Source organism: Ammospiza nelsoni, chromosome 4 (genome assembly GCF_027579445.1).
Source record: "Ammospiza nelsoni isolate bAmmNel1 chromosome 4, bAmmNel1.pri, whole genome shotgun sequence".
In the NCBI taxonomy this organism is placed as follows: Eukaryota; Metazoa; Chordata; class Aves; order Passeriformes; family Passerellidae; genus Ammospiza; species Ammospiza nelsoni.
The window spans coordinates 5,357,745-5,611,769 of record NC_080636.1 but is presented as its reverse complement, the minus strand read 5'-3'; the positions used below and the strand labels follow the sequence as shown (position 1 = coordinate 5,611,769).

At 46.5% G+C, this 254,025-nt stretch overlaps 2 protein-coding genes across 4 annotated transcripts; both read left to right on the top strand.

Annotated features, from left to right (window-relative positions):
* Positions 1 to 132,768: 132,768 nt before the first annotated feature.
* Positions 132,769 to 230,962, top strand: SLC4A11 (solute carrier family 4 member 11). Of its 3 annotated transcripts, none has more exons than XM_059470677.1 (21): positions 132,769 to 132,935; positions 150,527 to 150,577; positions 161,647 to 161,790; positions 171,263 to 171,309; positions 176,860 to 177,091; positions 177,696 to 177,758; positions 178,303 to 178,384; positions 187,904 to 188,027; positions 191,286 to 191,492; positions 196,533 to 196,617; positions 203,671 to 203,796; positions 204,543 to 204,656; positions 206,038 to 206,170; positions 206,465 to 206,538; positions 211,120 to 211,348; positions 212,546 to 212,652; positions 213,745 to 213,913; positions 216,876 to 217,049; positions 221,475 to 221,670; positions 223,763 to 223,932; positions 227,437 to 230,962. In XM_059470677.1, the coding sequence occupies exons 1-21, from the start codon at positions 132,884 to 132,886 to the stop codon at positions 227,498 to 227,500; spliced, it is 2,643 nt and encodes an 880-aa protein (XP_059326660.1). In that variant the 5' UTR covers positions 132,769 to 132,883; the 3' UTR covers positions 227,501 to 230,962. The 3 variants fall into 3 exon arrangements, with proteins under 3 accessions (XP_059326660.1, XP_059326658.1, XP_059326659.1); XM_059470675.1 differs by lacking the exon at positions 132,769 to 132,935 and adding an exon at positions 137,522 to 137,747; XM_059470676.1 differs by lacking the exons at positions 132,769 to 132,935; positions 177,696 to 177,758 and adding an exon at positions 137,522 to 137,747.
* A 13,259-nt stretch (positions 230,963 to 244,221) lies between these two features.
* On the top strand, positions 244,222 to 253,351 carry LOC132072531 (5-hydroxytryptamine receptor 7-like). The gene is made up of 2 exons (XM_059470917.1): positions 244,222 to 244,733; positions 251,692 to 253,351. The coding sequence occupies exons 1-2, from the start codon at positions 244,222 to 244,224 to the stop codon at positions 252,461 to 252,463; spliced, it is 1,284 nt and encodes a 427-aa protein (XP_059326900.1). The 3' UTR covers positions 252,464 to 253,351.
* Positions 253,352 to 254,025: the final 674 nt, after the last annotated feature.

Here is a 254,025-nt window from a genome sequence, read left to right as displayed (position 1 = left end):
TCTGTCTCTGTTTTACATCACTTTTGCATTTTGGGGGGAGGTTTTGTGCTCGATTTGGTTTTTATGGACACTTTATGTAAATCCAGCCTGCTTTGCATATTCCAGGTGTGCCCATCAAGCAGCAGCTTCTGGGGCACGGATTCTGGATTGGAATCCAGGAGTTTTCCTTTGCTGTGCAGCTGGGTTTGGAAAGAGCTCCCAGCTGTAAATCAGGAATTTGGGTGGCAGCAGGACCAGGGCACTGTGCTGGCACTGCTGGGGCACCTCCAGTGCTGGGGTGGTTTTGGGGGCTGGGGAAGGGTCTGGAACTCCAGGAGGGGATGAGGGAGCTGGGAAGGGGGATCAGGGGGGACCTTGTGGCTCTGCACAGCTCCTGCCAGGAGGGGACAGCCGGGGGAACAGGGACAGGAGGAGAGGGAACGGCCTCAGGCTGGGCCAGGGGAGGGTTAGACTGGATATTTGGGAAAATTTCTCCATGGGAAGGGTTATTGCTCATTCCTCAGAAGCTCTCCAAGGTTACCAAGTCCAATCATTCCCCCAGCACTGCCAGGGCCACCACTGACCCGTGTCCCCAAGTGCCACATCCACAGAACTTTTAAATCGCTCCAGGAATGGGGATTCCACCACTGCCAAGGCTGGACACCCTTTCCATGAAAAAAATGGGAAGTTAAAAATGCTTTCAGAGGCTTTAAGTGATGGAGAACTATGTGAGTTTCATTTCCTAACAGAGATGAAGTAGATTTTCCTGAGCACACCCCAAATCAGGGTTTTTAGTCCTGTTTCTTGCTTTTCATGATCTCACTTTGGTCAGTCTGGTTGTATCTGGAGAGGTTTCCAGCTCAACTTGGCTTTTCATGAGCTCCTCTTCCTTCCATGTGAACTCATCTGGAATTTCTTTGCCTACGTGTCCACCAACAAATGGTGCCTCTTTAGCTTCATAAATTACCAGCCTAATTAAAGGAGTGAATTCCCAACAGGAATTGCGTGGAAATAGGAGCACTTGTTAATTGAATAGCCCTGGGTTAGGCTCCCATTGTACACGTCCCACAAGGTGCTTGTGTGATCCCTCCTATTGAATTGGCTTAAAATAAACCTTCAGGGCAGTTTGATGTCTTGGTAGGAAAGAAAACACCCAACAGGCAAGGCCTGGAGGATTTCAATAGCTTGACTGCTCCAGGACAGACAGAAAAACAACAAAAAAGAAAAGTATGGAAATTAAAATGTGGGTGACCCATTCATGGCTAGGAATTCAGCAGGCACACAATGCATTGTATAGATCGCTGCAAAACCTCTCCACGCAAGTGAAACAGGAAATTTCTAATGGTTCCAATTGAGCCCTCGCTCAACCCCACCAAAAATCTTCCATTTTTCTGTGTTATCAAAGTTAGTTCAATATTTGCTTTATATACATCCTGTTCCGGACTTTGATTCCTCTATACAGCACCTTCCTGCCTTCTAATATCTGATTTATTGCTGAGCCCTTGTTCTTCCAAAGGTTTGGCTTGGCCTGCTTTAACTCTTTATCTTGTCAGCCTGGGCCACAGCCTTTCCTTGGGCCTCTCCTTGCTTTGGGAAGCTCTGGAGAAAGGATAAAAGAGGAGATGGAAAAGAAGGAGAGGCTACAGGGGCTGTTGGGAAAAGTCACAGGATTTTTGGGCAGAAATCTGGGATATGCAAGGTGCTTGAGTGCATCAAACCAGAAGTTGAGACCTTAAAGATCATCCAGTTCCTGGGCCATCATCCCAGATGGATCCAACACCTTCCATCATCCCAGATGGATCCAACCTGGCCTTGGGCACTGCCAGGGATCCAGGGGCAGCCACAGCTGCTCTGGGCACCCTGTGCCAGGGCTCACCACCCTCACAAGGAAGGATTCCTTCCCAATAGCCCGTCCATCCCTGCCCTCTGGCAGTGGGAGCCATTCCCTGTGTCCTGTCCCTCCATCCCTTGTCCCCAGTCCCTCTCCAGCTCTCCTGGAGCCCTTTCAGGCACTAGAAGGTGTTTGAAGGTGTCCCCAGACCCCTTTAGGCACTGAAACGTGTTTCAAGCTGTCCCCAGACCCTTTAGGCCCTGGAAAGTCTGTGAAGGTGTCCCCAGATCAACCCTTTAGACCCTGAAAGGTGTTTGAAGGTGTCCCCAGATCCTTCTCCAGGCACTGAAAGTTGTTTGAAGGTATCCCCACACCCTGGAAGGTGTTTGAAGGTGTCCCTATACCCCTTTAGGCCCTGGGAGGTGTTTGAAGGTGTCCCCAGACTCTTTAGGCCATGGAAGGTGTTTGAAGGTGTCCCCAGACCCTTCTCCAGGACCTGGATCCTTCCCACCCTCTCCCAGCTGTGGTGCGGGGTTGGGATCCCTGCCCTCCCTGTGCTCTGGGGTTTTTGCCCATCCCAGGGAAATGAGGAGGGAGTTCTCTGCCCCAGGTCAGTGTGGATGTCACCAGCCCCCAGGGAAGGTTCCAGAGGCAGGCTGGATGCTGAAGACTCCTGAAGATGTGTTTCCTGTGCAACAATAGGGAATTCTGTTCCATTTCTTTGTGGAACCTCTTAAGGTAAGAGCTGAAGTTCCTCCTGTCCCAGCAGACACATCCAGCTGGCACAAAGGAGACACAAGGACAGAATTGCAAATTGTGGTGGCGGCTCCTAAAAATGCCTTGAGCTGTCAGAGCTGACCTGCCCATTCACTGTGCTCCATCCTGGATGGACCATGGGATTATAGGACACAGGGAATGGTTCCCACTGCCGGAGGGCAGGGATGGATGGGAGATTGGGAAGGAATTGTTCCCTCTGAGGGTGCCCAGAGAAGCTGTGGCTGCCTCTGGATCCCTGGCAGTGCCCAAGGCCAGGCTGGACAGAGCTTGGAGGAACCTGGCCTAGTGGAAGGTGTCCCTGCCATGGCAGGGGGTGGAATGAGACAAATTTTCATGTCCCTTCCAACCCAACCTATTCCATGATTCTCTGCATTCCCTGCAACTTTCTTTCTTCTGAAGATGGAGTAAAACCTCTCCTTGAATTCTGCAATTTTCCCCTAAAATCTAAAAGGCCCTGCTGTCCCCTGCCCTATCCCTGGCAGTGGGATGTGGTTATGACAGAGCAGGGCTGCTGAGAGATTTCTCAAAGGCAAGGCTTGGAGTGTGCTGCAGATTAAAATTGCTGCTGCAAAGCCAATGGAACACAAATGTTTTGGGCTTGGCTGGCTTTGGGAAGGGTGTCCCTTCCTCTGGCCGCTGTTTGTTTGCTTAGGTGAGGTGGGTGCAAGTTCTAACAATAAACTTTCCTGGGAACACCGTGGGAGAGGCCAGGGAAAAAGGAGAAACCAGGAGCAGGCGTGGGATGGGATCCTGGGGGGGGATGTTGGAGGATGGAGTGGGCACAGAAAGGGTTGGGATGGGCTCCTTGCTGTGTTTGCCTCATCCTCCTCACAGGCTGAGAGAATAATCCCTTTGGGCCTTGTGTCCTTTCAGCCCCTCCTGCCAAGGTAAATCATTAAAGGGGTTAAATCAGTGTGGGGTGAGAGAAGAAGGGAAAAACAAAACAACAAAACAAAACAACAAAAAAAGCATGGAAATTAAAATGTGGGTGACCCATTCATGGCTAGGAATTCAGCAATGCATTGTATAGATCACTGCAAAACCTCCCCACACGAGTGAAACAGGAAATTTCTGATGGTTCCAATGGAGCCCTCGCTCAACCAAAAATCACCAAAAATCTTCCATTTTTCTGTGTTATCGAAGTTAGTTCAGTATTTGCTTTATATACATCCTGTTCTGGACTTTGGTTCCTCTATACAGCACCTTTCTGCCTTCTATCCAGGGTGGCTATGGATGGCCTGGAAGTGTCCCAGGCCAGGTTGGACAGGGCTTGGAGCCACCTGGGACAGTGGGAGGTGTCCCTGCCCATGGCACTGGTGGAACTGGATGATCTTTAAGGTCCCTTCCCACCCAAACCATTCAATCATTGCAATTTACGGAAGGAAACTTGTAGTTTGAGCCTGGTTGAAACAGGGAGAGAAAAATCCCATGGCCAGGTCAGAGCAGGTGGCTCCAACCCTGTCAAACCTGGCCTTGGACACCTCCAGAGATGGAGGGGCAGCCACAGCTTCTCTGGGCCCCCTGTGCCAGGTTCTCACCACCTTTACAGCAAACGGTTTCTTCCTAGCACCACTTCTGGAATCCAGCCCCTCTACCTGGTGCTGAGAGACACAAGGAGGGACAGCTCAGCATCACCCAGGATCTCCTGGGACGGCTCAGCATCACCCAGGATCTCCTGGGACGGCTCAGCATCACCCAGGATCTCCTGGGACAGCTCAGCATCACTCAGGATCTCCTGGGACAGCTCAGCATCACCCAGGATCTCCTGGGACAGCTCAGCATCACTCAGGATCTCCTGGGACAGCTCAGCATCACCCAGGATCTCCTGGGACAGCTCAGCATCACCCAGGATCTCCTGGGACAGCTCAGCATCACTCAGGATCTCCTGGGACAGCTCAGCATCACCCAGGATCTCCTGGGACAGCTCAGCATCACCCAGGATCTCCTGGGACAGCTCAGAATCACCGAGGATCTCCTGGGACAGCTCAGCATCACCCAGGATCTCCTACACTCCATCCTGCACTCGCTGCCCCCTCTGGGATGCAGAAGTTCCTGGGAAGTTCCTGCTGCCTCTGGCTCCCAGACAGAGCTGAGCTCACCCATCTGCTCAGTCTTGGCAGCAGGGGAGGGGAGGAAAAACAATCCTTTTCAATCCAAGCCTGGTGTGTGCACAAAGAGCCCCGAGGATTCCTCTGGCACAGCCCCTGCAGGGGGAGGATGGCTGCTGGAGAGGGCCAGGGAGGAGTTTTCCCCCTGTCCTGGCTCAACCTTATGTTGGAAGTGAACATTTCTGACTGTCTGCAGCCAGCCTGCCGTGGTTGAGCGCCTCTTGCTCTCCATGGAGGTGTTCTCATGCCTTTTGTGCCTTTGGGAGTCCATCCAGCAATTCCAGCACAATTCCTGCACTGTTGCAGAGAGCCATGAGGACACTGCTTTGGGACTCATGGATTTCTCCCAGCAGGTTTCCCATTGCTGCCCAGGCCAGCAATCCACATTCCCACCCTACCAACAGGGCAGTGAGGAGCAAATCAACATTTTCTTTGTGACCTGGACATTGGAGAGGTTTTGTGATCATTTAAATCCCCATTTTTCTGCTCCAGGTGTGCAGTTGTCTGTGCAACCTCATCCAGACCTGTTTTCCTCCCTGTTCCCTCCCTGGTGTGGGCACAGAGTAGCTCTGGATGCCCCTGGATTCCTGAAAGTGCCCAAGGCCAGGCTGGACAGGGCTTGGAGCACCCTGGGATAATGGGAGGTGTCCCTGCCCATGGATGGGGTGGGATGAGATGATCCTTGAGGTCCCTCCCAGCCCAACCCATTCTGGAATTCTAAAGCAAAAGGTGAAAGATGCTTTTAGCTTTTCCTAAGGAAAACACATTGCTTAATCCTCAAGGCTGTCAGTCAGCCCTTGATGAGTTCACTGACACCTGCACAATATTAAAATTTAGGGAAAACCTGTCTCAACCAGGGCATCACACCAGATAAATTATTGTAACTTAATTGAATTGCCTTTTTTTCTCTCTATTTTTCCCCTTTCTTTTGTCTCTAAGTCAGAGGCTTTCAGTTATTTACGTATCATGTGAAGCCAGATTTCCTCTCATTTCCAGTGGAAGAAAAGGGAGCTGGTGAACCCTGTCCAGAAAGAAAAGCTGCTGGGCTTTGGGGGAAATGGTGGTTTCTGGTTCAAAGCCCAGCCCTGGTGCTGAGTTGTTTGTGTCTTTGCTTTTTGCTGCTGTATCACTCCTGGCTTGCATGGAGAGAACCCTCTGGATTCCTCCTTCCATGGAGTCTCATCCTTCTTTTCCTTGAAGGGGTCACTTGATTCACAGAGGGGCTTTTGAACTTTTCTGTTGTGTTAAAAATCCATTCTTGGCCTCAGTGCTGTTGTGGAGCTGCCTCTTGTAGAAAAAAAATGGGGGAAAAAAGCAAAACAATGGGAAAAAGATGCAGAGTGAATCCCCTCTCAGGCTTGGGAGGAAAAGCTCAGTTAAAAAAGGCTCTGAACACCAAAATCCTCCCACCTGCTCCTGCTTTTTAGTTGACCCTACAGATGATGTAAAGGAAGGGGACAGCCTTGATATAGCTGCTTAAATCCAGGTCAAAGTGCTTACAAACCCCAGTGAGAAGTTGCTGTGGAGCTGCAGACCCCTGCATGGAGCCCCTGCCCCAAATCAGCAGAGCAAGGAGCAGAAATTCCTCTGGTTTTCCTCCCAAGTGAAGATAAAAAGAGGGTAAGAGAAAGAAAACCCAGAGCAGAGCTGTTTCCCTGCTCCTGTGTTGCCTCTGCTGAGGGTTATTTTGGGATCTGAGCTGTGTTTTGTTCCCTTTTTGAGATACCTGAAATGTTCAGAATATCTCAAGGGAAGGCTTAGAGGAAAAAAAAAAAAAAAAGAATGGATTCAGCACTTTTCTAGTAAAGTTACTGAAGTAAAACCTGAATTTAAATCTTAATAACATGACCTGGAAACGGACCCTTAGCCTGGCTGTCCTGTCTTGTGATGCCACCTCGACCACAGACGACCAAGTTCTCCAAGGAAAGGAGAATTTCTGGAGACAAAAACCCCTAAAACAACTAAAAAAAGAAAAAAAAATTAAAATAATGCATTCTGTAGTGTTTCTAAAGCACATGTGAACAAAATTTTGGGTACAGCAGCTGGATCCTCTCTCAGCTCTTGGAAAGGGCAAACTGGACACATCTTTAGAGCCTGAGGCTAGAAAGTGTAAAATGAGGAATTTTGTTGATCACTGGTTTCCCTGTTGCTGCTTGACATCTGCAGCCTCTTCCTAGGAGGTTCAGGGATGCTGGATCCTCACCTGGCTCATTCCCAGGAACAGGAGTGCAACATCCTCTCCTCCAGCTGGATAATCAGGAATGCCACCAATCCATCACTCCATGTGAGGACTGAGTCAGTTCCCAGACATTCCCTGCAGCAGGAACTGCCCTGAGATAAATAAATAAATAACCCACATTAAATACTCAATATTTCCAGCAGGGCTGGATTGAGATACCCTTGGGGCTCTCTTGGGAACAACCTGCAGTCCAGCCCAGGAATTCTTGCTGGAATTAGAGAAGAACTTCTCCTTCAGGAGGCAGTAAGGAAAATGGAAAGGTAAATTTGGTGTGTGCCAGGGTGGGCATGCAGGATGCTGGAGGCTGGAAGGGTGAGGAGAGGTGAAGCTCTGGTGGTGGAGAGAATTTGGGGAGACCTGAAGGGGCTTACAGGAAGACTGGAGAGGGACTTTGGGCAAAGAATGGAATTACAGGACAATGGGGAATGGCCTTAAGCTGAGCAGGGTTAGGAGGGATTTTGGGAAGGAATTCTTGGCTATGAGGGTAGTGAGCCCTGGCAGAGAAGATGTGGCTGCCCCTGGATCCCTGGAAGTGTCCAAGGCCAGGTTGGTTTGGGCTTGGAGCAACCTGGGATGGTGGAAGGTGTCCCTGCCCATGGCAGGGGGTTGGAAGATGGTCTTTAAACCCTTTCCAATCCAACCAACCCAACCCAACCCATTCCATGGTTCTGTGATTTATTGGCTGCTCTCTTTGGGGTGTGGGATCTGCTTTCCCATGCTCAGAGTCTGGTACAGCAGAGCCCTGCTCCATTCCATCAGTGCACCACCAAAAAGAGGGAGGGGGAGTTTTGCTTTCTCTGGGAACAAACCTCACAGGAGCAGAGCCCCAGTAACCCTGGTGACCACATTTCATTTGTGCTGAGCAGAAAGACTGGGATGAGAAGTCCTTTCCTCATGGATGCGCTGAGCACTCCGTGTCCCCACAGAGGGGAAGCAGCACAGCAAGGAGGCAAGGAGGACTCTGGTGAGGCAACAAAAGTGTTGTCAGTGTGGTGTCACGGGGTTCTCGTCACTCCAGTGCTCCTGGCAAGCCCCTCCTGAGCAATTCCACTCTTTGACACAAGGAGAAGTTGTTCCTTCTGCCCTTTGTTCTTACGTCCCCCGTGGAGATTTGTTTTTGTAGCTCCTGGAGATGAAACAACCCCTGAGTGAAAATGCTAACGAGGTGTCCATGCTCAGATGGCTTTGTAAAAAGGGAGTTGTGCTTTAAATCCTTAATCATGCTGGATTTGGGAGGTATTTTTGCCCAGTCTTCAGCCTACCCAGGACAATACCTGGGTTCTGTTATAAAAACGCCCCTTTGTGGCTTTCCTTTGGCTCTGGAAGGTCTCTCCTGCCCCATGCAGAAATTCCTGCTCATAATTTCCTCCCTTTTCCTGCTGGAAGTGAGACTTCCACAGCCAGAGCTGTGACTTGTGCTGTTTCCTCCTTCTCCTCCTCAGGGAATTCCCAGACTCCTCTTTCCCTGTGCTCCCAATGTTGTGTCTCCAGTCTGGTGAGGAGGATGGCACCTCCAGATGTCTGTTTAATCTCCAGCCCCTCCTGTGCTCCAGGCCCTCTGGAGACACATCTCACAGCCAAGCTTTCTCTGAAAAAAATATTTTTAACCCTTCCTGCCTCCTACTCGTCTTCCCAAGCCAGATCCCCTGGGAACTCTCTGAACCAGATTGTTCTCACTTACACAGTCTCTGGTGGCTGCACAGAAGAGCTCAGCTCTGCTTTCAGAAATAAACTTCTTACACCTATTTTTCTTGTCTGTACCCAGTTTTTTCCCTTTACATTTTCACATGAAATCCCAGTTGTCAGGCCAACAAGGGGAAGTTTGAAGCCTATTTGAATTTTAACTTGAAGAGGAAGTTTTTTTTTTTTTTTTTTTTTTTTCTTCTTTCTGTATTTTGAAGTCCTTTGGGCAATGTTAGGCCTGTTTTTCCCAGCGCATTCTCTGACCTGATTGACCAAAGTTTTTGTGCTGTTCTCACACTAATTTTGGAACTTTTTTGATGACGTGCAGGCTTTTATTTAGTCTGGTATTTTAAAGCTGTGTGTCCTACCCCTGTGCAGATATTGCTGCTGCTGTATCCCACACTTGATGATTGGACTGGATGACCTTGGAGGTCTTTCCTTACCTTTAAGGATTCTGTGATTCCATCACCCCCAAGCTGTGGCAGCAGCACAGGGGAGTCTCTCATCCAAGATGGACCAAAGTGGGGTGAAACCTCCTTGTTTTGGGTTTGTGAGGCCAGGTGTTGCTAGCCAGGGGCTACAGGGCTGGCTTCTGGGAAGCTGCTGGAATAAATTAAATTAATTCCCCCAGCTGAGTCTGTTTCACCCATGGCAGTAACTGGTGAGTGATTCCTGCTCAGTTTTTGGCCATGCACAGCTCGGTGCCTGCCTGGAGGCCTCCTCCTGACTTTTTGAACCGAGTTTGCTCAGAACAAGGTGTGTTTTATAGCTGCAGGTATGTGCTGTAATCTCCTTCCCCCTGATTTAATCCTGCTGGGCAGAGAGGAGCAGAGATGTGTGGGTTTGTTCTCATTGTTGTTCCACCAGTGACGCTCAGCTCAGGGCTGTTATTTTTGGAGAGTTTGGTGCTCGTGTTTATTGCGGAGGCTCCTCGAGCTCTGGGGCTTTGAGGTGCATAAATCTAAATAAAAAAAAATAAGGATGACATTTTAAAATAGGTTGCACGCTCTCCCTGAGTGTGCAAAGAGGAAATATGAGTAGACTGACTTCAAATACTTCAAGTTAAAAAATCCCCAGTGGGAGTGTCATTAAAGTTCTCAGCACCTCCAGGTAATTATGTTCTGACATAAGTTGTTTGGACCACAATTCAAGGTAACTCTAATCTGGACCTCATTATGATGGATAAAGAGGAATTAATCACTGAGCTGGAAGCAGGATTGCTCCCTGGAGGCGTGTGGTCACGACCTGCCTGCTGAAATTTGGGCAAAGATGGGACAGTTGGAGCTAAAATCCTGTGTGGAAACACAGATACAGGGAGAGGCTCGGGAGGGTTGGGCAGCACAGCTGACAAAAGTTAATGGGAAAGGATTGGGAAGGAAAAGGACATGGAGAGGGAGATGGAAGTAGGAGCTGGGAGTCATGGAATTGGGTTGGAAGAGACCTCCAACACCACTCAGTGCCACCTCCTGCCATGGGCAGGGACACCTTCCACTGTCCCAGGGTGCTCCAAGCCCTGTCCAACCTGGCCTTGGGCACTTCAGGGATCCAGGGGCAGCCACAGCTGCTCTGGGCACCCTATGCCAGTTATTTTTCTTCTCCCAGACAAAATTCTTCCACAAAACCCAAGAGAAATTACAGTTTTTGGGAGCCTGCTGGGTCTGCAGGTACAATTTCCCTTCCAGAGCTGCCCCTGGATAATGAACAGCTATGAAATTCCCAGGAGCTCTGGAGGAGCAGCATTCCATTTCTCTTTCGAAAAGAAGCCTCATGCACAGGTACTCAGCTGATGGGGGGAGTTTGGAGGACAACAACCACTTCCAGCAGTTTTCCAGGCTCTGGAAGGGTTGGATTGTCTGCTCAGCCCCGTGGGGAGCAGAGGTTTTTTTGTCAAGGGTTACTCCCAGCCCGGGCACAGCTGCCCAGGGCAATGGTGGAGTCCCCATCCCTGGAGGGATTTAAAACCTTGTGGATGTGGCACTTGGGGACATGTCAGTGGTGGCCTTGTCAGTGCTGGGGGAATGGCTGAACTGGATGATCTGAGTGGAATAATGGAATAAAGGATTCTGTGAGTCTGATTCTGAAAGACACACACGGGGTCTGAAGTCCCACTGCGCTTCTCTTTCCCTTATCCCTCATTCTGATATGGAATATTGAGAACATGGCTGAGAAGAGAAAGATCTGGGGAATTTCTTAACTTCTCCAGCACCACGGGCACGAGTTCAGCTGATACTGACTGGTACAAGCTCTTCCCTGGGTGAAACTGGTCCTTGTACTTTGTTCTTCAGGGGAATCTTCCAACAGCCTGGAGTGACCCCAGCAGGTTCCATGTCCAATGTGGATCCTGGTATTTTACCTGTAATAATTATTTCCTGGCCCAGAAAAGGTTTAAACCTACCTGAGCTTTTCCTACAACTCAAATTTAAATTTCTAGATCTGAAGAAAGCAAACCCTGTCCCCCCACTATCTTTGGTGCAGCACCCAAAAATCAACCCAATGTTTTTTCCTTCATTGTTACAACCAGAATTTCCCTTTGAAGCATCAATCCAGGTCAGGTATGGAGCAATATTCCCTCGGTGCATCTTTTAACCCACCAAAGCAGGAACATGGGGTTGTCTTTCAGGAATCTGGGGGTTGTCAAGGTTTAAGGGCAGAGTTGCCTGTGCTTTCTGTCCAGTGATGAGATGTTTTGCTTCCTTGCCTGTTCCCTCTCTTTGTTTCAATCCTTTTTATATGAATCCTCAAGATTTACACACCATCCTTGATAACAAAGGTCTGGGAGATATTTTAAATATATAGATGATAAAATGCTGCATCTCTACTTTTTTCCCCCTTTCCTCTGCCCAAACAAGAAGGCTTTACTTGTTTTACTATATATTTACATTTAAAAACTCTTGCTGCCATCTGAAGCTGTTGGCTCCAGTTTGGGCTCTCTTGGCTGGTTTTTTAAAAATTTATTTATTAATTTTTTTGTTGTTGTTATCCTCTGGAGAGCAAGAAACCGCGCGGGTTTCCAAGTTCCTTGAATAAATGTCAAATAAAACATTCCAAACAATTATTCAAGCTGGTAATAAGCAGTGAGACATCCTTCCTGTAGAGAAGCTGAACAATGGTTTCCTCTGACAGAAGCACAACATTAGGAGCCTTCCATATGTTGGTTCTGATTTGAATGGCGGCAGCATCTCCGAGAGGGACCCGAGGCCCCAGTGAGTATCTGGAGATCCTGTGGGAAGAAAAGCTCTGTGGGTAACACCCTGACTGCCCCTGAAAAAATATTATCTGGGAGTTTTGTCCCTGTCTCCTCAACATCCTCCAGTTTTGAGAGTATTTATTTCCTTCCCTGGGATTTTCCATCACATCCAGACTTGTTCCTCAGGGAGGCAGGTGAGCCATGCCTCACCTCCAGCTCCAGGATGGCCTCCAGGGAGGAGCAGCACTGGCTCCCAGTTTGACCAGTTTGACCAGTTGGATGTGCGTCCCTGCAGCCCTGGTGAACACATCCCCTTCCCAGTTTTGCTCCAGCAACACCCCCTCTCCTCCGTGGGCTGTATTCCCTGGGGAGGGGATCCCACCTGGGATGGGAGAAGCAGCAGATAACAGTCTCACATCTCAACAAACTCGTTCTTTTCTTTCTAAAATTTTCCTTCTTTCTTATTTTCCTTCTAAATTCCTTATTTTCCTTCTCCTCCAGCTCCTTATTTTCCTTCTAAAAATTGGGCTTTTCACAATTTTTAGATGCCCAAATGTGGGACCACAATGCTCATCCTGGCTTTCCACCTCGGGTGGTGACCAGGATGGGCCTCTCCAGGTGAAGGTGACACTGGTGGTGTTGTCCTTGCTCAAGCTGGTGACCACATTGATGTTGGGGACATAATGTGGGAGGTGACAGTGGAGGCAGAGTGGCTGTGGATTTGTCCTTGCTCAAGCTGGTAGCCACCTTGACATTGGGGACACGTGGAAGGTGACAGTGGGGGCAGAGTGGCTGTGGTTGGCTCCTGGAGCTGATCCCACTCCTGCAGTCCAGGCTGAGCCCCCAAGGGAAGAGCCTGTTCTGGTTGATGGGTCCCAAACAAGGAGTGAGGAATTTGGCCACATTCCTGGTGTGGTGTCTCCTAAATCCTGCACAAACATGGACAGCTGGGAGTGACCTGGAGAGGCCAGAGCTCCTTGGGTAGTTCTTGCTCAGAGCAGCATCTCAATCTTTATTAACCAGCTCAGACATGGCCAGAAAAAGGTTGGGATGTCTGGAGAGTCAGGAGCAAAGTTCTCCTTTGGGCTGCTCTCCTTGACGCCAAAATCTCTCAAATTTCGGTGAAAACCCCAGAAATTAAAAGGGTTTTTGGGCAATTTTTCTGTCTTGTGTGGCCTCAGGCATTGGATCTGGTATAAGCACACCTAGCTGTTCTGGGAGTCAGTGAGGTCAAACAGGTCCTTGGTTGGGGGAGTCACCTCAATGGTCACTTGTTCTTGGACATCATCACCATCCCATGAACATCCTCTCCACTTGTGATGTCCTGGATTTTGGAGAGCTAGAGGTGAACCCTGTACCTTGCTAGTAGGAGATCCCAAATCACTGCCATGTTTTAGGAATTAGTTTAATTTTCCTGTTATTATCATTAATAGTGTTGTTAAAGTATTTTTTCTCTAAATTTTGGCCTCCCCAAATCACAGAACCCACAAACTTCTGGCTCAGGGTGTGTGTGCTGACCAGGGAGGAAGTCAGAGCAGGAGGTCCAAAGGAGAGGAGCTGGTGGTACAGCAATGCTGGGGCTCTTTCCCAAAGATTTTTGTTCCTTGGGTGGACATAACCAACCTCCTGCTCAGGATGGTCATGAGGAGCTCACTCTGCTCCTCCAGGCTTTAAAGCCCCCCTGGACCCACCTTCCCAGCAGAAACAAAGAACCTCTGGGGAGGTCACCATGGAAGGGAAGTGTTGTGGAGGCCTTGGTTTCACCCCAACCCTCTGTGTGCTGTGTCCTGCTCCTCACAAACCCACCCTGCAGTACAAGGGACCAGTTTTTGGTGCAGGGAGCCTTCTCAAGGGATTTCCCTCTGCTCCTGGGCAGAAGGGTTATCTGCCTGATTTTGCAACAGGGACAGAAAAAGGTTTCACAAGCCCTGAAGAGGTTGAGCACCTCACGAGCTCCTTATCCCACGGGAAGCCACAGGTGTGGGGCAGCCAGGCTAGAAAACCCTTGTTAAATGATATTTTTGACCTCTTTATTTCCAGGTATAGCCAAAACCATGGGGAACACAGGCCCAGAGAGCAAGGCTTGAAGTCCTTTTAGCTCTGGTACAGAGCTGAGCTGCGTGCCTCGACCCGGCGCCCTCGAGGCCGAGCAGATGAAGCCTGCCCTGCATTCCCCAGATTCCCCCAGTGCCCAGGGATGGATTGTCCCACATCCAGCGTGTGGCTGCTCTGCATCCTCCCATCCTCACCACGGATTTGCTGGATAGAGGGGAGGAGGGAGCCCCAGCCCAGTGGGAGCCCTCGGCCGGGCCCAGCACCCGCGCTCTGCACAATGTCCATTTGTTCTGGGTGCTAACACGAAATGACAAAAGACTCCAGATTCATGCTGAACAAAATTGTCCCCTTGTTAATTATTAGATTATGAAATGTGTTTCATAATGTAATGAATAATGGGGGGGGGGGGGGACGTTGGCTTATTTTAATTTCTTTTTTCCTGCGTGAATCTGGATTTTTTCATTGTTTGCCCCCAAGTTTTTGTTGGTAGGTTGAAACAGAGATGCGAAAAGAATGGGAAAGGCTGGGTTTTATTTGTGCCTTGCCTGTTAAAGCTGTGACTTGGCTCACACAGTAAGTGCAAACAATTCTCTCCTGGCAAGTGTTCAGTGGAGACATTACTGATGACAGACTTTATTAAGTGCAGGTTTGCTTGTTATTAAATTCGCTCTGTGCTTGTTTCCGAAGCCGCTGGCCCGGCCGGCTGCATCCCATTAGGATCTTTAGGAAGAAAGAAAGGAACAGAACATTGTCTGCAGCACAGCCAGCGATGAGGTGATAGGGAAGCCAGCACTGGGGAAGGAGACCCAAGGAGATAATTAATTGCTACGTTTTAAAACAAACATTTGTTTGGTTTATTGAGTTAATTCGAGCCATCCCTTGGAGATTCCTGGTTTCCAGGTGAAGCTGGGCATATGTTCCCATGTCAGCACGCTCAGGGCTGTGGGAGGTTAATGTATGTTGCATTAATTGTTTGGGGGGGAGAGAAAAACCACCATTAAAGCAGAGGCATGTTTTTAATTTCTCTAAGCCTTGTTTAAACTCTTCCCTTTTCCCATCCCAGCTATTGTATGGACAGCATGCCGTCAATGACAGCCTTTCTATACAAAATAAATATCTTATAAACTCTTAATCTCATGATTGAATGCCTGCATTGCTGCAGTTCCCAACCCTAATTGCCCAGGCCATGTTAAAAATGAAAAAGTTTGAGTGTCCAGCAGGTGGGTGCCAGGTATTTCCTGAAAATCAGGTCCCTTTTCAAGGTGTCCCAGCTCCAGGTCCCATCAGAGGGTGATTTGTGGGAGGAATCCTGGCTGACAGTTTGGAAGCACTCAAAGCAAATGGGAGCTGCTCAAATGTAATAGAGCAGGAATTGATCCACAGTAGTCAAAGAGGAAAAATCGGCTGATTTTACACTGAGGATCTCAAGAGTTTTAGACTGACATTTTTCAAGTGTACCCTGTGAGGTGATATCTTGCTCCTATCAGCCTAGATCAATATAACCATAATTTTGGATCAACAACTGGTTTGGTGAAGACATCTGGGGTGTTTTTTCCTCAGCCTGAGTTTTCAATTTGTTCTTTAAAGCACATTTCCACATTTCTGATGTGGGGTTTGGCGTAGACATCTGGGGTATTTTTTCTCAGTCTGAGTTTGCAATTTGTTATTTAAAGCACATTTCTGATATGGGTTTTGGAGTAGATATCTGGGGTTTTTTTTCTCAGTCTGAGTTTTCAATTTGTTCTTTAAAGCACATTTCTGGTATGGGGCTGGCTGTTGTAAAACAGCTCAGGTTAAGTCTAGGATTTATGGTTCTTTCCCTCCACAAGGTAAGAAATTCGCAAAGAAAAACAGAAAAAAAGTTGAATTTATCTTTTTTCCTGCTTCTGATGGAAGAATCTCCTTTCACCTCAATTTTGGGGCAAAAAAGGAAACTGTGCCTGCCACCCAGTGAGGGACAAGAACTCCTCCAGCCAAAGGGGTTCCAAGGAATGATGAGGTTGGGATGTGCCAGGCAGGTTTGCTCCCCTGGCATCTCTTGCAGCCAGCAAGGACCCAAAGCCTTCAGCTGCCTCTGGGCTCCATCTCTGTGTCCTCTGACTATCAAAATCCACGGGAGGGAGGGGACAGAATAACAAAATACTTCTCTTCCCTCATTCTTCCCTTCGGGCTTTTGAGGCACCACTAATGGCAGTGGGTGAGAGTCTGAGTTTTGCAATTTATCACTTTGGCACCCGAATGAAGGGACTGGCTGCAATCCTGATCCCCTCTTTTCCCTCTGAGGTCACAGACATTGTGTTGTTTGGGTTTTTTTTTTGCCTGGGATCCTCCCTGGAGACCTGGGCCTGGAAGGAGTTTCTCCAGGTCTCCTGCTTTTGCCACAGAGGTGACCTTGGGTGAGAGGTGAAATCCCTTCCCTGGGATGCTCTGACGTGGAGAAGCACCATGAGAACTTGACACAAAAGGCAGAACTGACTTCTCAACCATTCCAAATTTAATGTGATTTGCACAGGCCACTCTCTGCTCAAAAGCTCTGTCACAGCCCATCTTGGCATCCTGGAACTACTGGAGCAGTTTGATTTCTGGTTAAGTAATAACCTCCCTCAGTCAAAAGCTTTCCAGGGTGCTTTGTGTGCTGTCCATTTATTTTCTATAAGGCAGATGACTCCCCTCAACCTGAGATTGCTTTATCTCCCACTTTGCTCTCTCGCTGAAATAAATTGCAGGAAAAATCCATATACTCCTAGGAGAATCCAGGGGAGTGGATGTACAAAGGGTGCCTGGGGAAAATGAATATTGTGCTGATTCTATCTGAAAAATCATTACAAAGCTGCAGTCACAGAAAACCAGCTCCACCCCTCTCCTTTCATTTTAAAAAACTGGAGCAGGAATGTTTCAGGCCATGTTTTTATCTGGGAGTCTCCCTTCCCAGCTTGGGAGCACAATGAGGATTGTGTCCCAGGTATGTCGGAGCTATTTTGCTACTGTTGGTGAATTTAGATGGGAAAAGTCAGGCACAAAAGGGCTTAAGTGATTTGCTTCAATTAACTATAATTTATGAACCCAAATTCCCAGTTTACTAATCAGAGTATCACACAATGGCCCTGATTTCAGAAATTGCTTAAATATGTGCCTCTGCTCTGCTCGATGTTAAACATGTGCATAAAAATAGGCAGATGGGCCACTTTGGAAGGAGAAATGTTTTCCAAATGAGATTTTGTATCAGTCAGATTTAGCCCTTGTGTTTCATTTACCTGCTTTTGGAGAAAGGAGGCAGAGCTGACGTCTGAAGGGCTCTGATGTTTTAAAAACTCTCTGCACAAAGTTTTCTATGACATGAGGGGCTGGAGGAGCTGCCAGTGAAGGTTCACAGGGACAATGGTCTCAATGAAGTGCTCAGGGTCAGAAAGGGAGAAAATAATTCATCATTTCTGCAGGGTGAGAGGAGAAGAAACCTTGGAAGGAGCAGGAAAACCCTCAGCAGCCTAAGTGGTTCTGATGGGATGGATGGAAATGGAAGGGAGCTTCCTCCTCACCATCAGAGCTTCACCAGCTCCAGCAAAGGAGGACTGAGCTCACATTTGGCCTTTCATTGTCCCCTGCTCTTGTTTTTCTCTCTGTTTTCCTTATGGAGATCTGCAGTTCCCAGCTCTCTCCAGCAGCCTGTTGGGATGACCTGCAGAGGAGATAATTTTATGGAGTGATTCCCTTACCCATGCCTTTTATTGAGGACATATTCCAATATCCCATCTGATCCCAGTTTAAAGCTCTTCCAAGAATTTATGTGTGGTTTAATAATCAAAAGCCCTCTTGATTCCAATTTATGCCTGACTTTTCAAACCTTCTGGCTGTCCAGAACTCCCTGACAGGAGAGGGTTGGGCTCTGCTCCCATGGGACAGGGACAGGAGGAGAGGAAATGGCCTCAGGTTGTGCCAGGGAGGTTCAGGTTGGACATCAGGAAGAATTTCCTTATGGAAAGCATGGTCAGACATTGGCAGGGGCTGCCCAGGGAGGTTTGGAGCGTCCATCCCTGGAGGTGTCCAAGGAACATCTGGAGGTGGCACTGGGCTGGTGAAAAGGTGGGGATTGGTCACAGGTTGGATTTGGTGACCTTGGAGGCCTTCTCCAACCCCAGTGATTCTGGGATTCATCCTGTGCAGTCCTGTTGACCTGAATTTTGAGGACACTGTTGGATCCATGAAAAGCTGTTATCTCTGCCTCTTGCTCTAGGTGATGTTTCATTCTCCTTCTCTTTTCCCCATGCTCAGCTAAAAACAACCCACACTCACTGGTGTTTCAAACTGCTGTCAGCGAGATAATTACCTATTAGAAATTCCACAATTATTTAATTATGTATTATTACAGAGAGAGAAAAAAAATTAAAAACGCAATCCCATCATGCAGTTAATGGAAATTATTAAGTTCTACAAATAACTTCCATGAGAGTCATTATTTGCTGAACATGGGCTGAGGAATCCCAGGCAATTACATAGGGAGCCACATCAGAGCAGAGTTGCTGTGAAAATGAGGATTTGTCACTTTGTAAGTGACACTCACCACAGATTAAAAACAAGTTGCAGGGGGAAGGTCATCATCTGGAAGGTTCCTGCCCCAGGAATGTTCCCATGGAGATCATCCATGTTTCCATAAGTCTCCTCCATAGCTCATGATCAGAATAACTCCATGGATCTTCTGCAGAAGATCTTCAGAAACACCTTCCACTATCTCAGGTTGCTCCAAGCCCTGTCCAACCTGGCTTTGGACATTGCCAGGGATCCAGGGGCAGCCCCTCTAGGCACCCTGTGCCAGAGCCTCCTCACCCTCACAGGGAAGAATTTCATCCCAATATCTCACCCCAAACCTGCCCTGTGCCAGTTGAAATGATTCTGGTTGTGTGGCAGATGCCACACAGAATGTCAGATGTGTGTCCCCTCCTCAGACCTTCAAGGGCCTAGAGGAGAAAGTCCAAGGTGAGTTTTACCTACACATCTCCTGGCAAAAATGGGCACAACCACAGCACAGAGGTTTATAGGACATGTTGTGGTCTGTGAATCTTCTGAGAGAGAGAGAGAGACAAGGCTCTATCCACATCCTATTCTAGGAAAGGGAAAACACCACTCAATTTCAGGCCAACATAAAGCCTATTATTCCCCAAACGATCCCATTCCTTCTGCCCAGCCCTGTTTCTGTGCCTACCCACCCTGGAAGCCATGAGAGCTCTTTCATCCATCATAACTCAAGGAGCAAAGGGCTGCCAAGGCCCTGGGGCTGCTGAGCTGCCATGTGAACAAGCCCTGCCCCATTCAGGGGAGCACAGGACACTGGCATTGTCTGCCACACATGGATGTCATAGGGTGAAGGACACAAAGCTGGCATCGTGCTGCCATTCCCGTGTCCCCAAATGACTGCTGCCAGCCCTGCTGCATTCCCATTATCAGGGAACCCCCAGTGCATCAGGGGGGTTTTTCTGGGGTCTCTGGGGGTCTGGGCTCACCTGAGTGTGGAATTGTGGTGGTTCCATGGTGGGAATCAATCCCTGCTCCAGGCATTTTCCTGAATTTGAGAGGTAACATTTCAATTCACAACCGCAGCAGGAATACTGTAGGGTCTGTTCTGCTCTCTCTGTTTGGATTTGATCCTAAAAGTCTGTCCCAACCTTAACGATTCCATGCAGGACACAAAGAGCCTGAACCCAGGAGGTGGATTTATGATAAAAGGGACATTTCCTGCCTACAAAACCATGGACCACACTGCCCACAGCATCTCTTTCTGGGATTTGGGATCAGTGGGATGATGGTGGCCTGCATGGACAACCTGGAACACTCAGACTTCACCTGGAATGGGGAGGATGGGTGAGTCAAAGGGAACAGGGTGGGTGGGTGACTGTTCCATGTGCTGGATTTGCTGGAAAAACAATGCACACCACAAAACCCCCAAACTTGCACTTTTTTCCCCACACTTCAAATTTAAAATGCAAAAGTAAAATTTGGGGCAGAATGAGGTGCTTCCGCCACTTTTCTAGGCCTGGTTTTATAAAAGCTGAGGGCTGGTGTTGCAGGCTGGAGGAAATGAAAGTGGCATTTCCCATTCCTCTGCATCAGCTAGGATGGCCAGTGTCATTGTTCTGGTGCCCTCTCTGTCACTTCAACGTGTCTTCTGGCCCAGAATGTCTTGTCCTAGAGATGGATGTCTCCAGTGCAGCTTCTTTGCAACACTCAAACAGTGCCAAAAAGCTTCCAGCCCTTCCCCAGTTATCATCTCCCTGTGTTTATGCAGAAGAGAACCAGGCTGGTGGTTCAGTTGGTTTTATTTTTATTTTTTTTGAGGCTGTGAAACCCCACTCAAACCCATTCACCAAACTGAATGGAAAGGGATTTTTTTTTACCCTAACACTAAAATTTCACTTTTTAAATCCCCCACCTGACCCCAAAGAAAGCCTTCCTGCCCCTTCCTCCCATTCAAACATCCCCATTTCTGGGCTCTTCCCTCCTTTGTGATAGCACAAGCATTTTTAGCAGCAGCCCTTTCTTTCCCTGGGTTAAATTTAGTCCACCTCATTCCTCCAACGTCCTGCCTCTGCTATTTCATTCCTCAAAGACTTTCCTGTCTCAACCATCTGTAAGATAGTTTCACACAGATGGAAATTCCTTTCTTTTTAGCTTCTGGGGGATGTTGGTGTTGTAATGGCTAAAGATTTTCCTTGGGATGTGGGTTTTGAAAGGAATTAATGCAGCCAGGAGAGCACCTGTGTCTAAATGATGATGCTCCTGCTGCTCATCCACATTTCTGTCATGAGGCTCTTGTGGCACAACCTGCAGCTGTGAGGCAAACAAATAATAATAGTTACTCCCAAGGAAAAAAAACTATTACTCAGCCATCCAATATCTACCCCCTTGCCTGTCTGAACATCTCAAACTGATCCCAAGTCTGGACTATTCTTTGTTTCAGATGCTGGTGGTAAGGAGTAGGTTTGAGGTGAGAGCTGCAAAGTTCCCAAATAATCCCAGTCTCGATTATCATGGAATCATAGAAGGGTTTGAGTTGGAAGGGACCTGAAAGGTCATCCAGATCCACCTCCTTGCCATGGGCAGGGACATCTTCCACAATAAGTTGGACTTGGAAGATCCTGAAGAGATGGGGCAGAGCATTCTGTGCTGCAGTAGCTGCTGGTCCAGAGTTTGGAGTCGAAGGATGGAGCTGTTTCTTCCAAAATCACCCAGGAATGATCCTGCTGAGACCCTTCCCATGGCCAGGATGGATGGATGGCTGTAAGCAGTCTGGAAACTACTCCCAAATGGCCAAAAACCAGGTTCAGCTTTCACAGAATTCACAGGTTGTGTCACAGACATATTTTATGAAAAATCCTTTTGCTAAGACCTTTTTCTCCTGAGAAGCTGAGAGGCCTCGGGAACAAAATGTAAACAATGATTATCTGCTGCTGTGGGATGCAACAGGTGCATCTGTGATTGGTCTCATGTGGTTGTTTCTAATTAATGGCCAATCACAGTCCAGATTGGACTCTCTGGTCAGTCACAAGATTTTATTATCATTCCATTCCTTTTCCTTTTAAGCCTTCTAATGAAATCTTTTCTTCTATTCTTTTAGTATAGTTTTAATATATAATTTTCTTTTAATATAATATATATCATAAAATAATAAATCAGCCTTCTGAAACATGGAGTCAAGATTCTCATCTCTTCCCTTGTTGGGCTTGCATGCAAATTCCGCAAGGTTGGAAGAGACCTTCAAGATCATCAAGTCCAACCTAGCCCCAACACCTCAACTAAACCCTGGCACATCCAGGCTTTGTTAAACACACCCAGGGATGGTGACTCCACCACCTCCCCAGGAAGAACATTCCAGAACTTTATCACTCTTTCTGTAAAACACTTTTTCCTAAAATCCAACCTATATTTCCCTTGGTGGAACTTAAAACTGTGTCCTCTGGTTGTGTCAGTGCTGCTGGAGAATGAGACCAACCCCTTTTGCACCTGCACTGCCTGGGGCTCTCCCTCCATCACCCTGGGCTTGGTGGGGACAGGGGACAATCCTGTGCCCCACAGCACCAAATCAAGGATGCTGAGGTGCAATACCCCACTCGTGGGGTGGTCAGCAAACTCCTCCACTGCTGCTCTGGGCTCCAACAATTCCGAAGTGCACCAGGTTTTAGTGCGGCTGGAACTTTGAATAAACAGGGAAACAACTTGTTCCCACGACTCCCCACAGCCTTGCAGGTATTTTTGGTTGTTTATGACCCTCTTGTTCCTATCTTCCCAATCCCTCCTCCTCTCTCTTCTCTTTTTAATAGACTAGGTAGACTCTGAAATCCTCAAGCATCCTTCTTCCCCGAGGGATATTTGGCCTCGGGCGAGGTACAAATTACAGGTTTAACAGTAAGAGAGAGCACAATTAGCACTTGTGCCTCTCGGCTGTCGCTAATGAGCTGACACGGGAGCTGCAAAGTTCAGCACTCGCTGCTCGGGAGGTTGTGCTGACCCTGGGCAGAGATTACACGGACAATGCCTGGTTTAGGGAATGGGGAGGAATTACAGCATCCAGCTCCTTCCCTCCGGGCTTCCGAGCATTCAGAAAGCAGGAGAATCCTGTAAGGACAGAGAGTCTGAAAGGACACAGCCAATGCTTCCTCCTCGAGGAAAAACAGGGTTTGGGCTGCAAAAGAGGTGAAGGGCTTGTTGCTGGATCTGTGGGGTTTTTATGGAGGAAGGACACTGGAAAAACACAGCCTCGGGGTATCCTGTGCTCTGTGTCCCTTCCTTTCATCTCCTTCTTGCATCTTTTCTAGAAGGTTTTCCAGGATTCTTCCAGCCCCAGCAATCCTGTCTGGGACTCTGGAAAATTCCTGTGTATGATGAAACCAGCTGTCCATCTGAAATGGGGGGCTCATCCTGGAGCAAAGGGGGATCAGGGGGGACCTTGTGGCTCTGTACAGCTCCTGCCAGGAGGGGACAGCCGGGGAAACACCAGTTGGAGAGGAAAAAGGTGCTGCCATCAAGGCATCAACTCCCAGCAGCTGAGGTGTAGGATGAAAGGGTTGGAAAAAAGGCCTTCCTCAAAGTAAAAAAGGAGTATGATTATTTTTTATTTTTTTAGGAGATTTGGACAGAGCCTTGGTGGGGGATTCAGGGCATAGGACTGGCCCTGGGGTGGTGCTGGGGTGGTGAACATGGGTGGCAGAGGGACTGACCCCACTGAGGTTGGGGTTGGCTTTGCTGGGCCTGGCCTGGGGGATGAAAAGCTCCTTTAGAATCAAGGGGAAGGATGGGATGGTGCAAGAACCATGGGCCCTTCACAACAAGACATGGAAGGGCTGGAGAGCGTTCAGGGAAGGAAACAGAGCTGGGGAAGGGCCTGGAGCTCCAGGAGAGGCTGAGGGAGCTGGGAAGGGGCTCAGCCTGGAGCAAAGCAGGCTCAGGGGGGACCTTGTGGCTCTGCACAGCTCCTGCCAGGAGGGGACAGCCGAGGGAACAGGGACAGGAGGAGACGAACAGTCTCAAACTGGGCCAGGGGAGGTTTAGATTGGATATTTGGGAAAAATTCCTTAATGGAAAAGGTGGTCATGTGTTGGAGTCCCCATCCTTGGAAGGATTTAAAATCCATGTGGATGTGGCACTTGGGGACATGTCAGTGGTGGCCTTGGCAGTGCTGGGGGATTGGTTGATCTTTGGGGATGATCTTTGGGGATTTTTCCACCTTTAATGATTCAATGGCTGTATCTGCTGATGGCACCATCTCTGTTCCTGCTGAGTGACACCAGCATCTCCTTGCTGGCCCACGTGTAGGACAGGAGGTGTCTACATGGCTTAAAACCTTCCAGTCAGAGCAGAAATCCCTCCTGGTTTTCCTCTAGGAATTTTTAGTCTGTTTCTCTTCTTCCAAGCTGCCAAACCCTTCTTCATCATGGAGGGCAGGAGAGCAACTGCTGCCCAGGGAGGTTTGGAGTCCCCATCCCTGGAGGTGCCCAAGGAACACCTGGATGTGGCACTCAGTGCTCTGGGCAAGTGACAAGGTGGGCATTGGTCACAGGTTGGATTTGGTGACCTTGGAGGCCTTTTCCAACCTCAGGGATTCTGGGATTCTATGAAAATTTTTCCCTCAGGAGAAATCCCACCTCCCTTTCCCCTGTATATTTCTGTTTTGCTCTGATCCACTTCTGCCACTCAGGCAGAAAAACCTCAATCAGTTTTGGCATTATTTCTTCACCCTTGAAATGTGGGTGTGCTGGGTGAGAAGCTAGCAGGAGAAAACATGTGAAAAAGTGGAGGGGAAGGTTCAGTCCAGGATCAGTGAGGGGTTAAAGCTGTGGGTAGAGCCAGCCCTTGCACCTCCTCCACCTCTGCATGGCGCTCGCCAGTTTTATCTCGGTTTCACTTCTATTTGCTGTTGTTGTTTTTAATCATGAAATGACTATTTGTGCAATGCAAATAGCAGAGCCTGCTGTGAGCCACTTAGCAGAGCCCAGAAATGTCACTCTCCACATTCATCCAGCCTCTCCCATGCTGAGTTTTCAACAGCTGCGCTGGGGCGCCGGCCGCGCTCTTCCAGGAAAGCGCGATGTCACTCATCCCTCCCTGCACCACCCTCACTGTCCCCTCCCTGCTTGGGATCCAGGCTTCCACAGCCTTGGCCAGGAGGGAGAAGAGGTTGTGGCCACTCCAGGCTTGCCCAGTTTTTTTTTTTTTGTTATGATGCCTCAGGTTTTGGCTTTTATGTTTTTCAGATTCTGTGCTGCTTTAGGGTCGGGGCTTCATGAGGGGATGGTGAGCTCTGTGCACAGAGCAGGGAGACAAAACAATTCCTTCTTTAGTTGGGGACAAATGATCCAAATCTCAGGCCCAAGAGCAGAAACAACGTGGGCTGAAGAGAGAAAAACAAGAAGGATGGGACTACATGGGCTAAAGCTGGAATTGGACAATTAACTCCAATACGCAAATGGAGCAGAACTTATAAAAGCGTGAGACCCAATGACTGATCATCCATTTTTGGGACCATTTTGGTTCATCTTGGGTGCAGCCCTGGCTGGGCTCTTGTGCTGCCCAAGGTACATCCATTGAGGCCTCCTAATAAATCCCTGCTTTATTCTTTAACTCTGTCCAGTCTCTGTTCTAGGTCAGCCTTCACAAGGCATCAGTTATTAACACTCAAACATTCAAATGTTGAGAGGGTTCCAACAGCTCCAAAGGGTTAATCCACGCTGGATGCTCAGGTTCACTTCCTGACCAGTCAAAGGTTGGACTTGATGCTCTTGGAGGTCTTTTCCAAGCTCTGTGATTCCATGATTCTGCACCCAGCGGGTGCCCCAGTTGCAGGACATGCCCTGGATCCATCCTGAGTGCATGGGATGGTTTTCATTGCAGGACAAACACAAAGTGTTACTCTTTGAGGAATTTGGGGATTTCAAGCCCGATTTTTTTCACAGCTGTGCTTTATGAGCACAAGATTCTGTCCTGCCTTCCTTCATGGCATTTGAGATAAGTGGTTTGGGACCAGGGTGGAAGATGCCCCCACAGCACTTAGCCCATCTCAGAAATACTGGAAAACCTGTGTTCTCTCTGCTGACTGAAAATGTAAAAATCTTCACTTTTTACCTGGTTCTATTCTTTAATCTGAGCACTTTTCCTTGCGTTTGAACTAATATTTTCATTCAATTCCACATTGCTTCTGCATCTGTGGCTCCAAAAGGAATTTAGGCAAAAGCACCACTTTGATATCAGCCTAAAGACTTTCCCCTCATGCTTCACACACAGCCTCTGACTGAGAAATCCCTAAATCACTGCTTGCCAACAGTCAGAGCAGAGGATAACAGGGGACTGCTGCTTCCTTACTCTCCCCACAAATTTAATCTGTGGCTGCAGAGGACAGGTGCCACCCCTGGGACACTCGTGCTATCAGCAGGCTCTTGACTCACAATCCCAAACAGGCATTCCAGCCTGCTCAGAGCAGATAAATGCAATTTTAAAGCACCCTGGGCAGCATTCATTGTGGCAGCCCTGTGTGGTGGCAGTGTCAGTAGCACAGGAATTGCTTTGCCTTTTGTGGGCTGTAATGGCAGCAGCTCAGAGGTAAAATGGATCAAGTGGAAAACCTCCACAAGATGAGAGGAAGGGGACATCTGACATCCCTGCAGCATCCCTGCTGTGGCAGCCAGCATGGAAAAAGGTGGAGAGGGAAAGGGAAAAGGCTTGGGAAGGGCTGAGCTGGCAAAAAATCCTGTTGGGATGCAGAGGATTTGGGGCAAGGAAAGTGGAGGAGGTCAGGAGTTGTGATAGGAAGGAGATGAGATGATCTTTAAGGTCCCATCAAACACAAACCATGGTGGGTTGGTCTCTTTCTCCAGGCAGCACTGACACAACCAGAGCACACAGCCTCAAGCTGCACCAAGGGAAATCCAGGTTGGATATCAGGAAAAAGTTATTCACAGAAAGAGAGATAAAGTTGTGGAATTTTCTGCCTGGGGAGGTGTTGGAGTCCCCATCCCTGGGTGTGTTTAACAAAGCCTGGATGTGGCACTGGGTGCCAGGGTTTGGTTGAGGTGTTGGGGCTGGGTTGGACTGGATGATTCTGAAGGTCTCTTCCAACTTGGTCATTCTGGGAATTCTGTGATTCTGTGAATTCTGTGATTCTGAGAATTTGTGATTCTTTGCTTCTGTGAATTCTGTGATTCTATGGAATCTGTGGACTCTATGATTGACTCTGTGACTCTGTGATTCTGTGAATTCTGTGATTGTGTGATTCTGTGACTCTGTGAGTTCTGTGATTGTGTGATTATGTGATTCTGTGAATTCTGTGATTCTATGATTTTGTGGTTCTGGATTCTGTGATTATGTGGATTCTGTGATTGTGTGATTTCTGTGATTCTGTGAATTCTGTGATTCTGGGATAAAGAGAGCCCCAAAGCAGAGCCAGGCTGGGTCCCACTCCACACGGGGATGTGACATTTCTCCTGCTCTGGCACCGGGAATGAAGTGGATGGAGCCCAGGGAATAACTGCAGAGGGGTGACAAACACCTGGGAGATGATGCCCAGAGGGTCTGTGAGGTGGCAGGAGATCCTGGGGAGATCCAGAGTGGCAAAGCCAGGAAAGCCTTTGGAAAATGAGGATATTCCTCCTCACCCTGCTCCTGACACAGCCCTGGCTCCCTGGCTGGAGCAGAAGGCAGGAGACTCCTGCCAGCCCCTGTCCCCTTCACACAGGTGCCAAACCAAGCCTCTCTTCCTTTTTTTTGTGCCTTGCTTATGTCAGGAGGGCTGGAAATGCTGTAAAGCATGGAGGAATGTGCCAACAGAGCTGCTGCCAAGCAGCCCTGGCACTTCTGCTGGGCACGGGTTGTATTTGCAGGGGGTTTGGGGGCAGATAAGAGGTTTTCCCTTATCAGTGGCCAGGTTTTGGCAGGACAGCCTGGCTGGCTCATGTCCATGCCCCCTGCATGAGGAGGGCAGCTGCAGAAATACCCATACCAGTTTGGATATTTCTGCAGGGTTCCTCCTGCCTTGGTTTAATTTCTGAGCATCTTTCTCTGTGTTCTTACAGTGATTTGAGTTTCATCATCCTGGCTTTGCCCTGGTAGGGATCTGGGGAAAGCCATGAGCTGGTGTGATTGTCCTTTCTCCCTCTCATGAGAACTGCTTGGAAAGATCTGGATGTCTTGTGGGATGCCCATGGAGCAACTCATCACTGCAATCCCTGAATTTATTGCATCCCTGATTTTCCCACTCTTCTGCAAAATCCCCAGTGCCATCAGGCTGCACCTGCAGCATTACAAGGGAGACTTTTTTCTGGTTTTTGACATCTCAGGCTGCTTTGAAAGCCCTGTACTCTGGGAAGTTCCCACTGCTCATCAGGATTAAGGCCACAGTCTCACAGAGGTGACCAAAAATTTGCACCGTGGATGTTGGAATATTGTTCTTTATTATTATTCATGTTCCACTAAGTGGCATCATATCCCTTGTTTCTATTCCCTCTGTATCCAAATATTGAGAATTTTCTTCTTTCTATTCCCTCTGTATCCAAATATTGAGAATTTTCTTTATCAAGCAGACAGAAAATAATAAGGGAGGAAAAATCTTTGCCAACTGACGGGAAATGTGTTTTTTGAGGAATTTTTTCCCAGTTTCTGGCTGAAAAAAGGAGAAACAATTGCCTTGGAAAAAAAAAATAGAAATATTTAATTTAACCTCTCCTCCTGGCTTGCTCCCTTTGCCTGGGGTTTGTAATGCTCAGGCTCCTGATCCTTCATGTTCCCCCCAGTGCAGGGCTGGCTCTGTTCTGAGCCCAGCAGCCACCGTGCCATTTGTGTCCCTGCACTGAGACCTTTCTAATTTGCAGAAAATGTTTTCAAAATGAAATTTTCACAGCCAGTTTTGGAAGGGGGAGCCTTTGGGGAGAGGGAAGGAGATTCCAGAACTCCAAGATGTTTCCAGTGATGGGTCTGGTTTGAAATGAGCGACCCTGTGTTGGCCCCTGCCCAGTCCAGAGAGCCAAGGAAACACTGCAGAGGCTCTGACAGACATCATCCCCATGTGGGTCTGGAGCAAAGGAAGAGAGGAAAAGAAGAGAGGAAATACCTTCAAATGGCACCAGGGGAGGGTTAGGTTGGATGTTAGGAATAATTTCTTCATGGGAAGGGTTGTCCAGACCTGGCACAGCTGTCCAGGGCAGTGGTGGTGATGCCTTAAGGAGCTGGAACAGAGGCTGGAGGGAGTTAAGAGGAATAAAGTGGATATTTATTGATATTTATTTATTTATTTTGCTTCAAAGGCCACACCCTGGCAGTACCAGAGCCACAGTTGTGGCTCTGCCTGGATGGCTCCAAGATGGAAGCAAAAGAGGGCTTGGTCATGAGATCTCAAATAAAATGGACTTTTATAGGTTTTAGTCCATTTGCATGTAGGAGTTAACTGTCCAGTTAATACCTTCAAATTATGAAGTTTCATCCTCCTTGCTTGCCCACCCTCCTCTTCTCAATTTGTTTATTCTTTGGGCCTGAAGTTGGTCCTTGAGTCTCCAGCAGGAGCAGGATTGTTTTGTCTTCACCCCCCTGTGAAAAGATCCTAGTGACATTTAATCTAAAGCCAAAGCTGCACAACAAAACAGAACAGAAAAACTGAAACCCCAAGGTATCAGTGGAGTCCCCATCCCTGGAGGAGTTTAAAAGCCATGTGGATGTGACACTTGGGGATATGGGCCAGTGGTGGCCTTGGCAGTGCTGGGGGAATGGTTGAGATGGATGATTTTAGAGGGATTTTCCAGATGATTTTAGAGGGATTCTCACAACTCTGTGAGTCCATGATTTGGCTTGTCCATGCTCGTAATTTCTAAAAGAAATATATAGAGCCAATTGCAGTGTCTTATTCAGTATTATTACACACAACTATGAGAGCACAGCTAGAATTTCTAGGTGCTTAATCAGGTTTTTATTTTTAATAAGTAAAAGGAGTGATCATTTCTAGTGAGTATAAAGTTGTGAGAAACACTTGCATTGCAATGTAAGCTTCCACTATGCCTTTTCCATTACTGCCACCAGCACATCCAAGAAAACAACTTCATGTCACCTTTAAAGATCTCTGACTTATTGAAATCTCTATTGCAGGATACTAAGGCAGTGGTGGCTTCAGCAATGCTGGGGGAATGGTTGGATGATTTTAGAGAGGTTTTCCAGCTTAAACAACTCTGTGATTCCATGATTTGGCTTATCCATGATCGCCAAAGAACCAAGTGAGGATGAACTCTGATGGGTAAAAGAGATTTAGATTAGAAATTAGAAAGAAATTTCTCCCTGTGAGGGTGCTGAGCCCTGGCACGGGGTGCCCAGAGCAGCTGTGGCTGCCCCTGGATCCCTGGCAGTGCCTAAGGCCAGGTTGGATGGGGCTTGGAGCAACCTGGGACAGTGGAAGGTGTCCCTGCACACGGCACGGGCTGGAATGGGATGATCATTAAGGTTCCTTCCAACCCAAACCATTCCATGATTCCGTGGTGTTTGAAGGGCGAATTCAAGCTTTTGCAATAAAAATTGAAGGAAAATTGAAGGAAAGTTGAAGGAAAACCCCACACCAGACGGACCAAGGGCTTCACCAAAAAGCGATGAGCCAACACGGGCTGGGCAGCTCCACTGAGCACCCAGGAGAGGCAAAGGGGGTTTGCAGGAAAAGGTGAATTTTCAGAGGGTTTAAAGCAGAGGGAGAAAGTGCTGCTGTGGTTGTGTTTGGGGGCTTTCCTTAGGAAAGTGCTACAAAATTCCTTGCCTGGAGATCCAGCAGCTCGCAGGGGATGAAGCAGGAGCCTGGAGATGGAGGTGGGAGCTGAGGTGGGACAGGAGAGACACAGAGGCTTTAGAGAACAGAGACCAGACCCTTCTTCCCTCCTCTCACAGGGGGAATCAGTGCAGAGGGTCAGGACACACCAACCTTGACCTGAGCACTAAAAACTCCCTTGGAGAGAGGTTTTACAGGTGCAATGGAGGAAAATTTTCATCAGAGGAGCCTTGAAATTCCAGGGGCAAGGATGAAAGCTCCAAGGATGGGAGAAAACCTGCCCACCCCAGCTGAGGCTGCTGGATTTGGTCCTCTTTATCCTCCTTTATCCATAATTTCTCCCTTCATGTGGAGCTGTAGGTGGGTGTTTGAAGATCAGGCTGACATCAACAGAGCTGTGCTGAGCCCACCTTGGTTCCAGGACATGCAAAAAGATAAAAATGCCCTGTTGGGTTGGACATCCCCATCCCAGAGCCAGGGCTTTGCTCATCCTGCAGAGCAAGGAGGAATTTCAGGCAGAAAAACCCTGCAGAACTGTGAAAAACTTGAGATTCCACCAGCTGTGGGCTCCCAAACCAGGCTGTGGATTGTGGTCCTGCAGCTCCCATGTGCACAGTAATTTTAATTTAATATTTTCTTTTACTTTTACATCCTTCCAGACTCAGGGAATCTCTTGGCTTAAAAGCTTGGAGCTGTTTTTTGGTGTGTTTTTTATATAAAGAGCTCAGCAGGAATCCAGAATTTAAGAGACAAGAGAGAATTGCTCACCCTTCAGACATTGGCAGCAAGCCGCTCTTCCAGTGTATTTCCCTGGAAAGAGGGGAGGGATACATGGAAATAAATCAAACCCTCCAGATAAGCACCTTCACACCTAAAGCAGCTGTGAGATGGATTTTCAAGCCAGCAGCTTTCCTCACCTGGCAGATCCAAGCAGGGAAATCCAGAGCTGGAAAACCAGCACTGGGGAATGCTTGAATGACTGAATCTGTGAAAATATTCCATGAAAAGTGCAATTTTGTGGGTCAGGGTAACCTTGTTGTGCTGTTTGTACCACACCTGCTGGGCTGGGGTCAGTGTCTGAAGGATGCTGCTCATCTCTGTGTTTCCAGAAATCCCAGCTGGAGAAGGATTTGTGTCCTGGGGCGGTATTTGAAAGCAGGAAATGTAAAAAATAAGCAAAAACCAACCAAACAACCAAAGAGATGAGTAAGTGATGCTTCACAATGTGTTAATTTGGAGGTCTGTGTAACACTGTATTTTGAAGGGGTTTTTATTGGTGTTGATGATAAAAAAATAAATTGAAAGCTGGGACTTCTGCTTTCCCACCTGAGGCTATAAGGTCATATTGGATCACGGACTCATGGAATGGTTTTGGTTGGAAGGGAGCTCAAATACTTCTAATTCCAGCCCCATCCATGTGCAGGGACACCTTCCACCACCCCAGGGTGCTCCCAGCCCTGTCCAGCCTGGCCTTGGGCACTGCCAGGGATCCAGGGGCAACCACAGCAAATCTGGGAATTCCAGCTCAGCCAGGAATTCCTTCCCAATATCCCACTCAAATCTCCCCTTTTCCAGTGGGAAGCTGTCACCCTGATTTTTAAAGATTTTCTAAGCCTTCTGATGTTTACATTCTTGTAACAAACTTTCTCACACACTTTGTGTAAATAACTTATTGTTTTGCATTCTTTTATGGAGGAGGAGAAATTTGATAGACTGGTGGTTTGCCCAGTGTCATTGGAGAGGTGGCACTGTCACCCTCCTATCCACTGTCACTTTTACAAATCTATAAATATTAGAGTCAAAAATAAAAAATTCTCTTTTCTCCATCAGAAAGCTGCGTGTCCATGTTGTGTTATTTTGTGTCCTACAGCAACAGGAAGCCATTCCCTGTGTCCTGTCCCTCCATCCCTCGTCCCCAGCCCCTCTCCAGCTCTCCTGGAGCCCCTTTAGGCCCTGGAAGGTCACAGCAAGATTTCCCCAGAGACCAATCCCAGAGGCTTGGCCACTCCAACCAAACGTGGGCTGTGGTGGATCCAGCTCACCCCTCCTCACCAGGAGCTGCTGTGGTGCCAAGGAGCTTAAAGAACAACAGAGGAAATAACAAATCAGACACCTCTGTCACCAGGTTGGCCCATCTTATGCATCACTGTCTTTGATGACCTTTCTCAAGAGCTTTCTCCTAATGAACAGTTATTTTCTGCCAAGTGAGGAGGGACACAGCGCCTGTGACGCTTCCCTTCAGTCATCATTTCCTTTGTTTGCCTTTGCTTTGTTTTTGCCATTTCTTTCAGGTGAATTCTTGAACCAGAAATGAATCAACTTCTTCTTCTTTTCATTTTTTTTTTCTTTTTTGGATCAAAAGCACGAAATATCCCGCCGGGACTGGGCACATTCTGCTTTCTGAACTCAGAGCTGGCACCACACCACGAGGAGGATGTGTCTGAGGAGCTCCTGATGGCACCACAAAGAGCTGTCCCCTGCCCCTGGCTCCAGTGTCACTCTGGAGGCTTTGAAGCCTGCACAAGTATTTAATTGACATCACTGAGCTGGCCCCGTGTCACCGTGCTGGAGCTGTCAGAACAAAGGGAAGGAACAATGGAAGTGACCTTTTTGTTTAGAGGATGTTGGAGCGGCGGAAAGAACAGCCAGAAATTAGAGAAAATGGGATTCCTGAGGCTTTTCCATGATTTTATACCCCGTGGCATGAGGTATGGAAGGGACTCTAAGGATCATTTTGAGGGCAGGGACACTTTCCACTATCCCAGGTTGCTCCAAGCTGGCTTTGGACATTTCCAGGAATGTGGCAGCCACAGCTTCTCTGGGAAACCTCTGCCAGGGCCTCCCCACCCTCTCAGGGAGGAATTCCTTCCTAATTTCTAGTCTAAACAGCTAATACCTAATTTAATTTAAAGCCATTAATGTCTTTATATGTTGTCACCCAGAAGAAATGAGATGTGCTGGATGTCCAGTAAGGCTTTTAATGCTGGGAAAATTTCAAAATGCAACTTTTGGGGTGAAAAAATTGTTGACCAGACCTGCAGTTCCTTGAGGTCTGTTTGCCAAGGGCAGAGAGTCCATGGGATCCATGTGGATCAAACATGAAATTCCAGACCTGGAACTAAGATGTGACCACCACCAGCAGAAGAGGCCACCAGGAGTGTGGTGACTGATATAAGGGTCTCTTCTCAGTCTTGGAGATTTATATCACACCCAAGAGAGCTCAGCTACCTCAGAAGGCATAAAATCAGCAGGATGGCTTCTGTGGCAGTGTTGGAAACAGAAAAGTTCTAATAAAAGGCAAAATAACAAAACTCTTTACAGAGAAAAACTGAGCCAAGGCAAGAGGTTCTTGCTCCTGGTAAAACACCACACAAAAGTGATTATTTCCTTTTGTTCTCTTCTTTTTCTGGTAAGTTGCTCAGGTGGGACTTTTTGCCTTCTGTCCAATTGGCCATCCTTAAGTTTGAAGTGAAGTCCCCCAGGTCCTATGAGGTGTATTTTCATGTAATTGAGGAGAGAAACTTCTGGGCTTTTATTCTTTATTTAGGAGACAAATTATAATTTTGTCACTCCATCAACAAGAAGCACATTCCTACAGATGACAAAGGCACCTCCAGCTTGCCCTGCCCATGTCACCCTGTGGTGTCTGCTGGTTTTCTGCTGGTTCCTGTCTCCTTTTCACCCTCCCAGATCCAGAGCAGCCAGGGCAGGCTGCAGGCACAGAAATGTTCCTTTTTACCCATCCCTGCTTCACCAGAATGGAGCATGTGGGAAGAGCAAATGATCTGTCCTTGCAGATTGGAAGGGAGGGAAGAAGTAAACAGGATTTTAAAGCAAGATCAGGCTTGAAAAGCAGCAAGCCTGGATTTTAAAGCATGATTGGGCTCAGAGGTGACTTTATAAGGAAAATGTGTCGTGGACATGTTTTTTGAAAAATCCTTTTGACAGGATTTTTTCTCCTGAGAAGCCTCAGAGAAAAAGAAAAACAATAGTTATCTGCTGCTGTGGAATGCAACAGGTGCACCTTTGATTGGTCCATGTGAGTTGTTTCTACTTGATGACCAATCACAATCCAGCTGTGTTGGGACTCTGGTCAGTCACAAGACTTTTATCATTCCATTTCTTTCCTTGCTGGCCTTCTGATGAAATAATTTCTTCTATTCTTTTAGTATAGTTTTAATATATAATTTTCTTTTAATATAATATATATCATAAAATAATAAATCAGCCTGCTGAAACATGGAGTCAAGGTTCCCATCTCTGTGACCGTGTTCACAGGGGTTTTCAGACTGGGGAAGAGACGAGGATCTGACTCCATGTTTCAGAAGGCTGATTTATTATTTTATTATATATATTACATTAAAACTATAGTAAAAGAATAGAAGAAAGGATTTCATCAGAAGGCTTAGCTAAGAATAGAATAGAAAAGAATGATAACAAAGGTTTGTGGCTTGGACTCTGTGTCCAAGCCAGCTGTGATTGGCCATTAATTAGAAACAACCACATGAGACCAATCACAGATGCACCTGTTGCATTCCACAGCAGCAGATAATCATTGTTTACATTTTGTTCCTGAGGCCTCTCAGCTTCTCAGGAGGAAAAATCCTAAGGAAAGGATTTTTCATAAAAGATGTCTGTGACACATCTCTTCCCTCATCCTGGGACTCCTGTGAATACCACCACAAAAATGGGTGGTTTTCATCACTGGCACAAGCAGGAGAAGAGAAAGCCAGGCAGGAGAAAGCTCTGAGAGAAGCAGCCAGGCCTTCTGCAAGGGTTAAAGAGGAAAGGTCCTCTTCCACATGAGCCTGGCCATCAGCACAGTGGGCACTGCTTGTGATCATGGAATCACCATGGAATCATGGAATGGTTTGGGTTGGAAGGGACCTTAAAGCTGCCAAGGGCAGGGGCACCTTCCACTGTCCCAGGTCGCTCCAAGCCCCATCCAACCTGGCCTTGGACACTTCCAGGGATCCAGGGGCAGCCACAGCTGCTCTGGGAATTCCATTCCAGGGCCTCATCACCCTCAAATGGGAGAATTCCTTCCCAAAATCCCATCCATCCCTGCCCTCTGGCAGTGGGAAGCCATTCCCTTGTCCTGTCACTCCATTCCTTGCCCAAAGAAGAAATTCTCCCTAATACCTAATACTGGATCATGCAGGATTTGTGGGCATCCCTGGATGCTGTTTTCCAAGGGTTTTGCCCCCTTTAGAAGGGCTGGGTGAATTCTGGATGCTTCAGAGGAAATGTTTGATCTGATCCTGGCTGGCATCAGCTGTGGATCCAATGTTCCCAGCCCAGGACTGTTTTATTGGATTGATTATCCTTGCTGGTGTAACCAGCAGCTCTGCAATCATAACTCTTATTCTTTATGGGTCCCCACAGACCCATTAAACCCCATTGTAATCTCTAGGATCCCTGGAGGATAAGAAAATTAATAGCAGTGCCTGTGCATCACAGTTACCACCAGGCAAAACTCAGACATTCCTTTTAACTGGAAAGTTCAATTCTCTGGAAAACAGTGATTCAGAATTACCAAATCTCAAGAAAACAGGAATACTGAAATAAACCACCAGAACTTCTTTTTCTCAGCTATTTCAAAACCTGCACCTTGAGCTGCTCTAAGGGAGACCAGGCTATTTTTCTTTTAATTCACTCTTAGTGTTGTGTTAAAAAAACCCCACCACAACCAGCTGCTACTCTAATTAACACCGAGTGAAACAGCTTCTTTAACCATCTAATTCAAAATGTCAAACAACTCCCAGCAGCAAGACACACCTCAAACAAGCAGATAAGATGTTTCATTAGAGCAGGAGCTGCTTGCAATATTGTGGAAAATTGATAGCAGGAGAAAAGAAAAGCAGAAAAATGAGGAGCTGGAGTGGGAGGCAGGCAGGAGAAATCCTAGGTGAACTTGGCACCCAGCTGTTGTCCCAGGCAGATTGTTAGGTGCAATTTTTTAAAAAAATCTTTTTATTATTATTTTTTTTTCCTGGAAAATTGGTTGATTTCCAAGAGAAATTTTCAGTCTTTTGCCAAAACTTCGGGTTTTTTTTCTGAGGAACTGCAGTCGTGATAAACCTGCAGCACCCACAGGACCTGTGCTGGGAGGTTCATGCACACCCCCAGGAAATCACACAATCCATTTTCTGCCCATTTTACAGCCAAAGAAATAGCCCAGGAGTGACTGAGTCCCTTCTTCAGGGAGTTGGAGCCACAGGTTGGTCTTTAAGGTCCCTTCTGAGCCAAACTATTCCATGATTCTGTGATTAATCCATGTTTAATCACCTGCTTGTAGGAGCTGCAGCTCCTCCTGCGGAGCAGGAGCTTTGAAAATATTCAGAGGACAACCTCTACTTTGGAAAAATCTCAGTTTAAGTCCATATGATCATAGTCAGGGATGAAAACAAGAATAATTAATGTAGGAAAATGGAAGAAATAGGAATAAATTCCTGAATGTGAAGGTGGTGAGGCACAGGGTGCCCAGAGCAGCTGTGGCTGCCTCTGTGGATCCCTGGCAGTGCCCAAGGCCAGGCTGGACAGGGCTTGGAGCAGCCTGGGGACAGTGGGAGGTGTCCCTGACCATGACAGGGGTGGAATGAGATGATCTTTAATGTTCTTTCCAACCCAAGCCATTCCAGAATTATGTAAAAGTGTGAAGCAGCATTGCTCCCCATGGAAAAGAAATTGAATGGAAAGAAAGAAAGAAAAGAAAGAAAGATAAGAAAGAAAGAAAAGAAAGAAAAGAAAAGAAAGAAAGAAAGAAAGAAAGAAAGAAAGAAAGAAGAAAGAAAGAAAGAAAGAAAGAAAGAAAGAAAGAAAGAAAGAAAGAAAGAAAGAAAGAAAGAACGAAAGAAGAAAGAAGAAAGAAAGAAAGAAAGAAAGAAAGAAAGAAAGAAAGAAAGAGAGAAAGAAAGAAAGAAAGAAAGAAAGAAAGAAAGAAAGAAAGAAAGAAAGAAAGAAAGAAAAAGAAAGAAAGAAAGAAAGAAAGAAAGAAAGAAAGAAAGAAAGAAAGAAAGAAAGAAAGAAAGAAAGAAAGAAAGAAAGAAAGAAAGAAAGAAAGAAAGAAAGAAAGAAAGAAAGAAAGAAAGAAAGAAAGAAAGAAAGAAAGAAAGAAAGAAAGAAAGAAAGAAAGAAAGAAAGAAAGAAAGAAAGAAAGAAAGAAAGAAAGAAAGAAAGAAAGAAAGAAAGAAAGAAAGAAAGAAAGAAAGAAAGAAAAGAAAAAGAAAATGGCTCCAAGGCACTCCTGAACTTGGCCCAGGACTGCATCTCCAAGTCCTGCAGGCAGCACCTGAGGTGAGAGCCAGGACCTCAGCCTTAGAATGACACAGCTGTGGGAAATGCCAGGGAAATATGGAATTTTAGATTTGTTTAGGCTGGAAAAGCCCCCTGAGATCATCCACCCCAACCATTCCCCCAGCACTGCCAAGGCCAGCACTGCCCCATGTCCCCAAGTGCCACATCCACAGGGCCTTTAAACCCTTCCAGGGAGGTTTTGCTAAGCTGGACTTGAACTTCTGCTCTGCTTTTGGACCTTGGTGTCCAGTGAGGTTCCAGATGTGGAGTATGGACTTTTGGTAGGGGTCAGAAGCTCTCCCACAACCTGACTCCCTTCCTGCTATTTTCTTTGTTCCTGGAGGGTTTCTGACAGAGAATTTTTAGAAGGATTCCTGCTCTAGAAAAAGGCAGGAGGGATCTGCACAGAGGTGTTTGACATGGCTGGAAGTGGTGGGAGAAGATGGGAAGGCGGCTGGAGAGCTCTCCCTGTAGGAGGGGAAGAGTTTTCCTCCTTCCTTCCTTCCCTCAGGTGGGGCTTTTAGAGTTCTGCAATGAAATAAAATGATGTGGACACTGGAATTCCAAGGTAAGAAGGAGAGGAAAAAGAGGAGAAGGAGGAGAAGAAGGAGAAGGGAAGGAGAAGGAGAAGGAGAAGGAGAAGGAGAAGGAGAAGGAGAAGGAGAAGGAGAAGGAGAAGGAGAAGGAGAAAGAAGAAGAAGGAAGAAAAAGAAGAAAGAAGAAGGAGAAGAAGAAGAAGAAAAAAGAAGGAAGAAGAAAGAAGAAGAAAAAAAGAAGAAAGAAGAAGAAAAGAAGAAGGAGAAGAAGAAGAAGAAAGAAGAAAGAAGAAAGAAGAAAGAAGAAAGAGAGGAAGAAGAAGGAGAGGAAGAAGACGAAGAAGGAGAGGAAGAAAGAAGAAGAAGAAGAAGAAGAAGTAGAAGAAAGAAAAAAAGTTTACTTCCTGACTCCAATATTTATAGATTTTCAAAAGCGACAGTGGATTGGAGGATGAAATTGCCACCTTTCAAATGACGCTGGACAAACCAACAGTCCATCAAATTTCTTCTCCTCCAGAGAGGAATGTAAACCCAATAATTATTTACTTAAAAGTGTGTGAGAAACTCCATGCCAAGAATGCAAACATCAGAAAGCTTGGAAGAACTTAGAAGAACAGGGTGACACCCCAGGTCTGACTCAGACAGGTTTAATGGGATCACAGATTATCCTGAGCTGGATGGGACCCACCAGGATCACTGATCCAGCTCCTGGCCCTGCACAGACCCAAACAATCCCACCCTGGGCATCCCTGGGAGCATTATCCAAACTCTGCTGGAGCTCTGGCAGATTTGGGGCTGTGCCCATTCCCTGGGGAGCCTGGGGGCACCCTCTGGATGAGGAACCTTTCCCTGATCCCCAAACCAAACCTCCCCTGACCCATCTCCAGCCCTTCCCTGGGTGCTGTCCCTGTCCCAGAGCAGGGATTGGGGTTTGTGGGATCACCCTGGGCAAGCTTTCTGTCCCTCTGCTGAGCCAGCAGTGCTCACAACCCACCCTGGAGCCCCCCCAGTGCATCTCCATCCTCACCTCTGCTCCCTGCTGTCCCCTGGGATGCTCAGGGACAGGGGGACAGCAGGGAGCACATGAAGAGAGGGCAGTGGTGCTGCTGCTCCCAGTGGAACCGAGCCTCCTCACATTGTTTGAGTAACAAACAGAGGAAATCTCTGTAATCTCTCTTGCCTGCCCCTCCTAGGGAGCTATCTCATGGCCTTTCCTGTGGAGTCCTCTGCCTGTGGGAACTGCTTCCCAAATGGATTATTCAAGCTTGGAGCAGTTCCTTTATATATTTTTTTTATCACAGAGTTCCCCTTTTGCACATCTGTCTTTCCTGGCAGGAGGAATAGAAACAGAGGGATCTCCAGGTTCTGTCTGATTTGGGATGCTCTGGCAGCTCCTCTCCTGCCAAAGCTCACTTCTGGATGCTCTGGTTATTTCTGAGCCAGGATTTCCCCCTGATCCCCCTTTGCTCCAGGCTGAGCCCCTTTCCAGCCCCCTCAGCTGCTCCTGGTGCTCCAGACCCTTCCCCAGCTCCTAAAACAGGGGATGCCACAGCCACTGAGCTTTGCAGGGCAGCTGGGGATGCTCACTCCTCTCAGTGCAAGCCCCCAATTAAATCCCTGCTAATTACATCCCTGTCTGTGTCCTCCCCTTGAGCAGATTCCCATCCTGCTGTGCCTGTGCTCCTCCTCACCCCAGCTGCCATAGAACTGCTTCTTCTCTGGGTGGTTTTGGGGGAAAAAAGGTAATTTTAAGCTTTGGAGGTCTAGGATGACCCAGTTTGGCTGAAAACTTTTTGAAAAAAGGTCCTTTTTTGATTTTGGTTGAAAACTTTTTGATTTTGGCTGAAAATTTTTTGATTTAGCTGAAAATTTTTTGATTTCAGCGGAAAACTTTTTGAAAAAAGGTCTCTTTTTGATTTTGGTTGAAAACTTTTTGATTTTGGTGAAAACTTTTTGATTTTTCCCTTCCCCCTCACCCTTGCACCACCCCAGCACTTCTTTCCTCCAAGCATGACAGTTTGGGCTCAGCCTCTCAGCAAAACAAATCTCATCAGAACCACCCAGGATGCTTCAGTTGTGGTCTCGTTGTCATCAAAGCTTCCCTGGAGCATCCCAAGTGCCAGGATGACAATTTTTGCCTCAGTTTCTCAAAGATAAATATCCCCCATGTCTGTTTTTTCTCCCCTTCCATCATCCCCAAATTGTAATTTTCTCTTTTTTAATCCAAGTTTTGTTTGATCCCCTCAGCACACGCTCTCTTATTAAACATATTAAATTCCACCCTTTTTACTCAGGCTTTTTGTCTTTTATGATAATTTCCAATTCTTCCCTCTGCAGAGTCTTTATCTCTCCACCCACAGCAACCATCAGCTTCCTGCTCTTCCTTCAGTCTTAACAATTAATGAAAATATTTTTTTTTTTAAGAAAGGTGCCCAAAGTCTCCCATTTCAACTCCATCAGGAACTTAATTCCCATCCATTGCTTCCTCTCCCATCAAAACCTGGTTTTGTTCACCCCCTCATCCTCACAGATTCCAACCAAATCCTCTTTTGTTGGGATAAATAAGGTGCCAGACACGATGCCAGCAAATAGATCAGACAGGAGACTTCTCAAAATTCCCTTTTCTAGGAAAACTCTGGTTTGTGGCAGCAAATCAGGGATGGAGAAAAGGCACAGAGGCAGCTCCTGCTGTCAGGAGCAATTCTCCTGAGCTGCAATTGATTTCCTACCAGGACAACTGGTGTTCCTCCCTCCTGATTTTTGAGGTTTGAATCCCTCATGCTCAGGAGGAGGAGCAGGCCCAGGTGTGTCCCTCACTGATTTTATTGATGTGATGCTACAGCTTTGTCTGTTCCCTGCAGGGTAAACAAGGAGAACTGCTCCAGGCTGAGCTCTGGATGGTTTCTTGGCATGGGAATGTTTTAAATGTGGCTTTGAAATGGAGAAAGTACTAAATCCCCAAACTGTGTGTTGGCAGGGCATGGAGTGGGAGATGGGCAGCACAGGAGTGAGATGGGGATGAATCCGTGGGGATGAATCCATAGGAATCCCTCAGGAGCCCCTCTGCTCTGGAGCCAGGCTGGGAGAGCTGGGAATGCTCACCTGGAGAGGGGAAAAATCCAGGGAATTCTCAGAGTCCCTGAAGGGGCTCCAGGAGAGCTGGAGAGGGACTGGGGACATTCTCAGAGTCCCTGAAGGGGCTCCAGGAGAGCTGGAGAGGGACTGGGGACAAGGCCTGCAGGGACAGGAGCCAGGGAATGGCTCCCACTGGGAAAAGGCAAGGTTAGATTGGATATTGGGAAGGAATTCTGAATAACATGATAAAATCATGGAATGGTTTGGATTGGAAGGGACCTTAAAGCCTGTCCAATTCCACCCCTTTCCATGGCAGGGACACCTTCCACTGTCCCAGGTGGCTCCAAGCCCCATCCAACCAGGCCTCGGACACTTGCAGGGATCCAGGGGCAGCCCCAGCTTCTCACCCTCAAAGGGAACAATTCCTTCCCAATATCCCACCTAACCCTGCCCAGAGAGGGAATTGGGGTAAAAGTGAGAAAAGTCATGGCTTGAGACCACAGAATGATGGAATGGTTTGGGAAGGGACCTTAAATCCCATCCAGTGCCACCCCTGCCATGGGCAGGGACACCTCCCACTGTCCCAGGGTGCTCCAACCCCATCCAACCTGGCCTTGGGCACTTCCAGGGACCCAGCTGCTCTGGGCACCCTGTGCCAGGGCTCACCACCCTCACAGGGAACAATTCCTAATTCCCAATATCCCACCCAAATCTCTCCTGTTTTATTGACACCTTAGTGCTACAAAGCCAAATGTTGCTCCTGTCTTACTAGACCAACCCCAGACTAACCCTAAGACCCCCCCCCTAAATAATAAAATTTCCCATAAAGCACCCAAAAAAGAGAAGAAAAGATAAAATGTGCATGTGTCAGATGCAAGTAAAATACTCAGTGGGGAATTAAACCATTTACAGGGTCAGAATCCCCTTGTTATAGCTGAGATGAGAGGCAGGAAAGACTTGTTGATTTTTCAGAGCACTGAAAAATCTTTAATCTTTTTATTTAATTGGCATTTTCTTCACGTGGACCTGTTGCTGACAGTCCCCAGGACAGAAGAACTTTGCTCCATCTCTGGTTTTTTTCCTACCATAAAATCTTTCAGGCACAGGCTGAGGTTTATTTTGTCACCCCAGGTGGAAACGCTGGAGACACGACCATGAATTTATATTTTCTATTTCCTTGCATATTTTCCTTCCAGAACTGGCCATTAATGAAGCCCCACTGCCAGGCAGCATTGTCTCACCAGCCTCATTTGTGTGCTGAGAGATAAGGGGATGGATTTGGCTGGCTGTCAGTTCATTAACAGGCCCCTGATGAATTGGTGCCACTCTCTGCAGGGTGTTCTCACCCTCCTGGGCACCTGCTGAACTCTGGGGGTGGAGGACAGAGAGTTCTGTGACACCTCTGATGCAGAGCTGGGCTCTGTGCCCCCCTCCAAACTGAGCACTTGCTACTCCCAGAAACCCCCAAGCAATGGATGTCTCTAAATTAAAATAAGAAAATCCAGGCCAGGGTGCCCCCATGGCCTCCATGTTGTGCACATCCCCAAATTTTAATTTTTCAGAAAAGAAAATCACATTTTTTATTAATTAATTTTTTTTTTCTCTGAACAAATGATAAAAACATCCCAGGGTTTGGCAGTGCAAGGCTGCTGTCAGAGGTGGATTTGGGGAAAATCACTTTCTGCTGCATGTTTTGAGGACTGAAAAGCCTTTTTCAGATGCAGCCCTCTCTTTTCTGAGCAGGGCTGCATCTGCTGAGGGATGAGTGAAAAGAAAACACGTGGCAGGGCAAGGAAATGTGAGTACATTCTCTGGATGTGCAAAGAATGAATCATCTGAGCTCAGGTGTGAAAATAAGCCAATAATAATTTGTGGCTTTTTAACCAATTTCATTTCTTCAATTTTTTTCCACTCTGTCTTATTCCCCTTTCTTTGCTTCTAGTCTAGAAGGAAAGAACCAGAGGAAATCCATATAATAATCATGAGACATTTTGGATTTTGGCAACATTCAGTGGCTCAGAGAGGTTGTGGAGTCCTCTTTAGGCTCATTCCACCTCAAACTATTCCATGATTCTGTGACTTCCATAACATCTGTAGAGTGCTCCAACTATTCATGAGAAGTTCCAGTGGCAGCCTGAGAAGGTTTTACGAAGAGAATTGGACAAATTTCTTCAATTTTGATGTTCTACCAAAATTGTTCTATCATCCCATGATTGTACCAAAATGCTTTATCATACCATAATGCTGTGCAGAAGATTGGCCTCAGGGATCTCAGAAAAGCCCCTGAAACACAAACTCCTGGCCTAAATGTGTTTATTTCCACACCCTCAGCCCAAAAGAACATCAGATAAGCCATGGTGGGATGGTGGGGAATGCTGCCTGGGGCTGGAAGGATTTGGGGACTGTCCTGTTGATTCCTGGCTCCCAGTTGGATGCTGTGACCAAAAAAAGCTCTTAGGGCTCTTTGTGTGTGCTCTGGGGCAGCTCAGGTAGGAAGGTGACCTCAGATAACTCAACCTCGCTTCAGGAAATGGAGTCTGAAAATAAAATTTTTGGATACATCATAATTTTGTTTAAAAAACGGTTCTTCCTGATTTATCACAGAAATGGCCTCCAAAGCCTTTTTTTTTTCACCCTGTGCAGATCCAGGCCAGATCTCCCTGGAGCTGTGAGTTGTGTTGTATTATCTGGGAATTACAAATGCCAAGGAAATGCAGGGTCCATTCTTTCTTGTTGATGCAACATTCACCTCATGTTGCTAAAACAGAATTTTAAAGGAGCCCCAAGGGGACTGAGACAACCAAACCCTTGGGATTTCAGCACGGGGTGAGTCTGAGCCTCATTCTCATGGGAAATAGGTGGCTCCTCTTTAATCTGTTTTGCCCCCAAAGCCAGAGAAAACAAAACATCTCATCTTGTGGGGAAGGGAAACATTTGTGCAGGTCTCCCTCTTTTTAGATAATAATCCTCAGCCATTTCTGGTTTGTTGTTTACTTTTTTTCTTCTTTAATTGAAGTCCCGCCGTAAGGGATTAAAAGCAAACTATTTTGTAAAAGGGCTGCACATGGTCCCAAGTAAATCTGTGTGAGCTTTCCCCAGTGCTCAGAGCTCTGGGGTTTGATCTGTGCCTTTCTGCACTCTTTGGCTTTAATTAAAAATTGCTCTTTGCTCCTTTGCCTGCATCTGCATCCCCGCACTTCCCCGTGCTCCCCGCCAGGTTTAGAATTGCACCAGCTCTGATGGAGAACCCTCAGAAGGAGCAGGATGGGGACAGCAACATCCCTTGAGGTGCACCATGCTGGTGGCCTCCCATCAGCTGAACATCTCCCTGTCAGCCGCCTCGGCCTGTCTGCTCCCATTCCACATCTGTCAGCACCTCCCGAAGCACAGGGAAAGGGGAAATCAGGGAATGAAGCACAAAGACCGGCAGGGAGGGAGAGGTGAGGGGCAAGGAGGATGTTTCCACACTTGGCTGGGAAGATTTGGGGTTTAAAGATGGGATAAGCCAACAAAAAGGGGGTTAACATGATTCAGAGCTGGTCAGCAGCTCTCTGTAGTCCAGGCTCCTCCTCAGCTGTGGCACGTAGAGGTGAATCCTGGTTGTGGAATCTTCTCCTGCCCTGTCATCCTCCTGGACAGACTGAGGAGCCTTGGGAAGCCCATCTGTACTGCACAGCCAAGGGCAAGGATAAATGAGGCTGCAGTGTTGGGATTTCAGTCAGGAGGCCCCTGGAAGTGTGTGCAAAGAGTGCATTTGTCTCCAAATCCACTGTGGAAGGGCTCATCCCGCTGCAACAGGGGACAGAACATCCCTGGTGGATATCAGGTGCTTCCTCTTGGTTCAGATTCGCTCTACATCTAATAAGAGCTTGCAATGAGTTTTTAACTGCTCTGGAGAAGCCAACCCAGGCACCAGAGAGAGCAGAAAAAGGCAATTTCTGTTGATGGCAAGGAAGGGAAGAGCGACCTTTACCAGACAAGGACATGCCGTGGGGCAGAGCAATTTGGCAGTGATCCCCCCCCGGTTCTGATTATTGGGGTATCAATAACAGCCCTAATGACCCTCTGGTTCCAGATACAATGTGCAAGGCTGTTTACAGCCTCTGCTGAGAGCCTCTTACTTTTACTCTCGTTGGCAAATCATTGTTTACATCTCGCGTTTCGAAACGCAGCTGGGCTCCAGCCTTCCCTCACCCACCGGCGGAGCCGAGTGGATCCGTGCCCCATGTGCTGCTCTTTAGCAACACAAACAGCACAGCCAGATCCCACTGAGCAGGGTTTGCTCACTCCCCAAACACGCAGGGCTTGGCTCTGAGCTGGCTCCTTCCCGCCGACTCCGCGCGTGCCGCCGGAGAGGCACGGCGGGGATGGAGGGTGGCTGAGCACCTCTGGGATATCCTGGAACATCCTGGGACAAGGGTGGGCTCCATTCTCCTGGCAGGGTCAGGGGTGGGCTGTGGTTCATCTTCTTGGCGTGGCCAGGTCACTGTTTTGAGGGCTGGGTTGACAGCTGGGCTTGATGAGCTTGGAGGTCTTCTCCAGCCTAAACGATTCTACAGAATCAGGGAGTGATTGAGGTTGGAAAAGATCTCTAAGCTCATCAAATCCAACCTTTGACTGATCAACTTGACCTTGCCAACCTTGTCAACCAGCCCAGTGTCACAGACACATTTTATGAAAAATCCTTTCCTTAGGATTTTTCCTCCTGAGAAGCTGAGAGGCCTCAGGAACAAAATGCAAGCAATGGTTATCTGCTGCTGTGGAATGCAACAGGTGCATCTGTGATTGGTCTCATGTGGTTGTTTCTAATTAATGGCCAATCACAGTCAGCTGGCTCGGACTCTGTCCGAGACACAAACTTTTGTTATAATTCTTTCTTTTTCTATTCTTAGCCAGCCTTCTGATGAAATCCTTTCTTCTATTCTTTTAGTATAGTTTTAATATAATATACATCATAAAATAATAAATCAAGGCTTCTGAAACATGGAGTCAGATCCTTGTCTCTTCCCTCATCCTAAGACCCCCTGAGAACACCATCACAGCCCAGAGCACTGAGTGCCAAGTGCAGTCATTCCCTGGACAGCTCCAGGGATGGGGAGGCTGCCACCTCCTTGGGCATTTCCAATGTCTGACAACTCCATCCATGAAGAAATTCCTCCTGATATCCAACCTGAAATTCCTCCTGATGTTCAACCTGAGCCTCCCCTGGCACAACTTGAGGCCATCTCCTTTTGTCCTGTGCAAGCACTCTCCTCCCTCTTTGTGGGTTTGTTGTCAGCCATGGGAAGAAGGGACACAGCGTCCAAAAAGCTGAAAAACTGTAGCAAAGCAGTTGAGTGAGGGGTAAATGCTGAATTTCAGCCAAATGGGCAATAAAGAATTGCTCAGTGAGAAGGCTTGAGAAAGAGTGGCTGGAACTGTATTTTGAGCAGAAGGAAAGAGGAAAAAGAAGAAATTTAGAAGAAGGAGGGGCAGAGCACTAAGTCAGCCCAAAGCTTGTCATTTCATCCAGTAGAGGTGGGAAATCTGAGGTCACAGAATCACAAGATGGTTTTGGTTGGAAGAAACCTTAAAGACCATCTCATTCCAACCTCCTGCTGGAGGAGGTACAGGTACACCTTCCACTATCCCTGGTTGTCTGGTGGTCAAATGGACAAAAAAAAAATCCAAAAGAACTGGTCATGTTTGCCACTCTGCTACCTTGAGCCCTTAAATCTAGAGGAAAGATCAGCCCCTATCTCCAGTAACCCCTCAATGCTCAGGGGAAACCCCATTCACTGAATTTACTCAAAGGGATTTCCACTTCTGTCCTGAACCATCTCAGGACCTTTCATGCATACCAGTGTTGCTTCACAGGACAGGTTTCAAATCTCCCCTTTTCAGAGCAGACAGCACTTTTAAACAGATTTATTCTGCATTTTTTCATGTTTGAGCAAACAAAACACATCATGGAAGGGTTGCTGCCTGTTGGCCACACTGGGGCTGTGTTTGGGGGGCTGTGGCTGCCCTGAGCTCTGCTCCTCCTCGCTGGGAAGCAGACAGGGCTCAGAATACCTGGGAAAAATCACTAATTTTTGTTTCCCACTCTGGTGCCATGTCCAGGTCGCTGATGGAGCAGGGAGCAGGGGCTGACTTGTGTTTCCCAGGAGCCCCAGAGAGCTCCTGACCCCCACTGGTTCTGTGTTACATAAAGGAGACACCCCCATGCCAGATGTGCTGCATCTCATTCCCCTTCAGCAGAATCCGTGGGCTCTCCAAACCATGCCATGTTTATGTAGACTCCCCAGCACCAATTTTGCAATCTTTCCCATTCTCTCCAGCAAACACACATCCAATTAAATTGTCCAGTTACCATGGTTTCCTCCTCACCAACCTGGGGAGTTTGGATGTGGGGTTTGTGGAGAAGAAAAAGTGTTTTCTTGGTAAGGAAATGTGCTCATTGGACTGATGGGATTAAAATTTTGTGCTCTGCCCACTTTCTGTTTGGGGGGTTTGATGGTGTTATTGTGAGGGGGTTCTTTGGGTACTGAACTCCATGGAAAGGGAAGAGCTTGTGAATGGTTCACCATGACAAATGCATTGTTTTCAGAGTCAATTTAGGCAGCAAGAGAGGAGGACTGGAGCTGGGGAATGTTTGCTGGAGTATCTGAACGTGCTGTTGGAAACAGTTTGTTGTTGGTAAAAGCTGGGTTTAATTGTAGTCCCTTAAAACCCCTGAATGTCATATAAAGAGAATAAAAAAAGCTTTACAACAAAACATGCCTTTCAGGGCAGAGCTGGAAATGAATGTAGAGCCTAGAAACAGACTGGGGTTGCCTGGACTGGATTAGTAAACTCTGACTGTTGTCATGCAGCACATTCACCATCCTGCTTTTCAGGATCCTTCCCACAGCAGAGGAAGCTGGACTCAAACCCCTATCTCCATGAAATGCTTTCAGAATCAAACAAGGAAAAAAAAAAAAAAAGATTAAGATTCATTGAATGATCTGCAGAGAGCTGGAATTCATCACATGTAATGACCACCAAGTAAAGGTGATTGGCAACGTCCTGGAGGAATTTCATCCTGGTGTCTTTGGCTTCCTCTGTTTTCTTTCTCCTCTCCATGGTCAAGGGTGGTGAACTGAAATTGAAAGATGAGGGACAGAGAGAAAGTAACAGGGTGGTATTAGAGGACACCTATTCTACCAAAAAAACCCAACCTTCAATACCCACCAAAAAAACCCCAAACCAACCCAACCAACAAACCAAACCAAACCAAACCAAACCAAACCAAACCAAACCAAACCAAACCAAACCAAAAGAAACCAACAATCAATCAAACAAACCACCCAAAATCCAACCCACCAAAACCCAACCAACCAAAACCTCAACAAACAAACAAACAAACAAACAAACAAACAAAAACCAAACAAAAACCAAACAAAAACCAAACAAAAAGCCCCCTATCCAAACCAACTCAAGAGTTGCTGGCCACTTTATAATACCATAAAAACCAGGATGGAAAATGGGTTAAAAACCTGTCAGATGATCATCTCATTGGTTTCATCTCCTCCATACATTTTGGCCTGCTCTGTGCCACATCCTGCTCTCCCTAACAGATCTGGAAGCTTTGCAGGGGCCAGCAAGAGTCAGGGGCTGTCGCCTGTAGGGAATATGGAGAAAAATGTCTTATTTTGCATGAAAGGGCAGAGCGTGAACACAGGCCTTGCTTCTCCTTGTGCGTCCAGGGCCAGAGGGGAGACCTTGGCCCTGTTTAATTTGCTACTCAAGCTTGGCACACCTGCCTGGTGTGCTGTATTTATAGAGCCTGGTTGGACTGAGAGGGTGTGTTTGGTGTGAATAACAGGGAAGGAGGAGAGTTCTGGAAGGTAACAGACTGTCTGCACCAACACTTGTGGTGTGAACTGTGGGGGAACAAATTCTGGGTGAGGTTTGGAAGTGGCTGTTTAACACCAGGGGTGTGAGGGGGTGAACAGGCTGCTGATCTGAGGGGTGGGAGACAAAACCTAGGTGCTGAGCTTAGGGAAAAATTAAAATTACAGCCAGAGGTCGATGAATAAGAGGGATGCTGCAGAGGTCAAGGGAAAGAATCATGGAATGGTTTGGATTGGAGAGGACCTTAAAGACAATCCATTATCCCAGGTTGTTCCATGCCTGGCCTGCAACATTTCCAGGGATAGCCACAGCTTCTCTGGGCAACCTGAGGCTCTCACAGCACATCAGAGGCTGCCTTGCTCCAGTCAGAGGATGGGGACTGGAACTGGGAGCTCTCCCATTTCCCCCAGCTCCCTGGTGAGTGTGGCCCAGGCAGTCTGAGCTCATGAGATCATTTGCTTCCCCGAGGTCAGCACGGAACAACATTTCACCACTGGTGCAAACCCCAAAGCCAAGCCAAGCCGCTGAAGCCATAATTATGTCTTTATTGTGCAGGGCTGGGCTCTGTGGGCTGGCAGGGAGCCTTTCATTCTGCAGGGCCTGGGGCATTCGTCCTGCATTACACATTGTGGGCTGGGGCTGGGGGTGCTGCTGGATTCACAGCTCCATTCACGGCGCTCCCTTGGCCACGGCGCACTCAGGGCCACGGGGATGGAGAGCCCAACAAGAAGGATTTTGTTGTGCCTGACTCCCAGGAAAGATGTTCCTGGCCACCAGCGCAGGGAGTGATGTAAAAGGGCTTTGTGAGGCTTGTCAGCAGGAAGGCTCCAGCTGGGAATGGCACGCAGGAGGTGGGTGCATGGTGGGGATGGGGCAGGAGAGGAGGAGGAGGGGAACAAAGGTGGGTGGGGAAGGGTGAGAATGGGGTGTGACTTGTGATAAAGAGGTTTTGGAAGTGCTGAGGAAGGTGTAAGACTGGGGAGAATTGGATTGGCAGGATTAAGTCCACGTGGGGGGGATGATGGCAGTGGCAGAGACATCCTGGAATCCCAGAATCCTGTGATCATTAAGATTAGAAAAATCCCTCCAAAAGTCATCGAGTCTCACCTGTGCCTGATCCCCATCTTGTCACCAGAGCAGAGCACTAAGTGCCACATCCAGGCACTCCTTGGACACCTCTGAGGATGAGGAATCCACCTCCTTGGGCATGAGAGCTTTCCTTGGACACCTCTAAGGATGGGGACTCCACCCTGGGCATAGGAACTTTCCATTCCAGTGCCCTACAACCCTTTCCATGAAGCAATTCTTCCTGAATTGGGTATGGGGTGTGAATCAGGGCTCACTGAGCAGATGATTGCAGTGCTGGAGGATGGCAGAGCAGCCAAGGGCTCAGGAGGGTGGTGGGAGATGTCATTGATGTGCCAGGGGTGACCAAGAGGGACAAATGTGGTGGAGATGGCAGGAGAGAGAGAGGGGATGAGCTCTTGAGGATTGGTGAAAGGCAGAGCAGAAGGAAGTTTAATTATTAAAGGATAAGGAATGAGAGAGAAGAGTTGAGTCAAGATCTGGAGCGGATGAGAGGAAGGGTAAGAGGAGAAGGGTTTGAGAGCTGAGGTGTTGTTGAGGTGTCAAAAATACAGATTTCAGGAGCAGGACCACCTTTCACTCAGGGATCTGTGATTGCCACTGACCAAAAGGGAAAATCCAGGATCTGATGAAGCTGATTTGGCAGCTCCTGCCTGTCTTGTTTCTGATCAGGAGGCTGCAGAATGGTTATGGTGGTTGGACCACAAGGTGCTGGGCTGGACCAGCAGGGCAGGGATGAGAAATGGGCACAGGGATATGCAGAGTTTGAACTGTGGGGCTGTGGACACGTCTCCCTGTGCCTTGGAAATGCAAGGGGAATGTTGAAGTAGGCTAAGAACAGCCTGTCAGCCCAATCCTCAGACACCAGTGGCCATGGGGAGAGAAACACCACACAAACCACAGCAGAAATTCAGGGTGAGCGAGGTCTCTGCTAATAATCAGACATTATCATGCCATTGCTGCAAAATGTGTTTCTTTCCCACAGGACAGCCTGTCCTGGCCTCTTTCCTTGGGAGGAGAAACTGAGCTGACTCTGGAGGAGCAGCAGAATCCATGAAATTTCATTCAATTCCCCAGGCTCCTCATCCACCTTGGCCATGCTTGGACTTTCTGTCATGAGCCAGGACCTTGTCCAGGTGAGTTCCTAAGGGAGATGTGGCTCTGCAGGGATGGGATGAGATGCAGGGCACTGCAGTTCATCCTCCAGAGGGGTTTATTAGGGAAAACACTTAAAATGTGCTCCAAAGGACACCTGAGACGTGTCTACACCATAGGCAGAATGAGCAGGGAAAAACTCACCATGAGAAGATGCTGGAGACACCAAGACTGCTTAGGGTGAAGGAGTAATGGGAAGTTTGTTGGGTCCCAAATTGGTAAATTACATTTAGGCACTACCAGATCAGTTTATCCAGCAGGCTGGGACTCAGAGGCTCTGCCAAACTTGAATAAATTGATTCACCTCGTGTCACCTCAGCAGAATGGGGACGTTGCAGGCTCCTTCAGCAGGACTGTCAGCATTTCTGTGTCCTGCTGTGCACCACAAGTGCTGACAGCAGCTGTGGAGAGCAGCAAACCCCTGGATGCAGTAAAAGGTGCCACAGCTGAATCAAATGAAAGCACTTTTAGGCCTCAGAGTTATTTCAGGCCATACCTGATTCATGGAATCCTCCCTGTGAAATACTCAAAATGACCCATTTTGAAGCAAAAGCCAGGGGGAGATTCCCTGGAGAAAGGACCCATGCTGGTCTGCAGAAGATACCCAGATCCTCCTGCCTCTCCTAGAGGGAGGATAAAGGATGCTACATCCTGATTGCTCCAGGCAATCCCATGTCACCCAATCAGCAGGAAAACACCTTTCCCTCCCCAGCTCTGCCTGTCCTGGTGTGACAGGGAGGCTTCTCTGGTGAAGGAAATGCTTTGTGCAACACAAATGCATTTTGTCACATCAGGGACAGAGCATTTCTGAGTGTCTTGGCTCTTGCACATTCAGGAAAAAGAGCAATTAGCAACCTGAGTTGCCATGGTAAGTAATACAGCAGCACCCTTGCTCAATGCCACTCTGCAAATACTTTAATATTGAATGACTGTAATTTTGCTTTAGAGTCTGGAAAATAGATCCTGAGACCAACTGAACAGGAGCTGATGAAAATAATTTTCCAGTGGTCTCCTAACACAGCCAGGCAGGCAGAGGCCAGAAAAATAAGAAACCTTATAGTCAGAGTTTTTTAAAGCATCTCAAAGCAGCAATTGGAGGGTGGATGTGCTATCAATGCACTTGTGGGGATGTGGGTTTGGTGGTGCTGAATGGCAGGAATGCCTTCAGTGTACATCCCTGTTATTTATGGAGTAGTGACAGTGGCTTTAGAGCAGCACATGGCAGAGGAGAAGTCCCAGCTCTCCAGCACAGGGTTTTAAGTAGCTCTGAGGAGCAATGCAGCTTCAGGGGAAGTGCTGAATGTGGTGGGGAGCTTTGGAAAAGCAAACCAATCCAGGACCCTCTTCCCTTCCCTGATGTTTTCTCCCTGATTTCCCCTCCATTCCTCTCTCTCAGCAGCCGTGGTGACTGGAATACATAAATTATCCTCTCTGTGGCAGGACAGAACACAACTTCACACCCTCAGAACTTGATCCTTGCCTGGTGAGCTGTCAGTCCAGGCTCCTTCCCAGGGGAGATGCTCCATGATTCAATTGCAATGGAGCAGAGGAAGAGCTCAGCAGACTTGGCTGAACAAAGAGTCAGCAGGGTTGGGCTCTGCCACTGCTCTCCTTGGCCAGGGAACACCTCTCTGTGTTGTGTTTTCTGGGTGAGGAGCTCATCCCAAATCCAGAGATGCTGTTCCTCTCTGAGTTTGTCATCTCCCACCGTGTGGGAGGTTTGGGTTGACCTTGCAGCTGCCCCTCAGAGGTTCTCCCAAACTTCTCAGAGCTGCAGTTTTTTATCATAGAGTCAGAGGGGAGCTGGGCTGAATCTGATCCTGTCACCCTCTGTGCTGTGGGTGACTCCAGCATCACTCAGATCCTCTATTCTGGATAAAGAGGGGGACCATAAATGCCCTGAAAGGAAAGTCCTCAACCTTTATCCAAGATACTGGTCTTGGTACTTGTTCTTTATCCAAGATATTGATCAGCCAAATGGTTTTCTGAAGTGGAGGATTGTGGATTTTATATATTCACTGAGGAACAGGAAATAAAAACACTCAGTAAGACTCCTCAGAGTTTTTAATTTGGGGCACTGAAGAAGTACCAACCCCAAAGCCCATCTGGAATATATTCAGTGTCTTGCCCTGTTGCTGACATCTGCAGCTCACAAGAGGAGAAAGGATTATCAGGTGCTGGATTTTTGTCTCCTGAGGGTCTGAGAAGTGTGGAAGGCTGTGGAGAGCAAGGTGTGGAAGTATATTTGATTGCATTTTTCCTTCTTTAAAAAATCCCAATCCAACAAAACAGAAGAAACTGAGTGTTTTGTTTAAAAAGTAATAGAAAAGTTGTGCAGTAATATCTCAAAAAAAAAAAAAAAAAAAAAAAAAAAGAGAGAGAGAGAGAGAAAGAAAACAAAATAAAAAAAATGGTCTCTTCCAGAAACAAGCTGTATCTTCTCCTCGATTCTGGTGTGGAGGAAAGATGACAAATCCCTTGCCCTGACAAAACACCAGTGGTAGGTCTCAGAACAGCATGTGAGGCACCAGTTCCTCCAGGAGGTTTCTCATTCATTCACAGCCTGGAATACATGGTGTGCTCCAACCACTGGGCAGGCTTGTGCTGTCAAGTTTTCATTCCTCCCTGTGGTTTTGGCAGCAGAGGAAGCTGGAAATTGGGATTACTTGATATTCCTCTGCCCAGCTCCAAATCATCCTGCTCTTTTCCCACACAAAAATCTCCTTTTGACAGAGCTCCACCACACATCAGAGACATCAGCCTTTCTCCAGGGCTTCAGGTGGGCAAGAAAAACCTTGGGGGTGGCTGGAGCACTTGGACCTTGTCTCTAAATCTTGGGTGGTGGCTTGGACAGTAATGGGAGAATAAACTTTTATTTTTCAGGGTATTTTGCTGAATTTCTCTCTAACACAGCCTGGCCCTGTGAAGGTTTCAGCACTGGCCTTTCTTGGCACATCATGGGGTTGATCTTTCAGTGAGTCAAGCTCTGTCTCCAGAGATGTCTGGGATGGATTTTCAACACTCCAGGATGGTTTTCTGTGATGTGAGTGCCCATCAGAGCTGGTCTGTGGTACCCTTCCCTCAGGGGAGATGCCCCAAGCAGGGCATTGGGGTAGAGCTGAGCATTTGGGACAGGAAGGGTGAGGAAAGGGAGCAAAGAAATAATTTCCACTCACTTCATTGGACTTGATAACCTTAAAGATCTTTTCCAACCTAAGCTGTTCCATGACTCTATGATCCCTTCTCAGGGACATCTCCCACCTGCATCCTGCTGAGGTGGAGGCTGCTGCAGGCTCAGCACAGGCCCCAGGAGTGCTGTTTCCACCCCTTTTCTCCCAAAATTGGGCAGCCATGACTCCATACCCTTGGCAAGTCACAGATTTGTGGAGGAGAGGGATTTCACACAGGTTTGGAGATGGGGAGCTGTAGTTTCACCTTTCCTTGTGTCTCGTCTCTCAGTCTCTGTCACCACTGACAATGTGTTTGATTTGCCTTCATGATGTTCATGTCCCACAGAGAGGGACTTCTCTTCCTCCCTTCCTTAGAGGTGGTTTGTGAAAAAGATGAAGACAGAGTTTTTGTGACAGGACAAGGAGTTGTTGGCTGTCCCTGGATCCCTGGAAGTGCCCAAGGCCAGGTTGAACAGGGCTTGGAGCCACCTGGGACAGTGAAAGGTGTCCCTGTCCATGGCAGGGAGGTTGGATCTCATAACTTCTAACATCCCTTCCAACCCAAACCATTCCATGATTCCTCCTCTCTGAGAGGAATTCCATGATTCCTGCTCTCTGACTTGGGGGCTGCACGCAGAAACATCTCCACAAATTTCTCAAGTTGCCAAGACCTTCTCTCCTTCTCCTGGAGCCTTTGTCACCCTTACCCTGCTTGCTTCAAAGCCATCCCTGCAAGGCCACATCTGTCAACAAGAGGAGGCTGTCAGGGCTGCTGATAAGAGCCCAGCACACCCAGTTCCAGAGGACATTTGCTTTGGGGATGGATTTTAGGGCAGGTTTTCATTATGTGGAAAGCGTGTATCCAAGCTGTCCTGCAGGGTGGCGTGGTGCCTGTATTTACAGTGCTGGCAGCTTTCAATAGCAATCTATTTTTAATGAATCCAAGCTGGAACGTGGTGCCTAAAGCCCTGATTTAAGGCAGATTTCTAAAGGGAAGATTTACGCAAATTTGCTTGATTGGAAATTAATTACTGCAACAGTCGAGTTCAGCTCAAATAATCTCGCAGAGACGGCTGCAGGAGTCTGATAATTCATGCTGGAGAGAAGACATCAATTTACATTCCTTACATTTCCATCTGGAAGGTTTCCTAATTCCAGAGCATCACAGACAAAGCCAAGGGTGAGGAGGACTGGTGGATCTGCTGAGGGGTGCTCGGTGATCTTGGAGCTCTTTTCCAGCTTAAAAATTCTGTGATTCTGGGTCATTCCCCAAAACGCTCCCAGGAGAGCCATTGTGCCACTGAGTTATGGCAAGATGGGTTTCAAGAGGGGTGAAATATTCCAGACCCTGTTGGTTCTCCAGCTCTGCTGGATGCTCCTGTGAAAGGGATTTTTGGGGGTCCAGGTGTGAGAGGGAAAACATTTGTTGGTCTCAGTGAGGGAAAGGCTTTGATTTGAAAATATGGCTTTTTTTTTTTTTTTTTAATTATTCATCTTATTTTGCTGTGAGGAGCTCTTATCAGATTTGGGAAGGCTCTGTTGGGCTCTGGTCCTGCTTGCATTTCACAGATCCTCTCTGATTTCCTAAGCCAGCAGATAAATTTGGGGAATGGGAGAGGAACTGAGCCATGTCTGGGTTTCAACAGGTGATGGGGACATGAAATGTTTGAAGTCACCCCTCATTGCAGAAGTGTCTTTAGCCATATAAGTTGATTATTTCCTATTTATTTGTACTCCAATCCTTAAAGTATATCAGGAAAACAGAAGTTTGGTGTTCTCCTATCACAGAGATGGGAGCAAACTTGGTATTTCATTTATTTATGGCTGGGCTGAGACATGGGATTTTCTCTTCTCCCTGTGCATGATGAGCTTAATGAATCACAGAATTATAGAATGAATCACAGAATGGTTTGGGTTGGAAGGGACCCTAAAGATCATCTCATTCCAACCCCTGCCATGGGCAGACACCTTCCACTAGCTCAGATTGCCCCAAGCCCCATCCAGCTTGGCCTTGGACACTTCCAGGGATCATGGGGCAGCCACAGCTTCTCTGGAGGGCCTCACCACCCTCACAGGGAACAATTCCTCCCCAGTATCCCATCTATCCCTGCTCTCTGGCAGTGGGAGCCATTCCCTGTGTCCTGTCCCTCCATCCCTTGTCCCCAGTCCCTCTCCAGCTCTCCTGGAGACCCTTTAGGCTCTGGAAGGGGCTCTGAGCTCTCCCTGGAGCCTTCCCCTCTCCAGGCTGGACATTCCCAGCTGTCCAGCCTGGCTGCAGGCTCCTAATCCACTTGGCGACCCTCTGGCCTCTCTCCATCTCCTCACCATCACCAGGGACCCCCAGAACTTCACGGATTGTTCACCCCTAACATCAGCTCTGGGACAGGTTTGGTTGCCAGTAAGCATCTTCAGAAAGCCTAAGGGACATGTTAGCTCCATGCCTGACCTGGAAAGCCTCAACTTGGATTTTTCTGAGGGTCCAAATCTGCCCTTATCCATTTGAGCATTGTCCAGGCTGATCCTGAGGCAGGAGGGAGAGAGGAATGGGGAAAAGAGGATCAGGTTGGGAAAGGCGGCGGTGCCTTGGCGGGGTGTTACCACATTTCTCTTCACAGAGAAAAGAAAGGCACAATTCTTCCCAAGAATATTTCTTGGGTTTCACATTCTCTGAACATCAGAGAAAGGGAAAAAACAATTCTTATCATTTGCTGTGCCTGTGTTTGTGTAAAAGTAGAATGCAATATGAAGATTGTTTACCCAGAGTGATGGTGTTTTGTTTCCTTGGCCTGTCAGGGCCAGGTGTGTGTGTGTGTCAGGACTGTTGGGTGACAAGTATTTGGTTCCCAAGGATTTCTGAGAATCACATTCTCTGAACCCCAGAGAAAGGGAAAACACAATTCTTATAATTTGCTGTGCCTGTGTTTGTGCCAAAGTAGAATGCAACATGGAAATTGCTTACCCACAGTGATTGGGTTTTGTTTCCTTGGCCTATCAGGGCCAGGTGTGTGTGTGTGAAATTCAGTGTAGTTGTGTGGAGAGTTGAGTGCTTGGCAGATTCACTTTAGATGTAATGTATCACAGTGTAATATAATATAGAATAATATAGTATAATGAAGTAATTAATTACTCTTCTGATATCAATGGAGTCAGATGCATCATTCTCTCCCTCACGTCAGAGTCGCCTTTGACTTACAATATAATGTAATGTAGAATAATAGAGTGTAACAAAGTAATTAATTGGCCTTCTGATAAGATGGAGTCAGATGCATCATTCTCTCTCTCCTCATTGAGGATCCCTGCAAATACTCTAGTGGGGCACCTGCCCTCAGCCTGGCCCAGGCTGGAATTCCAATTGGGAATGATGAATGAGGCTCAGCTCTCCTCCTTCCCCTGTCGCTCCTGGGCTGTGCTCTGTGGAAACCCAGGGCACTGGGAATATTTCTCTGTCTGTTCTGGGCTGCCCTGATCCCCAGGGCAGCACTGACTTTGACCCTCATTCATGGAGAAAGTTTCCCAGACTTCAGGATGGACTGGAATCCACAAAAGTGTGAAATAGATTATAGAGAGCAGTGTAGGTGTATCACTGGGTGAGAAATTGAGGTTTGGGATTTTTAGTATGCTGTGGATGGAAGCAAGATGGAGGGCACAGGGTGTCATCATGGGTTTCTTCATCATGCCTCTTCTTCCTCCTTCTTCATAGGTTTGGGTGTCATCTTACAATTAGGTGGTAAAATCTGCATTGTGGGCTTTTAGGGGTTGGTTATTGGGTTAAAAGGGGAAATAATCTAGGTGTCAGTTCTTGATTGGATGGTTTAGTCTTAAAAGACTTTGTAACAAGAGATTGTTGGCCATTTTTGTGGTGCTTTTCCACTGTGCTGAGCCTGGTGTGGACAGCGTACAAAACTCTAGATAAGATAATAATAAACAAGAACCTGAAGACTGAAAAAATCCGGTGTGTCTCTCTCTCCTTTCCTCTCTTTCCAAACCACTCCAGGAGGGTCTCCCCCAACTGGGGAAGGCCCAGAAGTCAGAGAATTGGCAACAAGCACCCCAACAGTGCTCAGGGTTTCTCTTGCTCTCCCAGCTCCTGTGACACACAGGGAGGCTCTGGCTCCATCACTTTGGTTGTTTCCTCAGCCTCTCTGCTGCCTCACACACTCCAAGTCCCTTTTCTCCAGGAGGCAGACCTGGGATGGGAAGGATGCTCTGAATCCCTGCAGTGCTGAAGGCTGCATTTCCCTTTGAAGCTGAATTGTTTTCCCAGTCTTTTCCAGTTTGCTGTTGATGTGTGTGACATCTCTTCTCCCCCAAAAGCACTTCAGGAATTCCTCAGATCCCTTCCTTAGCCAGAGGGGAGAGCAGAACATGTTGTCCCTTGTCCTCTCAAAACTCAGTCAAGAAAATGCTCCCAGCTGAGCCGTCACACCTTGGAACTCAGAATGAACCTCATGGGTGGTTATTGAGGTTCTTCTCCCTGTTTGCCCACAGCTTTGTGACCATTGTGGCTGCAGACCATGGGCTGGGAGCTGCTGGAACACCTGGCAGCTCCTTGAGGGATTTCTCTGAGGAAGAGATGCTGGGTTTGATACCAGAAATCCATCTTGCTAAAATGGTTGGCATCCCACTGAGGTCCAGCTCTAGCCCAGTGCGGTGTGATTAATGCATGAAAAAGCTCTTTGCAAACAAGGACATTAAAATAGTAACTCATCCTGGACTGAAATGCCATCTTGCCCATTCTCTGCCATGGAACGATAGGAAAAATACAGGAATGGTGTTGTGACGCTTTCCTAAATACAGGCTGAGAGAGCTGGGGCTGTTCAGCCTGGAGAAGAGGGGGCTCTGGGGAGACCTTCCAGCACCTTCCAGGGCCTAAAGGGGGCTTACAAGAAGTTTGGAGGGAGAGTTTGGACAAGGGATGGAGTGACAGGATACAGGGAATGGCCCTAAGCTGCCAGAGGGCAGGGAGAGATGGGATTTGGGAAGAAATTGTTCCATGTGAGGGTGCTGATCCCTGGCACAGGGTGCCCAGAGCAGCTGTGGCTGCCCCTGGATCCTTGCAAGTGTCCAAGGCCAGGCTGGACAGGGCTTGGAGCACCCTGGGCTGGTGGAAGGTGTTTCTGCCCATGGCAGGGGATGGAATGAGATATTTAAGGTCCATCTAACCCAAACAATTCAATATTTCTAAACCATTTGTTTAGGATCTTCCCAAACCTAAGCTGTCTGCATGTTTAAATATCCTCGGTCACATTTTTCTTCCCTGAATTCTCCCATCACAATTGGAACACATGCAAGGTTCAGATATTTACCTGGAGCCCCAAATTCTGCCCCTACCTCACGCCAGGTTACCTCAGTGATGCTTCCAAGTCCTGGGGATGCCGAGCTCTGACCCACCACAGTGCTGAGCAGCTGGAAGGATCCAGACTTTTCTGGAAGGTTCAATCAATGGCAGCTCAAATTCAGCTTCTGGGAACTGCCAAGTGGCTTTGAAACACCTTGGGAGGCAAACAGATGGAGAACACCACGGAGCACAAGCTGCATTTCCTAAGGAGACCTGGATAGGAATAAATAATGGTGATTTTAGCAAGGAGGAGTAGACAAGCATTTTGTTTTCCTGCCACAGGATGCCATGGGTACAAGTAACACAGAACATTAAATTTGCTTCCAGAAAGTGGCTGACAGCATCCCTTTCTGCTAATTAAAGTAATTCTAGGTAGCTTTCTCTTGCTTGAAATGAGGCAGGGTAATTTAATCATATTTAGGTCACTCTCAGTGCACACACTGCATTTAGCAGTGCAGGCTTTATTTTTTTTTTTGACTGATGCGGTTGTCTCTGCCTGCACTCATGAATATCTACAGATTTTTCTTTGTAGATATTCAAGCATCCCAAAAATGAGAGATGAAAGATGAAATCTTGAGAATTGCTGCTGGTTGTTCTCATCAAGGAGCAGAGGCTCCCATTTGAGCTCAAGGAAGGGAAGGGTGGCCTACATTTTGTGTGGGAGATAGACTGCAAATAGTTTTGCAGAGACACAAAGATGGTGTTTTCTCTTTGGTTGCTCACCATGCTCTAATTAGTCCAGCATTAATGGGAATTAAGTGTCCTATTTAGCTGGAGTAAGTGCCCATGCTAATGTTATTAGTGCAGTCAGCTGCAGTTGATATTCCTGAGCACCACAGGGGCCCTGGCACCTCGGAGGGATTCTCTCCTTGCTGGGGAATCCAGAATTCCATGCAGGCACCACAGGATTTCATGGGATTTCACCTTCTCAGGGAAGCTGGAAGGGGCAGAAGAGGACAGATTTCTGCTGAAATTGGATTCTCGTCAGAATTTCACAAAGGAAAGGAATCATACAGTGCTTGGGAGACAAGGATAAAAAGCAAGCAGACCCTGACCTGGTGTGAAAAAAGCATTTCCTACACCTCAGAAATTCTTGGCCAGCATCAAGCAGAGAGCCCATCCAGAAGGATGTCAAAATGTTGTTGTCCCAGGCTCCATTGAGCACAGTGCCCTGTCCCCAAGAGGGAAGGAGGGGATGATTAGATAAAAAGAGAAAAAAAAAAAGAGGATAAGCACAGTGGTCCATTCCCTGCAGCTATCAGCAGCTTAGAGCTCCAGGGCCAGACATGGCAGTTGGAACATCAAATTTATTGCAAGAGGAAGAGTTATCCTCCAGAAATGTCATCATCACCCCAAAAGCCTGTGGACAGAGTTCCCTGTGAGCTGTGGCTGCCCCTGGAAGTGACCTGGAAGTGACCAAGGCCAGGTTGGATGGGGATTGGAGCACCCTGGTCCTGGCAGAGGGTTGGAACAAGATGGAACAAGGTCCCTTCCAACCCAAAACCATTCCAGGGTTTTATGATAATTCCTTGATTTCCAAGGCACCGAGCTCCAGCAGATCCCAGTTCAGGTGAGAACAGCACCCATCCGTGTCTGTCTGCTCAGTGCTGCACTTTTTGTGTCTGGGGGTTAAATTAAACCAGCACCTTCTCACCCCGCCATGGACTCACAGCTTGGCTGGGTGGCTCAGGTGACAACCTGTCATTTGAGGAATTTACTGCTGGCCTGTAACACAATCAGGGTGGCACTAAATTTTGGAAATACCACTAAAAGTTGTTACTTTCTGAGCCTTCTGCACCATTCAAGAGCAAGGGATTATGTTTTTTTCCATTCCACGCCAGGTCCCCTCAGGGTGCATGATGATTTTCTGAGGTTTTGGTGCCTCAGGGAATCTTTTGCCCAGCTAAAACCCTTCCAGTGAGAAGTAAAACACTTTTTCCAAGAAATGGGGGGAAAAAAAGAAAATACTTGTCAATGTCTTTAGTCTGGTTTTGTTCCTTGTATTATTGTAAAAACTCAGAAGTACCAGTGGAGGACCCAGACAGATCTGTGCTAATTTATGGGATGGAGGGACAGCCCTGGTCCCAAATTGCCCTACAATTGATGTGCCAGACAAGAGACTCTCAAATGGTTTTCCAGGAAGGTTCCTGGCTGCTTCCACTGATAACCAGACACCTTTGCTGGTGGATGTCACAGGTTTTTCATCCAATTCATAGGGCTGGAAAACACAAAGCCCATGGCAGTACCTCATATTTCTGCCTGTCTGTCCTGCTGGGAGATTGATCCCGTGGGTTCAAACCCTCTGGAGCTGCAATCACCTCATGAACATCCCTGTGTTTCCAAGGCAACCTCAGCATTCACTCCAGGGATCTGGACACACGTGGCTTTGTCTTCAGGCTCTGAAACACCTCCTAAAGCTACCTCCAATCCACTTTTCCCAGGGATTGTCTTTGGAAAAGGCAAATTTCTGCACTCAGATGGGAAAGTGCTTAATTTATAGAATGATTTAACTCTTGCCCCAGCCTGTTGGAGTTTTCTGAGCTTTAATTCCTCAGTGACACGGGAAGGGCCAGAGTGTGCCAGAACTAGTGGCCAGCCTTACTCCTGACCCTGCTTTTGACATTAATCATTCCCAGCTGCTTCAAAGAAAGATGGAAGAAATGCTCCACTTGATAAATTATGCAATTTTCCCACAGGAGAAGTTTCATCCTAATGGGCTGTTGGTAGCTTGTTTGTGCTCTGCAGCATGAGAATTGATATCCCTTTTCAGACCAATCTAGCAAAGCTGTAGATGCTCCAAAACAGAGATAAATTCCATTTTCTTTCTCTTTTTTAACTGAAAAAAATTTTTTTTTGCAATCTTTCTAACCTCTGAGCTTGCACAATCACTCTTGGTGATGAGTTCCACAGCTTAATTAGGCATTGTAATCACACAGTTTAAATTGATGAGGTGCTCTGGTTGCCTTTGAACTGAGTTGGATGGGTTTGAGGTTTTTTTCTAGACATGATGAAAACAGTGGAGAACGGGATTCCCAGCCTGCCCATCCATCATTTTGTGTCTTCTTCGTGTCACCTCTTCTCCCTCTCTGCTCTGTGCATCCCCCAAGGCAGGGAAAAGCCTTTCTCTATGTCCTGAGCTAAAATCCTTTTGAAACATGGCAAGAAAAATCCACCTTTCTCCATGGATGAAGACAAAGTGTTTTCTTCCAGCTTTTTCCTTTGAAAGAGGGAGGAGAGAGAGGGAAACGACATTCAGACTTCATCATTTCATTTTATTTTGACTTCTGGGCTAAACTGAGTCAAAACAAGATGAAGCAAGATGCTGTGAAGTTAAAACAATGATTTTTTTAAAATCCCAATAGTTGATGAGATAAAAAAAGGAGACAGATTTCAAACATCCACCTTCAAATAAATTTTATTTTTATAGAGATTTTAAATGTTTGGAGGGACAAATATCCTGTTGCTCAGGAAGCCCAGACTAAAAACCCCAAATATTCCTATCAGGAGATAGGATGAATTATGTTGTGGTTAAGAAAACTTATTGGGGCTCAGGGAACGTGGATTTATTTCCTGTCAGGCTTACAAATACCCTCAGTAGCTCTGAACAAGCCACTGGGAAATAAATCTTAGCAGGGATTTAAAGATCCTAGTCCTGAGCGCTTCATTACCCATTTTTGAGGTGTTTACTGCCTGCAGTGGGACTGAATTCCCAGAGAGAAGGGAATGTGGGCCAGGGAAGACATCCATATGGGCGCAGCAGATTTTGAGTCTAGCAGCTTTTCTCATTCAACATTCCTCTTTCCTGAAAAAACCTCATCCTTCCAGTCTCCTCACAACACACCAGGCAGGGAAAAGAGAGAGATTTGAGAGGCTGGAAGAGAATTTTTAGAGGAGGGAAGGGGTTGTGATACAAGAAATATTGGGGGTCTCTTTGCTTTAAATTCGATTAATTTAATTTAGATAAATTAATTAATTTAGATTAATTTAATTTAGATAAATTAGATTAATTTATTTTCAGTTTATTGGGTCTCTTTGCTTTAGATTAATTGTTTTTTTAGTTTATTTGGTCTTTGTTGTCTTTTTTTCTGTGATTCCTGCAGGTAAAATCATGCAATAATCATGGTTTGGGTTGGAGAGGACCTTAAAGATCATCCAGTGTCACCCCCTGCCATGGGCAGGGACACCTCCCACTGTCCCAGGGTGCTCCAAGCCCTGTCCAACCTGGCCTTGGGCACTTCCAGGGATGGGGCAGTCACAGGGTAACCCCAAATTCCAGCTGAAAAAATGACAAATTGCTCTTTCCTCCACAACTGCAGGATTTTCCCTGCACTGATGCAGCTGGAAAATGGGTCCCACCTCCCCTCAGATGCTTTGCAGAGCAGAGGGGAGGTTGTGCCCAGCTGCAGGATGGACACAACAGCCCTTCAGGAATTGCAGGTGGGCTCTGAATACTGCCACTATTTTTTTCTTTTGTGCTGATGGATTTTTCATATCAAAAAACCACCCTTGGGCACAAAGATGACCCATAAAGCTGGGTAGCAAAGGGAAATCAAACTGCTCTCCCACTGTGGCCTGGCTCTTTCCTGCTCCCACAGAGGTTTGGCATGGCCAGGACCTGCTGGCACATCTGGGAGAGTGTCCCAAGCCTTGTCCCACCTGCCAAGAGCAAACCAATATTCCATTTTCAGGCAGCAGATCTCAGCTGGAGGCTGGAGATTGAGACCTGACTTGATGGTTGAGGCACAGCTTTGGGATCAGGGAATATTTCTTCTGAAAGAGCTCTGTGTCCTGGGGTGCTGGATCCAGTTCTGGGATCCCCAACTGCAGAAGGACCTGGAGCTGCTGGAGCAAATCCAGAGGAATTCATGGAAATGCTCCAGGGCTGGAGCCGGGCTGGGAGAGCTGGGGGTGCTCACCTGGAGAAGAGAAAAATCCAGGGAGAGCTCAGAGCCCCTTGCAGGGCCTAAAGGGTCTCCAGGAGAGCTGGAGAGGGACTGGGGACAAGGGATGGAGGGACAGGACACAGGGAATGGCTTCCCACTGCCAGAGGGCAGGGCTGGATGGAATAGTTTAGGAAATTCTTCCGTGTGAGGGTGGGAGGCACAAAGGGAAGTTTTTGTGGGTTGGTGTTGAATAACAACTTGGTTTGGGCTCTTCTTGGATGCCAGAAAGGGGAGATGCACCTACAGACAGCAGGGGAGCCCCAGTTAGAAGGGACAGCAAAGTAAAGAAATTTCATTTCCTCTTAAATTGCCTCTGCTCTTCTCAAGCCCAGTCACTGGGAGGGCAGGGAATCACCTCCTCTCTCCTGGGGGTTTCCTACCAGAGATCAGGTTGCTAAGGGACTGGGGCACCTCTCCTGTGGGGATGGGCTGAGTGAGTTGAGTGAGCTGGGGCTGCTCAGCCTGGAGAGGAGAAGGTTGTGGGGAGAGCTCACAGCACATTGCAGGCTCTGAAAGGAGCACAGGGAATCCAGAGAGTGACTCTTCATCAGGAACTGGAGAGACAAGCCAAGGGGAATGGGTTCAAACTGAAAACTGAGGGAATTTAGATTAGAAATGTGGAAGAAATTCTCCTTGTGAGGGTGGTGAGGCCCTGAGGCCCACAGAGCAGCTGTGGCTGCCCCTGGATCCCTGGAATGACCAAGGCCAGGTTGGACAGGGCTTGGAGAACCCTGGGACAGTGAAAGGTGTCCCTGGCCATGGCAGGGGGTGGAACGAGATGATCTTTAGGGTCCCTTCCCACCCAGACCACGCTGCCATTGCAGGATTCTCTGCCTCCAGACATGCAATGCACAGCAGAGCTGTGGGACAGGGCCCTGCCAGCAGACAGAGCTGGGGCTGTTCCCTCTCACTCCAGGGTCATTTAATTTGAAACTTGCTGCTCTGGAAGGGCCCAGAGCCACTGATCCCCAAGGGGATGGTTCCTGATGAAGAGAGGCAATTGAGATTAGAAATGTGGAAGAAATTCTCCCTGTGAGGGTGGGCAGGGCCTGGCACAGGGTGCCCAGAGCAGCTGTGGCTGTCCCTGGAGAGACAAGCCAAGAGGAATGGCTTCAAACTGAGAGAGAGGGAATTTAGATTAGAAATATGGAAGAAATTCTCAAACTGAAAGAGAGGGAATTTAGATTAGAAATGTGGAAGAAATTCTCCTTGTGAGAGTGGTGCGGCCCTGAGGCCCACAGAGAAGCTTGGCTGCCCCTGGATCCCTGGAATGACCAAGGCCAGATTGGACAGGGCTTGGAGAACCCTGGGACAGTGAAAGGTGTCCCTGGCCATGGCAAGGGGTGGAATGAGATGATTTTAGGGTCCCTTCCCACCCAGACCACGCTGCCATTGCAGGATTCTCTGCCTCCAGACATGCAATGCACAGCAGAGCTGTGGGACAGGGCCCTGCCAGCAGATGAGAGCTGGGGCTGTTCCCTCTCACTCCAGGGTCACTTAATTTGAAACTTGCTGCTCTGGAAGGGCCCACTGACCCCCAGGGGATGGTTCCTGATGAAGAGAGGCAATTGAGATTAGAAATGTGGAAGAAATTCTCCCTGTGAGGGTGGGCAGGGCCTGGCACAGGGTGCCCAGAGCAGCTGTGGCTGGCTCTGGAGAGACAAGCCAAGGGGAATGGGTTCACACTGAAAGAGAGGGAATTTAGATTAGAAATATGGAAGAAATTCTCTCTGTGAGGGTGCTGAAGCCCTGGCACAGGTTCCCCGAGCAGCTGTGGGTACCCCTGGATCCCTGGAATGACCAAGGCCAGGTTGGACAGGGCTTGGAGCACCTTGGGACAGTGAAAGGTGTCCCTGCCCATGGCAGTGGGTGGGATAAGATGATTTTAGGGTCCCTTCCCACCCAGACCACGCTGCCATTGCAGGATTCTCTGCCTCCAGAAGTACAATGCAAAGCAGATCTGTGGGACGGGGCCCTGCCAGCAGACAGAGCTGGGGCTGTTTCCCTCTCACTCCAGGGTCATTTAATTTGAAACTTGCTGCTCTGGCAGGGCCCAGAGCCACTGACCCCCAGGGGATGGTGAGCCCCATCTGTTTCCCGAGCTCCTCCATGCCAAGGAACAGGCTCAGGAGGCTGTTTTGAATCTTGCCCCTTTTCTTGTGGGATTGTGTCAGGGCAGAAGTGAATCCAGAGATGCTCTTTGATGCTGCCCTTGGATCCTGCACTGCCAATGTGCTGAGGGCACAGTGACACCAAAATAAATCAAATATTTCTCAGGAATGGGGTGGGGACATCAGCAAAACCTCTGCCTTATGCAATTGCTGCCAGCATTACAGCAGATTTAAAGCAGCTGCTGTTGGTTTTCCCTCTTTCCTTTTATAAACCAGTTGTTTGTCTGTTTGCTCAGGGCTCAGGGCTGGAGGAGAAGGGAGATGTGGGGAGCACAGAGATGGTTGAGTGAGGGGATGGTGCCTAAATCTTCCAAATAGAGCAGAAAATGGACGGGCAGTGTGAAGCTTGGCCAACCTGACATGGACAGGACTGGTTTTGTCATCCCAGAAAAGGAGGGTGAGCTTGGGATATATCCAAATATATCAGAAAATGGATGGGAAGTGTGAAGATTGGCCAACCTGACAAGGACAGCAGAGGTTTTTTCATCCCAGGAAAGGAAGGGGAGCTTGGGATGTGCTTGGAGGGCCATAAATGGGGATTGGTAGGGTTGAGCCAAGAGGGATATTCCTGGAAACACCAGCTGGAGAGGAAAAGGTGCTGCCATCAAGGCATCAACTCCCAGCAGCTGAGGTGTAGGATGAAAGGGTTGGGAAAAAGGCCTTCCTCAAGCAAAAGGAAAGTGGAGTCTGATTGTTTTTTATTTTTAATTTTTTATTAAAAAGTGGAATTATGATATTTGGACAGAGCCTTGGTGGGGGATTCAGGGCATAGGACTGGCCCTGGGGTGGTGCTGGGGTGGTGAACATGGGTGGCAGAGGGACTGACCCCACTGAGGTTGGAGCTGGCTTTGCTGGGCCTGGCCTGGGGGATGAAAAGCTCCTTTAGAATCAAGGGGAAGGATGGGATGGTGCAAGAACCATGGGCCCTTCACAACAAGACATGGAAGGGCTGGAGAGCGTTCAGGGAAGGGAACAGAGCTGGGGAAGGGCCTGGAGCTCCAGGAGAGGCTGAGGGAGCTGGGAAGGGGCTCAGCCTGGAGCAAAGGAGGCTCAGGGGGGACCTTGTGGCTCTGCACAGCTCCTGACAGGAGAGGACAGCCAGGGGCGTCGGGCTCTCCTCCCAGGGAACAGGGACAGGAGGAGAGGGAACGGCCTCAGGCTGGGCCAGGGGAGGGTTAGATTAAATATTTGGGAAAATTTCTTCATGGAAAGGGGATCCAGCCCTGGCACAGCTGCCCAGGGCAGTGTTGGAGTCACCATCCCTGGAGGGATTTAAAAGCCATGTGGATGTGGCACTTGGGGACATGGTCAGTGGTGGCCTTGGCAGTGCTGAGGGAATGGTTGGACTGGATGATCTCAGTGGACTTTTCCACCCAAAATAATTCTGTGATTCCATGAGGCTCCTGCAGCAGGGAGGGAGGATGTGATGCACTTGTGTACAAAGAGGAGATCAGTGAGGGAATGAGGAAAGATAATGGAAGGGATGCAGGTGGCACAGGAAAATCTCCAAAGGAGCACTGGAGCCTCCTCTCTTCCCTGCAAGCAGGAATTCCCTAATTTCAGACACAGCAAGGCTTTCTTTTTACTGCTTTGAGCAGCCTGCTGGAAACTCTGCAGGATGAGAGAAATCCCCAATTCCCAAAGCACAGCAGTGTCTACATGTGCAGAGCACCTGCCTGTGGGTTTGTCCAGTGGGAAAACTGGGATGCATTTTCCAGCTCACCCCAGAAAAACCATCTCTAACACAGCACTGTAGGAACAGCCCAGGCTGTAGCTTCAAATCTCAGCCATTTAGAGGAGCGATTGGATATCTCTGACCCAGGCCCTTTCCCAATCCAACATACTCCCTTCAGCCACGTATTGCTGCCTTTATTGAGCCCAAATGCTCATCAGCTTCTTTCTATTCAAATAAAATACTAAAAACATGCTCATCCAAGGGTCAGCATGGCTTAATATACAACCAGGATTTCAGCAAAGCCCAGGAGCAATCAAGTCATCACTCTAGTGGAAACAGTGCAGCCAGATCTGCACAAAGCAGCCTTTTCCATCATTCCAAGAAACAGTCCCTCAGCTGTCTCCAGCAATCCTATTGTGAATAGATGTCTTTTGCCACTTTCCCAGAACATCCATAAATGCAGGGGGTTTCAAATCTGGAGAGGACAGCGCTGTTAAACCAAGATTTAGAGTCTCAGTGGAGGCAAAGGAATTCCCTGCCATCCTCCCCTCTGCCTTCAGCCAGGCTGGAATGAGCTCCAGCCCTGCCAGTGATCCTCGTGGTATGAGACAATGGAAATCTTTTTGAGTTTCTTTTCAAAGGATCATAGAATCCTTTGGGTTAGAAAAGACCTGTAGGATGATGGAGTCCATCCTGCCAAGGCCACCTCTAACCCATGGCCCCAAGTGCCACATCCACACATGTTTTATATCCCTCCAGGGGTTGTGACTCAATGATTTCCCCCAACAGCCATTTCCAGGGAGCAGAGCCCAACATCCCCCCTTCAGCTGCACCCTCCTGTCAGGGAGTTGTAGACACATAATTGGTGCAGTTTAAGAGCTTCTTGTCTTGATAGGGATTCTCAGAGTCTAATCCATAATGAAGTTTGGATGGTGGCAGCGAAAGACTTCAAAGGCTTGGCCATTTATTTCCTCTCCACTCCCCTCATGCCCAGCTGTCCCTTTGCAGGGAGTGGGTAAGGGATAAATCCATGGCAAACACCTCCCAGCACATCATCCCTCCATTTTCTGAGGCTGTGTTTTATCTGCATCTGGATTCTATCTGCATCTGTATTTTATCTGGGTTTTTCAGCTCTTTGGGCTGGTAGCTCCATGTTTGTGAGGTCTCTGGGTTTGCATATTGTTCCAAGCAACCAACACCTCATTTCTTTTTTTCCAACCTCACCATTCTCCTGCCTACCTGGATGCTGAAAAAACCAACAAACACCTGCAGCGTTGGCATTTTGCTTCACTCTTTGAGCTCTCCAGTGGGAAGGTGAAAAGGAGGAGGAAACTGGAGAAACTGGGTTTCTCACCAGCCTGGGATTTATTTTCACAGCACAAAAGCTTTGTGGACAGAACTTGTGCCCTTTGGGTGCTGAATTTTCACCCATCTTTCACACATCCTTTTTTTCTCACAACCACTAGACTTAGCTTTAGCTAAGCTTTAAACTAGACTGGTTTAGCTTTGTCCACTACCTTGTACCTGAACTAAAATTTCCCAGTCTCTAAGGTGAAAGAGCCATGTTGTATTCCCAAAAAACATCTCCTTTCTCCTAAAGGAGACTCTCAACCAAAGAATTGGCTGAAGCAAAACACTTTAATATTCAGAATATAATTATTTCTAATTTATTTTTATCATTATTTCACTCCTGATTTTACAGCTGTCATTGTAAGAATGTATGGCAAAAAATGAGGCTGAGAACCCTTTAGTGCACATCAGCAACAGCAAGTGCAACAAAAGGTAGAAAATCTTATAAAAACTTACAATAAGTCATATGCATCTGACTTAATTAAAAAAGGAATTTAAGGAATTTAAACATGCCTACCTTTTTTTTTCCCAAGTGTGTAGGATTGTTTTCTCACCCAGATGAAGTTTTATATCCAGGGATGTAGAGAATATTTTGGCAAAGGCAAGTGACCTCTCCAGAGCTCTTAGTGGGATGCATGACTTTGGCCATTGTTTTGTTCTCCTTTTATTCAGAATTTCTTTCCTTTATACCAGTGAAAGCTTTGGGGGAGGGAAGCTGAAAAAGGAGGCTTTAATTCCTTTTAAAGGGAATTAAATTTAAGGGAAGTAGCAGGCTGAGGGTTGTGCAAGAGGTGAGGCAGTTCCACCTGAGCATTAAAGAGCTCAGAAAAACCCACAAAGATGAAAGAGGATTTGAAACCAGAGCCTGGAGTGCTTTTTTTTTGCCTTGCAGTAATACCGTGAGAACTTTAAGGAGTTCTGATATAAATAAAGAATTGAACTTTCCACATTTCACTTGAACTAATTATTAAAAATAAAAGGAGATGGACTGAAACAATGCAGTTATTTATTCAGTTATTTATTTTCAGCAGTTAAAGACAGTGTCCACATCTAAAAATATTTTTATTTAAAATATTTTAATTTTAAATAATTCCCATATCCTTGAGGTGAATTTCTGGCTTGGTCAAACATTACTTGAACACATATAAACTCTTCCTCTGATCTTTTAGTTCACTTGTAGCATACCTAAGGATGGGACTGAGTGTGAGTGAGAAGCAAATTCAGAGTGGAGGGATGGAAGGCTCAGCTTTTGACTGACATTTTCTGTCACAGAGTTCAGCACAGACCCAGAGGACACCTGGTGCCACTTTTCCACCACTTCTTGTGGTTGAAAATTTCAAATTAAACTGAGGAAGCCCTGTGGCCATAGAGGAAAGGATTTGAGGAGAAATTGACATCCAGGAGGGCTGAGGACAATGGGGAGGCACCAAATGACACTGAAAACACAAGAATTTTTTTCACAATGGTATTGAGCCATTATGAGACTGAAATGGGGGGGAGAAAATGGTGTTGATAGTGATGAGGACAGAAAAACTCCCTAAATATTTCTGCTGTGGCAATGGGAACAGCCAGATGATGGAATCTCAGCCTAGATGGTCAAGGGGGGCTGGGGCAGCAACCATTAATTCTTGACTCACACAGCTCTAACTGCACCCTAGAGTTTTCAAAGAACATCCTGAGAAGGTCTCTGGAACAGAAACGATGTTATTTTATTTTATTTTATTTTATTTTATTTTATTTTATTTTATTTTATTTTATTTTATTTTATTTTATTTTATTTTATTTTATTTTATTATTGGTTTGGGTGGTTCTAAATGATGAGAACTGGGCTAAAGTCATAACTGTGTTTTCCAAGAGGTAAATGGGATATCCTAGGAAAGTGTATGTCCCTTGCTCTGGCATTAATCCCAGGCTAAAAAATACATAATCTCACACAGGACGCAATAAATTAAGGGAAAATAATTAATAGAGGAAGGAAATTAAAGGAGGGTAACAAAAGTAAGACAAAGTAGTAATGCTGTCAAGCGAATTTGGTACCTTAGAAAAATAAGATTATGAAGTTTTTCAGAATTGTAATGGACTTGATCTTAAAGGTCTTGTCTAAAAGTCACAGAAAGTGGTGCTTTCAGTTAGTCCTGGGTTTGGTTTGAGTAACAATGGTGAGCAAGGCATGAGGAAGGCATTAAATAGCCCTCAAAGCAGCTAATTAATGGGATTCAGAGTGTAATTGTAAAGGCAGTAATTAAAGTAGTGACCATGTTCCCACTGGGGTAGGGCTGAAAGCATTTCCATGCTCTTTAACTTTTGAATTAATGCCCTGAAGACAACACACACTGGCTGCTGATAAAACCTTCCAGGTGACCCAGAGATCAGGGAAGTCATAAACGATCGAGGAAGGAATTATTGTGCAAGGCAGAAAAATGTTGATTCATTCTCTGACACGCGATGAGGATGGAGCTGAGCACAGCCAAGCGTGAGGGAAGACAGCAAAAATCCATGGCAAGGGCTTTGGGAATGTGGGGGTGTGGTGGGAACCATCTGGATCTGGGCTCCCACCGCTGTGTGAGGACCAAAGGATGGAGGTGAACGTGGTATGAAAACATAAAGGATGGAAGGAGCAGGCTCAGTCCTGAAAGCAGCACTGGAGTGTTGCATTCACATTTTCTGAAAATCCCTTCACCCAGGAGTCTTCTCCTGAGAAACTGAGAAGCCTCAGAGAAAAAGGAAAACAATAATTATCTGATTTGCTTCTCCTGTGTTGTGCTCATGTGGAATGTGTTTGGAGATTGTTTACCCACAGGTGATTGTTCCATTGGATTCTTCTGGGAGTTGTTTTCACTCTTTGGCCAATCAGGCCAAGCTGTGTGGGGACTCTGGAAAGAGTCAGGAGTTTTAATTATTATCTTTTTAGCCTTCTGTAAGTATCCTTTCTGTATTATTTAGTATATTTTAGTATAGTATTCTTTAATATAATACAGTATCTTAAAATAATAAATGAGCCTTCTGAGAACATGGAGTCAGATTCTCAATTCCTTCCTTCCTTTGTCTGGGCATCCCAAAAATGTAATATTGGAGGGTGGTTTGAAGTTCAGGGAGACACAGCTTGTGGGAAGTGCTGGCAACTGGAAAGGGCTGGAAGAGGCCTGGGATGATTTGTGGAAGGAAAAATGCCTTACAGACAGTTTGGTTTCTTGTGCTCTGAGCTCACAGCTCCAAGCTCAAAGGCAGGAGCACTCTGGGAATTCCACTGGGAATTTTGGAAGCTGTAGGTGCAAAGGGCAGTGAAATCCTACCCTGGTGAACAGGGGTGTGTGGAGCTCTGCCTGGCAGTGCCTGCTGGCCTCAAGACCAAGGACATGGGCACAGGGCTGCCAGACATGAGTTCCCAGGGGTGCTGAGGCTCCTGAGTTTGCTGCCTGCAGACCCAGACCCAGCATGGCCATGCCAGGGAGCTGAGCCCATCATTGGAGCTCCTGGGATGGCAAACTGGGCTGCTCCAATCCCTGTGACTGCAGAATCACAGAATAATTCAGGTTGGAAAAGACCTCTGAGACCATTGAACCCAACCTTTGATCCATCATCATCACCTTGTCAGCAGCCCAGAGCAGTGGGTGCCATTTCAGTCCTTCCCTGGACACCTTCAGGGATGGGGACATCCCTGGGCAGTCCCTTCCTATGTATAACAACCCTTCCATGAGGAAACTCCTCCTGATGTCCCACCTGAGGCTACCCTGGCACAGCTGGAGGATGTTTCCTCTTGTCCTGTCACTGTTCCCTGGGAGCTGAGTACCCCCAGGTCCTGCCAGGGAGTTGAGGAGAGGAAATCCACACTGCACTTTTTAAAGAGATGCAGGGAGATCTTTCTGTGTCCTTCTGGCAGCCACAGCTCATGTTCACCAGACCCTAAACTTTGTCCTTTTTTATCAGTCCTACCCTGTTGACCTTTGCCGGTCACTCTGTTCCTCTGTGATGGAAGAAATCATCAAACAATTGAAGAAAAACTCCTTTTTAAGCTCTCCCCTCAGAGCCTGAGGGCAACTTCTGTCATCCTTTCACTTTCTCCCATCTGATGTTTACCTTGGGAGCAATTGTAGCTCTAACGTCTTAGTGGACAATTCTTTTGGGATTGGGAAAGGTCAGGTGCCCCTTGACAGAAGTTTGGTGCATTATCTTGTTTTCCAGAACCTTGGCCCTGAGCTCTGTGCTCACCATGAAAACTTGTCCAAATCTTTACGAATAAGATCTGAAAGGCAACAAGAGTCCAACATGAGCTTTAATGCAAATTAAGAGGAAAAAAAAGGAGCCTTTCCTGCTTTTATCCTGTGCCTGATTTTCTTTTCCTTTTAAAAATAATTTCACTTCAGTTTCAAGATGCCTTTTTTTTTTCCTGAATGAAAATTAACCTTTTGCCTGATTTGTGAGACAGTATCAGGAAATACACAAGCTGCCCACATGTTCTTTGCTACTTCCCTTAAATCAATAAAATGGTAATTGTTAATGCTGGACGAGAGAATTAAATTAAGAAGACCAAATCCCTGTATGGAAGAGACCTTTTCAATTCACCCTGTTAGCCTTTGTGAGGAGACCCAGATCTTGTGCTTGGCCAGGGCATCTCTTGCAGAAAGACATTTAGCTCTGAACTCCAGAAGTGAAGTAGGAGAGAACTCCACTGCACTTGGAGGATTTCACTTGCTCTGTGACAAAAAAAAAAAGAGATTTCACTTCCTATTCCACTTCATCTGGCTTTAATTACTGTGGAGAGAACACCAAAGTGCCCCCATAATCCAGAGAATCCCCCTTGCTCATGCCCTGTGCTGACATCTCTGCTGTGCTGGCTCTTGCCAACTCACTGGAGGTGACTAGAAAAATCAGAATCATGGAATGGTTTGGGATGGAAGAAGCCTTAAAGATATCTAATTCCACCTCCTGCCATGGGCAGGGACACCTTCCACTATCCCAGGTTGCTCCAAGCCCTGTCCAACCTGGCCTTGGGCATTGCAGGGATCCAGGGGCAGCCACAGCTGCTCTGGGAACCTGTACCAGGGCCTCCCCACCCTCACAGGGAGAATTTCTTCCATATTTCTAATCTAAATTCCCTCTCTCTCAGTTTGAAGCCATTCCTCTTGGCTTGTCTCTCCAGGGGCAGCCACAGCTGCTCTGGGCACCCTGTGCCAGGCCCTGCCCACCCTCACAGGGAGAATTTCTTCCACATTTCTAATCTCAATTGCCTCTCTTCATCAGGAACCATCCCCTGGGGGTCAGTGGGCCCTTCCAGAGCAGCAAGTTTCAAATTAAATGACCCTGGAGTGAGAGGGAACAGCCCCAGCTCTGTCGGCTGGCAGGGCCCTGTCCCACAGCTCTGCTGTGCATTGCATGTCTGGAGGCAGAGAATCCTGCAATGGCAGCGTGGCCTGGGTGGGAAGGGACCCTAAAATCATCTCATTCCACCCCTTGCCATGGCCAGGGACACCTTTCTCTAGCCCAGGGTTCTCCAAGCCCTGTCCAACCTGGCCTTGGTCATTCCAGACATCCAGGGGCAGCCACAGCTTCTCTGTGGGCCTCAGGGCCTCACCACCCTCACAAGGAGAATTTCTTCCACATTTCTAATCTAAATTCCCTCAGTTTTCAGTTTGAACCCATTCCCCTTGGCTTGTCTCTCCAGTTCCTGATGAGGAGTCACTCTCTGGATTCCCTGTGCTCCTTTCAGAGCCTGCAATGTGCTGTGAGCTCTCCCCACAACCTTCTCCTCTCCAGGCTGAGCAGCCCCAGCTCACTCAACTCACTCAGCCCATCCCCACAGGAGAGGTGCCCCAGTCCCTTTAGCAACCTGATCTCTGGTAGGAAACCCCCAGGAGAGAGGAGGTGATTTTCTGCCCTCACTCGCAGTGACTGGGCTTGAGAAGAGCAGAGGCAATTTAAGTGGAAATGAAATTTCTTTACTTTGCTGTCCCTTCTAACTGGGGCTCCCCTGCTGTCTGTAGGTGCATCTCCCCTTTCTGGCAGTGGGAAGCCATTCCCTGTGTCCTGTCCCTCCATCCCTTGTCCCCAGTCCCTCTCCAGCTCTCCTGGAGACCCTTTAGGCCCTGCAAGGGGCTCTGAGCTCTCCCTGGATTTTTCTCTTCTCCAGGTGAGCACCCCCAGCTCTCCCAGCCTGGCTCCAGCCCTGGAGCATTTCCATGGATTCCTCTGGAGTTTCTCCAGCAGCTCCAGGTCCTGCTGCTGTTGAGGATTCCAGAACTGGACCCACACCCCAGGACACAGAGCTCTTTCAGGAGAAATATTCCCTGATCCCAAAGCTCTGCCTCAATCATCAACTCAGGTCTTAATCTCCAGCCTCCAGGTGAGATCTGCTGCCTGAAAATAGAATGCCACGTTGATTGATTGTGCCAAGCAAAGAAAAACTGCCTCATGCTGTGCCAAGGAAACAAAAACCCCCTGATCCTGAGGCCACCTCAGATAGAAAATTGGAAAATCAGAAAATAAAAAAATTGGAAAATCAGAAAATGGTGAGTGCCATCAGGAATAACCCTGGGCTCCCAACAGAGACAAGCTGCCCTGCCTGGCAATCAGCTTGATCACAAGGGTGAACTGAGTGCTGCTCCTGAAATTCTGTTCCCTGCACTCCCAGCTCTGCTTAGGGGCAGCTCCAGAGCTGAGGCTGAGCTCAGGCTCTTGCACAGGGAGCTTTCCTGTGTGAGGACACAGGAGGTGACAGTGCTGTTCTGTGCTGGTGGCATTTCCAAACTCTCCCACACTCAGGCAATCCTGACCATGGATACAGGCAGGGCAATGACTGCATGGAGAGCAGGGCACTAGGGCTTGTTGCTCCAGTTCAGATTGAAAAAACAACCCAAAAGGCAGCACCGCATTGATTGCCACATTGATTGATTGTGTCAAGCAAAGACAAACTCATTTCTTCTTATTTATTTTTTTTTTTTTTCTCTAAGAAAATACTTTCACTCTGCCATGGTGTACTTGAGTGACCTTCATATCACTGAGCAGGGAAATTTCATTCTCTTGAGGGCATACCCTCATCCAAAGCTCACCAAACCCTGTGAGTGTCACTGTCATATTTTCTGAAAAATCCCTTTGCCAGGATTTCTTCTCCTGGGAAGCTGAGAAGCCTCAGAGAAAAAATGAAAATAATAATTATCTGATTGCTTTTCGTGTGTTTTGCTGCTTTGGAATGGGGTCTGGAGATTGTTTTATCCAACAGGTGGTTGTTTGATTGGTTTCATGTGAATTGTTTTTAATTAATGACCAATCACAGTTAGGCTGTGTCAGGACTCTAGAAACAGTCACAAGTTTTCATTATCATTCTTTGTAACCTGTCTGTATCCTTTCTCTATTCTTTAGTATAGTTTTAGTATAAAATAATAAATTAGCCTTCTGAGAACATGGAGTCAGATTCTCAATTCCTCCTTCGTCCTGGGGATCCCAGAAATTCCACATGTGAGGGCCAGGAGATGTTACACCTGGCTATGCCAAACCACTGAGCACATCTTGGAATTGTCCCCTGCTTTCTCCCACCCCTGCCAGGACAACACCTGCTTTTATTTGCTTTTCACGTTGATAGATATGATTTCACAAATCAATAGGAAAGATAAGATCACAGAGGGAGTCTTAATAAGAACCAAAAAGCAGTGGGGAGAAATGGAATGTGATTATTGTTCTCAAGGAGATTAATGCAGCATCAAACAGAAATTCTGGGGATTCCTAAACCTTCTGTAACTCTTTTTGTGGTCACTGCTGTCTGGGACATCACAACAAGCTCCTGCCATCAACATCTGAAGGATTTCCAGCTGCTCCTCAGACTTTTCTCAAGTAGGCACTGCAGATTCAAATAGGTTTGACAAATTCTTCTGTATTCTTATTTTTATTTTTTTCCCCTAGGGATGAAATGACTTCTTTTAATAACATTTTAATCAACCCACTGCAGGATAACATTCATACAGCACAGAGAGGGATTCAGGCATGCAGAGCCCAGTGCTGCAGAGTTGGGGTTGGAAATTCCACTCCAGCAAGGGGCAGGTGTGGTGAGACAAAACACACGTGACTTTTAGAAAAATTTCCTCCATTTTTGCCTGCAAATCTACCCTGTGAGCATTCTCTGGGATAATATCTTTAAATTTTCCAGTGTCTTCTGCATCACTGATATTTCCAACAGCCCCAGTGAGTTTGGGGACAGAGTTAGCACAGGGTTGCTCTCGCCAGCACTTACTGACTGCTGCCTCTTTGTCTTCTCTGAAATGAAATTCCATATTATCTACTGAAATTTGGGCTTAGCCCTCACTGGGAGGAGGGGAAGATGTTAAAAGGTAAAAGAAGATCTTAAAATTCAAAAAGAAACAGCTGAAATGGATCAGTTTGGGCTCTGCTGAAAGGGCTCAGCAGCTGATGGCTGAAGTAACTTCTCTATCACAGAAAAAAGTGAAATAAATTCTTGGCTGTGGAGAAAAAGTAATTTGTTTTGTAGAATCATTGAATATTCTGAGTTGGAAGGGACCCACAAGGATCATAAAGTCCAAATCCTGGCCCTGCACAGGACAACCTCAAGACCCCCATCATGAGAGGGTTACACCCTCCTGTGCACGTGGTCAGGAACATTTTTATGGTGACTTCCTCTCTGTAATTCTTTTTTTCCTACTGTGAGCAGCTTTGGAAAGATATACTTAAATCTAATCATGAAATTAGAAAAGGAGTTCTTATTAAAAGCTGCTGACAAATGTACACAGAGCCTTATACAACACCCTCTGACCCTGCCAGGGGAGGCTGGTGTGAGGAGATGTCCCCACTGGCATGTTCAGCCAGCAGGGACTTCCATGAAAATGTTTATTTGGGTTCCTAGAACACAAACAAGTTGGTTTTGCTCTTGGGAGAAGGTGTGAGCTCCCATAAGGAGCTGAAAGCTGGGTGTCTTCACTCCCAGCCTCCACCAGGCTGTGAACTGGGACAAATATTGTCAAAATCTTGGCAAAATGTGCTGAAAGGTGATGAAAGGAAGACTTTGGGAGCCACAGATGTTCCTCTGTCATTCCCTGCATCTCCAAACCACATGGAGATTGTTTCCCTGCTCCAAAGTCAGGATTTGTGTCTTCTGTGCTCCTCACCAGTGTCAGCCTCATTGCTTTTCCTTCCCTCCTGCTGCTTTTTTTGCCAAGAATGGATATTCAGTTCCCTAAAAAAACACCTGCCTTGGCAAATCCAGCTGCACAATCCCAGCTTTTCACCACCAAAGTCATTGTGGCCCCTTGATATTGGTAAAGCTGGGTCTCAACACTCACCTGGTTGTCCCATGAAGGGACAGACTGATCTGACACTGTGGGGATGCACTGAGCTGCTCTTCCAGACATTCTGTGCTTCTTCCCAAATATTCTTCCTCAGCTCTCACCCAACTGGGCTGGTACTGGTGGAGCAGCCAACCCACTGCGTGTCTTCTGGTTCACCCAGCTGTGAATTCAGGTGGCTCTAAGTGGGACCAGCGTGAGGAAAAAAGCCCTCAGGCCTGGTCTCATGTGATCTCACGTCCATCTGTTGTTGCTGCAGGCCACCCCAGCATGCATTTCCATGGCAAATTGCCTTTTGAAATAATTCCCAGCAGAGCGAGGATGTTGCCAAACGCCAGCGCTGTGACCGAGCGGCGTCACTGCAGCTGGAGATCCTCTGGAGTTTTATGGGTTCACAGAGAATGCACAGCACAAAACGCTGCAGAATTTCTAGGAAAATGCCTCTGCTGACAATTCACAAGAAAGAAATGTTTCCTCTGGTGCAGGCCACTCAGCATGCCCCAGTTTTCACAACCCAAAGCAAGGCCAGTTTGAGAGCACCACGCTCCTCTCTCATTTCCAGCCTTGGGACCTTTTTGCCACCAATTCTGGTGGGGTGAAATGTCACCCTCAGGGTGTCCTGAGGGCCACTCTGGGTGATCCAAGTGGGGTTGAGCAGCTGCTGGATGCTCTGCAGCCACACATCAATATCAAACTGTGTGACAGTGTTCACTGGGGTCTCAGGTTGAGGGAAGAGACGAGGATCTGACTCCATGTTTCAGAAGGCTTGATTTATTATTTTATTATATATATTACATTAAAACTATACTAAAAGAATAGAAGAGAGGATTTCATCAGAAGGCTAGCTAAGAATAGAACAGGAAAAAATGATAACAAAAGTTTGTGGCTCAGACTCTCTGTCTGAGCCAGCTGACTGTAATTGGCCATTAATTAGAAACAACCAACATGGGCGAATCAAAGATCCACCTGTTGCATTCCACAGCAGCAGATAATAATTGTTTACATTTTGTTCCTGAGGCATCTCAGCTTCTCAGGAAGAAAAATCCTAAGGAAAGGATTTTTCATAGAGATTATGTCTGTGACAAAACTGTGTCATGATGTCCTCTAAAGCAATGACTCCAAGGTGGCTGCAAGTGTCCTCTGGCATTTGACCCAGCTCCAAATCCCTCCAGAGTCTGGCTCCTGGCTCAAAAGCCAAATTTCCTTAAGATGCTATGCACAGACCCACTGTTCCCATCCACGTCTTGCTCCTCCTTTGTGGATAAAGACAGCTCAAGATAATGTACAACCAACTTTCAGGGAGCCTGCAGCTCACAAGTCCGCCTTTAAAAACACATTTTACAGCCCCATCATCCTTGATTTCCAGGAACTCATGAATAGAAAAGATATATTGTTCTTGGTAACTAAATAGTATCATTAAAACCATTATGAATCTTGCAGAAATCATTCCTGTCTACCTAATTTAATCTTGGAACAATGACTATTATTAACTTGTCTTGTGCTGTTGCCATTTGAGATGATGGCCCTGGATGCACGGGGAGCTATTACAGGATCCAGTTTTTGTAAATGTTCACTGCTCTTAAGTGCTTGAGTGCCTCTCCTTCAGGGAGCTCCCTGGATTTATCCCTTCCAGGGCACTGTGGTGAAGCTGAAGAGGGAAATGAGGAGTTCAGGGAACAACAGAAAGCTCAACTCCTGTCCTTATCACACAGATAAGAGTCTCATGGCTGAGTTCTCATGCTGAGATCCATTGGAGGTTCCTATGATTGACAGGGACATTGCTCCATGTGGCTTCCAGAGGGTCTATAAAAGGCTTGATGTCCTCAACAATGTGGTCACTCCCAATTGTCTGCAAAGAATGTTGTGTTTCTGAAGCCTCCAAGGTTCAGCCAATGTTGGCTCCAGACCCTCAGGCTCTGTCTCACAAGTGCTGAGCTGCAGAGGAGAGAAAAGGAGATTCTGTCTGGTTCGCACACCTCACCTCAAAAATGTGGCACATCCAGCAGGCAGCACTCCCTGAAGCTGTGACTGTTTGACCTCTCCCTCCACACAGCTTGATGGAATAGGCCTCATTTCCTTAGGAAACTGCCTTCCAGGGGAAAAAAATAAAAATCCTCTACCTGTTTCCCTCATTCCCTGGTAATAAAAAAATCAGTGAATTATTTCCCTGATCACAGAACTGAGTTGAACCAAAGAATTCCATTGGAGTCCCTCAAATAAGAAGAATAAAAAATTCAAAATTTGCTGCACTTTGGGGTGAAATCCATGCAAATATCAGCTTTAGCAGAACGTGTTTTATGTGCCTGCAGAGAGCAGGGTGGGACTGGGGCTGGGGTTCCCCTCTGTCCTACTGAAGGTGCTGAAAGTGCCTTCACCCAATTCTCATTTCTCTGCTGCAAAGATGTTTATTCTCCTCATTGCAGGGGCAAATAATAGCAGTTCCCAGGCATCTCCAGCAGGAAGCAACGATGCTGTTGGTGTAGAAAATGAAAAACAGGAAACATCAGAGTACTTTTCTAACACAACGGGGTGTGATGTGTGGGTGTAGATGTTATTCCTGTCCCACTCCTCCCTGGTGTCACCTTTCACCCTTTTCTCCAATTCCAGAGCCACAAGACCACTGATTTTCTCAAGTTTCACAAGAACAGACACCTGAGGAGAGGTGAGAGACCTCAGGAACCTCCTCCACATCCCATGGGATGCCCATGTGGACAGCAACACCCGACCTCAAACCTATAGGAAAGCAGTGACTGACAGAACTATTTGATTTCAATCTGGTTTTATGTCAGGGCTGCTGAGATTTGTGGTGGCATCATCAGAGAGTCTCTTCAAGGAACATTCCCATGAAGTTATTGGTCTTACTGCAAGAAAAACCCCAAATAGGGATTGAAAGTGAGAGCAGCCAGAGGAAATCCCCCTTGATGGGTGACCTGATCTCTGATTTGAGCCCAACCACCCCACTGCAAACGAGCAACACATCCCCTCAGCTGTCAGGGCCAGCGTGCTCCAGAGCTGAGCTCATTTCCATGCTGGGTGGAAACAATTTTCTCAGTGGAATTCTTGGATTTTGTTAATTAGGAGTTGTTCTGCCAAGCCAAGGGGTCAGAGGATGTGGCCTCCCCATCCCTGCTCAGCCAGGGAGGTGCCCGCTGAGGGATCAGCTCCTGCAGGGACATGGAATCACCTGCAGGAAGCAAAACTGGAATGATAAAATCCTTACATTGAGGATAGAATGAAAAAAAACCAAATAATTTTCCTTCTAGTGGAAGGCTCTGCTGTCTGTAACTGAGCAGATCAGAGAGAAGAGAAGTTAAAACCCAGTTGTGGTGAAGCTTTGCAACTGCAAGGAAGTTTTTGGAATATTTTTTCAGACCCAGGATAAGGAGCGGGTGATGGACATTTGTAACACATCCTTAGATGGATAATCCATCCATATTTGCATGGATTTCACCCCAAAGTGCAGCAAATTTTATATTTATTGTTCTTCTTCTTTGGGGGACTCCAATGGAACTGTTTGGTTCATCTCAGTTCTGTGATCAGGGAAATCATTCACTGTTTTTAAAATTATTTTTAATTATTATTTTTTAATTAAAATAATTTTTTAATCCTATAACACAGAAGTATGAGATCCTGTGTCATTTAATGTCCCCCAAATAGGTGCTTGGGTGTGTATTTTTCCCCCTCTCCTCTCCTCAAAATATGGGATTAAAGCCTCTGCCTGAGATATGGAGTCTGTAATGATAATGTCCATTTATTTTTTATGATTCCTTGAAATTTCCCATTTTATTTATCAAGAAGAATATTAGGGCAAGAATTAATTCTTGGGAGGTATCAGGAGTGTGGGCCTTTATCAGACACCCTCATTACAACCCACAGGAGCATCTCTTGGGGATAACACTGAAAAAACCAGGGAAATAAAAACTAAAAGCAAACATAACTATAGGTTTTAAGCTCTCTCTATTAGGGAGTCCCCAAAACACCTCAGAGCCACAATTCCCAGTCCCCAAAACACCTCAGAGCCACAACCCCCAGTCCTTTTGTAGGCCGTTCACCTCAGTTATCACTCCCTGTGGCTTTTCTCTTCTCAGCATCTCCAACCCATGGGGGAAGAATTTCTGGCAAGAAAAGCCCTTTTTCTGCCCAAATGAACCCATTTTCCCCATCACCACCTGTGCAACCGCTCCCCACCCCAGTCCCACCCTGCTCCAGGGGTGTTCCCAAAAACAAGGAGGACTTCAGGAAGCAGCAGCTGAACATCACCCCCAGAACAGCAAACTGAACATCTCCAGCTGCTCCTCAGGGATCCTCCTCCCTGTCTGCAGGGAAGACACTGCCTAAACACTAAATAATTGAATAATTTAATATTAACCACCACAGGATGGTCGTGTTGGACCACTGAGCTTCAACCCAGGCAGCTGAGGAGCTTCCCAAAGTGGAAATGAGTTTATGGGAAATGGCTGAGGGTAAAGGGGAGGGAGGGTGGAGAGATTGTTTTGTTTTCTTCCCCACCCTCATTAAAGGCCCTGACCTCTTTACTCTGTGCCCTCTTCTCTGGGGTGGAGAAGAGTTGGTTTTGTTTTGTTTTTTTCCCCCTAGGATTTATGATGAATGGGGTGACCCCAATGGGAGCCAGCAGAAAAAGAGGAGAGGGAGAAGGCTGCATCCTCCACCCCCTGAACCCTGGGAAGACGAGGAATGAACCAAAAGAGGTTCTGCCCCATGGAGATGGGCTGGCTGTCCAGCAAAGTAAGTTTTGATTTTTGTCTTTGGCTGATTAATTTTGGTTTTTTGCTGATTATTTTTGTCTCTCTGTGGCTGTTGGAAGTGAAGGGAGGTGATGCAAGTGAAGGTGAAAACTGTTGAGCAGCTTGGTTAAAGGCTTCTGTTTGGGTTTTATGAATTCTTTTTGATTTTCAAGGAGATGAAAATTTTAAAATCTGCTCTTGAGGAGGCCTGGTTGCCTTTTCTATGCAAAAGTAACACTTAGGGGTGCTGACTGTGGAGACCTTGCTGTAAAGGGAGGAGAAAAGCTGTGGGATGGTGTGAAACAATGAAAGGGACAGAGGGGAGACATAAATTTATTCCCTTGTAACCCAGAGGTTGAGGTAGGGGATGTGTATTTCTTGAAAACTCTTCCACTATCAAGTTGCTGTTAAAAAAAACCCACCCCACCTGTTGTGTGTCCTGCAACCAACTTGTTTTATTATTTTTAATTATTATTTTTAATTGTAATGGTGTTTTATTATTTTTAATTAATGCAATATCACTGGCAGAGAGGCTCCAGGACCAATGGGGCAGGGGGGAAGCCAAGGTGGAGAAAGGTTGTGTCCCTTCCCGCTGGAGCTGTGCTCCTGGGGAAAAAAGGAATTTACACCAGTCCCACCTTGATCTCTGTAGGCACGTGAAACACGTTCTGTTAAAGCTGATATTTGCATGGTTTCACCCCAAAGTGCAGCAAATTTTGTATTTATTATTCTTCTTATCTGGGGGACTCCGATGGAATTGTTTGGTTCATCTCAGTTCTGTGATCAGGGAAATCATTAACTGTTTTTTTTTTATTATTGTTAATTATTATTTTTAAATTTTAACGGTGTTTTATTATTTTTAACCAATACAACACCACTGGCAGAGAGGCTCCAGGACAGCTGGGCCAGGGGGAAGCCAAGGTGATGAAAGGTTGTGTCCCCCCTGGATGGAGCTGTGGCATCTCCAGCTGTGCCCCTAGGGAGAAAAGGAATTTACTCCAGCCCCAGTCCCACCCTGCTCTCTGCAGGCACACGAAACACGTTCTGTTAAAGCTGATATTTGCATGGATTTCACCCCAAATGCAGCAAATTTCATATTTATTATTCTTCTTATTTGAGGGACTCCATTGGAACTGTTTGGTTTATCTCAGTTCTGTGATCAGGGAAATAATTCACTGATTTTTAATTATTTTTAATTGTAATGGTGTTTTATTATTTTTGATCAATACAACACCACTGGCAGAGAGGCTCCAGCATATCTGGGGCAGAGGGGAAGCCAAGGTGGAGAAAGGTTGTGTCCCTTCACCCTGGATGGAGCTGTGGCATCTCCAGCTGTGCTCCTGGGGAGAAAAGGAATTTACCCCAGTCCCACCTTGATGTCTGCAGGCTCCTGAAACACATTCTGTTAAAGCTGATATTTGCATGGATTGCACAAGGCCTGTGCATCACCTGCTTTTTCTTCAGCTCCCACTCCCGATTGGCCTCTATCACCTACCCCAAAAAAGCCAAACCCCAAATCTTCCATTTTTTAACCCACTGACCCATCTTAGCTGTATTTAATGGCAGTAGATGGCCCAAAGGCATTTGGGTATCACCACATCCAGATGATTCACTCCAATTACTTCTGTAAACAACATCTATGGGAAGGTGAAACCCCCAAAACCCCATCCAAGTGAAGCTGGAGTCTCAATGACTTCCTGGATTTCTAACCCAGGGAAGGATTTTTCCCTGGGAAAACCAAGGGTGGGTGTTGGAAACCTCCTTGTCTGTGTTAGCAAATGAGTGGGATGGGATGAGCTCCAGGTTACCAAGGGCTTCTCCTGGTCTGGAAAAGGACAGAACTGTCATACAGAGGACAGGAGAGAATCCTATCCCATGAAACCTGTGCCTGGGACTATTCTTATTAATTTCCTGGTGTTCATTTGACACTTCTGGTATTATCCCTTGGACTGATGTGAGGTGCTGTGACATTGGTTTGGGGGAAAATGGGACAGGATGGGGTTTTTAATAGGATAAGAGTGAGAAACCCTTTTTAGTGTCTGGTCTGGGCAATCTGTGGCCTGTCAGGAGGGAGGTGTTCTCATGAGACCTCAAACTGTTGGTTCTTTGGAAAAACAAGCCACATCCTCCTGTTTGTCATTAAAAGTGAGTTGACAAATCGTTTTCATTCCTGTTTTATTTGTTAAAGTGGGGAATTCCCAAGGAGGGAGATGGGTTTCTGTGGAAAGAAGGTTGCAACCAGCACCAGACTGGGAACGGAGGGGTTGGGCATGATGGCTCAGCAGATCCAGAGCTCTGGGGATTTCTTCTCAGTGAGCGAGGAGTCTCCAACCACGCACCTGGTGTGTGCACAAGATGGGAATTGGGTCTGCTGTGAGAATTCCATGGTAGAACAGCTTGGAGATCCCTCCAGGCCTCTCCCCCTGAGTTCTGCTCGTGCCTGGGATTTTCTCATCTCCCTTTTCAGGCTCTTCCTAAAAAGTTCTGTGCAGTTGGAACTCATGGATGGATGTTCCCAGAACAAAAAAGAAAATTACGTCAGCTGTTCCCATCGCTGGAATTAAGGCCAAAGCCTCCAGATGTCAGGCATTGTTTGTTTTTTTGTGTTTGTTTGGTTTTTTTAAATCTTTGTGTGACTATAGGAGCTCTTCCTTCATTTGCAGCTAATGAATAGAACAAAACACAGAAATCTGCACTGGGTTAGAGAGAAATGGATGTGTTTTGAAAGATGTAATGCCTGCTGGTGCGTGTTGGACTATGCAACAAGTATCTAGTCCTTTTTGCATCCTTTGAAACTTGTTTTTAGTTCCCTTTCAACAATGTCTGTCTTACTCTACGCCATTTATAAATCAACATTTCTTATCTCAAAGTTTACATACAAATACACACTATGTAAACCTTCTATCAAACTCTAAAATTTTCTAAAAATCCATTTTCCACAGGTGAGGGTGTGTGGGGGTTTGGGGCTGCATCCATCAAGGCAAGGGGTGGGTTAATAACACGTGGGAACCTGCAGACCAACCCAAAATTGGATATTTCAGGTGGAATACCTGAATTCAGGTGGAATTTGCTGATGGTGACTGGCCTCCTGTGGCCCCAAAAATGACAGTGGGAAGTGTCTGAGCCTCTCAGCTGGGGGCTGGTCAGGACCCACTGCTCCAATTTTATTAAACACCTCAATTGTTTCAGTTCAATTAAGCAATGAGCTTGATTGATGGCCCAAGAAGACAACTGGAGCCAGTTTGGGACTTGATCAGCAGCAATTGGTCCTCAATGGGCATTTCCCAGAAGGACAATAAAGTTGCAGAGGATATTTCAGGGGGAATACCTGTAACAGGATTTCTCAGCATCTTTGCTGATGGTGCCTGGCCTCCAAAAATGAGTGGGAAATGTCTGAGCCCCTCAGCTGAGGGCTGGTCAGGACCCACTGCTCCAATTTAATTAAACACCTCAATTGTTTCAGTTCAATTAAGCAATGAGCTTGATTGATGGCCCAAGAAGACAATTGGAGCCAGTTTGGGACTTGATCAGGGACTTGATCACAACACTCCTGGAAAAATAAATAAATAAAATAAATGGAGCCATCCCAGTCAGGGATTTTTTATCCTTGGCCATTATGGTCACTGTTATCTCACAGTGCCCTTTAGATAATGGTTGAGGGGAAAATCACTTTAATACAGTGAGAATGGCCATGGAAATGTTACATAAAGAGCAGGTGGAGGGAAAGAGGAGCTGCTGTTGATGGAGCCCCCCAATCACTGCAGGGTTTCAAAGGCTTTGGAGGGAAGCTGAAGACTCCATTTCCCAAGGGAACCAAGAAGGCAATTGGAGCCAGTTTGGGACTCGATCAGCACCACATTAAATCAGCAATTGATCCTCAATGGGCATTTCCCAGAGGGACAAACAATAAAGTTCCAGAGCCTTCAGCCTCCTACGCTGGACTCTGATTTCAGTCGGTGCCTCTCCTCAGAAAGAGGGATCTGAGATGAGGATCCAGCCTTTGTCACCTCAGAAGGAGGTAGGGATGCAATTTGTGTGGTGGCCAAAGCACCTGAAGTATTTCTTAGGATGTCATATTTCATGGGAAATGTCTTTAATTAGGGATGGGGATTTCCACACTTCCCTGCCAGACTGGGAGTGGGCTACACCAGTAAAGAACATCTCATTTGTCAACTTGATAAGGAAAAAAGATTAAGAATTTTTAAAAATATTACCTAGACAGACCTTCTGTACTCATAGTTGGTAATGAGAGAATCCCCAAAACTTGTAGCTTAAGGATACCATGAACATTTTAAGGATCTTTTTGAGGAGAGGTGCTGACTGAAATTACAGCCAAATGTAGAAGGAGGCTGAGGGCTCTGGAACTTTATTGTCCCTCTGGGGAATGCCCATTGAGGACCAATTGCTGCTGATTTAATGTGGTGCTGATCGAGTCCCAAACTGGCTCCAATTGCCTTCTTGGTTCTCTTGGGAAATGGAGTCTTCAGCTTCCCTCCAAAGCCTTTGAAACCCTGCAGTGATTCGGGGCTCCATCAACAGCAGCTCCTCTTTCCCTCCACCTGTTTTTTTGTAACATTTCCATGGCCATTCTCACTGTATTAAAGTGATTTTTCCCCCCCACCATTATCAAAAGAACATAATGGCCAAGGATAAAGAATCCCTGACTGGGATGGCTCCATTTATTTTATTTATTTATTTTTCCACGAGTGTTGTTGCAGCATTAAAGCCTGGAGTGTTTGACATCTAGAACAATGCACGGACTCATCTTTGTTTTAACTGGGTTGTTGGGAGCTCCTGTTTCTCCTCCTGTCCCGTGTAAATGTTTTATGAAGTGAGCTTTAAAGTCAATAAACGCTTCCTGTTTAAATCTGCCTCGCTGCCTTATGAAAGATGCTTTAGAAAAACATCAGAGCTCTCACCCAGCACGGGGCTTAGCTCTGGTTCCCTGCTAAGAATTATATCAAAACTCACCTTGGAAAGTGGAAAAAAAAAATCCTGAATTAAAAAGAAAATAAACTCGAGTTTCCTCTTAATGATGCTGCACTGATTATGCAGCAACACAACATCTTGAAATTGCTCTGAAATTGGATTTCGGAGCCAGCTGAGCTTCAAATCCTGATGGGAAGGCTCATGGGGAAAACTGGCCCGCACTGAGCACCCAGCTTGCTGCTTTTTTTTTAGTTTTTCAGTGTGACAGATGAGATCTGAATAATTGCTGTGTAAACTGAGAGCAGTTGTTGAATCTGGGAGGGCTGAGAAATGCACACTGCTTGGCGTTGCTCTGCTGCTGATGTTGATCGTGGCTGAAATCTCAACCCTGTGCCCTGGGACAGTTGTCACGCTCACTTTTTCTGAAAAATCCCTTCACCCGGGATTTTTCTCCTGGGAAGCTGAGAAGCCTCAGAGAAAAGGAAAACAATTCTTATCTCATTTGCTTCTCCTCTGTTTTGCTGCTTTGGAATGTTTTTAGAGATTGTTTACCCACAGGTGACTGTTCCATTGGATTCTGCTGTGAGTTGTTTTCACTCATTGGCCAATCAGGACTCTGGAAAGTCACTAGTTTTCATTATTATCTTTTTAGCCTTCTGTAAGTATACTTTCTGTATTCTTTAGAATAGTTTAGTATAGTATCCTTTAATATAATATAGTGTCATAAAATAATAAATTAGCCTTCTGAGAGCATGGAGTCAGATTCATCATTCCTTCCTTCCTCTGGGGAGAACAGAAATACAATAGGACAGGCATTTCTCTGATATAATAAAAGGCAAGCAGGTCCCTGGGTTTGCATGACTTTGCAAAGGTGCAGCTGGCACAGATAAATTGGGCACAGGCTCATGGTTGGCAAGAGCTTGGTGCTGCCTGGGCTTAGCCAAGGAAATCCTGGGCCAAAGGTGGGTGCAGATAAAAGATAAAAGTGACTGAAGTGATGCAGCTCCAACCCTGTCTTTGCTCCTCCTATGCTGGCAGGTCCTGGGATTTGCTTGCTCTTTGTTTGTATAGATATTTTTATTTTCTCTGTGTTGCTTTCCTTCCTTTAGTGAGAGGAATGGCCCCTGGGGGAGATGTTATTGAAGCTCCTGCTCTGTTCCATCAGGTGAAACATCACCTGGAGAGTGCAGCTAACAGCCTGTGATGTAAGGAAAATGACTTGGTGAGGGAAAAAACACTGATTTGATTTTCTTTTATGGCTGTGTGCATGTCTAAATCGTATCTTAACAAGACTGGGATTATTTTCAATCTGCCTTATTGTTGTGGTGTTTTGAGGGATGAGGTGAGAGATGAGAAATTACTCCAAGTTCTCAGAAGGTTGATTTATTATATAATTATATTATATTAAAATAAATGATATATTAAAACTATACTAAAGAAAGAGGAGACATCAGCAGGCTTAACAAGAATGAATAATAAAAACCTGTGACTGACCAGAGAGTCTGACACAGCTGGACTGGGATTGGTCATTAATAAAAACAATTCACATTGAACTAATCAAAGATGTAGGTGTTGGTAAGCAACCTCTAAAACACATTCTAAGCAATCAAATAATTATTGTTTACATTTCTTTTCTGAAGCTTCTCAGGAGAAAAATCCTGGCAGAGGGATTTTTCAGAAAATGTCATAGTGACACCTGATTCTCTGGAAGAAGTTTCCTGGCATGAATAGTGCAGGAGCTGCTTTGTTCCTCCTTAGCCTTCACCAGGAGGAAAAACACTGAGCTGCAGATAATCTGCTCCTCAGACCCATGTGGGGTTGAAAGAAGCATCAGTTTGCAGAGAAAAAAATAAAGAAGTTTCCCTGCTTTTTGGTCTTTCTGAGAAGTGGCTTAGCCCTGATGGCAAATAGCAGGATCTCTGGTGTGGAACAACTCAAATCTGAATTGTTTTAGTAGAATAAAATGTAATCTGAGAAGTTTTTGTTATCAAGGGGCTTGCTGAGCTTTGGGAGACACACTGGGCTGTGCAGCCACAGAACAGCTGAACTCTGGGTGCTAAAGGTGTCTGGTGGGAGGGAGTTTGGAAATTGGGAGTTTTGCCTGTACCTGGTGCAGCTACTCTGTTCTGGGCAGCCTCAGCTCTGATTTCCAGGACTGCTGCACCAGGGGCTGCTCTGCTCTGCAGTTCAGTGGTTTTAACTTGATTTGCATCTTCACATGAAACAGCTTTACAGCTCCTCTAGCCCAGATTCCTGTCATAAATTCAGTAACTTTTAAAAAAAATGGGTTTATTCTCCCCCAGACTCTTACTTTCTCCACCTCAAGCTTGGAAACTGCCACCAAACCTCCTGTGCTCCTTCACCAGCTGGGACTGCTGAAGGAGTTTTGCTTGGAAAGTTCAGTTTGGGCAAACCCTTATTCTCTGATATTTTTTTTTCCTGACAGCTCCTCCAGTAGACAACATCTTTGGGCATGACTTTTCCTTTTCAGGAGAGTCCCTGCTGTTCCATTACAGTGATTGCTCTGATGAAACCTTGCAGGTGATGAGTGACCTTTGTGTTTTGCCCCACATAGCAGAGACTGAGTGGAGATGGGTTTAACAAGGAGCCCTTGGCACAGGTGCTGTTTTATTGCTTTAAAACCCTTTTTTTTTGGTGTCCTTACTGTTAGAACTAAAGGACAGACTCTGGATCAGTGGTGTTTTAAAAAAGGAGGCAAGCTGTGAATGGAGAGGTAGTAAAGGTCTTGGAGATGTGTGGAAACCCAGAGCACTGGGAATATTTCTCTGTCTGCTTTGGGGTGCCCTGATCCCCAGCGCAGCACTGAATTTCACCCTCCTTCATGGAGAAAGTTTCTTAAACTCCAAAACAGACTAGAATCCACCAGGGTGTGAAATAGACTATAGAGAGCAGTGTAGGTGTATCACTTGGTGAGAAATTTGGGTTTTGGGATTATTAGTATGTTGTGGATGGAAGCAAGATGGAGGGCACAAGGCATCATCCTGGGTTCCTTCTTCATGCTGCTTCTTCCTCCTTCATGGGTTTGGGTGGCATTTTGTAATTGGGTGGAAAAGTCTGCATTGCAGGCTTTTGGGGATCAGTTAGTAGGCTAAAAATGGAAAATAATCTAGGTGTCAGTTTTTAATTGAATAGTTTAGCTTTAAAAGGCCTTGTAACAAGAGATTGTTACCATTTTTGTGGTGCTTTTTCAGTGAGCTGAGCCTGGTGTGGACAGCGTACAAAACTCTAGATAAGATAATAATAAACAAGAACCTGAAGACTGAAAAGATCCAGTGGATCTCTCTTTCCTGACACAAAGCCACTCCCCCGACAGGGGAGCCCCCTGGGAGGGCCCAGCCTGAGCCCCAGAAGTTGGGGAATTGGCAACAGGTACCCGGCAATGATGGAGCTGTGAGGATGCTGCTGCTGCTGGGTGTCCATGGCTGTTTTCTGGCTATTGTGCACACCTGGGCTTGGATCAGGCTGGGATCTCTCATTTCACAGGGTATCAGCTCAGTATCCTGCCTCCCAAATCAGTGGTGATGGCTCCCTGTCTGTGAAGTGCCCCTGAGGAAGGCTGGGACAGGAGGTGCTGGCAGCATTCCCAGCTCTTGCCACGGTGGTTGTGTGCAGCCATGGTGAGGCTGAAAAACCAGGACCTGACACCATTTGGATGTGATGAGGTTACAGTGACAGCAGACACACCTCTTTTCACAACTCCCCTTGCCTCTCTCCCAGTGTGGAGGAGCTGGGATGTGATGGCTGCAGCTTGGAGGCTGCTTTGGGGTGGCTCTGGGCAGATCCAATCTGCTGATGGTGTTGGAAATGTCTTGTGTGACACTGGAGGAGCCTCTCGGTCCCTGTCCTGTGGCATTCACATTCTCTGAAAAAATCCCTTCACCCAGGATTCGTCTCCTGGGAAGCTGAGAAACCTCAGAGAAAAGGAAAACAATTCTTATCTCATTTGCTTCTCCTGTGTTGTGCTCTTATGGAATGTGTTTGGAGATTGTTTATGCACAGGCGATTTTTTCATTGGATTCTGCTGTGAGTTGTTTTCACTCATTGACCAATCAGGGCCAAGCTGTGTCAGGACTCTGGAAAGAGTCACAAGTTTTCATTATTATCTTTTCAGCATCTGTATCCTTTCTGTATTTAGCATAGTTTAGTATAGTATTCTTTAATATAATATAGTATCATAAATTAGGCTTCTGAGAACATGGAGTCAGATTCATCATTTGAGGAATGTTTGTGGGAGCTGGGGCTGTTCAGCCTGGAAAAGAGGAGGCTCAGAGGTGCCCTTATTGCTCTCTACACCTTCCTGAAGGGAGGTTTGGACAGCTGGGGTCGGTCTCTGACAGAACCAGAGGACACAGTCTCCAGCTACATCAGGGAAGGGATAGGTTGGATATTAGGAAGAAATTTTTCACCAAAAGAATAATAAAGTACTGGGATGCTCTTTCCAGGGAGGTGGTGGAATCACCATCTCTGGATGTGTTTAAAAAAGCCTGGCCATGGCACTTGGTGCTGTAGTCTGGGTGAGGTGTGAGGGCATGGGTTGAACTGGATTATCTTAGAGGTCTCTTCCAACCTCATTATTCTGTGATTCCTTCCTGCAAATACAACACTGTCCCACCTGGAAGAGGGACTGGAGCTGATGTTGGGGTGCTGGGGATCCCTCCCCTCTGATCCCTGCAGGTGAGAAGATATTTTAGGGAGGCTCCAGGAACCCTGCAGTGAGTCCCAGCTCCCCATTCCTGCTGGCATCCAGCTTCCCAATTGCACTGCTCTAAACTCAATGCCCCAGAGAGCAGCTGAGAGTGGCTCCAGGACAGACAGCAAGCCACAGTCTAGCCTTGGTTAACACTTTTTGTGTTTCATGTCTGTGTTCAGCAATTCTGCTGCTGTTTGGGAGCTTTGATGTGAAGCCACGATGCTCCCAGGGGTGTCCATGCCCATCCTCGGGGAGCAGCTCTGCTCCTGCCTGGCAAGGCTGCTGGAATCCCAGCTGGATGGTTTTGGTTTTGGGGAGGGCAGCTGTTACCTTGTCAGTGCTGCTGTGGGCTGCTTGGCTCACCAAGAGACAGCACAAAGGGAAATGCAAACTTGGGTGTTGCTCTGCCTTTCAAAGACCTCTCTGCTTTTCATCAGGGCTTTGGGGGCTCTGTTTGAAATCTCTGTCCCTTGTTAGGAGCCCTGGGGTGAGGTGGAGGGATCTTGGTGGGAAAACCACAGTTATGACAGCAGTAGGAGAGTGAATGTTCTGCTGAGATGCCTTGGATAGCGCAGCGAATGGGGCAGGGAAAGCTGCTCAGATCCTTGGGGAGCCTTTTCAGGGAGCCTCTTGGATGCAGTCAGCCTGTCTGCCTTGCCTTTGGGTGCTTGGCTGGCAAACAGCACTGTTGGAAGTCAGTTTTCACCCATCCCCAAAGTAATTTGGGGTGCTGTGTCCTTCTCTGGGATCCCCAACAGCAGCAGGACCTGGAGCAAATCCAGAGGAATCCATGGAGCTGCTCCAGGGCTGGAGCCCCTCTGCTCTGGGGCCAGGCTGGGAGAGCTGGGGGTGCTCACCTGGAGAAGGGAAAAATCCAGGGAGAGCTCAGAGCCCCTTGCAGGGCCTAAAGGGGCTCCAGGAGAGCTGGAGAGGGACTGGGGACAAGGGATGGAGGGACAGGACACAGGGAATGGCTCCCACTGCCAGAGGACAGGGATGGATGGGACATTGGGGAAAAATTCTTCCCTGGAAGGGTGGGAAGACCCTGGCACTGATGCCTTAAGGAGCTGGAACAGAGGCTGGAGGGAGTTAAGAGGGATTAAGTGGATATTTATTGATATTTGTTGATATTCTTTCAAAGATCACTTGGCAGTACCAGAGCCACAGTTGTGACTCTGCCTGGATGGCTCCAAGGTGGAAGCAAAGAGAGCTTGGTCATGAGATCTCACCTTTTTATAAGTTTTAGTCCATTTGCATATAGGAGTTAACTGTCCAATTAATAGCTTCAAATTATGAAGTTTCATTCTCCTTGCTTGTCCACTCTCCTCTTTTCATGTTATTTAAGCTTTGCGCCTGAAGTTTGAAGAGCTTGTCCTTGAGTCTCCAGCCAGAACAGGTTTATTTTGTCTTCACCCCTCTGTGACAAGGTCCCAGTGACACTTAATACAAAGCTAAAAGCTGCAGACCAAAGAAGAGAATAACTCAAAACCTAAAGTATCAGTTTCCCCCTGGGTGCCCAGAGCAGCTGTGGCTGCCCCTGGATCCCTGGAAGTGTCCAAGGCCAGGATGGATGGATCTTGGAGCCACCTGGGACAGTGGAAGGTGTCCCTGCCATGGCAGGGGTCGGATGAGATGGGATTTAAGGTCCTTTCCAACCCAAATGGTTGATTCGATGCTCTGCCAGCCTAACCAGTGCTCCTTGGGATCTCCTGTCTTGCAATATCTGTTGTAAACAGAATTTGCATCCTGGAGTGAAAAAAAAATAATTCAAAACCCAACCAACTAAAACAAAACGAACCAAACCAAACAAAACCCACAACTCAAACCACAAACTCAAATCCCAAGATACTTCTTCATTACTTGGCCACATTCTTTGCAAATGGACTGGATTTTTTTTTTTAATTTCAGTTCTCCCAGCAGATTTTGTATTGTCTGCCTCTGATCTCTATCTCCTGGCAGGCAAGGCAGCGTTTCCTTTGATTTGACAGCATTTAGCAACAAAATCTGAGAGGAAAGCTTGTGATCTGCCGCTGTCAGAAATGCCATTTGCTCCAAGTGGGAGTGCTTGGAAGCAGGGAATCTGCTGTGGAAGGGGTGTGTGTGTGCTGGGACTGTCTGTAACCCTCCTAAGAGAGGGGTTAAAATGCATAAGTGAGAGAAAACAGAGGGGTTTGGCAGCAGATTTTTTGTACATAGAACATTTATATATTTATTTCATTTATATATATAAAAATTTCTACCAAAGCCTTGCCAAACCCTTCTGGTTTATTTATGCTACAAGGCTGAAAGGGAATTTTTATTTCTGTAAATCTGCTCTCCCTGTGGAACCTGGGAAAAGGCTGGGAGTGGGATGTTAATAGAAGTTGTGGGAGAAGAAATGGGAAGAAATCTTTGAGATCTTTGCGTTGGCCATCTTGAAAGATCAAATCCCAGCACCAGCATCACTTTGGCCCCAGAAGTGCCTGCTTTGGGGTCACTCCAGGTGAATTTCCAAGCCTGATTTTAAGTTTTTCTCAGGGCCAGGACCTGTTTGGGCCCCCTCTGAGCTCTGAGTCACTGGTGCTTTCAATGAGCAGCATTTCTTACAATGTGATTATTGCTAATTTGTGCAGGATGGAGGAGTCTGGAGCAGGGCTGTGCCTTACCCGTGTGCCTGCTGTGCTGAAGGGAAAGTGCCTTTAATTCCTTGGGCAGGGAGATTGGAATCTTCCATTAGTAACCAGTTAAATGGGATTTATGGAATGAATTATGGTGCAGGAGAGGTCTGGGGGGTCTCTGGTTCTGCTCCAAGGTGGCTTTTAAAGCAAGGTCAGGTTCTTAAGAGTGAAGGATGGGATATTCCCCCACCTCACTGGGACCCTGATCCAGTGCTTAGACTTGGTCAGAAAGAAAGAGAGAAAACCCCCACATGATGATGGAATTGGCATTTCCATTTTGACTTCTATTGTCTCACAGCTGCTTGCTTTAAGGTTAAAAATCTCACAGCACTGATGAGTAGAGCTCAGTTTCTCTCCTCAGAAGTTTCTCCTGCTCTAGATAAAGCAGAACCCAAAATAGCAGAAGATCAGTGAAAAAAAGGGTTTAAATTTCAAAGTTGCTGTGAATCTACAAAGGAATGGTGGTGATGCTGCTGAGCCTTGTCTTAATTTCTGTGGGTTCTTAAGGGATTGAGGACAAGGGGGAATGGCTCCCACTGCCAGAGGACAGGGATAGATGGGATATTGGACAGGAATTGTTCCCTGGGAGGGTGAGGAGCCCTGGCACAGGGTGCCCAGAGAAGCTGTGGCTGTCCCTGGATACCTGGAAGTGTCCAAGGCCAGGTTGGACAGGGCTTGGAGCCACTTGGAGGTGTCCCTGGGCATCCAGGGGGGTGGAATGGGAATGACCTTTAAGGTCCTTTCCACCCAAACCATTCCGTGATGAGGAAACCCACAGCTCTGGCTGCTTCTCTGGAACTTGCTGGATCAGAAGTGTCTGATGGCCTCCTCCAAGATACCTCAAGAATAACAATAGCCATCCCACACCTGAGAACATTCTTTCAATAGATTTCAATATTGTCATTTCCCCAAATAACTCTCTTCCCCCTCTGCTGTGGGAGAGATGACGCACTTGCTTGTGAGGGAGGTGAGCTGATGCTCAGGCTCATTCTTGGCTTGCTTTCAGGTGATAAACAGAAGGTTTAAGTCTAGAGCAAACAGGCTGGAGCTTGGTATGAGCTCGCAGATTACTCATAATTGAAAGGCTTAAAACTTTTATGCACCAGCTGCTGCTTTAGCACTAAAACAATGAGCTCCTGCAGGCAATTACCCTGCTGCCTTTGGAGAATTTCACCTGCACAGACAGAGCAGAGGAGTCCCTGGGTGATTTCCTGGATTCCTTTGGATGTGGTCAGGCTCATTAATGTGGCAACTCTGGCCTGGCCCTCCCTTGTTTCCTAATCTGGTGGTGACTCTGATTTCTGACAGACACTGATTTCAAGGAGAAGTGTCTGTATCTGATGTCTCAGGAGGATTTCGACAGCGTTATGCAAAAGTTTTGTTCTAGTCCTAACAAGAAGTTTGAACCCATTTCTGTCAAGGTTTGCTTCTGCTTATTTTCTGTTAGGAAGCCAAACATGAATCCTTGTTCTGATGGGAGCAGGCATGGATGTGTGTACATCCCAAATTGGATCTCTCTGCCTGTTTTCAGTGGTGGTTCAAAGTGAATCTGTCAGAGGTGGCTTTGTGATGGTTCAAAGTCTATTAGAGGTGGTTTCTTGCATGCTGAGGATCACACCCTAGATGTGAACACACCCCTAGATGTGTCCATCAGAACAGCTGGACAAGGCCTTGTCTGTTCACACTGCCCCTAAGACTATTTTGAGTTGTTTTTTTTACCAAGCTATGTGGTTGAATCACCTGGCTAAATCAGCTAAAGGTAAAGAAGTGAGTGCTGGGCTTCTCCTTTTAGTGTTGCAGAGTTTCTCCCAGTGTTTGTCTCCCAGGTTTCCTTTTTCTGCCCATCACAGGCCATGGATTGAGCTGCAGTTTCCTTCTGCTCCGCAGCACTGCTGCTGATCCAGTCCCACCAGTACCAACATGTCTGTGTCTGCTGGTGCTGATGGTGACATGGATTTGCAAAAAAGGATTGGGTTGGGATCTGGAATAGTCAGAGCTTCCACACATCAAAACAAATGTGCTTGAAATTGATATTTTTTCATGTCTGCCTGTGCAAAATGATCCATGGGCTAATACTGGATGCTGTTGGTTTATTAATCTCTGGATTCCTGTGTTCTTGCTGTTATAAATTCCCTTCAAATGAGCCATTCTTCCCTTGGACATCAGGGTTTGGCCCCATCAGCCCCCCTGGCAGCCTCTCCCCAGCTAAGGGAATTAAGGAATGAGTTTTTAATTAGAAGCCAGCGTGGGGATGCCCCATGCAGCAGAGCTGGAATGGCTGCTCTGCGCTCTCAGCTCGCTCAGCCTGGGGATGCCTTTCACTTGGAACTGAAATAAAAACAAATGTCAGAGCCTTCCTGAGCTGCTGCTGTGCCTGAGCGAGGTGCTTCATCCTCAGAAATGTTCCCCTGGATTTGTGAGCTCCACAAGAGAGCTGGAAGAATCAAAGCTGATGGAGCCCCCAGCAGATCTTGTCACTCTGAGATCTCCCGTGGTCTCTGCACTGGGTGTTTGAAGCAGGATAATAAGGATGGAGGAGCTGCTCCCAGCTGCTTTTCCCCCTGGAGGAAGGGGGGTTTTATATAATGGTGCACGTGAGTCCTTCCTGCAGCAAGCCAGGGCTGACAGGTGATCCCAAAACCTCGTGCAAGGCTAAAAAGGAAAGGGGAATTTTGATCAGCATTCCTGCTGCAGGAGTTTCCTTGCAGTCCAGTGGATGCTGAGGGATCCACCTAGGGTCTGGATCCAGGGATAAATTTAAGTATTAAATTATATTAATTTAAATACATTATTATAATCATTAATATAAATACAATATATACTAATAATAATTAATATAACATTATATTACTATTAAAATTGTAAAATATATTATTAATAATAATATACAATGTATTATTAATATTATAATTATAATACATTAATAATTACATAATAAATTTATTAAATTAATAAAGTTTTGACTTTTCCTACAACCTCTACCCCACAAGTGATAAAAAGAATCATGGAATGGTTTGGGTTGGAAGGGGTCTTAAAGATCATCTCATTCCAACTCCCTGCCATGGGCAGGGACACCTTGCCCTATCCCAGGTTGTTTCAAGCCCCATCCTACCTGTCTCCTCCAGGGATGGGGAGTCCACAACCTCTCTTCTCAAGGAAATACTTGTTTATCCAATGCAACTCTCAAATACCACACTGTCCATCTGGGATTATGAAGCCACTTGTCCCTAATCTCCTCTCCCCAGCCCCTTGGAGTTGGGGAGGGTTGGAAGTTGTCCTTTCCTTGTTCAGAGTGTTGTGGTGATGTTAGATAATATTTGCTGGAGGGAGTGTGATTGTATTCAATTTCTACTCTGTCAAGCTCCTTAATTCTGTACAGTTTATCCTTTGGCTGGAGCATTTCCTGATGAATGATGGTATGTGACAGGGCAAGAGGCAATAGGTTCAAGCTGAGAGAAGGTTTAGATGAGATAAAAGGAAAAAAATCCTTCCCTGTGAGGGTGGTGAGGCCCTGGCACAGGTGCCCAGAGAAGCTGTGGCTGTCCTGGATCCCCGGAAGTGCCCAAGGCCAGGATGGAGCAATCTGGGACAGTGGAAGGTGTCCCTGGCATGGATGGAGGTGGAATTGGATGGGATTTAAGGTCCCTTCCAGCCCAAACCACTCTGGGATTCTGTGACAGAAGAGCAAAGTTGATCCCACAGCATGTGGATGTTGATGTGGGAGGGGAATACAATCCCCAAAAAAACTTGCTCACCCTGACCTTGGAGCATGCAAAGCAATTGTGTAAGTGCATTTATGGATATGGGGTTACAGGGAAAAAGGATGTTTTGGTGGAGACACAGCCACATTTCTGTCCCTCCAGGAAAGCAGGATGCAGCCAGGTTGTGTAAGAGCTGAGAGAAAAGGGATGAGCCCAAGACAGAGACAAATGAAAATCCAGGAACAGGCTGAGCTGAGGGTTCAACCTCCCCCAATATTAGTGTTGACTTGTTCCTCAACTTGTTTTTGGTTGGAAAGCCCAGGGATCACCTTAAGTGGGTGAGACACATTCCCTGCCTTGTTATCATCAGCTTCAGAGCTTGTCCTTTTCACCTTTCTGCTGCTCTCCTTGTTACCTTTAAACCTACAAGGACTGTTTTTAAAGGGATTTGCTGTGCCCAGCAGTTGTTGTAAGGGTGATGTGGCAGAGCAAGTGGAAGCTGTTTGACATATTTGGGACAGAGCTGAGACCACTAACAAGCACTTGGCTTGACAGTGACTGGGAGAGAGGCTGTTAACCTGCCTCGTACTAAAAGTACAGCTGTCTTAAGCACAGCAGGACTGTGGAATTGCTAATGAGGATTCTACCCAGGCTGGGGATCCAAAAAAATATCATTTTTATGAAACCTATCCTATTGTAAACAAGTTTGGCTTCTTTTTTTTTTTTTTTTTTTTTTTTTTTTTTCTGTCTTAGTAAATAGACACCAAGTGCTATGGAATTGCAAATGTGAAACTGAACTGTGAGGGGTAACTTTTCAGGGTAGACTCTTGCTCTATCTATTTCTCTTTAGGCCTCATTACCTTTCCCTGCAAGCCATAAATTGAATAAAGCAATGTAATAGATCCATTTCTGCCTTCATTTTTAGATGCTGTCATATGCTTTTATTGTACCCTGAGCAAGGTATGATAAACTTTGTGTGTATAGAAAGCTGGCAGGGGCTAGAAAAACAAGACAAAAGCATATAAAACTGACCTTCTTAAAAGTGTGGGCTGACAAAAGGGGAAGGAAAGGCTGCTGGGGTCAGATCTGAAGTCAACTTTTCCATAAGGTGTACTTCTAGTTGCTTAGACTTCTAACAAACCTCAAAACACTTGAGAAAATTCTTTTGTTTCCGGCTCAAAAGGGAGAGGAACAAACTGAAGGAGAAGAGGTGGTGTGTAAGTCTTGGTCCTGAGGAGATTTTGGGCTTTAGAGCTCTGCTCTGCCCCTGATTAGAAGCAGGAACCCTTGGCTTCCACCAGCAAATGGTGAAGTTCTCAAATACTCCAGCCCAGCCCCTGCAGTTACATTAGCAGAGGCTCATTTGAAGCATGAAATGAGCTGAGTATTACCAGATTCTGTTTGAAGCTCCTGTGAAGGAAGAGGATGAGATCAGAGCTTTGACTTTTCCTACAGCCTCTACCCCACAAGTGATCAAGTGCTTGAACCTTGTGCCTGTGGTGTTGTAATCTTAGAACTGGAGGTGCAACCTCCACCTGGAGGTTCTGGACATGAGATGGGCAGGATTTGAACTGGGGATTTGTATTTATAACGTTTCCACCCTCTGCTGGTGCACAACTGATTTAAGTCAGTACGGTATAGAATCCCTCGCTAGAGGGAAAGTTGTGGAATATTGAAAAATGTGGAAATTGTGGAACGGTTTGGGTTGGAATGGACCCTGAAGATCATCCCATTCCACACCCTGCCATGGGCAGGGACACCTTCCACAGACCAGGTTGTTCAAAGCCTCATCCAACCTGGCCTTGGACACTTCCAAGGATGGTGGACACTTCCAGGTTGCTTCTCTGAGCACCCTGTGCCAGGGCCTCCCCACCCTCACAGGGAAGGATTTCTTCCCAATTTCCCATCTAACCCTGCACTCTGGCATGGGAATCCATTTTCCCTTCTCCTATCACTCCAGACCCTTGTCAATTGTCCTTCTCCATCTTTCTTGGAGCCCCTTCAGCTACTGAAAGACCACAATTAGGTCACCCCAAAGCCTTCTCTTCTCCAGGCTGAACAATCACAATTCTCTCAGCCTTCCCTCACAGCAGAGGTGTTGCAGCCCTCAAATCAAGCTGGTGTCTCCTCTGCACCCAGTCCAGCAGGAAATCTCTGGAACAATTTATTCCTGTGGTGGCAGAACCCTCTGCTGTTGCCTTTACCCCATGCTTTTCCACCCCTGTCCCAAAGCACAAAGGGAAACTGGTTAATCCTCAGATCCAAGGTTAGACAAATGTTGGGCAAGGCTTCACAAAGGCCACAGTTTTGGATCTCTTTCCCTCCAGCACAAGGCCCAGCACCCAACTTGGTGCCAGATGGTTGAAGGCCACCAAAGCAGCGCTGGGCAGCCCAGAAGAATGGAACTAAAGCTGGATGTTTTATGGGGCAATAATTAAACACTGACTGGCACTCTTTCACTCCCCAAATCAGAAAAAACTTGCTAATTCCTGCCTGCTACTGGGAAAGTGCTGCTCTGTGCCTCTGGTGGTGGGGCTGCCCAGCAGCAGGGTTGTGTTTGCAGGGCTGCTGGGCAGATCCTGCTCCTTAAAATAACCTTAAAACAACCCAAAACAACCAGCAGCAAAGCTCCAGGCTCAGACTGAAAAGGGCTTTTCAGGAGCCCTTTTCACCCTGAATGGGACACACAAAATAGACGTTGGTAAATGGCTCTTGTGACTGCTGGAGAAAGGGTGAAATGATGTTCCACACATACTGTAGAATGTTGGGTGGCCTTGAGAAACCTGGTTTAGTGAAAAGTGTCCCTGATGATGGCAGAGGATTGGAAACAAGATGAAAAATATGATCTTTAAGGTCCCTTCCAAGCCAAACCATTCCATGATTTTGTGCTTTATGTTGGAGCCAGTGGAGGACTTCTTGGCACCTTTGTCTTGATGTTGTCCCTTCTTCTTCCCAACTTGCTCTGGCCCTGTTGCCTTCAAACCTGGGTTTTTTAATCTCCTCCAGTCACCAATTTTCCTGGTGTATCCCCTGCTGTTGCACATTTCCTTGACTTTTTCACTGCCTCCTGTTCATTGCCCCATACCTGCTTCCAATTTTCCTCAGCAAAGCCAAAACCCTTGAGTTTTAAATCCTGAACTCTAAGGGCTGTTGAGCATATGCAATTTAGTTGCTTTTTCTCCTCCTCTCAAAAGGCTTATAATTTGCCTGAATTTTTGGCGATGACAAAAATGAAATGTGACACAAAAAGCTTGTCCCTCGCTCATTAAAGCCCTTGTTCTAAATCATGGGTCCGAGGCACTAAGGAAAAAAAAATGGAAAAAGCCACCAGAAAACCAGAAATTGAACAAAACAATGTGTTTATTCCCATGCTGCTTTCTGAGAAGCAGTTGGATTCACATGTTCCAAGAGAACTGTGCCCCAGGCAGACCCAGCCTAGCATGCAAACTCCTACCCTGAACAGCCAGGGCTTGATGAATTTATAACCAACTGAAAGCAGAGCTGGGGAGAGTCAGGCAGCCTTGATAACCCTGCCTGGAGATGCACTCTTGGAAGGAAGGTTATCTCTGTTAAAAAATAGCCTTAAAAATAGCTCAAATCCTGCTGAGCTCCTGTAAGGATGTGAAGGGTGGAATGAATTCAGGCTTGCCATGTTCCAAACCCTACAAAATCCCCTTTAAACATCCCAGTTGTTCTCCACTCCACCACAACAGCACAAAGGAGGAATGGAAGCCATTCTGTGCCTTTCAGGGGTCACGGGCCATGTGGCCCTGCCCCAGCTCCACAATCAGAGCCTGAGAGAACATTGTCTGCTGGAGAACTTCCTCTGCCACACCACCCTGCTGGAACAGCACGACTGCAGCCCCAGCTCAGCCTCCAAAGGGCTGCCCTCAGCCAGCTCTGTCATTAGGACAATAAGGAATACGTATCTCCAAAGCAGCATGCCTCTTAAAAATCAATTTATTTTTAAGAATGGGTGTGATTCAACAGCTTTTTATTAAAGACTTCATCCCCTACTGTCTGTATGGTAAGGAATAAGCCTGGTGTTGATCTGGTGACTCTTTCAATGGAAGGCTGGAGTTGGCTGACCTCTATTGTATTTGCAGGGTGCCTCGATGTTGGAAGGAATGATGAATCTGACTCCATGCTCTCAGAGGGCTAATTTACTATTTTATGATACTATATTATATTAAAGAATACTACATTAAACTATACTAAAGAATACAGAAAGGATACTTACAGAAGGCTAAAAAGATAATAATGAAAAATTCATTACTCTTTCCAGAGTCCTGACACAGCTTGGCCCTGATTGGCCAAAGAGTGAAAACAACTCACAGCAGAATCCAATGGAACAATCATCTGTGGGTGAACAATCTCCAAACACATTCCAAAGCAGCAAAACACAGGAGAAGCAAATGAGATAAAAATTGTTTTCCTTTTCTCTGAGGTTTCTCAGCTTCTCAGGAGAAAAATCGTGGGTGAAGAGATTTTTCAGAAAATGTGAATGTGACAGACCTCAGTGTTTTGAATAAGGTTTTATCAATGCTGGGATCTCAATATCTGCTCCTTGGCCTCTCTACCACCGGCAGTCTCACTCAGAGGGTCCCTCTGACCCACTCCTTGCCATGGAGATGTTTGCTGTGAGAGGTTAGTGGTGATTTCCAGTCTGGCAGGGGTGTGTGAGCTGTGCGACAGCCAGCACAAGAGCTTGTGTGTGGATTAGCCTGTTGGAAGAGGGCTGTGTCCTCCCAGTTTTGGGGGTTTGGAGTAGAAAAAGAGATGCAGAGAGATTATGGGATTATTTTTATCCAACTATTATTCTTCTTATTATTTTTATTTTATTGTATATATGTTTTTTATTTTTTTATTTATTATTCAATCATGGGATTATGGGATTTTTTTTCTGCCTGGCAGCTCAGGTTGTGCTCTGTTGCTTGAGGCTTCACAGTGGGTTTTGTTAGTTTTTCAAGGGTTCCACAAGGTGTAAGCAGCCTCCAAGAGAGCTGAGGAGAGACTTTTACAATGGCATGGAGTGACAGGACAAGGGGAAATGGCTTTAACTGAAGGTTTGGATTGGATATGAGGAGAAAGTCTTTGCTATGAGCCCCTGGCACAGGTTGCCCTGAGGGGTTGTGGATTCACCATTTTTGCAAGTGTTCAAGCCCAGGTTGGATGGGGTAACTTGGGCAGGTGAGAGGTCTCTGCCCATGGCAGGGGGTTGGAACTAGACTGTCTTTAAAGTGTCTTCCAACCCAAACCATTCTGTAACTTGGTGTTTTTCATGAGTTTGGCTGTGATTTGTGTAAGACCTGTAGAACTGTTATAGTTTCTGCAGTCCAAAAGCCCCACAAGCACTGGGGGATCCCCGCCATCCTTCATCCTGGATGGGAAAGAAGGAAGAAATAATAATTGTGATGCTCCACCATGGGTTCTTCTTCTTCCCTTGCTGCTTTTTCAATGTCACATCTCTGATATTGGAATATGAGAAACCCCTGCCCAGGTTTCTCTCCTCTGCCAGGGTTTCTGCTCTCCTGTTTCCTCACTGAGAGGTGCTGCCCTGTGAATAATCCTTTCTGAAGAGCATCTCTGGATAACTTTTCCTGAATTATGCTGGCTATCATAGAACTACAGAATATTCTGAGTTGAAAGGGCCCCAAAAGGATCACCCAGTGACTCCAGGCCCTGCACAGGGCACCATTAATTATTGTGCCTTCCTTTACTGTCCAAATTCCTCATTCTCTGAGCCTTAAAAAGCAGAGCATTTAATAGCAGAGTGTTTAATATTCAGCCTGGGATGAACCCAGTTCACCACCAGTTTCCTCCCCCTCTTTCCACCCCATGAGTGGTCACTTCAAATTCCAGTTATGCTGGTTGCTGGAAACTTTAAATTGGCGTTTTGGGTGGGCTGAATGATCTTCCTGAAAAGTCCTTGAAGGGTCTTGCCTGTAATAATGTTCCTCGGTGCCTGGCGTGGGTGAGCAGCTCTGAACTCCCAGCAGAGCTCCATGGTAACCAGAAATGGCATTAATAAGAAAAATCGCCACTTCTGCTCAGTCACTCTTACAAAACAGCCCTGCAGCTGGAGAAGCACATGCCTGGCTCAGGGGTGACACAGGTTCGGGCTGAAGCAGCCAACTCCACCACTTTAGTCTTCTCCAAATCCCAGGGCTTGGTCCTCCCCAAATCCCAAGGCTTAGCGTGGTCTTTCCCAAATCCCAAGGCTTGGGCTTGGTCCTTCCCAAATCCCAGGTCTTGGTCTTTCTTCCCCAAATCCCAGGGCTTGGTCCTCCCCAAATCCCAGGTCTTGGTCTTTCTTCCCCAAATCCCAGGTCTTGGTCCTCTCCAAATCCCAAAGCTTGGCTTGGTCTTCCCAAAATCCCAGGTCTTGATCTTTTTCCCCCAAATCCCAAGGCTTGGTCTTCCTTCTCCAGATCCCAGGTCTTGGTCCTCCCCAAATGCCAGGTCTTGGTCTTTCTCTCCCAAATGCCAGGTCTTGGTCTTCCTTCCCCAAATCCCAAGGCTTGGCTTGGTCCTTCCCAAATCCCAGGTCTTGGTCCTTCCCAAATCCCTGCTGAATGAGATTTCCTCTGCAGAACTTCCAGAGTGAGTTTGAAAATGCATCAAGAAAGGGAAGGAATGAGCACGTCCATGCCATGGCTGTTCCAGGTATCCCTCACACATTTGGGACTGGAATTTCTTAAAAAAAAAAACCCAAAACCACTCTTTGATTCGGATTTCATCATGACCATCTCTCTGCTGCTGTGAGTGTGGGATGGAGGAGCCAGCAGGACAAAAGATAAGTAAATGGTATTTCCTCAAAGCCACAATATTTCCATTTGTCATCAGAGGCTTGTGATAGCTGGCTAGGGTTGGTCAGATTTATTTTTAATTTATTTTTTTTATCTACTCTTACTTTCAAAGGCTGACAGGACATCCTGGACTCTTGAAGCTGGTTGGGTTTCCAGGATTTTTTTGCTGTTGCCTCTAAAAACCTAGAAAGGCTTCAACTTCTGTGCTGGAAGAGTCGAGTATTTCCCTTACAAACTCCACATGAAGGGGAGGAGACCAGTTCTTGTCTACTGAAAATGCTCTTCAGTGCCTAAAAGCTGACCAGACAGTGCAAGAATTACCTTTAAATCACAGATTTCAGAGAAGTTTGGAGCACTGAATTTCTGTCAGCAGCAACAGAATTCAGTTGCTGATTTTTATTTAATCATTTTGCTCATGCAGAGCAGAGAAACAGTGAACCTGAGTGAGGGTAACTCTGAAGCTGTAAATACTTATTTCTGACAATTTAAGGCCTTTTTTGGTGTGTTTCTGGTAATGAAGATGATCTAGGTTCCCTGAAGAGCTCTGACAAGCCACAGTAGTGCTCCAGACCATATCTTATTTAAATGTGTGTGTGACTCCCATCTTGATGATCAGGAGATGAAAACAGCCCTGAGAAGGAAACTCTGCTGGAAAAGCATTTGGAAGTGAGATCTTTCCTTTATGAAAAGCCTAAATTATTTTCCCTGCTGAATTATCTTTGATTTTTTTTAAAACATGCTGAATTATCTTTGATTTTTTTTAACCTGCTGAATTATCTTTGATTTTTTTTTAACTGGCTTTTCTCCATGAGTACGTTATGATGACACTTAAATAACACTTTATATGTCAAAAGCACTAAGTGTGCATTAAATCCTCCTGTATCTATGAGGAAATAAGACTTCTGGCTACTGGCAAAAAAAAAAAGAATGTGATGCTTTTTGGTATTTGAGTCATTTATTACCTAAAATAGTACAAGATGGAGGTCTGGCAGGGATTTATGCAGCCCAAGTGTGACACAGATATCCAGGAAGGAGACCAATCCAGGCAGGCACAGGAAGGTTGGGATGATGAGCATTAATTCCCCCAGGCAGTTTTCTATTAACACTGTTCCTTGAGTAATTTTCAGCTGGAGCTTTTGCCTCACTCATCTCTGTGGGTATATTAAATAGTACATGGTGTACCAGAGGCTGAGAGATGGTTTGTAAGGAAGGGATGTGTGGATCCTTTCCTAGCAGATCAGAATTAGCAAAATACAAAGATAAATACAAGTTGTGTGAGGGCGATATTAGTCTTGCTCAAGCTGGTATTAAATAAACAAAAAGGGTGATTTTTTTTAAAGCAAACCTGCTTTGGCAGAGGAGAAAAAGATATTTTTAAATTCCATCCTCAGCACTGTGCATTTGTGGGTGACAGCTCCTTTCTACTGAAGGAAGTAAAGTCTGAATATTAATTCTGTGATTGCACGTTTTGTATTTGTTTTGTCTTCACTGCCATGACTTCACCCCCTTTCCTCAGCTGATACTGATGACTTGTTAGCTTGGTTAATCCCTTGTCCTCTCTGAAAACATTGGATTTTTCAGCTGCTCTACCAAGCTGAGAGCCAGGTTCATCATTAATTCCTCCTGTGGATGCTTTACCCATCTCAAGTGCTCCTTATCCCCACAAATTATTTTTGAGGAGCTTCTTTAGTCCTGTGAGTCCCTCTGCTTTTTCCTCCAGTTGCCATTAGCTGGAAGGAGGATTTCAGCTCTTTTCATGCTGACAGATACATCAGTAAATTGTCACTTCCCTGCAGAGCTAAAAATCTGCCTCTGAAGTGTGGAGCTGACTTTCAACCTGAGCTTGGCATGGTTTAATCTTAATGTGGTGCATTCTGCACACCAAATGACCCCAACCCTCCTGTTCAGCTCTTCCAGGGTGCCCTGTGGGCCATGAATTTCCCATATTTTGCTTCCTAAAAGATCCTTTTGCCCTCTGCAGTTTCAACCTTGTAGGGGGTGGATTGTTTATTTATCTATATATTTTTTTTAAAATATACAGGCATCTTTTTATAGTGTCTTCTTCTGGCCACACAAACACCTTGCCTGTGGGCGTTTTTAATTATGATACTCTTGATGTACTCCAGCTGCTTTAGGAGCTGGGATGGTGTTTGTCAGGAATACCTGCCCCTGAAAACAGAGCAGTTGAAAGCTGGGGCTCTTAGGAAAACCCAATTGCTTAGAAATAGGAGTAACTTTGCTTTCATCTCAAAAAAAAAAGCAATAGGTGAAGGCTCTGCAAATCCATCACTCTGCACAGAGCAGCAAGAAACCAAATCTTATCACACAACCATGGAATGGTTTGAGTTGGAAAGAACCTTAAAATTCACCCAGTGCCACACCCTGGGATGGGCAGGGACACCTTCCACTGTCCCAGGTGGCTCCAAGCCCTGTCCAGCCTGGCCTTGGGCACTGCCAGGGATCCAGGGGCGGCCTCAGCTTCTCTGGGCACCCTGTGCCAGGCCCTCAAAACCCTCACAGGGAAGAATTTATTCCTAATATTTCATCTAAACCTTTCTTCCTTCAGTAGAAGGCCACTCCTCCTTGTTCTGTCCCTCCATCCCTTGTCCCAAATCCCTCTCCAGCTCTCCTGGAGCCCCTCAGGCCCTAGAAAGCTGCAGTAGGTTCTCCCTGGAGCCTCCTCCATCACTGTGGTTGTCATCCCATGCTCCGTGGACAATTTGGTGTTTGGAATACTCTGAATCCTTTTCCCTCAGGGAAATCCCCAGAACATTTCCTTGGAGAGATTATTACCATAGAGTTTTCCCCACATGGATGGACAGAAAGGACTCCTTCATGTGCAGGGCCTCCCCACCATCACAGGGAAGAACTTATTCCTAATATTCCATCTAAACCTTCCTTCCTTCAGGAGAAGACCACTCCTCCTTGTCCTATCATTACAGTTCCTTGTCCCAAGTCCCTCTCCAGCTCTCCTGGAGTCCCCCTAGGCCCTGGAAGGCTGCAGTAAGTTCTCCTTGGAGCACTTGGAGTTGGTTCTCCTCCAGCACCGTGGTTGTCATCCCATGCCCCATGGGCAGTTTGGTGGACCCTGATGTTGATGCTGGAGCTCTGCCTCCTGTTCAGGGATGGGGGAAGGTGTGATGCAGGCACTGCCTGGAGCACAGCAGAGGTTCTTGGAGGAGAAAAGGTCTGTGAGTGCAGCCCTGACCTTGACTCCAAGTTCACAGCAGATAAAAAGGAGCTGGAGGGCGTTCAGATGTCATGAGCATGCCAGGGCTGTTGGGTCTCTCCAGCTCTGCAGATGAGGGAATGTGCCAGTGACGTTTTTGGAGGAGTCTGAAAGGACAAGCTGGTTTGATATTTAAATCTGCATCTGGGGAGGCAGCAGAGCTGTGTGTCTTGGAGGGGAGTGTGAGTTTATTTGCTTGGAGCCACCACTTGTAGTATGAAATGGGAATTTGGAGAGCAGCTCTCACAACAGCTCCAGTGGCAGATGTGGGGTGGGGCTGATGCTTATTTAATGAGCTCTGAGTTTAAATGTTCAGTGTAGGAACCCAGCTCTGCTTGCACACCCCCTGTGACCCCCCAGGGCCTTGGGCTGCTGAGCTCCTCTTTCATTGCAGCTTTTGCTTGTACTCACAAGGTGTGGAAGAACTGAGGGGAACCTTGAAAAAGGTGTCCTGGAGAGCAGCACTGAGAGCTTGGCCTTGCTTTTCACTTCTGAGGGATTTGGGGGGATTTTGAAGCAAAAGCTGCTTCAAAAACCTATAACTAAAACTGTAAGTTCAAAACTATAACTTCAAAATTGTAACTAAAACCTAAGATCATTGGTTTTTTTTACCTCCACGCTGTAAGAAGGAGCAACCTTGTATAAGTTATCCAGAAGCTCCTCCTGAGATGACACAAGGTTGGACAGGGCAGCTTCAAATACATCTGCAACACGATTTCAGACAAAAAATTCTATATAAATGTGATTTTTAGCTGCATCTAGAATCCAACCAAGAGCCAATCTGGCATTGGCAGCTCCAAAATAATCTGTGGTGGAGTTTTTTGTTTTGGTTTTGGTTTTTTTTTTTTTTTTTTTTTTTTTTTTTTTTTTTTTTTGTGTGTGTGCTGTCTCACTATGAATAAATATAAACAGTCTTCTCCATCCAAGTGTAAGCAAAAGCAGAGCAGGGGATTATAAAAAGTTAACACCCACCCTATTTTGCCTGGAAACCTCCTAGAAAATAAACAGTGCTGCATGATAGACTTGTAAATAGTTCAGTCTACTTTCCCCACTGATGATGAGAGTGGATGGAGAGGAAAAAAACATGTTTAATGCCTCTGTTGTCTTGTTGACTTCTGCCCAAACTGTGGAGAACCTGGAGCACTCAGGTACAGCCTTAAAATGAAAATATTGATATCTACCTGCCTAAAACAAGCTCTGGGACTCCCTAGTGGTCTCACCCAGCTATCCATAGGTTAGGTTTAGGAGTGTGAAGGTAAAATCATTGCTCTGGTCACTCATGAGGTAATGCTGCCAAAATCAGGAATGAAATCTGCTCCTGAGGTTCAGTTATTAGGGAACAGTGGTGGTAGTAAGGCTTGTGTTAAATGACCACAACAATTTAATACCTGCTTATGTTACCAGGCATTACCTTGATAAAGCCACACTGGTATCATCTGAGCACTTAAAATGTGATTTTTACTGAAGGACCCCCTCAGGGTGAGGCTGTATCTCCATGACACAAAATCACCTCTCAGGCCTCTGAAATTGCCAGTGGGGAACTGAGACTCTGACCAAAACCACCCTGGTCCTCTTCAATGGCACTGGGGGAAGGTGCCATGTGACATTTGGGGCTTTAATATTGGATAATATCCATGGATTTTTACTCAGGAGAGTGGAGCCAGGTGGGGATCAGGCTCTCCTCACAAGGAACAAGGGACAGGATGAGAGGAAATGGCCTCAGGTTGTGCCAGGGGAGGTTCAGGTTGGATATTAAGGAAAATTTTCTCATTTTCAAAATTTCCTCAGTTAAGGAAAGGGTTGCCCAGGGGAGTATTGGAGTCACCAGTCCCAGAAGGATTTAAAAGATAAATTTAAAAGATAAATTGAAAAGAATTTTTCACAGCAGGGCATCCCCTTCATGGGTTTAACAAGGATAAGGTCTCCATAGTTTTCACATCTTGATGGCCCTTCAGTTAATTAATTAATGCCCCTGGAAGTTCTGGTCTCAAACATTCCTTCCATCTTCTCTGGCCCTGGTGCTTCTTTCCAATCAAATGAACTTGGAGCTGAAATGCAAAACAACTCTTTGGAATTAAAGCTTCTGAAATTTAAAGCACTGCAAAAGCCATGCTGGATTGCAAGACAGGTCTGTGTCTGCAATCCCCCTCTAAAAATGCTCCCATGTGAGTAATTTCTGCTTATTAAAAATCTAAAATTAACCCCTGGGATAACGCTCTGTGTTACAACTGGAGAACAAACTCTTCTCCTTCTGAGGCACTGAATGTTTTAATCCCTGTGGACTCCCTCCCTTGTGACACATCTTGGCAATTTATAGCAGAGCTGAGAGTTTTTTAAACTTGGGCTCTTTCTAGCTAAAAAGTCCAGTTTTACATCTGACAGACTTTTAATTGGGGGTGTGTGAAAGCAATCTCAGATTTATCCCTGCACAATCCAACCAGGCAGGAGTTCAGGACCACTTCAGAGGGATTTTAGCCCAGTGATCCTGGCTGGGGGTTTGGTGGCCAAGTGGCCCTGAGAAGCTGAGATGGCACGACAAGGAGGTTGTGACAATGATGTATGAGGCTGGGGAGGCCCCAAGATCTTAAATCGTGTGTGTGTCACCTCACAGGAGGCTTTGCTGTGAAACAAAAGATGTCAGGGCAAGGCCAAGGGGAGATTTGGCAGAGCTGAGAGGAGCAACACCACATAAACCATGTGGTCCAACGTTGCACTTGATGGTCTGGGAGGTGTTTTCCAAAGTAGCTGAGTCTCTGTGCCTGTTCTGGGCCTTGTTTAGTTGGGCTGGGAATGGTGTGGTGCTCAAGGTCCCTCCTCTCGTGGCTGTGATTCCTTGAGAAGGCTGACCTAGAACAGAGGCTGGACAGAATTAAAAAAACAAAGCCGAGATTTATTAGGAGGCCTCAATGGATCCACCCTGGGCAGCACAAGAGCCCAGCCAGGGCTGCACCCCCGGTGAATCAAAATGGTCACAAAAACGGATGACCAGTCACAGGGTCTCACACTTTTATAAGTTCTGCCACATTTGCATATTGGAGTTAATTGTCCAATTCCAGCTTTAGCCCATGCAGTCCCATCCTTCTTGTTTTTCTCTCTCCAGCCCATGGTGTTTGTGCTCTTGGGCCTGAGATTTGGATCATTTGTCCTTGGTGCCCAGCTGGAGCAGGAATTGTTTTGTCTCCCTGCTCTGTGCAAAGAGCTCACCATCCCCTCATATGAAGCCCAGACCCACACACTAAAGCAGCACAGAATCTGAAAAATATAAAAGCCAAAACCTGAGGCATCCGCTGTACAAACCCTCTGCCTCCAGAATCGCCTCAGCCACACCGAGGTGCTGACACTGGGACATGTTGGCTCTCCAGAAAGCTCCTCAGGAGGAAAAGCAGAACCCTACAGCCCAATCCAACCCCAGATGTGCAGAGCAGGAGTCCCATGGTGCAGGACAAAGCAGGCCCTGCTGTGCTGTGAGTCCTGCTGGGGCTCCCTTTCTTGTGCAGTGACCCCCTGAAGGAGGCCGTGCCCCTCCTGGGGCTCCTCCTTTGTGTGGAAGAGTTAAGTTAGCAGCACAAACACAGTCTGGACTTTCCATAAAACCCATTTGCTAAGCGGTGGCTTTCTCAGTGGTTTCACAGAGTGCCCCTCCCTGATCCTTATCCCTCCCTGGGGGTCTCTTTGATGTAGCAAAGCCCATTTTGATAAATTCAAGATGTTTGAATTTGATGATTTGACCTTGCTGCAAAGTGCATTGAAGTGCAGCTACCTCCTGAAATTACCTTGGTCATTGTCTTGGTGTTGGTCACCCCTGAGGAAGGGTCTGTGTGCCAGCATGGAGTGAGCAGGGGGATGTGAAATATCCCCAGGGTTGTTGTCCCTCATCCCCTCAGGCCACCTCTGCCTCTGTGCCCTGTGCTTGCTGCTCATGGGCACCAGTGGCCCTGGATTTTGGAGTTTCTCAGGATTCCTGGGGAGATCCAAGGGGTCCCCCATGCCCAGGGTCCCTGCCCCCTTGCAGGCCAGCTCTGCCTGAGGGTCCCAGGGGATCCTGGGGGTCCCACATGTCCAGTGTCCTCATCTTCTCTCAGGTCAGAGCAGGGGATTATAAAAAGTGAACACCCACCCTGTTTTGCCTGGAAATGTCTTAGAAAATAAACAGTGCTGCATGATAGACTCAACTATTTCCAAGTCTACTTTCACCACTGATGATGAGAGTGGATGGAGAGGAAAAAAAACATGTTTAATGCCTCTGGTATCTTGTTGACTTCTGCACAAATTCTGGAGAACCTGGAGCACTCAGGTGAAGGTTCATGGCTAGCCTTAAAATGAAACTATTGATGTCTACCAGCTCTGCTGTCTGCCTAAAACAAGCTCTGGGACGTCCTGGTGGTCTCTCCAAGCTCTCCATAAGGTTGGGTTTAGGAGTGTGAAGGTAAAATCATTGCTCTGGTCACTCATGAGGTAATGCTGCCAAAATCAGGAATGAAATCTGCTCCTGAGGTTCAATTGTTAGGGAACAGTGGTGGTAGTCCAGGCCTCTGCACCCTGAGCTCCCTGTGGGTCCCCAGGGGTGTTGCAGTGGTCCCACCTGCCCAGCATCCCTGTGTCCTTATCCCAGCTGTGCCTGAGGGTCCCTCATGCCCAGGCTCATAGGGTAATGGACATTGTCACTGATAAAGTCAGGGAGCAGAGCAGGCTGAGTGTTGCTTCCACCACTACAAAAAAAACCAACACTCTTGGGTTGTCCAGGGGCCTTCTGGTTTCCCTCAGAGGACCACACCAGGAGAAAAATACCCAGGTGGCTTTCATGGCTCCATCTGGAGAAGTGAGAGGCCAGGACAGGTGGGTGAGGACCCTTCCAGAGGTGAGGCTGGTTTTAGGGTTGGTGCTGTGGCCCTGGTGCCCCTCAGAAGAGGGAACGGCCTGCACTGGGGGGATTGTTACTATGGCAGCACCTGGCCTCCAATCAAGATTTAAGGAAGTGATCTCCACCACTGGTCAGTAGAGAAGGAGTTGATGAACAGAACTTTAGGAGGAGCCAAAGGGTTAAAAGGCAAAACCTCCATTGTGTGGATGAACACATAGTGGGGAAAATCCTTTGCTCTTGACACCGTAATATTTTCTTTATTCAGTCTTCTGCTGTATTTTTGATAAGGTTTTAATAAAACTTTTAGATTTTTTTGAAAGTGAGGATCATTTCTCACAACCACAAAGAACTTTTGGTCCTTAGTGGTGTTTGTATCATCATTTTAGAGTGCAGGGAACATCCTGACTCTGAGAGTTCAGGTACAGCAAGCATGAAAGCAGCCTGGTGTGACAGGTGAGTAATGTGATGAACAATCTCACAATTAAAAGGCAAATATCATGCATAGATGTTAAGAGAAGTTTTATAGATTTATATTTTACTCCCCTTCTGTTTTTATCAGGGGTTATCTGGGTTTGGGACAATTGGGAGGGTGGGATTGTTACTACATCAACATCTGACCTTCAATCAAGATTTAAGGAAGTGATCTACACCACTGGACAGCAAAGGAGTTGATGGACAGCAGGGAATAAAGGGTTAAGAGGTGAAACCTCCATTGTGTGGGTGAGCACATGGTGGGAAAAATCCTTTACTCTCAACACCATAAAATTTTCTCTATTCAGTCTCCTGCTGTATTTTTGATAAGATTTTAATAAACCTTTAGATTTTTTTGAAAGTGGGGATCATTTCTCACAACCACAATGAACTTTTGGTCCTTAGTGGTGTTTGCAGCATCATTTTAGAGTGCAGAGAATATTCTGAGTTGGAGAATTCAGGTGCAGCAAGCATGAAAACAGCCTGGGGTGATAGGTGAGTAAAGTGATGAGCAATCTCACAATTAAAAGGCAAATATCATGTACATATGTTAGGAGAAGTTTTATAGATTTATAGTTGTTTTTTACCCACCCCTTGTGTTGTTATCAGGGGTTACCTGGGTTTGGGACATTTGGGAGGGTGGGATTGTTACTACAGCAACATCTGACCTCCAATCAAGGTTTGAGGAAGGGATCTCCACTACTGGACAGCAGAGAAGGAGTTGATGGACAGAACTTTGGGAGGGGCCAAAGGGTTAAAAGGCAAAATCCCCGTTGTGTGGATGAACACATGGTGGGGAAAATCCTCTGCTCTGGATGCAATAACATTTTTTGGGGTTGGGATGGTTGAGGGGTACAGGGGTGGCTTCCATAAGAAGCTGCTGGAATTGTCCACATGTCCCATGGAAGGCTCCAAGGTGGACCCAGGAAGAAGGGAGGGCTGTGGGGAAGGTGTTGCTAAGATTTACGTTTACTTCTCCTTGCCCTGCTCTGATTTGATTGGCAATAAATAAAACAAACTGCCCTGAACTGAGTCTGCTTTTCCCTTGATTTAACCAGTGAGGGATCTCTGCCTGCCCTGGTCTCAACCTTGAGCTTTTTGTTGTGTTTTCTCTGCCTTGTCCAGCTGGGGAGGGCGGTGACAGATCTGTTTTGGCACCCACTCAGGGTCAGCCCCACCACAAGCCCAAATACCTCAAGGCCAGCTCAGGGCTGGGATCTGGGGCTAAAGGCTGCAGAAACTGGGGCAAATGTGCAAAGGGATTTTTAACTGAAGATTAAATAGCTGCAGAGATTTTTCTGCAGAGTGCTTTGTTCTGTCTACACCTGCTTAGATTTCTTTGGATCTGAGAAACACTTGGGGGAAAATTTGCCCAGATTGCTTTTTTAGGCACCTTAAAGTCTATTATGGATAGAGAGTCTTTCTGCAAGAGAACAACTTGAGAGCAGAAATTTGAAAAAAAATTATTGACTGTGAGGCTGGTGAGGCCCTGGCACAGGGTCTGGATCCCTGCAAGTGTCCAAGGCCAGGTTGGACAAGGCTTGGAGAAACCTGGGTTAGTGAAGGTGTCCCTGAGTGGCAGTGGATGCTCTCTAAGGTCCCTTCCAACCCAATTAATTCCATGACTCTGTAATATCCATGTTTAAAAGCAGCAGATGCATTTATTTTGTGCCTGGGGCTCACATCAGCTCACAGCCTCAAGAGCAGACTCTGAGGACCTGCTGCCTGCTCCCTCTGCCAGCTACTTGATTATATCCAAGAATTAAATGTGTTTGTGCTGGGAATATTGTGGCACTCCAAACTGACCCCCTTAATTGGGATCTGCCTCACAGACAACCTTGCTTTGTGATAAATGACAGCATTTCTTGTGCACACTTCTTTTTATTTTTATTCTTCTTCTTTCCCCTCCATCCCTAGAAGCCAGAATGGGGAATTTGCTGTTTTCAGCTGCAGGTTTCTTCCCTGATGCTCCTGATAGGGATGGCCCATATCTGTGGGCAAAAAAAGGAATGGGATTGGGGGTTTTGGGGTTATCCAAGCAAGGAAGGAGCCACAGGCCATTGGGAGGAGGAGGAGGAGGAAGAATCATCCAGATGCATTGCTGGGTGTGCAGAGAAGTAAAGTTTGCTCCTGTTGTTGAACTTGGCTTTATCTTTATCCTCCAACCCTTTTTTCTTGATGCTCAGGAGCTGGGGGATGCCCTGGGGTATCTCCTCAGGAGATGCAGAAAGGATGAGCTGCTTTTGGGATGCTCCCAGGTGCCCTTTTAGCTTTGTTCCACTGCTCACACACAGCCCTGGGGCTGTCCAGGGATGTGGGGAATTGTCCTAGGTGTGTCCCCAGGTGGGGCTGCAGCACAAACAGCTGCCATGACCAGGGAGCTGCTGAGTTCCCCTTGGAGCTCCTTGCAGACCTTGGAGACCTTCCTGCTCAGGGATGGTGGCCCTTTCCTGGATATTTTTGGAGGATTTGTCCCCCACAGCCCTGTAAAACTCCTGCAGATCAGCCCAGCCTTAGGCTGCTGTGGTGGAGAAGGAAAAAAACATTTCTGCATTGGGATAAGGTGGTGGAGTGTCCCATGGCCATGGTCAGGTCTGCCAGGGGAGGTGGTGAGGGCAGGACTGGTGGCAAGCACTGATTTGGGGTGAGGCTGGAGACTGGGAAATTTTGGGATGGGAGAGCCTAAGGAGCAGAAGGAGGGCTTGTCCCAGCATGGGCTGGATGAAAAGTGCCTTGAAAAGTCCTGATTGGTGTGATGGGGATAAATCTCATGTTCTGTTTTGTCACAGTGCTGAGTGCCCTGTGGGTCAGGTGATGTGCTGGGGCTGAGGTTTGTGTCCTGCACAGCTCCAGGGTGGCTGAAGGAGGAGCTGGAGGGATTTTGGGATACTCTGGATAGCTCCAGAGCTCGCTGGTTCTGCAGCATCCTCCATGCTCCTGCTTCAGGTACGTGGGGCAGCAGCCCAAGCTGGCCATGCTTGGGATCCCCTCAGCCCTCAGAAGTTTGGACTGGCTGGGAGCTGTTCATGAAAAGTGCTTGGAACCCACCCAAAAATTGCTGGCCTTGAACTTCTGGAGAGCTTCCAGCCCTCAGGGATGCCACTAGAGGAGGTTTGCTTTCCCCTTTTCCTGTGCCAACAAACCCTGTTCCAGACTGTAACGTTGTTAAGAGGGGGGCTCTGGCAGCTTTGGGGTCTCTTGGGTCTTGGGGGCTGCCTGGTGACCCCAGCTGGGGTGTCCCCATCCCATTCCCAGCACTCCCATCCCATACTGGGAAGGGAAATGCCACCATGAGGGCACGTGGAAGTCCTGGCTGAAAAGTGCAGGAATTGTAGAGCCTAGAGGGGATTTTTGCTTTTCCTGTCCTGATCCCAGCCCACATCAGCCTGCTCAGGGACGATTTATTGGAATTATGCCTCTGCATCTCTTTAAAGCACCTTCACCTCCTTCAAAGCACCTCAGCTGCTTCCCTCAGAGCTCCCTGTTCTGCTCTGCTTTGTGCCTGCTGAAAAAAACTCTTCCAGATGGTTGAAATCACTGCAAATCACCTCTCTTTGGAGCAGAGGTGCTGTTGCTTCATCAAGCACCAAACTTTGGGAATATTTCATTTTTTTTTGTGCGTGTTAGCCACAAGTATTCTGTTGGGATAATGACTGGATAATTATTTAACCTCTTTTGAGTTTTGTGGTGCTAATCAACCCTGTCTTCTTTAATCTGGGCTCTAGTGTTGTGAATGGGGCATGATTTACAGGGAGGAGAGGGGGCATAAACTTGTGTTATTGAGCCAAATTTGCTTAACCTCCCTGAAATAGCCTGTGAAGGTTGTGTTGCCCCAGGCCACAGCTGATCCTCTTTGTGCTGCTGGAGATCTGAAGGGCTTTGTCTGATCTGATCTCCCTTTGATTGAGGGTTCTCTTGGTTACTGGGACTGCAGGGAGGAGTTTCTGCCTTACAAATCATGAAATAATAAAAATCTCCAAGGGGCACAAGGGAGGAGACTGAAGAGCGTGGTCAAAGGTGGGGAAAAAAGAAATATTATGGAGATTTTTGCTTAAAAATCTAACACCATGCAGAGCTGCAGGGTTTTTGGAGATGCTGAAATGATCTCAGAGGATGAGTGAGCCCTCCTGTGAGGGGCACGTTTTAAATCCTCGGAGGACACCTTAGGAAGCCTCTCCATAGGCTGAGAAGCTCCAAAAGCTCTTTAATGTGTATTTGTTGGTAGTTTTTATCCAATCCAGGGCTCTGGGCTGGAGCAGATTCATGGATCAGTAAAAGGAGCTGGTTTTACCCTCTTGAGATGCCTTTTTCCCTCTCCATACCCATCACCAGTAACTCCCATTGTGTTCAAAGGCTGGCAGCACCTCAGGGAGCCCCTCCATAGGCTGGGAAGCTCCAAAAGCTCTTTAATGTGTATTTGTTGGTAGTTTTTATCCAATCCAGGGCTCTGGGCTGGAGCAGATTCATGGATCAGTAAAAGGAGCTGGTTTTACCCTCTTGAGATGCCCTTTTCCCTCTCCATACACATCACCAGTAACTCCCACTGTGTTCAAAGGCTGGCAGCCCACAGTGCTCCAGGCTTTTGCTTTCTCTGCAGAACCAAAACCTTAATGGGATGTTTGTTTGGGAATTGTGGCCAGGAACACTCACCCTGGGTGGATGTTGCAAGGAGAGGGGCTGAGCCTTTAGCTCCTCATGGTTTTCACAGGGCTTGCTCAACTCTCCCCTCCCAGTTTCTATTTCTTGCTGCTGATCACGACAGAGGAAATGTGCCAGGTGAACCTTTTAGTGTTTCAGAAAGTCAGATAATGACCTTGAACCCAGCCAGGATGGTGCTGTCAGCACCTCAGGGTGTTTTGTGTGATGGGGACACTGCCACTCAGTGATTTCAACCTTTTTAATGAGTGAGGCTGGATGCAGCCTGGTGTCCCAGCCCACACCAGATCCAGGCAGGGATGAGCTGGATATGGGCTGGAATCAACCATAAATTGGGCCAGACTTTCCTGAGCTGCAGGATGTTCCTTGGGCAAGAAGGGATAAGACTTTGGAGTTCTCTAGAGCTGTCAGATCTTTCCCTTGCTCAGGGTAGAATTTAAATCATTGAATTGCAGAATATTCTGAGTTGGAAGGGGCCCACAAATGTGGCATTCACATTTTCTGGAAAAATCCCTTCACACAGGATTTTTCTCCTGGGAAACTCAGAAGCCTCAGAGAAAAAGGAAAACAATAATTATCTGATTTGCTTCTCCTGTGTTTTGCTCATGTGGAATGTGTTTGGAGATTGTTTACCCACAGGTGATTGTTTCAGTGGATTCTGCTGTGAGTTGTTTTCACTCTTTGGCCAATCAGTGCCAAGCTGTGTCACAAGTTTTCATTATTATCTCTTAAGCCTTCTGTAAGTATCCTTTCTGTACTCTTTAGTATAGTTTAGTATAGTATTCTTTAATATAACATAGTATCTTAAAATAATAAATTAGCCTTTTGAGAACACGGAGTCAGATTCATCATTCCTTCCTGCCATGGGGCACCCCACAAATACAATACACAAGGATCATCAAAGTCCAACTCTTGGCCCAAGAATTTCACCCTGTGGCTGAGAGGGTTGTCCAAACACTTCTGGAACCCTCTCAGGCTGTGGCTGAATTGGTTTTGGTATGGGGACAGAACCAGCCTATCTCTGATAGGACAGAGTTCCCTTCTCCTTCCTCCTGCTGGGGAAAAGAAACCAGGGATGTGACATCTGGGGAGAGCTGCTTGTGGTGAAATCACACAAACTCAGCTCAAACCCTCAGTGAGGGCTTATTGCTAAAACCACCAGGGGCACCTGACTGATCAGTGTGGACCAGGCTGGAATATCCCCATCCCAATGAATGCCTTGAGCCCAGAGAAGTGAGAGAAGCCCTGCAGGGATTTGCATCACTCACCCAATATCACCACAATGAACTTTTGGTACTTAGTGGTGTTTGTAGAATCATTTTAGAGTGCAGGGAACATCCTGACTGTGAGAGTTCAGGTACAGCAAGCATGAAAACAGCCTGGTGTGAGAGATGAGTAATGTGATGAGCAATCTCACAATTAAAAGGCAAATATCATGGATATATGTGAGGAGAAGTTTTATAGATTTATATTTTACCCACCTCTTGTGTTGTTATCAGAGGGTGATCTGGGTTTGGGACATTTGGGAGGGTGGGATTGTTACTACATCAACATCTGACCTTCAATCAAGATTTAAGGAAGTGATCACCACTGGACAGCAAAGGAGTTGATGGACAGCAGGGACTAAAGGGTTAAAAGGTGAAACCTCCACTGTGTGGATGAGCACATGGTGGGGAAAATCCTCTCTTCTTGATGCCAATATTTTCTCTATTCAGTCTCCTGCTGTATTTTTGACAAGGCTTTAATAAACCTTTCGATTTTTTTGAAAGTGAGGATCATTTCTCATAACCACAATGAACTTTTGGTACTTAGTGGTGTTTGCAGCATCATTTTATAGTGCAGAGAACATTCTGACTGTGAGAGTTCAGGTGTAGCAAGCATGAAAACAGCCTGGGGTGATAGGTGAGTAATGTGATGAGCAATCTCACAATTAAAAGGCAAATATCATGGATATATGTTAGGAGAAGTTTTATAGATTTATATTTTACCCCCCTTGTGTTGTTATGGGTTTGGGACATTTATGAGGGTGGGATTGTTACTACATCAACATGTGACCTTCAATCAAGATTTAATGAAGGGATCTCCACCACTGGACAGACAACAAGGAGCTGATGGACAGAAGGGACTGAAGGGTTAAAAGGGGAAACCTCCATTGCATACATGAGCACATGGTGGGAAAAATCCTTTGCTCTCAGCACCATAATATTTTCTCTATTCAGTCTTCTGCTGTATTTTTGATAAGATTTTAATAAATCTTTTAGATTTTTTTGAAAGGGAGTATAATTTCTCACAACCACAATGAACTTTTGGTCCTTAGTGGTGTTTGTAGCATCATTTCAGAGCGCAGGGGACGTTCTGATTGTGAGAATTCAGGTGTAGCAAGCATGAAAACAGCCTGGCTAAGCTGGAGGGGAGCCTGGAGCCAGAAGGGGGCTGGCAATGAACTGCTGTGGTGTTTCAGCCTCTAATCAATAAATACTTGTAATGGCAGGCAAACTCTCTATTAAAAAGCTTTGAGAGTGTCTGTTTTGTGTCTCCAGGCTGAAAACAGCCGTGCCAGGGCAGCAGCCTCCCTGATTTGCTCCTGCCTTTGTTAGCTCCCCTGTTTGTGGCAGCAGCTCAGGGGGTGCCTCAGTGTGATGGGCAGAGAAGGTGATGAGGGGATGGAGTTCATGTCCCCCATGAGCTGGGACAGGAGGGGTCCTCAACCAGCCTGAAGTGCTCTGCATGGACAGGGAGATGAGGGAGATGTGAATGCAGCTTCTCACCTCAACATTTTTATGTTTTATTAGGGAAGAACTGCTCAATGAGGGCTTGGCGCGTTTGTGGATAAAGACAAAAATATCACAAATTCCCAGCTGAGGTTGGATGGGACTTGGAGAAACCTGGGATAGTGGGAAGTGTCCCTGCCCGTGGCAGGGTCTGGATTTGGATCTGGATGAGCTTTACCATCCCTTCCAACCCAAACCACGATTCCCTGATACCTGAAGGAGTTTTTGGCCAGGTGGATCAGTGTGGTTGGTCCAGGGAGGGGATCAAGGTCAGTTTTGGCTGCTCTGGAAAAGGCACCCTTGGAGCTCTCCTTCCCAAAGCTTAGAGCTGTGTGGGGTGACAATAAACCAAATCACTTAAAGATCCTCCTCTGAGCAGCACTGGGCATTAGTTGGTGGAATAACATCGACTCTGACCCTAATTTTGACAGCTTATCTGGTTCCCAGCAGGCTTCAGTGCTCAGAGACAAAATCATCTGAGGCTGATGCTGTCTTGTGGGAAGCAAATGCTGCAAAGAGAGGAGTTGTTTCTCACTCTGGAACCAAAACATTTCCCAAATCAAGCCGCTGCCCAGCTTATCAGGGTGTAAATACATTCTCCTGTGGGAACAGGAACTGCAGGCCATTCTGAGCTGAATCTTGCTGCCTCTCTTCATATCAGTCTGCTGCAGTTTCTCAGACACTGGAGGTCTGCAGAGGGTTTGAAACGCATTATTTTCCTCATCTGTCTTCTTCATGGGGGAGGCAGCAAAGACCTTGGACTACCAAGAATGTTTGGTTTCATTCAGAGCTGCTTTCTGGTGGGTGTTCCACCACTGCTTTTATTCCTTTTCTCAGAAAACCCCTTGTTTTGGTGCTTCTGGAGCTGAAAGCTCAGAAATCACTCCACAAACCCATCTTTGGGGATATTTCAAACTGGTTGAGCTCTTGGGGGTGTGCACCACCCCCCAAAAAAAAAGGAAGGCCAGAATGTTGTGATAAAGGAATTGTGCTCCTGACGTGTTTTATTCTGTCCTTGGGTGTAATCTCTTGCCACATCCTGGGACTTGAGGCTGGTGAAAGGGCATGTGGGAGCTCCCCAGAGAAGGAAATGTCTCTCAAGTTACTCTCTGCTTTAATTCCAGTTATTTCTATCTATTTTCTCAGGATTTCCAGCCAGGAGCCAGCCTGTCTGTGAGAGAAGCATCCCAATGGATGAGAAGGTGCCAGCACTGTTGTAGGTGGCCCTTTGAAGTCTGCACATTCTCTTCAGCCAGGAGAGCCCAAAATACAGCCTGGAAGAGAAGGACAGGGAGCAGGAGTTGTAATTTCAGAATCTGAATTCCGCAGAAACAGGAGCTGCAGCCTGGCAGGGGGTGGACAGCTCTGAACTGCAGCTCTCAAAGTGGCAAATATTGGTTGGGTTTGGTAATTTTGGAGTGTAAAAGTTGTTTCTTCTCACTGGGGTAAGAGGCAGCAACAGGATTAAAAGATATTTCCCTATAGTTCTGCAGCCTCAGGTGGAGAATGAGGAAAGGGGAGTATGGATGGGCTATGAAATAAATACAATATAAATATTAGGGAGTCTTGCATCTCTTTGCACGTAGAAATCTTTCCTGTAGCAAGGAAATAATTTTGTATTTTGGCACAGCACTGATAGTGAAACGCTGAATTCAGAGATAAGAATCACTTGTTTTTCTTCCAGCTCTCCTCTATTAAAAAGGAGTAAAACTCATCAAACCTCCCCTTGTTTTTTACATGGCAACCTTTGGGGTTTTCTGGTTTGTGCAGGAAGAATAATCTCCTAGGAGATGATGACCAGACTGATGTTGAACTGGCTTAATGTTGGAAAACTTCCCTGCTAGTGAGTCAAAATTCCCTTGCACTGCTCCTTTCCTGTTCCTCATGGCACTAAAACATGGCAAAAACTCGTGGCCTACTTGGAATTTTTTCATGGAATGGTTTTCTTTGTAAACCTGCAGGTGATTTCAGGCTTCTTACTTTGGGTATCAAGTTCTTAAAAGTTTCACTTTTTGCCTTGTAAAGACTGAAAATGAATCTGCAAACTCCCAGATCACTCTGGGACAGTTTTTCCTGTCCAGAAAGGGTCGCAGAAGGCAGATCTAATCTCTCAGCTGAACTAGATGATCATTGTAGGTCCCTTTTGGCTGGAAATATTTTACCTCAGGAATGGTTTGTCCTGCTGGTTATTCTTTCTTCCCTCTCATGGAAAAGGGAGGTGTTTGGTTGGAGGAAAAAACCTCTCTGCTGTCAGACTCTTTCCTTTGTCACTGTTTAGTGGGAGCCACTAAATCCCTGCTGCCATCAATAGTCTGTGGCATTTAATGCAAAAATATCATTATAAAGATACTGAGCTGCTTCCTAAAGGCTTTGAGGCTTTATTTATGCCCTCCTCCAGGTGGTGGGAATGCTGCTGATCCAAATTAACTTGAAGAACATGTGCTGGGCTATCAGCATTAGAAGAGCTGGGTTTTGGTTGATGTGGCAGTAGGGAGAGCAGCTCAGCCCCTCTGTTGGGTTGTGCTGCTGCATTGGTTTCCATTAATTGTTGTTTTACTAATTTCAAAGTAAAAAACTCCTTTCAATTGCTGTTGGTTTGAAGGGATGGGCTCTCAAACATGAGGTTCTGGCTCTGTGGGGACTTTGTGCTCTTGGTGAACCCAAGGAGGACATGGTGAATTCTCCTTCTCCTCCAGGGGAGGTGGTGGAGAACGTGGTGAATTCTCCTTCTCCTCCAGGGGAGGTGGTGGAGAACGTGGTGAATTCTCCTTCTCCTCCAGGGGAGGTGGTGGAGAACGTGGTGAATTCTCCTTCTCCTCCAGGGGAGGTGGTGGAGAACGTGGTGAATTCTCCTTCTCTGACAGGAGCTGCTGCCCCCATTTCTGCCACCCAGCCCTTTGCTGGTACCTGTGCTTGCCACATCCCTTGAAATGCCTCTTCTGCCACATCCTCTCACCAAATATCCCATCCTGGACCAGGCTGGTATGTGGAAGCTCCAGTTGTGAACCTGTGATGGTTTTATTGGGGTGCTCTGTGCCTCCCTGCCCCTCACCCCCTCTGTCCCACTGCTGGGGAGGGTGGCACCTCAAGGGAGTTTTTTCTGCAGCCCAACTTGAGTTCCATGAGCACAATGAACTCTGAATCCCCTTTAGCAGTGAGGAAAACCCTGTTGGGCTTTGAAGCTGCTTGTGGAACTTGAGGGGCTTTTTATTATTTTTTTTTCTTTTCTGTTCTTATGAGTCTGCTGCCAGCAATTGTATGTGCTCAGTGAGATGAAAGTCACCATGCCCAAGTGTGAAGAATCTTCACAACCACATCCCAGAATCTGATCCATTTTTGTCTTAAAAGTGGGAGTTTTAGCTTGTCTGGAAGCTCTTCCAGTTGCTCACAACTTCTCTGTGCTGTAAGTCCTCATGAACCTGCTGCTGAGTCAGTTAAAATCTGCTCTTTTTTTGCCTGGAAAATGATCTTCATTAGGCTTGTTTTTGTTTCTGCTGCTTCCTGTGTGTCTTTGCCTGGTGTGAAGCTGCACTGCTGCCTGGTGCCCTCCTCTTCCTCGTCATGAAGGTTTCAGGTAAATATTTTTGCCTGTGGATATGTGTGATTTAACTGGAATAATTAGTCAAGGGGCTCTGCATGGCTGGAGTTTATTCCTCATTACATCTTGAGAAGCTGCTGATTGTCCCTGTTTTTTATCTGCTGCCTTCGTTGTGTAATTCTTTATTGCACTCTTACATGACATCATCTGGAGCTGCTGCTCTGGGCTTTGGGCTTCAGAACATGTTCAGCTGAGTCTTGGGCAAGGAGCAGAGTTTATTACTAAATCCATTAGAGTTCTGAAAATAAATAACCACCATGCTGAATTCCTTATCACCAGCACGTTGCCTCCAGCAGAAGTGAAAATATTCACATTGAGTGGTCACTGACGGCCTGAGAGGGGCTGAGGTTGTCAGTGCCTGGAGTCACTGAGGGTTTTTAACTTTAAATTGTGCTCTACACACACAAAAAAAAAAGGTTGGCAAGTGTGTTCTCCACTGGAATCAACAATCTCTTAATGCTCTGAGGCTAAACTAAGGCTGAAGTCAGCTATTCAGCTGTGGCTCCGTGCAAATCTATTGTGTTTATCTCTGCCCAAGATGTGCTCATTAGGCAGCAGGACTCTTTGTGTAGCTGGAACATCATTTGAAGGGTAGGATTTTCCCAAGATTTTCCCCACAAAGAAAGCAGAGCAGTGGAAAAGCATCTTCTGCTCAATGTCCCCCTCTTCTTCAGTGGCTCCAGTGGCATGGCTGAGCCTCAGCAATGTCACTGTGCTGGACAGGAGGGGCAGCTCTGGTTTCTGTGACAGGGACAGCACCCAGGGAATGGCTGGAGCTGGTTGAGGTGGGAAATTAAGAAGAGGTTCCTTATCCAGAGGATGCTGGCACTGCCCAACTGCCCACAGAATGGGCACAGCCCTGAGGCTGCCAGAGCTCCAGGAGGGTTTGGACAAGGGTGAGATTGTTGGGGTGTCTGTGCAGGGCCAGGAGCTGGCCTGGATGATCCTGTGGGTCCCTTCCAGCTCAGGATATTCCATATTCCATTCCATATATATGCCCTACCAGGGTTTGCTGTGTCCTGTAAGGATGTGTTGGGTCTCTGGCAGCAGGGAGACACAGCCTGGGCTCTCTGCAGGGTGTGACAGCCCCTGTGTGACACAGAGACCCCAATCCTGCTGTTGGCCAGCCAAGAATGGGGATGTGCTCTGACAAGATCTCTGATTGCTGCAGGAGGCAAAACTGACACCCAGGTGCTGAAGGGCCAGAGTAGAGCTTGAGCTGCTGCTTGGGAGGTGGATTTCAATCCCACACTCCTTGGGAAATAATTTTTTCCTTTATACCAAAATTGACCACAATTATTTCTGGTTCAAATTTTTGGGTGGACTGGCAGTGCTCAGGAGCCTGTGGCTGTGAGAGAAACCACATCCATCTGCTGCTGCTCCTCTCTCTCACAGCATCAGAAGGACCTGGAGCTGCTGGAGAGAGCCCAGAGGAGGCCATGGAGCTACTCCAGGGCTGGAGCCAGGCTGGGAGAGCTGGGGGTGCTCACCTGGAGAGGAAAGGGCTCCAGGGAGAGCTCAGAGCCCTTGCAGGACCTGAAGGGGCTCCAGGAGAGCTGGAGAGGGACTGGGGACAAGGGATGGAGGGACAGGACACAGGGAATGGCTCCCAGTGCCAGAGGGCAGGGATGGACGGGATATTGGGAAGAATTCCTCCCAGTGAGGGTGGTGAGGCCCTGGCACAGGGTGCCCAGAGCAGCTGTGGCTGCCCCTGGATCGCTGGAAGTGCCCAAGGCCAGGTTGGATGGGGTTGGAGTAACCTGGGCCAGTAGATGATGTCCCTGCCATGGCAGGGGTGGCACTGGATGGGATTTAAGGTCCCTTCTCAAACCATTCCATCAGTCTGCAGTCTCAAGCCATGACTTTTCTCACTTTTACCCCAATTCCCCCTCTGGGCAGGGTTAGATGGGATATTGGGAAGGAATTGTTCCCTTTGAGGGTGAGAAGCTGTGGCTGCCCCTGGATCCCTGGCAGTGCCCAAGGCCTGGTTGGATGGGGCTTGGAGCACCCTGGGACAGTGGAAGGTGTCCCTGCCATGGCAGGGGGTGGCACTGGATGATCTGTAAGGTCCTTTCCAACCCAAACCATTCCATGACTCCATGATTCTCTCCAAGCTGCAGTTCTGTGGCTCCTTCCCAGGGAGGTGACACCCAGGTGGGAGCTGCTCCTTTTTTGTCTCCTTAAACACCTCCTGGAGGTGGGAGATCTTTACAAATCAACATTTCAGGGCACGAGGAGGGGCTGTGTTCAGGGCCAAGCCTGTGCAGTGAGCACAGTGGTGATGTCTGAGCTCCCAGCCCTGCTCTCGTCTCCCTGCTCTAGCCGGGGGCAGCACGAGCTGGCTGCAGGCTCTGGCCTAATGAGATCTGCATGTTGGCATGGCTTTGGCCAGGGAGTTTCTGCCTCCAGCTCTGGCACAGCCTGCTGGAGCCTGGCTGCCTTCCCCAGCTCCTGCCAGTGCCAGGAGGAAATCACCATCTGGGTGCAATCTGCAGCTCAAGGAGCCTGACCTTCCCAGCAGCTCTTGGTTGAGCACCAGCTCTGCCCTCCCTGGGCTCCTTCCCTTGCTAGGGAAAAAGATTGTACAGGAGGGAGACAAAGGAGTGAGTGTTTCTGTACATTTTAATCAAATATAGCTGATTGTTTCTTCTCTTGTCTTTTTTCTTTACCTTCTGTTTGGGAGCATGAGCAAGGAGCAGCAGAATATTGCCTCTACCTTAAAGCTTCAGATTTCTGGGTCTGCTCGTTGTGCAGCTGCCTCCTAAACTCCCCTAATCCCCCTTGTGCTGAAGGAACTGTTGTGCCTTTTCCTGGAGTTGTTCTGGGGTCTTCTCTCTCTTACTTAGATGAGTTTCTCAGGTGAGGGCAACCTTAAAATATTTGACTCTTCAAGGAGGGCTTGATGTGCTCCCTTTCACCTGGGTGAGCTGATGCTGCTCAGTGTAATATTTATTTGTGCCAAAAAGAAGATAGCAGTTGCTAAACTCACCTCCGAGTCTCAAAACCTCCTCAAAATTCAGGTCACTGGCTGCTTTGGCTTCTAAAGTTAATTTCTTGGATTCCTGAAAGCAAACCTGGTGCCTCAAACCAGCCTGGGTCTCCCCAGAGCAGCCTGAAATGGGATGTCCAGGGCTGTTCTTGTGGGATTCAGCTCCAGGGGTGGAATCAGAGATGGCTGAAGGGATCAGTGGTGCGATAAACACTTAAACCCATCCCAAAAGACCAGGAATCCAAGGCAGGAGTTACCTGGAGCTCCCAGCAGGTTGCTGCTCCCTCTGCTGTGCTTTTTTATTGCAGTGTCCTGCAGGTGATGGCATGAAAGGATGTGCAGCAGGAGCTGGGAAGAGAACTCAGGTTTCCCTTGAGCTGCACTCAAAGAGCAGGAGGTGGGGTGGGATTTAAGGAGTTCATGATGCAAACAGAATAAAACAACCCAGACTTCAGCCATGGTGGTACCTACATTTTTAATTTGGATCTCCTAAGCAATTTCTTTGCTTTTGTTTCTAGTCTTGGCTGTGTCACAGCTTGGGAATCCCAGAGCTGCTTCATGAGGATGTGATAAGGGTTTCTCTGCAATGCTTGGGTCCACCTAGTGTTACTTTCTGTGTCCAGGCTCTTGCAGCCTCCAATGTGAGGCCACCAGAAAGAAAAAAAAAAATATTAAAAAAAAAATCAATCAGAGTCTTGGAAAAGCATCCTGCTAAAAAGCAAATACACCTGGCATCTGTCTCTGCCTTGGAGGGAACCCAAGTATCTTCTGCTGGGATACTTGGCTGATCCTGCTGGACCAGGCAAGCAGGTCCTGTATGATCTGGTTGTGAAGCAAAAATCCACTTCCCGCTGGTTTCCAGCCACAAACCAGCCTGGCTACAAAGAGCTGCTTAATGCCAACCAGTCAGTCAGTAAGGGAGGAAAATGAACTTCTGCCTGGGAGGGAGGTTGGCTTTGTGCATAAAGTTAAGAACCTGCTGGAGGGGAATGTTGGGATGAGGCTCCTCAGCAGCTGATGGGCTTGGGGAAGGGTGGAACTGCTGCTCCTTGGATCCAGCTGTCCCTGGGTGGCTGTGCTTGGCTGTGACAGGAGAGAATGTCTGCAGAGATCAGGTTTGGAGAGCTGGGATAGAGCAGAGAGAGCCGGACACTGCAGTATCTGATGTCCCCTCTGGTGCCTGGCATGGTGGCAGATAAGCTGATACCCTCCAGAAAATGTCACTGGTGGAGGGCTAAGATTTCTACCATGGGACAGGCACTGCTTTAATGATAATTTATCATAATGGGAAAATATGGTTTGTTGCATTAAAAGGGAGTTAATACCGGGTCAAGTTTTCTGCCATGAGCTCAGAGCCCATAGGATGCAGGAGTGGAAGGGATCTCAAAACTCTTGGAAAAGACTTCCCGGCCCTGGGAAGTTGTCCCTGGATGCTGCCATGTATTCCCCAGTCATTCCTGGTTATCCTCTTCAGGAGGAGCTGGCAAGGTGACCCCTGGGCACACTGGGCTCCCTCTCACCTGGTGCAGCTGCCACGTGCTCAGTGTGGGCACAGAGTTAAATGTTGTATATAAACATGTACAGCTAAACCGCTCAAACATTCACTTCCTCAATAAATGCATCTTCCAAGCCAACATAAATTAAATTGGATTAATTTATTTGGATTACAACCAAATCCCCCCACTTTTTTTCCTTTTTTTTGGTGATGTCCTGGTTTTGGCTGGGATAGAGTTGATTTAAAGTGTTGTGTTTTGGATTTAGTATGAGAATAATGTTGGAGTAATAGCTTTAACCTTCAACTTTTGACAGAGAGTTTCCCACCTCAGTTCAAATGATGTCAAATGCTTTCCTGGGTGATTTGGGATTTTTTTTTCCCCTGGATGTGGTTTGTCGATTTAGAGGATGGTGAAAGTTCACTCAGGATATGCTGCATCTACACCAAGATCTGTAGCAACCAAAAGCCAAGATGTCAAGGGGATTTCTTTAAACCTTCTTCACCTCTCATTTCCAAATATCCAAATTTTATAGATGCCCCTGGATCCCTGGAAATGTCCAAGGCCAGGTTGGACAGGGCTGGGAGTAATCTGGGCTAGTGGAAAATGTCCCTGCCCATGGCACTGGATGCTCTTTAAGGACCCTTCCCACCCAAAACCATTCCAAGATTCCCAAATTGCTGTAGCTGGATCAGCTGAGACCCTTCTGGAGGAAAGAAAAATCAAGAAATGGAGAAACAAAACAGTCCCAGTCCAATCTTCATGGTGTAAGAACTTAAATGTGCCTGTTTTTTCCTACAGCAAAGGCTGCAGGTTGCTTTTTTCTGCCCCTGCTTTTCAAATTTCTTGTTGCTGCTTGGTTTGGTCAATAACCTCAAGCTCCCTCACTGTGCTGTGCCCCAGGGATTTATTTTGACCCCCAGCTGGTTGGTTTGGACTCAAAAGTTTCTGTGCTAGGTTATTTCAGAGGAATTTTGAAGTGCCAGAGAAAACCAGTCTGGGTGAGGTGTCCATGAGCACATCTGATGGGAGAAGCAAAATTTGTCAGAGCTCTGCTTTTTCTTGCTCTGAAGTTACGAACATCATCTCTCCTGCTAATGCCTCCAGCAGCCTGCATCCCTGGAAAAGTGAATACAGATTTCATTTTGCACTGAAGGGAAGAGTCTCAATCCAGGGCCTGTGGTGCTGGAACAAGGAGGGGGAAAGGTTTTAACCTGAAAATTTAATTTTTCATTGAAGGGAAGAGTCTCAATCCAGGGCCTGTTGTGCTGGAACAAGAGGGGAATGGTTTTAACCTGAAAAATTAAGATTTAATTTTTCATTGAAAGGAAGAGCCTCAATGCAAGGCCCATTGTTTTGAAACAAGGTGGGGTGGTTTTAACCTGAAAAATTAAGATTTAATTTTTCATTGAAGGGAAGAACTTCAGTCCAAGGCCTGTTGCACCGGAACAAGGGATGGTGGTCTTAACCTGAAGAATTAATTTTTCATTGAAGGGAAGAGCCCCAATCCAGGGCCTGTTGCTCTGAAACAAGGGGGGGAATGATTTTTAACCTGAAGGATACGTGTCCATATAGATATGAATTAATATTAGGAAGGATTTTTTCAATAAGAGGATGGTGAGGCCCTGGCACAGGGTACCCAGAGGAGCTGTGGATCCCTGCAAGTTCCAAGGCCAGGTTGGATGGGACTTGGAACAACCTGGGCTGGTGGAAATTGTCCCTGCATGGCCAGGGCTGGAACTGGATGATCATTGAGGTCCTTCCAACCCCTTCCAACGCAATATATTATGTAAAAAATTCCGTAGGCTCCCCGAGGAGGGGTCTGCGGTCAGGATCTGCCTTTGCGGTGTCGCTGTCCCCGCCGGGGCCGCGGGCGGGCTTTAGGACCCGGCCGCCTGTGACACCGCCTGTCCCTTCCCCTCCCAGCCGCGCTCCTCGCTCGGGACTTTCTCCAGCTTTATTTTTTTATTATTATTATTTTATTTATTTATTTATTTTAATTGGCGCGCGTGCAGGGGGGGGTGTGTGTGAAAACCCAATTCTCTCTCTCTCTCTCTCTCTCTTTTTTTCTTCATTATTTATTTATTTTCGGCGGGGGAAAATAAATAAAGAAGTTCTGCCCCCCCCTCCCCCGTCGGCGGCGGGGAAGGCGAAGGCGCGGCGATGGTGCGGACGGGATGAGCGGCGCGGCCATGGCAGCCCGGCGGCTCTTCCACCTCCAGCCCTGCGGTGAGGGACGGGGGTCTGAGGGGCTCCGAGGGGCTCTGGGGGTCTGGGGGGACCGGAGGGACCCGGCTGTCCCCCTGCCACCCCCGCTTGCCACCCCGGATTTTGCTTGTTGCACAGCGCAGGGGTCGCGGCGGGATGCGGTGGGCTTGGAGAGGGGGATGTGTTCTGGTTTTCCCTCTTGGGATGCGGGTTGTAAAATCTTCCCTTTTGGTTTTTCTTTTTTATTTTATTTTATTTTAGTTTAGTTTAGTTTTATTTTTTTTCTGTTGGTGACACTCCTATAGTTGAGCTGCTTGTGCAGAGCTGGATGTTCGAGCCCCGGGGATGCGGTGGGACAGGAGGACACAGAGGGGAAAAGGAGCGATGGAAAGTTGGGGTCTGGCTGTTCTTGGGGTGTTTTATGCCCCGTTTTCACTTTGTCGCCTTTGCACCCAGCATGGGGCGGAGGGCACCGGGTGCTGCTCACTCTGCCGAGCGGATGAGGTTGCCTGACTTGGTGTTGGTGTAAAAACCGCAATAAAAAGGAGGGGGAGAAAATAAGTAGAAAAAGCGAAACTTTATTGCGAAAAGTTGGGACAGTTGTGCGCGCTGGGGAAGACCCCCAGCAAGGAGTTAATCTAAAATGCGGAGGGAGGAAGGGTTTAAATGCGCTGTGTGATTTGGGGTGAAGTTTCAGAGTTATTTTTGCGGTGTCTCCCCGCTGCCCTGCAGAGGAAGCGCTTCCTTCACCGGCATGGCCGCGGCAGCGCCGGGTGACACCGGCTGAAGTGACAGGGACCGCTGCAGGGACTCTGTGCTGGACCACAAGTGACTGTAGGTGGCACAGCAGCTTTGTCACCCGTGCTGTCCCCGCAGCTCGGGTGAGGATCGGTGTTCCGGGAGGGTTTGTGCCTCCGGAGCTTTCCCCGCTCCGGTTTAATGGAAAAGTTTTCATTTAGAGCCGATGTTCTGCCTTAGCTCTGCTGCTTTTTCACGGCCGTGTTGGCATTTAGAGACCTGCAGGATCAGAAAATCATGGATAGGTTTGGGTTGTCCTGCAGGATCAGAAAATCATGGAAAGGTTTGGGCTGTCCTGCAGGAGTAGAAAATCATGGATAGGTTTGGGCTGTCCTGCAGGAATAGAAGGCATTGGGAAGGTTTGGGTTGTCCTGTAGGAGTAGAAAATCATGGAAAGGTTTGGGCTGTCCTGCAGGAATAGAAAGTCAGGGGAAAGTTTGGGCTGTCCTGCAGGAACAGAAAATCACGGAAAGGTTTGGGCTTTCTATTCCTGCAGGAATAGAAAATCGTGGAGAGGTTTGGGCTGTCCTGCAGGAACAGAAAATCATAGAAAGGTTTGGGCTGTCCTGCAGGAACAGAAAATCACGGGAAGGTTTGGGCTGTCCTGCAGGAGTCAAAAATTGTGGGAAGGTTTTGGCTGTCCTGCAGGAATAGAAAATAATGGGAAGGTTTGGGTTTTGGACCTTAAAATACATCTCATTCCACCCCTGCCATGGTCAGCGACACCTTCCAATATCCCAGGTTGCTCCAAGCCCTGTCCAGCCTGGCCTTGGGCACTTCCAGGGATCCAGGGGCAGCCACAGCTCCTCTGTGTAGATTTGCACGTGGAGAATCCAAGGGAATTTCCCCCTTTCCCCCAAGTTATTTCAGTGTTTGCAGGATTTTTCCTGGACTGTCTCTAGGTGTGAGCACAGCCTTGTCCCTCCTCTGCCAAATTCCTGCTCCTCAAGTGCTGCAGCACGGGATAAACCGCTTGAGCCAGGATTGAGTAAACCCAGCTGTGCCTCACCTGGCTTACTGATGCTGGGTTTGTGGCTGCTTTTTTGGGGTTTGTTTGGGAGGCTGGAACAGCGAGGCAACACTTGGAGTCCTGTCTGCACAGCAACCTCAGTGATTGCCACCCCCCTGCGAGCCGCGCGTCGCCGCTTCCCGGCTATAATCGGGATTTGTTGGCTGATCCATCTCAGCCAGAGCCCTCCAGTTTTGAAATATCTGTGGCTTTTGTACAGTTGGTGCTCCCTAAGAATGATGGACCGCAGAGGAAGTTCCCCTCCGGCTCTCCTGTTGTTCCTTGGCAGTTTGAATGCTTCAGCTTGTTTAAATAAATGCAGATAAAAAGGAAGGGTTGGGGTTTTTTTAAGTGGAGCCCTCGCTTGACCCACCCGGTGGCATAAGATATCTGTGTGTAAGTTCAGAGTGGCTTGACTTCTAGTAAAGCTGTAGTAAATCATTTGAGGCTGTAAACATTTATTAAAGCAAGCTTTATTTTTGTGTTGAGTCAGTGTGAAAACAAAGATGTCTTGGGTTTCAAAGGGAAAGGATCCGCAAGGGAAGTTTTCTGCGCTGGCTTAAAGGAAAGTGTCAGTGAGAAGTTGGATATTTCAGCAGAAGGGAGCTGAGCTAAGAGCTAGGGTCAGATTTTAGCTTCAGAGTTGGAATTTAATCCAGAATTATCAGACTTAGCCTGGTGCTGTTCAATTTGCCTGCTTGTTGTTTGGTTTGATCTTTCTTACAGGAGGCAGCTGAGGTAAGAGTTAGGCTCAAGGTCAAGCTTTAGTTGAAAAATTGGGTTTTAGTCCAGAATTACCCAGCTTAGCCTGGTGCTGTTTTATTTGCCTGTGTAAGACTAAAACCTCCAATTCTGTCCTGGCAGAACTGCACTGATGTTCTGCGCAGGTACTTCATGCTTAAGGACAGGTGTTAAATCACATTAACTGGGGAAAGCTGCTTTTTTGGGTTTGTATTTTTTTTTAGTAATTCTAATAGTGTGCTGTGATTGAGGTGTCTCTGGGAAGCCACAGGGTTCCCAGAACCTTTCTGTTTCAGTAAGCTGGGTGGCACTTGAGTTACCTCCTCCTCATGTGAACCCACTTCTGGAGAAGTCCTGGTTCCTTGTGTAGGATTGCCCTGAGAGGAAACAAAGCCTGGGAAACTTTAATAACTCATCATCATCATCATGGAGCTGTTATCTACCCTCTAAATATGCAAATCCTTGTCAAGACATCTAGGACAGGTTAAATCCAAGCTGCCTTTGCTATTCCCATCCAAACTGGGAATGCCAAGGCAGTTCCTCAAAGTTCATCCTTACTTGAACCTGAGCAGTGCTGTGTGATTGTGCAGTTTGCAGAGCAGCTCCTTCAGCGGTTTGAGCTGGGACCTGGTGATGCTGAAAATCAAGTTTTGTTTTTTATTCCTCTTTTTTAGTGGAAATACAACTTCCTAGCTCTGCTCTGGGCAGAGCTCCTCACAGAGGCTCTCTGCAGAGCACAGCACCGAGGGCTCCTGCATCTGTCAGTGCTGGCTGTGCCATCAAAGGGCTTTGCTGTCACTCATTGCTCCATGGGTTCTTCTACTCCCTCTTTCTAAATTCATCCCTGGCTCTGACTCCCAATTAAAACCAGCAGGACTGAGGGCTTCACTCTACCTCTGCTGCTGAAGGAGGTTCTGAGCTCTGAGCTTGGGTAGGGAACCTGAGGAGATTTGGGTAGGGAACAAAGCCAGAGCAGTGCCAATCCTCTGAGATTTGCTGAGAAAGTGCAAGAACACCAGGAGAAAAACATGAAAAGCAAGGCATTGGAGTGGGCTACACTTTGTGCTGGTGTTGGGTGAGGACTTTATCCTTCCCAACATGTTCTTTGGGGTTCCCCAGCTGATGGAAGTGGCAGAGAAAGGCTGGTGGGGCTGTGCCATAGTGGGATGGATGCCAGCAGTGCTTAATGGGGGCTGTGGTGGGGAAAACCACGATTTGAAGCTGGTGGAGAGATCTCAGCTGGTCAATGCTGAGAACTGGGCAACCCTTGTCTCAAGGTGTTCAGGTGGGCAAACAGTGGAGGTGGAGTTGTTGCTGGGTGTTACCCACTGAGAGGGGCTCAGGAGTGGAAATCAGGAGGACAGAGCAACTTGGGAGGAGGATGAGGTGACCTTCCTCCTGTCCTGGTGCTGGGGCAGGTGCTGGCACTCTGCAGTGCCCCCCTGGGATGTGCCATCCCACAGGACGAGGCGTGAGGCACCAGGTTTATTCTCCTTTTCCTCTGCCATCTCCTTTTCCAGGAGTTAAACGCCTCTTCCCCCTGCTCCGAGCCTAATTGCGTCCCCAGGGCTTAACACGCGTGTGTTTGTTTTATTCAACGTGTTGGCTGTTCCCACCGGAACAGGCTGATTTTTCTACTTTTTTTTTTTTTAGGGATTGGGCTCTTTTTTTTCCCTTTTTTTTTTTTTTTTTTGCTTATTGTGCACAACAAGCTCCTGCACAAGATATTCGTTGCGGGAGGAGGTTGGGAGGGGGGGGAGGAACTGTAGTAATGCCAATACTTCTTGAATATTATAAACCTGGCTTATCAGCCCGACGCAGAGCTGGAATTTGTCTCTTCCTGTGCTGCATCTCTGCTTTCTGAGAGGGGCGTTTAAATACAGGCTGGAGACGCTGCCTTGCCAGTGTGCTCTGCTGGGCTCTGACAGCAGCAGCGGGGCTGCTCCAGCGTCTTTGGGCTTTCTTTTATTACTCTTTTTTTTTTTTTTAATTATTTTTGCACTAAATCCTTTGGGGAAAAAAAAAAAGGAACTTCTCTGGGAGAAGGCTCTGAGACTGCATGTCCCAACAGTACGCGCTGCAGGAGGCGAAGGGAGACGCGGTTTGCTTCGTACCTGGCTCTCCTCTCTTCTCTGTGCTGATGGAGCCGGCGTCCTTCTGCTACCCCAGGCTCACCTTCCTGCGCTCTCCCTATGGCCAGTTTGGGGCCAGTGCTGGCTCTTCCCAGGATTTGGCCCCGTGGCCGCAGCATTTGGTGCAGCAGAGGTGGAGCAGGCCAGTGGATGGTGCGTGCCCAGGGTTTGGAAGGGTTGGAACGGGGCAGCAGAGCAGCCCAGGTGGGGTTTGAGGTGGATTTGGAGATGGGAGCAGCACAGGTGGGACTTTGGAAGGGTTGGGGCAGGGCAGCAGAGCAGCCCAGGTGGGGTTTGAGGTGGATTTGGAGATGGGAGCAGTGCAGGTGGGACTTTGAGGATGATTGGTGTGGTGGTGGTGATGCTGTCCTGGTCGCACAGTTTGGCATCTCCACCAAGGAGCAGCTCTGGGAGAGCTGATAAACAACCTCAGCGTGGAAAAAATTAAAAATAGAAACTGATCTGAGCTAGTCTTTTGTTTCATGAGCTTGTTCACTTGCTGAAATGGATCCGGCACTGCGTGAAACCTGAAATACCTGCTGGAGGCTCAGCGGGCTCAGTTCACCTCTGGGGTTGTGATGCTGTCAGGGATCCTCTGGACTGTTAGTGAAGGTATCAGGTGTGGGGATACAGGAAGGTTTGAAGATGTTCTGTGCAGGTTTGTCTCACTGTGAGGAGTTACCTTAAAAATTCCAGCTTGGTTCAAATCTTGCTTTAATGTAATATGGGGAACTTGGTGAATCCTGCTGGTTTAGGAGCTGAGCTCTGTGAGTGCTGATCCTAAGGATGGGAGTCTCAACTTCCTATAAAACTTTTTTTTGGGGAAGATATCTGGTGTTGTATTGCCCTGATTTCTCTTTAAAGGTGTAGCAAGGAGTGGGACTGGAGACCTCCAGGGGTCTCTTCCACTTTCTGAACCACGCTTTACCTCCTTAGCATCTTATTCCAGTCTGTGATGTGCCTTACCTGGAAAAGCTCGTCAGGTGGCATGGTAAGGGAAAAAAAAAATAAAAAATGGAGGAGACTGGCTGAGCAGTCTCAGCAGATAAAAGGCGTGGGAGGTGTTTAAAAACACGCTTTGCCTGTGGTTCTGTGCAGAGGAAACCAGCCTGGGGCAGGGCCTGGGGATGGGGGCTTGTGGCTGCTAAAGGGATGCCCCTTCCCCAGCTGGGTGCTGCCTCCCCTTGCCGTGCTCTGGTAAATATCATCACTGGGAATTATTTTACTGAACTCACAGGGATTGTCAGAGTTGCTGTAGTAGGGGAGTGACCCAGCCTTGCCAGCATTTGGATAATTTGCTGTTTATTTCTGTTTTATTCTTTTAGGGTTCTGCCTTTTCTGGGTTGATGTTGCTTTGGGGAGGTTGGTTGTTGTTTGTTTGTTTGGCCAGCTTAGACCATTCCTCTGGGGTTTAAGTCTCTGGGGGAGACTTGGCTTATTGTGCTGAAAATCTGGAATTGTAAGGAAAGTGAAGCAGTGTAGAACAGGCTGGAGCAGGAGGAGAGGATGTGGCATCTTCCCTCCAAAGCTTTTTAGGCACCTCACAGTCCAGTGCTGGGATTTAAGTCCCCTCGGATGAGGTGAGGTCTTTCAGCTCTAATTTCTGCAACTTGCTGCTGGAGCACAGACTTGCTGCCCTGTTTCTCATTCCACTGCATGCATGCATTAACCCCTGCACTGCTGCTGCCGTGCAGCTGAGCTGGATGAAGCAGCAGAGCCCGGCAGGCACGGCAGCTGTATCTTTAAGGAATTTGCTCTATCTCCCTCTCAGCAGCAGGTTTTCCCCCCCCCCTCTTTTTTTTCATCCTCTGGCTTTCCCTGTACTTCTCTCTGTAAGGTACAGCATCTTCTCACTTCAGCTCTGGCTGACACAGAGCTTTTTTTCTTTTTTAAGGAGGCACAGGAGCTTTCTCCATCCTGCATCCAGCAAAACTCTCTGGAGCACTGCGTCGCTTTAACTACTCTATTTCTGCTCCTGGAGGCAAACAGCTCTGAGAGCTGGTGGGATCCGGGTGGCTGCAGGAGGACACATCCCAAATCCTTGTTTGGGGCAGTGGTGGCATGTGCAGAGGTGCTGCCCAGGTGTGGGTTTGGCAGAGCTGGGCTGGAGGTGTCCATCTGGGAGCTAATGGGTCGCGCTCTCACTCCACCCATCCGCTGCTCGCCAATTGGAAGTGAGGGACAAAGATGCTCTGGATGGATTCATGTTGGAGCCAGTGAAAAAGCAGGAGCCGGCTCTGCCTTGGCCACCTGAGCGAGTGGCCTTTGGGGACAAGTGCTGCTGGCTGGGGGGAGCAGCCCTGAGGGCAGCAGAGGCATCTGTGGCTCTTGGAGAAGTAGTGCAGGTAAGTTGTGGTCTTAAAACCCCTCCCAGGCTGAAGCGCTGCTGTTGCTGGGTGATGCATTTGGTCAGGAAATCTGAAAAAGCAGCTCTGCCAGCTCTTGAATTATTTAATTCACTAAAGTAAGGCAGTGCTTGATGTATTTTCTATGGGCTTTGCTGTGCTTGGTGATGATATCTATTGCCTGTGCTGGGTGTCTCTGTGTTTAAGGATGGAGAATGCCTTTTGAATTCCATTTAAATTAACCAGAGCGCTAGCTGTCAGGGTTTGAATTTAGTTTCAATGTATGCATGGGGAGATGAGCACTGAAGAGAGCTTCTCTGTTCTGGTTTTTCTCTTAATTAATGGCAAAACATCCTCCCAGCCTGTCAGTGAGCTTTCCATGAGCTGTTTCACTTGGGGGAAGTGCAGTGCTGAGTGGAGACAAAATCATGTATGTGGTGTGTCTGAAATGCTCCCAAACATCATCCCCGGTGCTGTAGCTGTGGAAGCCTTGTAGAGGAACCATAAACAACATCCTAATGAATAACATTATCTCTCAGCTTGTCAGTCTGCAGTTATTTCATCACTGGACTGGGGCATTTTAATTTTGGATTGATGATGGACTGGGAAATGGGATCTGGTGCTGCTGCCTCTGCCCCCCACCTGTGTTGTTGTTGTTGTTGTCACTGCTGTTGTTTTATGGCTCCCAAACTGCATGGGGTGATTGGTGTTGTCCTGCTGAAGCTGGTGGGAACTGCAGACCCTGTTTCTGAGGCTGCAGAGTGCAGCTCTGTGGCCATTTGGGGATCCTTTTGGGCTGTTCTTGCTTTTTGTGGCAGAGGGAAATTTTTCTTTCTGAGTCTTGATGAGAAGCACAGCTGAAAACGTGTTGGGTGATCAGGTGGCTGGGTTCAGTGCTCTGCTTCTGTTTCCAGTACAGACCTTAGGTTTGGCTTTAACTTCTGGTTTTCTGTGGGTTAGATCTGTTCCATCCAGTGATTTTGGGGGATGGTGGTAGGGAGGGATGCAGGAACAACTTTGCTGTTAAAGCTTGGCTCAGCCACTGCTGCCTTTTCAGCAGCTGTTTTCATTCCTGGTGGTGATAAGATAGCAGGGGGAAAAAAACTTTCTAGAAATTCACTTTGTTCCAAAACATGACCCTGGTACCCTGGAGGAGGGAGGGATGTTCCAGAGTGACACTGGTGGTGCTGCAGCATCTCTTCCACTTAACCCCCAAGAAAGGCTTATTCCCACCAGTTTACTCCTAATTTTTACAGTATTTAAACATTTAAACCCCTACAGGGAGCAGCTCGCACCCTGAACAGCCCCAAGTCAGTGAAATGTTGTCAGACTGTCTCTTAACCATTTCTGCATTGTTTACACAGTGCCACTGCAGATAAGTGGCAGGTGGTGGCCTCTGGAAGATCTGCCTGTACAAAGAAGGCATTTCAACAGAGAAAAAAGATCTCGGGCATCTTTTAAAAATCCATTTTCAACCCTAACAAAGGTTTGGGGCTGTTGCAGTATCTCTTTTTCTTTTGGATTAAGAGTGATGAGGCTTCTGATAGGGCCCTGCAAGGGAAAGAGCTGCCTGAGAAGCTGTCAGTAAGAGTTAATGCTTTCTAAATTATTTAAATGTTTCAGGAAAAGTCTACTGAAGAGCCTCAACTGGCCTGATCTTGGGCCTTTGCCAGCTTGTGGCATCTCTGGAGGTGTTTTGCTGTCTCTCCATGTAGTGCTTAAGCAAGAAATCCTTGTGAGAGTTAAATCGCTTTTTAGAGGGTCCAGCAAAACAAAACCTCCAAAAAAAAAGTAAAAATAACCCAAGAAAACCCCAAAAAAACAAACTAAAAAGGGGGAGAATAGCCAGACTAGTCCAACAGCCAAATCCCAAATGTTGTTGGTGCCTTGCTGCTGAAATTGTCCTGCTCACCTGTGAAATGCTGGCCAAGAAATCCAGTGGGTGAGGAGTGGATATCCTGCATGGCTCTGGATGTGCAGGGTGCCTTCCTCTTGCAGCTCACCTCTGGGAGGCAGCCTTGGATATTAATTGTTTGGGTGGGCTAAATTGTGATGAGTAAACCTAGAAAACGTGGTGCTCCTGCTAAATCCAAACAGCTTTTTTGTTTTTGGGGTGCTGGGAGCTGTCACTGCTGCACCCAGTGACTCTTTATTAGCTGGTTTTATTGCATGGGTGAGCTGCAGGAAGCTGAGGAGGGGAATTGTTCAATGCAGTGAGGAAAAGGCTTTGATTTGAAAACAGCCACGTCTGATCCCTGAGCCTGTGTGTGGGTGGGTGTTTGCCTGGCAGGGAGCAGGCAAGAGGATGCTTCCTGCTTTATCCTTTCAATATGATGCTTTATTTTTTCCCAGCCAGCCACTGTGAAAATGAGTTCTGGGGTTTCATTTACCACAGTGCCCCGTGGCATAACTTAAAACCTCCCCACACCATTTCCATCCTCAGAGGAATATCCAGCTCCTTGCAAATAATCCATGGTTTGAACCTTGAGTGCCTGCTGAGCCTCAAAGGCATGGAGTTGTGTTTGCTGCCTGGGATGTCATCCCACTCTGGTGGAGGACACTGTTTAGATAAATCCATGGAGCAAAACTTTATATCCAAGTGACTCAGGATAGCCCTGGAAATGTCAGAGGACTGCTTTGTGTTCTCCAAAAATCACAGAAATGGGACATTTTCAAGGGGTGTGATGTTTAGTTTAGATAATCCAGACTTCTGAGTCCTACAAACAGGGATCTGGGGGAATGAAACCCTTCTGGGAAACAAAGAAATGGTGAAAATCCTTTGGGGATACTTCTGGTAGGGGGATAGGGGAATAAGTAGCACATCAATGCATCCCTGTGGCAGGAGGAGCATTCAGGTTCCTTTATTTTAAACATAAAGGGAGTTCTAAAGAGTGATTTAACAGAAACATTCTCTCCTGTAAGGTTTTCTGGAGGATGTGTTTATGCATCAGGAGGGCAAAGCCTGTGTCCCTGCAGGTCTGGGTCTCTGGGCTGGAGCAATAATTTGCCTTCAGATTGGGGCTATTTAAAAACACCTTCCTCCTCAGTGTCTGCTCTGAGCAGCGCTTCATCTTCCAAAAGTTTACTGGGGTGAAGAGCTTTGGAGTAGATTTAAATCTTTCTGGGGCATGGCTATTTCCTACACTGTTTTCAGGACCTCCTGAGTTGATTTCTTGTAGATATTTGCATGCAGATGATGTTTTAATCAACCCATTTGAGTAAAAATCTGCAGTGAATATCCCTGTTTTGTTACCCAGTGATGCCAGTCACCCTTCTGTGTTAAATCTCCAGGTGTGCTGGGCTTTTTTTCCCTTCAGGGGCTGTCTTTTTCCTCCCAGCCTCATGAGGAGGATGAGGATGAGCTGAGGAAGGTGAGGGGCAGCAGATGCAGGCAGAGGGGAGCTGCCCTCTCCCTGTAGGGCACTGCCCACTCTTTGCTCTTCTCCTGGTGTTTTTGGGAGCTGTGTTGGGAGGATATTTTGCTGTCTGTGATGGGTGGAACCAGCGGGGAGCAGGATCCCAGCTGGGGCCTGTGGAGCTGGCTCTGTCCTTGCAGAGCCCTTCCCTGCAGCCCTGGCACTGAGCTGGGCAGGGATGGGGCTCTGCTGTGCCTTGGGCAGGGAGGATTGTCCCCCTCAGGCTCTGCTGGGGATGGATGTGTGGCTGCACTGCCAAAGGACAGCCAGGCTGCAAAGCTGTGCCTAAAAAGATTCCATTAGTTGATCTTGACTCAACCCTTCAAGAAAAAACTCCCTGGGACTCCCAGGGTGGATATTCCCCATCTGATCACTTACAAAAGGTCTTTTTGTCTTTGATGTTTTCCTTTGCCTTTCTCCATGATTTTTAGGGAAGGGTCCGTGTTTGGGCAGCATCAGACACCATTTACCTTTCCACTTTCCTTTCCAAGCATCCCTCACTGATCTTACTTGAATTACAGTGATCAGTTTGGAAACCTGACTTCTGTGATTTTTTTCCTTCTATTTTTTTGGTCACACCTCTCTAGGCATGGAGAAAAACAAGTGAAATCTCCAGCTCTTGTCCTCCTGTCTGTCTGTCAGTTGTGATTGCCCAGCCCAGCATCACAGGGGCATATTCCAATTTCTGTGCCAGCAGGAGCTGTGCTCTCACCAGCCTTTTCCAGCTGAATTAGGTGGAGCTGTGGGAAGGAATCAGCTGCTGAAGGTGTAGATAGAAATGAGAAGTGGCAACTCCAGCCAGAATAGCTTTTTGCTTGCTGCTGCCCATTAATTCTTGCTGACTTGGGTGGTTTTAAATGATTTGCAGGGAATGCCTCCACTAAGAGCCTGTGCTGTTCGGTTCTTCTTGAAAATTCCCAGAATCTCTTGTCTTAAGAGCACAAGAGAGGCTGTGTTGGAGAAAAACTGTAATACTGACATATTTGGAGCTGTTCATCTCGTCTGTGATCAGATTTGCTGCCTGACAAGCTCCTGTCCTGCTCTGTTGTGATGCATTTGTGTTATCAAAGGAGCTGGAGGCTTCCTCATCCTCCTCCTGTTGAGCTCTTGCTGCACACTGAGATTTTTAAACTCCATTTCAGTCAATGTTCCACATAATTAAAAAATTCCTTCTCTCCTACAGGTTTTCCCTGAGGTGTTATTTCCTCTGTGTGTGATTTTTCTCTGAAGTTTGGCTTGCTGCTGACTTTGGGTGGAGAAGGGGAGCAGCACCATTTGGTTATTGGGTATTTAAAGCACATAAATTGTGGCTCTCTCCTTGCTCCAAATTGTGGTGCTAAGGAATCTGAATGCAGCTTCCAGATCTCTTGTGCAGGACTCCTTTGTCCTGGGGTGTTAATTCATGTTGGGGTGGAAAGAGCAAAGAATAAGAATTTATTAAGAGTTTAATATTGAACAGCAGGACTGGGGAGCTTTGGATGGGGGAAGCTGCATCATCTTCCAGCTTGAAGCCTTGGATGAGACCATGAATTTGTCCAAGTTGGAATTATCCCTGGATCTGTTTGAGGGGGTGCAACTTAACTGTAAAATTCCTCATTTTGCATTCAGTGAACTCCTGGAGTCAGCTGGAAGTGGCCAAAACCTTGCTGCAAAGCTCAAGTCCTGCATGTCTTCTGGGAAATTGATTTCTTTCCAGTTACCCATCCCGTTTCTGCCCAGTTATCTGACTGGGCAGTTCTGCATGATGCAATAATTGCTAATTCTTCCTGGGAGGAAATGGACAAAGTCTCAAGGCTTTTTCAGCACAAATGAGTGATTTTTGTGGTGACTTCTCACTCATAGTCTGACGTGTTTTGCTTTATCAGCTTTGAGGCAGGACATTGCACGTGCTGATGAGTCTGAGAAATGTCCTCAGAGCTCCAGCAAAAATGATGAAAATTGAGGTTCTTGAAGAAACTGTGGCTGCCCCATCCCTGGAAGTGTCCAAGGCCAGGTTGGACGGGGTTGGGGGAACCTGGTCTGGTGGAAGTTGTTGGAATATGGGGCTGCAGCTGGATGGTCTTTAAGGACCCTTCTGGCCCAAACCATTCTGTGAAATTGGGGTATTGGAGCACACGCTGAGTAAAGGACAATGAAGCTACATGATGTTTTCTGATCAGAACTTTTGGGCGAATTAAATTTTCCAGATGTACAAGTTGGTCATGTTTACAGACAGCCCAAGAGCTGCCAATATTAAAGGACCTGTAAATAAAAAAGTTCTTCCCTAGTACATCTTTCAAACTGGTGTTGTCTCAATACAAACTCCAATTAACTATCAAGGCACTAGAATTTTTACAGATTTAAGCCAAAAAAAGCCATAAATGCCACAGGCTGTGGCAGTACTTGTAGAAAGCTTTTGCAGAGCTGTTTCACTTCAATATAAGGCTTGTGCTGCAGAGGGCTGTTTATTTGGAAGATGCCAGCACCAGAACATTGTAATTGAGTTACCCAAGTATCCCGAGAATGTGTTTTTATTCATAATCCTCCAGTATTGCAAGGCTCAAGGGAACTTATTGCTAACTTTAAAACAAGAGAGTCAAAATGGGTTTATTAGTTGGAGGTGCAGTGTGCACAGGAATTTAATAATGGATGATGGCATGGCAGGGGTTTGTTGTTAAATGTAAAAATGATAAGAATGTAAGAAATCAGGAAATATACCCACTTCTTGTCTGGTGCTTCCCATGGCAGATCAGCTGTTCCATCCCAGCACCTTAAACAACAACAGCAACCCTGACTTTGCTGCCAGTTAAAAATAAATGTCATATCCAGGTCTGGTGGAAGGTGTCCCTGCCCATGGCAGAGTCTTGGATGGTCTTTTAACTCCCAGCTCAGATAATTCTGTGATTCTCTCATATTCCTCTGCCTTGGTGGCTCTTGGGGTCGCTGCTGTTGCCTCAGCTCAAAGGGTATTGGCTTAGCCATGAAATCTTCAGCTGCATCCTTGAGTCTGGAAAAAGCAGCTTTGTTTTCTCTTTTGCAGCACTTCAGCTCTTCACGTCTGAATTCAGTGCTCAGAAAGCTCAGAAATTTTCATTTTGAGGAAGGAAAGAAGTGGTAACACCGTGTGCCTCTCCAATTTAGTCTCATCTAACAAGCATCCCTGCAGGGAATAAGGTTGGGGTGGCAGTGGGAAGTTATTTTCTGGAGTAAATTAATGTTTAGAAAAGAAGAGCATGGCTTAAATTGTCAAAAGAGAGCTGCACCATGTGCTTTTGGGCAGACAGTGGAAGGTGACACCTTGTTCTGCCTTTGGATAGAGAGAACAGTTGGAGAGTCTGGTTGTCCTTGGAGGTGATGAGTGAGAAGGAGTCTGAAGAGAGGCAGGACCTCTCTGAGACCACTCAGAGGCACAGGAATGAGTTGTTGTGCTCCATCTCTGCTCCTTGGGGTAGTGCTTTCCAGCTTTGTCTCTAGAAGCGTTTGTCTTGCTGAAATTTCTTTGCTTGGATTTTTTTTTCTTTAACTGTTGGAGCCTTTGAAAGAAAACCTGAGTGGAAGAAACGGGAGGCATGGGATTGGTGGATCTGAGGGTGTGCAGAGAGGAAACCCCTGCACTTTACAGGCTGGAGGAAAATTTATCCTTCATGGAAACACTTCTGCAACTTCAGGCAAACGCTGGAGCATTACCATGTTGATACCTAATGAATTTGGAGACTTGTACTCCTGCCCAGGCTTCCCTAAGCCCAGCAATTGCATCGATCACTGCGGTGTTTCATAACTGGCCCTTGCTTGAACTCTTTTTAATTTCAGGAGTGGAGGTGAGGTGGGGAGAGGAAATACAAGGTTGGTGTGTGTGTCAGGCAGTGGCTGCTGGAGCAGAGCAGGCTCAGCCTTGCTGTCAGCTCTGCACAGCCCAAACCCAGCGCAGCAAAACGCGGCCGAGGAGCCGAGACCTTGGATGTGAAATCCTGTAAGCGCCAGGAGAGGGGAGCAGGTGGAGCTGCTGATGTGTTTGTCTTTCTGGCTGCTCCTCAGCCTGCACTTCAGCAGGAGCCAGCTGGCCTTGTCCTTAGGTAGCATCTCTCAGCATAAGGAATGCTGATGGGGGAATAAGGGGAGAAAGGGACTGGCGTGTAAGGAGATTAATTGGGCTGTCCCTGAGATCTGTCTGGTTTGTTCTGCTCAGTTCAGAACTTGGGGTTGTTCAAACTGGAAAAGAGATGTCCTGTATTAGAAGACACATTTTAAGACATTTCCTCCTAATTTATCCAAAGCTGGGACAGAAGATTCTAGGGTAAACTTACTGTGACATTTTACTGCTTAAAGAGGGCCTTTAGGAAAGGTGGGGATAGACTTTTTAGAAAAGCTTCTTGGGATAAGACAAGGGGTGATGGTTATAAATGAAAAGAGGTTTGGTTTAGATTAGGCATAAAGAATAAATTTTTTGCAGGTTGCCCAGAGATTTGGTGGATGCCCCATCCCAGGAAATGTTCAAGATCAGGTGTGCTGAGCAGCCTGATCTAGTTACAGATATCCCTTCCCATGGCAGGGAAGGTGGAATAAGCCTTTAGAAATCCCTTCCAACCCAAACTTTTGTATGAAAAAGTCAGGTGAATGTTGAATTCTGTAGTGCATCAGAGGTACAGATGCTGTAGCCCCCAATTTACCTTTCCCACCTCCACTTGTGCTAATCCCTGACCTTTCAGCTGCTCCCGTGGCTCCCTGCCTGTGTCTGGGCTTGTATAAACACCCATCACCTTTTACCTCCTGGGCACGCCAGGCACAGGTTCCTGATGTTAATGTGCCCCTTCCGTGGGGGATGGAAGAGCTTTTCCAAAGGCGCCAACAAGGCTGTTTGGAAGTCTGAATTGGGTTGGTGCTGTGGGACAGCATTATGTTGGGAGAAGACAAATTACCAGGGCTGGGTTTTTGCCAGGACATAGTAGGGTGAACGCCTGACTTTTTATCTTTTTTTTTTTTTTTCTTTCCCCAAACGTGCCATTGCATCTTTAATTACAAGGTTAAGACCTCTGTTTTATGACTCATCTGAAAAAAACAGCACCTCCACCATAATTACCTGAGCATGTTGCCGGGGGGACTGTGGTTCATTAGTGACTCAGAGGAACCAGTGGCACCTAATGAAATGGCACTGCCTGCTGTAACACCCCAGCCTTGCCCTTTTCATGCCTGCTCCAAGCAGGGACCAAACCAGTCTCCCATAAAGGTGTGATGCCAATCTTTGGGATGCTGCAGCTGGAAGGAATTTCTGAGGAAGAAACCAACCAATTCCTGATCATTAGACAGCATCAACCCACAGAAATAGCTGTGTTCAGTTAAAGGAAAAGCAGAGGGTCTCATTTTGCCCAGTGAAGGATGAACATGTTGCTTCAGGCTCCCTCAGAAGCCATAAGAGGAGTGAGAAATGGATAAACCATCCTGCTGGGAATGTGGGTTCCTTGGGTAATCCGCCCGCCGCCGCGGCGTATTTTGTTTGTTTCCCTGAAATACGTAAATGCAATCATTGCACAATAAAAGAGTCTTTAAAAACTTTCCTTTGATCATTAACATGCTAATCAGTCTGGATGGATCTTCTCCTTCCCTTCCAGGTGGAGGGAAACAATTGACTCGTGTAATGGGTGCCCCTTGGCCACAGTTCGGTGCCGTTTGTTCCTCCAGCCCATTGTTCTGGGATGAACTTTGGAACATTGTGTTTCTCCTTTGGACCAGACACTGGAATTGCCCTCTGGTTTATGTGCTGGCTATTTATTTTTTTTTTTCCCATGGCCATCAGGGTATCCCTTCAGGAACCTGTGGGCGCTGGAAGGTCTGAGTGGTGACAAGTGACAGGGCTGGGAGGTGCTGCCGTCAGTGACAAGTGGCTTTACATCCATCATGTGCACAAGGGCTCCCGGGGGACCAGCAGCAATTGTGAGCCCTGAAAACGTGGCACACTGTACAAGGGAATAAAGAGCCTGCAACCTGGGAGCCAGAAGTGATGGGGCAGAGAAAGGGTCTTTGGGAAACAGTGTCATACCTCAAAGGAAGAGCAGGAAGCCTAATCTGTAGAACAATAAGGCAGGCAAAACCTCTTTCCTTGTTGGCCCAAATTCATCGCAGGCTTGCGTAGGTAATGTTTGATTAGCCTGATGAGCTGGGGAGAGACACAGCAAACCTATTCCTCTTTCTGATTGCATTTTGGCTGGGAAGAAATGTGTGAAGAGGCAGCATCGAGTCCCACGTTTCCAAGGGGCTGCTTGGGTGATTCTTGCTCAGGGCTTGAAATCAAGGGCTCTGTTATTGATGTAAAATGAGCCATGCACCTGTCCAGGGGCGCTGCTGCCCACACAGGCTGAGCTGTCACATTTTGTCAGCCTTCAGAGCAGCCAGGCTGGGTTTGGGCAGCAGGCTTTGGTCACACCTGAGAGCAGGTGCTGCTGTGCTCTGTTATCACACCAATAGATGTTCAGTGGCTGCTTTGCCAGCAGTGAATTGCAGAACTGACTCAGTAGCAAAACTCCTGTTCCTAATAAATGCTGGGGATCCATCCCTGCTGCTGCTGTGTTGGTGGATTTGCTCTTGCTCAGCATCATTTCCCATTTGTGGCTTCCTCACCAGACCCTGTTGGTGCAGATGGTGTTGCCTGCAGGACCTCAGCTCAGGAAGTGGGCCAAGGAAGGCTGGAGGGTTCTGGGGCTTATCTTCAAGTGCCAAGCACTGTTTGGGGGATATCCTAATGATCAGGAGCAGCAGGATGGAAAGTGAATTCCCATTTTCATAAAATTGAGTTGTTTTTTGTAAATTAAACTGGTTATTTTGTCTGAGCACAAGGTACTACCTGGGCTTAATTGTGGCTAGTATTTTTATAAAAACATTTCAGATGTTTAGTTTGTGTTTTTGCTGACGTACTTGTTCAGGTTTGGTAAATCCCTGAGATGATCAGAGTCATCCTGATCTTTAGCCTTGCTCTTTTGTGGTCCCAGCCCAGGTTGTCTGACACTTTTTTCCAAGTACTGCCTGTGGCTGTAAAGGAAATTTCTGGTAAATACTATAATATCAATAAGCAAAAAGTTACATTTACCACACTCAGAAAAATCTGATGCCTGCAGTATTTTGTCATTGGCTTTGTGCTGTAAAGTGAAGACATTCAGCATCTTGATGATTCTCATGTTTCACTTTTTTCTGTCTTCTCCAGAGTCTCCACCAGCAGCGATGTCAAGGAATGGATACTTCTTTGAAGAGAGTGGCAAGTATTATTTGACTTTTTTGCACACACACCTTATTGGAGGGAGAGCTGCACTGCAGGAGTAGCTGCAAACCTGCCATGGGTGATAGAGAATCCATTCAGCTGAAGTGTGATGTGAAAACAGTCTGGTGTGGTGCTTGTGTAATCCAGTACTGTGAGCAGGCTCCGTGTTTTTAAATCCTGTAGATGTTTGAGATAGGCAGTAAATAATCAACTCATTGTCATCGGTGACTGTTCTGGGTGGCTCCTTGTTTTTCAAGTTCTTTTGTGATGTTTTCCTGTCATACAGCCTGGCAGGTGTATCTGCTTGTCTTTTTCTGGAGTGGGGATCATGCGTGGGTGTTGGATCCCTTTGGAGACATCCTGCCAATGAGCATCAAGCAAAACTTGGATGGCTCTGGCAGACAGATCTTTAACTGCAAGGAAATTTTTTTATTTTCTTTGAAGCAAGATGAAATGGTGGCATTTGAAAACTTGGATCATCTGCCTCAACTTGGATCATCTGTGTCAAAGATGACTGAGATCTTGGAGGTATTGAAGTCCCATCTTCTCTGCTGATTTTGGAGAAGTAGAATGATGGAATAATTTTGGTTGGAAAAGACCTTAAAGATAATCTTGTTCCAACCTCCTGCTCTGTGTTTCCCCCCAAAACAGCATGTATTTAGGGTATTAGGGAGAGATCTTCTGGAGAGTTCCAGCCTCTTCAGGAAGTAGTCCCTGAGGGCTTGGGGCTTCCTGCCCTTGAAAGTGCTGGAAATACTCAGGACTTCCAAATGGTGAGAAAAAAGACTAAAATTCTCTGGTTATTTAGGCCCTTAGATGCTTGTAGCTGTCACAAGGCTCATCTTTCTTGTTCCAGGGTGGGCCAAGCCTTAGGTTGACATCTGGAAGGGGAAGTTGAATATCTGCCAGATGTCAGCTGATCCAGCACCACTGGTGACGGCACTTCCTTTGGCACTGGCTCTCCCTTTCTCATACAAAGAACAAATTTTGGGGAGTCAAAGGACAAAACTGGAAGCCAGTCCTCTCATCTCTAGCCAGAGGTGTTCTCTGGAGGCTGGGTTGAGTTGCAGAAGGGCAGAAAATCATGCTTGAACTCAGGGAGGTTTTCTGAGGGTATGTGGGACGTGAGGTTGGGGTAGCCCTGCTCCTTCCCTTCTTCCCACCTCACTTGTGGGCTCGTGGTTGGTGCTTTCCTGAGGACTGGGAATGTGAGAGGGTGTCCTAGGTTGGGACCTGGGGAGGTGACTGAGCCCCCAGCATCTGCCTGAGAGCAGTGAAAGGGTTTGGGGGGATACACTGCTGATTTTGGCAGTACAAGGCCCTACTTCTTCCCCAAACCCTTCTGCCAGAGCCCAGCTGTCTGTCCTGACATCTTAGGTGCCTCTACATGTCCCCTTCCAGGACTCAGTCTTGCCTTCTTCAAACTATCCCCACAAACAACAAAAAACCCCAGAAGCAGATCTCTGAATGTTTTTTTTCTTCTTGTGGCATCTTCTGAGAGCGGCTTCTTCTTTTGTCGACTTGGTGCCATGGCAATGGGCATTTCTAGCCTGGATTTGTGGTATTACTCATCTTCCTCCTTTGTCTTAAGGAGACAGCACCTTGGAGCTGCCTCTGAGGGCTTTGAGGAGCTCTGTGGTGCTTTCCTGTTGTGCTTGTGTGGTTTGGGGAAGGAGGGGAGGTTCCTCCTCGGCCCTTGTTGTGTTGTGATTGGAAATACACTGGATTTCTTGGTTATTTCACTCTCAGAGCTGCTGTCACTCTTACTCCTCATTACAAAGTGACCTTTTGGAAGAGTTCAGCTGCTGTGGAGTGATGAGTCACCTTCTGCTGCTTGATTGCGCCGAGGCCTTGGGGTGGATGGACAGCACATCCCAGAGTGTGTGCTGGTGTGAGCGCTCCCACCCCGCTGTGCTGCTTTGGTGATCTCTCTGCAGGAGCTCTGTGCCCTCAGATTCTCAAAGTCTTCACCCCAAAACGTCATCAGGGCTGCAGGAAACCACAGATAAAGATGTTACCTTTTCACAGGGTTTCAAAACAGCTTGTTTTGAAATGGAGCTATGAAATCACCGAGCTTGTGGGGATCTGCCAGGCAGGAGATGTTCTTGCCCCACCTCTGAAGCAATAAAAATCCCCAGTCCCCCTAGAAAGAAAAAAAAGAAACCTCTTAAATTCTGTTTTTTGGACATTTTCCTCCCTTTTCTCAGCAGGGCAACATCTTTTGATATTCTTGCTCTGTGTAGAGTGGAGCTTTTTTCCTTATCTCCTCCTGGGATCTTGCATATACATATGGTTTTCTGTATTCTTAGTAATTAGGATGTTTTTGTTTCTGAGCATATCTGAGGCTCTCTTCGGAGCCTGTGTCTGTCTTTTGCCAGCTAACTTTTCTTTACCTTTCTTGTGTTCTCAGCAATGTTAAAATTTAAAAGTTGAAAACTCATTTTCAGTTGAAAGGACTGTAGTGAGCATGATCTTGGCTTCAGCACTGAAGAACGTCCTGGATGTTTACATCCATAAAAACTTCAAGTTTTTAGTAATTTGCAGCTCTGGTAATTACTGAGGAGCTGGGGAAAGCCCTGAAAGCATTTTCTAGTGAATTAATATGTGACTGTTTGGGAAATTCAGAGGTTGTTATGGTCCCAACCATCTCCCAACCTAACTAGCTAAAAGTCTGGAAAGTTCATCAAGGAAATCAGCTTTGAGTTCAAGTTTTCCCTTATTTCTGGAAGAACTTGAAAGCCACTTTTGTGGCTTTTAGTGCCTTGCATGAGGTAAATACTTACAAAAGGTAAATACTTACAATGTAGCTGGGAAAAAAAATCTGGTGAAGAGTTTGTTTGTACAGGCAAAATTAAGAGGAAAAAAAGGAAATAAATTTGTGCCTACCCAGTTGGACATTTCTGATTGAGGGTGGTGGCAGCAGATTTGATAACATCTGATGGCCATGGTCTGTTTTCAGCCCATGTGTGCTGTCAGTTTTAACAGTTGTCCTGTGCCATCTTGCTAATGAAAATCCATATTTTTATTCATTTTTTTGATATCTGGAAGAAGCCTCTTGCACAAACAAACCTGGCAGGGCCTGGTGGTAATTGGTGTCCCCCTCCTTGCGTGTTAAAGCCACTTAAATCTTCTGTAAGGTTCTTTTGACAAATGAGTTTTCTTTCTGGTGAGTGTAAGTGAGTAATGAGATGATTGTGGAGCCCCAATCCAAACCTGGGGATAATTGGAGTCCTGATAAAATGCAGCTCAGCAATCAGGGCTCAGAATTAACTCATCAAGCCCCTCATTGTCTCTTGTGAGCATCCTGCACCCTCCTTGTGGAAGTGGAGCTCTAAAAGCACTGGAATTACCTGCAAGTGATTAAATTCTCCCCAAATTATGATGAGGTTTTTAACTGAGCCAAAAACTTTCCCTGATAAGACACAAACCCAGAAGTTTTCTGGTTCTTCTTGTAAAATCTGAGGGATGGAATCCCAGTGCAGTGCTGGGGATATCTGAATTGTTGCATTGTTTTAAAGCTGGCTCAACAGATCCTGCAGCATATTTTTTTTTTTTTCTGGTCTTCCAGAGCAAATCCCTCACTGCTTGGTCTCCTCTGACTTATTAATTGGTTTTGCTGGCACAATAAATCACAGTTGTGTTGAAGGGCCCCAAGGCCCCAGACTGGCTTGGGATGTTTGGATATATTTTATCTGCTTGTTTTTGTTTTTCAGTTTGCAGTTCAGCTTGGTATGTGTTCTGGGGGAGTTTTCTTTCTTTTTTCTTCTTTTTTTTATTTTTAAAATATATTTGACTTTATCTATCTTGGAATTGTTTGCTTAAGTAGGAGATTAATTTAAATGTTTTTTTGAAACAAATCCTTTCACAATGGGTTTTTTCCCATGAGATGCCCAGTTTGGCAGCAGGAGATGAACTGCTACCTGTGGGAGAGCACCAGGAGATGGCTCACAGGTCTCTTGTACATTTTTATTTCTGGAATCATCAGGAGAAAAACCTTTAATAAAATACCAAAAGGAACAGGAACATCCCTGATTTCTGAGGGTTCTGCTGCAGCACTGAAACTCCACATGCTCCTGTGTTCTGTAAAAACAAAACAAAAAACCCCCACAACACTCCACTGAATTACTTGGATTATTCACAACATTTCCTAGAAATCTGGCTGCAAAATACAATACTGGAATTAATTCAAAAGTGCCTGGGTGTTGTTTGTTTTGTTTTGGGGTTTTTTTTGTTTTTGTTTTGTTTTGGAGGGTTTTTTTGTTTTTGGTTTTTTTTTTTTTTTTTTTTTCAGCAGCAACAGATCAGTTCTTGGAGCTCTGTTATGAATTATCACTGAAGTGGCAGGGGAAGCTTGATGTTTTCATCTGGCTCTTCATGACAAAAGGCTGGAGTAGGGTTGGGAAGATGCAGCTGAGGTTGTGGTCAGCCAGTGGTGCAGGGATGTGGGAGAGCTCTGCTCTTGCTGACTCACCTGCTCTGCACTTTCTACCTCTGCTTTGGATTTTATTTTTTTTTTTTTTTTTTGCTTTTGCAAGAGGAGGTTGTGGTTTAATCTGTGCTCTTGACCTTAGGTAATGGATTGACATCATCCTAGCAGGTGGTCATTGCTGTAGAAAATCTGTATTTTATAGAGAGGCAAAAAGCTTCACCCAACACTGTTAAGGTACCTGTGGAAGGTCTGGCATTGGGGGACACCTCATGTAAATCCTATTTACATGATCTGAAGATCTGCCTGTGCCAACCCGAATTATTTGGTTAAAATCTAAAGTGATTTATTGAGTTGGGAGCACCTCTTCCACCCTTCCCATGGGCAGAGTTACCTTCCACTTGACCAGGGTGCTCCAAGCTCTGTCCAGACACTTGCAGGGATGAGGCAACCACAACTTCTCTGTGAATCTCAATAAAAGAGTTTTTCTAACCAAGGTATTCAGGATAAGCTCTGGGTCCTCCTGGCTGATGAATTTTCTGCAGCAAACCCTCAGCAGTCCAGCCATGAGGTCTGGGGACACCCCCAGCCCCCCCAGTTGGTCCCTGTGGCTGCCAGGGGTAAATAAATCTCCTGTGAGCCTTGCCAGGGACTCTCTCAGATGTGAACCAGAGAAAAAGCTTAAAATCCTAGCAGGCATCCAGATTTATTTAATCATTGTGCCTCACAGTTTTAGCAGGGTGGGAGACAGCTTTGGGTGCTGCTGGCTGGCTGGCTGCAGCCTTGCAGTTGTTCTTGTCTGTGAAATGCAATAATTTGTTAGGAAAGAAGAGGATTTTTATGACTTTTGTCATGCAAAACAAAGCCCAAACTTTGCAGTTCAACCTCAGCAGGGATGTGTAAAATTTAGGTGTGTATTTACCTAAAAAAATGTCGTTATAGCAATGTAATTGCTCTCATTTTGTCTGGAAAAAAAGAGAATTATTTTGTTAAGTGGGTGATTTTGCTGGAATCAGGCTGTGAGATGTGCCTACAAACTTGCTGTGGTTCATGTGGAAGTAGGGTGATGTTTAAACCTTTTTTTTTCTGGAATGTTCTGGAGATTGGAAAACTGATAACACTTGCACAAAGTTCTTCCAGATCTCTCCAGAATCCTCCAGCTGCTCTCTCCCTGCCTGAGTTACCTGACTGGAAGGTTACCTAACCTATGGAGGCACCAGGAATCTGTGTTTTCTGTGCAGAGTGGAAAGGTCACTTTGGAGGTGGATGCTCCATTATTAATTGAGTTTCCTTTTGCACCCAAAGTTTGGGATTTGGGTGTTTTCCAAATGGTGCAGTGAATTGGAGCCTGCAGGGAGTGAAACAAACCCTTTGAGAGCTCAGGTTAATTAAAACTTCATTCCTTTCTTGAAAATCAGTGTCTGTTCCTGGCTAGAGCAAGTTAAAAATCCACGAGGAGAAAAATTAGGTGAAGATGACTTCTTTTAACTCAATACCAGCATTACCAAGTGAGTTTTTAGGCTTAAATCTCTCTTGAGTTCCTTAATACTCTGTTACAACCAGGAACTGGGATGCTGAAAAGAACCAGGCTGGATTTTAGGGTAGTGCCCATGTCCCATCTGATGCTCCTTTACCTTTAAAAATTATTGAATGTACATTATTATCATTGATTCCTTTGACCCTCTGTACTTGACCTGTAATTCCTCTGAGAAAATGGATGCAAAAATGGTTTTCAAGCTCTTCCAAAACAATTTGCTGCCTTCTGTGCCTAAAAACTTCCTTGAGGAATCTGAAATTGCTTTTAAGGTGACAAGCTGATAGCGTTGGATTGCCAATCAGAGCTCAAAAAGCCTCTTTAAATGTAGTTTGAGGTTCCTGGCTTTCTGAGGAGAGTTTTTTGGAGAGGTGAAGAGGAGGAGATGCAATTCCATGATTCTGGAAGCCTGGGCTTGGATTTGACAGAGGGAATAAGCACTGCTGTAGATGAGAACAGTTTTCCAGGCTTGGTGAAAAGATTGCCTTGGAAATTGAGGGTAAAAATCAGTTGCTTCCAGAAAACTGCTGTGAGTTAGTGGCTTGTGCCTGCAGATGTTGGTTAGAGCTCCACAAGTGGCTTTGTCACCTGAGAGGTTGTGCAGGCGTTGTGGCTGGAATAATTCCCATCACCTGGGGTGTGAGAGGATGTTTTTAGTAATAAAGCTGCTTTTTCTCCCAGGAAAATGAGCTTGATTAAGGTTTTTGGCTCTCCTGGAGAAGCCTGCAGCCCTTGGGCTGGGAGTGCTGCTTCCACTTCAGCTTTTCCAGGGAATTTATCTGACGTGGCTGAGGCTGAGCTTCCTGCTGAGCTGATTTTATTGGCCCAGGTGCAGCTGCCAGGTGCCACCAGAGCAGCAGTGGGACACTCAGTGCCACCTCTGATGGCAGCAGCTGCAGTCACTGCTGCTCCCTACAGAGCCCTGAGCACTAAAACTCAGCTCCAAAGCAAAATAGCTGCAGGGCAGGCACCTTGTCAGAGCTGTGAGAGGGCTGAGAGCAGCAGGAGCTGGGAGATGGAGCTGAGAATGTGAGGAGAGTAAGGAGAGAAGGCTGGGAATGGAATCATGGAATCCTGGAATGGTTTGGGTTGGAAGGAACCTTAAATATCATCCATCACCCTCTTGCCATGGGCAGGAGCAGCTTCCATCAGACCAGGTTGCTCCAAGCCCCATCCAGCCTGATCTTGGGTGGATATTGGGATATCAGAACACAGCAGGTCTGGGATTAACTACAGAGGAAGGGCTGATGCTTTGCAGGGAAATCACCAGAGAATTCCTAATTATTCTTCTTTTTTTCTTCCCAGCACCTGCATAAAATTGAGTTTATTTTCTACTTATTCTGGTTTATTTTCCTGTTGCATAGTATGGGCTGAGGGAAGCCCTTAAGGCAAAGGAAGATTTAAGGTGAAAGCATCTGCTGCTTCTGAGGGTGAGGCGGGGGTTTTGTTCCTGCAGCACTGAAGGATGCTGCTTGTTCTCCTTGGTCTCATGCACTTCTCATGTTTTTCCATTTCTTTGCCATGAGATGAGTCCTGCAGGGTGGTCTGAGGGGGATTATCCTGACCACAGTGTGTTCTTCATGGTGCAGGAGGGCTGCACTGGTCTGGGCCAGCTTTAACTGTGTTCCAGCTCCTCCTCAGCCAAACCTCTTTTCTCTCCTTCTTTTCTCTCTTTCCTCTCTCTCTCTTTTCTCTCTCTCTCCTCTCTCTTTTCTCTCTTTTCTCTTTTCTCTCTTCTCTCTCTCTTTTCTCTCTTCTCTTTCTCTTCTCTCTCCTCTCTCTTTTCTCTCTTTTCTCTTCTCTCTCTTTTTCTCTCTTTTCTCTTCTCTCTCTTTTTCTCTTTTCTCTCTCTTTTCTCACTCTCCTTTCTCTCTCTTCTCTCTCTCTTCTCTCTCTCTTCTCTCTCTCTTCTCTCTCTCTTCTCTCTCTCTTATTTTTCTTTTCTTTTCTTTTCTTTTCTTTTCTTTTCTTTTCTTTTCTTTTCTTTTCTTTTCTTTTCTTTTCTTTTCTTTTCTTTTCTTTTCTTTTCTTTTCTTTTCTTTTCTTTTCTTTTCTTTTCTTTTCTTTTCTTTTCTTTTCTTTTCTTTTCTTTTCTTTTCTTTTCTTTTCTTTTCTTTTCTTTTCTTTTCTTTTCTTCTCTCTCCCTTTCTCTCTCCTTTCTCTCCTCTTTCCAACCATATTTTGGGCTGGAGTGACACTTTCTGTGCTCAGGGCTCTGACTGGCCCTGTCAACACAGCTCGTGGCACTTCAGCAAACGCTGCCTTCATCTGAAGGTGCCAACTTGCAGTGATAAAGATGGGGGGAGCATCAATTTGAAGGTCTTAAACTCTCCCCCAGGAAATCTGATGCCAATGAAAAGGTGTTTAACTCTGCCCTCTGTCTCTGAAGCAACTGCTCCTGACAGAGTCTGTGAAGTGTTTCTGGGACATCCATATGGAAACTTAGTTGGCATTTGCACAAATTCTGCAACAGCCACATCAGATCCTGCTCTGAACTTCTGCAAAACAACCATCAGACTTCCAGAGGAGCTGAACAGCTTCTGCTGTCGCTTGTGGCATCTGCTGCCCTTCAAGCAGCGGGGGTGGCACTCAGTGAGCATCAGGGAATGAGGGGGAAGCAGCTGCCAGGGCTGGAGGCAGGGCTGCAGCTCACAGGGAAGGTGCATCTGCCACCACAGAGCCTGTGGTCACCTCGAGGTCACCCTGCATTTTACAGGCGTGAATTGCTCATGGTTTCAAGCTCCTGGCAGATGAAATGGGCTGAAGGATTCCAAACAGGAGTGATCTGAGCCTGGAGGTGCTTCAGTGACAGAGCAGACACCTGTCTGGGAGTGCAGTTCCTGTCCAGCCCAGGTTGGGGATTATTTGCAGGCCGAGTGTTTTGTCCCTGCCTTGCCCAAGGGACACGAGGCTCAGCTGCCTTTTGTTCTGCTCTTTCCTCCCCTAAAGAGGGAGGAACAGAGGATGCTTCCCTTGCCAGAGTCCTGGCTGACCTCTGCCCAACCCTCTGATCCTACTCCACCCTTGCCCTTCTTCCAGCTCCTGGGCTGCTTCTGTCCTGTCTCCAGCCCTCTCTGGTTTCCACCACTGCCACCCTCTTATCAAACCACTTTCAGTGGCTGGGGAGGGGAATAAATAATTTTCCCTGCTTGGCTTTTCCCTATTTACCCATCTCGTTCCTTTAGGACAGGGAGGAAAAACTCAGCCATGTTCTCAGAGCTGGGTGCTCAAACCATCCTTATGTGACCCAGTGAGTGGGAAGGTTGGAGATGAAGCTCAGAACTTCCCTGAGGCTGCAATCCTGGATGTGGTTGAGGTGGAAAAAGCCTTCCCCAGGCTGATTTTTTTCTCCTCTGGATGTGGTTGAGGTGGAAAGAGCCTTCCCCAGGCTGTTTTTTTTTTCCTTTGCAGGGCTGCCCAAACTCTCCTGGCACTGAGGGGAATGTCAGCACTGTGGGTGCTCAGCTTTGAGGAGAGATTATGGTGTCCATCATGCATTTTGGAGGAACCAAACCCCAACTTTGGGACTTAGTTTGCGATTGAGATGCTTGTGAGGGACTTTGCAATACTTCTGATGGCAGCGGGCACCTTGGCTGGCTGTTGTCCATCCCTGCCACATCTGCCAGCAGAGATTCCATAGCTGGTGGTGCCCTCAGTGTTCAGGTGTTTCCTGTACTTTCCTCACTTCACTTTTTTTCTGTCTGGACAAGTTTCCATCGTGCAGGGCTGCAAACACCCCAAGCTCTGCCAGCAGCAGAGGGTGATATCCTCAGTCTGCTTTGCTGGATGGGGACAGCAGCACCTTGGATGCTTTTTGAAGCCTTCAGAGCACTTCAGGGCTTATTCACATTAATTCCTGTCAGGCTCTAAGGTGTAGGAGGCAGAGGTCAGGAGGGGGGTTAATCTGAGGGGCTTTATCAAGTATCCCACACCTTTGATAAGTAGTTTAGGAGTCATCTGGAGGCTTGAAGCTCCTGCAGGCCCTTTGCACCCTCTGAGCCCTCTGGGGGGATGCTGCGCTCCATCAGCTCGTGGCAGGAAATGCTGCAGCCCCTGTCCTGTGTTACTGAGTTCCTGTTTGTGGCCTCACTCCTCTGGGTTTGTGTTTTGTGGTGGAGAACTGTTGGCTCGATCCCTCAGAGGCAGCATGTGCTGCTTTCAGCTGCTGCCTCCACATTTGCTTATACAAGGCTTTAAAAAAAGCCATCAATATTTTAGTTTCCATTCAAGCCTCTGCCTTGAAGCTCTCCCTTTTCATTTCACTGTAGTGCCTAGAGCCAGCTAATGAAATATCTCCCTCCTGCTTCAAATTAGGCATAAAAGACTTGTTAGAAGATGAGGAGAAGCTGCTGAATAATCCTGGTAATGTAAAAATCGACATTCTATAATGTCCCTAATTCTCCTAATTAAACATGATACATGAGTGTGCTACAAGAGTCCTCCAGCTGCTCCCTAATGAGATGTTGCAGGGACCACTTTGCTGTTGGATGAGGCTGGGTTAAACTCTAATTAAAGCCTTGCAAAAGGCTAAGGAGTTGTCTGGTGTAATTAAGAAACTTGTCTCGCATTCTCAGTGCTGCCACCCCCAGTGACCTGCTCCTCTGCCCGTTGGGGAACTATGGGTCTCTCGGTCCATATCAGGTATCTCCTTGGAAACTTCTTTTACTTTTTTTCCATTTTTCCACCTGTAGTTTCAAATTGCCGTGTCCCAAAGCAGCGGCGCGGCCTTGGCTCAGTTGAGATGTTGAGTTCGGGGTGGGCTGGGGCACAACTCTTACTTTTGGTGGTGTTTTTATGCAGCATTTTCATCCTGTGGTGGCTTTTACCTGAAGGGGAGCAAGGTGTTGTGGCTGAGTCTTGCTGCCCACACTGTTGGCATGAGGAAGAAGCCTCTGAGGCCACCCCAAAACATGCTGGGTGCCATTCCTTGAACACCGCGGGCCTCGCAGGGCCTCAGAGCGGCGCCTCACAAGGCCCCGGCGATGGCCGAGAGCCCCTCAAGCCTGGACTCAGACTCAGACACCACAGACACCTCCTCACTGCCAACAACAACAGCAACACGCCCTGAGAGCCTGCCCTCTTATGACACCCCCCTCTCATTGTCAGGGTACCTCAAGTGCGACACGGACGATGCGAAGGAGGAAGTGGTGAACGAGGAGCTCTTCGATGGTGTCAACTCCACCATCGTGTCCGCGGACAGCATCCGCTTCTTCGTCAACGTCAACCTCGAGGGCACTCCCAGCGCCACCGGTGAGTGGCCCCAAAAAATAGGGGTGGCAAAGGGGGTTTGGTCCTGCTGGTGGGATTTCATGGGATCACAGTAGATTGGGTTGGAAGGGATCTTAAATGTGATTTCTTTAAGGGTAGGGACAGCTTCTGCTAGGCCAGGTTGCTCCAGGCCCTGTCCAACCCATCCTTGAACCTTTGCTTCTGGCACAGTGTTTTAATATCCTCAGTACTGATAAATGATGAGGAAGGAGAATAGCCAAGCTATTCACCAAAAAACTTCTGTCATCATTTTGTTTTATTTCATATGCAATTTTTAACTTTTTTCTTTTGCACAAAATCCCGTTGGCTTAATTTCCCATAAAATCCAGCGCTGATACTTAGTGAATCCTTTGAAAAGTAAAGCTGGAAGAGGAAGGGAATACAGATCTAAACTGAGATCCCACATAGTGCCAAGCCAGGTCTGAGAAACAGAGGTTTTAGGAGAAAATAAAAATCAAGTCATACAGCTAAAGAGGTTTTGTTTTTTTTTGTGGCTGGTAGCTGTGACAATCTTTCTTAGCTGTAGCAACCATTTTATTTTTCTAGAAAATGTTTTCAGTTTTAGTAAGATAAGTCGTTCTGAATTAGACAAAACTTAACCTTCTTTATTCCCTGGAAGTGTTCAAGGCCAGGTTGGATGGGGCTTGGAGCAACCTGGTCTGGTGGAAGTTGTCCCTGCCCACTGATGGGGAGTGGAACTGGGTTACCTTTAAGGTCCTTTCCCATCCAATTTGTGAAATTTGGATTTTGTGGGATATACCTGGGAAAACACAGCTCTGGGATACAGAGCAGCCTGGACTTGTCCCAGCAGCTGCAGCCTGCCTGTGTGGGCTATTTTAGAGGTTAAATGCACAGGCTCTGGCTTATTCTTGGTGTCACAGTGTCAGAGAGTCCTTTAAGTTTGTTAAAAGTTATTTTTGAGTTACATGCAAATCCCAGTTGATCTGCAGTGAGCAGTTACTGGGAATGGTGATGCACACTAGGCACAGCCTGGACTCCTCTTTGACTGTCCCGGAGTCTGCTTTTTGACTCTGAGCAGTGACTTGAACTTAGGAATAATATCCAGCAATTTCCAAGCCTGCAATTTTACAAATGCCATCTTAATTGAAAGATTTAAGGGAGCTGTGCTCTGCTATGACAAGTCAGGACTCAATGCCGTGGGGTGCATTGTTAGGGGATGAGGAATGCAAGTGCTGTGGATTCTTCTGCATCTGAAGAAGTTCACTTTCCTTGTGTGTCCTTCTGGGCTTTTTTTGTTTTCCCTTCCATTCAAAACAGGACAAAAAAGGCTGCCTTATTTCCCTGAAGCATTGCTGTTTGTGCTGGTGATATTAGTTGTATCCTTTTTTTTTTTTTTTCAGCTGAGATGATCAGAATTTTTAAGGAAAAATGGATTTCTGGTGTGTTGGGGTCCTGTTTCAAATGGAAGGCTGGAGATTTTTAAAATGAGTTTCAGACAGAGCAAAACCCCAAACTTTCAATAAGGGGATATGTGAAAAACTAGATTTTTTCCCCCTTTTACAACATCAAAGTGATCCAGGTAGCCAAAATCCGACTTTTTCACTGTTATGCAGAGAATTCATCAGAGTCCAGGGGTAGGAGTCATCTGGGCTATCAGTTCCTTTACAGAGATGGTTTTACTGGAGTTTCTTCCAGGCTGGATTTTACACACATCAAATCAGTCTGCGGCTGCCCAGGGCACAGCTGATCCTCCTGGAGGGGTGGCTGAGGGTGGCTGAGATGAGCCCCTTAAAATCCTTCAAGAAAAACACCCTGAACTTCTGAAAAAAATACCCAGTTCCCAAACTGAGGTTTAATTATGCCAGAGCCAAGGTGTGTCTGGGAGTGAATTGTTCCCTGCACAGAAATTCCCTTCCATCACTGCCACTCTTTGGGAGGTTTGTTTTTATACTCAGGTTTTGATTTCCTAGAACAAAGCTGGAACTGAACCTTTGCATGGTTTGTCAAAGCTGGAAAGAAGGGAGGAATAAAAGTGGGGTTTCTCCAAGCAACGCCAGAGGCCCCAAACACCTAATTTCCTACCCCTGGGGAGCTGGTGCACCAGGATCCTACAAAATCCTCTGTTGCTCTGAAAACACAGAGGAAAACCAAGTATGGGAATGGAATCTTTGCATCCTCATCTAATTTTCCTGTGTTCTCCAAGCTGGGTGAAATGTTTGAGTCAAAATGTGCTCTCTTGGCTGAATGTGGTACCCAAACTCTCTCCTGCTGGAGATTTTTTTGGGTCAGCTGCTGTGAGTTTGCTGCCCACCTTAATAAAGGGCTAAAAAGATCCAAAATTCACATTTAGGCAGGGGATGAATTGGAACCCTGGGATGCAGGTGCTGGCAGGCAGTGAAGGTGGAATTACAGATGCAGTGACAGCTCTGCATCGTCCTGTTGAGCTGTTCCTCTCTGTGTGATGTGTGTGCAGCTCTCCATGAGCATAATTGGATGCTCTCCACTGCAATTCTGTTTTTAAAAAGATCACTGTGTGGGATTAAGCTTTGAGCCAACAAAACCCAGCACGACCAATAAAACTCCAACAAATGACCACTGACATAAAATACTGGGCTTTGTGCACAGGTGTGTGTAAAACAGGATGGCTTGAAGAAATCTGGGGTTCAAGGTATGGCCTGTGTTATTTTTAATTAATACTGGCTGCCTTTGCAGGGAGTACTGAGCCCAAAGCAGTGCAGATGCCTGAGGACTAAAATGCTGCTCAGTGGTAACATTTGGGTCATTTCTCCTGGGTGTTCCAGTGCTTCCTTGTGTTAACTGATGGAAGTTTTTTTTTAAATTCTTTTCTGCTTTTCATCCTTGTAACTTGGATTTTGGTGGTAACATTTGTTTTTAGCAAATATTCATAGCTCTAAGAGGAAGGTGGGTGTTTATCTGAAGCTGGAGGCTTTTGGACCTGGGATCTGCATTTTTGGGGGAAGATCAGGGTGGTTTTTAGGCTGAGGCTTTTTCTGAAGTCACAATAAATGTTTGCAAGTAAAATCACAGAATTGTTTGGGTGGGAAGTGACCTTTAAAGGTCATCTAGTCCAACACCCCTGCAGTAAGCAGGAATGTTTTCCACTACACCAGTTTGCTCCAAACCCCATCCAACCTGGCCTTGAACACTTCCAGGGATCCAGGGGCAGATCTCTGGGCAATTGGGCCTCACCACCCTCATTGTAAAATAATTTATTTTTCAAGTCTAATCTAAATGTCCTCTCTGTCAGTGGGAAACATTTCCTCATTGTCCTGGCACTCCAGGCTTTTGTCCAGGAAAGCTTTATCTGCAGCACACCTGGAATTAAATACAAGCAAATAAATACAGCAGTTTGGTTTAGGCTGGGCCTTAAATTTAATGGACAGGTCATGCAAGTGAGTCTTGGGAATATGTGGGGGCACATCCTTGCCATCAGTCACAGTGTTCTTATCTCCTTGGCAGCTCCCTTAAATCAGCCAGGCATGTATTTTCATCATTTGAATCTTGAGTTTTTCTTTCAGTTTCAGGTTTTAAAACAATCATTTGAATCTTGTTCTTGTACTTTGGGCTTTTAAAACAGTTCTTTGGATGCTGTTTTTGTAGTTTGAGGCTCTGAAACAATTCAACCTCTCCTTACCCACATTGCAGGAGGTTTTGCACAATATTTCCTCCACAATTTCTCCAGGATTTGTGGAGCTGTAGCTGCCTTACTTATCCCACTTGCAGCTGATGCTCAGACTGGAGATTTTAGAGAGTTTTGGGGAGCACAAGCCAAACTCCTGCCGGCAGTGAGAAGCCAATTGGAAAGCAGGATGTGGCTCTGCCAGGGTGTGGGGGCGAAGCAGCAGAACACCAATTACGCTTCAGGAGAAATTAAAGGCTGTTCCACCCTGCTCAGACTGATCATTCCTAGATGATGTTTTTCAGTTTTGAGTTTTGTTCAGTTTTAGGTTTTAAAACAATCATTTGGCTCTTGTTCTTGCACTTTGGGCTTTTAAAACTGTTCTTTGGGTGTTGTTTTTGTAGTTTGAGGCTCTGAAACTCAGCCTCTCCTTACCCACATTGCAGGAGGTTTTGCACAGTATATCCTTAAATTTAGGCACAATTTCTCCAGGATTTGTGGAGCTGTAGCTGCCTTACTTATCCCACTTGCAGCTGATGCTCAGACTGGAGATTTTAGAGAGTTTTGGGGAGCACAAGCCAAACTCCTGCCGGCAGTGAGAAGCCAATTGGAAAGCAGGATGTGGCTCTGCCAGGGTGTGGGGGGGAAGCAGCGGAACACCAATTACGCTTCAGGAGAAATTAAAGGCTGTTCCACCCTGCTCAGACTGATCATTCCTAGATACAGAGAATCAACAGTTTCCTGTGCTCCTGAGGCACACACGTGCACGCCCGCCGCCACAAAACACAGCATCCAAATCCTGGCCCAGCCCCTGCCCCGATGACTTTTTTTTCCTTCAAGGGGACGAGGAGAAAAGCTGGATGCTGGCGCCAAGGATATTCCAGGGAGAGTAAGGTCCAGAGACAAGTGGTCTGGGCTTGAATGGGTATCACTCTGCACACAATAGTCACATTTCCTCACATTAATACCAAGGTCCTTTTTATGTCTCGAGGCACAATGCTGACCCACGCGTTCCATCTGATAACTCCTGTTTTAGTAGTTTGATGTCAGAGTGGGATGTTGGGCTCCTGAGGCTTCCTACCCTCTAATGGAAAGTGGATATAGCGATTGTGTGCCGGGGAGGGGACGGCCTCCCTCCGAATTTCCTGGCCAGGGTGTTTTCAAAGCGCTGCTTAGGAAGCTGAGGGAGGTGTGGGGGGAGCACGGGTGCTTCTGCACGGAGGCAGCACCCTCCCTTCTCCGTGCTTCACCTTGGTGCTTTGGAGCAGCTAAATCCCCCCTGTGGGATTTAGAGTGCATGGAAAAAAATGCACATTTTCCCCCTGCTCCAAACTGATTGATAGAATCTACCACAGGTGGGTTTTTTCATGAAATATTCGGCTTTTATTGCACATGGGTGTCACAAGTGACACCTTGCCCCTAATCAATCTTTGTGATGTCCCCTCTCTTCCCAGTTCCCCACCCAGGAGTGTAAGGGATGGTTCTTCACCTGCCCTGCTGTTTTTGCTGCTCCAGAATCCTTATTCCCACCTGCCTTTGGCCTGGGGGTTTGTGGGATGAACTGAGCAGACTTCAGGCCCTTTTCCTCATCACTTCTTGTGGGAATGTGGGAATATGGAATAATGAAGGCACAGTTATTTATCTAACAATATTTAACCAAAATTACTCAAATCTAATGGTGATTAGTCCAAGCTCAGTACAACAAAGCAAAGAATCCTGCTGTCCTGCTGTTTTTGCTGCTCCAGATTACTTATTCCCACCTGCCTTTGGCCTGGGGATTTGTGGGATGAACCCAGCAGACTTCAGGCTCTTTTTCTCATCACCTGTTGTGGGAATGTGGGATAATGAAGGCATAGTTATTTATCTAACAATATTTAACCAAAATTACTCAAATCTGGGGGTGATTAGTCCAGGTTCAGGACAGCAAAGCAAAGAATCCCTCTGAGATCCTGTTAGTGCAATCCTTCACTGCTAGCGGTGTGTAAGAGGTGTCACCAGTGCTCCTGACAAACTCCTGTCATTCCATGTGGTGATGGGGTTTTATTTAAATATCTTTAAGGCAGATTTGAAAAGCAGAACAGTTTTTTTCTACTCGCAGTGTGGTTCGACACAAGTGGCTGAGTCTCAGATTTGGGCAGACCCTTGATAAAAAGCAAAGATGAAATAGATTTTTTTAGTTTTTTTAAGTAATAAGCCCTCAAAATCTTAAATGCTTCCAGTCACACCAGGTCTTTGCTATTTTTCAGGGAAAACCATGGAAGTGCTAATACAGTATTCTGCTCTGATTTATTTTACTGTGCTTATATATATTTACTGTGAAGATGCACTGGGGAGTGTTTGTAGATCTAAAGAAATGTGCCCAGCCAAAAAGCTCTTTTTCTCTAATTTCCACTCCTTTTATCCCAAAATAAAATACTGTCTTAAGATGCTGCAGGCATCCAGTGGTGGCTTTGCTCCAAGGGCTTTTGGATCTTCTCAGGTGTTAAGGGCAGCACTGGGGACCTGGATGAGGAAAAGGATGGAAAGGGATCCTGGGTGGAAGGAGATCTCTTAAGGCAAACGGTGAAAAACCTTAAACTTTGGTGTTTGACTTTCAGGGGTTTGTTTTCAGGCTTGCATGGCAGATGTTGTTACCTAAGCAGGGGGTGGAGGGGAAGCAAGGAGGGGATTTTGTTTCTCAGGGTTGCTCTCAGGGATATTATCAGGGCAGCTGGGATGAAACCAAACAAATAAAGCATTAAATCTCATTCGTGTTGAAGTTGGACAGGGCCTGTTTGGAGAATAAAAGGACAGACAGAGTGTGCCACAAGGTCTGATGGTGACAATTCCTCAGAGTTGTCACAGCTGAGCTCCCTGGGACTCGCTCGTGGGGTTCCCAGTAACGCTCCGTGCCTGTGTGCACGCATCCCAGAACGTCGGGATGCGCGTGGCGCCTTGATCTGCCTGCCAGGGGATGCGTTGCTGACTTTTTGGCTTTTCCCCTGGGCAGGACCTGGAGCAGAGCCCAACAGATAAGCTCAGCCACCCCTGGCAGCTCTCCCTCACACACACAATAATGCCCCTTGCTCGCTCGCTTGCCTAAAATAGGCTTTTGCTGCCTGCTCTGTCCGGCGAGGAGCGCCACAAAAATAGACGTGAAAATTTCACGTGGTCCTGACCTCCCCGTAGAGTTTCATTGTGACATTCAGGTGTGAAATCTCAAATTACTGAGATTTTCAAGTTACTGCTCTTGGCTGAGGAGATTGATGGGGAGTTTCTTGTAGGGTGAATCCAGGGTTTTCTGTATCCATGTTATCCCCATGAAGGACTCCTTTGTGGAGGTGCAAGGGCCAGTGGTGTTGACTCTTTTTACCCCTCCTTGGCTGGAGGGAGGCAGGGGTGGTGCTGTGGAGGAGGAGAAAATGAGTGGCAGGCTGGTGGTGGTTGGACTTGAGCTTTGGATGTGTCATGGGCAATCTCCTGCAGGGTTTGATCCCACTATGCCCAGCAGGAAATAAATGGATATTTATTGTGAACAAGGCAGAAGAACACTTGAGAAAACTCTGTGTATTTTTCCCTTCCCTTTGTCATGTTCCAGTGGATTTGCTGCTATCCCTGAGTGATTTTGTAGCACTCCAGTGAGCATTTAAGATACCAGCCCAGAACTTGCCTGGATTAAATCTGAGCTGTGTGTTGTTGGGATGAATGATGAATGAAGCTCTGGGCTTTCCAAAATTTCCTCCATACCCAGAACAGCTTTTTTGAGAAGTTTGAAAGATCCTGCTCCAACAGATGTAATGAGATGTTTTTGCTTGTGTTGATAAAGCAGCACTTGGTGCTCCTCCAGCTGGGTACGTGAGAGAGCTGTCAGCAAAGATTGATACACCTCGAAAATGATAAGAGGAACCAAGAGCTGCTGCCTGATAAAAGCACAACAAGAATTTCTGTTCCATTTCCATGTATCCATGAGGACAGGCTGCAGCTCTCTCTTCAGCATGTGCCTGCTATTGTTCAGGATTGTGGGTATTTTTTTGTCTCTCCAGAACTATTTCTTGCAAAAGCAGATAAACCAAAACATGTTTTCTCCTCAATGAATATTTATGGGCTTCCAAATCTCCCCGCATACTTCTGCATGTGTAATTAGGCTGGAAGTTGGGTAAGTGAGCATTGGAGAACTACAGATGTGAGAGCCTGGGGAAAATGCTTGATGTTTCTGGTTTATTTGGGTGCTTGCTTTTTAATAATAAATTGCACTTTTTAGATGAAACAGCTTGTGTTTTCCAAAAGGCGCAGCAAAAGCAGGAATAATTGGGGCTGTTGCAGCAGCAGACTTGTCTGGTTAAGTGATGCTTTTAATCACATGTGCAGCATCCAAGTGAAATTTGGAGAAGTTGGGTGATGTAACTGAAGCCTCTGAACCACCTCATTGTGTTTAGGGGGAGATGAAGTCAATCCTTTCCCTCTTTTACAGCTCTGCTCCCACTTTGAGTTGGAGCCTTTGAATCCCATTGAGGGCAAAACTCAAATTTCTGTTTGATCAGCAATGATTTTGTTTAAAGCAGCTTTCTGCATGCAAAAGATAATAGTTTTTTTGGGGTTTTTTTTGGAGTTCTGGAGTTTTAACATAAGTTGCGCCCTCAGCTTATTTTTGAAGAGTAGCAGGGCTTGGCTTGAAGGTGAGTGGCCAAGTCATGGGATTGCAGCAGCTCTTACAGGTTAGGATTTGGAGGCAGAGCTCTGGAAAGGAAGCAAAACCCTCATCTGAATAACTTAACTCCGTGTTACATCTCTGTAGTTTTCCACAGCTTGGCCTCTGGAAAAGTTTTGGTCTTCAGTGGGTTTTTCCATGCTGCTGCTGCTGCTGTGCTCATTCAAATTAAAGCTGTTCATGTGCTTCATTTTGGTAGCAGCTCAGGCTTTAGGGGGTTTTTTTTGGAGAACTTAAGGAGAAGGATGCCAGGCTGGAAGTGTTTAAGTCCATGTTGGATGGGGCTCGGAGCAGCCTGGTCAAGTGGAAAGTGACCTCAATGGTCTTTAAGATCCCTTCCATCCCAAACTGTTCCATGATTCTCTGCACAAAAAGTACCTGAGGGACAAATAATGCCACAGAGAAGCTGCCTTGGCTGCAGGGACTGGGCTTTTGGCAAATACAGCTTGATTTTGTTTTGTTTTGTAGCTGATACCCAAAAATTGCTTTGTAGTTACTCTAAGAAAATGTTATTGTTGGCTTGTGGAAGTTTGAAGTGGGAATTTCCCGGGTTCCCCCATCCTGTGTATTCAATGACATTTACTAGTCCCTAAACAGCAGTTTGCTTTCCCAAGAGCTGTGTTGCTTTCTGCTCAGATTTATGGAGGCAGCGTGGTGAGTTGACAGGACATTAATGTGCTCATCTTGGAGTCACTGCCTGCAATCCCTTGGAAGTGCCTGGCTGTTATTGTTGACTCCTTAACGAGGACAAGGAGGGTTTCCAAACGAGGGTGACTCATGAAATCGTAGCCTCAATCTATCAAAAAACGATGCATTGGATTAAATGATTACTTCAAGGATTAGGAGTTGGATTTTTGGGGAGGTGGAGAGGGAGGGGAGAGAAGGGAAGAGTAAAAATACATCAGAGTTACAAAAACCCAGCCAAAAAAAGCTGCAAGACACAATCCCCTAGTGAACAGATAATGCCAATCCAAGCGTGCTTGGTTCACGCTTCCAAAATGGGAGATGTTGTAAAAACTGAATCTCTGCTTTTCTCTAGAGATCATCCCCTGCCAAGAGAGTGATGCTTCACCTCCTCCTGAGCCTCCTGCTCGGCTCCTGCTGCCTGTCAGGTACCTCTGATAGTAACACTCTTCTGATGTGGGTTTTTTTCTCCTTCTTTCCAGCTGAAAGTGAAGGTGCTGGCTGCGTGTTACTGCACACATCAAGGAAGGTAAGTAGAGGTGCTGTGTGACCAATTTGGTTTTTTCATCATCCAGAAGTACAGAAAAGGATCATGAAACACACTTGAGAGGCTGCTTGTCGATGGCCTAAACAAAAGGCATTTAAATGCTTCTTCTCTTCAATTCCTCTCCCTTTCTTTAAAGCTAAAATGCCCGTGCTGCTCATTCTCAGAAAAATTTCTCTGTAATTCTGATTGTTCCACTGCTTTTTGTCACAGACAATTCCTTGACATGTTAATTCATCACTTTCTCTTCTGCAGCTGCCTCCACAGGGATCCAAATGTGTCCTGGCTGCTGAGCTCCTCTGGAGCTGGAAACAGAGACACCCAGCAGACATGGCTGGGGTTTGGTTCCCTCTTTATTCCAGCTATTCAGTCATCCTTCAGGAGGTTCAGCAGGAGTGAAATCCCTGGAAACAAGGCTAGGAGGGAGATTGGGAGCCCACACTTAGTTTACACTTGCTCCTGAGACTGCAACTCGCTAATGATAAGGTGAAAGTGCAAAAAAACCCTCTCTAGGTTTTGTTATTCAAACCTTCAGCTATGGAAGGGCACAGAAAGTACTCAGGGAGGAATTGGGTTGGTTTTTAATAACTTCTCTGTGAGGGTGGGGAGGCCCTGGCACAGGGTGCCCAGAGCAGCTGTGGCTGCCCCTGGATCCCTGGCAGTGTCCAAGGCCAGGTTGGACAGGGCTTGGAGCACCCTGGGGTAGTGAAGGTGTCCCTGCCCATGGCAGGGGTGGCACTGGGTGATCTTTGAGGTCCCTTCCAACCCAAGCCATTCTTTAATTCTCTGATTTTGCATTTAGTACTGTGTGAAGTTTTGCCTTTAGAGTTGGGAGGCTCTTGGTGCATTAAGTTGTCTTGACTTTGTGCCTGAAGGAGTGGCTGTTGTCATGGGAACTTGTGGCATCAGTGATCCTGGTAAATCACAGAATCATTTAGGTTGGGAAAACCCTCTAAGGTCACAAATCCAACCATTCCCCCAGCACCACTAAGGCCACCACTGACATGTCACCAAGTGCCACATCCACACAGCTTTTAAATCCCTCCAGGTGTGGGGACTCCACCACAGCCCTGGGCAGTTGTGCCAGTGCCTGAGATCTTGGATTTCAGGCTTTGCTGCAGGTTGTAATTTGAAGTTTTAGTTTGTCCAGCCTTGTAAGCTTTGGGGGCTTTTTAGGGAATCCCAGAGAGCTCTTTTAATTCTGCTTTGCTTTAGGACTCTGAGACAGCTCAAATCCTGAAAAGATATTTCAGAAGTGTGAATTAGTAGTGGGAGGAAATGTGTGATAGCTTTAGAAACCTTTTCCCCAAGTTAACAAAAAACCCCAAAGCAAATCAATACCAAAGAAAACACCACCCCAAACAAAGGCACCACCAAAAAAAATTAAGCATTGTTTAGTATAGAATCATGGAAAGTTAAAATAAGCAATTCTATGCTCAGGAATGAAAATGTCTTTATCCCTAATTTGTCTTGTCTAATCCCAGTGCCAAGGTTCTCAGTCATACACACTTGACTGAAAGTAACCTGAGAACTTAATCACTTAAAAGTGCAAATTCTAAGCCCAAACTCAGGATCTGCCTCTGATAAGAAATAGTTGGAAACTGCTAACTCATAAGTGTCTCTTCTATTTTGTTTTTCCTTTTCAGAGCTGTAGGATTCTTGCTTTTTCTGGCCTGTAGTTCATGCTTGAGCATTTTAGTGTGCTGTGGAGCCACAAATACCAGAGAGCTTTAGCAGGGCTTGAGAAAAAGACACTTTTGCCAGTTTTTCCCTCCAGGGAGGATGAGTGGAAATTTTGTGCTTCAAATGCAAAGGAAATTGAGACCTGACTCATGGAGGAGATGGCTCCAAGTGTCTGGGAAGGGGGAATCACCAGCAGAGAAGTGAGAAGCTTTGTTTGGAGAAGTTTCCCTGCAGGTTGTCCCTGTCTCTGGTGGAAGCCTGTGGTTCTGGAAGGGCAGTTTGTGTCTCAGGCAATTTGCTATCTAGCATTTGGTGGGCAGGAATAAAGGCTCTTCACACAGATTGAGCTATTTAATCACCATCACAGAGTGGTTCTGAGGGAACTGGCCCAAAGCACCATGGCAGCAGCCCAGGCAGAGCTCTGCTCAGCAGAATGGGATTTTTTGGACACCAGAAAAATTGTGCTGGTGGCTCTAAGTGAAGGTGTCTCCCTCCTGAGCAGCCAGCCAAGAGAGAGCTTGCATTTTGAGCCTTGTTGATAAGTTAGAATGTGTGATTTTGCCTGCCTGAAGTCAGGGCAGGCTTTTTCAGCGTTTTCCCCCTTTTTTGGCACAACAGCCTCTGTTCTGTCACGGTGCAAGTGGAGCTTTGCAATCAAGGATGCCCAGACCTGTTCAAATGGCTCTTGGGTAGCTGACTTGGGTTTCTTCCTAAGCAGTTTCCAGCATCGAATTTCCAGCATCAAGTTTCCTGGTGTGACTTGACTATCCAGCTAAAAATATTAGAGAGGGAGCCTTCATTAATCTGCCCTGAACCCAGTGGGGGTCCTGGCTGGAACAGTTGTGCCTGAGCTGTCTCTGAGGCTTTGCTGTGCCAGTGCTTCCAGTAATTTGATTTTGGTGTGTCTCAGGGAGTGATGGATTTCTCTCCTTTCATGGTGGCTGCTTGCCTTGTGATGTTTAATGTGCATAAAGCCTCTTTAAGCTCAGAGAGTAGATTTAGATTGGGTGTTAGAGATGCTCCCATTTGAAGGTGGTGAGCCCTGGCACAGGGTGCCCAGAGAAGCTGTGACTGCCCCTGGATCCCTGGAAGTGCCCAAGACCAGGTTGGACAGGGCTTTGGAGCACCCTGGGCTAGTGAAGGTGTCCCTGCCCATGGCAGGGCTTGGAACTGGATGAGTTTAGAGTTCCCTTCCAGCCCAAACCATTCCATGACTCTATAATGCCTTCCCTAATCTCAGGGAGTGATGATAATGCTAAATGGATGATAAATATGAGTCTTCCCCCTATTTCCTATAAAGGACCAACAGCAGGGAAATGAAACAGCTCTGGGGCATGGAAAGTTATTTTTCCAAGGCATTGCTTGAAGCCTGTGGCTCAGCTGGAGCTGAATCCTCCTGATTTGCAATGAGCTGCTGCTGGTGCTGTCAGGCACAGCTCAGTGCAGGATCAGGGTCGATTGAGATGAGCTAGGGCCTTCCAGTGCCTGAAGGGAGCTACAAGAAAGGGAAGAGATCATTTAAAATAGTCTGGAGTGACAGGACAAGGGGACATGCCTCCAGACTGAAAGAGAGTAGGTTTAGACTGGATATTAGGAAAAAATTCTTTATCATGAAGATGGTGAGGCCCTGGCACAGGGTGCCCAGAGAAGCTGTGTCTGCCCCACCCTGGAAGTGTCCAAGGCCAGGTTGGATAGTGCTCTGAGCAACCTTGGCTAGTGGAAGGTGTCCCTGCCCATGGCAGGGGATGGAGCTGGATCGTCTTTAAGGTCCCTTCAACCCAAACCATTCTGTGATTCTGTGATCTGGGCAGATAACCCACATGAATGCCTTTGATTAATTTTTTGCTGTCCCTCACCTTTCTCCTTCTGCTATTCTCCTTCTGGCTGCTTCTCTGCAGAAGCTGGTGACACAAAGCCACCTTTGCTATTTTGAAAACTCATTATTACAGGTGTATGTTAATCTGCTCTCACTTTTGAGACAGACTCAGTGCTTGCACTTCTGAGGTGGAGTTGTAGCTGTGTCACCGTCTCCTCTCCTACGAGCAGATGGCTCCAAAGCCTTGGGGGTGGGAGCTGCAACGCTTCAGAGAATCCTCCCTCTCAAGGATGCTGTGGAAAGAGTGATTGATGCAAAGTAAAACAGTGCTAATTGCAATGGATGTGTACTGACAACTTGATAGTTGCTGTGATAATTACAGTAATTAGGGAGATGTTAGCATTTTTTTGCCTGTGTCTATAAATGGAAAAGGTAAGAGAGAGTGTGCATGGAAGGAGAGGACCCATGAGGGATGGCCCTGCACCCTGGGGGAAATCTGGCATGGTCCTGGCTGTGGAGGCAGCTGGGGATCAGATTTGTAAAAGCAATTCAGAGCTTGGTTCTTCCTGAGCTTGAGGGGAACTGAGGGTTTCAATGTCTCTTGACAATCTGGTCTCAGCATCACGAATTGAGCTTGGCAGCTTTCCCATGGGAAGGAAGATCCACAGAACAGCTCAGTTCCCATTTCCTCACTCAGGCTGTTGAAGGAGAGGGCCAGCACTGCCAGCCCTCCTTGTCCAATGCTTGTGTGTGGATTTCCGAGGACTCTGCAATGGGAATTTGTAGTTTGATCACTCAGTTAATCACCTTCCCACTGACAGGTGCAGGAAGGAGTTGAGGTCTACATATCTCAGACAGGTAGAAAAATTGTAAAAGAAAAGCCTCATAAAATCAGGCCTGCTCTGCTACATTAATAGCTGGCCTGTCACTTCTAAGTGCAGCTGAGTACTTTGCAAGTTCTCATGCAAAAACATCTTGAAAATGAGAGTTTGTTAACACAACAGTCTATTTCTAGGGTAGAAAACAAGTGCACCTATATAAACAATAAGCTCAGTCCCATAAGAAGATAGATAAACAATAAGCTCAGTCCCATCAGTGAAGGTAATATGTAAACAATTCAAGAATAGAGAGATTTGATAGACAAGTAAAATACCTTTTACTAACCAATAGAGTAATTAGCAAGAAAGCTATTAACCAGTTAAAGTTGCCCAGGAGGGCTGTAAAAACTGTATTAAATGAGTTGTGTGAATAAAGAATTAACTTTTCCTGCATGAAGAGACTGAGTTCTGACATACTGGGACTGTCTCTTCCATCTCAAAGCCAGTGAGTCTGGGACAGCAGAAAGAACCAGCAGAGAGCTGGGATAGTTTCAGCCTCTGCTGTCTTTTATTCATTATTGCTTTAAAGCTAAGTCTACAAAGGAAGAAAACTTCCATGGAAGTGGAAAGAACAGAAATTTAGCAAATGTCAGAAAAGTTGGTGGGCTGGATGAGATTCCCCGCCTGCCACTTCAGGCTCCCTAACTGGGAGCCCTGGGGACAGATGGTTCCCAGTTTGAGGACAACTGAGTTGACTTAGCACTGAGATTCATACTGGTGATTTTTCATGCTGCTGAGCTCAGTGTCCATTTCTCCCAAATAACTTTCCCTTGTTTTTTCAAACTTCCTGAATTACTTGAATCTAAAAAAGATTTAAAATGCTACGTTAAATATTTTGACTTTTCGACCAACTTATTCTAGTCTTAAAAAACAACCAACCACAAAAAAGCTTTTTTTAAAAAAATTCTGGTTTCTGTGTCAGTATATATATGGGTATAAATGGTACCTGGGCATTCACCTGTGGGCACACTGTTAGGATAAGCCTTGAAAATGCAAACCTTCCATGCATTAATGCATAAAATGCTTTTTCTCCTGTGATCTCCATGGGCAATAGAATCTTTGGTTCGGTGCTAACCTCAGCAAAACTGCTTGTGAAGGACCCAGATTCTGCTTTGCTGGTTTTGTGTACAGCTGTCTCATGCTCTTTTCTCAACACAGTACCTGAAATTAAAGAATTTTGAGGAGGAGGTGAGAGCCCAGAGAGACCTGGATGGTTTCTTGGCCAGAGCGAGCATCATCCTGGATGAAACAGCCACGTCCTTGGACGATGTTCTCCGGGAGATGCTGAGACATTTCGCCGAGGATCCTGAGAACATGGAGCCCAGCTGCAACTTCGAAAAAATCATGAACACTTTATTCACAGATTCAGGGACCCCACGGGAAGGGAACGGTAATCAGCTCTTTGCTTTGCCTGCTGGGCTGCTCTTCATTTGCCATCCTTGCCATGGTGGGGTGTGCTGGACAATCACTGTGTGGTCCCCAGGCTTGCACGTTGCATGTGATCCCATGGGCTGATTTTTTTTTTTTTTCCATGTCATTTAGACTGAAGGGCCTCATTTCTCCTGGGTTTTTGTGGTTTGGTGGAGTCTTGCCCCTGTTTCATTAAGATCATCCATTGTGGTGCTCTCTGGGGTGTCTTGTCTGTGTGGACCCTTTTGGTTTGCTTGTCGTCATCAGCAATGGCTCCTTTGCCTTGTGATTCTCCACCTGAATTCACACAGGCTGAGGAATTTTGCCTGCTTTGGATGAGTAACTGGGGAGGGTTGATCCTTTGTGTCACTCCCAGCCCATTGGAGGAAATTGGAGACACTTGATTTTCCTCCAGAAGCTCAACTGGGGCAGCCCTAGCCAAGGTTGTTGGCTTGGTATCACCTTAAGCTATCAACAGCTGGTATCACCTTAAGCTATCAAAAAATGTTGTAGTGTAGTCTAAAAAAATACTGCCTTGTAGCCCAAGATGTGAAGAAGCTTAACTGAGCATTGTTTCTCTGTAGGCATCCTTGATGGTTCAGAGCCACCAGGAACGATTGCACTATCATATCCAGCGCACCTCAAATGTAACTGTCACAGCCTGAGTGAATTTGTTTAACAGATATGTCAAGTCCTGAGCATGTAGTAAGCATGTTCATGCTTTGGTTACTTCTTGCTACCTGTCTGTAGAGCTTCGCATTTGTAATCCTTTTAATTTAGGCTTTCTGCCAATAAAGAACAAAAAGTAAGTAGTGCTGTAAAATAGTGTGAGAGCAGTAGCTGGGAAGAGGGGGAGAGAGGGCAGGGGTTTGGGAAGGTGACATCCCTCCCAGTCCTGTCTGTGTGTGTGTGGTGGATAATGCTAATCTAATAACCCAGTACTGCAGTAGGATGATGTTGGGAGGAGAAAGCAGCTGCTTTTCTAAGCTGTGAATAGTTTAAGGACACAGTTCAAAAGCAGCAGGGCAAATGTTTCCATCTCTCTCTGTCAGCCCCCACCCCTGCATTAGTCCACTGGGCAGATAGGAATGCTTGGGATTAGTAGTCAGCTTCCATTTAGACAGAAATGTTATTTACAGCTGCAGAATAAATGAGGACAGCCTGTGATGTTTCCCTCTCTTCTCTTCCCAGTTCACCTCTTATCAGACACAATTCAAGGGGTCACAGCCACAGTCACTGGGGTGCAGTATCAGCAGTCCTGGCTCTGTATCATGTAAGTACCTGGCTTAGATGAGCAAAATCACTGACATCCAAACCTTTTCCTGCTGCTGGGAGGAGCAGAGGTTCAGAATGTGCCCTTTTGGGTTAAGATGGTGGTGCTTGTTCCATCCATCCTGTGGGATCTGTCTCTCTCTGGGCTGCTTCTCTTGGCAAACACATGCAGTAGGTGACCACAGCCCCTCCAGGGCATTCAGCTCTTGGATGTTATAGAAATCTGCTGTTAACAAGCTAAGAATGCTGAAAAAATGAGCCAGAAAATGCTAATTACTGAGAAATGCTAATAAGGGGACAAGCAAACTGGTTCATGGACTGCTTTGCCTGCCAAAGTCTGGGAGCCTGGACCAAAAGATTTCTTAGGTCCTTTGATGGAACCATCCAAACTTTGTAGCTGAAAATTGAAGTCAGACATTCCACACTATTTATACACTGATTACTTTGTCTGACAATTAATTTGGACGCTGATTAATTGTCAACACTGTTAAACATTGGAGGAGCAGGCCCTTAAGAACTCTGTCACCTGGGATTTATGAGATGTGGTGGCTTCACCCCAGCTTGCACTTGACCAGAACTGGGGTTTGAAGTCATTGTCTCCAAGTCAGGCCTGTGGGGTGAGCCAGGCTGTCCCTTCACAGGGGAAAAGCCAGAACCTGAGTCCCTGAGCCAGCCAAAGCTGTGCCTTTTTGACTCTTGCTTTATTCCTGTGCATTCCTAAAGTCAGAGTTGTCAAGAAATATGTTAATTCCCAGAGAAATGGCTGGGATATGTGGGATAGGTGCCTAAAGGCATGCACATATTTTAGCCTTCCCAGCCAGTTTGCTGGGACAACTGTCACAATAGTTTTCCTTCTGCTTGCTCTTCTTCTCCTGCCCTCTGCTTATGGCTGGGGAAAATGGAGAGAAATAGAGGATTAAAAAAAATCAAAAAGTAGACAACACAATCAACAAACAAGGAGAAATCTTCCCCTTGTTTTGAATCTCTTATGAAAGAGAAGGATGTGATCTCCATGTGAAAAAGAAGTGATGGCATATCAGGGCATCAGAGAGCTGGATGATATTTTGTGCTTTTTGTGCAACTTTTTTATACCTGGCACTTACAGAGCAGGACCACAATGAACAAAACTAATCTATAAAGTAAAATAGTGTCAACCAAGAGGACTTTCGGGCAGTTTTCTCCTCTTTGGACGCCATAGGAAGGGTAACAGCAGTAAGGATAAGGTGCTGCTGATGCAGAGGATGGAAGTTGCTCCTGTGGGGTGAGGAGGGTTTTGGGGAGTGTTGCCTTAACAGCAAAGGATTTTAAAGGTCAGGATACAAATGCTGTGATTACATACATGAGACTGAAAAGGGTGGGTTCGGCCGGTTAGGAAAGTGAGCCAGAGCTTTAAATGCATCCATGTGAGTAATCCTGGCTTCCATGACAAGAGATGATTTAAAAAATAAGCTCACAGCCTGAAGGTGTCTTGTGCAAAACTTTCCTTGTTTCTGCCTTTTGTTGCTCTGAAGAGGGAGAAGAAAGTGGTGGGAAAGCAGTGATGAGTTATTAACCATAATTATCTAATTATTGCACTGTATTTCTGCTGGAGTTATTGTGCAACAGATTGTGAACCATATTTTTAGATCTTACATTTTTCTTGAAGTCAGATTGCAAAACAGCTTCCAAACCTCTGAAGTAAAAGGAATTTGTTGATGAAAAATTTTTCCATAGGAGTGGGAAGAACCTTTAAGATATCTGCTATTCTTTATCCTTGCATTTGGTCTATACCCTTTGCTAAATTTTAAATTAGCACTGCTGGGTTGGTGTACCTTAACCAACTTTTAATTCCTGGTGGATGAGATAAAATTGATATAATAAGATTATATTAATGAGGAGGAACAGCTCAGAGGTAAGGTTTTGGTGGTGTTGCTTATGTATAGATAATGAGGGGAAATATTAACAGCTGAAATTAGTTAAGGGTGAGAAAAGAAGGAATTGTGTAGGATATTCACCGAGTTGTGCAGAGCCTGCCTGCAGAAGAACATTCCTAATGAAGACAAAAATGTGTTTCCCTCTCCTTTGTGCTGGAAAGAAGGCTCTTATTTCTTATCTGATTTATCCTCTGTGAAAAGAGCAGTGGGGAAAACCTGGGGTTGAGATAATTGTTCTGCTTATGTTGGATTTGGTGCTTTCCTGATGGTTTCAGGTCTAGGGAAGCTCCAGCAAGGTCAGACATTCCATATGGAGCTGGGCTTCAGCCACAGGGCAGAACAAACCCTTGAGGAACTGAAGATCTCAAGGTTTCAATGTTACTGTGAAGTCCAGAAAAACAACTGAATTTTGATTCACTGCAGGCTTTAGGGGTGGTTTTGTCAGGAATGACCAGAACCTGATTTTGCTGAGGAGGCAAGAGGAGGAGGCTGACCAGGCTACATCAGCTTATGGAAAACTTGGGATTCTTCTGTTAAAATGAGTATCAAAGCCTTTCATGCCCCAGTGGCCACCAGGGTCCAGCTCTGGAAGAATGAAGTTTTCTATTTGTGTACATGGTCATTTCCTGAGTAGAAAGCAAACCTTGTTATAGATGAGTTCCATCAGCCCAGGACAAGGTCTCTCACCTTTGAAACCATGGACACAACTCTTTTTTACTCCTATTCCAGCATTTGCCAGAACAGGAAGACCCAAACTGGCCCAGAGATCTCCTCTGCTTCCCTGGGAAGCTGCTGCTTGTTGTTTCCTTGGAGAACCTGGGATGAGGGACTTCTGTCCCAGACTGGGGAGTGTTTACCTCAGTTATATAAGTGAGGAAGCTCAGCTGCTGGCAGGACCTGCAGCACGGAATGATTAAAGCTCCCCTGAAGCACCCAGACCTGCCATGATCCCAGCACAGAGGGGTAAACTGGATGTTTTCCATGGGATAAATGGGGAAGAAGCTCTAGATGGAGCTGCTGGTTTTGGTGTTGCAGTTTTATACCTCAAAAAGGCCAAGAAACTCCTCCTTATCCCATGAAGACGTGACTCTATCACAACCCAAGTCCTGTCAGACCCCACTCCTTCTTTAACTGCCTGACAAATGAAGATGAAAATGCCTGATTTTTAATTTTTTCCCCTTGGAGTGAAGGATAGATGATTTTAAAATGGCTTAACTGGGTGCTGGTGGATTTTTCTCCCTCATGTCCTGCTAGGAAAAGTATCAGCTCAGTGGGTTATGGAATAAATATCCCTGAGCTGATGGAACTCCCCAGGCATCCCAGCTTCCAGGCTGTGTTCTCCCTGCCAGCAGATTGATATAACTGCTGATTTCCAGAGCTGAATCCTTAGAAGAATGTGAAATCAAGCTGCTCCATGGTCAGGATGGAGTAGTTGTAGAGGCATTTCTGGCTGGATTGCTAAAGCACATGGACTGGGCATTAAAGTGATTTCCTAAAGCTCTTTTAACAGGCAGAGCAGAGGGGAAAAAAACTTCTCAGCAAGCAAAGAGTGGTTCAGTGCTTTGTGTCCTCTGTGTTGCTATAGAATTTCTGCCTTTGATGCAGCCTGTCATGGCAGTGACTCCTGTGGAGGAGTTTAACACAGAAAAACCCAGGTAGCCTCTCAAAAATAGGTATTGTGAGATGATATTGGATAACCAGCAAGGCTGCTGTTGAGATAATCAAAATTTGAGGAGTTAGATCCCAAATTTAATCTATTACTGTGAAAGATGTGACTCTCAACAGAACTAATGCCAGTCCATTTCATGTGTTTAAGAATTTTTCCAGATCCAGAGGTCTGTGGGTTTCTAGAAGAGTCACACTGTCTCTGATTTAGCTGTTGAATAGATTGCAAATAGAGATGCTTCACTTGCTTCCTCAGATTGTTCTTTTAAAGGGCAAAAAGGGAAATTAAAACAGTTGGACTGCTTAAAACAAATATTTTCATTTAGAGGGATGATTACAAGATCTGGAGCCTTGAAAGCAAGAGCCTCTTCTCCAGAATTTACAACCATCATCTCTCAAGTGTTCTTTGGGCTCAGAGAACCATATAATCTTTTTAAGGGCCTCTCCACCCTTTTTGGTTTTTCCCGGATTATGCTGGAGAGCTGAAGCTTTTGCAGGTGCTGTTTTATGTCAAGAAAACCTCAAATTCAACTTCTGCATTAGGAATTTGGGCCCTGAAGAAGAAAGATGGCTTGTTTTGATTCCTGCAGGGTCTGAACAGGGGTGAGAATTCTCCTTATAGAATCAGGAAGGTTGGAAAAGTTCAACCCTTAGTGCAGCACCACCGTGTTCACCTCCAAACCATGGCCCCAGTTTGTGAGGTCCCCAGGACAAAGGAGGAATTGAGAATCTGACTCCATGTTCTTAGAAGGCTACTTTATTATTATATTATATTATATTATATTATATTATATTATATTATATTATATTATATTATATTATATTATATTATATTATATTATATTATATTATATTATATTATATTATATTATATTATATTATATTATATTATATTATATACTAAAGCTATACTAAAGAAAGAGAAAGGATACAGACAGAAGTCTTAGCAAGAATGATAATGAAAAACTCATGACTGACTCCTCAGAGTCTGACAGAGCTGATGGTGATTGGTCATTAATTAAAAGCAAATCACATGAAACTAATCAAACATGCACCTGTTGGTAAACAATCTCCTGCCACATTCCAAAGCAGCAAAACAGGGAGAAGCAAATGAGATAATATTTTTTTTTTTTTTTTCCTGAGTATTCTCATCTTCCCAGGAGAAGAAATGCTGGCAAAGGGATTTTTCAGGAAATATCACAGTGACAGCCCCAGTGCCACAGCCAACATCTGGCAAGGGTTCTTTGAATTCAGAGAACCAATTAATTCTCTTTTAAGGGCCTCTCCCTCCATACTGGGCCATCCCAGGTGGTGCTGGAGAGCTCCTGCAGGTGCTGTGTGATGAAGCAGAATTCTCAATACTCACTGAGCTGGAGGAGATCCTTCCCCCTGGAGAGGATGAGTCTCCTGGAGCCCAGCAAGGTGCATTTCCCAGGCCAGAAGGACTCCCAGCCTGGAGTGGGGGTGTTGTGGCTGAGACCAGCCTGTGCCAAGCTCTGGGTGAGCTGCCTGGCCTGGCCACAGCTTCATTCCTCACTTGCAGATCCTGCTTTCTCCACGCTGGTGCCTGGAGCTGCTCAGCAAAGGAAGATTTATTGGCAGTGGTTGAGAACAAGAAGTGTCATTGTTGTTCTGTGTGGGGACAGGAAAAGGCTGGCTGGCTGATTACCTCTGCTGGGCACTTTTTCATACTGCAAGGGATAATTTGTTTCTGAATTAACTTCCTTTCTTGCCCTTTTAAAAGAGGGTTTCTGTTTCTCTTAGGTCTCCATAATTTGACCCTTTTTATGATTTGCTTGAGCAATGTGTTATTACTCTGATAACATCTTGGGTGTGGGGCAGACCTGGGGCACGTGGGACTCGGTGGATCTGGGATTTTGGTGGAGCTCTGCCAGTTCTCACCATCCCAGTGCCACCCTCAGCACCACCAGAGGCAGAGAGGAGCACAGGGAAGCAGAATTTGTGCTATCATTTAAATGCCCTTTTTTACAAGCTCAGTTATTGGGGGATCAAGATAAAACTGCTGAGAACAAAACTTGGCATCTCATTAAATCATAGTCCAGCATTTCCTGGGCTGACTAATACTGGGTGAAAATAGATTTTTTCAGCTTTCTGGCCAAACCAAGGGAGAATCAAATGTAGCTCAAGTCAAACCGAAAAGGAACTTGGAGGCTTTGACCAAACCAGACTTGATTTAGAGTCAGCTGAAAATGTCTTGCTAGTTCTCAGTTTTTTGGGGCTATTTACCCTCCAGCTTTTTTTTTTTTTTTTTTTTTTTTTTTTTAGTGGGAGTTTAGGTTCTACTTTTAAAAAAACTTGTTTCATTTTGAAAGTGACTTTCTTCTTGGCCTGAGTTGTGCTGACTTTTACCTGCAGTCTTGCTTGGCTTGGGATTTCTCCATGTAAACCAGAGAACTTTATTTTTTTGTGTGTCTTTTACAAATATTTGCACAATTCTAGTTGGGACTGCAGTTTTGGTTTGTATTGTATTTGTATCTGGGTTCTGGAATTAAAACAAAAGTGGGAGCTGTAAGTGCTACACCAGGGAATAGGATCTGAGTCAGCTAAATAATGGCTTAAATTTGAAGAAAAGCTTGAGCTGCTGAATGATGCATGGGCAGGAGAGACTTGGCCTTGCACTGGAAGTATTGAAACATCATTTTTTTCCCCAAATTAATGGATGTAACAGAGGGAGAGCAGACTGAGATGAGGCTGCATTCTGCACTGTTCCTCCCGTCCATGCAGCCAGGCTCAGGTACATCCCATCCTCTCTGTGGCACCTGCTTAAATCTGGTTTTAATCAGGTTTGTCCTCACTAAATTAACTCCAGCCTGATTTGTAAAGGTGTTATTGATCTAAATTATTTGTACATTGACCTAAGTGCTAGAAATTCTCAATTTTGCTGGTGTGATATTGGGATTTAGATCCCTGTGTCAGTGTCCATAGAGTTCTTTATAGAGGAGCTGGAGGGGACTCTCAGAAGTGTGAGAAACCTCAAACTCCAGCACTCTGAATAAAACTATTTGAGATGAAAAGTGTTGATAATGACAATTAATTTCGTGGTGTCTTGTCAATGTCAATTCCACTGTGTGAAATATTTCAGTACTGTGGGATCCTCTTTCCTCAGCTTAAGAAAACAGTGAACTCCTGACTTAGGGAAACACAAATTTTTGGTGGCTGCCATGGAAATGATCTTATATGTGAGAGAGACCCAATAGCAAAGCTCAGTTTTTTGCAGTCCAGTTTTCCCTCTGTACCTACCCAAGAAGCTCTTGAGCTGAAGTGGGATTTGGCACTGCTGGCAGGACTCTTGTCTCTGGAAAACACAGCTCTGGACACAGTTCATGGAGCTGAAATATAACCCTGTCACTCCAGGGAGAAAGAAAACTCCAGAACTTGTGGCTTGCTTGTTATTGCACTTTATAATAGGCTTTTCCAGATTGCTTTGTACTTGAGTGGTTTCTTGTTTGGTCAGGTCCTGCCTGGTGCACATGGTTGGAAGGAAAGGTGAATGAGAAGTGTTGGTACAACTCTGTGAGCCACAGGTGCTGATACCTGCTGCTGCTGGCCATGGCTGGGATAGAAAGGACGTCCAAAATGCCCAGCAAACCTTTCTTTCCAAAACAGGTTAATTGATGAGCTTGATGCCTCAGGTTTTGGCTTTTCTATTTTTCACATTCTGTGCTGCTTTAGTGTGTGGGTCTGGGTTTCATATGAGGGGATGGTGAGCTCTCTTCAGAGCAGGGAGACAAAACAATTCCTTCTCCAGCTGGGGAACAAGGACAAATGATCCAAATCTCAGGCCCAAGACCACAAACACCGTGGGCTGGAGAGAGAAAAACAAGAAGGATGGGACTGCATGGGCTAAAGCTGGAATGGGATAATGAACTCCAATATGCAAATGGGGCAGAACTTATAAAAGTGAGAGACCCCATGACCAGTTATCCATTTTGTGACCATTTTGGTTCATCTTGGGTGCAGCCCTGGCTGGGCTCTTGTGCTGCCTAAGGTGCATCCATTGAGGCCTCCTAATAAATCTCTGCTTTATTCTTTAGCTCTAACCTCTGTTCTGGGTCAGCCTTCACAAGGCATCAAGCTCAGCAGCTGAGGTGTGCAAATGCTGAGAGCTGAGCTCAGAATTAATGTTAATGCTTTCAGTAATCATTCACTGCTGGTGACCAGGTGGGTGAAGGTGGCAGAACTGAAGGTGTTGGGCCACTTGAAGGTTCTCCAGTTGGTCCAAAGCCCAGAGTTCAGGTCCCCTCTGGCTTGTTGAGCTGTAACACAAGGAGACTTGTCTGCTGTCCAGCCACAGCTGGATTGCAACCAGGGGCTTGGCTTTGGTTGTGAAAACAAGTGTTGCTTGCACTCTATTTTCAATTACTTCAAAAGATATTTATTCCTCACCTTAGGACCTGCCTTGATCTTTCTCTCTTGCAAAGCTGATTCAAGTACAAAAAGAACAAGAGGCTGTGGTGAAGGGAAGTTAGGAAATAAATGAACCAGTGTCATCTTTCTCATGCCCTGTATTGTTCTAATTAAGCTGTTTGCTTGCTCTCAGACAAGTGTCTGTATGAGATTAATTTGTAGAATCAGGCTGCTTCCAGTTTGAGATCAGGAAGTCAAACTCAGTAAGAAAATACTTGATGGTATGATTTTTAATTTTTTTAAATGCAAATATTGAAGATATTAAAATCTGATTTTCTATCTTCAATCTATTGAAGATAGAAAATCTGACGTAGTCCAGACCAGGACATCTCCAGCCAAAGATCTTGTTAATTGAACAGCCCTCAGGGTGCATGGGGGTGAGAATGCATCTCAAAAACAAAGAAACAAGATGGATTATGGAAGAGAAATTAGAGAAATAAATCCTCTGTTGGAGGACTGTGATAGGTGCTTGTTAGACGAACAAAAGAGAGGAGGCAGCTGAAATAACTTTGAACCAGGTAAAAGGAGGGGAATATATAATAATGACTCTGAGGTAGTAAAACACTTCCATACCTCTTCCAGGTGTCTGTAGGCAAACCCTGTGTGCATTTTCCACCAGTGGTTTACAGAAGGGTTGGGAAGTGGTTGGTGGCTTTAAAGGGAACAGGAGAGCTGCATGCCAGGCTGGCATTACTCACTTGCTACCCCTGGAGCAAACCCCAAAATTTTCCAGCAGGCAAAGTGGCAGCTAAACAGGTCCCAGCTCTGGTTAAATATCCTGGGGTGGAGACAAACCTGATCTTTCACAGCCTCTGGAGATGATCCCTGTGCTTATTCCACACGACTTTCTTTGTTAGTCTTGGTTCTGGGAGTCAAACATCCATCCCAGCCCCTGGATCACAGCCAAGGATTTCCCTCCAAGCACTAATCCCATCTCTGTGGTTCTTGAGCAGGGAGGTCAGCCTGGTTTCTTTAACACTTGGGAGCCAGAAAGTGGAAAACAACAGCTGGGAGCAAATGGGGAAAACCATTACAACAGAGAGATCTGCCTGAGGCAGAAGTGGGAGTACATTGGCTTGGCATTTTGCCTTAGTGTTTCCAGAAGCACCTTGGGAGATCAGGTGAAATGAAATGTAATCTGCTTTCCAATGATGCAGGTGGTTTTTAATAAGAGGCTTTTTTTTGCGTGTGTGTAGAAGCTTCTGTAGCTCTGCAGGTACTCAGCGTGTTGTGCTCTCTGTCATTTGTTTTCTTGGCTGTTAAAAAGCAGCTGGAGGAAAAGGCAGAATACACCTTGAAATCTTGAAAGGTATTTCCCATCAAAACATAGATGTCAAATTGTACAAAAGGGAGCAGAATTGGGCTGATAGTAACGAAGTTTAAGACTTCAGATGTCTTCAACCAACATCATAATGTGTTTCTCAAAGGTGAAATGTGTTTTTATACCATGTGCACCAGGGGAGATCATGCCTGGAGTTGTGGGGCCCAGTCTGACAATCCCCTTTTCCCCACAGTTGCACTATAAAGTCCCTTCAGCGACGTCACGTGTGCATCAGCCGCCTGGAGAGGCCTCAGAACTGGGGGGAGAACTCCTGTGAAGTCAGATTTGTCATACTGGTCCTGGCTCCTCCCAAAATGGTGAGTTTTGTTCTTCTTGCTCCATAATTTCAGCAGTTTCTCCTGAGTTTGCTGTTCCTTGGGCTCCTCCAAGGGTTAATAAATGTTTTTAAACATTTATTGGTTTGTTTTTAAAACACAAGGGGATGTGAAAAGGCCTGAGGTCTTCTCAGCATCTGTCAAGATGATTTATGCTGCTGGTGAGGGGTGGATTGGCGGGCTGTGTCCTTGTCTCATGGCCTGTATCCTCATGGGGAGGAGAACACTCTCTGATCCCCATAAACACCTGGGATGCCCTTAACACTCCATGGATTCCCCTCTCCAGCTGGAGCTGCTATTTTTAGAAGTAAGAAATGCTGTTCCTTGCTAAAGCCAAGCTTTTGAAAGGCCCTTGTGAGCCTACAGCTGGTGCCCCAGGGCAAAGGTCTGGGTTGCTTCCCAGCAAACTTCCCTGATGGGGCTGACATTTACCCTGCATGTGTGGCTGCAGCAGCTGGAGGTGATGTAGCCAAGAGGAAGATTATTCTTTTTTGAGCTCTGTTGCAGTGAGGGTGAGACTTTCTGGGAGCTGTGGTGCTTTTAAGGTCAGCCTGTCCCTGAGGCTCTTTGGGTTCAGAGCTTTTAGCACCTGAAACAGCAAGGTTAAAGCTTGCTCAAGTTCTGGTTCTTTGGTGTTGACAAGAATGGCACAGTAGAACACTTTTACTGCAATCAGAATATCCTGAGTTGGAAGGGACCCACAAGGATCATCCAAGTCTGACTCTGATATCATGGGGTGCATCAAGGTTAATTGGGGATCACCATCCTGTCTTCCTAGAAAGCCCTGGCCTGACCAAGGTGGTTCTTGCAGCTGATGGCTGAGTGGTTCAAAGCTCAAGACCTTTTCACACTTCAGCTGGCTGTTTACACCTTGGGGCTGCTGGGTCTGTGCTCCTGGGAGGTGCTGGAGAGGTTGAGGACCTTTCCTGGGACAGGATATGTCCTGATTCAATTTCCTGCTCTTCAATGCTATCTGTGTGACCTTGGCACCTGCTGCTCTGGTCTGTCTCCTCCTCCCTTCACCACCACCCGCATTTTAATGGGAATCCTGGTGTTTCCTTCTTTCCCAGGATTTCTGGCAGGTCTTTCCCAACTTGCTTTTGGCATGGACCTTGAAGCCAACAGGCTGAAAACATATTGATGTTCCTTGTGCAAAGCAGGAGGGAGAACACCTGGAGCTGTGTGCAGCTCCATGGATCTGTCCCTCATTGTTATCTGGAGCCAGCTACGTGCAAAGCCCACGCCAGCGGCTCCGCATCCGCTGGGATCCCCAGAGTTTGCAATTCCAATGGTCAGCATCAAATTAAGGGAAGGGAGTGGAGGCCAACAGAGCTTGCACTTGCCAATGTGCTTTTTTATTTTAAATGGGTTGGTGGAGCCAGCCCCAAGTGCGCATTTCTGGTGCAGCAGTTAAAATAATTAACCTGCTGACAGCATCACGTTCAGTGGAAGGGGGGAAAGTCCACAAAATGGGCATTTGTTATGCTGGGATTCCAGATTCTTGGCCTTGCTAATATGGAGGAAGGTAAAAAAAAAAGAGCTTTCCTGCAAATATCTGTCCTCTCTAAACTGTTCATCTCCTTAGTGAAGGAAAAATGGGAAGAGCATTGGGAATATTGAAGCAATCCTTGCAGCATCCAGCCCAAGGATTGTTGCTGCTTAGAGCTGAAAGGTGGAGCCTTCTCTGTGATGGCAAATCCAGGCTGGTTCACTGACTCTAAAAGCAAGTCCCAGGGAAAATCCTTCACTTGAATCCAAACCTCTCCCTGGAAACTTAAATTGAATGTGCCCTAGTGAGTGTTTGAAGGGACATTCCTGGTGATGGAATCCCAGAATAGTTTGGGTTGGGAGGGACATTTAAAACAATCTCATTCCAACCTCTGCCATGTTCAGGGACACCTTCCACTGTCCCAGGTTGCAGCAAGCTCCATCCAGCCTGGCACTGAACACTTCAGGGATGGGGCAGCCACAATTTTTTGGAGCAAATGGAAGATGGGGCAGTTACAATTTTCCTGAGCAAATGGCAGACAGGAGGATGATGTGAGCGATGGAGGAAGGACAGCATTAGCAATGACTCTGGGACCAGCTCAGTGCCACCCACGCCTGAGCTTCTGCGTCACCCACACTGAATTATTTGGTTGTGTCCATGGAGAAATTGTTCATCTGTTTGGTTGTGAATCATGAGAAGCAATTGGGATCAATCACAGATGCTCACTCTTCTTTTCACAGCAGAGTGAGGAGCCTGGAGGTGCTCCAGGGCTGGGGGAATGTTTGGGTGTCTCTGGTAGCTGCTGCCTGATAAGTGTAGAGTGTAGAAGAGGTGGGTGGCTTAAAACTTGGCATCAGAAGGAGCTTTTAATGAGCTGTGGTTCTGTGTAATTTAGTCTTGGCAAGTATTTTACCTGTCCTGCCACAGTAGGAGCAGGTCAGGGCCTGGAGAGCTTGGATTTGGTGAGTTTGTGCAGGGATTGGGGGACCTCAGCCTCCTTTACTCTCCCCTTTGCATTTAATTTCTTGCAGTAGGAAAGTAGCTTGGATTCTGTTGGAAGCTGGACCCCCACAGATCAGGCCTGTGTCTCACAGAAATATTAAATCCTGAAAATAAACACTTTTTTCACATCTGCAAGACTCCTGTCCCTTCCAAACATTTAGTGAAGACAGACAAGAGCTCCTTGTGTGTGTTCTCAGCTGTTTTTTCTCATCCTTTCCTCTGTGCCAGTGGTTACTTGAGCTGAGAGCTCTCAACCTTCACTTGTGCTGCCAGAATTGCCCCAGAGTGGCCAAATGAGTTGTTTTAATGCCCAGAAAATAGGAATCAGATGAGCACAATGATCTCAGTCTTTCAGATAAGACATCAGTACCTGCAGAAGCCTTTCCACCCCAGGAGCAGCAATGCTGAGGTGATGTTAAGTAGCAAAGATTTTTGTCTTGTCTTGAAGGGAAAGCAGGGATAAAATGCACACTCAGCATGATTCAGCTTTGGATTGGTTTCTGGGAAGTTGATCAAGTAAAGATCAATCAGGGCCTCAGGACCTGTGGTGGTGCCTCCAGAGGATTTTGCTGTGGATGTGTGCTCATCTACAACAACTTCCACATGTGCCCTCCTCCCTCAGGTCTCTCTGGGATCCTGGGAGGTGGGCAGGTTCTTCTTCAGAGGGATAAATTATGGGGTTTACCTTTCAGAAGTGAAATTAAATGGTTTTACAAGCACTTTTTCTGTCTTTTTTTTTTCCTGCTTAGAAAAGCACCAAAACTGCCACAGAAGTGGGCAGGACCTTTGCCACGATGTTTTCAGACATAACCTTCCGGCAGAAGCTTCTGGAAACCAAAACTGAGGAGGAGTTCAAGGAGGCCTTGGTGTACCAACGCCACTTGCTGACGGTGGCCAATCAGAGACCCTCAGGAAGGAAAGATGGGCGCAAGTCACACGGTAGCAAACACCTCAAGGTGAGGCTTGGCCAGCACCTCTGCCATGCCCTGGTGTCCAAATCCCTCCATCCCTCCATCATCCATCCATCATCCATCCATCCCTCCATCCATCCATCCATCCATCCATCCATCCATCCATCCATCCATCCATCATCCATCCATCCATCCATCCATCCATCCATCCATCCATCATCCATCCATCCCTCCATCCATCCATCCATCCATCCATCCATCCATCCATCATCCATCCATCCATCATCCATCCATCCATCCATCCATCCCTCCATCATCCATCCATCCATCCATCCATCCATCCATCCATCATCCATCCATCATCCATCCATCCATCCATCCATCCATCCATCCATCCATCCATCATCCATCCATCATCCATCCATCCATCCATCCATCCATCATCCATCCATCCATCCCTCCATCATCCATCCATCCATCCATCCATCCATCCATCCATCCATCATCCATCCATCCATCCATCCATCCATCCATCCATCCATCCATCCATCCGTCCATCATCCATCCATCATCCATCCATCCATCCATGGGGATTTGGGGTGAGGAGGTGAACATTTGAGGCCAGTGGGTGCAGCAGCATTTCCAGGCAGCTCTCAACACCAACTCTTCCCCAGATTTCTGCTTTGTGCACATCCACCTTCCTCAAATTTGCTATAAATCTCCAAAAAGCCACTTTAAGGTCCTGAAGGGATGCAGAGCACTTGGGGGTTGAAATGGTTGCAGGACTTGGATTCCAGATGCTTAGTGAAGGGTGGGATTAATGGATCCCTGCTCCTTGTCAGTCCAAGGTACTTAATCCTTACAATCAGAAGGCTCTGAAGGAAGCTGCTGCTTGTCTTTCCTGCAGCCAAAAAAGCTTCTTGGCCATCTCTGCACGGTAATTTCACTTAAAAGTTGCCTGTCAGTATTTGGCCTGAATTCTCCCTGTTTGATCTGTAGCTCTGTAAAACATTACTTGCTTTGTACTTTAAAGTTGGAGGGAAATGCTGTAACTCAGCTTTCTTTTCTGGAATTTCCTGTGTGTTGGTCATTGCTTTGTTTTTCCGTTCAGAAATCCATTCTTTAGGCAGACAGCATACCTGAAAAACAAACTGGGCCATCCCCAGCATGCTGTTCCTGTCTCTGCATTACAAATAACCCCAAAGCTTTGGGTTGCTTATAGTGCAGGAGCTGCTTCACTTATCACTTATTTTTTCCCCCTGGAACAGATTTAAGGGGTTTGATCTGCACATCTGGAAATGAGCAAAGCTCATGTTTTTCCTGTGGAATCCCCTTGCTTATAGGTAGTGCTTTGAACTTTGCTAGACCCTAGATCTGCTCTTAACTTTGCAGAACAAGTCCTGAAACCCTCTTTAAACCCAGGTCATGCAAGGCAGGGATATTTGGAGTAGTAATTTACCTAAAGTAGGTTTAACCCTCTACACCTGGCCTTTCAAATGGATTTTTGTTAGAGCAGTTGAAGTGTCTGACTTTGTCTTTTGCTAAAAATAGCCAAAAAAAATGTCTCCAGAGGGTTTTCTGCTCTGTGGTTTGGTGAGGAGGGCTGGATGAGACACTGAGCTTGTAGGTTTTGGCCCTGAGACTGGTGATTCCTGCTGGCCTGCTTGGAAAAGCAGCCTTGGCCAGGCTGAATTCTGATTTCTGTAGAGGGTGACACTTCTTCCTTCAGCTCTTGCTTTTGGCATTGACAGTTGTGGGCCTGGATTTGCTGAAGTGTTTTGTCTTTTTAAAACCATTTTATCCTTGAGCTCTTGGGAGATGCAGCCTTTCTATCCCCACCTCACCCTGCCAGTACAAAGAGCTGGGAAAGGAGATTTCCTGGCAAGCCAAGGTTTGCCTGGAGAAGTGAGGTTGATTTGAGCTCTTAGGTTGGATTCCTCAGCTCCTGAGAGCCATCTCCAGCTTTTCCTCCCGTGTGGAGAGGAAGCATTTAATATGAGCACAAACCCATGTGAGACCAGGAGTGTAATTTCATCCTGTCAGCCACCCCCAGAGAAATAAACACCCTCCCAGGAGCCCCTGGACTGTGACAAGTGAGCTCTCAGGAAGGTGTAAAGTCTCTGGGTGACATGAAAATCTGGCCTCTTGGGTCCTGCAGTGATGGGAGAGGAAACAAGCCTGAAATTCTGGGTGTGTGAGTGGGATTTTTTGCAAGTGCTTGTTTTTACCTCTGCTGAAATACTGAGGGGGATGTGACAGTCACATTCCCTGCTGTGCCTACAGCACTGTCACTTTGCTTTGGCTCGTCTCAGAGGATTATTTAGGCAAGGCTATGTACTCAATCATAATTAAGTCAGCCTGAAATCCTCTTGTTTACTGAGGCATCTAATTGTGATTTTGTTCATGGAGGAGCCCCTAACAGCTGTGATGTTTTTCTGGCTGTGATTTTGTGTCCTGTGTGGATTTGCTGAGGGGGCTGTGTGTGCTCAGCATCGGCAGGAGGGGGATACAGAGGATGTTGTGGTTTTGCACAGATTCATGTCCCTGATCTCTGTAAAATACTCCTGCAGCCCCCCAGCACTTTTGGGGAGGGCTGAGGAAGGGTCAGAGTTGTTGGAGCACATTTTTTCTGTTTGGCTTTGTGGCTGGTAAGTGCTGGCTTAGCCTCTTCTCTAACCCAAATAATGGCAAGAAACTGGGAGACATTTGTAGAATGCAAAGTGGAAAAATTAATGAACTTCATCTCTTTGGCTAGGTTGGGGGATAAAAGTGAAACCAAAAAGGGCTGTAACTTTGGAGGCCAGTCTTTCATATTCTGTATTTTTTATCTTTTGTAACTCAGTCTTTTAGCAGCCTTCTACTTTAAGGAAGGCTGGAGAGGGCGTGGAATGACAGGAGAGGGGGGAATGGCATTAAGCTGAAAGAGGTAGATTTAGATGAGATATTAGGAAGAAATCCTTCTGTCACAGGGTGCCCAGAGAAGCTGTGGCTGTCCCTGGATCCCTGGAAGTGTCCAAGGACAGGGCTTGGAGCCACCTGGGATAGTGGAAAGTATCCCTGACTTTGGACCTAGGTGGGCTTTGAGATCCCTTCCAAACTATTCTGTGATTCTGTGATATCTCTGGTGCAGCCCAGGTTGAGTCTGAGGGTAGAGAGCAGAGAGGAAAGCTCACAGGAGGATCAGCCTAACAGAAGGAACAGCTTTTCCTGCTGGTGAGGTTCCACTGACACCCCCTACCCTCATTCCACACTCACACACACAAGAAATAAGTGCATGGAAGAAATCAGGGCGGGTCTTAACCATAATCCTGGTGCCTTGTGGGATGAGTTAGGCAGTGCTTTCCTCCTCTGCACACTCCCAGCTGCCTGGAACAGGTTTTGTTCCCCAGAGCCCCCTCCCTGCTGCCCCAGGCCAGCAGCAGCCTCTGCTCCTCCTTCCCTGGAAGATGAGACACCCTGAGCATCCTTTTCCCTGTGCTCACTGCAAGCATGATAAGTAAACATCCCAGTCTGAGGCCATTGTGATTCTCTGGCTGACTCATGCCTTCAGGAATCTCTTTCTGGGGGGAAAAATTAAATTGCTTTTCGAGTGCATCTGGCTTTGATGTCCAACTCTGCCACCAAATATGGTTGAAGCACTGAGATTTTTTCAGAAATGCTTCAAATGCAGATGTTTTGCTGGTAACACATCTGTCTGCTCATCCTGGTTGTTCAGGTTAGAGTTGAAACTGTCTTAAAGTTCGAAAAGTCCTACAGGTGCATTGGCACATTGCAACAGAATTGACTTAAATAGCTGAAATCTGAGATGATACAGTCACTGATAAAGGAGCTGCTCCTCTTTTGCACCCCACACCCAGTGATTGCTGTGCCTGGTGTATTCCTCCTAAAGGAAAATATCCCCTTCTTTATTTTGTTTGTGGTACTGATTTTCCAGGTGCTGCAAACAGGTGAGTCCCAGGAGAGAAGGCAAAGCTGTGTGTAGTCCATAAAATGAGCACTGTACCTTTCTAAAGCAGTCATTTTTATCAGTTTCCACATGAGGCAGCCAAAGGAAGAGCTCCCTGCTGCTTTGAGATGATCTGTCAGTGTAAATTTTGTGTCTGTAATTTTTATTTCCCCCCTTACACTCCCTAGCAGAGGTTATAAGTCTTCTGTGCCTGTTTCTGCAACAAATACATGAAATGTTTTAGCTGAGGCAGCTGGGGTTGTTATCACTGCATAAAGGTGCATTTGATTTTCAGAGTGGCTTGTGTGCTCTGAGAGTAACAGGAAAAAATCTGACAGGTGCCTCATTTGTAAGTGTTGCCTACCCTGATGCTTTCCATGTGCTTTCCATAAGGAAGGACTTGTGAGGATTGGGAGGCTGAGAGTCAATAGCAGCTGTCACATATTCCTGACAAGCTCCTCATTGCCTGTGGTGAGCAGCAGATCCTGTCAGCAATCCCACTGCACCTTGCAGGCCCCCAAGCCAGGAATAACAGGGAAAATGTTGGATTTTTGGAACTCTTTCCCAGTGTTTTTATTGTGTTTTAAGGGCAGAAATGATGGTTGTGTGGATTTACTCAAGCTTTTCCCTGTTGATGGAGTTTGAGGTGCAGACAGCCTGAATTTCCTCGCATCTTTTGAGGTCTCCCTTTGCCATAGCAAAGCACTTGCTGGGGATCCTCTTTCAGAGGTTTCACATGGATTTAGGAGAATTTTTGTGCTGGCATCTAAAGGAAAAGTTGTGTGAAGGGATGGGGAAGGCACCTCAGACGTGTTCAACCCCAGGACACCCAATGTTTGATCCATCCAGTGGATCCTCAGCTCCCTCACCTGCAAAGCAGGGATGCAGATAGGGATGGGAGGGGGAAAAGGGAAGGAAGGGAGGAAAACAGGGTGGTCTGGGGGATTTTCTCCTTTACAATGCTATGAGGATATAAATTGAATCTGGGCGAGTTTATTTTTATTATCACGACAAGATGGGATTTGAATGCCCTATTGAAAACGAGCCCTCTCGCTCCTATCAGGCTTGAATAAGGAGCTTAATCTCTTTAACAATGCATGAGCCCTTACACTGACACAGCACTTCCTTCCTTTCTTCAGCTGCACGACTTTCTCAGTATTGGCAAGGGGATTTCTGATGACATTGCACGAAGATTCCCAGTGTACGCGCTGGATTTCACCGATGGTACGTGTGCCAATGTTTATGGAAGCGCTGCCCCGAGTGGGGAATTTTTTTTTTGTGATGTGATGTCCTGTTTACAGTGTGCATTCAATGTGTGCTTTGATATGTGTAACAGCTCTCCTGGCCCTTGTTTAAAAGGGTGTTTTGGCAAAAGCCTGTGAATGGGCAGCGTGGAGCACTGGAGAGGAGGCTCCTGCAGAGTTTCCTTAATGAAGGTGCTGGCTGTGCGCGGATGAGGGTTTTAATTTTTATTAAGCGGTGATTAAATGGATCGATTATTACCGTGTGTAGACTCACATCAACTCCTTGCAATCTAATTACTCAGCACTGGCCTGATAGGCCCTTTCTGCTGCCTCTGCAAGCTGGCTCCACACTAATTATAGTGATGCTGTGGGAGTTGAGAATGCTTAAACAAAATGTGAGCTGCAGCAACTTCAGCCCGGTGTTGTGAAAAACAGGATACGGCTCGTCCGCTGCCGCCAGATCACACGAGCAGCACACAGTGTTTAAAGTGAGCCTCAGCCTGATGCAGCTCCCACAGTGGCCTTGGGGTTTTGAAGAGTTGTTTTCTCCCTTTTCACTCACAGACTTTCGCTTTCTTGAAGGCTGGGCAGAATCTTCAGGGCAAAGTGAGGTTACAGAGCCCCAGCCTGACATCAAAACATGTTTCCTGCTGCTTGTTGGGGAGCTGGTTAATATATTCAATCTCATACCCAGAAAGTTCAAATAAAACAGAGATTTAAAGTGTAGGCAGGGAGAACCTTGGAGATTTATCAGCTGTATCAGGAATGTATCCCTTCCTGCTGTTAAATCCACCTTAGCTCAAGTGTGTGTCCCTGCCTTCCTCAGTGCACCAGGGCTGTGAAGGCTCATGAGATGAAGGTGATTTTCTTTGGATTAGGCTTAAAAAAACCAAGATGCCCACCCAGACCCCAATTTTCAGAGTTTTCTCTTGCAAAGCCATCTTCCACAGGCAGCTTAAGCTTCAGAGAAGCCTGGCCAAGGCTGTGGATGTGTGTCCTCACTCCCTTCCATCCAGCAGAGGAACAGAATGAGATGTTGGCTTAGCACAGGGGTTGAGTGCTGGGTGCTTTGGCTCTGCTGGGATGGAACTTATTTTCAGGAGACTTGGTGTGATAGGAGGGCTAATGCTGATTTCTCTGGGGATTTGAGAGTATTTTGAGGAGGATGGGGGATGTAAAATGATTTTCAGGGGAGCAGCAAGGATTTGGATAAAACAGAAACAATTTTTGCTGTGTGCATCACTGGCATCAGGTCTGGCAGGGGACTTCAGCTCCTAATCTGGACACTTCATCCCTTTGGCTGTTGCTTTCTAGAGCTGTCAAAAGCTCATTTTTCATTATAAATGGATTTTGAAGCACTTTAGAAGGGAACTGCTGCAGAAGTGCCTTGTGGGGACCCATGTTCACCTCAAGACAGAGCAGTGTCTGCTGTGCCTGTCTGAGCTCAGCAGGCACAAAACCATCAGATTTTGGTCCTGCAGCCAATTCTGGCTGTCAGCAGATTTAGGAGCCCCCTTCTGGGTCCATATTGTGGCTCTGTCTGCATCCATCTGTCTGGACCCTGTGGGTGCTGCCTCAGCCCTGGGCTCTTGGCTGTCAGCTCTGCAGGCTTTGCACATAATGATGTACGGAATAGGCATAAAATTGGGATAAAATGCAACCACAGGTTAAAAAGTGTCAGTGATTTGTAATACAACTTCTGGAGAGTGGAAAAGAGCCCAGTAAAACTCCAGAACTACTTCAGCTCAAATGGGAGGTTCTCATTTTGGGAGCAGTTGTGCCCTTTCAATAGAAAAAGGGGATTTTCTAAAAAATACTCCATGTTAGTATGGCCATTTCTTTTCAGAAACCAGAAATTAGGATGAATTCTTTAAGGAACTGCTTGAAATGAAAAGCAGATGGAGCATGAAGCATGTGCCATAAACCGCTGAGACTGAAGGTGATCAGGAATGTGGAATTCCTGGAGCATCTCAAAGCAGTGGTGCAGCAGAACATGAGGGATTTGAACTATCCCAGTGTCTGCACTCCAGATAGCCACATGTGCACCATCAAAGAGCTCTGAATTATAAAGATGCTGGGTTTGGTTGGTTGGAGTCTCTAAATCCTCAATCTCAGAAGCATCCTGGGGTTTGGGGTTAGACACATAAACCCATCAGGAGCAGGGGGATAAATAATGAGGTTTTTTGTAGGACCAGCAAGTCTTTGGCTAGTTGGAGTTTTGTGGGATCTGTCCTCTTCACATACTGCACAAATTATCCTTAAAGGAAAAGTCTTTCTCTTTTATTTTTTTCCCTTTTTACTCCAGATTAAGAACTCATCAACTTAATTTTGTGGCAGAGTCTTGTGCATTTTACTGAATGGGTCAGAGGATCAAGAAAGAGTTTTCTAAACTTTTTTCCCAGGATTTTGGTGATAAAGATGACTTTTAATAGATGTCTCCAGCAGGAGCATCTAAAGATGAACAGCTGGGCTATGGTGAATCTGAGAATCCTGTAGTTTTCCTTTAAACTTGAATTTACTCCATTTGGCTGTTACCTTTGTGTGTAGGATTCTATCTTGAAAAAACATTGTGACTGAACTTCATCCTGATCCTGTCAAATTGGCTCAGAGCACCTGTGAGTCAATTTTATTACTCTTTAAGCCTCAAACTGGAGCTTCCAGAAATTTCTTTATATTGAGGCTGTTTTGAGAGAAAGGGGATTCTGCCTGGACTCAGATACAAGATTTCTGAAACTCCTGAAAGCTGCTGTCCTCATTCTTCAGTGTTATTTTCTGGGACAGCACAGAGGAACAAACACAATTGCAGTGCCCGAAGTGCCCAGTGGGAAATGGGAGGTGCCTGAGATTTTAATGGTGAGCTTTGATGCTGTGTTCTTCAACATCCATATTCCTTCACCTCCTTCAGGGAAAATGAAGGAAAAAGAGAAAAACTGATGTTTATTCTTTCTCCTTGGTTTTTTTTTTTTGAGCTTGTGTCTTTGATACCTGGTTGTGATGGGTGGAAAGTTCTGCTGGAAGTGTGGATTCCTCCCTGTCCTTGGTCCTGCAGAGGATCCCTAACCAGCTCCTGAGGTCTGCTGGCAGCATCCTTGGGATTTGCTGTGCTGTTTTGCAGGAGGGAGATCTCCAAAGCTCCCTGCAATGTGGGCATGCTTAGAAGGCTTTAAAATGTTGGAGAAATTGGATTTGAAAGAGAACTTTTGTTGCTGGCTGTCTAAGAGTTTAAACCTTGATCTGAACCCAGAGCTGAAATGTTGACCATGGACTGGTTTTGATTTGTGCCAAATCCTCATCAGCTTTCCTGCCTGGTTGCCTTGGCCACCTTGTCTGTCAGGATTCCATTCCTGGGGAAGGAGGGGAAATAAAGGGATTGCAGAGAGGCCTTTCCCTTTCTCTCTGTCTCTCTTGCCTTAGATCAGATCTGGGGGAGCTCCTGCATCACCCTGCAGCCCTTCATCCCTAAATACCACCTGGGTGCCAAAGTTTAACATCCCAAACTTGTCATGATTGCCCAAAACATCCAGCCTGGGTTGCTTTGGGGTCTCTGTGTGTCAGCAGTGGATGGGAATGTTCTAAAGATGCATCATGTTTTGTGGATGGATGTTACCTTCCAAGAGACCCAGGATTTCTTGGGGAATGGGCTGAAGGAAGTGAGATGGAAAGGGAAAGGAGTGAGCCTTGATCTGATTTTTCATGCCTCTCTGCTCTCAGCATATGCTTGGCTTCTGCTCCAAACTCCCTGAGTGGATTTCCTTTTCCAGTTGAGTTCTTAGTCCCACTTGTTCTGTGATTTATTCCTCACAGGACTTCAGGGAAGATTCATCTTCACAACATTGGGCAGAGTCCAGCAGCCACTACATAAGTGAAAGCCCAGCTTGAGGGCTTTAGGAGAAGTTTGTAATTCTGAGTTTTACAGTGTTTTTAATATGAAATTTTATTTTTTTTTAATTAGGGCTTTAATAAACACATCCTTGCTGCTATGCTGCAGGTCATTGTAATTAAATTTTCTTTGCACAGGATGTTTCAGAGAATTGGGAAGAAACATTAACAGGCAGTTCAGAGAATGTCCATCAGTTGTGATTTTGATTTAGTAAATACACAATTAATAGACTTCAGGAGCTATAAACCCAGTTTTTATGGCTGCTGGTCATTGAGTTACTGCTGTGGAATCCCAAGCAAAATGAGGCCAGAATTGCTGCAGTTTCCCCTGAAACTGTAACTTTGTCTCTACAAACTGTGAGATTTTAGAAATCCAGGCAGGTAAAATGGAACTGTCACGTTGATGAACATAATTGCTCCCCATTCCAGTGTGTAGCTATACCTTAATTTCAGGGGAATGCTCCTGTAATAATCAGCTACTCAAATTCCACAGCTGGACCAAGAGTTGATTTTTATGCTATAAATTTCCGTGGTGCAGGTGGAGTGACACGTTTTTCAGTGGCTTTATGAGCCTTGTCACAGATGAAATATCATCAAAATGCATCTCACCTTCTTCTGAATGAAGCCACAGCAGTCCATGGGCTGCAAAACTTCCTGAAAATGTTTCACCAGGTGTTGGCTTCAAAAAGGCAGAAGGGTAAATGTGATTAATGCTGGATTTCAGTGCCTGTTGCTGTACAGGTGGATCTGTACAAGGAGAGGTAATGTTTGGTCGTGACTGCAATTAAAGAGTGAGCAGTCAGCTTTGGGAAGGAGTGTGTTTAATTATTGTCTCCATTACAAAGCGAATTTCACTGCCCACCAGAAGGATTCTTGATCCTAGAATCTTATCTGGCTGATTATGGATTAAAGAAAGTGCTGGAAGTCTTGGATCCAGCCAGGATGAATCACAGAATCACTGAAGTTGGGAAAAACCTCCAAGATTAAGTCCAAGCTTTGCCCAATCCCCACCTTGTCCCCAGCCCAGAGCACTGAGTGCCACCTCCAGTCCTTCCTTGGACAGCTCCAGGGCTGGGCACTCCCTGGACAGCCCATTCCAGTGTTTAACAACCTTTTCCATGAAGAAATTCCTCCTGATGTTCAGCTGAACTCCCGTGGTGCAGCTTGAGGCCATGTCCTTATGCATAAGGACCTCCATGACCAGCAAGGGCTCCTTTGCCAGGATGGAATCTGAAAATGAAATTTTGTGATGCTCTTCAAGGTTTCTTCCTTCTGCCCTCTCATACTACAGTTTAACCACCTGAACCTTTTAAAAAAAAGATATTATTTGCTTCACTGGACCTGGTTGTCCTTTCAGAAATGATTTCAAAGCTTCCAGGCATCGTTGCCCCTGACCTTTCATATTGAAAAGACTCCCTTGTCCAAAAAGCAATATTTTGGAGTGACAGAGAATCCTCTGAATCAGGGTGTGACCATGTCTGCTCATGGAACCACCCCTCAGCCCTTTGTCTTCCAAATCCTTCCTTTTCTCTAAAGGCTTCAAGCAGTTTGGGCTGTGAGGTTGGAGTCAGGATCACAGGATGTCTTCATCTGTGAGAATTAAATTCCAACCCTTTGGGTTGCCAGGAGTGGTCAGGAATGTGACCTGTGGTTTCTGGATCTTCCCAATAAATGCAAAGGAATTTGCCTGGGAACAGCTGGGTCTGATGACTCCCAAAAGGTCAAACTCATATTTGCATGCTTGAGGTGTCTCTTGTCAGGTTTTAGCCGGGACTTTGAGGATGCTGAGCATCAGAAGTGCTGTTTGTGTCTGTTCCTCTCCTGCCTGCAAGCAGGCACCTCACAAGGTGTCCTTTATTCATGTGGCTGCCTGTTCATTACACATCACCTTTGATTTTTGGGTTTTTACATCCTCCTCCCATCCTTATCTCTGCCCTGCAAATGGTGCAGAAAGCAGATGTTAGATAAGATCCCAAAGTCATTGAGAGATTTTTGTTCTTTTCATTCTGGCGATAAAGATTTTCAGTGTGGCACCAATAACCTCAAAAGCCAAACCCTCCTTTATCTGATCCAACTCTTTTTTTTTTTTTTTTGTTTTACCTCTCTCAGCAAGGGACTGATGCTGCAAAAGCTTAGATAGACATTTGGCAGCTCAGGGCAGATTCCTATGTGGGAATTCTTGGCTCTGGAGCCTTCCAGAAAGGGGAATTGGGCAGCTCCAAGCACCTCCAGCTGTTTTAGAGGAACAGCACCACCAAGGATGGTGGCACAGGCAGCCTGGAGGCTGAGGAGACTTTTTCCAGTGCATCCTCTCTGTTCTGTGGAAAAACTTGTGTTCTTCTGGAGCAACATCAACTGCTGTCATCTCATCCTTTCTCCTGTGCATCCCCAGTGAGCTCATATCAGCATCAGCCTGAAAACAGGAAGGGGAAGGGAAGCTACTTCAGAGGCTCTTAAATTCATATTCTGACACTTTAATTCTCTTTCTGGCTGCTTTGTGTTTTGGCCTGGTGTGTTTTTTTCCGATGGAGATGAGAGGAGTGAGTGGATGGAAAAGAGAGAGGCTGCTCTTTCAGCAGGGCTTGGTAAATCAAACCTCAGGGCAGCCATTCCTGACCTCTGGGGCTGTTTGTTTTTTGTCCTTCTGCCATTTTTTGGCTCAGAGTAGCATATTATTGATCAAACCTACAGCCTTAGATTTCTGTCTAGGGAAAAATGAAGTGTTTCATGTTTTTCTGCCCAAGACAAGAGTAGGGAAGACAAGAGATTGTTGTGAAGCTCATTAGGGACACAGTCCAGAATGCCTGAGAAGTTGGTGTTAAAAAGGCAGGAGTGGGGGTTTATGAACCCTAAACTTACAGTTTCTGCCTTGATCCTCTTCCAAGCTATGGGGACTGACAAAACTGAGCAAAAAGCTTCTTGTATTTCCTGTTTTGATGATGTCAAAAATGTCTGGTGGCAATTTTGGTGCTACTTCTGGTCCCAGATGAACAGAAGAGTGTGGGTTGTGCATAATCAAATATTAACAGTTTGGTTACGTATTTAAAGTGTGGATTGAATTTCTGCTTCTCAAGATGAACTAACAGTGGCTGTGGCTGATGTGAGAAGGTTTTCAGTGCTTTACCAACACGATTTTTATTGTGGTTTGCCCCAGGTATTATTGGGAGCAACAAAGCTATAGGGAAATACATCACAACCATGATCTTTCTGTACTTTGCCTGCCTCCTTCCAGCCATTGCTTTTGGGTCCCTCAATGATGAAAATACCCGAGGAGCTATTGGTGAGTTCATCAGTTTTGTGCTTCTTAAACTTACCAGTTTTGTGCATTTGATTCCATGTATTCAAAATTTCATTATGGTCACAGAAAGTTCTGAGAGTTTTTATTTGCAGAGGGAAAACAAACCCAAAATCATGACTGAAGGATTTTTTTTCTAATTAAGTTTATTGCTTTTGTTAAAAACCAGAAAAATTGAACACTGCTTTGGGTGTTATCATCTGACTTGGACTGATACAGATGTATGCTACTGTATTTTTGAATTATGCTGACTTAATGTAATTATTTGCACATTTTTCTTGGTACAAGCTGCTGTGATTTTGACCTGGATTTGATTGCCAGCATTGAAATCCCTGGGACAGAGCTAAACATCATCCTTTATCCCAGTTGTAGAAGCAGTTTGTGCTGCAGTCACAGTTCAAACAAGCACTGGTTATGTCTTATAGGTGTTAAAATAAAACAAATACATTTAAAATGTATATAAAATAAAATAAATACATTTAAAATGTATATATAAAATAAAACCATACACATTAAAAATTCCAGAGTCCACCAGTTAACTGAACATCTGGAAACCAAAATTATGGATACGAATAAAGGCTCACTTTTTGATTTATGAGTATGTCACATGTACACTCTATAAACATTTCTTCTTCTTATGAGTGGTTGGTTTCTGTGCCCTGTGGAAGCTCCTGGATGAGGCAGGGATTGACCCAACTCCCTGTTTTTGTTTCCACCCTCCCCAATTCCAGATGTGCGGAAGACGATTTTCGGGCAGTGCATTGGAGGGCTGCTCTACGCCCTCTTCTCAGGGCAGCCCCTGGTGGTGCTGCTGACCACAGCTCCCTTGGCCATCTACATCAGTGGTGAGTCTGCAGCGGGGGATTTGAGGGATTGGGACTTTGGGTGAGAGCTTTGTAGAGTTTGAGTTGGGTTTGTTTGATAAATTGATGTTTAATGGCTGCTATCAGGGAAAGTTCTCCCCCAGAGGGTGGTGGGGATGGGAACAAGCTCCCCTGGGGAATTACAGGGCACAAAGTCAAGGAATACTTTGACAAGGCTCTAAAGTACATAATGAGATTGTTGGGATGTCCTGTGTGGGGCCAGGAGTTGGATGGATAATCCTGAGGGGTCCCTTCCAGCTCAAGATGTTCTGGAATTCAAAACCTGAATCAAATTCCTCCCCTTTCCATCACCATCAGAATATCCTAAGTTGGAAGGGACCCACAGGGATCATCGAGACCTGGTTTAGTTCAAGTTGTTTTTCTGAAGAAATCATTTTGCAGAGAAAAAAATTCATGAAAAGAAGCATTTCTTCAGCTTCAGTGAGGAAATCTGTTTAAGTAATAGTTTTCTCATGTGACTGCATTTAACCAGCTTGAAACAAAGTTTTTTGGGTCTGTTGAGTTTTGAATTTTTCTAATCAGTGTTTTAAAGTATGATCAGCAGCTTTCCAGGTACAGCAAGCTGATCTCAATGAACTAAAGATCAGCCAGAGGAACAAGCTCAGTATCTGTGGGGATAATCAGAGGATGGGCTGTGAGCAGCTGGAAAGAGCAGCTGTGACACCCCTTGCTCAACAGCATCCCAAAATGTCACTGAGAGCAAATGCCAACTGCTTTTGTGGCCTCAATCCCTAGAAAAATTACTTTGAGCTGTATGGGGGGGGAATATTTTTCCAAGTGTCTCTGCCCATTTCTCCTGGTAGAAGGAGAGAACAGTTTGTGTTGATCCAGTGGAAGTGCAGCTTGAGACAAAGTGTTTTGGGTTTGTTGAGTTTTGGATTTTTTTAATCAATGTTTTAAAGTATGATCAGCAGCTTTCCAGGTACAGCAAGCTGATCTCAATGAACTAGAGATCAGCCAGAGGAACAAGCTCAGTATCTGCGGGGATGATCAGATGATGGGGCTGGAAAGAGCAGCTGTGACACCCCTTGCTCAACAGCATCCCAAAATGTCACTGAGAGCAAATGCCAACTGCTTTTGTGACTTCAATCCCAAGGAAAATTGCTTTGAGCAGTAAGGGGGGAGTATTTTTCCAAGTGTCTCTCCCCATTTATCCTGGTGGAAGGGGAGAACAGTTTGTGTTGATCCAGTGGAAGTGCAGGAATATGGATTTAATGGTATCTGTAATAAATGCATTGGAGTAAAGTCTTGAAATTGGTTCTTTGTGGCCTGGAGCAGATGGGGATCACTGGGTGGCAGTGACAGGAGTTGATTGTGACACATGAATGCTTCACATTTGCAGTCATCCAAGGAATCTGTGACGACTACAACTTGGATTTCAATGCTTTCTATGCCTGGATTGGACTCTGGAACAGCTTTTTCCTTGTGATCTACTCCCTCTTTAATGTCAGCCTCCTGATGAAGCTCTTTAAAAGGTAGCTATTTTCAAGAAGTCATATTTTGATCAGATTATTCTTCAAATGGAAAAATTACACATTCCACCAGCTCCTTAATTATGAACTTGCTGCAAAATGTATTTTGTGAGAGGAGGAAAGTATCATTTTGGCTTATTGTTCCAGCTTGAAAGAAGTTCTCTGATTTACTGGGTTTTGTTTCTAAGTTGGAGCCTAACTCAAATTGGTGTATTTTCATGTAAATTGATGAATATGCTGATTTTTCTTTGAGCAGAGTTGAATGCAGCTCTATTAATTCCTGGGCTTTTTCCGCAGGTCAACAGAAGAAATAATTGCACTTTTTATATCCATCACATTTGTGCTTGATGCCATCAAAGGCATTATTAAAGGTAAGTCTTGCAACAGAGTTTTTCAGAGCAGATCTCTGCTTTGCTGCCTTGTCAAAGGCAAGCACAAGGCTGCAAAAATGTGTGATGTTTGCTTGTTCTGTGTTCAAAGTCTTCAGGGGAAAAAAGAAAATCAGTGTGTGAGATAGGAGCAGCCCTTTGTCAGCAATTTACCTGGGTGTGCAGAATTTTTAGCAGCTCTGATTTCTGTTGGTTGAGACAGAATTGGTTTCTAAACTTCCACCAAATGGAGAAACCATTATGTTATTGATGTGAGTGCTTCCTCCTGATTGCAGTTTGGTTTTGAAAAAAGAAAAAAGTCCAATTTGAATGCAGTGTTTGGAGTCCTTATTCCTTGACACATTATTCAGACTCTGTGGAGGGGAGTTGAAAGATGGGTTGGGATTTCTTTGTTTCCCTGAGCTCTGAGACCCTTCTTTAATGTCAATACAAGGACTGCAGTGCCTCCAGCACCTTCTTGAAGCTCCTCTGCCCTTTCAAACCACTTGGTTTTCCCATTTCTGGGTTAAATTCTACATCTCCATGGAGAACCTTGAGGTGTGACAGATTCCTCTGAAACTTCTCTCCCTCCCCATGGGGATTGGCAGGAGGTATTTGAGAAGGTAAATCATGGTAGCAGAAATACCTTGTGAATATCAGCATTTCTGTTCATCCCAGTAAGGAGCCGGACAATTCCTTGATTTTTATGACCTGCTGTCCAGCATCCCAAAATTTGAGCTATCTTTGAAATCCTTCAGGATACACCCAAGCACACTCCTTGTTTTTAAGACACTCAGGCTTGCAAGGGAGTGCTTTCCAAGAGATTTGACACTGCAGTGCAATTTGAAGTGAGAAACTTTCTCGCTTGACTGGGAATCCTTAATTGCCTTGTGTGCTTTGATTGTGCAATCAGAGGGTGTTTTTTTCTCTGTAGAACACCTGCATCTTTTAAATATCCTGCTTAGAGCTTGGTGAGGCAGAGGTTTTATGGGATAGTTGTTGACTCTGTGAGCTTTGCTGAGTGTGTGCAGTCAGTGCCCTGTCCTGGAGGCATGGGGCAGTCTCCAGGTGGTCCTCAAAAGAACATTCAGCTGCTGTGTAAAAATTAGCAAATATTCACAAAGTTTCTGTAGCCCAGAGCTGATCTCCCATAGCAGAGGTTAAAAATGCAGGAAGCATCCATTGCTCTTGTTTTGCCAGACTTTCAGTAATATGCAAGAAAATCCTTGGAGTATTGCAGTGGGAACAGGAGAAGATGCTGTAAGACAAGGGGCAGTGGCCTTACTGACAGAAATCAGGTTTAGATTGGATATTAGGGAGAAATTCTTCACTGTGAGGGTGGTGAGGCCCTGGCAGAGTACCCAGAGAAGCTGTGGCTGCCTCTGGATCCCTGGAAGTGTTCAAGGCCAGGTTGGATGGGACTTGGAGCACCCTGGGATAGTGGAAGATGTCCCTGCCCATGCCAGGGGGGAAAACAAGATGATCTTAAAGATCTCTTCCAACCCAACACCTTCTGTGATTTTATGTGTGATTAGTGAACCAGTTGAATGTTCTTTGTACTTGTGAAGGGATGAATTTGTAGGAATGATGGTGATAAAGTCACACCAACACTCCTTTGCCAGCTCATGTTGGCTTCAGCTGCACCTGGGAGCGTTCAGGGGTCCACAGGTGGGACCAAAGCTGTTTCCAGACACAGGACGGCACCGGTGCTGGCAGGCACAGACTTTATCCTTAACCCTCTTAGAGCCCACATTTAAAAACATGTCACCAGTGCAACTCATGGCCACAGGCTCATCTTTGTTCTTCCCTGCCTGTTTTTGAGGAGGTGATGGTTCACTGCTGCCACCTCCTCCTTCTCCCACTCAAAATTTTGGTTGAGCAGTTCAGTAGGAAGTGAAAGCTGGTATTTTTTCGGTGCTGTTTAAATGTGTCCTGTTAGTGCCTTGGCTTTTTGAGTGCCAGGGGACAATGCCACCTCTTCCCAGACATTTTCCCAGCCTGTTCATAGCCTTGATTCTGTGCAAGGTACACATGCAGGAAAGGAGGGGACGGGAGCCAAAGCCACACGGTCCGGTGACACTTTGTTTTCACTGCCTGGCCCGGCCACCGAGGCTGTGTTTGTTTGATCTTGACATCTGCACTGAGCAGGAAATGGTGGTGAGCAGGCAGAGGAAAACAAAGCCAGCTCATGTTGTTGGAGGCTGGAGAAGGGCTTGGCTTCAGCCAGGGCACCCCTGGCTCTGCTCTCTCTGGATGATGGCAGCGAGGTTCACTGAGCTCTGGTGCAAAAACAAACCAGAAATGTTCAGGAATCAAATCCTTTCCCAGCAAGGTGGTATGGGATGAAGGCTTCCACTCTCTTGGCGTGTTCTCGTTGCTTGAATTAAATACAAGAGTAAATCAAGGTTTTTTCCTCTTATCCAGGAGGGACTGGAGCAATCCTGCCTGGGTTGGTGCATATAAATGGAATTGCAACCTCAGAGATGGAATGTGGAGTTATGTAGTCAAGCTGAGCACCAAAGATCAGCCCCAAATATATTCTTGCAATATATCCCAGCCCTAAATATATTATTGCATTATAGCCATCTGTGGGAGCTTGAGAAAATCTGCAAGACCCAAAACAAAATCACTTGTTTGTTACTCATTCCAGTCCAAATTTTAATCCAGAGGAACGCAAATACATTCTCTGTAGTTCCTGGCTTGTTTGTGCTGCTGGTTTCTCTGATGCTCAGATGTGTCTCTGGGACTCAGCAGCACTCAGGGTGAGCAGGCTTTTCTCCCTGGCCAGCTGTGAATTCCCAGGAAATGCTGCCAGAATAATTTTTGTCAGGACAAAAGCATCCTTTGGCATTCAGAGCCGGAAAGTGCAAATCTTCTAACGAGCCATTCTGTGCCAGGCTCTGGGTCATGGCAGTGCCCTGGGGCCCAGGATTTTTTTTTACCTGTTTTCAGAGCAGGTGTGTGTGTGTCCTGCCAGGGCTGAGGCAGCTGGAGCACAGAGGGAGGAAATGAAGGAGGATGCATGCACTGGGGAACCTTTCTGGAGCGGGGTCAGGATGGGATTGCTCCTCACTGGGGGAACCTTTCTGAAGCTTTAAGGTGATCTCCTCGCTCCTGGTGCACTTTGAGAGGTTAAATTTTGATCTGTAAACCTTCTGTGATGTTTAAATTTATGTACAGATATATTGAATGAGAGACAGTCTTGTCTCTTGTGGCCTACATGCCATGCTAGCCTCATCCACTTGTGGAATGCCCAGACTCCTTTTAAAGCGCCTTTAAATCCTTCCAAAGATGGTGCAGGAAAGATCATTACTGCATTTCTAATGGCTTCTTTGTTGAACTTGGGGCTTTTTACAATGGGGTGAGCTCCAAAGCAGCAGTAACACAACCTGGGCTTCAGTCCAGGTGGTTGCAAATACTGGTTGGGCTGCACAAGAACACTCAAAGTTCCCTCTCAAATATTCAGAATTAGTTTGTCTTCACTGCTTTCCCTGTGGCCACTGCAGATGGAAAAGTTGAAATGTTTGGTGCTTTTAGAACCTGGATTTTTATTTGAGAGTGAGGGAAATGTTAGGAAGTGCATTTTAGCCTAAGCTTCAGGTGGTTGTGGTTTTGCCTAGAGAGGATGGTCTTGCCCTGAAGTTCTCTATGCAAAGTTTGAAGGGGTATTTTGACCAAAATGAAGAAGGATAGTGGGACTGCAAAGTTCCGGTTTAGTGGTTTCCATGCTCCTGTATTTCCCATGGGTATAGGGAAGTGTGGATGCTGCATGTTGCCATTGGAGCAGATATTGTGGGAACACTGAGGCTGCAAAGCCCAATTCCCATCTTCTGCTTTTCTTTGCTCCTTCAGGCTATTCTTCCCCAAAGAGGTGAAGTGATCCCAAAAACATATTTTTACACTTGGAGCCAGCCAGTGACATAGAAATGGGAACACAGTAAATGCTCAAGAGCAAGAGGGTCTTTACAGCTGTCCATTCCTTAAATAAATGCCTTTGAGCTGTTCTAAAATATTTATGGACAGTTCCATTGCTGGGTGTTTTGCTTGTGCAGGTTTACTTCAGGCCTGTAACTCTAATTTGCATGTAAATTTAAATGTTCTGCCAGGTTTTGCATATCAACACTTACCTCTAAAATCTGGACTAGCCTTGGAAGAAAAGTAATTAGTGTACACTGTGTAATCCACTTAAGGATCTGTGCAACCTGGCTGCTCTTAGTGTTTCCAGAGAATCCTGATGGAATTTGTTTGCCAGGCTGCTGAAAGCAGGTGTCTAGATAGAAATATTTATATGTGTATCTAACAGCAGTGCTTCCAGTGTTGGGAACAAAACCACATAATTAGCACTGGAAGTCCTTACAGTGTTGCTTTATAGATTAGTCTAAATTACCTGTTAAAATAAGTGAAAAAATCATTTTGTGAAGCACTGGCTTCCTAAGAGCAACAGCTCTGATTTCTTTCTGCAGGCTTGAGAGGCAGAGCTGGTGAAGCATAACGTTAATACTTCGTGATCAAGCAAGAAACCCACTTTATTTAACTTGCTTTGATTGTCTTCTCCTAACGCTTGCCTGTTGGTTGTTTGTGCAGTTTTTAAGACATATTACCGCAATGACCAGACAGGAGGTGGAAAACCAAGAGCTGATGCTATCCCAGGCCTTGGCATCAACACCAGCTTCTTGATGAACTCCTCAGTGGGCGAGAACCAGACTTGCACTCAGGATGGGCACCACTACGGGCGCGAGACCGCTGTCCTCAGCCTCATGCTGATGTTGGGAACCCTCTGGCTCGGCCACACCCTCTATCAGTTCAAGAAAAGGTGAGTTGTTCAGAGCTCAGGCTGCTGGCTGTTTCATGTTCTCTCTGAGGGAGTCATTAACAGAATGACCAGGTTGGAAAAGACCTTCAAGATCATCCAGTCCAACCCAGCCCCAACACCTCAACTAAACCCTGGCACTGAGTGCCAAATTCAGTCTTTTTATAAACACACCCAGGGATGGGGACTCCACCACCTCCCCAGGCACCCATTCCAGAACTTTATCACTCATTGTGTGAAAAACTTCTTCCTAATATCCAACCTGTACTTCCCTTGGTGCAGCTTGACTGTGTCCTCTGGTTCTGTCAGTGCTGCCTGGAGAAAGAGATCAACCCCACCTGACTACAGCCACCTTTCAGGGAGTTGTAGAGAGTGATAAGCTCACCTCTGAGCCTCCTTTTCTCCAGGCTGGACACCCCCAGCTCTCTCAATTGTTCCTCACAGGGTTTGTGTTCCCAGCCCCTCACCAGCCTTGTTGCCCTCCTTGGGACGTGCTCAAGTATCTCAACATCCTTCCTAAACTGAGGGGCCAGAACTGGACACAGCACTCAAGGTGTGACCTCACCAATTTTGCAACCCAGAAATATCAGGTGGAAGCCAAAGACAGAGATGAACTTGCCAGGGCCACCTGGAGATATTCCCAGCAGAACAAAATGTGCACTCAGTGGATGATGTCCTTCTGTCTTTGGTTTGGCCTCACAAGTGACTTTCTAAAAAGCTTTGGGTTCCCACTTGGGATCCCTGTATCTCCCTCCAAACAGGCATTGAACCATTTTGCTGAGCAAAAATTCCTGATGGTGCAGGAAGGTCTACTGGGAATGTACCTTCAGTGTGCTCCCGGGAGTCAAACATTGGCTCTAATTTGGGGTTTGCTCCTATTGCTCTTAAAACTCTTCATTTGAGATGCAGGAATCAATTAAAGTAAAGTGCAAATGAGACACAAATTGGTGCTTGAAGGCCTTTTTTTTTCCTAGCTTGCATCTTATTTTCTTGTGTCTTTGTGTTTTGCTTCTGCACTCATCAACCTTCAAAGGTTCCAGAAGATTTAGGGCTGAGTAAAAGACTAATTCATCACTCCGAGTATCTCTTTAGCATTGCAAGATGAGACTGAATTTTCACTTTTAAACATTAAATGTTGTCAGGGTTGAGTGATTGTCCTGACAGTGGGGTGCTGATGGGAATTTCTTGTCTCTTTTGCAGCCCATATTTGCACGCGAGGGTACGTGAAATTCTGTCCGACTGTGCCTTACCCATTTCAGTCTTGACCTTCTCTATTGTGGGTTCCTTTATCTTCAATGAAATTGAAAGTAAGTTCTTGTTTTGTTCTCTGGAATTCTGGGGTTTATGAAAGCGAGAAGTGAAATCCTAGAAGGGTTTTGCTAATAAAGTTCTTCCATATAATTTCACAAATTCTTTGTGTACCTCCCACCAAGAGCTCAGATTTCCTTACTGTTAGATTTGTATAATTCAAAACCCTGATTGAGTCTGGGGCAAGAAAAATTATCCAGATGTGTCTTTTCAATGAGTTTGAGGTATGTGTCATAAAAAGGGAGATGAACAATCTCTGGCAAAGAACAAAGGGCAGAGTAATCAGCAGGCAGGAAGGGTTGTTGCCAGTCATATCAACATGGAGTTGGTCATCCCAGTTTGTCCTCTTTGTCTCCAGTTTGTTTTCCTAATTTAGGTGAAATGGTGCAGAGCATCTGGGCAGCTCTAAGTTACACAAGGAAATCTAAAAATGAGCCACCATTCATTGGCCAGATAGATCAACTTTTCCATATCAGGAAGTGATAATGGGGACAGGAATTGCATTGTCCTGCAGTGACGTGAGCGGGTGATGTGAGGAAATGTATGGAAACAAATAAGAAATGGCTTTTTTTTTATTGTGATGGCCATTCCATCCAGTTGGATTGCAAAATGATATGTGGCCATGTGTGATTTATCCCTAGCCATGGATTGCTTCCAATAGCAGCAGTTTTGATTTAGATTTTATACTAAAATGCCTTGCACAGCTTGTTGGAGATGAGGAAGTTCTCAAATGCCTCTGTGGGTTGATGAGCTGAGCATTATGGTGCTGGTTAGAAATAAGGCTTCCTCATCTAAAAACATGTTGCATCTGTGGAAAACAAGTTTCCCTCTTTTGTTTTGCTCCAATATCTGTAATGCCTCACTAGGACTAGCAGTGGTCTGTCCTATCAGGATGGCAGCCAAGTTGTAAGTGGATGGAGGAAAAAAATAAACCAAACCAGCCAGATGGACCCATCTTCCATGGCCTCCAGGCTCCCACATGCCAGAGCATCACTCCTGCTTTCCTGCTTGCTTCCCAGTACTTCGTGGTGTAAAACATTGATGGTTTTATAAGAAGGTGCCTCCTAACATCCTTCCCCTCCTCTTTGCAGTGTCCAAATTTAACTACAACGCCTCTGACAGCTTGTTTGTGCTGGCCCCTGTGCAGTCCCTGTCCATTGGGTCAGTGATGAGTGCCATGGGGCTGGGATTTCTCCTCTCCATGCTCTTCTTCATCGAGCAGAACATCGTCGCGTCGCTCACCAATGCCCCAGAGAACAGGTAACACCTCTGTGGAGGGATGTCCCTGGGTCTGTCACCACCACTGCTGGCCCAAAGCTTATCTGAACACCAGAAATGTATTCAGGGTGTGTTTTTAAGAATTTCTGTTGTCACAGGTGGAGGTAACTGCTGCTTAACTCCTCACCATCCCCAAAGCCTGATGTTGTGGCAATGAGCCAGAACCACAAATCCTCCACGATCTCATCACCTCAACCTGTTTCTTCCTTACTCTCTGTCCAACACCACTGTTTGTCCTCTAAAACTCTCAAGGCATTTTTCAGGAAGAGTTTGGGACACAAGAGGTGGTGTAGTGAATGTGAAGTGGATGTTTTGTACAGTTTGAGGTCTTTGGATGCACCTCAAGATATTTTAGGGAGTGTCTGACACATGTGGACACTTGCACTGCTCTTGCAGTACAGAGAATTTGTTGAAAATGAGAAGTCAATGACCTACATAAATGCTGTAGCACAATGTGCTGCAGCTGAGCATCAGGAGTGTTGGGAGTTGGTAAATTCCATCTGCAAAAAAGGTGGAAGTGCAATAAAACAATATGTCCAATGTCTGATAAGTCTCACTTGTGTGCAAACTTGAGATGTTGCACTATTAAAATATTCCCTCTGATGTTTTTGTGCCAACTGCAATCAGATGTGATGTCAAGAATGAATGTGGATGACTTTTTTTCCAGGGGAACTACCACGTCTCTGAGGATTTTTTGCTAATGTGATGCGTGGGAGGGTTCTCTCCTTGCATAATATCCATTAGCATTCTCCATGTTGTAGCTGGAGTGACACAGTATTAGGAGAGAGGAGACAAGCTCAAATTCAGCTACACTAATTTAGTTTCCTTTGACCACCTCTTATCTCTATTATATCCCTTTAAGTGTTGCATAAATCTGTATGTAAGTGGGTCATCTCTCGGCTAAGATGAATTTCTTCTACACTTTTGGTATTTTCCACTAGAGTGTCTTTAAGGAATGTAAAATACTCTTTGGAGTTTTTTAGAGTGCTTTTCAGAGCATCTGGGTACAGAGCTGAGCTGGTCAGGTGTTGGGGCAGGGATTTTTTGAGATGTAAAAGCTGGGACTTGACACCATCTGTTTGTGATGCCAACACAGACACTTTGCACTATCCCAGGTTGCTCCGACCCCCATCCAGCCTGACCTTGGACACTTCCAGGGATCCAGGGGCAGCCACAGCTGCTCTGCGCAATCTGTGCCACCCATACAGGAAAGGATTATTTTCTAATATCTCATCTAAATCTACTCTTTGTCTGTTTGAGTCCATTCCCCCTTGTCCTGGAAGGCTGCAATGAGGTCACCTCCAAATTGAACAATCCCAATTCTCTCAGCCTTTCCTCACAGAGCAGAGGTGCTCCATCCCTCTGATAATCTTGGTGGCCTCCTCTGGATTCATTCCAACAGGTTAATGTCCTTAAAGCCTTCTGAAAAGAATAGGGACGACAACAAACAATGACCCTGAGGGTGCTGAAGGTGCCTTTGCTCAGAGAAAGCAGCACGTGAGCAGGGGCTGTGTTTCCAACGCAGGAAGTGCGTTTGCAATCCCACCCTTCCTGCCAGCACCTTCCAGAAGCATTACAGGGCAGACACCTACCTGACCCACTCACCCCACAGCCTCCTCAGTCAGTGGAAGGGGACACTCCCAGTGGGACCAGGCTTTTGTCCCAAAACAAGCCCCACCCCACATTTCTGCTGCCCAAACAATGGCTTTGATCTTTATGGGCTGGGTCATCTCTGCCAGCTCCATGTGCCTCATGTCCAGGAGTGTCATGGGTGGCTCCAAGTCTGTGCAGAGGTGTTCATTGCAGCTTGTTTGGGTGGCATTGACATCTAAATGATGCTCCCTTTCCAGCTGGTGGTGCCCACAGAGAATTCAGCTGATCCCTCACATTGTGTGAGGGTGTGAAGTGCTCCAGTGGCAGAGATTCAGCCTGAGACCTTTCAGTGAGGGTTTAAAGTCTGAGAGCTGAGTCCTTCCCCAGCTTTTTTTCTGAACTTTACTCATAATATCTCAGCATCTCTTTACTCATAATATCTCATAATATCTCCTACAAGATAGGAGTATTCAGGAAAGGGACAGACCTTGGAAAAAATGGTTAAAGTCGATGTGAGTTCAGTCTTGGTGCTGCTTTCTGCACAGTCCTGGCAAAGTTGGTGTGCTCAGATTCCTCAGTGAAGGCTGTCAGATTCCCCATCCCCTAACAAATAAAACAGGGAGGCTCTGCAGCATTTGATGAACTTAAGAGCAAATTTCCTTGGCTGGCTACCAACATTTTGGAATGTGTTGCCCAGAGAAGCTGTGGCTGTCCCCCCTAGAAGTGTCCAAGGACAGGTAGGATGGGGTTTGGAGTAACCTGGGATAGTGGAAGGTGTCCCTGCCTGTGGCAGGGGTTGGAACTGGATGATCTTTAAGGTTCCTTCCAACCGAAACCATTCTGTGATCCATTCCACAATTCTGTGACTACCAAGGAGGAGCTGAAGTTTAATGAATTCCTGTCCCATTTTCTTATCATGCAGTAGCAATTACATAATTAGGGGATTACTGCAGCATACCAAGCACATGTTCTGCGTGTGGGGAAGGAGACAGATCAGTTTCTTGTTCTTACAAACAAGAAAATTCAGTGTCAGTACTTTGACAACAAATGTTCAGGATTTTATGTGGACTCTGTGAGCAAACACATGCATGGATTTTGTGTAGACTCTGCAATAAATGTAGGAGAAAACCACTGAAATTTTCATGGGCTATTACTTGATGGGCTGCCTTTCTGCTCAGCATTGTTCTGTCCAGATGACAGCAACTTTGGGGAGCAAACCATCACATTTCACTCCTTTAGCGTTCACACTGTAAATCCAGGGGTGTGAAATCTCTGTGTGTGTGTGAGAACTTGAGTGTTTGACACAGGCAGCCTGTAGGGTGTAACTGCTGTCCCCAACTGCTCATTGCAGGTTGGTGAAGGGCACAGCCTATCACTGGGACCTGCTGCTGGTGGCACTGATCAACACGGGGCTCTCGGTTTTCGGCCTGCCCTGGATCCACGCGGCCTTCCCGCATTCTCCCATGCACGTCCGGGCCCTGGCCTACGTGGAGGAGAGAGTGGAGAGTGGACATATCTATGAGACGTAAGTAGGGCTCTTTGGATTCATTTTTGAGCTCTTTGGATTCATTTTTGTGCCTTCCCAATCCTTTGGAAACGGTGGGTTTGCGTGGTTGGGGTGTTGGGTGTTGTATTCCAGATAGGAAAGTGATGGAAAGATGCACCCGATGAACCTTGATTTGGCTTCAGCCCCTTCACTCAGGCACTCAAATTCATGCTCTGGGCAGTGGCAGCATCCTACAGGGATCCCACCCACTCCATTGCAAATTCTGCTCTGGAAAAGTCAGCCAAGGCCATTTGCAGTTTCAGCCTTGTGGAAAGCTGAGGAGATGCTTTGGCCGGATCTCTCCGGATGCTTTCCCCAGAAAGAATCCAAAGCTGATTCACTGCCTGAAACCTGTCTGGTGGTTATTACGAAGGGGAGGAAAAATGCACCATTATTTCAGAGCTCCCATAACATCTCCCACCACATTTTGGGAAGGAGATGCCTAAATTCTCTGGGTTTTAAACAAAAACAAGTGTGAAGCCATGGCTGGGTCATGGGTTTCTATTTAAGACCAACTCTTCTGCTGCTCTGAGTTGAGCAACACATTCTTATCACAGACCTATTAAAAAAAAATTAAAAACCTTTTTCTCATTAAACAATCTCTGCTCTGGAGCAAATCTGGCCTGTTTGATCTCAGTCTGTTGCAGTTGAGTGCTTTTACCACAGGAGTGGTAATTTCCACTCACATACCATTAGTTTTAATTATCCTGCCTTGGTTTCCATTTTCTCCATTGCCACTTATCAAAAGTGATGCTAAGTGATCATTGATTTTGGGGGATGGAGTAGGTCTGTCTTAATCTCAGTCTTTCCTTCATGCTTGTTTTGGTGCCAAATGGCCCAGCCCAGCCAGGCACAGCTGATTTTTGGGTCAGAGATGGACAAATTTCACCTTCAACATCTGGAAATTGCTGAGTTCTGCTGCACCCTGTAACTCTTCTACAGATCTTTTCCTGGGAGATCAGTCCCTTGGGTTTGTGTTCCCGTGAGGATATGTTGCTATTGGTTGTTTCCACAGTTGTACCTCTCTTGAATAAATGCTAAACCCTATTTAAAGAAAAAATCAACTTTGAAATTTGAGTTCTGTAGAGTTTTAATCCTTGCCCTTGCTCCTCATGTGCATGATGTGCTCTGGGATACCTGCACTCTCTTTCTTTGGGAGATGCAAAACTCACACTTTGAAATCCATGTGCCAAACCTCCCTCCTGTGTCTCCTGTTGTCACTTTGAATATCCAAATGCCTCTTTTTCCTGTTTTTCCACTGTCATGGTTCTGTATTCTGGCTTTGCTTTGACCAAGTCAAGTCCCCTGCCTGAATTAAGGACTAATTCCTGCACCCCTCCTCTCCTCCTTCACCCCAAATAAAAGCACCAGAGAGGCCTTTTTGGCCACTCTGTCCAAAATACAGCTGCAGGGATTATCCTGGGAGGCCTGAGTGCTGCCCTGATCACCCTGAGGATGTTTCCTCATGGCACAGCTCTGCTCTGCTGGAGGCAAATTGGTGCTGGGGACTGGATATTGAGAGTGGAAAAGGGAATGAGGGTTTCCTGGTGCTTTGAACTCCCTTTGAGACCTAAGCTTTTTGTTCTCTGCAAAGCACTGGGGCTAGAACAGGAGGCTCCAAGCAATGCAGTCATCTTTTTCTTTTCTTTTTTTTTTTTTTCCTCTTAGCCAGCTCTGCTGAAAAAGAAATGAAGCTCAATTAGAAAATCAACTCTGTCTCCCTTGGCAGGCTCCTTCCCTGCACTCAAAATCAAAGCTCCCACAGGATGATGATATAAACAAGGATAAAGATCTGTCACACTGAAAGCAAAATTTTCTTCTCCCCTGTAGAGAAACGATTTCAGTTTCCTGTGGCAATCTGCAAACAGGCTCTTGTTGCTTACTTGGAGAAGTTCAGGAATGGCTAATCCCATGCTAGCCATATTTAGAGGATTTTGGGGAAATGAGCCTGGATTATGCTCTTTAATCTCCATTAGTTACTTTATTTCTATCACAGCACAGACTTTCTGGAGCTGTTTCCTCAAGGGCCAAACCAGATTCTGAACACATGGAAATCAAGGATTCCTCTGTCGATTTAATGTGACTGTGATGTTCTTATTCTGGAAATGAGGTGCTGGAATTAGCAGAAGACCAATCTAAAGCTGGGAACATCAGTTTTACAGATATCATGTTTGGCCAATTATGAGCAATTATAGCTATGTTCTGATAAAATATTCCAAACTAATAAGTGGCATTAGCAGGAGCTGGCAGCAATTGCAGTACATTTTGCCTGTGATCAAACACAGTGCTGTGATTGCTGCATCCCTAAGAGATGGCTGCAGAAAATTCCATGAACTTCAGAAATCTCTTACCCAAGGGCTGCCACTCTGAGCTTGTTCTTGCAGCCTTGCTTCTGATGGAAATGTGATTTTGTAGCTCCTTTTGTTCCTGAGCTCTTCCGCTTGCATGACTTCCCTTGCAGACTTGTGTGTGCTTGCAGGGCAGGAGCCTCCCCAGCAGGAGGAGAGATCTCTGTGTGAAACAGCACAAATTCTTCCTCTGTGGCTGACCTGGTGATGGAGGAACTCTTGTGTACCTGGATGAGGTTAAATCAGTGCATCCTTAACTCCTGCTACTCTGAGCCACCAAGGAGGCTCGTGGTGGTTCTGGCAGCTCTGGAGTGGCCAGACTGGAATTACTCTGGCACAGTTGCACTTTAAGCTGCTTGGCTTTGTTCATCTCCAGCAGTTATGTGGTGATCCAGGCCTGGAGGCAGTGGGAAAGATGCCAAACTCTGTCCATTTAGGTGATGTCCCTGTTCCACCAGAGCTGGCAAGAATGGAGCACTCTGCTCTCCCTCAACCTCTCTAGGCACTGGCAGGGACCCCTTGGATGTGGGAGACTTGCAAGAGGATCCAACAAAATCTGTTTGGAAGGAGAAAAGCTGTGGTTTAAACCTGTTGGAAGGTTACTTAAAGGTTAACACCTCTGTGCATCCTGTCCTGGTAATCCTGGATTGTTTGTAGGACCTGCCCCACTACTCACAGAAGAATTCCAGTGTTGTCATCAGGATTTTGTGTGCTGTTTGCGGTACCTGTTGTTCTTTAGGTCTGCCTTGTTGTCCAAATCCTCAGAGCAAGCTTTGGGCTGTCACCCTTTCCCTCCCTGTCCAAATACAGGTGTTGAAGGCTCCTTCATCCCCTTTTGTTCCTTGAAGGTATAAACAGATTTCAAGTTCAACCTGACCTTACTTCTAAGCAAAACTCTCCAACTTAATGTTGCAATAATTGTCTTCTTCAGAACAGAATGATTAAGAAGTCCCAGCAGTGCATGTGCAAAGGAGAGAAGTGTGTTCTGATAGATCTTTGGTGTTAATCCTCAGAGAAATTTGTGTATAGGGTTAATTCAGAATTTGAGGGGTCTCATCCAGGGAATGAGGTCACTAAATGATACCAAAACAGCCTATGGACAAAATTTTTCCCTCATCATAGGGGGATTTATTCACTGGCTGATCCACTGTATCGTTGGATTTATCTTCTAAAAAGAAAAAACAAATTAGGAATCCTCTTTTTCTTTCCTTGTAAGTAGTCTTGACAGATGTGGGTTTCCTTTCCTCCTATTGTTTCTGGTGATTTTTTTTAGACTGGGAGGAGATGCTCACAGGTTTAGCTGAAGTGCACAGAAAACACAGCAGCCTCCCCTTAAGCAGGTTGCTAAAGCTGCTGCCTGCTTTCCTGTCAGTCTTCCCCTCAAAAAAAGCTCAATTTGTGGCCTGTCAGCTCTGGAAAATTTGCATTAATTAATGACATGTTTAGCATGGTAATAGGCAGTTGCCCACAGCAGGACAGAATCCCTGTGTGGTGCTCTCGGCACTCCCTTCCGTGTAAACAGGGAGATCCTCAAATCCATCAGAAATGCTGACTCGCTCCCAGGAGGAGACTGCTGACTTGCTGTTTGCTTTTTTGTTTGGTTTTTTTTTCCCTCCAAGACGTTCCTTATATCCTGGAGAAGTCAATGAGTTTTCTTTGGGAGAGAAGCCAGTTGCATGTGCCCAGGGTAAAGCAAGGGAGGGAAAGACCAGAAAGAGGATTCTTCGCTGTTTTTTTTTTTTTTTTTCCTGCATTGTGCTAAACAGAATCAGTTTTGAGGGCAGTTTAGTTCAGGATAGGATCTGTCGAGCTTTACAGAAGGGGAATTTGGCACTTTTCCAGCTGCTCTGTTTGAGCTGTGGATTAAGTGCCTGGCCTGGCTCCAGCCAGGCTCTGCCTCCTCAATGTCAGCACGGGGCCAGAAGTGCTGATTTCAGTGGTGGGGATGAGTTTCCCTTTCCCTGGTGGCACGTGTGCTCCGTGGAGCAACCACTGGGATAAATACGGATCTTGGGGTGTTCTCCCCATCTCCTAACCCCTCTTTTCCTGCTGCCAGGATTGTGAGTGTGAAGGAGACACGGCTGACAAGTCTGATGGCCAATTTCCTGGTGGGGCTGTCGCTGCTGCTGCTCCCGTTCCCCCTGCAGTGGATCCCAAAGCCGGTGCTCTTCGGCCTCTTCCTCTACATCGCCCTCACCTCCATCGATGGCAACCAGCTCTTTGAGAGGGTGGCTCTGCTGCTCAAGGAACAGGTACCTGGAGCTGTGTTTGCAACCCAGCTGTTCAAAATCTCAGCGTGGGATTTTTTTGTGAGGTGTTTATTTTTTAATGAGGGTTTTTTGGGGAGTTTTAAACCCCCCCTGTGCTGTCGTGTATTGTGTTTGGGTTTTCCCTAGATGAAGGAAACAATGATGAATCTGACTCCCTGTTCTTAGAAGGCTAATTTAACTATATTATATTAAAAAATACTAAACTATACTATATAAAAGAATACAGAGAGGATACTTACAAAAGGCTAAAAAGATAATAATTTATTATTTTATGATACTATATTATATTAAAAATTACTAAACTATACTATACTGAAGAATACAGAAAGGATACTTACAAAAGGTTTAAAAAGATAATAATTGATTGTTTTTTGATACTATATTATATTAAAAAATACTAAACTATACTATATAAAAGAATACAGAGAGGATACTTACAAAAGGCTAAAAAGATAATAATGAAAACTCCTGACTCTTTCCAGAGTCCCAACACAGCTTGGCCCTGATTGGCCAAAGAGTGAAAACAACTCACAGCAGAATCCAATGGAACAATCACCTGTGGGTGAACAATCTCCAGACATATTCCAAAAGAACAAAACACAACAAGGAGAAGCAAATCAGAGGATTACTGTTTTTCTTTTTCTCTGAGGCTTCTCAGCTTCCCAGGAGAAAAATCCTGGGCAAAGGGATTTTTCCAGAAAATGTGAATGCCACTGTTGTCATCTGCAGAGTACATGCATTTAAAAAAATAATAATATAAAATATAATAAGCACAACATCAAGAAATTATGATCTTTGATTTCCCCAGCAAAGCTTCAGGCAGGTATTTTTTGGTGCTGTTTTACACTTTCATTTTGTGTGAAATACAGCAAGATGGGATTTTAAACTCAAAATGAAATTAGTTGTGTTATTGAAACCTCTGTGATGTGGGCTGAAAACAAACCTGGAAGATGTTTTTTTAAACCTGTCTCTGTTACAGGTGCTAAAAATGTGTTGTTTGGGAGTGTAGGTGGTACCTGGAGCAATCTCCAGCTCACCTTCTCTTATATAACAAGAATCAAGGGCTTAATAAGCCCAACATTTGGCTCTACATCTCTGCTAATCTGTCTTGATCTCCATTATTACATCCCAGAGGTCAAAACTGTGAAATTTGGGTAAAGATTGCGTTTGTTATGTCATGTCAATTTTTGAAAAGCTACTGATGTATGTGACTTATTACTTCTGGTTTCAGTAGGAATTATGTGTGGAATTTTCCAGGTTTTGGCATGCAAAATTAAAAAGTATTCTCAAATATGGAAAACTCCCTTTTGTGGAAACCTTTTAATGAGTCATGGCACAATCTAAAAGCCACTGAGGCTGTGTTGGTGCCAGCAGACAGTCGCTCATCCTCTTCATTGATGTATAGACAGTGAGTCAAAGCCTGAGTGCTCAGACATGAGCAAGGAACTGTCAAAAGAAACCACCATATTTAGCCTATTAATGTCATTTTTTCCCCTTTATTTCTCAAAAATGGGTGGCCTATAGGAGCTGAGAAAATCCCTGTAGTGTGAGCACAGCCTCTTCCCATGTTTCCCTCATCTCCTGAAGCCCTAGAGGGGTTCAGCCAAGAGATGGGAGCTCCGGGGGCAAGCCTGGAGCCTTGCAAGGCTATAAAATAATGAGGAGCTGGGTGTCAGGGGGAAGAGCCATGGACAGGAACAACACCTGGATGCATCTGCTCTCCTTCCCACCTCTGGCTCTTGAGCCCTGGCAATCCCAGTCCTCCTCAGGGAATCTCATTACTGCCCTTCCCAAGGTGTTTCATTGCACTCCAGATGTTCCCTGAGGGGTGTCCTGTCTTCTCTGCAGGCTCTCAGTGCCCACTCATCCTCTGGATCTTACTGCCCATGCTGTGGTTTCTGGAATTAACTCTACAAATCCCATGTTCAACTGCTAAACCTTTTAAGGACCCTGATGGTGATTCATGCATTGTACAAATTGATGACTTCCCTCAAACCCTGGTGTCCCAAAGCTCCATTCTGCTGTCCCAAATCCAGGTCCCTGCATGTCTAACATGTGACTTTTCTCTTCCCAGACTGCTTATCCTCCGACCCATTACATCCGCAGAGTTCCCCAGAGGAAGATCCACTACTTCACAGGCCTGCAGGTCCTGCAGCTCCTCATCCTCTGTGGCTTTGGAATGTCACCCCTGCCTTACATGAAGATGATCTTCCCCCTCATCATGATAGGGATGATCCCCATCAGGTAGGAAGCTTGGTTGTATTTTTTTCCCTGTCTCCCATGTCTTGTGTTTTCAGGCTTGGATTGTTGGAAGTCTGAGGAGAGGAGAAACTGGAGCTGGACTTGTTTAGTCTGAAGAGAAGAGTGAGAGGGGATCTCACCAATCCATATAAATACCTCCAGGATGGTGCCAGACTCTTTCCAATGATGCCCAGTGACAAGACAAGCACTAAAGGCCACAAACTAAAACACAAGAAGTTCCACCACAATATGAGGAAGAACTTCTTTATGTTGAGGGTGGGAGCAGCCCCGGAGTCTCCCTCTCTGGAGACATTCCAAACCCACCTGGACATATTCCTATGTCACCTGCTCCTGGGGAATTGGGCTGGGTGATCTCCAGAGGTCCCTTCCAATCCCAGCTATTGCATGAAGTAGGAGTGGTTCAGGAGGGTTTTCTGCATTTTCCAGACAAACAGCTCCTGGAAGTGGGTAACAACAAGGGATTTTTTACCAGCTGCTGAGACCTGAGGAGAAATCAGGATTTCACTGCTGCTGAGAGTTGTGCAGAGAGTTCTGGGCTAGCAGGTGCTCTTCTTCCAGCTTCCCAGGAGACAAAACCTCTCCTTTTTAGTTCCTTTGAGATGCCTGATCTTCCAGAGAAGCCATAGTCCAAACCTCTAGGTGGTATTTGATAACGTTCCTTATCACTTTGCAATTTGATTTTCCAGCAGAGCTGGAAACTTTTCCTAAGAGGAATCCTTATCTCTTACATAGTGCTGTGGTGACCTCCCAGAACTCCTGCACTGCTGGATGCCCCTGTCAACGATCAGTTGGGTGAAACTGGCCACATTTAAACTTAAAATATATATTTAAAGCTGGGAGGACCACACAATATCCTACAGAGAGAGAGAGAATTGAGATAGAATCGTTAAGAAATTTAACTAATTTCTTCCTTGGTGTTCATTAGCAGCCGCTGCCCATCATTCTCCAGTTAAATCATTCATGCTCTCAGTCCTTTGGATATAATGAGAGGCCATAAAAAGATCTTGGAAGGAACAGATCAAGTTTCCAGTCCACTTGATTATTTTTAGGCCAGCATGGTACCAGTGATATCTGCTTGACTTTGAGCTTGCAGTCCCAGAGATTTTGCAAAGTCCAGGGCTGCCAATTTGCTGATCTGCACCACCTGCAGTGCTGTTTTCCTTGGCTGATAAAGATGGGTCCAGTCCTTTCTGAAACAAAAGCAAATGTTAGAGCCACCATGGCTTTCAGCAGGATCATGTCAGAGCCATTTGGGCTGGATTTTAAAAGATAAACAGGCTTGGAAAACACAGAAATTATTGTTCCTCTGGTGGTAATGCCTCACCTGCCCTTCACACTGGTGGCACTTGGGGTGCCTGGATGAGTAGCTGGTAAATATTCCAGAGCTGGATGAGTGGCTCCTGTGGGAATTGCAGCTCAGTGCAGAACAAAAAACGTGGGGCACACTCAGCCAAATTCAGGCATTGGACATGGTATAAAAAACTCAATTAGTGTGGAGAGAATGCAGTCAAAAAATCTGATTTTGTACTCAGAGCTAGATACTAATATGCAAATCTATCTTCTTTTCAGTAAATAAGATGCTGTCACTTTATACCCTCTGTGTTGCTAACTCATTTCTCTTTCCAGGGCAGTTTTTGCCCAGCAGCTGGATAATCAGCCCTGCTGCCAAGGGGAAGATGCTGCCTGGCACAGCATGGAAATTTGCCCTTGGCTTTGCTTCCTCTGATTTCTTTTGCCTTCATGTAGTTTGTGTGGCCTCCAGCCAAGAAGCCAGCACCATGATCCATGAGCTCTGTAGTTAATGACTTTTTCCCAAAGATTTGGCACTCTAAATAGATGAGGCACTTGAAGAAATTTAATATATTTTCTCCAATATATTTTTTTAAAGAAGTGAAGGGAGAAGGAGGAAGTGGGACAGTAGCCAGGGGGCAAATGCAAGAATCAAGCAAGGCATGGCCTTGTTTGGTGTCCCATCCAGAACTCAGCCATGTCCCAAAGCCACATTTCCATCCATCCAACAGCTGGAGAAACGTGATTTGTGTTGTCATTAGTGGGGGATCACTGGTGTGGTCTCAGACAGATTCTGAGAAGCCACTGAAATCCATGACTGCAGTGGAAAACAGCCTGATTGAAGAAAACTTCATCTCTTTGGCTATTCCCAGTTCCTGGCCTAGATTCAGAACTTTGGGATGATGAGTTTTTGGTTGCCCACAGAAGAATCTTCTCTCCAAGTTGTCTCTTATCTGGGCTCTCAAGCATTTTATTCTATGATGGGTCTATTTAAGGAGATCCTGGTATTTCTCATTTATAAGTGATGTTCGGGATCTCTTGTACAGCTGTTGAAATCTGAAACTGATTTTTTTTTGGTGCTTTATCAGTTATTTTAACAGCTGAAGAGTCACATCCTTGTAAAACAAGGGAAAATGCCACATAAATGTGCATTGGGATTGGGTTTTTTCTCATTTTTTGTTGTTGTTGTCGTTGTTGAGTTGTAGTTTGTATTTTATTATAGGCTGCTTTATTTATAAAATAAAATATAATAGGGTATTTAGGGTATTTGATTTATAAAATACCCTATAATAAAATAAAATAATTCCTTATAATAATAAAATAAAATAATACCCTATAATAATAATAAAATAAAATAATACCCTTAATAATAATAGAATAAATAATAATCATAAAATAAGAATAAAATACAAACAGTTTTATTTACAAAATATTTAATTAGTTTAAATTTTATTTTAAACACTTCTTAAAATAAATTTAAATTTTATTTTAATGTGTGACGGTAGTATAAAAGTAGTGTTAGTTCTTATTTTTAAATTACATATATAATACTATTTATTTATGTAAATATATTATTTGGGTTTTTATTTAAAATTTTTGTATATATGTGAATAGTTTTATTTATTTACAAGATTTACAAGGGCAACTTCACAGTGCCTTTCTAACCCAAATATATTAATTTGTGAGGATGTTCTTGCAAAAAATCAAATTTAAAAACATCTTTATAATAAGTAATTTTTATTATTTTTTTATATCAAACTTACTTCTTAAAGTAAGCTTATAAATTTTTTTTAAAGTAATTTGTTTTACATGTGTTTGTCCATGCATCTCCACATGGAGAAGCCGGACACCAGGTCAGGATGGTCTTGTTTGGAGTCACGGCTCTTCACCTCTGTATTTTTGTCACCCTGAGGACTTGGTTGTGACAGAGCTGTGGGAAAGTGACTTCCTCCAGTGAGCATGAGGATGAGGATGTTCTCTTTCCAGCTGGAAGGAGGGAGGGGGCTCTTGCAGAGGGACTCGGGCATTGCTGTTCATATAAATAAAAGCTGTGTTTGCTTTTGTGGGGTATTTCTGTCCCCACTTTGTGTCCCCCTCAGTGTGTGAATGTCACAGCCAATCTCACCCTGGAGCTTTAGGACAAAGAGAAAAATGCTGCACAAGCAAGGACTGATCCGTGTGTCTGCTCTGCCCTAGGTACAACCTGCTCCCCAAGATCATTGAGGCCAAGTACCTGGATGCCATGGATGCAGAGTACTGAGTGTCCCCAGCCTGCAGAGCAGCAGAGACAGCCCTGGGGGCCAGCCAAGGCCTGGGACCATCCCTGCAGCTTCCTTTCACCACTTGCTTCGTGCTCTGACGTTGGCAATGCACTCCTGTCACAGCTCCACGGGGCCTGTGCCAGACCAAGGGAGCCTTGGACTGAGAGGACGCTGCTCTCTGGAGCTGTCAGGCCAAGGAGCTTTATGGAAAACGCTTCTTTCCACATCCCCAAAGCACACCAACCCCAAAGATCAGCCTGGCTGCACGGTTGGAGCATCCAGAGTTGGCCTGTGTTCCCTTGTTTGAGGATGGGGGGGATTTTTTAATGCACCACATTCTTTTCTTCCCCAACACTAAGAACAGACCCTTGTTTTATAGAATGACAGCCCTGGCCTGGCCTTTGAAATTCCAATTCCCTGTGCATCCAGTGTTCCCAAATTGGTGTTCTGGGTGGGATGGCCTCGTGCTAAACCACTGATGGCAGCAGAGATGGTGACTGTTTTCTCACATTCATGGGTTTGGAAGCACTTGCAATGTGTACTGCTACAACCCACAGCTTTGGATGAATTTTTAATCCCAGCAAATGAGCTGGGAACATTCAGAGGCTGGGCTGGAATGGCCCTGTGGGTGAAACCCCTGCTGGGTTTGAGCTGTTTGGGCATTAGTTTGGATCTCTCTCCCATTTCTCCTGGGTAATCAAACACAGAATTGTAGGTTTTTGCACAACTGCAGCATTTTTTGCTTGCACCCAGAGGGCAGTTGTGTGGAGGTTGCATATATACATATGTACAGTAGTGCCTATGTGTACATATATACATATGGAGTTGTGTATATATTTTGCATAGATATACAAATAGGCCTGGTTCTTTCCAAATTCACAAAGTGTTTTGTGCACTCAGTGTTACCCACCATGTCCTGACCATATACTTGTTCTCTCTGCTTCAGTGCTGCTTTTTCTCATTTTGAGATATGGTCACTTTTATTCCTTTGGAAGCTGCTCAGTTACTGGTTCTGTTCATGTGTTGCTTTCCTCAAGGTGTTTTGTTTGCTTTCTCTTTCCTGTGGCTTGAGACCTTCATCATTCTGTCTCAAGGCTCCACCATGTGAATTTTTCATTTAATTTTGATGTACAGAATGCAATGAAAGTTTTCCTCTTTTCACCTAATCAATATTTGTTGGTCATTTCATTGTTTCTGTTGTGTAGCTGATTTCCAGTTTCCCTCCCCCTGCCCCTCCCAGATGTTATATTATATTTCTGGATGAATCTTAACTTCTGCTGTCTTTTATATTTCAGTTTATTTAATTTTGCTTGTACTATGGTCAGTTTTCTTATTTGGAGTACTGTGAAACAAAGCTGCCCTTTAGTTCAGTGCTTGGCACATCACAGGTCACAGCTAAAAATGTTCAGAAAATTGTGAACCTCGGTGATGAACTTTCAAAAGAGTAGAAATGAGGGAAGAAGAAGAATGTAAAATATGAATTTATCAGCACAGAGAAGTGTGTCTCACCAGTTGCTTGCCCAGTAAATGATGCAGAGTTTTTTCCTCCCACCCCAGCATGGTGAGGGAGACCAACCCAGCCACGAGGGAGGAAGGCTTTGGGTGCAAAGCTCCTGTGCTGATGCTGAACCAGGCTCAAGCCACTGCAGATTTGGTGTATTTGCACTAAAGATCAGAAGGTATTTAATCTTTGTGGAGCTGCCCACGGCTCTCAAACACGTGTGCAGAACTAATTTTTGCATTTTCTTACTAAACCCTTTGTATTGAGACTCTGGAGGAGAGCAGTGAGAGTTCCTATATCCATGATTTTATATCCCTGGGGGAATTGTAGGGGAAACCCCTCAGCTTAGCAAGCAAAACAATGTCACAGACAGCAAAACCACGACTTTCGTGTGGCACCAGGATGATGTGAGAATTCTCAGGGTCAGGGTGACCACCCCAGTGCATCAGAGCAGGGAATTTGGCTTTCAGCAGCCTCAGGGGCAGCTCCCGCATGTCTGACAAGAGCAGGTACAAACCCAAACGTGGTTTCTGACCATTTTCCCCAAGATTCCCTGGCTTTTGAGTCATTTCTGTGGCAGGATCACTCAGAGCTGTTAGCAAGGGCTGCGTGCAGGAACGGGGGCAGGCAGGATCTCAGAGGTGGCACAGCTCTGTCTGATCTTCAGTCAACAGCAAAAGGGCAGGTGACAGGCAGCAGTTCAGGACCTGCTGGGAGCCAGGCGGTGCAGAGGCTGCTGAGGCTGAAATAACATGTTTTTCCCACAGATGTCAAAAGATTGAAGCAAAGCTGCAATCAGAGGTGTCATCCTCTGGCTGAGTGAAGCTGTAACACACCCACGTGACCCGCGGGTGAATTCCTGGTGTCTCCACAGGAAAAAGTCCCCTTGGGGGGTGGTTTGAGGGGTATTTTGGGTGCTGTGGCTGGAGGAAGGACAGGATGTGCCCAAGGGAGTGTGACTTTGGTCCTCTTTGAGGCTCTGGGTGGGATTTCCCATAGTGGGGTGGACTGGCCTGCAGGTTTTACCAGATGAAATAATTTTGAGATGCACCTTCCATTTCCCCACTTAGAAGAACCAAAAATGTCCCCATTTAAAACCTTTTTAAAATGTCCCCATTTAAAACCTTTATAAAAGATCCACTTCAGATAGTGTCAAATGGTGCAGAGAGAATTGAAAATCCAGGCAGCAGGGAGGGTAAAATATCAACCACAACTCTTGTTTGTATCTTTTCTTTTCCTTCAGAGGTGTGACTTGAGTGTTTGTGTTTTCTTTCTAGCATCAGTAGGATTCTGTTCTGCAGGGTTTTTGTTCTTACAGAAGTCAGGGGCCAAAGAATCAACTGATGGGAAATCAGCACAGCTTGAGGGGGGGAAAAAAAAAGCTGTGCTGGCTTGGACTGATTGAACATTTGAACCTATGTCTCAATATTTGGGTGGAAGGGAGATGTGAGACTCAAGGCCTCTTGTCTCAGGAGGGGTTTTTATGATCCTGCAGAGGATTTATTTTTTTTCCATGCCTTTTCTCTTCTTGTTTGCTTCTGGTTTTGCTGACTTAAGTGCAGGCGTTTCCAGGAAGTAGCTGACTAGGGAAGGAGGGTTTGTTCAGAGTTGATTGAGCACTTTAATACTTCTGTGAAGGTTTAAGACAATTAGAATGTAAAAGAAGTTTTATTATAAGCTCTTTATATACGCACAATGCTCTGTGTAACTGTTGCCAAAGAACTGAGTCTGAAAGGTGTCAAGAGCTGTTGGGAGAGTCTGTGGGCTTCACCTGGCATTGCAAGGTAGGGAAAAGCTTCTGAAATGAGTGGATTTTGGAAGTTGCCCTTTGACAGCTGCCAAAACGATCAGAAACTGGAGATAGAATAAAATTCTACTCTCAAACTTGTAGTTTTTGATCCTTGCATTGAATGTAGGAGCTAGAAGTGAGCTTGACAATTAAAATTGGATTTGTACCTGACTGGTTTTGTTGGTCTGAGACTTTATTTTGTTGCTTTTGAAGATGTGCTGTGTGTGGGATTGGATGTGTTTGTCCATGTAATTGAAGGGAAGTTGGTGAAAAGGTGGAACTTGCTGACCAAGCAGTGCAGCCCTTTTGGGATTGCTTAGGGAGCAGAGCTGACAACTGCAACAACCCCAAACTGCCTAACACCAACATTTGAAGTTATTTAATAAATGTCAAGCTCCACTTGGATGTGCTGCAGAAGGATGGGGATGGAGTAAAGGGATTCAGCTGCTTTGGCTCAGGGCTGCTGCTGTGAAGGGGTCCAGGATGAGCCACAGCACTGTGGGACACAACAGGAGCTTCCTGATGATCCAGGAAAGAAACAGGGTGGATGGCCACACTTCTGTACAGCTGTAGGTTCTTCCCCAAAATTCCACATCCCCAGCTGCACCCAGAGACTTCACAAACTCCTGCTCATGCTCTTTGGCTGCTTTAGGTGCTGCTGCTGCACTCTGCTCTATGGACACTCCTGGGAGGAGCAGGAAATTCCCCAAAGTTGGATGGATTTGAAGGTGGGAGGGCAGGGGTTGGTTTGGGAGGGTTTTTGTGGAGTTCTCAGCAACAAGAAAGAGACCTGAGCTGTCACATCACCAAAAGCAGCTCCTGTGTGTCCCACCAGGCACCATCATCACACATTCACGTTACTCCTTCCCAACCTCTTTTTATTGTTTGTTGCATTCTGAATCTGCCCTTTGCAGTTTTTTTACCTGTCTAGAACATTGATGGGCAGAGTCAGGGGTGGCTCAAGCACCTCTGTTGTGTCTGTCCCCCCAAAACTCAGTGCAAGCTGTTTGCTGTCATCTCCTAATTCAACTCTCTGCTTCCCCAACCAGCTCTACAAGCTGCCTCTGGAATTTCCATGGGGAAATGCTGAGGGGGAATTTTTCCTAGAGAGCCTGATCCTGTGTCTGGCAGTGGCTGCTCCTTTGCCAAATAACCAATGATGAAGGATTGATTCATAACTGTGCAGCAGCTGCACCTCCCCATCTCTTCAGAAATCTCCTTTATGGTCCCTGTTCCTGTTGGGATGTCCTCCTTTCATCTGCCAAGCTTCCCAAACAACCCAAATGGACATAATGGGGTGGGGCTGGGTTATTTTCTGTGCTGAGGCCTGAATGTTAGAAGGGAATCATCTTCTCTAATTATTTTCCTGTCTAATTAAGGCATTGAAGGACCAAAGCTTGACCATCCCACTCGTGGCTGCAGCCTTGCTTGCAAAGAGCAAACCAGAGCAGAGGGGAGGGAGTTGTTGCAGTACAAGCTTTAGAATCACAAATTAGCACTTTCCTCTTTGGCTTTTGGGTGTTTTCCTCTCACACTTCCCTGGCTGTGTCTTTCTTTGCCTTGTACAAAACGCTGCATGAGCTGGGATCACTTTGCTCTGCTCTGATGTCACATTAAATATTGAAGAGCCTGTCCTGGGGGAGCTGCTGCCTTCTGCTCCCCATCTGCTCACTTGGAGACTCTGCTCTTCATCCAGGAGACAAATCCCTGCTGCTGCAGGAGCAGTGTCCCTGAAAGGGCACACAGGAGGGTCACTCAGCCACAGAAGGGGAGCAAAATGCAAAGAATTGGGAAAAACAGCTTGAAAATAAAATCTCTCCTGATCTGAGTGATGTTGGGACTTCTTAGTACGTGAGAAGCAGGAGCTCTGCAGCAGTGAGATGTTTGTGATGTGATCAGGAGCCTGCAGGAAATCCTCCTTATCAAATTCAGCATGTGGGGGACTGATTTCAGTGCTGATTTTGGGAGGGCTGGGAGCAGTACTTACCTGGTAGATCCAGGGGTGGCTCAAGCACCTCTGTTGTGTCTGTCCCCCCAAAACTCAGTGCAAGCTGTTTGCTCACCTGCCCAGCAGCAGCAGTTGGTGTCCTGGAATGCTTTTTGAGGTGAGTTTTCCGTGGCTGGATGGCCTGGGTGGTTCTGCAGGGGTGGCAGGAGCAGAAGGTGCAGCCCTGGGCGCCCTGAGCATCCCCAGTGCTGCGGGGAGCTCTTGGATGGGGGTGACAGAGCTCAGGCTGTGTCCCCTCCTGTCTGGAGCTGCATCTCCTTGGAGCTCTGCTGGCACCTCCCATTGCTCAAATTTGGGACCAAATTTGATTTCAACAGCACCTCCAGGGAGTGCTGGCCTGCTGGAGCAGGATTTTATGGGAATCACATCTTCATGGAATCACAGAGTGGTTTGGGTTGGAAAGGACCTTAAAGCCCATCCAGTTTCACTCCCTGCCATGTTCAGGGACACCTTCCATCAGCCCAGGTTGCTCCAAGCCCTGTCCAACCTGGCCTCGGGCACTTCCAGGGATCCAGGGGCAGCCACAGCTGCTCTGGGAATTCCATCCCAGCCCCTCCTCAGCCTCCCAGGGAACAATTCCTTCTCAATCTCCCACCCATCCCTGCCCTCTGGCAGTGGGCAGCCATTCCCTGTGTCCTGTCCCTCCAGGCCCTTCACTGCAGAGCTCCCTCCCATTCTGATACTAAAAACTAATTCTGATTCTGGGATTGAGTGGCCAAGTCTGGAAGCTGCAGCCCCTGGGAGGTGTTGGATGTGTCCCTTTGGAGCTGGGTCATGCTCTGAGGAACCCACAGGTCCAAGGGGATCCCATGGGAGAAGGAATGATCCAGCTGCAGAGCACAGCTGGCACTGTGGAGTGAGAAGCTGCTGATTGACCTTGGGAGGGTTTATTTAGCCTGCTTTCATCAGTGACTGAGGGCTCTGCTATTTTTGGAGGTGTTTATCCCCTCCTTTCCTTGCCCTCTTTGTGGGTGTGAGTTTGTACCTTGTCCCCACAAAGGAAAGATTGGATTCAATGATCCTTGTGGGTCCCTTCGAAGTTAGGACATTCCATGATCCTATAAGATGTTACCCCAGAAAACAGAAATTCTCTTACTAAAAACTGCAATAGTTCAGCTCCTAAAAAACCCGAAACTTTACCCAAAGTACACCCTCAATGCAAACCAGCCCCTTCCCCATGTTCCACCTGAGAAAGGAGTATCCTAAATACATAAATATCCTAAATCCTCCCTCATTTCCTCCCCTGCTTTCCCTGCAGGGAGTGTAAATGCAGGATAAGCCCTGCTTAAGAGAAGAAACCTTCCAGGGGCAGACCCAGCTCATCTCAGCCCGCATCCCCTCTCCCTGCAGCACAGGCTGGATTTCCAGGGTTTATTTCCCCCCATGATGTGTAACTGGTTAAATTCTGCATTGGGAGCCCAGGAGGTTTTTCCCAGGATTCTCAGAAAGGATTGGAAGTGAGGGAGGTCCCTGCTCAGGGATTTCTGGCCCATGGATATTGCACTTGCTAAAGAGGCTCTCCCAGAGCACGTCCCTGATCTGGTGTTGATTTTCCAGTGAAGGATTTCCTTTGATAAGAGTTGCTTGGAGGGGGAGGGAGGGAGAGGGAATTCCTTGGCTGTATAAGGAAGCTCTGTATTTAAAATGGAAAGAAAAAAGAAATATGCTGTTTAGACATTTCTACTTTTTGTCCAATCCCTGTTTTTTCTTTAGTCTGGGTTTCTGTCCCAGTGCTGAGGGTGTTTCTCTGGGGATATTTGGGTAATCCCCAGCACTTGGAGCACTTGAGCATCTCAGCTGTGACTGTACGAGCACGTGTCTGACACAGGAGAGTCTGGAGAGCCAAAAATTGGATTATTTCATCATTTAATGGAGAATAACTGCACCTTTTACCTGATTTGGTGAACTGGCAGCATCTGGAGCTGGCTCTGACTTCCTTGGCATCACCCAAAGCAGAGAAGAGCCCAAATCGTGGTGAATGTTGTCACTGGGGATCCTGGGAATTCTCCAAGGAGTGGATTTGTTACCTGCCACAGGATCCAGCATCCAGCTGCCAACTCCAACCTCCTGTAACTCAAAGAGGAGCTCACAAGGACACGAGACTGAGGTGAGGCTGGGAATGGCTGTGTGGGTGTGAGAGCAGGATCTGGGACAATCCAGAGCCTGCCAATATAGAAATTGTGACATTTATTTTTCTATTATGATATCAATATTGATATATTGATATAATATATATCAATCCCTGTATATTGATATATTATTATACATATAATATTGATATATAACTATGCATATAATATTGATATATTGATATATTAATATTGCTATTGATATATTATTATACATATATTATATTGATGTATTGATATTGATATATTGATATTTTATATATTTATTGATTATATCTATTTACATATTGATTATATATTTATTTATATATCATTATTTTATATATTGATATTTTATTATACATATATTATTATATCAATATTGGTATTATTATATTACTATTTGTTGATAATAAATAAATAATGCATATATATATAATGCCAATATTGCAAAAATTTTATTGTCTCTGGTCTCCAACCATTACATCTCCCCAGGTTCTTGGGATTCCTCTTCCAGCTCTAACCTTCATCAGCATGAGCTGCCCTAAAGCAATGCTGGTGACCCTTATATAAATCTATTTTTTTTTTTTTAAATCCCAATTCCTAAATGGACAGAACCCCAGGAAAAGGGGGAGCAGTTTGGGTGGTGTTAATTTGGGTGATTTTTGCTTCCCTTGTATTTTTGGGATGGGAGATGCTCCCTGCTCTGCCTGGGGACTGTTGGGATGTGCCAAGAGCAGAGCACTGAACCTGCCCCAGCCCAGGGCTGCTCCCTCCTGCACAGGCTGGAGAGCCCCAAAACAGGAGAGAAAAATGGGTGAGAAGTGATTGTGCTCAAACAGCCTCAGGTTCTGTGGCTGAGATGGCCCAAAGGTATTAAAAGTCTTTTTTCCCAGCTGCACTCAAAGAAGAACTCGAGATTTGTCAGTTCTGCTTTTCAAGGTTGTTTATTTGCTCTTATCTATTCCATTCTTTCTCTGACCTGCTGAGATCTGTCCAGCAGGTCAGGTTGAGGCACAGTCTCTGCCCCTGGGGTGGTGTCAACTTTTTATACTAAAAACTACATGTAATTTATTCACAATAATTTTCCAATACCTATCCTCTATAGAGACAGTCTGTCTCTACTCTAAACCAATCCAGAAGTGCCACCATCACAGCAGAAGATGGAGGACAAGAAGGAGAAGAAGGACAGGACATGCCCAGATTCCTCCATCTTGCCTCTTGAACCCCCACTCTAAAAACCCCAAAATTCTTCTTTTTCACCCTGTGATAAATTCACTGTCATTCTACTCAAACCCTAGTGGCTTGTAACTCCACACAAAGTTGGTTATTGTTTTTCCAAGGGCTAAATCAAAGGCACAGGTGTTTGTGACTCCTTGCCAAGGTCTCTGAGCCCCTGCCAGGGTCTGCAGTCCTCCAGGGCAGCCAGAGCAATGTCCTGGGTTCTGATAAAACAAAGCCTTCTGGGGCTGTGGGGACCCTGCAGGTACCTGGGGGTGGATGTTGAGCAGCAGGAGGGACCTGTGTGGCACCTTCTGGATGTCACTGCATGGATTTCCTTTGGATGAAGTGCCAAGTGCCCCTGTCCAGAGCAGATTTTATCATGATATGGGTTTAAATGTTGGTGCAGAGCTGGGGAGGAGCAGGGTCAGGTGGGGACGTGTTTCCCTCACCTTCCTCACCAGGACACACGTGGTGCTCTGCCAGGAGCTTTGAAATGTGAAATGGCCAAAAATTTCATGGATAAACTGCCCAAAGAAGAGCCAGGCCCTAGGGATGTGATGAGTGGGTTTGCCCTGTGCCATGGAGGGCATGGAGAAAGGGATTATTTAGGGCGGCTGCGTCTTCAAACTGATGATTTTGTCAGTAATTTTCCCTCCTCCATCTCCTGCTTGGGTTTAAACTAAAAAGGGAGTTGGGATATTCCTCCCTGCATTTCCCAGCCTTATAAACAGCTGAAATACCTTCCTGGAGTGACCCAGGTGTGGCAGGGTCTGTCACAGCCCCCAGATATCCTCGTGCCAAGCAGCAAAGCTGGGGAGAAGGAACCACTCATTCCCTGTGTCCTGAATTTTGGGGGGATGCAGAGCCCAGAGATGGACCAGAAGAGAAAGCAGCAGAAATGTTGGAGCCAGCAAAGGGTTAGAAATATGAATTTTTCAGTTTGTGAGCAAAAAAATCCCAATTAACTGTAGCTCCTTTTCTTTTTTTTCTTTTTTTTTTTTTTTTTTTCTTTTTTTCTTTTAAATGTTCGGGGTGGATTTTGTGTTTGTTTCTGGCCCCAAATCCTGCTGGTTTTCATCGGGAGTTTGATGTGCTGAGAGCCGGTGCCATCTAGGGGACAGAGAGGAGAACGGGGACAAGGAGGAGAACACCGGGACGGGTTGCACTCCCAAAACTCCCAAAATTTCAGCCCAAATCCCTCCATCCCCCGGGCACTGGGGAGCCCCTGGGCTCAGAATGGGAACCTGGTGGCTGCAGGGCTTGACTCAAGCTCAACCAGCCCCAAATCCTCTGTGAAAAGCAGAAATCATGGAATGGTTTTGGTTGGAAGGACCTTAAATCCCCTCCCATCCCATGGGCAGGGACACCTTCCCCTATCCCAGGTTGTTCCAAGCCCTGTCCAACTTGGGGGCATTTTAATTTTTTTTTTCATTTTAATAAATTTCTTCTCATTTTATTAAATTTTTTTTTTGTCCAACCTGGCCTTGGACACTTTCAGGCTGTTGCCTTCAAGCAAAAACTTCTGTCCAAAGCCAGGCACCAAAGAAATTGCCAGGAAAGGTTTTCATGGCGTGGTTTGCTCCCAGGGGGACAGAGCCCTGCCAGCTCCCTCTCCCAGCTCTAGGCTGATGTCCTGCAGCAATGTCCCCTCCTCCTGCTGTGCTTTGGGAAGGGTTTGGCCAGGAAAGGTTTGCTCTGCATGGGGAGGGCCCAGAGGCGTTACAGGGTCACAGAATTATTTAGGGTGGAAAAGCCCTCGGAGATCACCCTAAATCTCCGAGCACTGCCAAGGCCACCACTGGCCATGTCCCCAAGTGCCACATCCACGTGGCTTCGAAATCCCTCCAGGAATGGAGTCTCTAAACTGCCCTGGGCAGCTCTGCCAACCCTCCCCAGGAAGAAATTTTCCCAAATATCCAACCTGACCCTCCCCTGGCCCAGCCTGAGGCCGTTCCCTCTGCTCCTGTCCCTGTTCCCAGAGCAGAGCCCGACCCCCCGGCTGTCCCCTCCTGGCAGGAGCTGTGCAGAGCCACAAGGGCCCCCTGAGCCTCCTTTGCTCCAGGTTTTTCCCCAGGCACTGACATATTTTCTGAAAAATCCCTTCACCAGGATTTTTCTCCTGAGAAGCTGAGAAGCCTCAGAAAATAAATGTAAACAATAATAACCTGATGGCTGTGGGAAGTGCACTGGAGGATGCTCACCAACAGGTGCATCTTGGATTGGTTCCATGTGAATTGTTTTTAATTAATGACCAACCACAGTGAGCTGTGTCAGGACCCTGGCCAGTCACAGGTTTTTATTATTCATTCCTTTCTAGCTTCTGATGTCTCCTTTCTCTTTCTTTAGTATAGTTTTAGTATATCAATATAATGTAATATGATGTAATGTAATGTAATGTTATGTTATATTATGTTATGTAATGTAATGTTATGTTATATTATATTATATTAATAATATCAATTGATATTTATTGATTTGTTAATATTATATATAATGTATAATATATGTTATATATTATATTATATATATTATATGATGTAATATATTATAATATAATGTAATTTATATACTGAATATAATATAATGTAATTCATATAATATCATATAATATCATATAATATCATATATCATATCATATCATATCGTATATCAGCCTTCTGAGAACTTGGAGTCAATTCTCATCTCTCACCTCGTCCTAGGAATCCTCACAACCACACCACAACAACTGGTGACCAAAATAAATCTGTTCTCTTACTGCACAAACCTAAAACCAGGCTCTTCCAAACCTGTGGGAGAGCAGCAGGGGGAAAAGCTGCACTTCCATCACTTTGAATAAATCACCAGCACTAAGGATAAAAAAAAAATCACCAATAAAAATCTGTCAAATGGGTGAGCACAGCCTCGAGCCATGGCTGAGGGCTTTGTGCTGGAGACTTCACCTAAATCACTTTTTTTCCCACTCTTTCCTATTTCACTCTTTTTTTTTCCCCCCCTCTTTGTTTTACTCTTTCCCATTTTTGGTTTTTTCCCCCTAATTTCACCAGTGCCTCTGGAAATCCTTTTGGCACCCACCAAGGGCAGCTTCAGGGTGGACAGGAGGGACTGTGGACAGAAGTTTGTTATCAGGGGCTTCTCTCCCACCTCCTCATCCCAAATCTCCCTGCAGCTCATCCCCACGTCCCCAGGGCAGTCCCAGCTGTGCAGGACATCGCGGGGAGCCTTGGGCACATGGAGAAAGGGGAAACCCCTGAGGGCCCTCCCAGGTAACCAAAATCTGTCAGTCTCCACCAAAAGCTGCCTGTTGTCCGTGCAGGCTCCAGCAGAGGGAGTGTGGCTGCACGGAACAGGATTAAAACACTTCTCTTCAGCAAATCCACCTTTGGAGATGAATTATTGGCAATGAATTATTAACAATCCTTTGGATTGTTATCCTATGACACTTCCAATTACTCCTCACCTGCTCAAACAGCAAAATTTACTGGGAGCCTTTAAGAACAACAAAAAAAGTTTCTTTTTTTCTTTTTTTTCTTTTTTTCTGTTTTAGGCAGGACCAACAAGAAAAAAAACACCCCAAAATCCTCTCTCTGAGTTTTAAATTACAGGTAAATTTAAAGGGTAAATTTTAAAATTGCAGGTAAATTTAATGGGATTGGACCCCAGGGCAAGGGATTAATTTCTGAGAGATCCAACCCTGTCTTGGGTACCACATTCCCACCACTTTATTCACTTTATTTCTGTTTGCTGGGTGATCCCAGGGAGATGTTCTTGATGCTCATCAGGGCTGGTTTTGGGAGAGCCTCAGGGGGAAAGCAGGAGATGCCCATGGAGAGAAGGGGGTAGGATTTGGGTCACTAAAACACCTCAGATTTTGTTATTCCTGATCACAGCACCCACAGAGAAGCTTTGGGTACCCCAGGCCTGCTCATCCCGAATTTCCCTGCAGGTAAAATCCACCCTTAGAGATGCTCCTTAAAAGCTGAGAGTGCCAAGGGATTCATTTTATCCATCTGGGAGGGAGAAATGTCAACATCTGTGCTGCAGGGGAGATGCTGGACCTGGAAACACCTCGGAATTAATGAGATTTCTCCAAATTTGCATATTAATACCTGCGCCTATTACCTCGCCATTAGACTTAATAGGGCTCAATATTAACAATTAATTGTTAATAAAACAGCCATTTGTACATGAAAAATGGAATAATAGATCTGGGCACTGAAGTGTTGGGAGGATTTTAGCTGCCTCTCTTCTTCTGCAGGTGCAGGAAACTTTTTTATTTTGTGATTTCTGCTTCTTGTTTTTTTTTTTTTTTTTTTTTTTTTTACATGGAAAATCTTCCTTGGGGTTGATCCCACCTTGCTCCAGCATCATCCCTGCTCCTCCAAACCAAAGGCAGAAAGCTCCAGTGAGTGCTGAGCTGAGGCACGCTGGCCATTTCCTCCCCTTAATTACCATTAAATGCAATTAGTGCTTCCCAGCTCGCCCCAGAGGCAGTGTCTCAGCAAGGTCACCGTGGCCTGGGGCTGGAGAAATGCTGCACTGAGGGTTTTAGCCAGAAGAATGATAATTATTTTAATTATTTCTTCACATGAAAATTGGCATTTTCCCTTCTGTCCTCCTCAAAAGCAACCCAAGCAAGGAATTTGCCCTCTGGCTGCTTGGTGAGTGTCCCCAAGAGCTGGGAGTGAGTTTCTGTCCCTGTTTTTGCTCCCCAAGTTATGACAGCAGCTCATTTCCCTGGAAAAATGGGGGAAAACTCCCCTTTGGAGTTGCCAGGGCTGCAGGAGGTCAGAAAGGGAAAAGCTGTAGGTTGCATCCTACAGAAATGGGGCTGGGATGAGACAGAGTGGGGTCAGTTCTGCTTCTTGCAGGACTTTGAGGCTCTGCCAAAAGTCCTGGAAGGGCAGGGCAAAGGAAGCCCAGGAAACTCCTCGTGTCTAAAATCTCCTTTTCTCCTTCCTTCCTTCCTCGCTGCCAGGACATGAACTCGACCTCTGTGCATGAACCAGCTGCTTCCCAAGGATGCCTCAAGGAAAAAATCCTCCTTCCCTGTCTCTCCTTAGTGCATAGTGGTGTTCTCCCAAAAGCAGCCTCCAGGGAAGCTGGAAAAACCCTTCCAGTGTGAGAAACCCCTCCAGGAAAGCTGGAAAAACCCCTCCAGTATGAGAAACCCCTCAAGGGAAGCTGGAAAAACTTCTCCAGTCTGAAAAACCCCTCGAGGGAAGATGGAAAGACCCCTCCAGTATGAGAAACCCCTCCAGGGAAGCTGGAAAAATCTCTCCAGGCTGAAAAACCCCTTCAAGGAAGATGGATAAATCTCTCCAGGCTGGAAAACCCTTTCAGGGAAGCTGAAAAAAATCTCTCCAGGCTGAAAAACCCTCCAGGGAAGCTGGAAAAATCTCTCCAGGCTTAAAAACCCTCCAGGGAAGATGGAAAAATCTCTCCAGGCTGGAAAATCCCTCCAAGGAAGCTGGAAAACCCTTTCCAGGCTGGAAAACCCTTTCAGGGAAGCTGGAAAAATCTCTCCAGGCTGAAAAACCCCTTCAAGGAAGATGGATAAATCTCTCCAGGCTGGAAAAAACCCCTCTGGGCTGTTCCCCACCCCATATCCTCCCTGTAACCCCTCTCCCAGGGCTGGGAGCAGATCTGTGGCTCGGGCACAGATTGTTTCCCTGAAATCCTCCAGGCATCTGCCCCAGACTGCCTGAGCTGGTCCTTAGGGGGTGTTTTTCTCCTTGGCTGAATTTGTCTGGGTTTGGAGACTGCAGAATCCGGCAGGATTCCTGCAGCAGGGAGTTCTGCAGATCCCCCTTTTCCTCCTCAGAAATTCCTTGGGTGTATTTGGTAAATCTGAGAGAATTCTCCTCCGCAGCTCCTGCAGGGTTTGTGCATCAGCCCCATCCCACCGCGGCTTTGGAGGGGCCGGGAAAAAAACCCACCTGGCATGGAAAGAAAAAGGGGAAAAAAAAAAAATCCCGGAGCTCCTCCAGCACGTCCTGGCCTGGTGAGGAAGCTATTTTCACCAGCCTCCCACACACGCTGCGATGCTCGAGCAGCAAAGGAGGAACCCCAGCGCTAAGCACAGCTTTAACAGCCCTGCTTTAGCTCACCGGCGATTTCCTTGCAAATGCACTTTTTTTTTAATACTTTTTTTTTTTTTTTTTCCTCCCACCGGGAACATCTGCCCCAAAAATCCCTGCAGTGCTTGGTATCATTGAGATTTTAAGGTGTTTTTCCCAGACTCAGTCCTCCAGGGTGTCCTGGGATGCGATTCCCACCTCGCTCCAGCTGGGGCAGAGCTCGGGAATCGCTTCCCGAATTTGCCAACAGCTCCACAGCCACATCCTCTCCCCTCCCAACCCATCCCGAGGGATGCAGGGTGGGCCCCGCACTGTCCATCCCCCCGAGGGATGAATTCCCGAGGGAATCATCCTTGGGAACAACCAATGTAGGAGATGGCTCTGCCCCGCATCTTCCACCCAGGAGGAGCAAAGTGTGACCGACATTGATGCCCTGGGTGGAAATATCAGAGTGATCCCAGCTCCAAAGTCCCCGTGGAGGGGAGTGCATGTGGATCTCTCCATGTTCTTCCCCGTTTTTTGGGTTTTTTTAAAAATCAGTTTTCCTAGGATTATAAAGGCTCATCTTTAGGGATCTGCTTCTCCTTGGCTGTTTGCAGCTCCTTTCAGAGTGGAGCTGAAGGAACGCGGAGGACAACCCAGGAGGGCTGAAAAAATGCCCGGAGCGAGGGAAAAATAGCGTAAAAATACTGTAAAAAAATGTATCCTGTAAAATAATCCTTTAAAAAAAATCACAAGGAAAGCCGCCTTTCCCCGTGCCTGCCCTCCTTGCTGCCTTCCACGCTGCTTCTCCTGCCTCTCAGCGCTCCAAGGCATCTCCTCAACTTCCAGCCTTTCCCTCCAGATCCTCACCCGCTCCCTCCCATCGCTGCGGGACCCAGCCCGGACCCCCCCGCCCCGCTCTTTGCTCCTCCCTGGGGCTCCGAGGAGGGAGCCGGGGACCATCTGGGTCCCTGCCCGGCAGAGGCGAGGGGAGGGCGGTAGGAGGGACCGGCGAGGCGGGGAGGGGAGAAGGATGCTCCGGGGGTGGCTCTTTGCTTCCTCGCCCGCCCGGAGCTCGCAGGGGCTCGCCTGGAGGATGTCTCACCCCCTCGGCACAGGTAACTCCGGGAACCCCCCGGGGGATGCTGCAAAAGGGGAGGAAGGGGCCGCAATCCGGCTGGGATTGAAATAAAACTTCGAGGGGGAAATGGGGTTAGAAACAAAACAACAATAACAATTTTAAAAAAGAGGATGCGGGTTTATGCACGATGCTCGGAGCATCCAGGGATGATCCCTGCCCTGAAGTTTCCTTGCGGATGGCAGGGGTGGGATGCCGGGGGTGGGAGCGCGTCTCTCGGAGCCGAGCGCGGTGCTGATGCTCAGGCTCCGGGAGCGAGCTGGGATGCCTGGGCTGTGCGTGGTACCCGGGATGTGCTGCATGCCACCGGTCCTCTCCCGTGGCTACCGACAGCCCGAGCGTGGCCACGGCGTGCCAGGAGCGGGGATTTGCGGATTTGCGGTCCCGGCTTTGAAGTTTGCGTGTGGCACGGGCAGGGATGCAGCGGGCGGGGGCTGTGCCCACGCTGGTGCTGTGGCTCGCGTTGTCGCATGCACAGAGGAGGCTCTGCAAGGGATTAAATGTATGGATGCAGAGGAGAAGTGCCACAGCAGCAGGCACAGCTCGGCAGGGAGCACACAGGGACCCACGAGCCGTTCTCTCTGCTGCAAAAGCACATGGATGAGCGGGGAGATGTTGCAGGGAGCCCTTGGTGCTGCTTCCCAAGTGGAGAGAGGCTGCCTCCAAGCATCCCCCGGGAAAATGCGTGTCCTTAAGGAGACTTGGGAAGCGGCTTCCTGCCGGGCACGTGAGATGCAGCCGCAGCAAGAGCTCGGAGGGGTGGAGGGGGGTGGTGACGGTGGGCGAGAGGATGAGGGGATGTTGGATTTTCTTCGCCCTGTTTTGTGACGAGATGTTCTGGTTTGTCACTGGAGGTGTCACTGCTGGGGGAGCGCTGGTGGCGAGCTCGGAGCATGCTGCTGAGGGCCAGCCCCAGGAGGTTTCTGGAGCAGCACCTTCTGCTGGTGGAGAGCGCAGAGCAGCAGCGGCCGGCTCGGGAAGCGCTCCCGAATCCATTCATGACTGAGGAACCTCCCGCCCCAGCCGAGCCCGAGCTGCCGCCCTCCAACCTCACCAACAACGGCACCGACTGCGGCGAGGAGATCCTGCTCTATGGGGACACCGAGAAGGTCGTCATCGGGGCCGTGCTCTCCATCATCATCCTCACCACCATCGCCGGCAACGGGCTGGTCATCATCTCCGTGTGCATCGTCAAGAAGCTCCGGCAGCCCTCCAACTACCTGGTGGTGTCCCTGGCCGCCGCCGACCTGTCGGTGGCCTTTGCTGTCATGCCCTTTGTCACCATCACGGACCTGGTGGGGGGAGAGTGGCTCTTTGGGAAGGTGTTCTGCAACGTCTTCATCGCCATGGACGTGATGTGCTGCACCGCCTCCATCATGACCTTGTGCATCATCAGCGTGGACAGGTGAGGCACGGGTGGGTTGGTGCCCTGGGCTCAGGTGGGATCTGGCATTTGGGATGTTGGGAGCTGCTAGGGTGGTGTTCCTGGTTGGGTCAGTGCTCCTGGAGGTGTTTTTTGCAGGAGGTGAGGGTTTCCTGTGGGAGTTCAGTGCTCCCTTTGGAAGAGCTGGGTTTCTCAGGGTGTTTTCTCAAGTTGCTTCCCTAAGTTACTTCCTCAGTCTTCCCCCCTTTGGCAGGTGCTTCTCATTGTTCCTGAGGAACAGCACCTGACCTTCTCCATGGAAGGTGCCTGGGCCATGAAACCATTCAAGAAATCAAAAAAAAGAAAACCCAGATGCACTTTGGAAATCCAGGTTCCAGGGCAGCCAATCCTGTGGGATTCTGTGCTGCTCCCTGGACTCACGCCTTAGCTAAGGATATCAGCAGCTCCCCACACCCCATCCCAAGATCCCAAACCCCCCGGTTTAGCTCAGTTAGCACATTTGTGAGGATTTGCTGGCTTCACCTCCCACACCTGGAGCTGGGAGGGAAAGGCAGAGCCTGCCTGGCAGAGTGGCCAGGCTTGGCCAAGTCAGCACCTTGGTGGCTCTAATTTTAGCAGCTGCGTCAGCGGGGCCATGGCGCTGCCGAGCCGGGGCCGGGGCTGACGTGCGCTGCCTGCTCGGGGGTCGCTCTGGGCTGGGCTGGCTCTGCTGGGCTGCTCTGGGAGCTGCAGCTCAGGGAAGGGACACATCCCACGTCTGAGATGTGCCCTCACAGCTGTGCCACCTCCCCGGTCACCTCTGCAGGTGACAAAGCAGAAAGGACAGAGAGGATCCTGCTGCTGCTTGATATGCCCCCCACCCTGGGTGAGCCAGCAGAGAGTCCTGCTCCAAAGCCTTCATCCCCACCAGGCACTGCTCCCCTGGGAGATGCAGATCCACAGCTCTGGGCAGCTCAGAGCTGCTGGTGACAGAAAAAACCCTGCCAGGCCACAGGGAGGTTCAGCTCTTCTGCTGAATTTGCTTTATTTTAATAAATTTCTGGATGGGAAAAAAAAATAGCAGGTGTGCTCAGAGCTGGCAGGAGTCTGACTCTGTGAGAGGGAAGGGATGGAATGCAGGAATTAAATAGGAATTAAATGTCTCAGTGCTTCCTCCCGGTGGGTGAGGAGCAGGGAAGTGGCTGCACACAACCCAGATTGACTTTGCTTGAAATGTTCCTTTTCCTTTTCCTTTTCCTTTTCCTTTTCCTTTTCCTTTTCCTTTTCCTTTTCCTTTTCCTTTTCCTTTTCCTTTTCCTTTTCCTTTTCCTTTTCCTTTTCCTTTTCCTTTTCCTTTTCCTTTTCCTTCTCCTTCTCCTTCTCCTTCTCCTTCTCCTTTTCTCCTTTCTTTTCCTTTTGCCTTGCCTTCCCTTTCCCCTTTTTCCCTTTTCCCTTTTTCCTTTTCTCTTTTTCCCTGTCCCCTTCAATTTCTCCTTGGCCAAGCATGTCAACAGCTCTCCCCACTCGATCCCAAGTCCCCAAAACCCCGATACATGCAATCTTTTTCCCTTTCCTTTTCCTTTCCTCCTTCTTCCCTTCCCTATTTTTCCTCTTTCCTTCCCCTCCTTTCCCAACCAACCAATCCCATTCTTTGGAGCAAGACTTCTCCAAACACACACACACAAACAGGAGAGATCTTTCCCCAAAAAAAATCCTTGCCGTGGATTCCACCCCTCCACCACATCTCCAGGGAGCAGATCCCTATCCAAGGACACCATCCTGAGTTTGGTGTCACTTTGTCCTTCCTGGGAAGGAGGGAGGGAAAAGCTGTGTCCCAAGAGGTTGTCAAAGAGCCTGAATTTTCTGGCCTGGGCTCGTCCCTCATGTGTTGGCACAGGAACTGCACCATGATCAGTTTGCTCCCAGAATTTCATCCTCACCACACCACAGGCCTGGTGAGGAAGTTGAGTGGTTGCAGGGCAGCTGCCTGGAATATTTCCAGCTGGGAAAGGAGAAAACCAGCAAGGACTGAGCAGAGGGAAGGGACTGGACCATCGCCCCAGCTGTGCCCACCCAGGAAGGGAGGAAGGAAAACCTGCAGGTGGAGGGGGCTTGTAGGGTCAGCCTGTGCTGGGGCTTGAGGAGGGAATGGGAATTACTGGGATGTCCTCTGGTGTATATCAGAGGAGGAGGGGACTCAAGGATGCCCAGGAATGGGCTGGGAGTTGTGTGAACCATCCCAGGGCAGTGTCTCAAGCATCCTGTGCAGCATCCCTGCTCCACACCCACCCAGCATCCTCAGGCAGTGCATGGAGGTGGACTGAGGATCCAGGATCATGCCTGGGGCTTCCCCCCTGAGCCTGGGACAGGCAGGATTTTTCATTTGACTCTTGATGGAAACATCTCCAAAATCACAATTCTCAGTTTCTGTGCTGATACAACCAAAACCCAAAAGCACAACGAGAGCTGAGCTTGCAGAATGCCTGAAAAACCTGCTCTAAAAGAGATTAAATTGTTATCTCAGTGAGGCACAACCCAAACCTCCCACAGTGATGGGGACCAGCTCTTTCTCCTGCCCTGTGAGGAAGAAGATGAAAAGCTTTAGTATTTCTCAGAAATAGAAATATTTCCTCTGTTCTGTCCTGAATCCAACTTGGTCAGCACTGTCAGGCCTGTCCCTGCCAAGGAGGAGACCCTGCTTTTATTGATGACTGAAGTGTCCTCAATATTTTGCTTAGTTTAGATGGAAAAGCTACTTGCTTTGCCCAGGATGATGAGGACTATTAAAATGTAGGCTGCTGTTATTGATTATTAATGCTGAGGGCTTCCTAAAAGCCTCTCGATTGAAGCTGGTAGAACTAATCTTGTCTGAAGCGAGATTTGATTGATTTCCTTTGAAATCAGAAAAGAAAAATGCTGGAAACATCCATCTCCCTCTTATATTTTCCTTATGTAAAAGCCTGCCAATGTTGCAGATTTTTTAATGTCACAAACCAAAAACAAACCACCAACAAAAAAAAAATCCCCTCTTTTGGCTGCTCAGCTTTGATAAAACTCTCCATAAAAATGCCAAGAAGCTGACAAAAGGAGCTCCCCAAAGCCCACACATCACTTCTGGCATCCCTGGTGGAGAAAAAAAACTCTCCATCCATTTCCCAGGCAGCTCTGCTGGGGCTCTCCCCTTTCCCTGGCAAGTATTTTCCACCCAAAATCAGATTTTATGCTCCAAATTGGGGTCACCCTCAGTAAAAGGATGCCACCCCAAAGTCAGTGGGATAAAAACTGCAGAGCATTTTGCTGGATTGCCTTTCCCATGTCCTTCATCCAAATGTTGCCCAGGCTGGGTAGATCCCTGCTCTGTATCTGGGATGGATCCCTGGGATGCTGCACCAGCTCTGACTTAGAGCACTTCAGCAGCCTTCAGCTGCCATTTGTTCCCTCCTCTCCTTCAGCAGGATGGGGCAGGAATGGCGTCAATTTGGAAATCAGGGAATGAGCTCATTTTGGCTCCAGAGGAGGCTTGGAATTGTGGTAAAACAGTAGGGTTGAGGAAACCCTAATTCTGAGCCCTAATTCTGGGCTCATTTGTCCCCATGTGTGAGTGCAGATTCATCTTTTCCCAGTTCACCAGCTGCAGGATGGAGAAAGGGGCACCTCAGGGAGGTTTGGGTTGTTTTGATTATTTAATCCCTGGCATAATGATCCAAAAATTGAAGGGAACCTACAGGGAAGGCACAGAGGGAAAATGTAAAGGCAGGACAATGGCAGGGATAGATGGGGTATTGGGAAAGAATTGCTCCCTGTGAGGGTGATGAGACCTTGGCACAGGGTGCCCAGAGCAGCTGTGGCTGCCCCTGGATCTCTGGAAGTGTCCAAGGCCAGGTTGGACAGGGCTTGGAGCAGCCTGGGACAGTGGAAGGTGTCCCTGCCCCTGGAGTGGAACCGGATGGGATTTAAGGTCCCTCCCAACCCAACCCAACCAAACCCAACCCAAACCAACCCATTCCATTATTCCCATTGAATGTAGAACAAACACTCTGAACTGGCTCATCCGTGGGGTTTCCTGGTGCAGCCCGGCCTGGGGCACATCTCCCACCCCACAGCCAAAGGATCTGCAGGATCAGGGATGTGGCAGGAATTTATTGCAGCTGGCATGAATGGCTGCCCTGCAAATCCACACTGAGCGCCTGCAAACCCTAGGAATTGCCTTTTGCTACCTGGTTACCCTAAACTTGATTAACAGCACAACACACACAGAGAGAAAAGCTAAAAAAATTTCAAAGGGAGAGAATTCCACTCAAATTCCACTGCCTGCCAGCGCCACTGTGCCTCCTGTAAACGCTGCCCTATTTTGAGGGCTCCCTGCTCGTTTCAGAATTATTACAAAGACCTGAAAACGGCCCCGTTTCCCCCAGCAGCTGTGGATGAAATGTGTCAGCTTTGCCTCTCGTTAAACCGCGTCACTGAGCGCTTCCCTCGTAAATTCCTTGAAGTTTCAGCAAATCCCAGGCGGATTAGCTTCCAAAGAAACCTGGTAATAGCGTAAGAGAGGGTGACACACAACACAGCATGGATTTGTTGGTGAAGTTTGTAGCTTGGATACCCAGAGGGTGATTTTTGGGGTGTTAATTTGGGAATTGCTGGAGCAGAGCAGGGTTTTCTCCCAGCTTGGCTCCATCAGGAGGGACTGGGGCACCCAGGGAAGCTGTGGATGCTCCATCCCTGCCATGTCCAAGGCCAGGTGGGATGGGGTTGGAGCCACCTGGGATAGTGGAAGGTGTCCCTGCACATGGCAGGGCATTGGAAATGGATAATCTTGAAGGTTCCATTCAACCCAAACCATCCTGGAGTTCTCCGAACATAGAGAATTTCGGTTGGTTCTTGTCACCAAGGCCAGCTCACTTCACATCCCTGGATATGTCCAAAAAAAGAATACAGAGGAAAATAAGGACAGAACAACTCAGTGAATGAATTCAAAATAATTTTATCAGGGAGGCAGGGGAGAAGAATTTAGTCTCTCAATTGATTTAGCAGTCAGGAGGGGAGGAGAAATTAGATTTTTTTTTTTTTTTATATTTGATTTCCATCTTCTAATCTTAAGGGATCATCTGGAAAAGCGAAATAATCAGGGAAGAGAAAATCTCCTAACACACTAAGACTGACTGTCAGAGAAAAAATTACACAGCAGAGGTAAAATTTTCCACAGATATTTTTCAATTTTTCGTTCAGCTTTTAGCAAAAAGTACTCATAGAGCTGCTGCTCTCACTGCCCCTCTGGAGTGACACCTTTCATCCAAGAACAAGTTAAGAGGTGATGTGTTCCTGCCTAAAAATTCCTGGCAGCAGGAGATTGGAATCAAAAAAGGCTGTAACAGAACAGAAATCCATATGAGTGGCTCGAGGTTTTTGCAGGATTGATTGGAGCTGAGTAGCAGGCAGATGTTTTCCAGGGGGAATGTTGGCTGACAGCAGCCAACTCCCCCCTTGATTTATTGCTTTACAATTCTAATTTGCTCACAGTTGACACAATTTCTTTATCACACAAATGTCTCCAATAAAAGTCAGGATAGTTCACATTTACACCCCAGGCACCACCAGGAGCTGATGGTGGGTGCAGCCTCCAGCTCCTTTCAGGCAAAATAACAAGGTAACTCCTAACCCCAGGGGTCAGGACTGGGGGATCTGTGGGCCACCAGGTGGTTTTGGGATCTCTTACTCCAAACTCCACTCATTTCCCTCTTGAGGAAGAGCAGGACTCCATCACTTTGGCAGCTCCTGGCTGTGCAAGCGAGCAGATGGCTCCAGCTGCTTGGATAATTTCTATTTGAGTTTCCAGAGGTCAACAACTTTCAGGGAGTTGTGCAGAGCCACAAGGTCTTCCCTGAGCCTCCTTTTCTCCTGGCTGAGCTCCTTTCCCAGCTCCCTCAGCCATTCCTGCTGCTCCAGACCCTTCCCCAGCTCCATTACACTCCTCATCCCCTCAATGGCTTTCTTGTCATGAGGGGCCCCAAAACTGTGCCCAAACAATATTGTACACTCTCCAACTTTGCTTGCAGGGCTTATCCAGACACATCTTTAAATCTTCCCCAAAGGCAAGATTATTTCTTGGTCTCCCAGGGCCATCTTAGCTGCAGGTTGTATTTCTTCACCAACAAATAAGAGAAGGCTGCAGTGCTTCCCACATCCCATTAAGCACTGCTAGGAGTTATTCCTTTCACCTGGAATCAGTCCTGTGGCACGTCACTCTGAGCATCACCCAGCCCACTCCTGGGTGTCTCCTTGGGAAGGGCAATACTCTGGAGTGAGTTATGTGCCATGGCTGGAAGCTGTTGCATGTTCTCTGTGCAGAATAGTGAAATACTTCTGTAGTGGAAAAATAAAATTCTTAAGGCATTTTTTATTCCTGAAAATGAGGCTTTTTAAAGTATTTTTTTTCCACAGGATATCATGAAGAGTTCAGCTGTTCAATGATACCTTGTGTTATGGACACCCCATCCCTGGAAGTGTCCAAGGCCAGGTTAGACAGGGCTTGGAGCAACCTGGGACAGTGGAAGGTGTTTCTGCTCATGGCATGGGGTTGGAATGGGATGGTCTTTAAGGTCTTTCCAACCCAAACCATTCTGTGATTCCACATATGGGATGATCGCAAGAAAGTGAGGAATAAATTGTGGTGTTTAGTCAAGAGATCCCATGCCTGTGGAGATTTTCATTTGGTGAATTCATTTCTTGCCCCCTTTGAGGGCCAAAATTACCTCACAGCTGGACAGTTCCTCCCAGGGCTGGTAGAAACTGTCCAGCCCCACCAGACATTACCACTGAGGGTGATGGTCCTTTCCCTCACCCTGGGAACAAGTGGAGGGAACTTTGGGAACAGCCTTTCCTTCTCACTCTGTCCCAGGTGGGGGCAAGACCTGGGGTGGTGAAAACCACCTCAGAGGGAGTGAAAACTACCTCAGAGCACCCACCCCTAACCCCTGACAACTCCTCCTCCTCCCCGCAGGTACCTGGGCATCACGCGGCCTCTGACCTACCCCGTGAGGCAGAACGGGAAGCTGATGGCCAAGATGGTCTTCATCGTGTGGCTCCTGTCGGCCTCCATCACCCTCCCTCCGCTCTTTGGCTGGGCCCAGAACGTGACGGTGGAGCGGGTGTGCCTCATCAGCCAGGACTTTGGCTACACCGTCTACTCCACGGGGGTGGCCTTCTACATCCCCATGGCCGTCATGCTGGTGATGTACCGCCGCATCTACCAGGCAGCCAAGGTGAGCGCCGAGAAGCACCGCTTCATGAACTTCCCCAAGCACTACGAGGACGAGGGCGTCTACTGCCTCGAGGCCTCCGCCCGCGCCCACCACAGCTCCCGCCGCACCAAGGCCGCCGAGGAGTGCGCCACGCTCTCCAAGCTGCTCCGCCAGGACCGCAAGAACATTTCCATCTTCAAGAGGGAGCAGAAAGCCGCCAGGACCCTCGGCATCATCGTGGGGGCCTTCACGTTCTGCTGGCTGCCCTTCTTCCTGATGTCCACGGCGCGGCCCTTCATCTGCGGCATCCGCTGCAGCTGCATGCCCCTGAGGCTGGAGAGGACTCTGCTCTGGCTGGGTTACACCAACTCCCTCATCAACCCCCTCATCTACGCCTTCTTCAACAGGGATTTGAGGACTACTTTCTGGAACCTGCTGCGCTGCAGGTACAGGAACATCAACAGGAGGCTCTCGGCCGCCAGCATGCACGAGGCCCTGAAAGCCACGGAGAGGCACGAGTGCATCCTGTAGTGCCTGACTTCCTGCCTCTCCCTGCCGTCGCTTCCCTGGCGTCCCAGGGGCTGGCAGGAGCTGTCCAGCCCCACCAGACATTGCCACTGAGAGTGATGGTCCTTTCCCTCACCCTGGGAACAAGTGGAGGGAACTTTGGGAACAGCCCTTCCTTCTCACTCCGTCCCAGGTGGGAGCAAGAGCTGGGGGGTTCAAGGTCTACCAATGACTGTGGGCCAGTCACACCACCTTTCTGTGCCTCAGTTTACCCATCTGTTATTAAAGTTAAAAAAAAAAAAGGAAAATAATAGAAACCCTCCCAGCTAACCAACCAAACTAAAAAAACTCTAAAAACTTGATAAGACTGTGACTCTCCACCTTCAAAAAGGGCTCTAAGGTCTGTGGAGGGCCCACAAAATCCTGTGTAAAGACAACACTGGCTGCACTTCTCTGTGGAATCTGACAGCAGCTCCGTTGTACACCCAAGCCCTCTGTGCCATCCCAGCTTATCCAAGCCCTTTTCCCCGAGGTAATTGCATTTCACACCCTGAGCTCACATCCAGGTTTGCACGTCAGAGCAGAAATACCAATGCCCCCGTTCCCCCCACACTGTAGCACTGCAGCACTTGAAGGAGATGAATTTGGAGGGTGAAACACAAACGAACACAGAGTTTCCTTCATGGTTGGATAGGGAAGTTTGACGCCTCCTGCTCATCAGGGCAATGATCAGAGAGCAAAGCCAGATGTGTTTATTGGGTTGTACTGTAATTCATTCCCAGACAAGTGACGTGTGTTCATCATTTGTGGCTAATTGACTCCATAAAAGCACGCTTTGGTTGACAACAGAAAAAAAACCATATAATTTCCCTGACAGCTTTACGGTATTTCGGTATGATGTCCAGCAAGCTTGAAAAAATACACTGAATGATGTTATCTTTTTCTTAGAAAAAAAAAAAAAAGAAAAAAGAAAAAAAAGGTTTGGTTTCCTTATTTTGGTGTAGAATCTTTGGTCCCTCTGACTTCAAAGTGTCTCTTCACTATTTTTTGTGGTAGTAGGAGTTGCTTTCCTGCAGTTGTCTTTCCTCATTATCAGCCTTGCAGTGTCAAATTTGCAGCCACACAAACCTTTGCCTGTTTGATCATAATATCATAAAATCCCAGTGTGGTTTGTGTTGGAAAGAACCTTAAAAATCATCTTAAAAACCATGGGCAGGGACACTTTTCACTATCCCAAGTTGCCCCAAGCCCTGTCCAACCAGGCCTTGGACAATTCCAAGGTAGTTGATGCCTGCTCCAGTCCTAGTTGAACATCTCTGGGTTTTTTTGTCAAAGCCAGACTGCTCAGAAGCTCAGGGAAAGTTGTTCGTCGTGCTCTTTTTACTCCAGATTTGCTTTATCTGGCATGAGTGGTGCAGTCCCACCTCTGACACCACCAGGAACTCTGAGGCCTTCATCCATATCCGAGCTGGGTGTTGGATGTCCTGGCCGACTGCTGGCAGGGCTTGGCTTAGCAATCAGTATTTCTCCTGTGATGTGTTTTGTGTTCTCATTTGGCCTCTTCTCAGCAGCCATTTCTCCCCTGT

Coding starts and splice junctions, on each gene's coding strand:
- SLC4A11 (XM_059470675.1), top strand. CDS start 137,522: ATGTCCCAACAGTACGCGCTGCAGGAGGCGAAGGGAGACGCGGTTTGC. Junction 137,748..150,526: donor GTGGAGCAGGCCAGTGGATG/GTGCGTGCCCAG, acceptor TGTCTTCTCCAG/AGTCTCCACCAGCAGCGATG. Junction 188,028..191,285: donor TCCTGGCTCCTCCCAAAATG/GTGAGTTTTGTT, acceptor TTTCCTGCTTAG/AAAAGCACCAAAACTGCCAC.
- LOC132072531 (XM_059470917.1), top strand. CDS start 244,222: ATGCTGCTGAGGGCCAGCCCCAGGAGGTTTCTGGAGCAGCACCTTCTG. Junction 244,734..251,691: donor TGCATCATCAGCGTGGACAG/GTGAGGCACGGG, acceptor TCCTCCCCGCAG/GTACCTGGGCATCACGCGGC.